The sequence below is a fragment of the Melanerpes formicivorus genome, unplaced genomic scaffold (assembly GCF_026170545.1).
Source record: "Melanerpes formicivorus ecotype bairdi unplaced genomic scaffold, bMelFor1.0.p_v2 SCAF_3, whole genome shotgun sequence".
NCBI lineage: Eukaryota > Metazoa > Chordata > Aves > Piciformes > Picidae > Melanerpes > Melanerpes formicivorus.
In genome coordinates this window covers 20,513,390-20,787,094 of record NW_027142355.1, presented here as the reverse complement: position 1 = coordinate 20,787,094, position 273,705 = coordinate 20,513,390, and the positions used below count along the sequence as shown (strand labels likewise).

Here is a 273,705-nt window from a genome sequence, read left to right as displayed (position 1 = left end):
CGGCCGGTTGCCCAGGAGCTGCAGGCTGAGCCCACGCATCAGTGCTGAGGCATCTGGCAGGAGCAGGCATCCTGTGGAAAAAGAAGAGGAAACATACAAAACAGGCCTTGTGCCCCTCAGATTTATCTTGGCCATTAGGCTGTGCAGTGTGAATTACCAAGACCCTAATTTTGCAAATCCTGTTCTGTTTTTGGTTCCTCTGGCAAACCAACAGCACTGGATATTAAAGAGTTGAGGTGCAGCTTTGTGAATGGACTTCACAGGCTTGTGTATGAAAATACATTCAACAGGATAGGCTGGGTTGCTCTCCTGGCATCCTGCACACATCACAGGAGAGATGACTTTGATCCCAGCTGTACCTCTTCATTAAGCAGAGTGCTTCTACTCCCTCTCTGCAAATGACTTATGCATACACATCCCTGCGCTTTGCATGGAGCAGTAAACCAAGTCACAAACAAAACTGGAAAGAGGAAGTGCAGAATTGTAACAAATAGCTACTTGAGACAATTAGATATCTTAGATGCCACAGTAGTGTCATGACTTTGGTTTAAAAAGAAAACCATTGTGGTTAAGAGGGAATTTGGAGTAGTAAGAAAATATGTTTCATTAGAAGCAAGATTAAAATAAACAACACTACCAAAAGACATACAGTAGTGTTACAAAAGGAGAGCAATATTCAGTAAATGTTTTGTGTTTTAAACAGTCCTGTGTTTGTGTAATAGTCAAATACTTCCTATTCAAACACTAACCAAGGAATTTAGCATAATTTACTAAACTCTTTAAAATAATCAGTTCCAGACAATTTGCACTATGAATTGTGGGGCCTTCAACCTCTGATACTAAATGTCACTAAATCTCGCAATGCAAAGACATTTCATGACAATTTGTAGAAAGCACTGCTCCATTATTTCAGCATAGATTTGATGAGTAACAACTGACTGGATAACCAAAGATCTCCACAGATCTCCACAGATATTTCCATTTTAAATAGGCTTTCTGTCCTCAGAGTTTTCTCTCATTTAAGATTTAAACCATCCTGAACAGTGTTAATTCTGGAAAAACTAGAACTATCATCCCTGACATAGGAAATACACCTCAGTACATCAGCCTCTGAGGAAATCTGCATAGCCATGTATGAGCAAGGTTGTATATGAAATTCACTTCATGTAGGAGAAAATGGCTAAAGACAGGAAGATGTGGCAGCTCAGATTACTTGTGGCTGAATGTTTTCTCTCCCTGCGCAGAGGAAGGGGATCAGAAAACAGAAAATATGTATTGCTTTGCAATACACTTCAGAAAGTAACTGTGGTTAGCTAGCCTGCCAGTGTCTCATAAATCCCAAGAAGGATATTGTGGTCAGATCTGACTCCTTCCAATTTCAAGGCTTAATTGTCTTTTTAACAACTTTAGAAGGTGTAGGAATACAAAAACATACTTTGTTTTCTTCTAGCTAGGGATTTGTTGCTTCCTAAAATGGCTAATTAGTTAAGATAAATGTCTTTCACAGGGAGCTCTCTACTTCATCTGAACCATCTCTATTTCATACATTCTCAAAATATATATTTTTGTTTCCCCATATGTTCACTGTTTCCTGTTGCACTACTATGACTAGGATGTGGAACAATTCTAAAATCACAGCTTTCCAAGAGGCTGGCAATGATACCATACTTGTTTTATCACTACTCCCACCTACAAATGCTGCAGTATCATTTCTACCAACACTTCAATTTTAGTCCTCTTAATCTGAGGCAGTGTATGCAATCACTGTTATTATGCTTAAACATCTGTGTGGCATTACAAGAACATAGAAGAGACATTGCCTGCATCACTGCTGTTTTTGCAGGAGCGTGCCTTGGTAATCAGGAAAACCTCAGCATGGTTCTCCAAGATCTTGGACCACTGTTACCTACACTGTCCTCAGAACTAGTCCTTTAAGTAGCGTGACAACCAAGCCCATACTGCTTGGCTTCATTCAATTCCCAATGTGCTGATTTATCTTCCATATAAATCATAAATTTTCCTTAAATTAGTATCAGTTAATATTAAGGAATGTTCAGTGGTTACCTCAAAAGATGACCTGGTCTAAGTTTAAATTCAGATGTTGTAGCCCCCTACAGCTGTGAGTGGAGCCATAGAAGTGAAGGTACTGAACACCTCGCAAACATTTCATCTTGTCAAGCTTGCACTTAGGATATACCATAAGATGCTGAGCACTCAGCATAGTCACTGACATTATTTGGCAGCAAAATTACAAAGCAAGCATCAAAAGAACAGAGTATTAACATTCCCTTTTAAAGTATCCTGTTCCCTGTAACACTGCAATCTTTCCTGCTGGACTTCAAAGAAAAAGAAGAATTCATATAGCAAAAAATCAAGAGATTAATCAGCAATTATTTCTCAGTGTGCTTTTCCCCTTTGGGTTTGTTTTTTTATGAAACCCATTCTCTTCAATAAAAGAGCATTAAATAAAAAACCCAAGCAGAACACAAAACATACGTGCAGAGTTATATGAACTAACTGCAACATCTCATGGAAATAAATTTGTCTCTCTTCAAGACTGGTTTAACAGTCTTCCCTCACTGTATTGGTGTGTTTCCTAGCTCAATCAACCCTGTGAGACTGGAGTCTTGCAATGAGACGAGGGAATCAATTTGATGACCTCTCAAGATTCCTTCTTGAAGCTTCTTTCTTCTTTCCTGGGCTTTCCAAATCTTGAGCACACTCAGCTCTGCAGGGCCATGTGTGTGCTGGTGCATATGGCTATTATTGCCATCAACAAGTCATTGATAGAGTGGCGATCCCTGAGAGAGAGAGGGTTCAGAATAACAACAGCTTTGAAAATCAAAGCCCAGGCTTTGATTTCACTGTTATAGACTGGAAGTCCATGGAAATTTTTGAGCACCTTGCTGTGGTGGCCTATCCCTAAGGCAGCTTATTGGGCTAAACATACAAATTCACGTACAGACACAGTTGTGGCCCTGAAAGTTTGACTTTACAACATTATGCATCTGTGAGCTGAAAAGATTGCAGTTAGAAGTTTATAAGTCCTAAAAGAATTTTTGAATCTGGTTTTGGACTGTTCCTTTTCAAATTATGTTTGTGCTATAGGGTTGGCTTAGCTTGTGTGGTGTGTGGGATTTCAACATATTTTCTGTGGCATATGGCATTTCCACTACTGCTTGCAGATTGTTTTTAAGGCATGTGATCTAATGTTGGTTTTCCTCTGTGTCTTTCAAAATACAAACCCTTTATGCACAGGCATGTACCCCAAGAGTAAGTGGCTCTGAAAATCCTGCAGGTATGTGAACCATCTATTAGGCTTAAGTTCAAACAATTGTCTGTTCAAACACTGAGGCTTGTCATTTTTCAAACCTACTCTAATCATTCCAAAGGATATCACTCCAAATGTCTAGTTTGATATGAAGTGTTTATAGGACTGTGAACAATGGGCAGAATATGGCTAGTCTTTCTACCATCATGAAGTATATCAGTATTTTATAAGATTAACTGTACTCAGCAGCTGTACCACCTGCTGGGTTTGCTTTTGTTTATTTTCCTCAAAATCAAAGTTGTGGGTGGTTGTGCTTCAGGTGTTACTTTCAGTCCATCACTTGCCTGATCATGTCATGGGTATTTCCAAGAGTTTACCATCAGCCATCTCTGCAAAACTGCTGCTTTCAGCAGAGGTTTGCCTGTACATGCATGGCAGCATCACGTCACCATCTCATATGGAAACACAGCATTATATTGAGGACGGGGTGTGTTAAAAGACTGGATGGAAGTGGGACTCTAAGCAAGAGGGTTTGCCCTTTGCTTCATTACTGCCTGCTGATGTAATTTTTCTGGCTGTCTAAAAGAGTGTTTTCCTTTTGGTTCTGATTGTTTGCTTGCTCTTGCTCAGTCCCATTGTTTGCAGTCTGCCCTGGTGTGCTGAGATTCAGGTTTCACTAATTCAAGTCTCTATTCCTGCTTTTGGTGGCTCCTGCCATGGGAATCAGACTGGAATGTATACAGTGCTTTCTGTTGCTGCCTGATGAAATGGGCTATTTCTGTCCCCTCTGTCAAGACAGATTTCTGTCTCCCCTAGCATTTTCTTGCCCTTTTTCATTCACCTTCTTCTGTCTTACTTCTTCTGTTCCTTCAATGTTCTGCAATTTCTTTCTCCTTTTAAATGTTGATTTAGCTTACAGTATTCATTTATTTATGAAGAGTACATGTAGAACAAAGATCAATACCCTCGCACAGTACAATACAACTTTTTTAAACACCTCTTTAAGACCAGTTTTTCAGTGAATTGAAAAACATCACAATACCAAAAATGTGTCACTTACTTGTATATCCATGTTATGTAACTTCCTGGAGATCCCTTTCTACACTGACTAGATAGATAACACAAGATGGTCATGCATAGAAAATGCAAAAGTTAGAATGCCTGACTGAAAAAGAAACGTGACTGTATCAAAACTGAAGCATATGATGGGTGTAAAACATGACATCAGGATATTAACAAGAATCTGAAATTCAGTTTCAGGATAACTGCTCCCACAGCAGAAAGAGAAGGGATTCGATGAAAGAGAGAGGAAAGCTCTCAAATCATACAGCTTGCAAATCAAGGAAAAGTAGAACATTGAGCAGATAAGAAAACAGAAGATTAAGTCTGATTGGCAATGATGCACAGCAAAATGAATTACTAGCTTCCTTTTTTTGTGCCTTAGTGTAGTTTTCCAGGACAGTATTTGGAAGATACATTTTTTTAAAACTTTGAGGATCCAAGGCGTAGTTGAAGGAAGAGAAGGAACCTGGAATCTCATGACAGTATTTTATAGAGTCAGTTTTCAGAGCATGGTCACTATTAAAGTTTATTACTACTCACCCATAACCACCAGGATGTCAGAAGTAACTCAGAGCTAAGTGAAACAGGGTAATTTCTTAGATACCAACAAATGTTAAAACCTCAAAGGGACACATTTTCATGAAATTACAAGCAAATGAAAATGAGAGCCTGTAATAAAATGTGTAGATGCTCTCTGCTGTGACAGTTTATCCTCTAGGTGTAATTACTTATCTAATGAAGTGCAGAAGTTCAATTTTTATGACCTTTTCTGTTTGCTGCTGAAACAAGCAGACAGAGAAGTATAAATGACTGACGGAGAAGAAATATATTCAGTTCATTCAGGTAGAGCTCCTTGTGGAAGATCAAATTCATATTTTTTTCCCAGCAGCATGGTATTTAGAGTCTTTTCCCAGTTCCACTCCACGTAGATTTTATATAGCAAAATGCAAAATGGGGAATGCAAGTTGGGTTATTTAACACATTCTTCCTCTCCTGCCATGACTCATCTGTGTTTGGTCAGCCTCCTGTTGAGGGCAAAGCATCGTGAAGGCTTCCTATGAATCCTTAACTGTAGAAATACCTTGCCAGGGAAATGGAAGTCCATATTGACAACCTCAGAGTAGAATAAGACAACTAGAGAGTGGCCAAGCTCCCATGTGGTTTCACACCAGTAAGTGACTGAGTTTATTTCTCGTGGTAGGGCCATTGTACAACTGGCTACAAGACTGCCCAAATACAAGACCATGAGGTAATTCACATCCCTGGGTTATGAAGAAGACATGCCACAGATACTGCTGAGGCTCCTGTTTACACCACATGTTACTAGGACCCAGTTACCCAGTTTCTTCCTATGAGGAAGCCAAGGGACACTGTAGACAGCCGTTACTGTCAATAAAGGCAGTGCTCCCCTTTGGCAAACACAGCCAGCTTTAGGCTAGTGAAGCAGTGTGAAGCTTCCCAAACATCTGGAGTGTAAACGTGTTTTATCCTGTCACAAAATTTGTATGCAAAGAACAGCTTTTTGAACAGTGAGGCACCAGACACCAAATAACAGGCTCATTTCCACAAAGTTTCCTTGCAAACCAATAATTTACTATCACATCTGGAGTTTTTTCTCATCCCCTAACCTCAAAATAACAAGCAGGATTCTATCTGACCAGGATTCAGATCAATCAACATCATGAAAGGTGGATTTTCTTAAATACAGGGATGGGAGGAAAGTGAATTTATGCAAGGGCACACATACCTTGAGATATATGAGACAAATGGCTTAAAATGTTGTTTTACCCTGACCAAACAAGGCTTGCTGTCTCTGGCAACACATAATCTCTTTTAATATACTACCAGGAAGGTGATAGCTATTTGAAAATGCTTCTAAACTGCACTTTATCTCAAAGGCAGACACCTCTATAGAAACTATACCATCTCTTTGGAAACCCTGCTACAAGCAGGAATTAATAAGGGTTTGTCTGGATTCAGGAGAGAAATGGAGAAGGAAAGACTCTGAATATTTTTTCTTAACAGGTTTTGTGCAGAAGTTTGAAAGAAATGTGTGTCAAGAGGACACTGCCAATGGGGATACCTGTTTCACTTGAGAAAGTCATGAGGCTTTGTCCTGCACATCAGTGTGTTTTCCTAAGAGTGTGCTTCTCTTATTCATCACCGTCAGCATGACTCAAAGTCATGCATTTAAGACTCAAGTAAGCTTCTTTGCAAACACTCTCGAGAATAGGATCAAAATGGGAAGAGATTACATGTAATCTAATTAGGGTAGGTTCCATTTGAAATCCTTCACTGTAAAAATTAAAAGAATACAACACAGCTTTACAATATGTTTTAGTTCACAGGAAAGCTATATGAGCATGTGTAAATGAAGCAACATGTGAAGAAACATCATATGTTGGATATACAGCAATGTTTGCTTTAAAGATTCCAAATCTGAGGAGTAGAATGGTTTGGTGAACTAAAAATAAATTATAAGAACTTTACCCTCTATGTCATTAATGTGAGGGTAGCCTTCACCTCTTGTTATCCAGCTGCAGCTGTATGAAAAATCTGGTGATCAGAAGATCTGTATCAAAAAATCAACGCCAAACATGACTTTGGTCAGCAAGGTTATGGCTAGAGCAGCACCAACACTGAAGAGCAACATCTGTTCATGGGACAGACAGTGAATCTCTGTTGCTAAGCAGTCTGGACTTACACACCAATACGTTCACTATATGGTGGATGTTTTAAGGACATCTGTAATCACTGGAGACTGTTTTGAGTAATTTTTCATTTTCACTCTTTTCGGAAACACACAAGTGAGTTACATTGGCTGTAGGATAAGAAGAAGTGGTTTCACTGAAGTTGCACTACTTTAGGAATCACATTGAATCAGGCTTCAAAATATGTATTAGAAGTCTGATACTCATGTATGCTCCAAATCTGCTTGGAGGGAGGTCTGTAGTCTCACATCATGCATTAAGTGCTTCAGATGATCTAGTGAGAGGCTCAGGTGCAGTACTTCTTCTCCACATCACCACCATGCTCCAAATCCATGCATGATCAAATTCAGAAGTGGACTATGTTTACTTTGTCACTTGGGTTTTGGAATTAGCCTGTCCTTTCTAGACTTGGGTCCAGGGCACCACCTAACTTCCCAAATAATTTCTACAACCCCAAAGCTGGGATTATAGAAAGCTCATGAAAAGTTCTTCTCCAGCTCTATTTCCTTTATCCAGTTATGACAAAAATAGATTCAGAAAACAGTTTCCTTTCTCATGTTGAATTTGACCTATGAACTTATGAAGTTTCTACAAAACCCCTTTCAGGAGGAAGCAGCTAGATTTCTTTTCAGATTTTTCTCTGGTTTTAGAAAATAGATTAAAGCTGCAAAATTCAGACCTACATTTTATCCTCCACCACAGGACTCTCATTCTACAGATCATTTGCCAAGGCTATTTCTAGCCCAGTTCCAAACATTTGGGCATATCTTGTTCTCATGTTGTAGTCTGGGTCTGTCTGATCACAGAAAAGCAGCTAGGGAATCCTCATGTTGTGTGTTCTACAACCAAAAGAAACAAATACATTTAAAACAATGAAATAAGTTCTGTACCAGTTGCTGGCCAGATGGTATTGTGAATTGTTATAATTCATCAGCAAAACAGAGGAAGGAAGTGTTTTAAAGCAAGATTATATTATTTTCCTTAACTTCTTATTATGAAATCTTCTTGAAGTGAACTTTCAAAACTTGAAAACCCTTCCAGAGGGAATAAATGGAACAGGGCAACCCTGGGGCTCACTGGGGAGTAGTTAAAAACAAGGGACAAGTATAGCATGCCAGTGAAATAAAGGAGGAACCCATTTACCAAGTTTTCCGCTTGGGAAGACCAACGAAGAAAAACACAAGCATCAGAAAATAATAAGTTGTACATAAAAGTGTTCAATGTTTCTGTCCTCTTCAGAATTACAGATTGGAAAACACACAGGGTCATCTCTCCCACTAGAGAGGAATAAGCCTGAAAGCTGAGCAAGCAGATAAGGCAAGTTGTGATATATTCACTATAGAGGGAGTCTGCCAGATTTAGCAAATTACTGCCCATAAAGAGCCTTCAGATCCTTAAGAAAAAATGCTGACAAAATGCATTTTATTTTTACTGTCATTTAAGAAACAAAATATATTTGAAAACCATGAGAAAAAAAAAAAAAAAAGAGTGTCTGAAATGAAAATGACCCCTGGCCACTAAGTCCACTCTAGTCAAATAAAACACATCCTGTTTTTGTAACTTCTTTATACAAGGCAGATCCTGGTCTGTATACAGTCTTTCCAGCCAAGGATTTGACCCGTAGTTGAATTTTAGTTAGAAGCAGAGAAGGTGATGGGAAGTACTGTGTACTGCACCCACTTCAGTTAAGATAAAGAGCCAAAGCTCTGCTGGGGGGAATGCAGAAAATGGAGTAAGTTCACTGTACTGTCTCTCAACTAAAATGAGTCGGTACAAAGAGTTTAGAAATATCCTCTGGCAGGGCCAACATATCCACTGGCTCACTTAATTAAACAGCACACAATTTGTCACTTGAAAGTATATCCTGGACTTGCCATGCAATCATGAAAATCTGTCACACAAACTGCATCACCCTTGTCTTAATAATACTTGTTCTGGAACATTGGCCCCAAGACAGAAAAGCACAATCATGTTGTCCTGCATTAGTCATCCCCCAAATCTTTCCCATGGGGAGAAGGAATCCTTGGTGACCCCTCATCCTTATTTTACATAAAGGAATCTTTTTTTATTCTTTGTCTAGGCTTTGTGGAAGATTTAGGAAAAGCCTGATATGTGCAGAGTCTCTGGGCAAACCATAGATGAGCACGGTCACAAGTGAATCTAACCACCTTTTATTGTGAGCCTGCTTATCCAGAAACTGTACCACGCAAGAAGTCAGACAAGAGGATCTCCTCATCTCGTAGTCACCCAAAGTAGGATTAATCTCACTTATCTTATGTGTCTGCAATGTAGGTGCCTGTATGCAAACGAGGTGTCTAGGCTCCCATTTTGGTTGCTGGAGGGCTACTCTAAATTGTTTAGGGCATGATTGAGCTTGTTATAAATCAGACACAGCTGATTGGATTAATCATGGTCTAAGCTTCACAGGCCAGGTCTTCATCGATGAAACCGGGAAATTACAAGTCCTTGCTCAGCTTTAGATGTGTGTTTCATAACCTGAGATCAGGCTCAGTTTGCAGTTTGAGACACCTAACAATTAGTATCTTCAAGATGCATTTATGTGTCTGTATTGGATTGACATATTTAGGTAGCAGCAGGGCTACAGAGATGGCTTCTGTGAGAAGCTGATAGAAGCTTCCCCCATGTCCAATGGAGCCAGTGCCAGCTGGTTCCAAGACGGATCCCTCACTGGCCAAGACTGAACCAGTCATCAACGGTGGTAGTGCCTTTGTGGTAACATAATTAAGAAGGGGTAGAAGTTACTACTTAAGAGCAATTGCAGCTGGAGAGAGGAGTGAGAATATGTGAGAGAAACAACCCTGGAGACACCAGGGTCATGAAAGGGAGGAGATGCTCCATGTACCAGAGCAGAGATTCCTCTGCAGCCTGTGGTGAAGACCGTGGTGCAGCCCTTGGAGGCAGGTGGATGCCTGAAAGAAGCTGCAACCCTGTAGGAAGCCCATGCTGGAGCACACTCCTGGCAGGACCCGTGGACCTGTGGAGACAGGAGCCCACACTGGAGCAGGTTTTTTGGCAGGATGTGCGACCCTGTGGGAAACCCACACTGTAGCAGCCTGTTCCTGAAGAACTACACCCCAGGAAAAGGGCCCATGCTGGAGCAGTTTGTGAAGAGCTGTCTCCTGTGGAAGGACCCTGCACTGGAGCAGGGCAAGAGTGTGAAGCATCCCTGTCCTGAGAAGAAAGGGGTGGCAGAAACAACATGTGATGAGCTGATATACCCCTGTACTCCTGTGTTGAGGAATGGCTTGAATCTAAGGGACATGGTTCTATGGAACAGCTGCTTGAACAAAGTGTGTAGGCCAGACTCCATCTTCTTGTTTACTGCTCACAGTTAGCTGGTGTGCTGATGCAGCAAGGTCACCATAGATTTGTGGCTGTGCTTGCAGCTGCTTACAAGATAACAGCACGTGAAACAAAGTATATGTGAAACAAAGTATATGTGAAACAAAGAACTAGTGAGAAAGGAGCTTGTGAAATTGCACATAGACCTAACTGCAAGTGGGCTGGATATTATAATGTAACCCTAATAGCAAATAGAATGATTACACTTGTGCATATTTAGCTGAGATGCTTTAGAAGCTGTGCTTTCGAACAATAAAGTTGAAGCTTGCTCATCAATCATATTGATTGGCTGTGAGTCTTTCCTTGCCATCATCCCCCCAAGAGTCCTCCTGACAGTTCCCAACACTCCTGCACCTCTGGAGGGAAGGAGGTAGAGAAAAATGGGAATAAAGTTAAGCCTGGGAAGAAGGGAAGGAAGGGGAGAAGTTGTTTTAAGATTTACTTTTAGTTCTCATTATCCTACTCTGATTTTGATTGGTAATAAGTTAATTTCCCCAGATGAGTCTGTTTTGCCCATGACAATAAGCATTGAGTGATTTCTCCATGTCCTTACCTTGACACACAAGCTTTCATTGCATTTTCTCTCCCCTGTCAAATTGAGGAAGGGAGTGACAGAACAGCTTTGCTGGGCACCTTGCACCCACCATTCCTTTTTTTGGCACCAGCATGGGGTCACACAGAGAATGTGTTGGCTTCGCTGTTTCTCTGTTTTGATGAGCTTGGGAACACATTGATACAAATAATGGCTGTGTGGCTTTGCTGGTTTTACTGTGCTGGGTGAGCTATTTTGTGGGGAGGATGAGGGAACTTGGGAACATGCTAGTGCAAACCATGGCTATGTGCTGTGCCTTGACATTGATAGCCTTCCTGTGTTAGTAGGCATTCTTTGTCATGATGTTTGTCTTCTGGAGTAACCACTACATGTAGTCTTTCCAGGAAGTGGCTGGGCCTCACCTGCTGATGGGAAGTAGAGAATAAATATTTTATTTTCCCTTGTTTCCATGCATAGCCTTTGCTTTAATAAACTGCCTTTTTCTTGACCTGCAAGGTTTTCCCCATCTTATTTTCCTCCCCATCGTGTCCTACTGAGGAAGGGAGTGATGGAGCAGCTTGGTGGGCACCTGGCTACTAGCCAAGGTAAACCTACCACAACATCTAAGCTTCCTTTACAGATAATAGTGATCTGATCAATAGTCAATGAGTCCCAAATGCTGTCAAGCTAACCAGCCACAGGTACATCCTATGACTGTGATGGGAGCTACAACAGCTAGGTCACATGTAAGCAGCTACGTGCAGGCACCTAAATTTAGGTGTTCTAATCTCTCTGCTGAGTCTCACCTTTACATTAGGGAAATGAATCTGCCTCCAGTCTGCTTCCAGTCAACTTTGTAGAAACACAGGTTTAAAGTCCAGATTTGGACTTTGTAAAACGTAATCTGAACTGCAGTTAGAGCTGACTATAAACTGGAATAGGAATAAAACAGGAATCTCTTCTGTATGTGCTGTGACTTGCCTTTAAATGTATACATACCTCCTACTCAGCTGTTCAGATGCCAGAACAGGATCTGCCTTTGTAGAAATAGATCAGGATCATTTGTCCTCTTCATGATTATAAGCTGATTATCTATTTCTGAATAGATAAAATACACTGTAACTGTTCGTCCTTACTGACAAGGAAATGTTTGCCTTGTGTTGAAATCTGCTTCATGGTTGATACTTTCAGTCATCTCAACATCAAAATCAGTGCTGATACAGTAATGATCTTAATGATTCTTGATACTTCTGTTGCAAATGGAAATCAGGGGTTTAAAGGTTTTAGTGTTCTCAGGTGATGACACTGTATGCCTACGTAGGTCTAAATACTTAGCATTTAATACAGTGTAAAAACCATCAGGCTCACAATCTTTTTTTGCCAGAGATGGGGCATGTAACAATTTCAGTGTTAATTAAAGCTTTCTCATACAATGACAATGACTGTTAGACAAATACCTTGTAATCAGGCAGCACTCCAAATTTGCTCCTGTGTTCACACTGGATATTGCTGATAATTATCCTCTTCCCAAACATATTATCATAGAAAACATAACTGGAATGGACACTAAGATAGGCTCAACCACTGCATTCTCATACCCACAGCTAGATCAGCTATACCTGATGTTTCTAATAATACCTTTTAAAACATGTACTAAAATAGTATCTTGTTCTTTACTGTTTTCTTTGCAAGATTAGACATAGTTTGATACTCTTTTGGGGGACAAGAATTGTTTGGATGAAAGAAATAGGTCCACAGACCACACACTTTTTGGTTTATTCAGAATCTTGAACAGTGTGCAGCTACAAATTACTTGTCCATACAAAGAAAGGAGACTGGGAGGGCTGCCCTACCTGTCATATTTGGACATAACTGAAAGCAGAACAGTAGGCTTGAGGATAAGGAGAGGAGAATTAGTCTTCATCAAAAGCCTGCCTCTTCCTACAAAAAGCAAGAGAGTCTCCTAATGATAATAAAAGGCTTCCAAAAGCCAGAAAACTATTTCTGAGCAATATCAAGTCATGCAGGTCTAATAATAGGAACAGGACCAAATTATCCTTTGGAAGCATGTCAGTGATCTTTTTACAAATGAGTGGAAGCTGTAGGTGTGCAGCTGAGCAGGATACAGTTCACAGCCTGCAACATTCCTCATACCTGAACCCTGTCCCATGGTGAATCAGTGTGAAGCTATAAAAAGAAAATGGGGATTCCTCAAGGCAAATTCTAATCCCTGCTGTAGCAGATAGGAGCAGATGGAGCAAACAAACAGACAGCTCAATGTGTAACAGAACTCCCTCAGCAGAGGACAAATCCTGAGGTGGCCTAGAGCTGACGTAGTGAAGAAACAAGGGGGCATCAAAACATCTCTGTTTTTATGTCACATCATCAATGAGGCTGTGAGCAGCCAGATTTAATTTAAAACAAGCATCAGAGTTGCTCTAATTTAGCTTGTGGATACCTAGCTTTAGTGCCTAAACTTGAAGATCTGGGCCCGTATTTTCAACACATTACTGCACATGTCCTTCCATGTGTGCTGTGTTTCACTCCTTAAGTCTCAGAAAGAGAAAAAAAAACCTGTAAATGTTCTTGCTGACATCTAGAATGACAGTAGTCCCCGTTTCTCAGAGAACCAGGTCTCAGATGGGGGAAAAGCAAGCCATGAGAGAAGCTGCTGAGGCAGGAATGACAACTACCCCACAGCCATTCTGCAGTTCTGGCTCAACTTTCATCCACATTCAGTGGTTGTTCCAGCCCCTGTGCTCAAAATCTCTTTCATCAGCTTCATTCCACTCCTGTTACACAGCAATTCTCCAACAATTCTCTTTTCAGTATCTCTTCTTTCCATTTGTATTCTCCTAACCAGTCTTACATCACCAAAATACTACATAACCTACATGCTTGCTGTCAGATTGCAGCCTGCACTTTTACATATGCATTAAGCTGATTTTCTTCAGCTCTGATCTTTTTTTGGAGCAGGGAGTACAGTGTCTTGTGGCAGGGAGCCTCATACTTTTTCAGCCTTAGGCACTCCTGTAATAAACATGATTTACTTTCCTAATGTCCCTGTAATCTCACTACTATAGACTGATCCAGACCTAGACAACTGATTAATGTTAATGTGCACTGAGGAATAGTAGTTGGTCTTCTACTATCAAAAAGCCATGCAATTATGCACTTATACTGCTCTGCAATTTTGGGAGCACTGGAGAGCCAAGGTGCTGTCTGAACTCCATTTTGTACTTTTGTGGCTCTGAGACTAGACTGCATATACCTTATTAGCACTGCATATCCAAAACCTGAAGTAAGTCTTCACGAACAATCATGAGTTGCCACTAGTATCAGAGCTTGAGAGTTGCTGTGCTAGGTCTAGAAAACCAGCAGATGGAAGCCAGGTGCCAATAAAGTACATCCAGCCATCAACTTCAAAGAGGACCAAGATTCAGCCAGCTTGCAAAGGCAGATACTCTTCCATTCTCAGCAGTTCAAATGAAACTTTATGCCACTGTCAGTAACCAGCTCTGTATGTTCATGAAAAACACAAAGAACTTCAGAAACTTCACAGCCACAACTAATTGATGTAATCATATTTTGTATACGTCAGATGTCCAAATATAAGCTGGGAATAATAAGACTACTTGAAGTCCTGCACTGTCCCGCACCACATCCTCGTCTCCAAACTGGCGACATGTGGGTTTGATGGGTGCACCACTAGATGGATAAGGAACTGGCTTGATGGCCGCACCCAAAGAGTGGCTGTCAATGGGGCCATGTCCCAGTGGAGGCCAGTGACAAGCGGAGTCCCTCAGGGATCAGTCCTGGGACCTGTCTTGTTCAATATCTTTGTGGGTGACATGGACAGTGGCATTGAGTGCACCCTCAGCAAGTTTGCTGATGACACCAAGCTGTGTGGTGCAGCAGACATGCTGGAGGGAAGGGAGGCTATCCAGAGGGACCTTGACAGGCTGGAGAGGTGGGCACAAGCCAGCCTCATGAGGTTCAACAAGACCAAGTGCAGGGTCCTGCATCTGGGTCGAGGCAATCCCAGGCACAAATCCAGGCTGGGCAGGGACTGGCTGGAAAGCAGCCCTGAGGAGAGAGACTTGGGGGTGCTGGTGGACGAGAAGCTCAACATGAGCTCTCAATGTGCACTTGCAGCCTGCAAAGCCAATCAGATCCTGGGCTGCATCAGGAGAAGTGTGGCCAGCAGGTCAAGGGAGGTGATTCTCCCCCTCTACTCAGCTCTGGTGAGACCCCACCTGGAGTACTGCCTCCAGTTCTGGAGCCCCTATTACAAGAGGGATGTGGAGGTGCTGGAACGTGTCCAGGGAAGGGCCACAAGGATGATCAGAGGGCTGGAGCACCTCTCCTATGAGGACAGGCTGAAGGAGTTGGAGCTGTTCAGTCTGCAGAAGAGAAGGCTCCGAGGTGACCTAATTGTGGCCTTCCAGTATCTGAAGGGGGCCTACAGGAAGGCTGGGGAGGGACTTCTCAGGATCTCAGGTAGTGATAGGACTAGGAGGAATGGAATGAAGCTGGAGGTGGGGAGGAGGTTCTTCACCATGAGAGTGGTGAAGCCCTGGAATGGGTTGTCCAGTGGGGTGGTTGAGGCCCCGTCCCTGAAGGTGTTTAAGAGCAGGCTGGATGAGGCTCTGTCCAGCCTGATCTAGTGTGGGGTGTCCCTGCCCATGGCAGGGGGGTTGGAATTAGATGATCCTTGTGGTCCCTTCCAACCCTGACTGATACTATGATACTAAGTGCTCAGGTTCATAGAGCTGAACATGCCAAGCACAAAAGGTACTCCTGAAATAAGAAGAAATAAGTGTTTGAGAAGTGGAATTTAAATAAATTACAGTCCAGTAAGCTCCCAAGCTAAGCACATAAACATTGATGCTCAAGAAATGCAGGTAACTGTGGTTTAAAACAAGTGATATATTAGACTACATTTTTTTAAAAAGACTTTGCCAAAACCCTCCTATCTGTATACTATACAGATCTAATTGGACAAATAATGTACCCAGGTGCAAGTAAATTAATGCTGATGGGATTAAATAGGATGTAAATTGGGGAATTATTTGATTTCCATGCTTCTGATGAGAAGAGAAGGGGATGAGAAAAGACAGTGTGCACATGTCTCTCCTGCTGTCTTGTGAAGCCTGAGCACAAGCTCCCCATACAAGTGACACATAAAAGTGAAAATATAAACAAAGATAAACTAGTCAGTTGTCTGTGTAAAATAAATGGAGCTCTACAAATTCACTGTGATGAGTTCATTAAAATGTTCATTGATAATTGATAAGCCTAAGAATATTTGCAGTACTAATCAGCCTAGCTCTCAGTAAAACAGCTACAGATGAAAATCTCTAGTTTCCCATAGGGCTGCTGTTGTGCAGGAAGTGGTTTTTGTTTTTTGGCAAACTGCTGGTCAAGCTGTCAGCCCATGGCTTGGACGGGAGCACACTGAATTGGGTTAGGAACTGGCTGGATGGCCAAGTCCAGAGAGTGGTGGTGAATGGTGCCACATCCAGCTGGCGGCCAGTCACTAGTGGTGTGCCCTAAGGATCAGTGCTGGGCCCCAAGCTCTTTAACATCTTTATTGATGATCTGGATGAGGGCACTGAGTCCACCATCAGTAAATTTGCTGACGACACCAAGCTGGGGGCAGGAGTTGATCTGCTGGAGGGTAGAGAGACTCTGCAGAGGGACCTCGACAGGCTGGACAGATGGGCAGAATCCAACGGCATGAGATTTAACACATCCAAGTGCCGGGTTCTGCACATTGGCCACAACAACCCCATGCAGTGCTACAGGCTGGGGTCAGAGTGGCTAGAGAGCAGCCAGGCAGAGAGGGACCTGGGGGTACTGGTCGATGGTAGGATGAACATGAGCCTGCAGTGTGCCCAGGCAGCCAAGAGGGCCAATGGCATCCTGGCCTGCATCAGGAACAGTGTGGCCAGCAGGAGCAGGGAGGTCATTCTGCCTCTGTATACTGCACTGGTTAGGCCACACCTCGAGTACTGTGTCCAGTTCTGGGCCCCTCAGTTTAGGAAGGATGTTGACTTGCTGGAACAAGTCCAGAGAAGAGCAACAAAGTTGGTGAGGGGTTTGGAACACAAGCCCTATGAGGAAAGACTGAGGGAGCTGGGGTTGCTTAGCCTGGAGAAGAGGAGACTCAGGGGTGACCTTATTGCTCTCTACAACTACCTGAAGGGAGGTTGTAGACAGGCAGAGGTTAGTCTCTTCTCCCAGGCACCCAGTACCAGAACAAGAGGACACAGTCTCAGGCTGCGCCAGGGGAGGTCCAGATTGGATGTTAGGAAGAAGTTCTATACAGAAAGAGTGATTGCGCTATGGAATGGGCTGCTCGGGGAGGTGGTGGAGTCGCCGTCATTGGAGGTGTTCAGGAGGAGACTTGATGGGGTGCTTGGTGCCATGGGTTAGCTGTTTGGGTGGGTTGGATTGGTTGATGGGTTGGACACGATGATCTTGAAGGTCTCTTCCAACCTGGTTTGGTTTATTCTAATAAAGTTTATTTTAATAAAGTTTTCATGACAACAGCATAATTGTGACCATAGGAGGTTATTTTAGCCATATTTCTTTTGGAAATATGATCATACTCCTCATCTGTTACATTTGACATCAAGTGTAGGTTCTCAGTGACCTTAAGTATCCACCTTTCTTAAGAACACCGATGGCCACAGACTAGAGATCCTAACACAATAAAAACTGCAGAGGTCACTGGGCAATCATCTCACCTGCCAAAACCTTGCAGTCTTCACACCACAGCATGTCTTGCTCAGTTAATGAACAGGATGATGGGGAGAATTGGAGGTGTGGGAGTGGAGCAAGAGGGTAGGCAAGGCAAACTGTTAGAGATGTAGGAACGTAACTACCTGAATTAACTACCTGAAGGGTGGTTGTAGCCAGGAGGGGGTTGGTCTCTTCTCCCAGGCAATCAGCACCAGAACAAGAGGACACAGTCTCAAGCTGCGCCAGGGGAAGTTTAGGCTCGAGGTGAGGAGAAAGTTCTTCACAGAGAGAGTTGCTAGCCGTTGGAATGGGCTGCCCAGGGAGGTGGTGGAGTCACAGTCCCAGAGGTGTTCAAGCAGGGATTGGATGTGGCACTTGGTGACATGCTCTAGTAGTCATGAGGTCTTGGGTGACAGGCTGGACTTGATGATCTTTGAGGTCTTTTCCAACCTCATTGATTCTATGATTCTATGATAAGTTATTTCTTCAGCTACAGAACTAGTAAAGTCAATTTTCTCCACATTTTAATTCAGTCATACATTGTCGCAGTGGCCCAAAGTTCCCCTTCTACATAATCCCCTCCCTTAGCATCTCTGTTTGGCACACATACAGACACACTTGTGCCTCAGCTTCCCTCCATGGCCCCTAACTCCTCTGTGGGTGAGAGGCAAGGCTGGGCCTGTCCCCAGGCGATGCATATTGATTGGCAGACTCATGTCGATTAATTCGTGGTTAGGTCATAGGAGACAGATGCTCACTGAACTTGTGCTGCAGCCTTTTCCTCACTGTAAGCATTCATTTCTCTCTTTTTGTTCTCAACATTTTCCTGCAACCTTTAAAATCTCTTCTCTTCCAGCCTCCCTCCTTGACAGACTTGGCTGATCAGCAGACATCATTCCCTGAACCTTCTTTTTTTCCCCTTCAAAACTAAAATAGTCCTTTATTATAAAATGCCCCTTTTAACTTGTGAATTACTATTCCCTAAATACAAAATCATTTTTTGTGCTCATTATGTATTAATATTTCCTCTGCCTGGAAACAGGAACCATAAGCACTTTGACACAGAGAGTGACAGGATGTTTCTCCACAATACCAGACAGCTGTGTTGAATCAGACCATCGCCCCTTCCTTAGTGCCAACACAGTGAATTTAACATGTGTGGCCTTGATAAGATAAAATGCACAGTGGGAGGATTGGAGCCAGCTGGCTTATGGCCTGAGCCCAAACCCCTACCTGGCCTTCCCTCCCCTACAAGGGAAGGAAACGCACAGGAGCTGTTGGCAGCTACCTTGGTGATTCCTTGTCCTGCCCAGTGCTGCCACATTTGACACAGCACAGGGGAGATAAGGTGTAAGATAAGGTAAAACATACCACATTGAGATATATGTCACTGACAACCCAAGCAGCATTCTGGATTGAGCCCCTTGCAAGAAATGTTTCACTTGAGGACCACTGAAAGCATCCTTTGTCCCTCACCCCAGTCTGGTGTTGACATGACTGGCTTCAGCTCATAAGGGAACCATTTTTTTTTCTGTGACTGTGTAAACTTTTCTACTCAAGATAGATTTTGTCTGTATCATTCCCATGGACCTTCTGACTTTGGTGTTACCAAGGAACTCTCAACCATTAGGATCCTGTTGTTCCCTTGTTTTCCTATAAAACTCAGATTAATTTTTAAGATTGTGAGTAGAAATCCTATTTAATTGAAAATAAATGAATATTTTTCCCTAGTTCTAATATGATGCCTCTGGGGGTTGTTATGGGGTGAAAAGAAAATGAAAAGATGTGAAAATTTGCCAAATGGCAAGAAAGAGGTGAACCAGAAGGGTCCAGAGAATTCAAAACATTTTGCTATGGAAAAGAGGTTACTAGCAAAGGTGGGGAGCAGGGTAGGTGGAGGGTGTAATTTTGTGGTGAGAACTGTTATTTGCAGACATGGCTTGGAGCAAACCCATGCAGCGACAGTGGCTGTCCCCAGGTATGGAAAACTTTCAGGCAAAATTTTGCTCATGGTCCCAGAGAGCAGCTACAATTTACTTCTTCTTTCACATCAATGTTTTTATCCTTAATCACAGCAGAAAAACACTGAAATCTGGAAGTGAATCCTGAGATACAGTCAGAGGATTGTCAGACTGAGAGAATTCTGATACTCTGTTTCTCCAGAGAGGTCCCTGGGCTGAGATTGGCATTTGTACCTTTTGTGTGGGTGAGGGGAATGTTCACACCATCTGCAAGAGGCATGTGAGTGGTTTTCCTTGGTTCCCTGCACAATCAGTCCAGAGAAGCAGGCAGCCTGGAGAGGCAGTGGGAGCAGGTGTCTAATTTAGACACTCTAACCAGCCCTGCAGAGGAGTTCATTGTGTAGGGAGCTTTGCAGGATTAAGTAGCTAAATTGGGAGCCTAAGGTTAGATATTCTGGGAGCAGGAATGAATGCACCATTTTTCCAAACCCGTTATAACTTGCCATATATTTCCTAATTCTGCTCATTGTTCATATCTTCTTCTCATAATCGGAAGGCGCATATAAAAAACCCCAACAATGCTAAAGCCAGGGAAATATGAATTGCTTCAAACCCTCTGAAGAAGTGAGCACAATGGATGAAAAGTGAGTGTGAGAAGGGCAAGAGAAAAAAACAGCAAATAAAGAGGAACACGGATGGGTCTAGTGACAAAAGGGCTTTGATCACTAACCTGGTTCTCAAGCCGAAGTGAAAATAAGTAGCATCCTTTCCATGGAGCAGTGCTGCCACACAGTGACAGAGAAGAAGCTCTGAGCAGTACTTGGAAAAATTGGAGCAGTAATGACACTGGGAGCTGTATGTTTAACGTCAAGGCTAAACAGGACACTGGCTTCTTTGCTGAAGGACTGCTAAATGTAATTACAAGAGGCAGCAGTACTGCCAGGTAAGGACCTCAGCTGAGCCTGACAGGACTGGCCAGTATTGAGCTCTCTTTACAGGGTACTACAAAATATCAGTAGCACTCATGGAGTTAATGCTGGATTCAGGTCCTTTCTTTTAGCAGGAAAATCTTTTTTTATTTTAATTGCTTTTGCTTAGAACACAGGAAAAGCTTTTCTGATAATCTGCTATACGTTAATCCCATAACTGATTTTTATTTACTGTTTCTGGTAATTGAAGCCACTCTAAAGAGAAGGCTGATACAGGACATATCTTTCTGTGACTAAAGTAAAACAGAAAAATATCTTTTCAAAGAAACAAAACCCAAAAGGTAGGACCTAAAGAAGGTTAGGTAGCAAAGTCATATGAATTCCAGGCGTAAACAGAGTAAAGAGCCCTTAACTTCATGCCCTTAGGAAATCCCAGCCCAAATGAGAATTGTCCTGAAGTTTCTGTGCTACTTCTATCTCAATACCAACACAGAAAACATAAATTGTCTAATGGTACAGTAAAAAAGGTTACACAGCAAACATGCATCATGTGGTGCTAGGACTCAGCTTGGACTCCTGGATAAATAGGAACAAAAAAGCAAAATCTTCTCTAATCTTTCCTCTAGGCAGTCCTGGAGGGTTCCACATCAGAGAAACTGCAATGCACTCATCTATCTATTTGCTAGCAGGAATCACAAAGTAGGAAAATTAATTATTTTCCTTGGCCTGGGTGCAAGAACAAGGTCCTGCTCTCCCTGTTATCCTGGAACTACTACACATCTCACCAGAATTAAGCAGTCCTTGAGTTTTAAAGGTGCTGAACCCCTCTGGCTCCCAGTGGGATTTGAATGCCTTTAGCAGTGTTGAAAATCAGGTCACAGGATCCTGTGGGAATGTCTACATTTCACAAGCAATAATTGGCATGAAAATCAGCTAGGGATATGCCTATGTCACGTTCCATAAAAGAGCTGACATTTTTCATCACATCCCAATTAATAGTAGAAGTGTCTTTATGTGTATATTTACTCATTTACTTATGTGTTTTATGTGTTTTATATTTCATCCCTCAACGGAGTACTGTGTCCAGCTCTGGAGCCCTCAACACAGGAAGGACACAGACCTGATGGAAGAGGTTCAGCGGAGGGCTGTGAGAATGATCAAGGTCCTGGAGCACCTTTGCTACAAGAGTAGGCTGAGAAAGCTGGTGTTTTTCAGCCTGGAGAAGAGGAGGCTCCAGGGAGACATAATAGCAGCCTTCCAGTACCTGCAGCCTGTAAGAAGGCTGCAGAGGGACTGTTTACAAAGGACTGTAGTGAAGGGATGAGGGTCAACAGTTTGAAATTAGGGAGGAGTAGATTTAGATTGGACATTAGGAACAAGTTCTTTACCATGAGGGTGGTGGAACACTGAAACAGGTTGCCCAGGGAGGTAGCTGAGGCCCCAGCCTGGAGATACTCAAGGTCAGATTCAACAAGGCGCTAAGCAACCTGATCTAGTGGAGGATGTCCCTGCTGACTGCAGGGAGGCTGGACTAGATAGCTTTTGGAGGTCACTTGCAACCCAAACCATTCTAAAATTCTATGGTTCTATCCCAACAAGGTTTACCTTTGACCTGGGACAAACTGCTATCCATATTGACCAGTGGGGTGAAGCAGGTACTGCTACAAGGTGCATGTCCTATCTGGCCTCACTGAAAGGAAAGAAATAAAGACCCAAATAAATACTCTCAGGTGGGGAGAGGGAAAAGTTGTGAGGCTTTTGGGTATGCTTTTGGGACTCTGTATGCTTTGGGTTTCTTTTGTCACTCTGCTTGTAGTTTCTGTAAAGCACCAATTGCTTTTCCATTTAAACTTTCCATCACTTCTGCAATCCATTTGTGTGTTATTCTTTTGCCCCCTTTGGAGGCAAGAGAGGATCTGCCTGGCCTCAAACTGGGGCAAGAGGATCCTGTATTTACTAGATATGTTGTCCGTGCATGCCATCTAGGATTAGAACAAAGACCCCAGAGTGCTTCATAGCAGTTAAGTACACTTGAATTTCAAGACATTTTTTCCTAGAGCTGCCCTGAAAATTGCTGTAACGATCTAGTGATTAATTTTCATTATGTCTTTTATCATATTTTATATGAAGGATCAATACAGCTACAGGTTAGAAAAGCCCCATCTGTTACTTGCAATCCTAGTTCCTAGTTGTCTCCAGCTGGAAGTGTGAGCTCAGCCTTAACCACAGCACTGCTACCAAATGCTATAAAAAGGAATCTGCCTGAAATTGGAAAAGTTCTTCAGCACTTCCTCAGGGAAGGCAGCAGCAGGTCTTGTTAATGCACTAGGGAAGCTGCAGCCAAAAAAAAAAAAAGTCTGTAATGGGGGTGGGTGTGAAAGGAAACATGAGGCTGTCAATCAAAGTGAAAATGAACAGAACTTCCTGGGAGCATTTTGGAGAGGACACAAAAAAGTTTGTTTCCCTTGGAGATGGACAGGAAAAGTCCAAGATGACTGAGAAGGAATTGAATGGGGAAGGGCGGTGGGGAGAGAAAAAGAGAGCGAGAGATTGTATTCACAAGGTCAGCTCGAAGAGGTCACTGGTCAGAGGTGCAGGGTACAGAGAACTGCTCCCAGAGCTAGCACACACATTGTTTTTCCTGTGTGCTGGCCATACCAAGCAGGGACTTTGAAAACTGAAGTGATCTATTTAAGATTATCTCATTTTCTTCTAAATGGGCAAATTTTTTTTGTTACAGATTCCTATCACATATTAAATGTAAATTTTGGAAAACTTTCAGTGAGTGATCATGAAATACAAAATACCATAAGAAAATGAAAACAGGAAGTAGTGAAAGCCCAGTGCACCTAGCTCTCAGGTGTACCAGTGTCCTTCAATGCTTTAAAATTTACATAAACCCACTCTTGCCACAGTACAGCCACAAAGCCCAATGGTCTGATGGTTTGTTGGTTTAGGCAATACAAAATCAGTAAGGAGAAAATGCATCCCTACACTAAGCTGTTACTATCCATATAAGTAAATACATTATTAAATACAGAATTCAACTGTTTCTTTTATGAGGCTGATGCTCAGAACTGAAAAGCCACAATTGCCACTACAGTAAGAAGAAGCTGTAGAGGCTCAACAGGCAATAATGAGGACTAGAGACATATTTGGGAACCTACAAATACTGCCAGAACTTACAAGAGTGGGGAGATCAGGAAGTAGGAGCACAGATTTATATTTACAAGGAACATATGCTGGACGTATATGTATTTTATTTTAGGGTACTACGCCTCTCTCAGAAAAGGGAGCACAAACAATGGAGACTTACATGTGTGTAAAGCACTCCAATTACTAAAACTTCCCCCTTGCATTTAGGAAAGGACACATGATGAGTAGGTGGCATAAGAAAGAGAACCATGACTGGGGCATCCTGTATCTCCTGCTGGAACAGCACTGCTTGGCCTTTGGGCTCATCAGCATCTCATGGCAGATGAGATGCTAGTTGCCTCATCCACACACCTGCTCCTTTCCCAGGAGACTCTTACACAGCTTTTTGCCTTCTCAGATTGCAAAGTGCCTGTCCTCTGCAGACAGTAGCCAAGTCCTTTCATATTAATTTTGCTAGAGTCCAGGAACAACACTCTTCTCATCCCTCTTAACTGGTTCTCCGTTTGATGCTGCATCTATTGTCTCTGCCCCTCATTTAAGTTTGTCTTCGTGAACATGGATGACCAAAAGCAATAAACAAGATGAGCTGTGAATGTACCTGCATGTCCCTAAAGGACTTTGAATCTTAAAATAGCATTTGAATTTTAAGATCACCTCTTAAAATCACATGTGATTTTTTGTTTCTTAAATGTGTCATAGATTACAGACTGTGGAACTAGTGAAAATACCTAAAGCCTTCTGCACAATCATTTCCAAACTATGACCTCCTACTGAAGAAATTATTATTAGTTCCCAGTTATTATTCCAAACACTGTATTTCATCCAATGATCTTGTCTTTAAAGTGATCTAATTATTTCCAGCTGTCATCTCTGCTGTTCACAGAACTGTTTAGGTTTAAGATCTAGTCCAACCATTAACCTACCACTGCCAAATCACCACTAAACCATGTCTCCAAACACCACATCTACACATCTTTTAAATACCTCTGGAGATGGTGACTTTGCTGGGCTGTCTGTTCCAGTGCTTGGCAACCCTTCAGTGAAGAAATTTTTCCTAATACATAACCTAAATCTCCCCTGGTGCAACTGGAGGCCATTTCCTCCTGTCCTATTGCTTGCTACCTGGGAGAAGAGAGTAAGTCCCACCTCATTACAACCTCCTTTCAGGGAACTGTAGAGAGTGATGTTACTCCTGAGTTTCCTTTGTTCCAGACTAAACCAGTTTCCTCAGACACTCCTAGGAAGACTTGTTCTCCAGACACTGCCCTTCTCTGGGCATGCTCCAGCACATCAGTGTATTTTGTGTAGCAAGGACCCCAAAACCAAACACAGTATTTTGCGGTGTGGCCTCACCAAGTGCTGAGTACAGGGGCACAAGCAGTTCCCTACACCTGCTGATACAAGCCAGGGTGCTGTTGGCCTTCTTAGCCACTTTTGCACACTGCTGGCTCACATACCATACATCCCAACTTAGTGTCACTGAAAAGGTTTCTCAGTATAGTCTGTATCTCCACCCTGCGGTTCTAGATGCAAATACTCAGTGGAATCAGAAGAAATTACAGCAAGAGTCAACATTTTCTAGTCCCCTCAACATCCCAGAGATACCCATTGATGAATGCTACCTTTCTACACAGATCTTCCAGAGCAAGACTGTCGCAAGAGGTCTGGACACTGAACCGTCTGGGCGGGTTTATTCTGTGCCCCGGCAGCAGACGCAGGCCGTCCTTCCTCGCAGCGCTCCCCTAGATTCCTACTGCCGAGCGCCGAGGAGGGCTCGCAGCGACTCCGCTGCTCGGGCGAACCACCACCCCGGCAAACCACCACCCCGTGGCAGCCGGGTCCGGAGCCAGCCATGGCTTCGGCTGTGGCTCATTGGGGCGGCAGGCCGCCAGCCTAGGGGTCGGTATTGAGTCGACCGCCCCGCCTGCTAGGAGCCATGGCAGCTACCAAGCTGTGGCGGGTGAAGAGGCCCCTGGCCGCGGCCTTTAGCAGCGGCACAGCGGCGAGACCCGGGCAGCCGCCCCCGCCGGAGAAGCTGACGGTCCGGCATCAGGCAGGGGGGATCCGGTGAGGCGGCAGTCGGGGAGGCGACGTGGGGAGGAACCGCCACGGGTCCCTGAAGCACCGACTGCGGGGATGTTTTGGGGCGGGTTGGTTGTTGTGTCTTTTTTCTGCAAACTCCTTGTATTTAATGGCTTTCACAGAAACATTATCTTGAGCAACCCCAGGAAACGAAACGCCCTGTCTCTCTCCATGCTGCAGTCCCTCAAGGAGAACCTGCTGTACGACGTCAAAAGCAAAGACCTGCGAGTTATCATCATTTCAGGTACTGCGTCATTTAAGGCCGACGGAAGAGCAGGGGTGGGTGAGGAAGGAGCAGAAAGGCGATAAGAAAGAATTCAAAGCGAAGTGTCTCCCAGAATTACAGAAAATGGGAAGGGATTTGCGTATTGTTTTTCATACAGCTGGCTTAGGACCATGTGTAGGGTATGCTATGGACGCCTCCACCCTTCAAACTCTGCCCGCATGCTGTTCCTTTATACTCACTTCAGTTTCCACTCTGACTTGCTTTGTTCCTTGAACATGCCATTAACAGTTGATTTGGGGTTTGTGATTCTGGATCTAAGGAGAAACATTAGAGAAACACGTTTCAAAATGTCTGTATTCCAGTCAGCTTATGCAGTATGTTTACCCAGGCTGTGAGGTTTTGCTTTACAGAAAACCAATCAGTAGATAAAGTAATTGTAAAATAAACATTTTAAACAAATCAAAAGCCAGGTTATAATGGTTATCAAACTAAAGAAATAACATCTCAGCTGCAGGGGTTTATGCAGGAACAGGTTGAGCTGATAGGAGGATTTTTGCCTTTGGTGGCAGCTATAGATTGCAGTAAACAGGGTTTCTTCAAGTCGTGTACTCTGTTTCCTTGTTCTAAGCCAGGATCAGCCTCATTGTCTTTGTCAGCAGTTTGTGAAGACTGGTTTTAAAACTCTCCAAAGAAGGAGACACCATAATACCAGTATCAGTCACCTGTAACCTGCGGGTGTAACCCATTTTCTCTGAGCCTATTAGAGTTTTCTTTCATGTAGGTATTAACCTGTAGAGTTGTTAAGGATAGTGGAACTTGAGCTGTTCTTTTAACCCTTTTGTTCTTTTCCCCCTTACCTATTTTAAGGTATTCTTCCCTTCCAAACAGCTTGGTGAAATAGCTTTGGTAATTTAGGATGCTGTTGTTTCCTGTAGGTCAAGAAAAATGTGTTAGTGGACACAGATGTGAGAGTGGAAGTAAGCTAACTTCACAGGGGTCAGTTTAAATATATAGTCAACATTTTAAACAGCAGGTATGAAACATTTCAGGCTCTCCTTTGGGAGTACAGTAGTCTGTGAGTTTGCCAGCACTGTTTCTTTTTGTTGTTTTTGTTTTAGTTCAAAAAAAAATTGTAAGTTTGCATTGATTTGCAATTCCCTTGCCGAGTGGAATGCAAAAGAAATCTTAAGGCAATAAAAGGCCTCTCAGGGAGTGCTTTGAGTCTTTAGCACAGACTGCAGTCGATTCTTCAGTGAGACACAAATGGAAATGTGATTACTTTCCACATATGTGTTGCTGATCCCATCAGCTGATTGATAATATAATAGAATAGAATAAACCAGGTTGGAAGAGACCTTCAAGATCATCGCGTCCAGCCTATCATCCAACACCACTTAATCAACTAACCTATGTAACCAAGCACCCTGTCAAGTCTCCTCCTGAACACCTCCAGTGGTGGCGATTCCACCACCTCCCCAGGCAGCCCATTCCAATGGGCAATCACTCTCTCTGTGTAAAACTTCCTCCTGACCTCCAGCCTGAACTTCCCCTGGTACAGCCTGAGACTGTGTCCTCTTGTTCTGGTGCTGGCTGCCTGGGAGAAGAGACCAACCTCTGCCTGTTTACAACACCCCCTCAGGTAGTTGTAGAGAGCAGTAAGGTCGCCCCTGAGTCTCCTCCTCTCCAGGCTAAGCAGCCCCAGCTCCCTCAGTCTCTCCTCATAGGGCTTCTGTTCCAAGCCCCTCACTAACTTCGTTGCCCTTCTCTGGACTCGTTCCAGCAAGTCAACATCCTTCCTAAACTGAGGGGCCCAGAACTGGACACAGTACTCGAGGTGTGGCCTAACCAGTGCAGTGTACAGGGGCAGAATGACCTCCCTGCTCCTGCTGGCCACACTGTTCCTGATGCAGGCCAGGATGCCATTGGCCCTCCTGGCTGCCTGGGCACACTGCAGGCTCATGTTCATCCTACCATCAACCAGCACCCCCAGGTCCCTCTCTGCCTGGCTGCTCTCCAGCCACTCTGACCCCAGCCTGTAGCACTGCATGGGGTTGTTGTGGCTGATGTGCAGAACCCGGCACTTGGATGTGTTCAATCTCATGCCGTTGGACTCTGCCCATCTGTCCAGCCTGTCTAGGTATCTCTGCAAAGCCTTTCTACCCTCTAGCAGATCAACAATAATTGTGTGGTTATTTCTGGATAGACTGTCACATAGGAAACAACTGCAAGGTTGTGTCTTCATAGTTGTAGCTGGAATCATCATGTCTACAAAAATATGTAAAGTTCTAAAGGATTCAAAAGCATCAAATTGGCTTTTTTTTTTATGGAGGATATCCTCATGACAAAAGGAAAACCTGTTGTAGATAGTGTACCTGTAAAGGCTGCTAATCTTAGCTGTTACTGGAGGCAAGCACATCCAAAGCTTACATCCACAGAAACTTGCTTTTTTGTTGGCCAAATGCTGGACGTGCTTCTTGGGATTCTCTAGATGAGAGTTTCATCAGTAGAGGAGAAGATGCCCCAACAGTCTTTGTGGTTCTCTTCTTGCAGAACAGTGGGTTTGGGTTTTTTTATTTCCCCCATTGTGGCCTTGAACACCATGACACAAAACTCGTGATGCTTATTTAGTAGAAGTTAATCATTAATGCTGGGTAAAAAAGAGACTTAACAGTATGTGTTAGTCTGAGAGCAGACCACTCCATCCTTGCTGCAGCTGACTAGTTTACATTGTACCAAGGAGCTGTTTAGAGCACTACCTTAAAAGAAACTGGTCTCAGCATTGTAAAGTGTCTGATTTTTAACTGAGTTAACCTGGAATAGAACTAAAACAAGGTTTTAAAAAATGTTTTGTGAGGGTGACTGTGCTTAGGTGGCAATTTCAAGTTGTTACAAAACCCAGAAAGCAATGTTTTGCAACTCTCAAAGCTCCTTTTTGACCATTGACATCTATTTACCTGACACATCAATATGCTGCTACTCCTGGTTTCTCAATAAATTCAGAACGACTTTTCCTGAAATTCTTCACAGCTGAAGGACCTGTCTTTTGTTCTGGCCATGATCTAAAGGAGCTGGCAAGTGAAGATGATGTGAAGCATCGTTCCCAAGTGTTTGAAATATGTGCAGAGGTAAGCAATTCTTAGGTGCCACCTGTTTTGCCTAGTATTAAGAGCAAGCAATGCTGTTGGTTTAAGGAGGGATAGCATTGCTCATCTGCTAGCTAAAGGACGGACTGTTGCTCCAGATGGCTTGCTTTTTTGCTGCTCTGCCATTTTCATACATGATCGTGGTGAAATTGTGTTTTAACTGAACTTCTATACATGTAAATAAAAGGGCTAGAATGCCAATGGGCACATCTCCTATGACATGGTGTGTTGCTGAGTTTAGCCACTGCTCACAGGATGTTAGGTCTTGGAAAGGACCTCTGGAGATCATCAAGTCCAACCCTCCTGCCAGATCAGGACCAAATAATCTAGTGCAGGTCACACAGGAATGCATCCAGATGGGTCTTGAAAGACTCCAGAGAAGGAGACTCCACAACCTCTCTGGGAAGCCTGTTCCAGTGCTCCATCACCCTTACAGTACAGAAGTTCTTCCTCATGTTGAGGTGGAACTTCCTGTGCTGCAGTTTACATTCATTTCCCCTTGTCCTATCACAGGGCACAAGTGTGAAGAGGCTGTCCCTTCCTTCTAGACATCCAGCCCTCATATATTTATAAACATTTATTGAATCCCTTCTCAGTCTTCTCCAGGTCTCTCAGCCTTTCCTCATGAGGCACATGTTCCTTCTAGCTGAATATTTGGACAACGTCTTTCCTAAAAATCTAGGGATAAACCACCTTCAAATCACTTGTGATCAAATATCTATTCCCAGCAGCAGACTAATAACTGAAGAGCAGCTTGAGTAGACACAAATAGAACATGTGAAAGTAAGATCCAACTCACTGATTGCCCAGTCAGCAGACCATAGACATTCTGATTACAAAGGCACAAACCTTGAGGTTGGGAAATGAAAGGGAATCCTGGAGCCTTTGGAGAGAATGGCAAAATCCCCCCCTTGATTCTAACAGCACTAGAATCTGATGCCTATCCTGTTCAGAGTCACTACAGAAAGTATTCTGGCTCCTTAAGTAATGATAATCTCTCTGCACATTGTCAAGCCCATATTTAACAAATGTAAAAACCATTTGTGAAAGTTGCCACTCAGGGGCATTCAGTGTAATTATGAAGGAATCATACTGGAAGTTTTGCCTGGGTTTCACCTTGGTGTGCTGATCACAAAAAGGGAAGCACAAATACAGCTGAATGACAGGTTAGTCCTTTCATTAGAAAGGAGCCAGGATTCAGTAATGTAGCAGCCAGTAGTTTAAGATTAATTTTGCAGTTACGGGGTAGAATACCAGTATGCTGTCAGTGGAAAACTGAACCATGAAGCATCTGAGTCACAGAATAGGAAAGGTAGGTAGAAAAACTGTGAAACTTACTCCATGTAATGTGATATCAGGAGTTGATAAATTTCTGACTTTAAGGACCAGGAGAATTTAAATTGTCCTGTATGTATATCTAGCGTTGCAGCTATACTCAGGCTTAACAAGTAGCATAGTAACCTTAAGTTTGATAAATAAGGACAAATAGCAAAAGAATAATAGAATGTCAGCGTTTAGAGTTCAAGACATGCCTAGCTTTCTCTGAGAGAATGGTGCCCTGCTGTGCAGTAAGTTTAGTAAAGGAGCATTATTACAAATAAAGAATGGTACACCCATTTTAGATGAGACCATGGAAGTCAGTGATTGAGATACTCAAAACACAACTGGACACAGTCTTGAGCATCTTGCTCTATTTGGGCCTGCTTGATACAGGGGTTGGACTTGGTCATCTCAAGAGGTCACTGACAATCTAAATGCATCTGTGAAATTGCAAAGCAAGTTCAGGAAGAAATTAAATGCAAGAGATGAAATAACAATTGAAGTGATCCCTTTTCTGATGTTTGTGGCAGTGGTAAGTGCTTTAAACTGGATGAATTTCCTTAAGAGATTGAAGTTTCTCATAAATCACAACTCAGTATTGTCCTCGTGGAGGAGGAAGGTCTTACTGTCTAATAGTAATGGCACTTTACAGGCAAACAGAAATAGATTAATTTAAGCTTTATTTAGGATCCTAACTAATACGTTCATTTTAGCTGTCAGGTAGAATAACAGACTTCTGCTTTTTGTTGCGGTCAATAGAGAGAGAAAGGTACTTATGAGGGCTTCCAAATCAGGATTGTTTCTTCCTAAATACCAGTACTTAAGTAGCGTGGATCCTACATTAAATTACATGCCTACAGCATTGTGGACTGGGGAGGCCAGAGCATTGGACTGGTTTTCAGGAACATTGGCTTCTACATCTAAAACTTCTCATGTTAGGCAGATCAACCCAGCTGCTACCCCTCTGCTTCCCCATGCATATCACAATGTCAGCAATACTGTGTAGTGCAGTATCCCACAACTAAGTACTTGCCACATACAGGTTTGAGACAGCTGAGAATATCACTTCTCCAGAGGCTTTTCAAGCATAAACATGTAAGTACCATTTTTTTTTCAGAGAAGCAGCTGACTTTGAATTTTTACAACCACAAGAGTACTCTGAAGTTGTTTTTCTGTACAGATGCACGTGTCGTTACTCTCTTGATGTCTGCTTCTCAGTATCTATTGAAGATTTGCTCTTCCATCTATGTTTAAAAACAAAGACAAGGACTGATCAAATTCAAAACTAAGCGTAGGCAATTTTACCCAAGCAACATAAAATTTGCTAGGTTTCATCTACTGGACAAATTGAAGTAGTAAATGAAAATTCATTCTCTTACTACACTAAGCTAATACAATTTTTCTTTTTTTTTTTTTAAATCCATATAATGACTAACAATTTAACGAGTATTTTCTATCTTCTGGCATTAGAAGCCACCCTCTCAGCTGGAGGGCTGAGCCCAGAGAGTGGTGGTGAATGGTGCCACATCCAGCTGGCGGCCAGTCACTAGTGGAGTCCCCCAGGGATCAGTGCTGGGCCCCATCCTCTTTAACATCTTTATTGATGATCTGGATGAGGGCATTGAGTCGATCATCAGTAAATTTGCAGACGACACCAAGCTGGGGGCAGGAGTTGATCTGCTGGAGGGTAGAGAGGCTCTGCAGAGGGACCTCGACAGGCTGGACAGATGGGCAGAGTCCAACGGCATGAGATTGAACACATCCAAGTGCCGGGTTCTGCACATTGGCCACAACAACCCCATGCAGTGCTACAGGCTGGGGTCAGAGTGGCTGGAGAGCAGCCAGGCAGACAGGGACCTGGGGGTGCTGGTTGATGGTAGGATGAACATGAGCCTGCAGTGTGCCCAGGGGGACAAGAAGGCCAATGGCATCCTGGCCTGTATCAAGAACAGTGTGGCCAGCAGGAGCAGAGAGATCATTCTGCCCCTGTACACTGCACTGGTTAGGCCACACCTCGAGTACTGCGTCCAGTTCTGGGAAGGATATTGACTTGCTGGAGCATGTCCAGAGAAGGGCAACAAAGTTGGTGAGGGGCTTGGAACACATGCCCTAGGAGGAGAGGCTGAGGGAGCTGGGGCTGCTTAGCCTGGAGAAGAGGAGACTCAGGGGTGATGTCATTGCTATCTACAACTACCTGAACGGGGGTTGTAGACAGGCTGATGATGGGCTCTTCTCCCAGGCAGTCAGTACCAGAACAAGAGGACACAGTCTCAGGCTGCACCAGGGGAGGTTCAGGCTGGAGGTCAGGAGGAAGTTTTAAACAGAAAGAGTGATTGCCTACTGGAATGGGCTGCCCAGGGAGGTGGTGGAGTTGCCATCGCTGGAGGTGTTCAGGAGGAGACTTGACAGGGTGCTTGGTTGCATGGTTTAATTGATGAGGTGGTGTTGGATGATAGGTTGGACGCGATGATCTTGAAGGTCTCTTCCAACCTGGTCTGGTCTGATTCTATTCTATTCTATTCTATTCTATTCTATTCTATTCTATTCTATTCTATTCTAATTAGGTGAGATTTTTGATTCCTGCTGTATGCAAGGCAAACCTGAGTTAGAAAAGAGAAATTAATCTTTTTTAACTTCAGCTATCTGAAGTTGGATGTCCAACCATCAAGAATTATCTGAGAGAGAGAGAGAATACAAGTGGTTTTCCCCATCTTATTTCTAACACAAACAGGAATTTTTTTTTTTCCTGGCAGGTAAATCTCTCCCTGGAATGCAAAGTAAGCCTAGAAAGACATCCAATGATTGGGTGAGATCAACCCTGGCTTGAGATCATGCAGAAAGCAGCAAGAGGATGGTTTATTTTCTTGGGACAGAGAATTTATTGAGTCATTTTTCCATTATGAAGCAAATGAAGGTGGGGATGGTATGTCTCAGGCATCTTTCCATAGCCAGGAACACCAGACCTGCTGTGCAGAGACACCCACATTCCATGCAGATCTGATAACAAGTATTCCTGCCTTTAGTTCATGTGATTTCTATTCCCACTGAAGTCAGCAGCACCAACAGGCTGCCCAGGAAGGTGGTAGAGCCCCCATCCCTTGTGGTGTGTAATGGGTTGGGGCAGCCCCCCCTCCCCACCACACGCAAAAATAACGACTCAGACAAACGGATTGCAAAAGTGATGAAAAGTTTAAATAGAACGGTGAGTGCGTGCAGAGAACTAGAAATACAGTGACAAGAGAGAGACCCAAAACAGACCCAGAGAGATCCCATTCCCACCTGAGGGTGCACCCAAACCCCCAGGGCTCCTCCTTCCCCCCCTTCACTGCTAGGCTAGTCTCAGCTGGCCAGATCTGAGACTGCCCCTCCCCCTGTGGCCTTGGGCCTAACCAGGCCCATGGCCAGGAGATCTCTTCCCCAGTTACCAGGTGGCGAGGAGGAAGGAAAGAGGAAGTGCCAGACCCCGCCGTGAGACTTATAGTGGTGCAAGGGATCATGGTAGGAAATAACCTAATTTCCGGTGTCCACCCACTGGGCTGGACTTCTGGACACAGGAAACACCCCTGTAGCAGAGGACACCCAGCCCAAACTACGACATGGTGTTTCAGAGCTGTCTAGATGTGGTGCTGAGGGACATGGTTTAGTGTCAGAATTAGGAAATGGTTGAACCTGATGATCTTACAGGTCTTTTTCAGCCTAAATGATTCTGTAAGTCCAACTCATGCTACATAAACACAACTGAGCAGCTACTGGAACAGCAGTGGTTGTGTGCCTTGTGCATGAGAACAGGTTTTGCAGAGAGATTATTTCTTTTACTAAACTCCAATTTACAAAGCTGAAAAATGCACACGAGGGGTGTGAAGCAGTTGGAAGTGCTAGTACAGCCACTGCTTAAATGTCAGGCACTGACTGACCACTTTCTTTTGTGCATGCAGGTTATGACTTTAATCCAGAAACTTCCAGTACCAGTGATTGCCAAAGTAAATGGCTTGGCTACAGCTGCAGGCTGTCAGCTTGTGGCAAGCTGTGACATTGCAGTGGCAAGTGAGAAATCTCAATTTGCTACTCCAGGAGTAAATATTGGACTGTTCTGCTCCACACCAGCTGTGGCCTTGGGCAGATCTCTTCCAAGAAAGGTAGGTTTCCTTCACAGACACTCACTGTAATTTTGCAAAAAGGAGATTCCCCCATTAGGAGTTTTAGTTCCATTGCCTAAACTTTATTTTCCTGCAGTACAACATTCCATTCAAAATCCTTCATTGCAAAAGACATCCTCATAACTCTTCAGGCTGTGAAAGCAACAAAGTAACTCTTGTTCAGGGAAAGCAGGTTCCTACTGATGCGATTCCAACCAGCGTGAACTCACAACAGCAGCACACCAGCTCAGCATTCCCTTCCCTCTCCAGCAGTCAGCTCTGCATTAGACAATGATGTTCTCCCCTAGTGAGGAAACCCCTGCAAGTTCAGGATATCAGTCCCACAAAGTTATCATTTATTGCCAGGCAGTGATATTTCACTGCCAGCATGACCTGCATGGGTGTAGATCAAGATGTTTAAATAGCATCTAAACTCCCCTATATTTTCTTCATGCTTTATTTCCTACTGATGCTGACTACACATTTCTTGCTGCATAAACAATACTGTGCTCTGTAAAGCATCTGTAATGGAGAAAATTTAAATTTATGATCCAGTTGGATTCATGTGGACACTCTCCAAGCCCACCTGGGCTCTGCTGAGGTGCAGTGACTTAACTGCACAAGTCCAATTGTTGCATAAGAGTTTCAGCTTTCAATAACCTATCCATCAGGCCATCCTGATAAAATACAGTCTGTGGGCTTCTCCCAAGTGTGCTATGATGTACAGTTATGGTTGTTTCTGAATTAGTATTCCTGGGGCTTGTGATCACCTGTTTAAAGTGTGTGGGTTATTCTTTTCTCTGCCACTTTCCAAAATAGAATGAACATTCCCTACAGTTCTTAGGATTCCTGATTTTACCTTTTATCAAATAAAGTGTTGCCATTGTTTGTAGCTACTAGAGCAAAGATACTAACGAAGATAATCAGCTCTTGTGATTCTGTGCATTGGTTGATTGCATCAGGAGTCATGGAAACAAATTCTTATGAATATATAATATGTAATAGTCACTGAGTATTTGGGGGATTATTTCATGTGATACCTTAAGTACAAGATCCTGGAAGTAGCAGGCAACTAAAATAAATGCAGCTGTAACATTTGAAAGTGCCCCAACCAAAATGAAAACTAAGGCAGGTATTTTCAAAACCTACCATTGACATAGTATATCTCTATTATATGCCCAGCTTAAATTACTGCTTGCAGTCATTTGTCATTGTGGACTATCCACATCTCTCTTAAGAAATTCCTACTGCAGTCAGCAAGGATTGTGGGCTTTTGAAAAGAAACCCAGCAGTGTCACCCTAGGACAGCAGGCATCACTGGGCAGGTTTGGAAAAAGGCCAGCTTTAGACCTAACTCTCATTGCTGAAACCTCTTAACACTTCACTGGCAGTTCAAGAGGCCAAAAGATGTAATTCTTACATTTGTCAAAAGAGAAACTTGCACTTGAAGGAGGCTGAAATTCCCCAAACAAGCCGAAGCAGCAAGGCAGTTGAACTGACTTAATACAATATTTTTCTCTTATTCAGGTGGCATTACAGATGCTTTTCACAGGAGAACCTCTTTCTGCCCAAGAAGCACTAATGCATGGGCTTGTCAGCAAGGTGGTACCCGAAGACAAGCTGGAAGAAGAGACCATGAAAATCTCTCACAAGATATGTGAAAGCAGCAAATCCATACTGGCACTGGGGAAAGCCACCTTTTACAGACAGATTACCCAGGACCTCGATACTGCTTACAAAATGACTACTCAGGTCATGGTAGACAATTTGACGTTAAGAGATGGGCAGGAAGGTATTGAAGCCTTTATTCAGAAACGTAAGCCTGTCTGGTCACACTCTCAGGATGAGAAGAAATGAATCTTATTTCTAAGCTCACCTTAGCTATGCATTATGACTCTGCACACAGCTGCCTTTGAGAAATTCATTTTTGTTCTTACTGGAAACAAAATTTCTCTTCTTGTATATGCCAAAGACACAATGAATTTATTCTAAGTATATAATAAATGCTAAAGAAAATCAAACCAAATGGTTTTTTCAACAATGAATTTATGGCTTTAGAAGGGACTCTGTGCTGCAAAACTCCGTTTAATATGTCCTAGGTTACTAAAGGAATCACAGGTACTAAGAGTTCAGATGACCCTGCTCGGTACCTGTCTCCATAGTTGTGGATGAGAATTTCCATTTATTGTTATTAACAGGGAATTAAAGGTCTTGGACACATTCAGAGATGATGATAGTACCTAAAACAGTGGATTCCAATATTTTTAATGTGCTACAGACAAAAGCCTGTAACAGTAGTCCCTTGCTCCTTATGAATATATCTGTTTATGAACTGTATGCAATATTGCTGTCCCCCTCAGCATATCCCAGTTTTCCACTATCAGTTCAAGCATTTTTCCCAGCTTTAGAGTTTTGCTGTTGACTCCAGTGAGGCCGAGCATAGAATCATAGAATCAATAAGGCTGGAAGAGACCTCAAAGATCATCAAGTCCAACCTGTCACCCAAGACCTCATGACTACTAAACTGTGGCACCAAGTGCCACATCCAATCCAATGAACATCTCCAGGGATGGTGACTCCACCACCTCCCTGGGCAGCCAATTCCAATAGCTAGCAACTCTCTCTGTGAAGAACTTTCTCCTCACCTTGAGTCTAAACTTCCCCTGGCACAGCTTGAGACTGTGTCTTCTTGTTCTGGTGCTGGTTGCCTGGGAGAAGAGACCAACTCCCTCCTGGCTACAACCACCCTTCAGGTAGTTGCAGACAGCAATAAGGTCTCTGAGCCTCCTCTTCTCCAGGCTAAGCAACCCCAGCTCGCTCAGCCTCTCATAGGGCTTGTGCTCCAAACCCCTCACCAGCTTTCTTGCCCTTCTCTGGACATGTTCCAGCAAGTCAGCATCTTTCCTGAACTGAGGGGCCCAGAACTGGACACAGTACTCAGGGTGTGGCCTAACCCGTGCTGAGTACAGGGGCACAATGACTTCCCTGCTCCTGCTGGCCACACTGTTCTTGATGCCGTTTGCCACCTTGGCCACCTAGGCACACTGTTGGCTCATGTTCAGCCAGCTGTCAATCAGTACCCCCAGGTCCTTTTCTGTTTGGCAGTTCTCCAGCCACTCCGACCCCAGCCTGTAGCACTGCATGGGGTTGTTGTGGCCAAAGTGCAGCACCTGGCACTTGGACTTACTGAATGCCATCATGTTGGACTCTGCCCATCTGTCCAGCCGGTCAAGGTCCCTCTGGAGAGCCCTTCTACCTTCTAACCAATCAACATCTGCTCCCAACTTGGTGTCATCTGCAAATTTATTGATGACTGACTCAGTCCCCTCATCCAGATCATCAATAAAGGTATTGAACAGGCATGAAACAAGCATGGTTTGGGGATGTTTAGTTTCACAAAGGGCACGCTGCAAAACGACACACTGTGGGCTTCATCAGAAATTCTCAGTGGCAGGGTTTTGACCCAGTTGTAATTTCAGGCTGTATGTCTGTGGTTTATCACAGAATCTTAGATGTGTTAGTTGGAAAGTCCATCCTTGTGCTTAAAGCTGGGCTTTTACCAGCACTGCAGCAGTTCATTTGTGGATTTATGTTCTTGACAACCTCCAACAACAGGGATTCAGCTGCTCCTCTGGGTGGTCTGAGCCTCAAAGCAGCATTTTTTTGGCCATTGCCCCTGTTATCTTTGTAACAATGATCAAGGAGTCACAGGCTGCAGTTAGACCATGTTTACACTCCTCTTTGCCAGACTGAATAATCCAGCTTCCTCCACTCTCCTTGTAGGTCATGTTATCTAGGTAACCAACTTGGTAGCCCTCCAGTGTACCAATTACAATTTTTCCATCTCTCTTTTGTAATGGTTTTGTCAAAACTGGACTGTATTCCAAGGATGGTCTTACAAGTGCTGAACAGAGGAGGACAAATCATTTCCCTCTATCTGATGACCACTTCCAGCCAGTCAGTATTGCTCAGTGTGCATTTTGTCTTGTGATGAGAGTGCACTTCTGGCTTGCATTCAGCCAGACATTGACTGCAAGCCTGGTTGCAGCAGGACTGATGCTCTGCCAGCCAGAGCCTAGCCTGTACTGGTACTTGGGGTTTTCTTTCCCTGGGTGTAGAACCTTCTGTTTCTCTTTAGATTATGGATCTTTTGGGGTGAAGCCAGGCCATTTGTTGTATCAGCCATTCCCCCAATTTCACGTAATTGGTGAATTTGCTGAGGATGTGTTCTTGATGATGACTCTGAATGACAGCCTCAGAATCAGTCCGTAGTGATGAGATGACCTTTCAGCAAAGATATTTGTTCTGAAGTTTCACATAACCAAACCATGAAGACTCATCCATTTCATCCTTAACTGGGTAACTAAGAAAGACCAAGTGAATTACTGTGTAGATCAGCCTTTTTTCCTTTGTTGACAATAGAAGTAGCCTAAAGTGGCTACCTTAGACTTAGGTGTCTTAAGTTACATCAGATGAATCCTATCTACAGCTACTAAACCTCCCCTCTGGGGACAGGCTCTGAGATTTGGGGCTGTTCAGCCTGGAGAAGTGAAGGCTCGAGTGAGACATTATAGTAGCCTCCCAGCACCTGAAGGGGGCCTACAAGAAAGCTGGGGATTTTTTATAAGGGCTTGTAGTGATAAGATGAGAAGGAATAGGTTTAAGCTTGAGGAGGATAGCCTTAGAATTTATGTGATGTAGACTCTTTACAGTAAGGGTGGTGAGACACTGGAGCAGGTTGCCCAGGGAGGTTGTTGATGCTTCCTCCCTGGATGTGTTCAAGGCCAGGTCAGACAAGGCCTTGAGCAAGCTGATGAAGTGGAAGGTGTCCCTGCCCATGGCAGAGGGCTTGGAACTAGATGATCTTTAAGGTTCCTTCCAACCCAAAGCATTCTATGATGAAATATGGAAGTATCGTGAATCAAGAAAGACTCTTTTAATGTGGGTTTGATTGTGTGCCCTTGGTTCCATGTCTGTATGACTGTGTTATGATTGTAAGGAGGTTATTGATATTCAATAGGTGACATTATTAACAAAAATATTAATAACTTTACTAATTTTAAAAAAATCCCATGGAATATATTAATAAAACCTATTTACTGGTTAAAAGTATTCAGTTGTGGAACTGATATCTCACCAGCAGGAACATGTAACAATTTAAGCAATATGAGCAAAAATCCAGAAACAACAAACAACAATTTAAACTGTAAAGAAAAAAGGGAACATCAGCAACAAAGCCGGAGCTTGCCCACGAGGTGGGGGGGTACTCTAGAATTCTCTAGGGCAACTGACCTTTAACAGATGCTTACAAAAATCAGATTCATAATTACTCACTGATGGTGGTACCTGGTGGTTGCTGAGGCATATTCAGGATTTATCTCCGAAGGCTTTGTAGCTGAAAGCTTTGTAGAAAAGAGGTTGCTGCTGACGCTTGCAGGGCTTGTTGGCTTTGTAGTTTTGCCTATTTGGAGACGTTCTTCAGCTGCAATCTTCGCAGTGGTGCTCATTACTTCTTCCAATAAACTAAACTGTACCGGGAACTCTCGGCTCCTCCTGGGGTTCATCTCTCAGCCTGGTGAGATGTGTCCGTTCTGCTCCTGGGCTTTACAACGCTGTACAGCAAGGGGTCTTTGCAGTCTTGTCTGGGTAAACTGAAACACAGCTCAGATTCCAAGCAAGGCTTGTGATTTCTCCCAGAGCTCGGACAATTGCAAGGCAAAGTGCTGGCTCTTTGGGCTGGTATTTATAGATTTCCTGAGACAATAATGGCCAGTGACAACAAAGACTGAGAGATAAAAACCTGACACTGTAACCTACAGAAGGGGTTTTCTCCAAACGTGGCCAAAGGCACACACACCTGACCCACTTGGACTCCAGGGCATGTTCAGGCAAGCCTGGGCAATGTGGGCATTTTCCTGAAAAAACAGACCTGCTGGCTCCTGCCCCATTGATTCAGAGCATTTTGAGGCTTTTTGTCCCTGCAGGACAGACTGTTAGTTCAATTTTTCAGCTCTTCTCTGGAATGAATCAGACAAAAGTCCTAGGACAGTTCTCTCCAGAGATCAATTACTTCGAGGCAGTATGGATAAATTCATGAGCTTTAGCTTGCTCAGCCCTTCACAGTGTCCTGAAACTATCCCTATAGTCCTTGCCAAGCATTCCTGAGCATCCTCAGCATTGTGCTAAAAACCACCCTGCATGTTACTTTGGGCATTTTAAACTGAAAAATTACAGCAATGAAAGGTCAGCAATTCTATCTTTGGGCCAGGAAGGTGCTGTGTGGAGCTAGAGGAAGTCCAGGTCAAGTATTAAGCAATGCAGTTGCTGCAGGTCTGCTTCAGAATGACATAAGCATGAGAGCAACCTTGCAAAGGCCATTGTTGGTAGTGTCAGCCTTGTGACTGTCCCCTTGTTAGGAGAAGTGGTCTCATAGTTCAGTCACATAGTGGCAATAGGCTGTACTCTATCATCAGCTGCAGTGCTGAGATCAAGGTGTTTCATGACACTTTGCTGCTTGCACACAGCAGAATTACATTCTGTTAGTGCTTATACTGGAGCAAGGCTGGGATAGTTTGGACCAAAAAGCAGCCTCTTTTCTTTCTAACTGGCCTACCTATTTTCATTCAAACCAGTGATACTAATACCTGTATCATTTATATGTATACATCCCCACAAAGCATTTCTCTTTGCCATTTACAGTGTGTACTGAGGATGAAGAGAAAGCAATTCCCAGGAATGGAAACTTAAACTTGAATTCACCATTAAAAACTATATCAATTCACCATTAAAAACTATACTAAAAACTATAGGGAAGTGAAAAATATAGATCATTTCATAGTATCATAGTATCATTTAGGGTTGGAAGGGACCACAAGGATCATCTAGTTCCAACCCCCCTGCCATGGGCAGGGACACCCCACACTAGATCAGGCTGGACAGAGCCTCATCCAGCCTGAGCTTAAACACCTCCAGGGACGGGGCCTCGACCACCTCCATGGACAACCCATTCCAGGGTTTCACCACTCTCATGGTGAAGAACCTCCTCCTCACATCTAGCCTGAATCTCCCCACCTCCAGCTTCATTCCATTCCTCCTAGTCCTATCACTACCTGAGATCCTGAGAAGTCCTTCCCCTGCCTGCCTTTAGGCCCCCTTCAGATCCTGGAAGGCCACAATTAGGTCACCTCGGAGCCTTCTCTTCTGCAGACTGAACAGCCCCAACTCCTTCAGTCTGTCCTCATAGGAAGAGTTGTTTTAAAAATATAAACTTCTATAGTTAGCATTAGGAAAAATGGGTTAGTTTTATATGAAATCACATAGTTTATATAGGATAGGAACTGTTGTTGGCAGTTAAGAGATAAAAGGGTTAAATCTGGAGCCCAATAACCTTCATCGTGTCCTCTTTAATGCAGTAAGATGCACTTAGATGCTGTTCCCACATGCTGCTCTAAAAGCATTAGGAAAGAGTAAATTGTTTTAAAAAATATTTATATTTAATGGCTATCTTGCAACTACTCAGCAATTCTCTACTGGCTCTTTTGTTCCAGGCTTTTAGAAATAAGTACATTATCTGATTTTTGCAGAATAGTGCTCTTTCCAGCTAACTGCAGCAATAAAAAGGTTTAACTGGCCATCTTAAAACATGTGTGATAGTTTAAATGAGCACATTCTTTCAGATATTTAGAAATTCTCCTTCTGAAATGAATTGCCATCTACACAAGACAGACTTTGGCATTATTAACTCCTCATTAAAATTTTTGAAGGAAACAAAAAACCTGCGTTTTAAAAGAATGGTTACTTGATTTGAAATAATACTGCAACAGAATCAAATTCTGGTTATCTTATTCTTGCACATGGATTCATTGAATTTGAATGGCCTCATAAGACACTAATCTTAGAGATATATAGGTGTCCTTGGTATGATGCACTGTGAGCAGGCTGCCATTGATGGAAATGCTGTGTAAAATTAAGAATAGTCCTACTTAAGCAAGACAAAACTGCTCAGAAGAGCAACCAAGGCTGCTGAGGGGTTTAGAGGTCATGTCATTCAAGGAACATCTGAGAGGGGAACTGGGGTTGTTTAGGCTGGAGAAGAGAAGGCTAAGGGCTGATCATATTTCTGTCGACACCTACCTGAAAAGAGATTGTAGTGAGGCTGGTGTGGGGCACTTCTTCTGCCATGTAAGTAGCAATAGGATGAAAGGAAATAGATTTAAGTTGTGCCAGGGGAGGCTTAGATTGGATATTAGGGAAAATGTATTGCTTGGAGAGTGGTGAGGCATCAAAACAACCTGCCCAGGGAGGAAGGGGAGTTGCCATCTCTGGAGGTGTTCAAGAAGCGTGCAGATGTGGAATTTCAGGGTATAGTTTAGTGGACATGGTAGTTGGGTTGTAGTTAGACTCGATGATCCTAAAGGTCTTTTCCAGACATAATGATTCTATTAAAATGATGATGAGAGAGGAAATTCACTATCAAAAGTGGTGTTCTGGTTGTTTATAAGACAGACAGAGGGTAGGAGCATTACCTTGTCCTTGGCTTCCCCTATAAAAGACCAAATACCACAATGCCTCAAGCTCTTTCACAGTTCAGACCCACAGAAGCTGAGGAATCACAGCACTCTGGACAACTGAGTTGAGATCCATAAGAACACTGCTTTTTAGGCTCCTGGTCATTTTCAGTCTAATTCCCAGGTACGACAAATGTTTGTGTTGTGCTTTCAGACCTTGAAGAGAAAAAAACATTAAGTATGTTTAAACTCAGTTTTTACAATATTTTTTGGTACTATTTTATGCAATAATGTAACAGTGTATTTAGCAATCATCAGTTCCACAAATGGTGGCACCCACAGGAACATTACCCTCTTGCCTGAACCACTTGACAGAAAAGCTTCAGAAGGTTATAGAACATTCCCTGTGGATTGACAAAGCAACATAATTTTTCATTTCTGACTTGTGTGGGATTTTCAGTTTTGCCCACATGTGCTTTTAATGTTTAATTTAATGGATTTTCAGGCTATTCCTGGAAAAGAGACCAGTTTCAGGACTGTTAATTTAAGTTCCACAGGCAAGAAACAGCAAACAAAATGATAGATTGGGAGCCTTACCACTGTGGCTATCTATTGCCTCAGGAAAGAGTTTGTCCCAAAATAGTAAGGATTCTTGCCCTTGTCACCCTATTCATTCTTATTAAAGAGTCTGCTCTGCAGCGATGTCTGCCAGGTAATTAGCCTAGTTTCAAGGGACCCTAATACCATGTGGCACACTCTTATCCTCCTCTGTAAACTAAGTACAACTCCATCTGTGTGCACAGCCTCTAGGATGCAGCTTATCACTGCAAATGACAGGCAGAGACACATTTTCTTTTCATATACACTGGAACAACTGGAAACTGGACAGGAAAATGCAAGCGAGGAATTGCCAGTATGAATTTAATGAACTATCTAGGCACTGACCTCAGGGTCCGTGGAGGCCTCAGAAGAACGCGTTTGAACCTTTAACTGGAAAACATAGATAAGATACATAGTTAAAATCTGTGATGTAACCGATGAAGGACTTGGGGGTACTGGTGGATGAGAAGCTGGACATGCACTTGCAGTCCAGGCCAGTCGCATCCTGGACTGCGTCAAAAGAAGCTTTGCCTGCAGATCGAGAGAGGTGATTCTGCCACTCTGCTCTGCTCTGGTGACACCTCACCTGGATTATTGTGTCCAGCTATGGGGTCCCCAGCATAAGACCTGCTGGAGTGGGTCCAGAGGAGCACCTCCCTACAAGGACAAGCTGAAAGAATTGGAGCTGTTCAGCCTAGAGAAAAGAAAGCTCCTTAGGAGACCTTATAGCTACATTTGAGTATCTGAAGGGGACCTACAGGAAGGCTGAAGAAGGACTGCTTAGAAGGCCTTGTAGGATAAGGGGCAATGGTTTTAAATGGCAGGAGGGTAGATTTAGGGTGGACATATAGAAGAAGTTCTTTACAATGAGAGTGGTAAAATACTGGAAAAGGTTGCCCAGGGATGTGGCTGAGGCCCCAACCTTGGAGCCATTCAAGATCAGACTTGATGTGGCCCTGAGCAGGCTGATCTAGTTGGAGGTGTCCCTGATCACTGCAGGGCTTTGGACAACAAGACATTTGAGGGTCTCTTCCAACCCAATGCAATATGTGAATCAGAAAAAGTCAAACAAACCAAGGTGCAGCAATAGTTAGAGTAACACTCAGCACAGGGTTGTTCCTAATTTATGAACCAGGCAATAATCTGATTCACTACATCATTTGGGGGATACATGATGAAGACAGAGTTAAACAGAGGACTTGGATGATGGCCAGGGTATTTATACCTTCCATGTTCCGCAGAGTCAAAGAACAAGATAGGACTTTATTATATAAGCTTTTATATAAACTTCATGTGCTTTTCTTCAGGCTGTCTGACCCAGAAGTCAGCAGACTGGCAAAGAATTAGTTTTGCATTGGTTTGTAGTAATCCCCTATAGCTGTCGAGGAGAGAGCTTGAAAATATATACTACAAAGGCACAAAACCTGGGAGCAGTTAGCATTAAAAATACATGAGTAACTCATTGGCAAAAGCCAGCCATCTAGCCAGGCGTCTAGCTCCTATTTCTGAGACTTTGGATGGCAACACTGTGTCCTTCACAGAACTGCCTCTGGGTAATTCCTGTCTTGTCATTCCTGTATTGCAGATGGGGAAATTGAGGCCAAATGTCCTGTGCCCAAGGTCTCACTATGAGTCAAGTGCCATTTGTAACAGTGGCACGGAGAATTTCGACACCTGCTCCTCCTACTTCTTCGCCAGAAGGTTTTCAGTAAAATCAACAGAAATGCAGGATGATTGCATACCCTGAAGAGACAGCAAAGGCTTATGAATGGGAATTATGAGCTACTGCATCAAAGGCCCCTGACAATTACTGGATTTTTGATGAATGTTGGGGTAATTTTACTGTCAACAGTGTCTCATTAGGAGCCTGGTAGTGTTATTTCTGACCATTATCTTGCTCAGCATCACATTGGGTTGCTCCAAAGAGCAGAGATTTTACATAAAACCCATCTGTCTCTGTAACTGTAAAACTTTCTAATAATTCTACATTTAAATAATCTCATGGAAATGCTCGCTGCCGTCTCTAAGCAATAAGGAGCCTAGACAAATGGTTACATTTCCATGAGGACCTAAAGCTATGAGACAAATCTCATCCTGCATTGAGTAGGATTCATTTGTCTTGATTTCACTGCCATTGCACCTCCATTATATTAATTCTGAATTTAGCCACTGAGTAATGCATCCTCAGCCTGTTTTACACTCTCAGAGGAGGGAAAAAAACATGAGCTGTACCTTTCTCGCTCTCCCTTGTATAATGTACCATCTTCTGCCTGCTTGTTGTCAATATTAGGAATTATTTTTGTCAAACACATAGCTTTTATAAAAAAGAAAATAGTCAAAATGTACCATTAATACCAGTATGCATTTGAAAAGAGGAAAATTATTAATTACATTTTGACGTGGCCAATTGTAGTAATTTCCATTATATGACTTTTAAAACATTGTTTTAACTATTGGCATTCTGGAGTCACAATAATGGGAGCATCACAGGGTTATTGCTTATGTTATTGTTTGCTACAGAGAAAAAAATTTAAACAAAACCAAATAATAATGTAACAAATTAAAGTTGTGCTACTAAAATTTAAGCCAGATTCATGGCTTTCACTCATGACTGTTGTGCATAGCTACTTAAGAGACTTTAATTTTCCCTCCTTAGGTAGGGCAGGGCTTTTAGCCTTACCCTGTTGACACCAAAACTTGTAATACTGTGGAGTAACTGAAGTAAGAAACATTTCTGTAGCGTAGATCAAATCATAAGCAGTTCTTCAAACTAACTGTCTGTCATAGCAGTGCAAGTTAATCTGTTGGACTTACTACAGATACATCTAATCCACCAGTTCTGCTAAAGGAAAGTCACCTACTGAAAAGGCAGAACAGGTTTGGATGGCAACATCTAGACTATCTGTAGCTTGGCTCATTAGAGCCATATGTCAGTAAGTTCTGATGTAATGGGTCATGTTTAAGTGAGTGGAAGCTCCAGCCATACTTGAAACCGTCTGAAGGAGTCTTTAAGGACACATTAACTGCAATAAGATAATGTTCACATTGAGGCTGCCTCAGTTGCTGATGACAGAGAAGTCATTAGGTCTTCCAAAGTGCACTCAGGTTTTATTCCAGACAATTATAGTGGATGAAGTAATTTCTGGAAAGATGGGCAATGTTTTCCCTGTCAACTCTACCCTGTCAGCATCAAGGATAATGTGATATATACCTGTTCCAGTTTTCTCTAGTTCCTGGCCCAAAATCATTCTCAGTGTAGACATCAAGTGATGCTTCTGGAAAGAAACAATAAAGTAAAATGTATATAGAACATGAGGGAAATGAGAAAGCAAATAAACACATGCAGTCATCCTCCTAATATCACCACCAGTCTGGACATTAATATTTTGTTTCTTGTACCTGTTTAATGAAATACTCTTCATGCCATTAAACCTTTAGCATCTGTTGGTTAAGGGAGTTAATCCTGTAACAAAAATCTCTGCTCTGAGTGTTACGATATCATATAAATCTAGACATGGGGAATACTTCTGAGTTAGTCTCCATTCTCTTTTAAGACCTCACTAGATTAGGGTAAAAATATTTTCATCTTTTTCTTGTTGGTTGGTTGGGTTTTAGTCCTTACTATGAAGCCATTTTTTTTTCTCTCCCTCCTTGGGTGGGTGGTTGGTTGTTTTTTGGTGGTGGTGGTGTTTGGGGTTTTTTTGGTGTTGTTTTGTTGGCAGTGGTGGTTTGGTTTTGTGTCTTTTGTTGTTGTTGTTTTGGGGTTGGCTGGTTGTTTTTAATGAATGCTTTTATTATTATATAAGCACAGAAATCTAGAAAGTTTTACAAAATACCACATATCACATTTAAACAACTGGTAGCACTGCCATGAGTACTGGAATAGGGGAAAGCATCAGGTTTTAATGCAAAACCTCTAAGAGATGACAGAAAACTGACCTATTTTACCCCTTAATTGTGACAAGCAAGAAGATTCATACAAGGACAATCAGGCCCTTATTCATTAGCCTGAGGTTATTATTAATTATCAATATTAGTGCTTATTATTATTGTTGCTATTATTCTTGCTATAATCTGCTTGATACAGTGACACCCCTACAGTTCAGTAATTTAAATTTTGGTATCTCCTCCCCATAGCTGGGCTTGGAAACTGATCTTAATCACTGAACTCAGAAGCTTCTGCTGCCTGAGTATGGGAACAGTATTTGTGTGACTTCAAGAACAGACTTTTATGCTTATGCATAGCCTGTAAAAGAGTGCTTAGTACTTACCATGTCTTCAGGGTAAAATGGAAGTTGTCAGAGGTAACAGTTCTTTTTTTGTTGTTGTTATTTGTGGATATTCCTGTAAGATTTTTGTCCTTTTCCATGTGAGCATTTATTCAGAGCAGACAACCCAGCAATATGTCCATAGACAGTTTGAAATCTTTATGAGGCACTGGATGGTTGAAACACATGACCAGTTTATTCAGCACTCACAGCTTCCAAACTAGCAAATTCCAACAGGAAATTTACCGCAGCAGAAGTCTTGGTAAAGAGCTCAGTAGCAGTTCATAGGCCAAACCAAATAAAACCTTTTAAAAGGTCCCAGAGCTTTCTATCCCATTCATCACTACAATATTTAAATACATTTTTAAAGGCATTTGTTAGGTAATTCTGAGATGTAAAAAAACCAAGGGGGAAAAATTTTAAGCTCTGGACACAATATTTTAACCCAACCAAACAAGAAAAAACCAAAACAACCAAACATACAAAACAAAACCAAAACCCAACCCACAACAATGGGATTCACTTCCTGGCTTTTTCACAAAACTCTGATGTGACCTTGGGCAAGCTGAGAGAGGCAGAAAATAAATGTGGCTGTCTAATCTAGCCTCCTATTCATCATAGCCTGCTTACCCCCGTACAATATTGGACAGAATTACAGCTTTGGTTGTGCCAAGGAATTATCTAGCCTTGTGAAGAAAAAAGGAAAAAAAAAACCAATGTACCCCCAGTGTGATCCATTCTCCTTGCAGACAAAACTCAAAACTTCTGGCTTATTTCTGTTTTGAATTATCTGACTACAGCTTCCATGCAGGGCAAGAGAGCTGCTTTATTTGTGGGCTCAGCTAGATCTTTCAGTATGTCAGCAGTCTATGCATAAAATAGGGCAAATAATTCTTTGCTTTTTCACTAGCCTTAATCTTGTCCTGTCTCTGTAGAATGCAAGCTCTCCAAGGGAAAATTTGCTTCCTTTATGTGTACATTCTGTGCCTTGCATAACAGCTTAAACTGGAGTCAGGTTTGAGGTGGGATGATTATTATGTAGCATCTAACTTACAACAGTGGGAAAGGGCATAAAAACCCCAAGCAATAAACCCTCTAAAATCTCTGCGTCAGAGAAGTACTTTCGGTTTACTTCAGATCCTCATAATTCCTTGTCTGTGCTACAACAAAAGATACTTCGTTTGTAAAGCGATGGCAAACTGTCGGCAGAGGGCAACAACAGCTCACATCTTGAAACAATTGCTGGTCAATGTGTTAAGGCAGTTCTGTCAGTGTGTTTTTTCTACTTGACTGCGCACGGGGAGTGAGCCTCTGGTTTATTCAGGCAGCTCTCTGAAGAGCCTGTGTGAGAAAGTACTCCTGAAGTCATAGAAGTCATGCATCTAAACTCTCTTCTGCTTTCCCTGCATATCCTGTCTTTGCATCCTCACTGATTATGTTGGAGTACTGGTTGCAATCTGAAAATCAAGATGGGCAACTCAGTACCAAATTCAGAGAAGATCTTTGGAAGTAAAAGGAGACACTGTCCTGCTTCGAGAAATACAGATGTTTTTGGGGACCTGAACCATGCAGCAGAGCACAGTTTAGGAAAGTCTGGCTGTTTGGGCTGTCATAGGAAGTTTTAATTTTATATCCACAGGGGTTTGTGTAGATTGGTAAGAGGTTCTGGTGTGAACAGTGATTCAGAAGGACCTTCTACAAGACTGGATCAGCAAGCCAGGCATAACTGGCAAGCACAATGGGACAGACATGCCTTCATGCTTCAGATTTTGAGGAACAGCTGGCGATCCAGAGGATGTGTCTGCCAGCCAGAGTTCAGCAAGCCAGGATCTCAGTGTTGCTTCTCCCACTTCCTTAACAGGTGAACTGACACCATCTCTTCTCTCCATGACTCAGTTTCCCCACCCTTAAATAAGTTTAAAAGCATTGAATTATAAAAATTAATCAACTGTGCTACTCACATCTTGGTGATGAATTAATGTGCTTGTCACACTGCTGGGCTAGTCTGATGGGTAGAGAAGAAAACTGCTGAAGGTGTTAGTCCAGCTGGACTGTAAATGCCAAGGCACAGCAAGAACTGCTGAAAAATAAAAATATTCAAGTCTTCTCCCAGCAGGAACAGTATTTCAGTTGTAATGCAGATATCCTGTCGAGTCATTCCAACCCTCAGGGCAGGTGAACACTGTGAGAGTCTGCAAAGGTAATCATTAGACTATTGCAAATATTACAGAATACAAATGCCAGGTGTCTCTTTGTCTGGGCTTCAGCTCTATGTCTGGTTTCATGAAAAATAAGAAAGTGTAACCACCCATAATGATACCATTAATAATATTTGGAATTTCAGGGAAACCTGGTTATCAGCCTGAATTAACCAACTCTCCCCAAATTCCTGTGCTGTAGAAGAAGGATGTGGAGCAATTAGATTGTTCAAAGCTAGGCAGTGAGGGAAGCCTCCCAACTTCAGACATCAAAAGAGCCAGTATATGGGGCTGTGCTGAAGCTGCAGAGGAATTCAAATAAACAACATTCAATGACCAGCTCTGGAATGCAGCAAACCCAGCTAGGTCAACAAGCACACCGATAAGCATGCAAGGTGACAAGCAGGGTCCAGCCCTGGCTAAACCTCCAGGAGCCCATGGTAATGGGGTAGGGGTTATATCAGTTTTGTGCCAGGCAGCTTCTAGACAACTCTCACCAGCAGAATGAGTGGTAGATGTAATTTAACTTGCTTCATCAGTTTTTACTACAAAGGCTCCATTCACACCAGAGTCATCCCTATCAGTCATGATTCAGTGTGTTTTACATTGGACAACCTTCAACCCTATGGTGCCATTGTGCTCCCACACTGCTGAGACAGAGGTGATCTGTGTCCTCTGTCTCATTTTCCTCTCTGCTACTTTTAATCCTTCTCTGACTCAGTGTGGAGGCTTAAGCTGTTTCACCCAGAAGCCATTTCAGACTATGGCCATCTGTAACCACAATATTGAGCCACTGACAGTAATAACACTAAAAGCAAGCAATTGAAACTTTGAAACCAAAAGCAAATATTATCTCAGAGTGTTAAGCAGCTATAATAACAATTCTGGCAAGATTGTATTTTAAGCCAAAATTGTGCTAGAGAAACATTTTTGCAACCTTTTTTTCTTTTAAATCCTCAAAGAAGCTACATTGTTGGTCCTAGGAAAAAAAAGAAAAAACATCAGTTTTAAGCAGTTATTTTTCTCTTCTTAATGAAAAAAACTGCATCTTAAAGGTTTGAAGCAAAAGTTTATTCAGACATTTCCATATAGATGACAAAAAGAAAACCAATATTCTTTTATGGGGACAGAGAGTTCCTGTTAAGGGTATGGTTGCATAGAGGATACAAAAATAGCTGATAACATAAGAATATACAGGATGCCATTAAGAACTCAGGTGCTAATAAGACTGAATCATGACTGCCCTGTGGCTATTCCATTACAGGTCTTCTAGGAGGTGTCTCTACCCACCATGAGTCAGATTCCTGCCTCTGTGTCAATGCTTCTTCAGGAAACTCCCTATAGACAAGCTGGCACTTATGTTCTCAAAGGAAAATGAACCAGTCTCCCTATGCTTTAGCTCTTCCAACTTCAAGAACAGATCACATAGGCAGTTTGGAGTGAGCACAGAAAAAAGAAGCCTGAGAAGTCTCTGTACACTGGCACAGGCAGGAACCCAACAGCACTGTAAAGGTACAAAAGATGGCTATGAGCCAGTTTTGTTCCTGTTGGTCCTTGAATTGATGTTGGCTCTGACACTCTTGTGATTTTGAACATTCAGGCCTAGAGGACAGACTTTTTACTGCCTGAATTAACATTCTGCCCTCAGTTACCCTAGGCAAGGTTAATGACTATAATTTAAGGGCCTATAATGGTTTGTTAAATGATGTTGAAAATGGTACTTTCTTGAAAACAAGTAATGAAGAGACAAACAAGAGGTTTGCACTGTACTTCCTAATGGAACAGTCACAAACCACACATTTGTAACCTGTTTTGGGGCAAGAGCAATGCATTAACACATATGTATAGCTGGCCTATCTCATACTGTTTTCTGCTATGCCAAATGCCACTGTGTGGCAATGCCAGCGACAAGCAGTGTGAGCGATCTGGCAGTGCCGGCCTAGAGCCTGACATGGTGGTAGGCCATAAATGCAGAGCCAGCTAGCAGTGTAGCAAAACAGTGCTGTGCCTGCAGCATGTAACTAAAACAAGACACTGGTAGCTATAAACATGGACAGTTATCTTGGGACAACAGGACATGCACCTGCATCAACAACCTCATTGTGTTATTAGTAGTTGGACCAATAATCTGTAACAGTGCAATGTGTGGTCACTCATAGGGAACCAATAGAGCTGTGCCAACGAGGCTCTCCGAGTTTATATAAGTTGTAGCAGTTGCCTTGCTACGCACTTCTTCTTCTGCCTTTCCTGTCTCCTGTTTCTTCTACACTTTACAGTGCTATACTTGCACTACAGGCCTGCTCCATAGACCTGCACCTCAGGCCTGCACCATCGGCCTGCAACACTGGAACAATAAAGGAACAATACTCGATCACATTGGTCAGCTGTATTGATTCCCAATCTCCGTCGTCCTACACCACTGTGTGATCGTTTCCTTTCTATCATGGACTTCACAAGAATGGCACCTGTAGCAGAGCCTGCACTGCTGTCTTCTAGCAATGTGGCCTCAGTGAAGCAGTGCCTTTCTTGATGAGGACCAGCAAAGTAACCATAGGCATTACCTCCCAAGAGGCAGGGCTGGCCAGAGAGGGAGTGAGCAGTGCGCAGGTGACCTCACCTGTTCTGTCTGTACTGATGCTATTCATAAAAATGTTTATAGCTATTAAATAAAAACTTGGCATTAAAGACTAGCAATGCAACTTTGGTATTTAGCATTTGCCAGAAACACCACAGGGCTGGAACTCAAAACAAGCCTCCAGCATTCAAATTTTTAACTGTTCCCAGGGTCATATTCTCTCACTAGCCTGTTGCAGAGTTCCTGCTATCCAGTGTCTGGAGCTTATGTCCCCAGCCAGAAACAATATCCAAACCCAGAGGTAATTGTCTAAGTTCCTTCTATAGTTATAAAGAGAAATAAATGCTTCAAAAGATAAAAATGCCTGAAATGCTGCAAGATACATGAGTTGTCTAGTGATAGACGGTAGGGAACTGATGTCTCTGAGCACTTGACCTTCACTAGGGAACTTTTTGGGAGCTGGTCTTTGAAGTTGTCCTGAGCATAGAAATATCTTCAAGAGTAGAACAGGGCCACTGTTTCTCTCTTGAAACCCACAGATTTTAAAGTAAACTTTAAAAATATTATTTTTCTCCTGTGACTTTGCACCTAGTTAAGGGCTTGAATTGTTGACACAAGCCTTTTTTATATGCCTTTTTTTTTCTTTTTTTTTTTTTTTTTTCCAGTTGGGAATGCCTTTCCCATTCCAGTTCTAAAGGTGCATGTGATAACAGTGTCCTGACCTCAGAAACTGAGCTATTAGTGCAAGATCTGGTTTTAAGTGTCACACTGCCTCTTCGGTCTGTCTTTGCACAGCATCAAGAAAATCAGGGGGGAAGCAGTGACAAGTGTACTTTCCTTCGTCACTTTTAAGGGTGAGTTTTCCCTTTTATGGGGACATCCGTCAGATTATTTACTATTGGAGCCTGATATCCTTAATGGTACCTTCTTTTACCAAGAGAACAAATTATGCTGTAAAAAAGCCAGTTCTTTGCCTGTTGCCACTGCCAGCTGCACACAAGTACAAAATTACAAAGCACTCACTTAGATGAAGTGAATACTTCATTAAACAATTAAGCAATAAGGCAGAACAAAGGCTGTGGTTTCCAGGCCTTGTTCTGTAATTGTATCCTACAGTATTAGCAGAACCAATGCTCAAGCACAGGGTTGCAATTTGGGCTAGGATTATCCTCTAATAGCCTTGTCTTGTGGGATTAGAAGATTGCCATGATGGAGAATTTTTTTTATCCATCAATGGCAACACAGAATGCATGATTTGTGCTTAAAGGTCTGGAGGTGAGGGTTTCCATCCCTTCTCCTTCTTTCATCTCCTTGCTCTAACGCCTTGATTAGAGGCTTTTTTCTCTGCATTCACTTTCTGAACCTTGAAGGTTATCCACCAGCCCCATTTCTGTGAGGGTATAATACATAGAAATCCAGTTCATAAATAAATATTACTGAGTGTCCCCAAACATGCTGTGCACACTTTGAGCCTGAGTGACACTCAGGACGGAGAAGGTGCAAGGCACAGTGTTGAAAAAAGGATAAACTTGTGTTGAAATTTTCTGTTCACCTCATACAGCATGTGCTGTATTGGCAGGTCAAGCTGAGAGGCACCTACCAAGATAAAGAAGATGCAGATTTAGATGGCTGATAAGCAGAGGTTGCTTGGAAATTTATAGGTCTAAAGTCCATCTACATTCTGCTACAGATGTCTAAAGACCTTTCTTCATTTAGTAAAGGCCTGATTCAGCTCATAATGAAATTACCAGGGTTTGTTCTAATGACTTGAAACTGACCCTGACAGAGCCCACAGCCATATGAGAATTCCTTGCCAGAACAGTTACAGAACATTCTGTATGACAGTGGCAAGTCTTTCCCTCAAACATGGCATAAAAAGGAGTCCCTCCATGATGCTCTGCTTCCCTATAAATCATTCAGTTCCACTGAAACACAAAATACAGCTCATCAAATGCAAGCCATTCCTCAGTATATGACAGGACACCCTGTCCTTGGGAACTGGAATGAAGATCATCCATACTCATATAATGGGCCAGTGGAAGACCATCAGGTAGTGATAGGACTAGGGGGAATGGAATGAAGCTGGAGGTGGGGAGATTCAGGCTAGATGTGAGGAGGAGGTTCTTCACCATGAGAGTGGTGAAACCCTGGAATGGGTTGTCCAGGGAGGTGGTCGAGGCCCCATCCCTGGGGGTGTTTAAGCCCAGGCTGGATGAGGCTCTGGCCAGCCTGATCTAGTGTGGGATGTCCCTGCCCATGGCATGGGGGTTGGAACTAGATGATCCTTGTGGTCCCTTCCAACCCTGAATGATACTATGATACTATGATACTATGAATTAACTTTCAGTTCTACTAGGAATCAAACCAGAAACACAACAAATTTATTTCCAAGTATATATAATTTATGCTCTCTTAGAATATTTTTTTTTTATTTCTACTTGCACTCCTCTCCTTTGGAAGTAATATGATTAATATTTAACTCAGTGTAGTGACATATGTCCCCATTCCCCACAGGTTGCCTCCATTTCAGACTAGTTGTCTATAGTCATTGGGATAGATGGGAGAACGAACTACAACTAAATGTCAGAAAACATGTTTTAAATGAGGAAGCCAAGGAACAGCTATTAGGGATATTTGTTTTTTTATTGCATTAATGCTGCAGGAGCCTGCTAAATCTGGGACACTTGCAGCCAGGTACGGCAGAACCAGTAGAAGTCTGTCCCATGCCTCTCTAAACTGACAAAATATGGGAAAAGGGAAGTATTTGCTCCAAGATCAGGATCTGCTGAAGGAAAAGATGAAGGACTAGACCAAATGAAGGATTTAGGAACTGATACTAGAATGTAAGTGAAACTGAGGTATTGAATGCCAAAAACACAAGCAGACAAACCCTGAAGACAGCACAACTCATAAGGTGACTTTGTCCTCTCCTTATACCTGCAAATCTTGTCTCAGCTGTGAGGTGAAATTAACATAAGTAAGGAAAGAAGAAAAATTAAATCAAACTTACTAGACAAGTCACTAGTATGCCTATCAGATTAGGCTCTTGCTCTACCAGCAAAGAAATGAGACATGGCTTGATGGAGAGAGAAGGGAATAGGAAGCCCTGAAGACATTATGGAAAGTTCTGGGGAAAGAAGGTGGGTCAAGAAGCACTGATGGGGTGGGGTTAATGCTAGAGGTTGCAAAAAATCACAGAATCACAGAATGTTAGGGGTTGGAAGGGACCTCAAAAGATCATCTAGTCCAACCCCTGTGTCAGATCAGGACCACCTAGAGTAGATCACACAGGAATGCATCTAGGCGGGTCTGGAATATCTCCAGAGAAGGAGACTCCACAACTCCCATGGACAGCCTGCTCCAGTGTCCCATCATCCTCACAGTGAAAAAACTTCCTCATGGATCATGAGATGGATTCAGCAATTCAGGAAGGAGATAAGGTATTGAAGATAGAAGGGGGCAGGGGTGAATCTGAGTATCCAGAAGACAAAAGGAAGGCTGTAAAGACCAGAAGGAGAAATGCTAAAAATTAATAGCTCTCAATGCTTCCAGTTCTGCTTCTGTACAGGTACAGAATGGCACTGGCCACAGTAGCTTCAGAGCTACTTCTCAACTAATTTAGAACATAACCTGGAAATTAGATATTCTTCTAGCTTAATCACAAATTCCTAAATGCTAAAGCTGCTCCTAGAGAATGCCCAATAAATGCTGACTATCTCTGCTCACCACAGATCCTGTCTGGACCATTTTTTACAGCAAGTGATGTTATCTGAAGTGCTTATCTACAAAGTTTCTGTCTAAGAGACTCAGCTGTCTCTGAACCATCAGACTGTTCAAACTCATCTCTCAGTTGTCACACCCTGATCACACAGGAGAGGAATGGAATGGAAGCTGCTTTCTGAAGCTCAGAGATATCCCTGTCCCTATTGCAGTGTACTGGAACCAGTGCTGTCCAGTATCTTCATCAATGATATTGACAGCACAATTGAGAGCATCCTCAGCAAGTCTGAAAATGCTATAAAGATGAGTGGTGTGGTTGATAAGACTGAAGGACAGGATGCCATCCAGTGGGAGTTGGACAGACTGGAGTGGTGGGCTGAGGAGAATCTCATAAGGTTCAATAAGGTGAAGTGCAAGGTCCTGCACCTAGGTCAGGGCAGTCCTTGGTATCAATAAAAGTTGGGGAATGATGAAATTGAAAGCTGCCGTGCAGAAAAGGACTTGGAGGTACTGGTGGATGAGAAGCTGGACATGAGCCAACAATGTGCACTTGCAGCTCAGGTCAGTTGCATGCTGACTGCATGAAAAGAAGCATGGCCAGCAGATTGACAGAGATGATTCTGCCATTCACTCTGCTCTGGTGAGACTTCACCAGGAGTACTGTGTCCATCTCTGGGACCACCACACAAGAGAGACATGGACATGCTGGAGCAGGGTCAGAGGAGGGCTACAAAGATGATCAGAGTGCCAGAGCACTCTGAAGACTGGCTGAAAGAATCAAGGGTGTTCAGCCTAGAGAAGAGAAGGCTCCAGGGGGACCTTACAGCTACATTTCAGTATCTGAAGGGGACCTACAGAAGGCTGAAGAAGGACTGCTTAGAAGGCCTTGTAGGATAAGGGGCAATGATTTTAAATGGCAGGAGGGTAGATTTAGGGTGGACATATAGAAGAGGTTCTTTACAATGAGAGTGGTAAAATACTGGGACAGGTTGCCCAGGGATGTGGCTGAGGCCCTGACCCTGCAGACATTCAAGATCAGACTTGATGTGGCCCTGGGCAGGCAGATCTAGTTGGAGGTGTCCCTGCTCACTGCAGGAGTTTGAACAAGATGACTTTGAGGGTCTCCTCCAACCCAATGCAATCTGTGAATCTGGTTACAAGGTTGCTATCTGTTTCCCTAAACCTAGAGTTTGGGGAAGATCATATCTCGATCTCTGCTAGTAATTCCACTGTGGATGCAGCCCAGGATCCCATTTACTTGCATTGCTGTAGCAGTGCACTGGTGACTTGCATTCAGCTTGTTGTCCACCAGGACCCCCAACTTCCTATCAGCAAGGCTGCTCCCCAGCCAGACAGTTCCTGGCCTGTACTGGACTCCTGGATTATGTTGTCCTTTACACCTAACTTCATACAGTTCTTGCTAGCTCACTCATCCAGCCAGTCCATATGCCCCTGTAAGATGTTTTTTCCTTTTGATATATCCATCTCAGCACTCAGATTAGAGTCATCAGCAACTTGGTGCTTCTAATCCCTCAGGATCATAGAATGTTTTGAGTTGCATGGGACCTTTAAAGGTCTAGATCTACTTCAACCCTGTAGTGAGCCAGGACATCTTTAACTAGATCAGGTTGCTCAGAGTTCCATCCAGCTCAGTAGCCATCCCTGGGAGACCCCAAGCCTAAGATTACTGATCACCACTGTGTAAGTGTGGCCTGCAAGCCAGTTTATTACCCATCTTGCAGACCACCCATCCAATCTGCATCTTGCTCATTTGTCTCATTTTAATCTAGATCATTACACTGACATGATTGGACAGCACCACAAAAACCACTGAGCTGGCATGAGAAAGGCAGCAGTGACATCTGGGCTGGGATGTCAGCCTACTGCTGAGTCACAGACAAATCCCAAAGTTTTGATTACTGTAACTTTATCTCATTGCTTGGAAATTGTCTCTGCCGGCTAGGCACTGAAAAGCAAGGTATGCTGTGACACCAAAGCCTTTAATTTGCTCTAGCTATAAGTGCCCTGCCAAAAAAAGGACATGGTCAATCATGAGGAAAAGTTGCATAAATGAGTCATGAAGGATATTTTGTGGAGGATTACTGATTGTAAACAAGAATAACAGTGACTGTTTGCTGCCTGGTATTTGTTCAATGCTTTGTACAACAAGACATGGTCTTGTCTTGAGGTTTCCAGTGGCCACTCTCACACAAATAGCAAGTCATAGTACCATGTTTATCACAACAGTAAGTCAACTATAATGACCATAAATGTAACTTGACCTTCACTTTGACTAAACCCTGTTTCCTTCTTGGTTATCTCATATCTCAGTGCATATTTATTCCTTGCTTTGTTTATCTGCTGCCTTATGTTCAAAATGTAAATTACCAGCTTTCTAAAATAGGATTTTTTTCCCTTATATACACTGCCTCACACAAGAGGGCTCAGAATTTAAACTCTAGAGCTTTCTAAGCCTACTGAAATTCCAACACAGAGAGCTTGCCATCATTCTACAGGTTCTGACTGCTCAGTTCCACTCATTGCTTATCAAGCTCAGGCCACATGGAGAGAGAAAAACAAAAAAAGACCCAAAGCAAAACCAATTTGTGAATAAAGTCCAGAAGAGTAGGATGAGATCCTCTGACCACAGTTGCTTAGTTCAACACATCTGGTCTCAGCTATTTGAAGTAATAAGTATAGCACATTATCTGAGAAGAAACGTGGAATTTTGGCCTGTAACACAAGGGAAAGGAGACGGATTGCCAAGAGTAGTTTTGCAAACATGGGCTTGCTGTAGTGGCTCTGGTTTGGGCAGCATTTCCAGCTGCAGAATGGAATAGGCTGTACTGACGCTCACAGTTGAGTGTGTTGTGACATCAGCGTTAGAGTATGATAGAAGTTAGAAACTTCGCCGTCACTGGAGGTGTTCAGGAGAAGACTTGACAGGGTGCTTGGTTACATGGGTTAGTTGATTAGGTGGTGTTGGGTGATAGGTTGGACGCGATGATCTTGAAGGTCTCTTCCAACCTGGTCTATTCTATTCTATTCTATTCTATTCTATTCTATTCTATTCTATTCTATTCTATTCTATTCTATTCTATTCTATTCTGTTTTATTAAGTAGCTACCAGAAATGTCAGTATCACATGCTAATTAATGATTAATGTTAAAGGAAGGAGATGCATGCCTGACATATTTTTAAACTGGTATAACAAGTTTTCACAGTGCAGAGGAGGGAAGTTCTCTACAATACATACTAATGGGCTGTGTACTTGGAACTGTGCACCATCAATTTCCCCACCTTCAGGACAGAATGTGTCAACACAGTTGCTCTCCTAGAGCAACTAAAGTTAGTGCTGGTATTAGCAGGTGGTAATGCTGAAGAATGAGGGAAGAAGAAAAACAACATACAAATGATGATCAAAAGGACAAAAAATTCTTTCAGACACACCTGGGGTAGAAAAATGTAGACGGAGCACATTTTTAGTGTAAGACTAAACCTGGTATTGTAAGGTACTGAGAGTAAATCAAGAAATAAAGAAAACAACACTGTGGAGTGAGCAAAGCCCTGGAACCGTAAGATCTTCTTCAAGATGATGGCCTACTTAGCAAGGAGAGCTTCACCTCAGGCAGGGTGAGTTAGCATATACTTACACATACTGCTGTAAGTATAATACATTGAAGTTATCTAACATCCTGCATTGATGAATCTCAAAGTGCTCTGCATCTGTGCATGGATGTTCCCACAGTGGAAATCAGTAAAGTACATGCTTGCCTTTAAATGTATTTTTTAATTAAAGATGTTTCCTAAAGAAAGATGTTTTCCTTAACTAGAATCTGCATGCTGTATGTAGTAGGCACCACTCCCACTTCACTCCTTGATGAAGTAAGGCACTTTCCTCTTCTGTACTGCTGTGTAACAGATGTTACAGTGACACTTGGTTGATCCTGTACCAAGCTGCTGGCATAGACAAGAATAAAAAAAGAGATGGGATTCATCTAGCCTAATATTAGCAAGCTGTAAACTAGGCCTCCAGTGAAGATACACACTGGTAAGGCTTCACCACTGTACGACCACTGGAGGCATATTTTCCTCACAATGCGATTTGTCCAACCAGTCTTAAGCTAGTGGAGACATCCTATCTCTCTAGACTGTAGAATGACCAAACAGCTTAGACTGGAGTCCAGCTTTAAAATAACCCCAAATTACTTAAGGTAAATGTCTTTTTAGAATTTCAACCATTTGTTCTCCTCCTGAACAACATTCCTGCAGCTCTGGAAGACGCTCATGAGAAATCTGCAGACTGGGGATGATCTTACCATTTCCCACACCTTAGGTGAGGAATAATTATTTCTGAGAGTATCTTGAAATTTTTACAGTGTAAAGTAGGTCAGATTGTTAGTTCAATGGCTGCCATGGCTTTGTGCAATGAAGGAAGGAAGGGACAATTACTTGATAAATACCAATGAGTATGATGTTATATTAGCAATAAGACCACAAATAGGCAATATTTGTTACTGAGCTGTAGAACATATGGGTGGCACAGATTTACCAGGCACATAAACCCCTTTCTTTTCCTCACTGAAGATGCAGGCTCAGACCATGCAGCCTGAAGGGAAGACAAATGGTTGAGCCAGACACTTTTTACCTTCTTTTTTCACCTTTTACCCTCAACATTTCATATAATTAAATAATCACCAAGGTTGAAAAAGACCTCTAAAATGATCACATCCAGCCATCAATCCAAAACCACCAGGCCCACTAAACTATGTCCCAAAGTGCCACGTCTACACATTTTTTAACATCTCCGGGAATGGTGGCTCTACCACCTCCCTGAGCAGCCTGTTCCAATTCCTGATCACTCTTTCAGAAACATTATTCATAATATCCAATCTAAACTTTCCCTGGCACAACTTAAGACTATTTCTTCTGATCCTATCACTAGTTACTTGGGAGAAAAGATCAAACCTCACCTTGATGCAACCACCCTTCAGGTAGTCGTAGAGGCCAAGATCTCCCTTCAAGCCTCCTCTTCTCCAGAATAAACAACCCCAGTTCCCTCAGTCACTCCTCAGAAGACCAGTTCTCCAGATTCTTCACCAGCTTCATTGCCCATCTCTGGGCCAACACTAACACTTCAATTTCCTTTGTGTAGTGAGGGGCCCAAAACTGCACACAGTATTCTAGGTGTGAATTCCCAGTAGCTCAGTGGAGAGACAAGTCCCACAGACACCAGACCCAACACAACTTATCCTGCATGATCTGGGCTGTTCTCAACACCCTGAGGTGGCAGGGCCAGACAGGGTTTTACCTTGTGATTCTCAGATGAAGCCAAAGGTATGACCTCACCACTGATCCACTGCAGCCCATCATGGTGCCCAGCTTGCCCTCACAGGGTGGCTGTAGAGATCTACATCTCCCACCCCGCACACGCTGTTAGGGGGACCCTGGGGAGCACTTCTAAGCAGAGCCTCCTCAAGCAACACTCCTGGCTGCGGGCACACGCGTTTAAACGGCGCTCCGTGGGCGCTATACAGCAACACTCCTCGCACCACAGCATACTGCAGGCTGCCGCCCACATCCACCCGCAAGGGTGCAGTACCGGCCTCATGCCCTGCCCAGAGGGCCCAGGACAAACGCAGTCGTCCCGCCCGGGTTAGGCGGAGCCGTGACAGGATGCCGCTCCCCATACGGAACGAACCACCCTAGCCCGGCGTTGCGTCTGTCGCTCTAACCGCCCTCCGTGGGTGGTGGCCGGGCGCAGTGCGCATGAGTTCGGGGTTGACTGCTCCGCGAAGCCCGTGGACGGCTGGAGATACCTCTTCGGACACCTGCCTGCTATCTTCCTTCGTCCGCGCTCCTTCCCGCTTGTCGCCCTACCTTCCGCCGCCCCTTCCCGGAGAGGTGCGGACTGTTCCCCGCAGCCGGTGAGTGGGGGCTCCCGTTAGGACTTGCTTCTCTTAAGAGGTCTCTCCTCGCTTAGTTGCGGTGTTTCGGCTGAGGCTATCTTCGCTTCTCTCCTCGGCTCTGAGGTGCTTTGACTTCGGGGATCTCTGCTCCCTGTTGGCTGTGGGGCGCTTTAGAGGAGGGGAGCTTCGCTTCTTCCCGCTCTAGCTCCTGTCCTCGCTTCCCGGCAGAGGGGACTGGCAGTGAAGGCAGGCGCTGGCGTGAGGCAATGAGCTCCCGCCGTTCCACCTGGCTCAGTCTTTCTCAGCGGCCCCTTCGGGCCCTTCCGCGTGTTTGTCAGCCCTTGGTAGGAATGGTTCAATATTGGTCTTATTACTCACTAATGGATTTGTAATTTATTTTCCCCCCCTCACGTCAGTTGCCGCGGTTCCAAGAGCAGCGGCGGGACGCCCTGTGTCTGCGCGGCTTCTCGCCCCTCTGTTCCCTCGCTTGGGGAGCCGGGCTGGGACGTGCCCGCCCGCAGCTTTATCAGCGGGGAAGAGAACACGGGCACAGCCCCGGAGAGGTGCTTTGGGTTCTGTTTAGTTTTGTATATAGAGGAGGGGAGGAGAGAAACTATGAGCTTACTGCTTCCCTGCTCTATGTGAGGCTGTTTCCTAGTATTGAGCTGCGTTAAGAACTACTTTTCCCCCCCCCCTTGAATTTCTTTTTCTTTACCATCATATCCTCTGTAAAAATAATTTGTCCATGTTAACTGGCAGCTTAAAGAGGGTTAGGGAAAGGCTTCATACCCATGCATTGTTAAACTTTTTATATGTATGGTGTTACTGACAAAGGGTGGTGGGAAAGCCTTATTCCACCTCTTTCTTTTCTGACTGTCTGCAATTAAATGTTATCATTGGAGAAAAAGAAAAGTTGGCTTTAAGAGTAGCAGGTTGTAGTTCAAAATGCCTTTTTTCCCCCCTTTGCCCCCTATCAGCTATGTTTTCCATCTGGAGATAGACTGAGATGGTTGGTGTGTCTTAAGAGCATAATCTTGGGTAGTTCAGGCAAAGAAACCACACTTTCAAAAACATTCTTGGGATTTTCAGTAATCCAGGATCTCAAGGGCATGTTTCCTGAATAGTTTTTGGTTTACTGTGGGCACAAGAGGAGGCAGCTGGAAGTGGAGTTGTGTTGTGTGTTGTCCTGTGCACTGGTGTAGTCAGAGATGAAGGAATCATCTGGTTTTCTTTAAAATTCACCAGGATTTTTAACTATAACAATGATTAGAAATGCAAATACCAATTATTTCCTTTCCCCTTCTTTTTATGAAGGGCACAGGCGGAAAGACTTCTTTCCAAACCCTAAAACATAATTCTTAGTTTTAAAAGCTGTTCCAATTTCTGGTTTAGGCTAATAAAAATGTATGATTTTGAGATTCTTCTACAGACATTTGATTAATGCAGCATTGCAGGTGGACTTGTGCAGGTACTACTGTAAAGAATGATTGTGATGTTTCTCCTTGCTTTGCAGTATTTAGTGCTGTAAAGGGGGAGAGATGGTGTTTAAAATGTAAAAGAAAAAAAAAAAAAAAAAAACAAGTTGCTCACTTGGGTCTCCAAGAAATGAAGATACTGATTATTTCTTGGAAATGGTATAGATTTTTTCTGGCTATGCCTTTAATTTCAAGGACTTTTTTGGGGTTTTTACAACAGAGAGTGGATGAGTAAAATGGAGTTTTGATTAGAAGGACAAGTAATGCCTGACATTAGAAAGGAACAGTAGTAACTCTTCTCCTGTTGGTCATACCTGCTTTTTTTTCTAAACATCTCAGAGAAATATTAACCAAGAATGTTGGCAGAGGGGCTTGCTGGGTGGATATAGTAAGTGGAACAACTTAACTCTGGAGCATTTGACAGGTCTCCGGCTGACTGACTTTCTGAAATACTGGAGCATGAAAATAAATGAGCATATGAGCGTGGCTTTCAAAGCCACCCAGACAGGCTGTGTCAAATAGTGTTTGTTACCATGTCTTCCCCCCCTCCCTTTTTTTTTTTTAATTAAAAAATAAAAGCAAGAAATTTTCATTTCCAGTGTAACTAGCTGCTTTAAAAATCCTTTTCAATTAGGTGTTTATTGATTATCCCTGTACCAAGGAATGTTCAGGGCAAGATTTTAGTGCTCTGTCTTGCCAGTGTTATTTGCAACTCTGTTTGCCTTGGGCAGCCAGACCTTTGTGTACTTACATGGGAATGAAATGTAGATTTTTAGTAGCTACTTTTTAAAGTAAACACTCCTGCTCTGAGTTTCAGATATCTTCTGTCTTTCTCTCTATACCAGCACAGCAGTTACAAAAAGAAGTGTATGAAAGCAACTTAAGATTCAGCTATGAGACTGTGAAAGGGCCATATTGGGGCTGGGAACTATCTTGCTGTCTTAAACACTTTGTAAAACAGGATTTGGTTCACTTTGCTATGACTGTAGCAGTTAGTTACATAATGAAACTCTAAAGCCCGGTGATGCTACACCTAAAACAAGACAGAAGTTGACTAATTACAGAGGAGTCACTGCCTGAAGTTGTTTATGTACATTTCATGTTTCTAAAGTGTTAGCTGTCAGATAGCATGACTCTGATCTTAGCAGAGGACATTTTAAAAGAGTAAATTACTTGGATACTTGTTGAAATTTCTGTGAGGACATTTGAAGTCAGAGGAGACCTCAGTCATCACCTGGATGTGTCTAAAGATAGATTAGACAGCTCTGGTTGTCATATGTAGTGTTTCCACTGACCGGATACTGGTCATGAAGTCTCAACTGGAGAGTACCTGTGAGAGCCTTATCATTATTCTTGGGTAAGATAGTAATCTAAAGAAGGGTAACTATTTGTCATTGGCTGTAGTTTTATTTGTAGTTGGGCCAGGGAGGGATTCTGTTGATGTAAATGCTTGGGAAATCATTTCAAAGATCCTTCTCTGGTGGTTTAATCCATGGTGTTGTATATGAACCTTTGCCACTGGCCTTCGCTTTAGGCAACAGGATTTAGCTGAAGCTATTGTAGTGAATGGGGAATGGAGTTTGCTTAAGGGAGAAGGCAAAGATGTATGAGAACATGCTTCAGTTTTTTTCAGAAAAAATCTGTCCTGAGAGTGGACCAATGTGCAAAGGATTGTGAAATTCTGCATGGGTATTCCACAAAGAGAAGCATCATTTTCCAAACGTTGTGGAGAGGGCAGTGAGGTAACAATGATCTTGGTGGGCCTTTGCAAAATTTCCTTGTGTTGGTTTGGTTGTCTTCAGTAGGTAACAAAGTTTCTAGAGTCTCAAAACTTAAAAGGCTGTTTTTGAAAATCCAGAATGACCATTTAAGAATGAAGCCCGGTATTGAACCCTCTTTTTCTGGTACCTTGAGGCTTGGATTAGCATGGTCAAAGGTGTGACCATAAGCATTGTTTCTGAGCAACGCATGATTTAGAGAATTTTGTGTAGTAATTCAGTTATTACTGAGGTGATGAAAGTGTTGGTTTGTGATTGTTTCCTCTCTTTTCAAAAGCTTGCTGCATTTAATTTGAGATCCAATTCACCAAACCATTCAAATGTGATAAAATATCCTGGTGAAGTCAGCTGGCTTTAAGTTCTACTGAACTGGTGCTGTGCCTGTCTAGTTCATTTAAATGTATGTACACAGGATTCATTATTTCACTGTTGGCAACTCCTGCAACCTCTAGTGCAAGTTATATGAATGACGTTCAGTGTATTTCTTGAGGGTCCAGATTTAGAGGACTGAGAGAATCTTTGTTATTAGTTTTAAAACTAACAGATTTTGTAGCTCTCTAGCCCGTAGAGGAAAGTGTGGATTGTCATGAATGCACCACTGAAACCAGGAAGTTTAAAACAAAATTTATCTCGAATTCTGGGAGTCTTGCATGGTTGGTAGTGCTCTGGTTGTAGCTGGATGTCTGTCCTGGAGAGTACCCCAAGTTCCCACGTCACTGAACATTCTTCAGACTTACTTGTCATTGATTCTGAAAATATCTGTCAGGATTTATATCCAATTAAGTGTCTGTAAGAATGATGTTGACTTGGTGGTTGTTTAGAGGACCATCGGTGGCTATGGGGGTGGAGTATATTTTTTTGTTATTTTTCTTCTTAATGGTCAGCATTCCTTTGTGACTGTATTATGGTGACAGTCCCTCTCTAAACAAGGGCAGGGACATTTCCTGGTTACTGGATGTTAAATAGCCATGACCATTTTAGACAGACAGGATTTTTCATGCACAGATAATGAATGTGCATCCCAGGAAAGCACATTAGCATGTTATAAGCTACTAAGCATCATGTTGATCGTTGTTACTTCAGTTTTGTTTTGACTTTCCTATCAGAACAGCTTACAAATTTACTGTGTGATTGTGTTTGGTTTTTTGTGGGTTGTCGTGTTGGTTGTTTGTTTTATGCTCAGAGCAATACCTCTTCAGCCACCCTCTGTACTCCTAGAGTTAGTTAACTTGTCTGTGAGGTTTGTCACTTGTAAGGCAGTACTGTTACTTAGCCTATTCCTCTACCGGAAAGCTTAAGTCTTGTTGTGTGTCACAAGAAAAGGAAGTGGGTGGCCTCTAAAGCTCAAATATTTATATTTCATATACTGAAGTAGGTAAGAAGAATTCAGCTGCTGATACCCCTGTTCATAAGGAGGAAGTATTTCCACCATACTGGATCAGTTAGTTTTGAGGAGTCTGCAACAGCGGTGGCTTAGTGAAGACATGTCATATGCCATTTGGTTTTGTTCAGCTGTGATCTTGTACAGCAGGTTCAGAGGTATGTTGCAGGGGCACTTAAAACAAGCAAAAATTCATCAGGCTATTAAGCACAAATACCTGACCTGGTTTTGGAAGCCCTGTGGTCTCCTGACCACAGCAAGAATAATCTGAATCAATTTCTACTTTCTGCTTGCTTTGTTCTATATGCTCTTCTATGGCATCTGCTGCTGTTGGAGGCTAGTAGGGATGCTGGTCTCTAGTCTGCCTCTGTACCATCATTTTTATAAAACCTGTCTCACAGTAACGCTTTGAATGACCTCAGAGTACTTTCAGATATTTTTCCAGATGCTTAACTCACCAAACTCAAGCAGGGTTGTGGAGTGCAAGACTGATGATGGTGTGCAGAGAGCTGAGTTGTGTGCATTGGTACATCTGCATGAAGCTAACAGATTAATTAGACCTTAAATCTCACTGCCCAGTTCTTCTGTTTCAGTTGTGTCACTGAGAAATGGCTGTTTAAGAACAGGTAAAGTGTGTGCTGCTCAGAGTACAGTTCAGGCTTAGAAATCTAGCTTCAGAAATGATTCATGCAGAGTGTTCTAGAAATTTTCTACAGCAAAGGAAGGGAGAAACTGATATTGTGTCCTTTTAAAAATGTATGATGACTTCCTAAAACTGTTGACTGTGCATTAAACACATGGTGCAGTAAGTGGTGGGATGCTGTCTGTCTGCTGTCTTTCAGCTCCTGGTTTATGTGGTGGTTGACTTTTAGCCTCTAAATGTTTTCCATTCTTGTAGGATTGATCATTTTGCTTATTAAGTCATCTTTCAGATAGGTTTGTTTAATAAACAATTGTTTTTCAGTCTCCTGCTACTACAGAAGCAGGTTCTTGGAAATTGAACTTCAGTGAAGACATAACCCCAGTCAGCAAAGCTATAAAGATACTCATTGTAAAAGGACAGACCACACCTTATCTTTGATGGCAACTTAATACACTGTCTGTAAATTATGTGCCTCTGTCAAAGCAAAATTAAATCTATGGAGGTAAAATTGAATATTAACTTCAGAATATTTCAATTTCCTCCTCTCTGATAAACAAACGTGCTTGATATGTGAATTGTATGGTTTTAAGTATCTCGTGAAGACTAGCTCTGGTGTAAGAGAAAACCATTTCATCTCAGGGCAGCTGGGATTGTATTAGCTGCCTTTTTGGTTTAGTATTTGAGATCTTCTCTCCAAGTAGTGCTGTTCCTGTCATACTTCTGAACTTTTGTACTATGGTGTGATTCCTGCACCACCCCCCCTCCCCCCCCCCCCCAATTTTATTTTTAGTTAATCCCTGATTAACACATCTCTTAAACCAAACAAACCCCCCAAACCAGTCAGTACAGTGCATTGAATAGCAAGAAATCCTGTTGTGAGCAACTTTCATATTTAATGCATCTGTGAAGGTCAGGAGGAACAGCTGCCTGTTGTCCTGCTGTTCTTGCTCTTCAAGCCTTTCACTGAACAGAGGGGACATTAAAAGGGTGAAGGGACTCCTGTTAGCTGTTGTTAGGAGGGGAATTTGTCTGCAAATCATGCTGTATGTATTGTAGCAGTGCTGGGCAACCTCAGGTCAGCTGTACCTGCTCTGAGCACTAGAAAAATATGTAGGCATTTCTCCCTTAAAACACAAAAAGCAGAGCAAAGAGAAATAACTTACGGGTTATGATCTTATTGCTGTGTAGCCTTGAAGTGTTAAAGATGATGTGAAAGATTGAAGGGAAAAGATCTTGGCCCCATGCCCTTTCTGCAGGCTCACAGCTCCTGAGCTTTTCTGAAATGAGTAAAACCTCCAAAGAAGCCAGGGCTGGCAACACAAAAGCAGAACCTGTGCCATAATGCTTGCTACTTGATCTTGTGTGGGTGGCTCTCTTAACCAGTGCAGTCACTGCCTTTATTCATTGTTAAGGAGCTTTGTGAAACATCTGAGCTTGAGCTCCAAAATGAGTAACAAGAGCTTGCTGGAAGCAGTATTAGTTGTTATTTAGAAAACATGGCTTTAGCATTTACTGCTACTGAATTTGCGAGTTCTTGCTGTTCTGGATGCACTGTGAAGCCCAGATCTGGGTGTGCTAAGGTTTTGCTGTTGAAGAAAGCAGAGCCATACTCTTAAATACTTTCTTCTGAGTTTTGGACCATTGTTTGGTGTCTTTGTGACTTGGATTAATATCTTAATTTTGTAAGTCTTTAAATATGGGTCTATGATATCTGTTGTAATCTGGAGCTATGACCTCTCATGGTGTAGCCTATAAAATGTTTACACACATTTTTGAGCATAATTCCAGAAATCTAATAATTGCAGGATTTGTTGTAGATGGAGCTGCTGTTGCAGAGCATGTTCTAGACTTGGGCTGCCTTTTTCTAGTTAGGTGTCCTGCAACATGGCTTTTTTTGTTTGAGCTTGGGTGTGTGGCACCCAGAGGTACAGCAGCTGCTGCAGTGCTTTCATGTCTTCCTGTCTTATTCTGAAAATCAGGACCAAGAGAATGTTTCTACCTCTGTGGCATCCCTTCAAGACCATTATCCTGAGGATGCACTGTATCTATTTGTAGCTAATATTATTAAAAGAAGAAAGGAAGAATGTTCTTTTATGTAAAAGCAAGGCTAAAGCTTAATCATTAGACCTAATGCTCATAAGAAAGGTTATCAGATGCTTTTATTGTGGCATCCAGTGCTCCGTTTATGTTGATTGTGCTTCTAGGACTTGCTGGACTGCAGCCTAGCTGCATTGTATGGGAGCCTTCCTGCAAGATATGTTGGTGCTACAGCATAGATGAGGTAGCGTTCCTACATACCTCTGGTAATGTCATAGCCCTCTCCTGGGAGGAAACGATCAGCAGAATGGAATTGTTTCTCAGTATTGGCAGATTTTATCTTGCTGCTATGGAATACTAATCAGCTTACCAGGAGGCTCTGGTTTCTCAGCCCTCAGCCAACAGGGCTAGGGAGGAAGGAGAGTAATCCAATTGAATTGGAAATGCAGACTTGATTTTGCTTCTCATGCCACCTCTCAAACCATAACAATGGGAGAAGCACTTAGGAAGCAAGACCATCTCATTTCATCTGTACAGTGTCAGGGTAATGATATCCAGTTCACAGCTGGGTGCCTATAATATGGTACCTCAGAACCAACTGTTTTGAGGAATTTGTCACTGCTGTGTTCTGGTCACAGGCAGTGTAGACGGAAAGATTAACTGTTGAAGAACAAGGCAATTTCTTGTTTGAAGGTATGTTTTAACATGTGGAGGCAAGAAATGAGTTGGGGTCTACTTTTTAGCTACCCTGTCTTTGCGCTGTTAATGCCCAAGGATGACTTTTGTCTTTGTGGTAGTTTGAGAATGAGGAAAGAAATTCTACCAAAGTATTTTGGGAGATTATGACAATTTGGAAAGGTGTTACAGAACTGAGCATTAGAATGGCTTAAACAGGGGGCTTTTGCTTCATTAATTGCTGGTGCATGTGTCTGTTCCAGTCAGCTTCTTCCAAATGTACAAGCACTGTTTATTCATGGCTGAGTGAAATAAAAGCTCTGTGAGGTTTGAAATGCAATTCTGCTGTCTAACATGATGGTGTAAAATGGTACTAAGATCTGTTCATGGGTCTTTCACCAGAAGTAGTTGGCATGGACCTGCTTCAGTAACACATGAGTTGACTGCAGCAGTGTTAGGAAATGAACTGGATTCTGTTTCCCTCATGTGATCTGATAAATAGAATCCTTGTCTAAAAGCTAATAAAAAGATGAAGATATCTGAACTAGGTCAGCTGGTATCTCCGTCGATTAGGATTTTATTAGTGATGTGTCATAATGGAAAACAAACTGAATCTGTAGGACAGGTATCTGTGCAGAGTCCATCCTTTAGACATCTGCTTTGGAGGCACACAAGATAGGGATCTTGAAAATCTGGATCTTTAACCTCACCTTTTGGAATAAGACCATTTTTCCTTTGTTTTTTAAATAAAGATCCCTGTAGATGGTAGATGTGTTCTGGACCATGAAGATATGCCCTTTATTAACTTGTTGGGTTGACTGTTTACTATTTATTTTTCCACTCCTTTTCAAGTATTAAAAAAAGAAAAAAGAGTTTAAATGCAACCCATTGTTTTCTGTTTTCAGAAATGACTGAAGACAGCAGCCCTAAGAGCCCATACATAATATGCTGATGGCACTCTGCGCCTCATCAGGATTGATAAGCCAAGAGAGTGTGATGCCTAGAAATCTCCTCTCAGATTCTCCTGAAATGGCATCTGAAATCTCTCCAAAGCACGCATGTGGGAGCACGGAAATGGGTGGCGGTGTGGAGAATCATGGCAGCCAAGCTAAGTGCAGGAATCTTGCCTTGGTAAGTGTTTTGATTCACTTAAGCTTAAGGCTCATTAATTACATTTTTGGTTTGGTTTGTTGGGTTGTTTTGTTTTGTTTTCCATTTCCAGTCCTAAATGGTTGCTTGTAGTCTTGATTGTTAACAAATGATGACAAGGGATAATTACTATGATTAAATATTTGTGTGAGGGTATCTTGTATTTTCATTGCTCTTTGGAGCTGGCTCACTCTCCTAATGGTTGAGGAGGGGAACAAACTCTATCACCACCTTTTCCCACCGCCCCTGCCTCCAATCAGGATTTCTCCCTGGAGGTGTTCAAGGCCAGGTTGGGCAGTGCCTTGAATATCCTGGCTGAGGAGGTCTGTGTATCTGTGCAAAGAGTTATTTGGGTGGATTTAGACTGGCTATTAGGAAAAAGTTCTTTACAGTGAGGGTGGTGAGATGCTGGAAAATGTTGCCCAAGAAGGTCATGGATGCCCCCTCCCTGGAGGTATTCAAGGTCAGGTTAAACAGGGCCTTGAGCAAGATGGTCTAGTGGAAGGTGTCCCTGCCCACGGCAGGGGGGTTGGAACTAGATGATTGTCAAGGTCCCTTCCAACCCAAACCATCCTATGAATCTGTAAACTGAAAGGCCAGAAATAACTCCTTTGCTTTTATACACGAGCTTGATATTCTGGACTGATTATCTCAAAGCCTGGAGTGTGCTGCTCCATTCCTCCCAGAGAACAGCAGTAAGGTGCACACATGGCACTGGGCTGCTTGGTGCAATCACCTGTGTGTGATTGCACAGTTTGCTGCCCATCTCTGCCCTTGCTTTCTTAAGTAGCTTATAAAAGAACTTAAGGCTGGCATTGGTTGTGTACACTGTTTCTTGCTTAAGCTCTTTGTTGACACTTCTGAGTGAAGGTCTCAGCTTATTCCACCTTCATATAATTAGGTGAGTAACAAATACGTCACCACAAACAAAGCTGTCTTCACATGAGTGAATGAGTGTGTGGCCATTTAAATAGTGAGTAATTGAGGGAGTAGGATGCACTTCTGCATTTTTCTAATTAGTGGGATGATTCAGGCAATGAACTCAACAGTACTGCTTGTACTGTGACAGGCTGAGCCTCGAAAGCAGGTAGGGGGCCTCATGTGTTTTTTTATCATCACAACCATTTGAAAAGCATCCATTTTTAATTGAAGAGCGAGCACTCCAGTAAACATGCTTTCCCTAAATGGAAATCCAAATCTCTGTCTTGCTGTAAGTGTGGAATTAGGCTTTTTGTGTCTTTCCCCCTACCTTCCCTGCTACCTTCCTTTTAGTGAAGTAGTTTCCCGTGAAAGAGTAAGTAGCAAAAATAAGTTGACAAGTTGATACCTCTGTTTACCTGTGTACTCCAAGAATGCTCGGTGTTATTGTGCTACTTGTGAGATTTTGGCAACTGGAGGTGCTTCTAAAGATGTTCCTTCTTTGTTTCTAGTGGAAATACAACTCTCTTAATATTATGCTGTATCCTTCAGCTTGTGTTACTACTTAAAACACAAAACAAGTATTACTAAACTTAGTCCTTCAAGTGTTTCTCATCTGCACTAGTTACAGTAGCAGGCACAAGACTAGTTGATTAAAAAAACCCAAAACTCAGTGTTGAAGGCTGTATATACATTTGTATGTTTGTATAGTGTCCTCCTGAGTCTGTCAGAAAGCAACATAGATTCCTTTAGCCTAACTAGATTTTACCATGTGATAACCCAGATGATGATGAGTCAGCTAGGATTGGAATCCCTTCCTACTATGTAATGAAGTAATTTATAGATGGAGCTAAAGCTGGCTCCAGGTTTAGGCAATTCCCATCAGACCTGTGCATCAGCAAAAGTTCCCAAAGCCTTTAGTCTGTCTTGTTTGGATTTGTGCATGAGGAAAGCAAAGCATTTGCTAAGAAGTTTCATTTTAGTGTCACTGCCTTCCATGACTGTTCTTCCAGCAGTATAGTAAGTGGCAGGTCCAGTAAGGCTGACAAATAGTATGCACGGAATAACAGAATGGGGGATGGAAACTCTTCAGCAAAGGCATAATTTCAGTTTCTGAGTTTGAGAAGGTGTCTGCGTTGAACTGAACGGTAAGGAAATTCTACCAGTTGTGATTGAGTAAAGAGTAGTTGTCTTTAGTGCTGCTCAGATCTTTGCTTTATGTGAACTGAAGTAAGAACAGAATTGTTCCACTGGCCACTACCCTTTGTCTGTTCAGTACTGGAACAAGTTTTAGAAATCCTCAGGATAAAGAACAGTATTCTTCAATTTATTTTTTCTTTTCCTTATATCTTTGTGTAATCATGTAAGCATGTGTAAGCATGAGTTTTACAGTCCGCTAAGCATAGTAGGGTGTTTGTAAGAGGAAAAGCCATTTGCTGGAATATGCTTGTAGAGACCTTAACATTTGCTTCAGTGGTTTTTGTTATTAAAGTTGGGAAAATGCAGAAGCTTTGGCCTAATAAGGAGGAGGGGATAAACAGCTTTGTCTAGACAAGTAATTTTTTAGTACACCAATGCTGAGAAAGGAAGGGGCAGACTTTCAGGCACACTGAACCTTCATAGCTGTGAAATGGAAGCAGCTACAGACCCACCTCCCTTTTCATTTACCACTTTTCTGGGTCTGTTTACCTAGAGGCACAACAGGGAAGGTCAAGGTTGAGTTTAAATTTTATTTTTATTTGTTGAAGGGCCTTGCAAAGGAAAGAGGAGCATCAGTGCTTTTTTGTGACAGGCCCGTACTACTGCAAGTTTCTTCTTCCTTGATTACAAAAAAGAGGCTATTAAGCTTCTTGGTGTCAAACTACATCAGTCACTAAATACAACCTTTGTGTTGCATCTGTGAAATTCAAACAAACCCAGGGATGTGGTAATAGAGGCAAACACTTGGACTGGCTGTAGCCTACGCTGACTGCTTAGAGCTGGTTTGGTTGACTGGTGGCTGTTCTTGCATACTGTGGGTCTGTGCTGGCATTACTTGCTGTGGAACTGGTTGTCCATTTAGGGGATGACTAGGAGGTGGATGTGCATTACAGTGTATCAAAAAGGTCTTAAAATTCTGTGTGTGCAGTTCTCACAAGTCAGCTCTTGTCAGTTCAGTTTCATTTTGCCAGATTTCTTTGCCGCTTCTTACCTACATAATGATGCTTTTAGTTATCTTAGATAATTGCAATCCTTAAAGCCAAACTATTATTTTTTTTAATGGCAAGCAAAGTGCTGATGTCCTGTCTTGATTGCAATAGAATTTTCTGTATAAATGATAGATGTTCAGGTCTGAATTTGTGCTGCCAGATCTATCACAGCATCCAATGACAAGTACAGGAGCATGTGTTTAGATGGGAGGAGTGTTTGCCTCGATATTTTCATCTCACAACAACTTTTATAGCCATAAAAATTCTTCCATATGAGGCCATGAATATGCACATATTCCTCTGCCTCCTTAATGAAGGTGCTATTCATACATATGCTTGGCAAAAGCATGAGTCAAACGTCCCTTCTCCATACATGGAAACACTGTCCGAGGTGGTAGGGTAAACAGAACCACTCTGTTCTGCTGGGCATGTATGACTTCCCAAAACCCTTTCTTGAATGTCACTCTCTGATATATGGTGTAAGAATTAACCTCCAGTGAAATATGGTTGCAGCAATTTAAAGACAATTAATTTGGAGATAAAACCAAGTCTTAGCTTTTTTGAAGCCATTTGTCTTGTTCCATTGGCTGAATAGGCATGGACCCGCTTCTTAAAGCCAATCCTGTTGTAGTGCTTCACTCTGGTAATTCCAGTGTGTATCTGTTCTCAGCCATGAGTAACTGCTTTAGTTTCTAGGTGTGAATAACATGCTAGGACAATGGTATCACCTGCCAAAAACCAACCAGAAGGTGCTGCCTGTACCTAGTGAGCTTTGCTACTTGGATCTGTGCTAGTAATAAGCTCTGTCAGTGCCTTGGATCAGTCGATGTGATTGCATTACTGCTCCTTCTGCATCTGAATATATTTTACCAAGCACTAGGTTTGAGGGACAGCGACTTCTTGTTACTGTCAAAGGATCATGCTGTGGGTTATTTTCATATTTATTTTATGTTATCCTTTGTTTCAGACCGGTCTTCAGTTAATGCTGCACTACTCTTTCTGGGGCAGTGGTGTCCTCTAGAATTTGTCCAAGTGATTGTTTCTTTTGGTCACTAATTGAGTGGCTTAAATTAGCAGATGGTCACAATTCTCAAAAGATGGGTTGCTTATTCTGCTCATTTCTTGAAACAAGCTTCCTCTGTGCCTCTGACAAGACTTGTTCTCCATCACTGAAGATGGTTTGTCCCTGCCAGCCACTGTGTGTAGCCCAGGTGATATTTTGAACATAGCTTATCTAGACAAGAAGAGCAAGTATCTTGTGAGTAGTCTGAGCTGGCGCAGTATCTCATTCCCTGCATTCAGACATTTAATTCAGGCCTGACCTGGTTATTTTGTAGTTATGATGTTTCTTTCAGTCTGAATCAGTTGCTATGACCTTTATCCTTTTTTGCAACAGTATAGATAATTGAAATGCAAGAGACCTGGTTTCTAAGTGCACCGCATTGCTGTGTTTTTGCCTCAGCCTCTCTGAAGAGGTCCTGGGATTCCAATGTGGTTTCAGGAGTTACTGGGAAAGGACAGGATATATCTCTGTTAGCCCGCTGCAACTTTTGCTCACAATTTGAGTGGGTGAGGTCTTGTGATGCTGAGCTGTGTTTCAGGTACGTTTAAGGGAAAGTCCTGAGAGACTCTTTTCATAAAATTAATGTGTTTTTTCCCCTGGATACTGATAATCTTAAGGCTTAACTGGGTTAGAGTTTCTGTAACATGAAAGCAAATTTTCAGTTGTCTTGCCTTCAGTGCACATTGAGAGGGTTTGTTGTAATGATGTGGGTGGTCAACAATTATACATTAAACCACATTCAGGGCTGTGTCTGCCTACCATCCACTCATTCTCCCCTGCTTTTAAAACTTACTGGGCTCCATCCTTCCAGCCTTCCTGTGCAGCTAAATAGCACTTCTTGCTTTGCTCTGGACCCTCTCCAGCTTGGCTACATCCTTTCCAGAATTCAGTGACTGAATCTGAACTCTGTGTTCCAAATGAGGATGTGCTGTTATTTCATCACCCTGGTTGATATATCCCAGAATGACATTTGCTTAAACACTTTTTCCTCTTTATGGCATTCAAACTGACCTGCAACTCCTCCTGTCTTGTATTGCCATTTTTTTATCACTCTATATTCATGTGTTCTTCAACTGAATTTCATTGTAGGGCCTACCAGCACACTTCTGTGACTCTGAAGGTCTCATTCTGTTCTACCCAGTTCTTGCAGCAACTTTTCCAGCATATGTGGATTAGCAAATACAAAGTTAATTGTCTGCTATTGTTGGTGAAGTATCAGAAGTTTAGAGGTGTAGGGATACGCCTGTTCACAACATGTCTTGCTCCATGATTTATGAAATTACATCTAACTGAAGGCAGACTGCTGAGCTAAATGGACTTTTTGATCTGATCCTATATGGTAGTTCCCGCTCTTAGCTGTAATTCACTTGCTCCCAACTTGGGTAACACAGCAGTGTGATCCATTGTTTTCCTTTTATGTAAATATAATCTGAGGTACTTGCCTTTTTCTTCCATGCTGAAGATTTTGTATTTGTTCTGATACTATTCCTGTGTGCAGGGCCTGCTTCCCCCCCCACCTTTCTTTTTACAAGTAGAGCTGCCCCTGCCTTGTTGTCAACAGGCTATGGCCTAAGTGACTGTGTCCATTAAATCTTTGACATTGTCAAGTGATTGACAAGTCAGTTGAGTCTGGTGCTCTCCTGATACTCTGCTAATTGAAGCTTGGTTCTCTAGCAGTTTTCAGAAGAATGATTTGATTTTATTTATTAACCACTGCAGATGTCTGGGGATTTCCCCTGCTGTTCTGTTTCTGTCAAAGCTTTGCTAGTCTTAGAATTGTAGGTCTGCATGTGATGGTAAGGATTTATTCAGGTGCACATGAAAAATTTTGATCTTTTAATACCAAGTCACTATTTTGGACAGGTAGGAAAGAGATCTTTTCTATGAAGCAGGCTCTGTTCTTTTGTCTCTTCTCATTTCTTTTTTTTTCTCTTCAATGCCAAACACTGCCACAACAGTTTCTTTCCTGTTTGGCATAAGCAGGAGATGTTTGGCTGCACAGGGAACTAAAATATTAATGCCAGCTGAGCATACTCAGCTATTTCAGCTGTTTGCATCCCCAATTTCTGCAGTCCAAGCAGTCATTTTAATCTACAACTAGGACAGTCTCAAATGAAGTCTGCCTTTTAACAGTAGCTTTAAAGTCAGCAGTATTAGGTGTGTGTGAGATTTAGGTATATTTGTATGTCATGAGTAGGGAATTGATGGAAAGTATTGAGGGGAATAACCTGAGTAACTGAAAAGACTCCGCTTTGACTGCTAAAACCCCAAATTGTTCAAGGAAGCAGCAGGCCAGGATAACTAGCCTAGAAAGAATAGGAAGTGTTCCAGTACTTGGAATATGTAGGATATAAACTAATTGGAAATAGAATTGGTAACCTTAGTTAAAACTTATATCAGTTAATCACAACAAAATTCCTTCCATAGCTCTGAAAGCTCTACTATGAGTAATACAAATGAGCATTTTCTAATACACCACTGTTCTCAGAGTGGTGGTAAAGCAAGTCACTGCTTGCTTTACATCTCAGCTCCTTTGATTTGACCAAGTTGAGTAGGTTTATTTTCACTGTGCTTGCCTAAAATGGGATTATTTCCTTGTCTCACAAACTGAAACATGCCTTGCCCTGAGGGAGTTTCTAGCCAGGCTGGATGCCTTGTATCTCAGTATGGTGACCTGCCTAATAATAATAATAATGCTGCCTAATCTCTAGTGCTGCTGTCCTTTTCCTTCTCCTTCCCCTGAAGAAACATGACATTGGTCATCTTGAAGAAACACTGCATGAGGAAAGAGCTGAGATGAGGTTGGCCTTTCAAATTGAGGTATGCCATTTACTACAAATGTATCTGCAAAGGAACGGTTAGTCATTTCAGATTCTTCTAATGGGATACTGCTCATTTTGGCAAGTTCCATCAGGGATGGTAAGTTAGGCAGAGTTCTGCTGGACCCATCCTCCTCCAGATCTTACCTGGCATGGAAGAGCGCTGTCTTGCAGCACAGAAATGGATGGAAGGGCTTCTGATAGCCCGCTTCAATTCACATGCTGTTTCACTGAGCTCTTGGTCAAATGAGTTAAGCTCATGTTGTTCTTTTAAATGACCAAGATACTGTGCAGTCATTTCTGTACTGCACTGCAGTCTGGATCTGCTGCCACTATGAGCTTTTTACACATTCCTTTTTCTTTCTTTTTTTTTTTCCTTTTCCCTTTGCCTGCGGAAGTCTGGCTCTTGCAATGAGCTCACCCACAACAAAAGCTTCTTGGAGTCCTGTTCAGCTCAGCTAGAGCCTATTTAACAACAGCTCCTTTCCTGTCATTCTCTCGCCTACTAGACATAGCAGCCACATGAGTATTTGGGTGGGGAAGGAAGGAGATTGCAACATCCATTAAGAAGGGAAAAAAAAGGCTTGTCTGTCTCTCACTTTTCAAGTGCAGCTGTAAAACTTTCCTTGGCCTTTGAAAACTGAGCTCTACTATGTGGTGGGTGTGAGGTGCAGAATACGTCAGCTTTAGAAATTAGTCCTTTAAATAGGCAATTGCAAATGGCATCCAAATTTAAGATTTTGTAGCAGTTTAGCTGCAAACTGGAATGTGCTATTTATTCAGCAGGACATTGTGGAGGGTAAGAGCACCTTACAGGTACTCCCACCTGCGCATATCTTCCAGACATCAAGCTGTGTTGATGACAATAAATCTGACTCTCTAGAAATGTAGTTGTAGTATGAGCTTCTTATTGAAACCAACTTTGTTTCCCTGCAAGATTTCAGTCTTCTAACAGCAGACTCTGCCTGCTGTGAGTGAAGACTGCTGTTTACATGAATGCAGCCACAGATAGGCAAATCCATCCTAAAGTGTCAGAGGCAGTGTGACTGTTTTCTGCATTTCATTCATTTATTTACAGGGAAAATGTTCTACAGGCCACTCAGGAGAAGGCAGCTGAGAGCCCTAAAGCATTTGTCTCATCCATAGAGTTTTGAGTGCTTAGACTAGGTGCCACTTGGTACAATGCAGCACTTCATGGTTCTTTGTGGGTATTACTTTTCTACAGAAGTACATTGTTCTTATTTTAATGCTGGGGGCAGGGATAAAAGTGTTTGTGCAAGGAGCTGAGGTAACAGGTAGAGCTGCACTCAGTTTTTCCTATTCTAATCTAATGTAAGATGATCTGAACAGGCATGGTGAGTTTGAAGCAAGTTGTGCTGCCCTAGCAAGAACATGTCTGCCACTATATTTGCACTGTATACCTTTATTTGCCTAAACTCCCCCAATCCGCCACGGAGAAGTAGCCTTGTTACCTTACCTATATGTATAATCTGATGTCCTTGAAGTGAAAAGTAGAGATGAGCAAGGAAGCTGTCTTGTGTTGCTTTGCTGGTGTCATCTTAAATGAGTGATGGCAAAGATTCCAGTATATACCTGGTGGGATAGCAATTCAAGCCACAAAAGGGAAAACCTGACTTACTCTGCAACAACACTTAGTAGCATTCTAGAATTTACATGGCTCTCCTGGGGAATGTCTTTCCTGTATCCATTGTCTTAATATAGTGCCTTACTTAATCATTCTTTATCAACTCCAAGGTTCTGGAAAAGTGTTTTCCAGGGTGTAGGGAAAAGTCTGCATGTTGCTGTCTAGCTTCTCATAGAGGTACTGTGTTAATCAAGCTAATCAAGAGCAGTGACTCAGAGAAAATCAAGACTGGATAATTCAAGTGATAAATAATCACTTCTGTGGTCTACAGGATTGCTTCCTGCTGAAGAGAATAGCCCAAGGCACTTTACTGCTAGGCAGCACATATTTGTATTTGTTCTAATTTTTTCCTTTCTGTAACTCAAAGGTAAAAATCTTTAGAAACCCTCTCCCTCATTATTACTACTTCATGATCTTCCAAATAACTCTGGAAAACTCATGTGCAGGGGTAGAGTCATTACAGCTTTGCCTCTAGAAGCCAAGTCCCTCTCTGGTCTAGAGTGAAAAGGGAATCAACCAATTTGCTGGGCTGCCCTGGGTACAGCCTTTCTTTCCCATGCTGCTCACAAAGCCTTGTCCCTTCAACCTGACACAGTAACTGAAAGAGTTTGCTCCGGTTTGGAGCCTGAAAAAGGTATCTTAACACCTGTGAAGGCATGGGCAGGGGGTTGGTGCGGGTTTTGTTTGTTTTTTGTTGAAGTCTGCTTTTATAATCTTCAACAATTTGTTCTGCCCAGCTCAAAGGGAAAATTGCTTTAAAGGATGAAATACCAGTTGCTGCTGCTAAGTCAAAATGAATGCCCTGTAATGGTAAGGAGGAGATGCTTCATGCTTCTGACATGATATTGCCTGTTGCATCCTGCCTCTTTCTGCCTTTGAAAAGGGGTGTTGTGTCTGCTATCAGTGGCTTTACCTGTACTCATCTGTAGGGTGTTAATCTTCCTTGCTTTTTTTTCCCATAGGATGATGAGAGTCTGAAATACTTAACTCATGAAGAGCAGGATGTTCTCATGTTCTTTGAGGAAACCATAGATGCCTTAGAAGATGACTTGGATGAGCCTATCCAACGTGACAGTGGTATTCACTGTCAGTCTCCAAGGTCAACAGAAGAAAATGTGTCGAGTCATTCAGAGACTGAAGATATCATTGACTTAGTACAGTCCACACCAGAGAGTAGTGACCATGAAGGCCCTCCTAGCAGAGACACAGAGCCAGGTAGTAGTATTTCCTCCAAGTGTGGTGTAGTTGTGGTTTATTGCCACCTTTTTCTTCCCCTTGACCCATCCCTTATTAGAAACAGCTAAAGAAATTCTGTACCTTATTAACTACCTCCAGATGACTCTGTTGCATATCAGGAGCTCCAAGGACTGTGATTGTAATTTGACTTGAGATTTCTAAAATTCTTGCTGTTACTGTCACTTATTTTTTTTCTCATGGAGGTCCTGCCTATGATTAAGCTGTTGGGCTGCTGTCTTAGTCTCCTATGTGATGACTGACTTGTAACAGTTCTGCAGAATCATCACAGCAGGGCAGGCTAGTGTTCATCGGTGTCTTTGTTGTGGGTCTCCCTAAGACCTCTTAAAGTGTTTCTCTGAATTTTAAGACAGCAGATTGTGTCACTTTGTGAGACTAAAAGGCCAGTGATCATGACAAGATAACGTGTGGCATGTTGCTCTCTTCACCCCGTAGAGTTTGCGCTCTCTGGTTTGGGAGAAGGATTTTATCAGCGAGTGCATACAGGGGGGTGTGATATGTACTCTCCTGCCTGTTAGAATGAAAAAAGAATTGCAAGCTTAAAGAAGCAGCAGCTGTTGACACACAGTGAAGCTGATGTGCAGATTGTGAATGAATGGCAGGAGGAGGGCTTCTAGTAAAGCACTGTCAGTCTTGTAGAATCATATCATGGTCCAGGCTGGAAGGGACCTCTACAGGTCTAGTCCAACCTCCCCACAGTCAGCAGGAACATCCTCAACTAGACTAGGCTGACCAGGGTCCCATCGAGCCTTACCCTAAGTATCTCCAGGGAAGGGGCCTCAACCACCTCCCTGGGCAATTTGTTCCAGTGTTCCAACACCCTCACAGTAAAGAACTTCTTCCTGATACCCAGTCTACACCTACCTCTCTCTAGTTTGAAGCCATTGTCCCTCACCCTGTCACTGCAGGCCTTAGTAAACAGCATCTCACCATCCTTCCTGTATGCCCCCTTCAGGTACTGGAAGGCTGCTATTAGGTCTCCTCAGAGCCTCCTCTTCTCCAGGCTGTTTATCACAGTGCCCCAGCTCCCTCAGCCTGTCCTCATAGCAGAGGTAGTCCAAACCCCTGATTATTTTTGTGTCCCTCCTCTGGACCCTTTCCATCAGGTCCATGTCCTTCCTATGTTGAGGGTTCCAGATCTGGGCACAGTACTCCATGTGAAGTCTCACCAGAGCAAAGTGGTAGAATCACCTCTCTGGATCTACTGGCAACACATCTTTTGATGCAGCCCAGGATGTGATTTGCCTTCTGGGCTGCAAGTGCACACTGTCTGAGCCTGTCCAGTTTCTCAACCATCAGGAACCTCAAGTCCTTTACACAGGGCTGCTTTCTAACACCTCATTCCCCAGTATTGATAGCAAGGATTATTGATAGTGAGAATAGTTTGCTAAGTTGAACTGTAGCATCATCTACAAGATGCTGTTGTGAGCAGTTCAGTTGTTTGAGTTGAAAAGTTCACAGGAGGAGAGTACTGATGCTTGCTAATCCTAGGTGAAAGGAAGTCTTGTATTCTGCTCTGTGTGAAGACTTAGTGACGTTATTGCTGCTTTGTCTTTTAAGTGTTGGATGCTGCCTGGAGAACTGAGAGCCCGAAGCCAGCTGTACCTGCTGACCTTCCCCCACATCCCCCTGTACCACCACCATCGATGTCTGAGACAGAGACACTTCCTCCTCCACCCCCTCCTCCAGTGCAGCATCCAAAATTGCTTCGTTCTATCCCTACCCCACTTATCATGGCCCAGAAGATATCTGAGCAGCAGATGGAGAACAAGGTGCGCTTCCCCAGTGTCCTCAAGGAAGGGAATTTGGACAGGAAGAAAACACCCACAGCCAACGGTGATTATTCGGCAGCTCCAAAGCACCCCCCTGCACCAGCACCCAAACTGCACCGCTTTCCCAGCAACATCAACATAACAAACGTCAGTGGCAAGGAGTTCAATGAGACAATTTCAAAAGCAGCAGTTAACGTCCAGGAGCGGAGAGCTCAAGTGCTGGCCAACATCAATGGAGGAGCTTTTCTGGCAGCAGAACTGGAGGAGAAGCTGCAGAAAAACGATTTCTTGTCACGTAACAGAAGTTCTTCCTTAAGGGATCTGTCCTCTGAGCAAACACGATATGAGGCCCTGACAAAACTTGGCCTAGTGAAAGGAAAGGCAGCTCAGGACCAAGTGGACCATGCCTCAAGCACTCAGCAGCTCGATGTGCAGCCTAAACAGGCAGACACGGTTCCCAATGGATATCAAAACATCCATGAGGTTTTAAAAAGTCAGCCCAGCCCTTTCCTTCCTATGGGCAAAACGGTAACAATCAAATCAGAGGTAGCTCTTGCTGCTAACAAGGTCAGGAGTGCACAGCAGAACACAGAAAAAAGTTCTAATGATTATAAGCAACCTAGTCTAAACCTTGATATGAGGAGAAGATCAGGTTCACTGCCTAGACCTTCTGGATTTCGATCCCAAGGGATAACAGTGAAGTTTTCTGGCCGTGGCTCAACAGAAGAAGCGAGGAAAGAGGCGCTTCGGAAGCTGGGACTACTGAAAGAGACAGCGTAATTCAGGTGGGAATGCTGTGGCAGTGGGGGGAAAGCCATGGCATGGCTTCCTGTTTGAATAGGCCCAACAGGATTGGGATCAAATGGATTGGAAGAAGAAAGGGGGAAGTTCTCTGCTTCAGGAAAGTTAAGGAGGTACTAGACACTGTGGAATGACCACTTGTGTTTTTCCCAGAAGGACTTGTCACCACATAGAGTCATGTACAGCAGTGGGCTTCAGCAACCCTTTCTACAGAGATACTCATCTGTTCCTCTTTGTGACTAAGAGGAATTTTATTTAAGTAATGCTGGACTACAGCAGACAGCATCCTGTTAATGAAGTGTATAGTGCAGTATTGTTGTACATAACAAACCCAGTGGTGAACCTTCCTTTTGCTCTTTCTGAAGCCAAAAATGGGAGCTCTGTTTGTCTTGTCCCAGATGATGTCAAAACTGAAATTTCTGACCAGTGTGGCACACTTTCCTGACTTTGTCTATATTAGCTGGCTTGGCTTTGTTCCCTACCAGTGGTGGAGTCATCTGCTTCCATGCTCTGTGCCCGCTTAAGACTGTACGGAGGGTGGTTTCTGTTTTGACCTTCTTAGGAGAGCAGCCCAAGCTTTGAGGGGATGTCTGCATCACTCTGCTGCTTCACTTAAGTGTTGCCTTTCTTCCTGGCCACCTGCTTCTTGGTCACGCTCTAGCTACCTATGTGTCCAGAAAGGCACCAGATAAGCCTCAAGGGCATGCACCACTGACAGCCAAAGAGCCTCCTGACAATCTGTGACCACAACTGTTCTGTACCAGTGAGGATCTTAGAGCAGAGAAGCCATAAGAACAAGTGAACTTTGTACCAAATTCAAGAACCTTATGTCAGAAGGCTTGTCTTTTGTCTTGGGGTTCTTGTGAAGAAACTGTTACTTTTTGACAGGTAGCTGTACTATGCTGAATAATTGCAAGTTCTTTCACATCTGAAAACTGTCATTTGGTCTTCCTTTAGTTTGACAGGCCAAACAACCCTCTGTTCACAGCCTTATTTGATTCTGCCCTGCCAATGCATAACAGAAATTACAGCCAAAATTATTGCAGGCTAAGTGGAGGTACAGGAGAGATTGGTATTTAAGAGCACATCACTCATGAGTGGTCCAAGCTGGAGTTATTTTGCCTTTGTTCAGTGGACATGTTTTTAAAGATGGCCCCAAAAAAACCATTTGTGTGTAACTTTGGGGTGGTTTGTTTGGTTTTTTAACGTGACAAAGCTGCTTTTCCACATTACACCTACTTTCCTCATTTGTACACCTGAAAAATACCAAGAATAGCCATTTTAAAATCAAATGCCAAGCTCCTGACCCGCTAAATTTCAATTCCTGCACGTGTAAGAGTTCTCAGTGTTTTATTTCTAAAGGGAAAAGCTCGCTTATCCTCTGCACTTTCTAAATCCTCAAGCAACCCCCTCTTTTATTTTTTCCCCAAGTAGCTGAGTAATAAACCTTGGAGAAGAGGAGGGGAGTGGCTATAATAGAAACTGACACACCCTTCAGCCAGGAGCTCTGACATAACTGTGATAAACAAGTTTGTAGTTCTTGATAGTGTTTCAAACTTGCTGAGCTGGTAAATGAAGCTGTTGTGAAGGAAAACTCTTTTGTGCCATTTTCATCTGCCTCATAATTTAAAACACCTTTAACTTATCTGCTTGCAGCTTCAATTTTTAATTGTGTTGTTATGGTATCTGGCTGGTTCTATTATGTAGTTATTCTTTTCAGCCTTTTCAGTGGGTAAGTGATCATGTTCCTCATTGTGAGAGGCATACTATGCATAAGCAATCAGTAATTAAAATACGTGGCCATTCCTCTGTCCGGCAAAGCAGTTGGGCATGCATAATCCAACGTGAGAAGTGCTGCTGAAACAAAAGAGGCTGCTTGTCTGCTGCAAGTAAAGCACAGACTTACTTTGCTGCCCTTTGAGTCTGCAGTCCTAAATCCAGGAGGACAAGCACATAAAATACATGCAAACACCTGCTTCACTGCCAGCCTGGAGTGGAGTCCTACATGTGTGTGATGCATCATCATTTATTAACATAACCTACTAAGTAAGTTTAAATGTTTCATGGCCATTGTGCTTTTAAATCCTGTTTAAGCAAATTCTTCAGTATAAATGTGAAGCACATACACAGCCCTCTTCACATCTAATCATTTCTTGCCAGCTTTTCTTTGAGCTGTTTACAGCTGAGTGTCCATGCTAAGCCAATAGGGGGTGGGGGGAAGTAACCTTGACACTATTTCATTAAAATTCAGTCCTATTCAATAACTCTGTAACATAGCCCTATTTAAAAAAATGAAAAATTAGATGTTTAATATCTAAAGTACAGAGTTGCAGTATGCTGAATTAGCTGGATCATGTTCTTCTAGCCTTCCTGCATGGCTGTGTCCTCAATCAGTGGGAAGTGAGAGTTAGATCTTCAGCAGGTAAACCTAAGTCCTCCCTTGGCAGAAATTGAACGAGGTATTCATTGTGGCCCTTCATTATAGCAAATACCCTACTAGTAAATTCTTCTCTGTGCCTAAAACTGTAGTAAATAAAGCCATGTACTAAATGAAGTTAATTAAGAGTCTAGCTGCTAATAACCTGTATATAAGTTTAGCTGTATTTTTGTGTATCTTGTTTTGTGTGTATATGTTGCTGTGATTTTATTTTTTCTTTGTTAGAGGTAACTGTCTTGCACAAATCTGAGAAATCATCTCTTAAACTGGGATAAAAAACAATAAAATGATGGCTGATGGGAAGTGGAATTTTGTTGTCACTCAGTAGCATGCATTCTTCTTGAAGGAGGGAAGTGACTTTTTTAATGACTAATATAAATTCAGTAACTGCTTGCAGTTGTGGATGGGTGCAGGAGACAGAGCTCAATCCTGTCACACCATGAGGAGAGGAGCAAGAAAGAGGTGGGGGAAGGATTTTGTCTTCTGACAGCAGATTTGTATTCTCACTGCTGGGCTGCAGGAGCCCAGTCTTTGCAAGGAAGGAGGTTCATCCTGAACAGTGAAGTAGAGAAAAGCCCCCCCTCTTCCAGTGGTTTGCAGTATTGGAATGGCTTTTCCAAGAGGAATCTTGTATGCGTGAAAGAACAGTAATTCATCTTTGTGTTTCCATGGCTGCCTTCTGGGGGTATTACCAGAAGGGAGTGTGATCCTGCTGGGAGTGGAGGTCTTTCATGTTGCACAGGACCAAGATCCCCTTTAGAGAATATCCTTACCTCTCCCTTTTGCATGTGTATGTGTGTGTGCTGCCTTTCATTTGGGTACTTAAGATGATTCCAACCAAGAATTAGTGCTGACTCTGCCACATGCTGCTGAGTACAGATGTAAAGATTCCCAACAAACACACAGCTGAGGTTGTTGAATCATCTTGTGCTGAGGCTTGTCCTACTTCAAATAGGGGATGGTTTAGAGCCAAAATTAACACACTTTGACTTAATAACAAGGATGCCAAAATCCTCAGAAGAGCAGATGCTCAGGACTGAGTGGCTGCTTTCTGTGTCTTCAACCCCATGTTATTTACAGAGGCTGCCCTGAAAGGTTCCATTACCACCCCCCCAGCTTATACTTGGGAAGAACCCTGAGACAATTTTTGAGGATGGATTTCTCTTTTAGAGGCAGGTGCTGTTGAGCATTTGTCCAAATAGCTTGTGTCATGACAGAGAGTGGCAATTGCTCTAGAAAAAACAAAAGAAATCCTGTTTGCGTGAGCTACTGTATCTCCCAGAGAGGATGGTGATGGAAGCCAAAACATGTCAGCAGGCCCAGCAGCCTCTCCTCAAGCTTGCCAGGGGTGCCTCAGGGCTTGGGTACATGTCTCAGCCAGGACAGAGCAGATGCCCTCCTGTAACTGTGTCCAGCTCCAGCCTAGAACTACTGTGAGAGAATCAAACTTTGGCTCAATCTACAGTGAAACTTCAACTAAATTACAGTGCCTCACCTTTGCTGTCGGGTAAACCCTCACACAGCTGCCCAGTTACTGTAAGCCTTTCAGCTTTGGGAATAAGTTTTTGATGTTTTGACTGCTCCTGTGCTTGTTTTGTATGTACACAGAAATAAACTTGGCTTCTCCCTCAACAACAAACAGCTTCAGAAAGGGTTATCCATGAAATGATCAGAGAAGGCACAAGGCAAAAGGGAGATGATAGCTTTAGCCCAGCAACTTGGGCTGTTTTTCTGTGCTGCTGGGGACACAAACAGAAGGGCTGTAATTTACAGCACTCCTGAATGAACTCCAACTGCTTTGTATGTAACTGAACCCACTAAGGTGAGACGCTCAGAACACGTTCTTTAGCTGGCTGGTTGGGCATCACTATTCCTGGCAGAGCCCAGGGTAGCACACCTCAGACATAGCAGTGTGAGCTGCAGTCAGGGCATGGGATTGCTCAGGTGGCTCTGGAGGCAGCTACAGGGCCAAGCCCTGATAGTTTGGTTTTCAGATGTATTCCATACTCCTACAGCATCCACGACTCCAACTAACTTGATGACTTTGGCTCTAAGCAAGTTGTTTGATGTCTTTAATAGGTCAGCACTGAAAGGTGGGGAGGTGAATGTGAAATGAGTGGAGAAACTTCAAAGTGTTTATTTAAACACATTTATCTCTAAATGGTACCTTCTATGTTGCTCTAAGAATCTGACAGCAAGTTGCCTTGGCTTCACCTGCCACTCTGCTTTTAATGTTTTGGCAGGTTATGGGCTTACATCCATGCTAGAATAGCACTGGCTGCAGCTATGTTGGCAGTAGTCAGGCAGAGGATGCTTTAAGTTAAATTCCATCTAAGCATGAGAAGAAACTTTTTTTAAGGGTGTCAGGGTGCTGGGACAGGCTGCCCAGAGAGGTGGTGCAGTCTCCTTTGGAGACATTCAAAACCCACCTGGATGTGTTCCTGTGTGGCCTTCTCTAGGTGAACCTGCCTTGGCAGAGGGGTTGGATTCTATCTCCAGAGGTGCCTTCCAACCCCTACCATTCTGTGATTCTGAAGTGGTATTCCAGGGCCTGTGTTCAGAGGTTGCATGACTGCAGAATAGATGAGCATAAGCTCTTGTACTGGCCCTAGCAGCTGAGTTTAGCAAGATAATTTAAAACCAGATATGTATGTAGATGCGGATGCTCACTTAAATATGAATCTTAACAACTTCCTGCCATCTAAGTCATCATTTCTTGCACCCAGTCTTCCACCTGCACAGGGTCTTGCTTTCAGGTAATTAATTTCTGGATCATGCAGAAGCAAAGGCAGGGGAGTTGTCTTCACCCCCATGTTGAGTCTCAAACTATAAACACCTTTTCTCCTGAGGCAAGTAGGGTCCTTAAACTGGATGAAGCCAAACCCTTCCAAGGGAACACATCCTTCTCTTGTGTGTTCTGCTGTTGTTTGGGCCTTCCTCTTTTTGTCCCCTCAGAACAGGGCCTTCTCTTCCCATGTGAGGTGACTCCTCCTAGATTAGGAAATGCCTTCTTTGGAAGGTAATTGGTGTGTCCCTGACTACTTCAGTGAGTAGTCAGATGTATCCTTACCTCAAGGGACCTTCAGGGAAAGATTAATTTTTCAGTAGGGCTGGCGGTGACATTTTAGCCTTTGGATTTTCCTGCTGGGTCATAATTACCTGCTGCTGCTTGCAACCAGCAGAGCCTTCAGTAACTTTAAGATTAAACTGAACAGGTGTGAGAAGGGTAGAGAAAGCAGATGGCAAGCTTGAAGCTGAACTCAGGTTCAATTTCTCTTTTGTTCACCAGCCTTCACACCTGCTCTTGAGTTTTAATTAATGTTTTATGGAGCCTCAGGAATCACAAACTAATTCTGAGATGTTCCCCAAAGCTGCTGAGGTACTGGTAACCCAGGTGTCTGTACCACAAAGAAACATGGCTCTTACACTGTCCTCACCTGAGGAGCAAACAATGACTAAGGATTTTTTGTAGACTTTTCCCCCACTGTTTTATAAAGTATTTCCACGGGGAAGGGCACTACACCCTGCTAAACACTAGTGTGGATGTTGACAGTTGAATTTAAAAGAAAAGAAATACAGATGCTCCTTTGCTTCACTCTTCAATGAGGGGGCAGCTCCACTTTATACAGCCAACCAAGGACTCCGTTGAGCTGCTGCCTGAGGTCTATCATAGCTGTTTACTTTAGTCCCTTCACTTGTAATTGCTGCAGTCAGTACAGTCTCCTCAGGCATCCCAGAGCAGTGTCACCTCAGCCACCCTGTTCACAACTTGGCCTTCCCATCAGCTCAGCCCTTGCTGCATGCTACAGCAGCCACCTAAGCAGCAAAACACTGCACAGGGCAGAAGACACCAATTAGCTTGCTGTAGCTATTGCAAAAATTTACAGTAATTCTCCTTTGGTAGCCAACAGCCCTACATGGAGCTAGGAGTAAGTGGGAGCAGGTCCACCCAGGAAGTGTGGCTACCCTGAGCCTTTCATCATGAAGGAAATCGCAGTCACCTTCCACCATCAGGCACTGGGCACTGCTGTACAGTGGAGCCAGGACATCCTTCCTCTGCATTTCCCCATTGGCAGACAAAAGTTTACAGCAGAATTACTGGAAAAGCATCAGACAAAAAAAACTAAGCAGACAGGGCTGGCAACAGTCAAGAGATGTTTCACCCAGTGATGAGCCAGAGCCAGGGGGAAGACTGCCTGAGGGGTTTGCTGCTGAACAGCACACCTGTAGCTGTGAGCAGATGCACAAAACTATGTCCAGGCTCTCCCAGTAAGCATATATCCACCTCCCACTGTCCTCATACTCCCTGGCAAAGCCCCCCATGGATCTTACGGCAGGTCTTATCTTCTCAAGTCGTGGGTCATTCAGCCCAGGAGTGAATCAGAAGCCTTAGGGAGATCAATGTAGCTAGGTGTCAGGGTACAAACATCCTTCATGAACTTGGAGAGCCAACACTGAGCTGCACAGGGCCTCAGAGATTCCAGCTCTTGCTGGGCACAGCACACACTTGCCCTTCCCAGCAGCTCTTGCAGCATTCTGCTCTTAGCACTGACAGTGGCTTCCTGTGCAAGTCACTTCCCTCTTTGGTTCAGCCTCAGAGGTCTCTGTTACAATAGGATCACTCATTTCCTCAGAGGTTTGAGGAGGTCAGCTTCACCCTCAAATGTCCAGGATTTGTTTTTTTTTCCCCATCACTTGAGCAGAAGCTCTCAGCTCTTTGGACTTTCGTTGTTATAAGCATCAGAAAATGGTGTAACTTTTTTATCTGTTCTCTGCTGGTTATCCAACCCATGAGGAAAGGCAGGAGCTGCATTTTCCCAGCTGGGAAACAAGAACAAGTGATGTTAAGCCAAGAAAAAAAAAACCAACTAAACACAACAGCAGCGGTGAGCTTGACCTTCCAGTTCCCAGGCTTATGCACTAATCCTGAATCACCCTTCCTCTCCTACCACCACACCTATCACTTCAGGAGCATTTACTTGCCAGCCCAGGAGAAAAACCAGCAAGCCTGGAAGCTTAGCCCCACGTGTGCAAGGACTTGTTCGTACTTTGATTACCAATGATAAACCAGCCGCTGTACCCATGCTCTGAGGGTGGAATGATACAAGAAGAAAAAGAGAATTTGGACAAGCTGTCACAGCAGGAGGGAGATTCTCTCTTCATATCTAAACATCTATTAGGAAACAGCTGTCAGCACATTTCTATTTCCAATGTATAAGCCAGCACAGGGGTAGTACAGTAACAGGGTCTTCAGGCTTCATGACACAAACTTCATTACCATGGAACATTTCCTTCCTCCTAAATGGATTTAGTTTGCCTGATTAAGCTTTATTTATGCCAGGAGTTTTCTGGTGTGCTCAAGCCCAGGAAATGGGCATTGAGTGCCCAGCACAGCAGTTGCTGGTACATCCTTTAATAAATCCCTGGGCTCTGCACTAGCCCTGCCAAGAGCAGACTTTGCAGTGTGTCACCCTGCAGGCAACAGCAATGCTTCCCCTGACACCAAAAGCTGGTTTGGGTTTACGTTAGGCAAGATACACAGCTAGTAACAAACCCCCTGGCTTCCTAGGGTGTGGGCATTTGGGACCAACCTGAATAGCAAACCACAATTACACCTCTTGGGCCTTCAAGTAAGAAAGGGAGAGTTCATCTACTCCTGCTATTTTGTCCATCTTTCCATTGGAGAAGGAGGGACAAGGAACCAGTCTGCCTCAAACAGATCAGCTGAATTCCCAGGGAGAAGCAGACTGATCCTCCCCAATCAGGCTGACCTCTGGGTCTTTCTCCCAGGAGAAGGCTCTTTCTGCCATGAGCCCAAGGAGGAAGCTGGAGCCCCCTCACCATATGAGAAGCTTCTGAGTGGAGATCAGAAAAGCCAACACCACCTCTGAGATGCCTTCCATTACTTGGTTACCTGGGCTTCATTTTCATCACTTCAGGAATGCAACTTCCAGCAACTCAACAGCAATTTAATAACCACTTACTGGATTAATACAGTAGAGACACCAAACCTCACTTCAGGTGGGTTATGAAAGCCTTGCTGATGCACTCAAGTCTTCCTTCCCAAGAGAGAACATCTGATCTTTATCTGACTATGAACAGATACATGAGAAAGAGATGTGTGCATACATATAATGTTAAGAATTGGACACTAGCACAGCCAGGAGGACAGCCAGATCAGGTGGACAGTGACAGAGCAGCTCTGGAGCCAGGAACAGAGCAGACGTGGGCTTCACCTGACAGCTGGCAAGAACTTCCAGCAATACATTCCCCGAAGAGATGCAAGCATGGGCAAGGGGTGGTCCTGGTGCCAGGCACATGCAGTGCATGGGGTGTCCTGGCTCCAGCAGTGTGGAAGGGTTTCTGAAATCAGGTCCCTTAGAGCATCTGCTGGCTCAGGAAAGGTGGTTGCAGTTGGCTGTTAAGTCCCTGCTTTTTCATGGCGTGACTGTCTTTGACCAGGAGCTGGCCAAGAAATAAGCCAGGGGCTCAAAATGGGGATATTTGTTTTTGTTTTATCAAATTAACCAGGGCAGAGACTTTTAAGGGACTGATTACTGGCTATGAGCCCTAGGAGGTAGGACCAGCAAGTGGAAAACTACAGTCCCGAGCAGATTCCTTGGGTATCTCCAACTGCTGTATTTGCAAAGGCTTTTCTCTGTGTGCTGGGGAGACAGAGGTCACACCAGTGACTAAAGGTTTACAAAATTACATCTCTGGTCAACACTGTTTCAGCTTTTATTCTCCTGCAGCAAGCTGACTGCAGTCACAGCAACTCTGTTTGCTCACACAGAGATGTTTCATGCCCCAAAATACCCTGTCTGAGCCTCTGCTACCACTGAAGAAGGACACAGGTCTACCCCAAGCCCTACACAGTGTTTTCCAGTCCCACACAGACACCTTGGGTCACAGCTCAAATAGCCTCAGGCACAGAATCATAGAACATTTGGGGTTGGAAGGGACCTCCAGAGATCATCATTTCCAAGCCCCTGCCAAAGCACTATCACCTAGGGCAGGCCACACAGGAACACATCCAGGTTAGCTTTGAAAGCCTCCACAGAAAAAGCCTCAGGCACCTACAAGATTCACTTCCAGAAGAAAGCACCCGAATTTTGGTGGCGTGGGACCCCCAGTGGAGTACTGGGGCTTGTGGGACAGCAATGATATTGTCTTGATTTACCTACATAATCACAGAATGCACTGGGTTGGAGGGGACCTCTAGAGGTAAGCAGGGAGAGCCCCAACTACATCGGGTTGCACAAAACCTCATGATACCTGACCTTTTGAAAGACTCCAGGGACAGGGTCTCCACCACCTCCCTGGGTAGTGTCCCACTACCTTCATTGGAAGGACAACAAATAGTCGTGAAACTGTTACAAAACTACAGTCTCCACAAGCTAAAGAATAATGCCAGCAGCTATGCTGCAGATAAAATGTTGGTCCAGTGACAGTACCTTTAGTGAGCATCACCAGCAGCCAAAAATCACTTCCCAGGTCCCACTCGTGAGAGGTACAGATGTGAAACACGTTAATGAGCATGCAACAGGGCTGTCTTCACCAAGATAACCTTGAGATGCTACCAAAAAGTTGGGGGAAAAAGAAGAGACGAGACAAGAAGGGGGAAATAGGACAAAGTTTTCAAGCTCTTGGGCTGCCAACTATGACTTGTTTCCAGCCAAAAAGGTCATGACAGAGACTTTTTTTCCTGCAGGTAAATGTCAAAGAACAAAATGTCAACAGAATCTAAATTTCTACCTCCTTTTTAAGTGTGTCAGACATGGTTTTTATTTGCCCAATGGCCTGGATCCAGGTAATGGTGGGAGGAAAGGAAGGAAGCAGGAGTCTCTTTGTTGTTCTATCAAGGATCAGAAACACCAAGTTTTTTTAATGCCACAATCCTACCCTGACAATAATAACTTAAAAGCAAAGTTTATAATTCAAACAATAGAAATAAATATTTGGACACTTACTCACTTGTTTGACTCTTGCCCAGATAGTTTCCTACTCCCAGCATGCTGGGATCTCCTTAGGAGTGGTTGGAAAAACCTATTTATAGTTGAGTTCTGAGGAGTGGCAGCAGAGCGTCCTCTCAGATGAGCATCTTCAGCAGGGAAGAATGGCTTGTGGCTGCCAAAAAAAAAACTTGGTGTGGAAAGAATTAGTGCTGAAGCTCAAAGGAAAGGGAAAAATAAAAGTACTACATTTATCATGGAGCAAGAGCAGGCTCATGGAATCATCATTGCTCATGTTTTTAATTTGAAAATACTTCACTTCCCTGGGGTCAAGGGTTAGGGCTGTGCTGCCCACTATATGACTGAGAGACACTCTCTCTTAATCCCTCTCCCTTCCCAGAGGGAGGAGAAAAGGAATAAGGGAGAGAGAGTTTGGGGTTGGAAAAGAAAAATAAAACAGCTTTAATGAAAATAACAAACCCAGTACCATACTCAACCCTGATGACAGTTAGGCATTGCCACCACTGATAATGTGGCAGAAATCCCCGAACGGGCTCAGCATCAGACAGGAACCAGATTCAGGAGCTGGATTCTGGAACTGGACTCAGGAACTCACAGACTGGGACCAGAGGCAGCACAAACAGAGTCCTGCATGGATGCCAGCTGTTGAAAGAAGAGAGCTTGAGCCTTGTGATCTCTCAGCTGTGTACTGAATTAGGCATGGACAGAATGGCTCACTGGTCAGTTTAGGGTCACCTGAACTGTCCACTCCTCCCGTGCAGGTGCACCGCCAACACAGAACCATAGAGTTGTTTTGGCCCCCTCAGACGCTCCTCACAGGTCTTATGCTCCAGGCCCTTCACAAGCCTTGCTGCCCTTTTCTGGATAGGCTCCCAACCCCTACCATCCCATGACTCAGGTGAGATGGGCATGGACTGTTACTCAACTGCCCTTGGCCATTGGGTTGGTGCTGCTTAGCTGGGCGAGCTGGGAAATGCCATGCTGCCAGCCTGCAGAGCCCATGCTGGGCCATCTATCCAAGTCAGCACTTTTCCATGGCACTACATCACTTAAGTTAAACCATGTGAACTACAGAGAAGATTGCATCAGCAAACCACCAGAGCTGAACATGGCAACTCCTCACAGCTCTCATCATGCTGCCCTGCCAAGCACACAATTGTTGTTTTGCTGGAAAGGCAAAACAAAAGCAAAGCTGAAAAGCTGAGCAAATCAGGAGGTCTCCACACTACAGAGATTTTTTTTAAAGCCATAATACATATAAAACAACATCTATTATGGTTGCACTGGACAATGACCACATTGCTGTTAGGAGACAGCAAGGAAATGAGGCCACATGGCATCCACAGATCTTTTCTTTTGTGCAGGTGCTTGCTCTTGTCCTCTGCAACAAGACTGGGCAGACTGGGCACTAAGTGAAACAGACAAAATATGTACTGAAAAAATCGCTCCCAAGTGCTATGTCATAAGTGTCCCCTTAAATGTCTTGTGCCCTGATCTGGTCCACTCTTTGTGGTGCTGAGGGACGTGGTCTGAGTTGCTCAAAGCTCCGTCCAACCTGACCTTGAACACTTCCAGGGATGAGGCAGCCACAACTTCTCTGGGCAACCTGTTCCAGTGTCTCACCACCCTCACTGTAAAGAATTTCTTCTATATGTCCAATCTAAACCCAATCCTTTTCAGTATGAAACTGCTACCCCTCATCCTATCACTACAGGCCCCCTTTCAAGTACTGAAAGGCTGCTATAAGGTCTCCCTGGAGCCTCCTCAAGACTGGAAAACTCCAGCTCTAAGCCTTTCTTCACAAGAGAGACATTCCAGCATCTGGAATGACCAAGGGTGCATCACATCAGGTCCCACAGATGTAGTGGTCATGAACCTGATCTCCTACAATGAGAGTGATTTAATCCTGCCCCACCTCCTTAGGGGCTTGAGAGATGTGGAAAGAGAGCTTATCAAAAGCTGAGGCAAGAAGCTGTTGACTACAATCATGCCACACATTTTCTGGTTGTCAGCAAGCCAGCTCAACAAGCCTCACATCAGTGAAGCAGCAACTTCAAATGCCTGGGCCTGACTGAAATTCAAATTCTTTCCAGAGAGTGATAAGATAACAGAAATATTTTATGCCATCAAGGACATGAAACAATTTCTTCTCCATGTACCTACATTCCCCCACAGGTACCTACTTCCAGGGATGCTCAAGAACCCTGGTTTAGAATATTCCAGAAGAGCACTTTCAGCTAGCATCCCCTCTCCCAGAAAGGATGCCATGGCTTGAATTTGGCAGGATATCCCCCCTGACCTGTCACACCTGTGGGTCACTGTACTGCAGGAAAAGAAGAGCAGTAATATTAAACATGACTTCATTAATTAAACATCCTGCAATCTTGGTAATGCAGCACTACTCCGAGATAACATGCAAGAGCCAATCAAAATAAAGTTTAATCCCCTGGTCCTATATCAAAACCAGGCTGCCCACCTCACCACTTCCATTAAATATTCATTAAAGGAAAATAAAAAGCATAAAATGAAGCCATGCAATCCCTAGAGCAACAAGTCAAAACTGCTCTGCAGCACACCACTATCCAGCCACACCACCAGGCAGTGGGGCCAGCAAATGGAAAAGCAGGAATAAATGGGAATGGTTTTATTTGCTGCTTGTATTCGACCCTGACTGTGTCACTCAGAACAATTTCTGACATCATATTTTCATTCACTGCAACATTAGAATAACTGATTTGAAAAATAAAATTCAAAGGTTTCACTGAATCCTTGTTTGATCTCTGCCTGAACTCAAGGAAATCCCCGGCTGACCTCACCCTCTTTTCAACAAATCACAGAATGGTTTGGCTTGGAAGACACCCTCAAAAGTATCACAATATCGCTAAGGCTGGAAGAGACCTCGAGGATCATCGAGTCCAACCTGTCACCACAGACCTCATGACTAGACAATGGCACCAAGTGCCACGTCCAATCTCCTCTTGAACACCTCCAGGGATGGTGACTCCACCACCTCCCTGGGCAGCCCATTCCAATGACGAATGACTCTCTCGGTGAAGAACTTTCTCCTCACCTTGAGGCTATACTTCCCTTGGCACAGCTTGAGACTGCGTCCCCTTGTTCTGGTGCTGGTTGCCTGGGTGAAGAGACCAACCCCTTCCTGGCTACAACCACCTTTCAGGTAGTTGTAGAGAGCAATGAGGTCACCCCTGAGCCTCCTCTTCTCCAGGCTAAGGTCATCTAGTCCAACCTCCCTGCAGTGAGCAGGGACATCCTCCACCAGTTCAGGTTACTCAGAGCCTTGTCCAGCCTGACCTTGAGTTGTCTCCTGGGGAACCTGTTCCAGTGTTCCACCACCCTCATGGTAAAGAATTTGTTCCAGACATCCAATGTAAACCTACTTTTCTCTAATTTCAAACCATTGCTCCTTGTCCTATCGCTTCAGGCCTTTTAAACAGTCCCTCCACAGCCTTCTTGCAGGCCCCCGTCCAGTACTGAAAGGCTGCTATTAAGACTCCCTAGAGCCTTCTCCAGGATGAACCCCAGCTCCCTCAACCTGTCCTTGTAGCAGAGGTGCTGCAGCCCCTCCATCATCTTCATGGCCTTCCTCTGGACCCACTCAAGAAAGTCCATGTCCTTTCTATGCTCCAGAGATGGATGCAGTACTGCAAATGTTTTTCTAAAGACCTTTTCCTTGATCCACATTCCACCCAAAGCACTACACTGACATATGCAAAACAAAACTAAGGTGAACTCATGCTTTATTTTTAGGCAGTTATTCAAGTTAGATAAAATAAATGCTTTTGAAACTAAGCACGTTGAGAAGAGGATGTTGACTTCAGCTTGAACCACAATTAGATGTTTAATTTGCTATTAAGAATTGGTAGGCATTTTTCATTAGGGAAGAGGAAATTAGATTTGACCAATAGGTACAGTCATTGCAGAAGACATTCCTGAAGGAGCTAATGTGATTAATAAATGTACCCATAAATTCCGTGTAGAAAAAAATTATATGCAAAGAATCACACAAGACTTGAAACAAAGGCCTGGGTTTCTTACAGTATACCGCTGCTTATGTGGTTGTGGTCTACCTAGACTTCAGCAAAGACTTTGAAACAGTCTCCCACAGCATCCTCCTGGAAAAGCTGGCAGCCCATGGCTTGGACAGGTCCACCCTTCGCTGGGATAAAAACTGGCTGGATGACCAAGCACAGAGAGTGGTTGTGAATGGTGTGGCATCCACTCAGTGTCCAGTGGTGTCCCCCCAGGATCAGTACTGGGCCCAGTTCTACTCAATATCTTTACTGATGACTTGGATGAGGGGATTGAGTCTAAGTAAATTCATGGATGACAGCAAGTTGGGGAAGAGTGTTCATCTGGTGGAAGGTAGGAAGACACTTCAGAGAAACCTGGATGGGCTGGGTCAATAGGCCGAGGCCAACAGTATGAGCTTTAACAAGGCCAGGGTCCTACATTTTGGCCACAATAATCCCATGCAGCACTACAAATGGGGGAGGAGTAGTTGGAGAGCAGCCTAGCAGAGGGACCTGGGTGTGCTCGTTGACAATGGCTGAACATGGGGCAGCAGTGCGCCCAGGTGGCACAGAAGGCAAATGGCATCTTAGCTTGCATCAGGTATAGTGTGGCCGATTCTGCCCCTGTACTTGGCACTGGTGAGGCCTCACCTCAAGTACTGTGTGCAGTTCTGGGCACTCACTTCAAGAAAGATATTGAGGTGCTGGAGGGGGTCCAGAGGAGAGCGACAAGACTGGAGAGGGAGCTGGAGGGAAAGTCTTATGAGGAGAGGCTGAGGGAGGTGGGATTGTTGAGCCTAAAGGAGACTCAGGGGCAACCTTATCACACTCTCCAACTACCTGAAGGGAATGTGTAGTACAGTGGGGGTCAGGCTCCTGACCTAGGCAACTTATGACTAGAGGGCATGACCTGAAGCTGCACCAGGCGAGGTTTGGATTGGATGTTTGGAAGCATTTCCTCATAGAAAGGGTAATTAAGACACTGGAATAGAGTGCCCAGGGAGGTGGAGTCACTGTCCCTAGAGGTGTTTAAGGAAACACTGCATGTGGCACTTAGTGACATGGTCTAGTCGTTGTGGTGGTGTTAGGCCATAGCCTGGACTTGATGATATAGTCCAGCCCCAATAATTCTGTGGCTATAGGGCATGCTCAACCCACTGGCAAGGGAAGTACCTTCTGTAGGCATAGAGACAGCCACACCTGGAGACAGTTGTGAAATCATGCTGGAGGTTTTGGGATACTGACCTCCTTACAGTGAGACCTGTCAGAAACCCAGAGGAAGACATCTGGATGTGAGCTCCAAGACGTGCTCTGCAGGGTGGAAGTTGTCCACAATCCACTCAAACAAGTGCAGTTGTTGAGGAAAACATATGGTAATGATTCCAGCACTTCTCCAGCCCTGACTTGTCATCACAGCACATGGATCAAAGGAGAAGATCCAGAGCTGCATGTGCAGTTTTTCCCCACTCTGTGTTCAATTCTGTGATCAAAGAACAGGAGTTGAAGCAGGTCTATTTTAAAAATCTTGACTTTTTCTCTCCAAAGCATCACTGGCAAGCTTCTGCAGTTCAGAATCCTCTGTAGCTGCTTCAGCTAACAGTATCACTTGCCAAAGATGTGGCTGTTGTCTTCATTTCAGGATTGTGTGGGGACAACACAAGCACTATATGGCTATAATTTCACTGCGTTCAAGCAAATTATCACCAAGAGTTCTGCTTCTCTCTGCTGTTGGTCCGTGTATGGTCCACCACAGCATTGCACCCTTTTATGTGCACAAATTGAAATGCCAATGCAATGAGCCATGAGAGAGAACTTCATTAATCTAGTCAAATCCAGCTTAACTGAACTCAGGTCAAACCACATGCATATGGCACCTTATGTGAAATGATGATCGCAGGTTTCCAGCTCCCTGATAAGCAGCAAGAAAATCCTGCATTTAACTAAGCGTGCTTCATTTCTTGGGGCAGGAGTCCTCCTGCACTGGTAAAATGCCATCATCTGCTATTACACTGCTCAAGTGAAGCAGTGTCCAAGCCCCATAACGTACCACAAACTCCTCAAAACATCACTTCAGAAGAGAGTCAATGCCGAGACAGACAGCAACTCTAAATTACAACACTTTATTGCAGCATTGGCAAAGGTCAGATTTCTGAAGCTGGTGAAGATCGGGAGGCATTTCTGTATGAAATGTTACAATTTTACAAGTCTCTCTTCCTACATGCAGAAACCAAAACCAGTGGTAAAAAGGCTTTTAAAAGAACTAGAAAAACCAATTAGTAGTAACATACAGAAGAGCTCCTTAACTCAGTTAACTACCTCTACCTGAAAGCAAACAGAAGACTATGCTAATAAATAACAGATTGTCAGAAACAGACCAAGAAACCTCATTTCTACTTTGGAAAAAATAATTCTACTTGTTTCCAGACTTGAATCTCTCTCTCTTTTTTGTTTTTTAAACAGAGGCTTATCAACCCATGAAGATCAACAAAGTATTTGGATCCACTCCTTGACATCCTCCTATTATGCTGACTGGCACATTTTGGTTTTCAATGATACATACAATGGGTTCAACTATATCCCTGTCCTTAGGCTGGTGTCAGGCTGTTCCAAGCAGTACGAGTCAACACCCTGTACTAATCCACTCCACATTCTGTTTTAAACCTTAACAGACATTACTTCCTTGGCTCTTCAGTTTTTCATCCCCCCCCCACTCCCTCTTTCTTGCTCAACAGGCAGCAGCAAAGGCTATTCCTTAATCAAGACCTTTCTTGCTGAGGAGTGTTTGATAAGCAGTTATCCTACTTGCCAGGACTTTGCCTTGAGATTTCACCATTTGCTCCACATTTTTCTTCTGTAGATTTGCAGCCCCAGAGAGCATCCTTCCAACCCAAGTGCTCGATCTGGAGATAACGTAACTTGCCTCAAGATCGGAACTTTGTTCTCCCACGTCCTGAGCTGTCAAAGACCTTTCCCATTCCAGTGTAATCCATCTGCATTTCCGGTTGATCTTTGCTTTCACTGAGCTGCTCACTGGCCAAGTTAACCATTTCATTCATTTACTTCTGCTCCTATGAGAGAATTAACCCTCAACACGGTTCCCATAACAAAAAGCGCTTGGTTGGTTTGGGGTTTTCTGCCCCCCCCACCCCCAATTTTTTTTTTCTTTTTTTTTTTCTCTTTTTTCTTTTTTTTTTTTTTTTTTTTTTTTGGTAGGCCATGACTGGAAGCTTCCACTTGTTCTGTGTGGGACTGGGGGGAAGAGGGGAGCTGCTGTTTCTGGCCCACAGCCCCAGCCTGTCCCAGGTTTCGATTCTGAACGCTCTTAGACTGACATGTTGAGATGTGTCCACTGCTCTCGTTTAATCGCTGGAGGACTCCACTATCCACAACATCAGATACAGGACCTAAGGAAATGACACTGGCTGCTGGGTCAACGTCTCCTAAGAAGGGAAAGGAGAAAGAGTTTAGTATCATACAGCCAATACTATGCAGCTTAGCAAGCACTGTAATCGATTAGTAATGACTTTGATATTCTTTTACCCTCTACATATTGAAGTTAAACATTTCTATTCTCTGCGTGACCTTTTCAAAAGGCAGAGAGATGAAGGCAGAAGACCTCTGCTATGAAGATAGGCTGAGGGAGCTGAGGTTGTTCAGCCTAGAGAAGAGAAGACTCTGGGGGGACCCTTAGAGCTGCCTTCCTCCATCCAACCCTGGCTACAAAATTATGCTTTTACCTCCGCATTTCCCTTAAAAAAAAATAAAATAAATCCATCTGCTGTTGACAGGGAGGGAAGGAGAAGGCTGAGTACTAGCTGCAGGTAGCTAACTTGTAAAAATGACTCGCATCCAAAACAGCAGCTGCCCTGGCATGCTGGTGGCAGATAAGGCAGAGTAAACAGTGTTCCAGTGGATTAGGGCAAGACACTGCTGGTAAAAAAACAACTTAGTAGCAGTGTTTCAACAAAGCCCAGGTATTTCACATTACTTCTCTCTCCAAATTAGTACAAGGCAAGGTCAAATCTTTGTCAGTATCTGTAATTAAAGACATATTGAACTGCATGTGTAAAATGAATCTTTTTTTGCCACCTACTCCCCTACCTCCCTTTCCTCCTACCAATTAATTTGTATAAGTATCTTACAGCCATCTTTTCAACACCATTGCCTAAGGACCAACACTGCCTCTACTAACTCCATGTGAAAGAGAAACAACAGACACGCTTCTACCTAGCTGGAGTAGAAAGCTGGAACGTGTGAAAATGCACAGAAGCACAACACCATTGTGTAAGCTAGGAAAGAATCACAGATCTGTTGCATAAGTGAAGCTGGTAGAATCCAGGACAGAAAGACAGTATTAGGAGTTAAATTGAAATGGACCCAGGAGAATGTGAGAGTCCTTCTATACATTGCTTACAAGATGATAAAAAATTCTCAGTATTTAACATGTCAGATCTTTGAAATTAAATTTCACACGTCTTCCTAATCCCTTCCTGCCCCCCATCAATCCACAATGCTCTGTGCACTTCTGGAGTTATGCATTTCTTCACTAATTCCAAGCACCTTCCCTCTCCTCCGAACATGTCCTTCTCAAAGCTCACTCACTGCTCCACTTTTCACAACTAATCTCAGCTTTGCTGCTCTGTTCTCTCTCCCCTAATCACATTCACCAGGAACATGAAACACAATGAACATCTGGAATTTATTTTTGTTTTAAACATAATGCTCCTTCATGAACAGTTCTTTGTGTACGTTATTCTGCTGTGTTTTTTTTGCTCTCAGATACATAAGCTGTAGAGGGGGGAGACATTTAAAGAGGAAACTGGCATCTGAAGTTCAGACTGCTCTAAGCTGCTCCCTGCATGGACAGCAGAAATTACTTTCAGAGATTGATCTCTGCTTTCAGCTCTCGGGCCACAAAACCAGCATTTGAGAATAAACGGTACATACACATTTCTGTATACTGGCAAGAGAAGAAACATACTGGAGAGTACCAGCTTCAATCCCGAGAAACTTAAGTATCTGTCATGCCACAGCCAGCTTCTTTCCTGTCTCATAGGTCTATGGAATTGAACAGAACATCACTTGTCTTGCACAAGGGAGTGAGTGTGTTCTTGTGTCAGACCATGAGGTAACTGGATTCCACAGTAATGAATGGGGTAGCAGATTACAGACATAGTGCTGGGGAGAAATCTCAACAAATGTACAGGTGTTTAGACCCACTCTGAACACTTCACTACTGCTGGCATGACTAAGTTCCTGACAGCAAAATTGGAAATTACATTCTGTAGAACATTAACCAAGCCATTTTGTACTGGGAAGAAAAAGAGTAGCGGTGGATTTTAAATAGCTGCTATCAACTTAGCCATGCAAGCATCTATTTTTCTGGCAGAATCACATTTCAGAGCATGTGCTTCTGGACTAATCAAACACTAAAGCGCCCATGTTGTTTCCTAGCATCTGAACTATCAAATTTCATACTGTAAACATCACAAACTCAAATATATCCACAAAAGCTAGGCTCACCTAAGTAAAAGAATCTTAAGTTTTGTGCAGGTTATTTTATATTCTCATCTGTTCAACAGAAAATGAAATGCTATGACAAAATCAAATCAAAGGCACAGTTAGCCCAGTGGGCTTTTATCAAGAAAATGCTTTGAAGATCAGTAGTTAGCTTCCAGAAGGCCACAAAGCTGCAGGGGATTTTGTTTGGTATTATTATTGTTTAAAAAGAGTTGTTTCAACAAACTCTTTATCAATGAGTATGCTAATGAATACAATCCTGCCTTCCCTCCCCCTTGAACTGTAATTGTCCTCAGGTCTCTTCACCTTTACTATAAGGGCTAGACTTGCACCTACATTTTCAGAGTGAAGCACCTGTGATGGGTTAAGCCCATCCTGAAAGCGGGGGGGGGAGGGTTGTGAGAGCCCTGCTCTCCCCGGAGCGGGGTTCCCCCCCGGAAACCGAGTTAGTCTGTCCCACTCCCCCTCCCTGCCCAGCAAGCCTATAAAAAGGAAGACACTGCAGCCATTTGCTCTCTTGTGCTTCTGCCTCACCAGGACAAAAGGACTAAGAGAGTTGCTGCTGGCTTCCTGGTTCTTTGCCACATGGTTGGGCCTGGTCTTTCTCCCTGCTGCATCCACATTTCTTCACAGGACTGTTGGTTTTGTGTACATCCCTATCCATCTTCGTTCCTTACCCTTGTGAACCCTTCCTGTTACTGTTATATATACACACACACACACAGTTTAAAGAAATTTTACCTCTCTACTTCCAAACCAACTCCAAATTATTTCTTGGTAGATCTACCTCCTCCCTTTTTCCTTATCGCCCTTTCTTTCCTTTTTTTTTTTCCCCCTCCTTCCCTTATATCTCCCCATTCTTTCCCCTTCCCTTTTTTTTCCCCCTCAATTGGGAAAGGGGAAGGGGGAGCAGGGGAGGGATTCTCAGTCATGCCCCCCATCTGAGCTCTTAAATCCCAGTTAAGGCTCAAACCACCACCACAGCACCTTGGCACCAAGACAAAAACCTGAGGAGCTAGCTTTCCTTATTCTTTTCTATTCCAACCCCAGTGCAGTCCACCAAAAGAAACCACAGGATTTAGACACCCTCCCACAGAACAGCTGAAAAGGGAGGCTGGAATTTCCCTGCTGAGTTGAATGGCTCTCATGGAAAGCTACCCTAGCATATGCATGTACTGAAGAAAAAGATGTAGTACAGGGTGACAAATGGCAGCTGAGAAAAGGTAAGGATTAAAATATACCATGGGACAGATCTGTCAGTTGAAGACAGTGCCACACCAACACCCATGCGTTCATCCAGTTTGTGACAATGATACTCTGTGACAATGTCAGACTGAGGCTAACAGACATGGGATTTAGGCTGCCCAAGACTTCTGGTGCATCAGTAAAAAGTGAAAGTAAAGCTCCAAAATATAGTATTACTCAATGCATCAACTACACAGCAGGTGAGGTATGAAATGTGCTCATCCAGCAGCTGAAACAAGAAATTATTTTAGATTAACATTTTTCCTTATTAGCTATATTCTATTTTTTCCACCATTAATTAAATACTCTTTATTATAGGAATATTTAGCTAATAAAATCCTAGCATCCTGTTATTGACTTCACATTTCATTTTTCCTTATTAAATTGGTTAAAGAGTAGTAAAAGTCAGATGCAAATAGGAGACCTGGAATTAACTGGAATATGATTTGCTTTGCAGCTTGTGGCTGCATCCCAATGGGCCTTCAGACAAAAACAGGTCTTTCTTGACTATACCCTCAAAACAGCATTGAGTTTTGAGGTACTGCTTTTAATAAAGAGGTTTAACAACATTAAAGACTATGTGGTAAGGCTGCCTTCTCTAGAGTCACATTTCTCACTGCAATCTTTTTTTCTTTCCTGGCAATCAGTGTTCTTAAACAGATTTCATAAAACATGGTTAATTATATTTCCCTTTATAAGTGAGCTGTTCAATGGCTCTCAAGCCTCTTTAAGCAAAGAGAAAACACTTTTTTGAAGTCAGAGGCTGTTCTCCAGTACTGTAAATTAGTATTTTCATGACAATCTCATCACTAAAAAAAAGAATTACTTTTCTGAATTCTGTTTCTTGAAGGTAACATTTTAACAGCTTGATATCAAGATCCCCTAGAGGCAAGACTAAAAACTGTTGCCTTCCAAGTTCTGCTAAGGCAAATCAAGGAACTCAGCTTTTAATGGAATCACAGTAAACTATCTCTAAGGCCAGTCAGCCTTAAACATGAAGTCAAAAAAAGAATTCTCTCCTTGCAAGATTAGCATGTCTTAAAACCTGAGGCTACACAAGCAGGCAATTATAGATCATCAGCAGTTTTAGAGCCACCATTCTGCAAGTGCTTAATAACAACAAATCTGACAAGGTCTGTAAATCTCACTGCATTTAATTCTATGCAGAAAAAGGACATAACAGATACACACTGCAAATGATTTCTCTTGATTTGGAACAAAATGCATGCTGTATAGCCACAGCCACTAATTCATTCTTCCATTTACTGTGGGTTTATCACAGGATGTCTTAGGTTAGAAAAGACTTTAGATATCATCTACTCCAACCCCCCCACCATGGGCAGGGATGTCTCTCAACTAGACTCAGCTGCTCAAGGCCTCATCCAGACTGGCCTGGAACATCCCCAGGAAGGAGACATCCACAACCTCCCTGGGCAACCTATTCCAGAGTTTCACCACCTCCGTACAGAAGAGCTTCCTAAGATGCAGTCCAAACCTACCCTCCCTTAGCTTCGAACCATTCTCCTTTGTCTTATTGCTGAACATCCTTATGAAAATCCCTTCTCCAGCCTTCAAGTACTAGAAGGCAGTGATAAGATCCCCCCATTGATTTCTCTTCTCTGGGCTGAACAACAGCTCCCTCAGTCTATCCTCGCAGCAGGTGTTCCAACCCTTGGATCATCTTTGTGGCCCTCCTCTGGACTCACTCCAACAGCTCTAAAAGATGCAGGTGGCAGACAATGCATACCAGAAGTAAGCAAGCCACTCAAGGGCCCAATCTCCATTAAATAAATGTTTGCTTAAATATCTTTCAGTGGGTGTTAAGAAAAGTAATGTTCCCTTACTACAGGCTAAGATGGCTCAACCTGACTGCAAGCCTGAGCGTTGCCCTATTCAACAAAATATTCCTGCTAAACCAAACCTCCTGGTCCCTGCTCTAAGGAGCTTACAGATTAAAAAGAACAAAGAGTAAATTACATAATACAAAACTACATCAGAACTGCAAGTGCATGGCACAGTTATTTGCAAGCAAACACTGCTTAAAGCGTTTGCTGGACAATGTCTGTCCTCATTTACACTGAAGTCTTAAACTATGCTTTCCTTAAAAGACTTGAAAATAAAAAGATTTCTAAAGAGCCACCAAAAAAAACCAAAAACCTTTGCAATATCCCATCTACTGGTCTGGCTACTATGCTTAAGAGAAACTGCAGTGTGCTCCTCATACCAGATGCCATGGGAGAGTCATCTCTCCCAAATGCATTTTCCTTGCTGCTCATGCCTCAGATGGGTGTACCCTTCACTGAGTAAAAAACTGGCTACATGGCTGTGCCCAAAGAGTGGCGGTGAACAGAGTTATATCCAATTGGTGGTGGGTCACAAGTGGTGTTCTCCAGGGTTCAGTATTGGGCCCAGCTCTCTTTAACTACCTTCAGGAATGATTTGATGAGGGGATCAAATGAACCCTCAGTAAAATTTGCTGCCGACACCAGCTCAGGAGCAAGAGTTTATCTGCTTGGGGAGACACTACAAAGGGATCTGGGAAAGGCTGGATTGATGGGCCAAAGCCAATCCTATGAGGTTCAACAAAACAATGTGCCAGGTCACAATAACCCCTTGCAATACTACAGGCTTGGGAAGAGTGGCTGGAAAGCTGCCCAGCAGCAAAGGACCCAGAGGTTTTGGTCATCAGACAGCTAAACATGAGCCAGTAGTGTGTCCAGATGGCCAAGAAGGCCAACAGTATCCTGGCTTGTATTACAAATAGTGTGGCCAACAGGAGTAGAGAGATGATTGTCTCCCTGTACTGGCTACTAGTAAGGCCACACCTTGAATACTGTATTCAGTTCTGGGGTCCTCCCAAGACAGACATGGAGTGCTAAAGCATGTCCAAAGAAGGGCAGCAAAGCTGGCAAAGGGTCTAGAGCACAAATCTTAAGAGGACTGGCTGAGGGAAGTGGAGTGGTTTAACCCAGAGAAAATGTGGCTCAGGAGAGACCTCCTTGCTCTCTAGAACTACCTGAAAAGAGGCTGTAGTAAGGTGTATGCTTATTTCCTTTCTCAGGTAACAAAGAATAGGACAAGAAGAAATGGCTTCAAGTTGCAGCAGGGGAAGGTTTAGGTTGAACATGAGGAACAATTTCTTCACTGAAACTGTTGTTGAGTACTGGAACAGGCTGCCCAGGAAAGCGGTAGAGTCAGCCTCCCTGGAGAGCGTGGTGCCAAGGGACATGATTTAGGGGTTTCTTGTCAGTGCTTGGCTAAGGGTTGGACTTGATCTTAAAGGTCTTTTCCAACCTAAAGGATCCTATGAAAGAGGAAACTGCATAATCATTTATAAAACACCTGCAAGCATTACAGCAATTGAGTATAACTGAATAGTTCGTATTTCTACAACATTACTAGGCCAGTGGTATGAAAAAGCTAAGTGGACAGCACTGCTTATTTTATTTAGCTAGATCTGGTTAAACAAAAAAGTAATCTTTACAAAAAATAATTGAAAAGCTGGTTTGTTTTTTTTAATGCAAGCAGTATCTGTAGAGGATCCCAGTGGAGTGAGTGATCATCAACAAGTTATAAAATCCCTATGAAAATATACCCAGAAGTTGGTCAATGCTATTGTACCACAGGATTCTCACACAAACTTGCTTCTAGTTTACAAAGCAGACCCATTAGAAGGTAAACTCTCTCGTCTATCCACTTCCAAAATTCACTTTGCAAAGAAAAGGGAAACATGAAAGCAGTCTGTGTTTCACCTGAAACTCTATTCAAATTTGTGCTGCAGGGTTAATTTAATAGTTTAGTCTCAAGCTTACTCTGAGTGAGAAGTGACACATGATGATATATTAAAGCTGTAGAACTATTAGGCAACCTGCAATGGCTCTTTTCATGTTAATGCTGTTTTTGGTATGCTCTTGCATGAAATAAATCAAATGTCCTCCTCCCTGCCTTTATTTTCTTTCCATTCAGAGCTTTAAACACAGAAGTAGACCTCACAGATTCACTGAACTGAAAAAGCACAATAGGAATTAATCTAGGTATTTTAGAGTATCCCTTCCCCACTCTCATTGAGAAAGCCAGACTTGCATCTTTTCCCCTAAACAGAGGCTTGGGCTACCAGCCACTTGACAGCTGAAAAAATTAATTCTCTGGCTTCCAAACTTCTGTCAAGGGCATATTTACAGACACTGCGGTAGAAGCACAAACATTGCTCCATATTTTAACAGAATGCTTTAGAATAGAAACCACTAACACATGCACTTGCACTACCCAGATCATTATCTGTTTCAATTATGAAGATAATTACCTGCCTACAACCAGAATTACCACATTTAAAGGAAGACTGTCCTACCTCCCACCAGTTTTAAAGATTAGATCTGCATTAGGTGCTCCCTTTGGATGCTGGTAACGAGGCCGTCGTTCACGGTTAGTATTTGCTGGAGCTGGACGCTGTGCCAGGGACTGCAACATTTCTGCAATTTCATACAGGAAAAAAAGGTAATTACATTTTCTGTACATCTTTTGAAAGAGATTTCCACAAGCACATTTTACTGCCATGTAATAAAACAGCACTGCATTTACATTTTGCTGTACTTTAGGGTTATTCCATAACAGCTGAATTTTTAGAAGTTACTAAATTGCACAGACAGCTTTGACAAATCCAAGGTACCCCAGAATATCAACTTGATTTCCAGATGTTCTTACAGAAGGAACTGCCAGCAATAGTTTTCATCACAGGTGCTTAAAGAAAGGAACTGTAACCTTTTCCTCTCTTAACATATCAGCCAGCACTTTATGAATGACCAGGGACAAAACTTCACAGCAGTGTGAGAAGCCACAACATTAAACTACCCTGAAATAGTAACAGTTGGACAATGTTGCTGCCAATTAAGGACTCAGCAAGAAACCTGTCCTAAAATTAGGCATTGACAAGACAGGTATTTAAACCTAAGGTAGCCATAATAGGATCCTTTCACAGAGAAGAGGGTGACTCAGCTGACCTACATTGCACCAGCTGTCCCATGGATGGAACTTGTCACTTTATTGTTGGTGGGAATAAATAGATGGACACAGAAAGAAGCCCAACAGTTCACTCCCCAGTTTAGCCCTGGACATCCAACTTCTGGGCAGTTTACACTAGGCAAGCATTATGTTTTGACATTTGGTACAACTTGATTTCTAAATGCTAATTTCTTTTTTTTTTAATTATAAATATGGCTCTCTACCAGGCCAAGATATGGTCATTAAACACCCAATATAATAATATATATCTTATGAAATACAAATACATCATAGGAACCTTCATGTAACCTCTGCCCATATGTTAGTGCATCTAATGGAAAGTATTTCTGACAGTCCACCTGTGCAAGAAACCACACTGCTCAGCAAACAGATGGAATAAATGAAGGGGAAAAGTGGAATAAGCTGTTAAACAGATTATGTTTGAAAGTCTGCTTTGTCTGGTTCTCTAATCTCTGGTAATCTCATCAGGGACACATACCCATCACCTGCTAGAAACAAAACTTCCACTAGTTTCACAATGACTTGCACAGGGCAAAACAGAGACACTAATGAGATTCTCTTGCCATTTACCAAATGCACATGAAGCTTTCAGTAAATTAAGAAAATGGGGATACAATATTGGTGTCAACAGTTAAACTATGCAGTCATGCTCAGTATGCTCCCCTACAGACAGCTGGAAACAGCAGAGCAAGCCATTCAACACACCACCAGGCCACTTTTCTAAACATGAAATAACATCCTTCAGAACAATTCTTTGTGCCAGGAGATCTCTCTGCTGGCAATGACAAGACCCAGGAAGAAAATAAGAAAGTATTATGGGACATTGCCAGACAGGTGCTAGAAACAAGCAGAGAACAAGCAGGTGTGTACATGCCTGTCTCCTGTTTTCCACACCGCAGGTGAAAAAGCATTGAGGTTTATGAAAAGTCAGTTACTGAGAAGATGAGTAACACAGAAGACAAAAGGAAGAAGTGGCAAAAGCAGGGTGTATTAGTTAGGTGGAAAGTATGTCACTCATCTTTGGCTCTAGTGATAAAAAAACTACACAGAAAAATAGTACTCTAAATGAAGAATCATTAATAAGCAGCAATGAAGTATTTAATTACTCTCTGATACTACTTTGAAGTATATTGGTCAATTTTCACCTATTAGCTACCCTGAGCAAATGAAAACAAAACAAAAACACCAAATGTAAAGGTACTTGTAAATGTTGTGATAACCCTGAGGCATTCTTTCAGAAATTGAGAGTTCTTTCCTTGAAAACTTCAAAGCTTGAAACAGAAATTTAAAACCAACTCTTTCTTTCAATGGGTAAGCACCAACTTGTTACAGGCAAGCTGGCTCTTCAAAAGATACAATCAGCTATACAAATCTAAATAAAGAATAGTTCCAAATTGGAATGCACCATGGCTCATTTAATTTAACCTGATTAAAAGGTCATTTTTAGTTTGGTTTTACTGTGTACATTAAGTTAATAAAGAAAAATAATCGACAATTGTTTTAAAACTAGATATCAATTATGATGACAAAAAGAAGAAGTTATTTCTCCCATGGGTATTTTCCTACTTTATAGACAGCATCTCAACAATCTATGAGGAAGTTAAAAAACACAAAATATAACTGCTTGTTACTGGTTATCAACTGGTAGCAGTTGTCTGATTTCTGGACAAAATCCAAGTGATCCTCCTATTTTGCGTGAGAAGCACAATTCCTGACAAATAACATCCTACATGAAATGGGCTGACTTTAAAGATAGCAACAAAGTTGAATGACAAGGCATAAACCCCCCCAAATACCTTGACCAGTAAAAATATCAGAAATATAAAGGAGAAAAAAAAAAACCCAAACCAACACAAAGTCTGAGAGAAGCACTTACAAGTCTAATTCTAGTGTCTACTGCTTCTCTGCCTTTTTCACAAGCGGGCTTTATAAGAGGGAAGTGTCTCAGAAGTTTTTAAGCTGCTTACAACATTTAATACTAAGAATATATTGGGTTACCATTTCAAAGCTCTGTGGACACCCTGGAAAAATACTCCTTTTTTCCAAGTTCAGCTCTTGTACTATCAAAGTTCTGAAACCTGTCTTGGATTCCATAGTGGGTTTAGAATTAGAGATGGTTTAATTTAAATTTCCCATTTCTTGATGAACAATGACCTTTCACTAAATACCTTTAATGAGATTTCCTGCTAATTCATCACTTATACTGTGATTAACACCAGACTACAGCAGCTTAAAAAAAATAATTAAATGAAGCAAGAACTATGGAGACATGAAATGGAAATACTAAACTAAGAACTGAATACCAGCAGATCTGTTGTTCTGGTTTTGCTCACAAGCACACAAGAAACCACTTGAAAACAAAACATACGGAGAGCATCAGTTCAGGGGCTATAGGCATGTTGTATTAACTGCCTGCTTCAATGTGTCCATGTTCCAAAAGGTCTCATTTACAAATCAGATCATTTGATTTTTAAAGATAGGTATGACCCCTTGTTGTCTTCACGTATTCTTACACTTTACATCTGTAGCACTCTTAGAACCTTTTACAATATGAAGCTGAGGTGACAGCTTTTATTTATCATGTGAAAATTATTTCTTAGTATTTTCAAGACTGATGAAGATTCTGCATACTATTAATATTTTAAATACCTATTATTAATATCTAAAAAAAGTTTAAGTCGCACAGAGTAAGTTCCTCTTGTACCCAACTCTACTGTCTTGCAGTAATGGAAACAATACCACAAACATCCATTTAATTTTGTGTTCTCTTATTTTCAATTTCTGTTCTTCCCTTTCCCATAATAAATGGGAATGCTAATATTGGAGGCCTACTTGAAAACTCCCTTTTATGGAAGATCTGTGAGAATTTCTTTAAGCAAGGAGACCAAGGAGTAAATAATGAATGACGGAAGCTAAAACACCGTATTGCAAATCACTATTTGGAACCTGATCTTGAAATTATCACAAATTATATTTCTGTAGAGCCAAGAAAGGTCCTCAGAAAATAGTAACTACGTATTTGGTGATTTTTCTTACCCTGGTAGTCCTCTTGTTCTTGCCGTTCATTGATATCCAAAGTGAGCTTTTTCATCCTCATTCTCTCTTCCTGTTCAGCTTGCTGTTGGTTCCAGTGGTTTGCAGCAAGTTGAGAAGACATTGGTACATTTAGGATCTTAAACTGTAAACAAAAGACGTTTAAGTGCACATCACAGGGAAATAAACAACAAACAAAATAATCTGAAATACCAATGGGTTATGGTTATTTCTAGGTTATCACAATGAGGTACTTTCTACAGAAGTTTCTGCTGGAAAGTGCGTTGGTTTGGTTGGGGGTTTGCATGTTTATTTGTTGGTGGTTTTGGTTTGGAGTCTGTTTGGTGGTTTATTTTTGTTGTTTGTTTTTTTTTTTTGTGGTTTGGTGGTGGTTGTTGCTTTTGTTTGTTCGCTCTGGCCTGTTTTGTGTTTGGGTGTGGTGCTTTTTGTTCAGTTTTGGTGGGTTTTTTTGGTTGGTTTTATGTTTTTGTTGCATTGTTTGTTTTGGTTTGTTTTTTTTTAAAACAAGCATAAGCAAATACAAGACCTCCTGAAGACACAGAGAACATAGATAAAAGCTGATGTACTGCTAAGGTAAAAGGCTATTACCCACAGTATTTGTGGAAACTAAACTGATTAACTTTCCCCACAACTCATAGCTCTATGCTTTATTCCCTGTTTGCATACAAGCCAATATCCTCACAGTGAGTTACCACAGTCTTGAGATAAAAGCACCGTAACTGGCTCAGAAAGCTGCATCTCCTTCCAAAGGTCTCTAACTTACAATGAGGTGAAGCCCCAAAACAGAATTTCTACTGTTACCTTTTGTGATAAGAGAGGAGAAACACTGCAAGTATTTCAGACATCTTCCACTATTCCTTGGCTGGTAATTTTAGAACAATTCTAACTCCACAGCACTGCTTATTAGTTCGGAAACAACTGTGGAGTCAAACTCAGTATTTGCCTCCTCCCCCACACCATATATTCAACACATTGTTATTTGCCATAAGCTATATTAAAGGCAAACTTGATACTTCAACAGCTGAGATACTCAGACTGAAAAAAACCCAAGTTTTTATTTTCAGAGAAAATGTTTTTACAATTGTTCTGAAACAGAAGTGATTCTTCACCTCATCTGCAACTGAAATGATTGTTTTCCAAAATCCCTATGTGAACATACTTAGAAGAATTTCACTTCCTCCTTCAACTGCACATCCATTACAAATTAATATTTCTGTGCTGGAAGAAATGCATTTAAGAATAATCACTCAATATTCCATGAACTACTCTGAATCCTGCTTCTTGCTCTTGTCATCTGAGATCTATTTCCACTGAAAAAGAAGCAAGTTTCCCAATGTTAGAACTATAATTAATCAGGCTGGAGAAGACCTTTAAGATCATCAAGTCCAACCCAACACCATCTAATCAACTAAACCATGGCACCAAGAGCCTCATCCAGTCTCCTTCCAAACACCTCCAGCAATGGTGACTCCACCACCTGCCAGGGCAGCCCATTCCAATGGCAAGTAATTCTTTCTGTGAAGAACAACTTCCTAACACCCAGCCTGAACCTCCCCTGGTGCAGCTTGAGACTGTGTCCTCTTGTTCTGTTGTTCTTTCCTGCTACAATGCCAAAAGCCACAGATAGAGTTACATTATCAAAACCTCTGCTGTGAAGGTATACAGTAAAATCCTCACTGTGTATACAAGTGTTTAATGAAATTAATTATGAAGAACTCTCAAGGTATCTGTGAGATAGTTATGCCCAACTAGCAGCAAATGAGTGCGAGAAGATGCAGCATGTGAAAGTAAGCTGGTTGAAATTACTAATAGACTCTTGCAAAGACTTGAGAAAAACCTGGGTATAATGGCAGATCTATCAACTATAAGACTCATTTAGGTGAGACAAGCCAGGCAAAAGGTTGTGGGGTTTGCTTTTTGTTTTTTCGGGAGGGAGAAAGAGTAACAGCATATTGTATTGAACAAGTTTGCTGTTAAGGTGTGTGGAGAAAAATAAAAAAATGCAAGTTCCTGAAATGCCTGTAGAAAATTAAGCTTTAGTTACTTATTACTGAGCAGGCTATGCATGTTCCCAGACACTGTCAAATGAGCGTTAAGCAAACTGCACAAATAACTAACCCATTTGTAGCACTTCATGATAAAACCCTGTCTTTAGCTTCACCATTAAGCACCTCAGCCATCTTAGTATGTCCTTCCAATTTGATCTGTTTTATGGATTTATCAGCTTACTGGGATTGGTGTTTACAGACAGGGGGCTATAAGTAGGAAAAAAGGAAAGCATAGAAGGGTGCAAAAGAAAAAAACTGATACAAACCCCAGACTGGTAATTAACGAAATATCACTGAGTCACTATCTCAAGGCAATCAGACAGTTCCCATCTGTAATCAAATCACTGATGACAATTACTAAAGGACATGATTTCTGAGCAAACAAAACATTTCTCATTTGCCAATAGTGAAGAGCTGCATTGAACCCTTATGTTCTGTCCCCATGTCTTAGATTTTTCTAAGGGCTTCACTTAGAGTATGGCAACCGAAGATGAAAAATGATCAGAGGACTGGACTACAAGTTTCATAAAAGCATCACTAAGAAAAAATTCTACATCCAAGGAGTGTCTTGACCATTCCATGGATATTGCTGTTCTTTCATGGGACCTTACTAAAGAATCTTTAAAACAAGAAGAAATCTTGTGTCTCGAGTACTAACCAAATTTCTTGACACTAGCAGGCTTTTTTCCCCCCCACTAAATCTCAGCTTCATTATGCCAGGTAGCGTGAACTGATTCAGAAAACAGCAAATGATAGGAGATAGATCTCAGCTCTGATCCCTTAGGATGGCAACATTTATTTCTCCTTGCTCTCATGGCTTGTGAATAAGCCTCAAAGCTGTAGACTAATTGCCAATAACCATGTTCAGTTCTACTACAGGTTGTGTAAGCTTTGTCACATAACCTCTTTTCTATAGCTGACAGATGGAACACCCCAGCCATTTACTGCAAGGCACTGGCCTACACAGTATCTTTGCTACTGCCTGTTTCTGTAAATTCCACTGTGACAAAAAAAGATAATATATGATGTACTTGTTACTATTAGCTTGCTGCTGGTAAATAGCTGCTTCAAAAAAAACAACAACTAGTTGTCAATGCTCCACTAACATCTGGCTGAACACTGACATGCAAACTAGCTATTTAGGGACAAGACCTCAACTACCCTCTGGAAAGAAGCACCCAATGTTTCATTCCCATCAGTACTTTCTAATGGTGAAAATTTCTAGGCTCAACAGCACTGTTGACAAAGAACACAGAGACCAAACCAACTGCTAACATCACAAGTGATCGGGTTGATGGCATAGTGAGGTGGTGATGCTTATCACTGCAGTGACTGTGCAGATGAAAAGCTACTTACAGCCTTCCTGGTTGTCTGTAAACTCCTTTTGATCCGAGTTTACAGCTGTAACTTCTGTGGTGAGTTGAAAATTCTCCCCCCAACATTTTTAAAGACATAGCCTAAAACTACCACAACTTCACAGTAAAGTGTCCATCCTTACTTCAAAATTCTGTGCATATTCTGCTCACAGATTTAAAATAAAAGTACTGTGAGAAGGAATAATTATTTTCTTTTCAACTCCACCTCTTCTTTCCTGCTTATTTTTTCTATTAAAACTGACTACCAAGAATTTTTTTTTCTTAATACAAAATTCTGTACAAAGAAACCTTTCATTCACTCAAGAACTGAAGCAATCTATGAAGCAACTGTTTTCTACGATTCTAGAAACACTGAGAGGAGTTTAGGCAGGAAGAGCCTACTCCCAAAACCAAATATTGGGGGAGGAGCAGGGAAAACTCCTGAACAAGTTCTCCTTTCTTCTTAACCCACACGTTGGCACTATTTTCCCCTCACACTGAAGATCCCAAAATTCTTGTACACTACCAGTACTCCCAGTAAATTATCTTGAAAAACGAACCAATTTCTTTTTAATAGAGCTCTCCTAAACTCTTCCTCAGCCCAATGGCAACAGTTAAAATTCCCCACTCCAATCTTCTGTAGAACTTCCCATATAACATCCAAGTTCTAGGAAAACAGAATAACCAAATCAATGTAGTAAGGAAACCAGCTTATCATTGCTGCTAAATGCAAACATGTATGTGTCCACTCAAACAGGTACCACCACTTATCCTTTCAAAGCACTTAGCACAGCACACACTCACTAGTTCAAGTGTTTTACAATAGACCCTCTCCCTCTTTACATGGATTTTTTATATTTCTTTCATATGAAGGCAGAAAAAGACTCCTTTAGGTTTGTATACCTCAGATGTTACACTACTGTCACAACTGAGGTAAAAGTCACACTTCGAGGGTACAGAACTGAACGATCCCTCGGTTTTGCTTTCCATAGGAACTCAGACATTTGTTTTCATCATCAATTTATAGAATCAAAATTATTTTTTTTCTTAAAAAGACCTAAACCATGACTAGAAATGCATGTGGAATGTGTTGGGTATTGATTTGTATACTATGCAGTTGCTGACCTAGGAAAATTCAAACACATACTGGAGAAGAGAGCCAAGACAAATATATAGCTTGGCTGCATAGAACAAGGGGCTGATTCGTTTTAACATAATTTACGTTCAAGTTTCTCAGAGATTCACTCAATACATTCTAATATAGTTCCCTAAAAATGTCTTAAGAGATGACAACTTTTTTTGCACGTTAAAGAAATTCAGCCATGTGGCCGTTACGGAGGAAACATGAGCCAGCAGTGTGCCCAGGTGGCCAAGAAGGCCAATGGCAGCCTGGCCTGCATTAGGAATAGTGTGGCCAGCAGGAGCAGGGAAGTCATTGTGCCCCTGTACTCTGCTTTGGTTAGGCTGCACCTTGAGTACTGTGTCCAGTTCTGGGCCCCTCAGTTTAAGAAGGACATCGAAACAATTGAACGTGTCCAGAGAAGGGCAACAAGGCTGGGGAGAGGCCTTGAGCACAAGCCCTACGAGGAGAGGCTGAGGGAGCTGGGATTGTTTAGCCTGGAGAAGAGGAGGCTCAGAGGTGACCTCATTGCCCTCTACAACTATCTGAAAGGTGGTTGTAGCCAGGAAGGGGTTGGTCTCTTCTCCCAGGCAACCAGCACCAGAACAAGGGGACACAGTCTCAAGCTGCGCCAGGGGAGGTTTAGACTCGAGGTGAGGAGAAAGTTCTTCACCGAACGAGTCATTCACCATTGGAATGTGCTGCCAAGGGAGGTGATGGAGTCACCGTCCCTGGAAGTGTTCAAGAGGGCATTGGACGTGGCACTTGGTGCCATGGTCTAGTCATGGGTCTGTGGTGACAGGTTGGACTCTATGATCCTCAAGGTCTCTTCCAACCTTAGTTATACTGTGAAACAGAATTGAGCAAATGCCATGTATCTTCATTTGAAGGGGAAAGTGTTTTTGGAAAAAAATCTAAATCTTGACAATTCTGGAATACTAATTTATCCACCCTACTCCTTTCAACATTCAGCAGCAGTCCATCAACTGCATCTATGCATCTTCCACAAACATATTTAAAAATATATACAAGACACAGCACCAACCTACTGGTGTAATCGCTAAAATTGGCATCATTTAACCACATTATTCTTCTGTGTGATTTTATTAACAATCAAGAATTCCAAGAAACTATGTATTGTATTTTCTACTTAAAGTTCAGCTGTCTGAATCTCAGCCTAGATAAACATATGGAATTAAAAAAAAAATCCCTGACTTCAAAAGTCAGAGTGTGACTTTCAATAAAGTAAAAGGATTATTTGGTTAAGCAATATCTATACCTTATATAAGCCCTTACCTGCTGTTTGTTGCCTTTACGTGTTAACATGACAAATGGCATTGTGTCTCCAGACTCTGACTCTCCCTCCCCACCTCCAAGTGGCGGCCCCTTCTTGAGCTGACTTTTGAGATGCAGAGGAATAGCAACATCTAATTGATGTACTTTAACAGATTCACCACTCCGTTGCTATTAAAAGAAGAACAAACAAGATAATTCCATCAATGATCAAATGCTCAAAGTGTCATCCTGCCAACATTCATATTTTCATGACTGAGAAAAGGCTAAACATTCCAGAAAAACATAATATATAAATAAGTGTACTAGGCCTTAATCACATTTTCCTTTGGTTTCCTTGCTTGTGAAGAAAGTTACAGGACAGAATATTTCACATTCTACGGAAATTTCAGATAACCTTGTAAGAAATGAAATCTAGATGCTTGATTAGACACACTTGAGAATGGACACTCTACATACAAGATTTACTTTTTAGCATCTTATTAATGTATTTATCATACAAAGCCTGTTATATGCTAATAATTATTTACCAGATGTTACTTAAAAAAAAGGACTTAAAGGTTACATAAATTTAAATGCAGTTACATTTTAAATACATTGAAACCTGGGCTTGGATAGTCTGAAGTAGTGCATCAGTTTAAGAAGGACATCGAAACACTTGAATGTGTCCAGAGAAGGGCAACAAGGCTAGGGAGAGGCCTCGAGCACAAGCCCTATGAGGAGAGGCTGAGGGAGCTGGGGTTGTTTAGCCTGGAGAAGAGGAGGCTCACAGAAGACCTTACAGCTGTCTACAACTACCTGAAGGGTGGTTGTAGCCAGGAGGGGGTTGGTCTCTTCTCCCAGGCAACCAGCATCAGAACAAGAGAACACAGCCTCAACCTGTGCCAGGGCTCAAGGTGAGGAAAAAGTTCTTAACTGACAGAGTTGTTAGCCATTGGAACGGGCTGCCCAGGGAGGTGGTGGAGTCACCATCCCTAGAGGTGTTCAAGAGGGATTGGATGTGGCACTTGGTGCCATGGTTTAGTCATGAGGTCTGTGGTGACGGGTTGGACTTGATGATCTTTGAGGTCTCTCTTCCAACCTTGGTGATTCTGTGATAATATCTGATGCAATTATTATTCATCCAGCAAAATACATGGCAACATCTTGTAGTCACTGGGTAAACAATATAATTAACTATTTTACTAAAAATGCACTTGACCAAAGCTGTCAATTGCAGAGAAGAGGCCACAACCATGTTCTTTAAATGTGGTAAGCTAAGCATTTATCACTTACGTAATAATAATAAAAAAATAATCTAATACAGTCAGCTCTACCACAAACTACATTAATTTCAGGAAGTAAATATTTATACCTGAAGATTTTCCAGCATCATTTTATCCAGTGCCTGAATAAAGTCCTCATCTTCTGCACAAGGGACATGCTTAAGTCCTCCTCCTTTAATCATTACTTCCTATTGCAGTGGGAAAAACAACCAACTTTAATTACATTAGTTTCAGAAATACAAATATTCAGCCAAGAAATAAGTGGAAAAATACCTTTGCTTCTGTATGACACAAAATCTTTTCAGCCTGGATTATTTCCTTGAACTATTTCCTGATTTTAACCTTATTGTGGCCACTCACAAAACCTCTCACACCTTAGCATAGGTGTTCAAGAAGAGATTAGACGTGGCACTTGGTGCTATGGTCTAGTCATGAGGTCTGTGGAGACAGGTTGGACTCGATGATCCTTGAGGTCTCTTCCAACCTTAGTGATACTGTGATCTATGTACAGAGGTGTACGTACATGTTCTAGATACGGCAACACTACAAGGAAAGCTCTCTATCACTACCACATCTAACCTAACTATTTTTTCCCTTAAGTTCATTAAGTCAAATAGTCTTTTCAAGACAAATATTATCCTTCACTATTTGGAGAGCACACGACAACAAGAATGTTTAAGGTCAGCACCTCACCACATTGTTCTGTAACAATTATTACTTCCTTCACTACGTAACTGCAATTCAGGCTCAACTGGATGGATTCTTCTGCATCTGCCAATCCCAAATTAATAGTTTAGAAATTTCTGCACTTCTTGGTTTGTGTCCTTTTCAGTTTTGAGATCTAGTTTGTTACCAACACTGGCATTGCAAACCCATCATTTATGCAACCTATTCCAATCTATCAACCTGCGCTTGTGCATGATCCTGTGAAAAAAATATAGCAGCAAAAGTTGACAGCATAAATATTTGCAGAAGGTAATGATGAAAGTTTGCAAATATAAAAGTAAACTATAAACAGTACTTGACATAGTAACAGGGAGTGTTCTCAGGTATGTTACAAGCAGCATAGGTAAAAAACGTTCAGAAAAAACACACCAAAAACCCCCAAACAGCAAACCAATGATGAGTCAGAAGTCAATTCCCTTATCTGAAGCTGCAATACATACTGTATTCTCCTCATCAGTTTCATTTTCCTTATTGGAGTCTGTAAGGTAATCTGTGTTTTCCTCCTCCTCTTCTTCACCTTCCTCCTCCTCATTGTCAGAGCCCTCCTGAAACATTCAATTAATAACTTTTGTTTTAAAACCATCAGGAGAGAACTTGCATCTGATTTCTTTAAGGGTCATTTTCTACCCTCTCCCTATCAGAACCTGTTCTGTTTAAGTTCACTTATAGCAGCTGTGTTTGGAGGAATGGACTGACAAGAACTCAAGAATTCCAATGAACAGAAATGCAGTGCTGCACCTGAAGTGCTACAACTCTATTCTCCAGGACAGGCTGGAGGCCTCTCCTGTAGAAAGCAGCTTGGCAGCAAAGGACGTGACATCCTGGTGGGACAAGTGACCAAGAACCAGCGGCATACCTTTGCAACCAAGGCAGCTGACTGAGCTGCATTAGGAAAAGTGCTGTCAACACCACAGAGCTGTACATAGGTCAAATGAAGCCTAACTGCCTTGATGAGCACTGGCAAGACACACCTGGAGTGCTGCACCCAGCTTTGAGTTCCCCAGTAAAAGACAGATACAGACATACTGGAATGAATCCAGCAACAGGCCATGAAGATGATCAAAGGACTGCAGCATCTGCCACAGGAGTAGAGGCTGAGAGAGGTGGCATTGTTTAGTCTGGAGAACAGAAAGCTTGGGAGAGGGGGAGATCTCAGTGTGTATAATGCCTGAAGGGAGAGAGTGAAGATGGAGTCACTCTCTTATTGGTGCCCAGTGACAGATACAGAGGCAATGCCTACAAGATAAAACATTTAATTTAAACGTAAGGAAAAAAGCCTTCTTGATGGTGATAGAGTGTGAACACTGAAACAGGAGCGTGCATCCTTGAAGATACACAAAGCTTAATTGGACTTAGCCTCAGGCAACCTGCTGTAAGTGACACTGCTTTGACCAAAGGAGCATGGACAAGATCACTAGAGATCTCTTCCCAATTCTCCAACCACTTAAGATTCCAATCATATTAGTTTGTTGGGCAAGGCACAAACAAAGCCAGATTTCAGCAACTTTAATACTGAGAAACAAAAGCTGAAAGCAAGCTTACTGGTAAACCAATCAACCCAAGCATAAGGAGAAAAAGGTGTTTCCTTGATGAACTCATTTTCTCATAAGGCTACTATTATCCTGTCAACTTTGCTGTGTCATAGTGACAAGTTAGAATTTCTATGTAATGTCTTTTTTTATTGGCTCCACTATTTCTTATTCAAAATATTGGCACAGTAAACAAGGAAGGTTGTTATGCTCCATAAATCTCTTCTTTATTCAGATTAAACAGGCAGACTCAGAACACCTGGTATTTTTCCTACATGAATGCAGTGACATCTAGTCAATACATTTGCTTCTACAACAGAAAGAAAATTAACTGAAAGTGTTTTTATGCCAAAAAACTGAAGGCATATTTTTATTGAGAAGCAGCATGTACCCTGAGCAAAATTGTCAGGCTCAAGCTTCTGCCATAACTTCTCTGGAATAAGCCTCAGAGTTCTGACTGGACTGTGCACAGCCAAGTTTCACCTGCTAACCCTGTAATGGGTTAGAAGGGCTTCAGAAAGTAATCAGTAATCAAAATATTGATTACTAATTCTTTTTATGAGAAGCAAGGTAAATTACTAAGTTCACCTCTTCTTCTGGCTCATTTACTTCACTTTCATTTCCAGATTGCTCCTCTGTCTCTGCTCCACCTTCTTCCTCTTCTTCATCCTCTTCAAGATTCTCTCCTTCTGTAATGGAATCTTTGGATTCTTTGTCATTCACAATGCCTAAAATACATGAAAAGAGAAAGAATTGTAATTGAAGGACAATTAGAACATTAGAACACATAACCACTCTAGAAGTCCATTTTCACTGGACACTAAAACTTCCAGTAGTTGTAATATTTGACTCCTGAATAAAACATTGTCTATACGGTTATCATACATGTAAAGGGTAAGCATTTCCCTGCCAGAAAAAGAGGAAAACATTCTCCATAATGTTTTAAATCTCCCATAGAAGAGCCATCGAGGACCTGCATCAGCATAAACTGCATCAAAATATCCTCAAACTAAAAGTGCAATCTTACTGAAGCATACACTGAAAACTACAGATTATAGTATTAAATTACAGATGCTCTGTGAAACTAGCAGAACCCAGAGGACACCAATCCCCTGCAGTCTTGAGTTTTGGTACTTCAAACTACTGTCAGTTAACAGTTTTGAAACATCTGTTTTCTCACTATAATAACCCTTTCTGATTCTCTTCTCCAAAGCCACACTTGAACCCACAAGGACGCAAGTGCCTATATAAAGTCTTTAGGAAGTCACAGCGTCTTCCAAAAGTATTACCTAGTGTGCTCATCCTACCTGTAGACAGGACTGACAGTTCTTTCACTGTTTTAGCTCATTTTGCAGTTTTCCTTACAGACCTGCTTGCCAGCTCTAACCCTCAAAACATTTTCATTTACTCTGTAAAGTATCAAGCATAGATCCCTGAACCTCTTTTCTTTCACTAAGATATCCTCCAGTTTAACACCGTTATCCAAACCATTCCCACAGTAGTGAAAGCTAAGTTTTATTTTCATTCAGTGCTTCAGTGTCTAATTTAGTCTTACATACAGAAAATATTATTAGAAAATATTTAAGAATTGAGCATGATTCTGGAAAAAATAAGATCTATTTTTAGAGAGCAGCTGTTGCAAAAAAGTAATCCAATGCAAAAAAAACCCCCACTCTTAACTTCCAGCATACACTACTGTTCTCATACTGTATTTGTTTTTTGTGAATTACAAAGCCTCTTAATTCTCCAGAGGATCATGGTTTCAGAGAGTGATGCCGATGACAGCCTTTTGCAACACAGCTGATACAAGCCAGTAATTTTTCAAAGGTTTTACTAAGGGGTTAATACTGTCACTATACCCTTTGTCATTTGTATTTCGACATACCAGCCACAGTTTGGGCTGGCCATTAGTATGAAGTTTTTTAGCCAGCAAATGAACACATCAGTTCCGCTTGCAGCATTCTTTCTGTTCTCTGCCATATGCAAAAAACAAATGCAGTAATACACAATTCTGAAGTCCAGATTCAGAATAAACAGGTGGTTTGGGGCATACCAGATTTTATTTTTTCTTTTCTTTTTTTTTTCTCCTTCACCTCTAGATGCCTTTAAGAGTTGTAATATGCAGATATACACAGCCAGGTCTCTACAGAGATACTGACTAAGATCACAAAGATTAGCTTTAGAAGGAGCTAAATTTTTTAGAGCTATGTTTAAATGAGACAAAGCTCAGAAATAAAATGAATGGTATATATGGTTTTACAGCAATTGCTGAGGATTTCATTTGTGTGAACACACATACTCCCTTCTTCATACTCTAACGGTTTTAACGCACTTTTTCCCGCCCTCCCCTTTTGTAAACACTGCGCTCTTCAAAATATGTGCAGCTCCATAATCATGCTGGAGCTTCTTCTGAATTACTCTGTATTCTCACTGAAACAAAAATGACCACAGCAGCACAGAAACCAACAACCAGTCCCCAACAGAAGGCCTGAAGGCAGGTCACCCCACTGCTGTACCTAGAATTACACTGACAACAAGCAAAGCACACTAGAGTCTCTAGCACACACCCTGAGTTACTAGCCATGGGCCAAGAAATTGTGGGGACAAACTGACCAAGAACTCAGGTTCACTACAGCTTTTGCTGAACTATTAAAAAATACTTTCTTTCAGATATGACTGCCTCTATTAGCATAACCTTTGAAAAAACAGAAAGGCAGATAACAACCTTCCTGAGACCACTGTCAAACAGTCCTAATAGGACAACTAAGAACTACCCCAACCTATAATGATCTTGACCAGTAAGCAATGAATATTAGTATCAAGAAACATATTCTGGGGGCAGATGAACAGTACACAATACCCTATAGTAAAGGCTGTGCTGCTGATGGGCTCTGCTTCTGACAAAGCAAACAACAAAATGTTCTCCAATGTTGCTCACATTCAGTGACCACATCTCCCCCTTAACTACATTAAATCCAACTGTTATAGTGGTGGTGATTCAAATAAAAGTACTTACACTGTGTAGTAAGAAAGTGCTGAGAATCTTCCAAACCAATATTAGTTTCAATAACCAGTTGTAAATTACTTCTTGGTTATGATTTTGAAATCATAAAAGCTTGCAATTTATATCACACAATAGGGAAATTTTTATCTGTATTCCACTTATTAGGTGAGTAATTTTAAGGCATGTTAATTAAATGCACAATGTATTAAAAGAAACTTCTCTTCAAACAGAAGTTGCAACATTTTACTTGGCAATTACACATACTCATTTCATTGGATTAAAGGATTATTCTCAAAAAACTGCATTTAACTAAAGGAAGTACTATTAAAGCTCTAATTAATACTTACAAAGTGTAAAATTTACATATAAAAGCTTGCCATGAAAAAGCTTGTCTCCAAATAAAAATGGAAGATTAGAAAACAACTCAATTTAATGAGAAATCAGCACAGTAGCAGCCAATAATTAGTAAGACCTGATATGCAGAATAGTTTTAAAGGTTAATATGATAGTAGTTTTAGATACAGACTAACCAGCATTTTGTCAGATGAGCTGTGCTGCAAGCTCAACTTTCTTTGCATGAAACTGATTTTTAACAGAGCAAGATATATGAAGCGATGTAATCTTAGAAAGAACTACAAGCTAGCACAGAATGTAGACCACAGATAAATTTCAAGAGGAAAAAGCACGTTCTCTCTTTTATTGATGTCTTACACTAATGCTCACTTTAACTCTGCTGCTTTAGCCAAATCCAGAACCAGGGAAGGAACATAAGAGTTTCAAGTAATCAACCTACCAGAATGACCAAGATCGTTTGCATCAGTGCTTGCCAACCAATAGACTGCAGTAATTAAGTATGCAGATACTCCTTGTTTTTACATAGTAGAGTGCTTTCTACACTTTTCTGAGGAAACTCAGTTTTCTTTCTCAGCATGTGTACTATACTACTCCCTATACTAATAAATCTATATGCACACATACCATATACACACACCCTCTCCAAATAGCATTATATTAATAGCGATTGTATTAGACTCTTCAAAGGTCTCTTCCAGCCTCAACAGTTGTATGATTCTATACTGCGTATTTCTTATCCACTCAATCACTTTAGAGTTATGGGGATTGAATATGATCTCTGTGCTGATCAGAAAATGCAAAGGTACCAAAAAACTTTGATCACAAAATAAAAATACCATACCATGAGAAAAACAATAGTTACCTATCATCATACAAAAGTAAATTTTCAGAAATACAGAAGACTTCATTCCCCTTGCACGTTTTCTTACCTAATTTTATTAAGAATTCTCGTTCCAAGTCTTGCACCTGTCTGATAGCTTCTTCCAGAGAATTGCAGAGCTTTATCTTTGGTCTCAGCAGTTCGAGTGTATCACTGATCATATAGTCTATGTCTATAGGAAATGGGTGATCTTTTGTCCAAACATCCAGGCTTTTTTTCCACCAAACATACCGCTAAAAAGTAATAAAATACTCAGATTAAAGTACATGTACACTGGCATTTATAGGGTATTTAAATTAAGAAGCTTAGAATGCCTAGCTATGCCCATACAGTAGAAAAATGCAGGTTATTTCATAGAACTATTAGATATTTTGGTATCACTAAACATTATCTGGTAACAGACAGGATTCTAAAAGTTATAGTGCTAAAGAACAATGAAAGAAATACCTAACAGACACACGAGTGTGCTGAAGAAATCTACAGATCTGTATAAAATTTAGTTCAGAATACCTGAAAATATACAAGGAAGCAATCAAGTTTTCGTTTGCTGGATCCTCGGTCAAAGTACTGCCCACAGGTATCAAGGATAGTACAAACTAGTCTGATTCTGAAAAGATGCTCTGGAGGGTCCAGTGGACTAGGACTGCCATCAGGGTTCACACCAAATGATGTGAAAGAATACAGAGTTCGAAATATTACAGCAGATTCCACCATTCGGTAATTGTAAAGCTCCCCTAAAAACTTGGCACTGCTGATACGCCGTTGGTTAAACTTTGGTTGGTTAACCTGTATCAAAATAGAACAAAAAATGTCACTGTGCCAGCCAGACACAATGGAATCTTGGTAAAAAGTTAATTCCTTGCTTTTAAAGAAAGAAAAGTAATATAGTTAAAAACTGATAGAATTTGTCATCGTAAAAAGATTGGTTATGGCTACCTATATTAAACTAAGTATCATAAAGGAGTTATGAAAGCTGCTCAACTAGAAGTACAAATAGATTTAGCTTCTATGATTATTCCTTGCCTAGAGACTTCTTGTAACATCTACCAAAATAAGGACTAGTCTCCAAAGTGACCCGAATCTGACTACACTGTGAAAGAGTAAGTTTTATGTCCTCACTATGACAATGGGGCAAAACAATTGTCCTAGTTATCTTCACAGTTTTCTGTCTGAGTTTCTGGGCAAGTAATTTTCCTTAATTTAAATAAACCTGCAAAACAGACAACTGAGGCAAAAAAGTCAAACAAAAATCCAGAACCCAAGGATTCCCTTCTTTAAGCAAGATTGCTTAAAGAATCTGTTTTCCTTTTGTCAAAAGCAGATGCATTAGCTTTATAAGAATGTTGGCTGTTTACCTCCATTCCCAGTCGAATATCCTCTAGCACTCCATCCACGACATGAATTCCAACATCTTCCTGGTAAAGTACCAACCCTGCTAAGAGGTTGGCTACACAGTGAATACTATTGTATTTCACATTCCAGATGTTGATCATACAGCATATAACATAGTCTTTTACTTCTACATCCTGCCAAGGCAGCTTGCGCATCTGTCTCAAGACCTAAATGAAATTTTAAGAGAAGCTTAACATTTTTAGTAGGCAAAATATGAAGGCATTCAGTTTCAATCCTTGTTTCTCATGGCTAGAATGAAATCCCTGTAAGCACCTGCAAGCAACTTCATTCTTCTTCAAGCATCCTCCAGAGCCTGTAGGTACAGAAAGCTTCATACATGTAACATCCAGGTGCTGTTTTCTAGCTAACCAAGTTGTCCAAATCTGTTACACGATTTCCTTACTCTTGCAGTCTGTACATAACTCTTGCTTTTTGTCTCTTGCTCCTTCACTATTTGTTCAGCACTTCATGCTGTGGACAATGCAGGTTTGTGACCAGAGCTTCTATGCAGTACAATAAAATAAATGAAACTACCTTAATCTGGGATACAAAAATGATCCCTCTTCCTTGCAATGAAAAATAAATTGTGAACTTCCCCAAAGCCAATGAAAATTAGTACTATACTAATTCCAGTAAAATCTGTATCACAGACTCAAAAAGGATTTACCTTCTCTGTGGTGACCTTGGAGAGATCCTTGTAAAGAAGCTTACGAATATATTCCTGCAAAGGAGGACGTTTTTTCTTCACAGTTTTCTCAGCTGGAGGAGGATTACAGTAGTAATAGGCATTTTCTACCATTGTGACATAGCGTGCATCAAGATGCATTGCTTGCTTTTTTCTCATCATTTGTTCCTGGAAATAAATGCAAATGATTGGTAAAAGATGTTGGCATACTACATTTTCAAGCCAAAAGCTTCTATGGTTTTCTTTGGGCTAAAGGAAACATGAAAGGTCGCAGAAAAGTTAAAAAGAAAGGATGAAGCATAGATACTGGTTCTGGGTTGCTATTTCCAAGGTCATTTTTCTTGACAATCTCCATTTTTAGAATGATTCACCCACTGTGAAAAAGGTTTCAGAAAAGTATTTAAATTTGAAATCTCAATGTTAATTTTCAGCTAAACAGTTAGTAAGATCATTAGCTGCTACTCAAAACATAATTTTGTTTAACTAAAATACCTGGAATATTGATGTCTGGACACAAGCATACTGAACTGTGAGTGGCAATCTGTATTTCACATCAGTATGCAACTCCAGAGTTTAAAAATCCATACGAAACCACCAATATAAACTATTCAGGCAGTGGTATTTTCCTTATTACATGTACCATTGTTGCTGTTTACCCAAGCAGAATAGACTGCAAGAAAACCAGAAACTAGCATACAGTATGTCATGGGCAGGGGGGTGGGGGGGAAATCAGACAAGAGTTACACACTAACATTAATTACTGTGCTTAATTTTCAGGATTGACCTAGTTTTTCTCACTGAATATAATCTTTGGTCCATACTGCCTTTGGGATATATACTTTAAGATTTGTCTGTTTGAAAAATTCCTTGTATGTAAAAATTCTGTACAAGAACTAAAGTTGCAGTTCTAATTTGCTGATTTTTTTACAGTTAAAAATTAGTATGAGCTTAAATCTATTACAAAATCTTTATGTGCATGTGTATTTATATCTATATATTCTCTAAGTGACATTAAATTTTTATGTATAAGACACTATGTTCTGAATCATTCCAAGGTGGTTTAACAGAAAAAAAACGGTACTGGCTTAGACTTTACTATTTTACAGAGGTTGGCTACACAGTAATTCAACCATCGAACAGATAAAACTAACAGCTAGGTACCACTTTATCACCACACACAAATGTTAGTACACACATTCACGCAACCCAGTAAGCTCATTTGTGCTTCTTCACTCACCACTTTTCACGCTGGTGGACCTTCCACTAAACTGGAATGATGTTTAGCGTCTTTTACATAGCAGTGGTTCAGTTCAGCTGAAATGCAAGTGTACTCAAAAAGCTCCTTGACTTTCAGCTGCTAATTCCGTAAGGAAAAGTCACTTTGTGTAACAGAGTAACCCTGCAAATAATTTATCTTCCCTTCTAGCCTGTATGCAACCTATCCTCCAGGAAAGCTGGAGAGGGACTTTCATAAGGGTGTCTAGCAATAGGACAAGGGGGAATGGTTTGTGAGGGAGAGTAGGTTTAGACTGGATCTGTGGAAGAAGTTCTTCATTGTGAAGGTGGTGGGACTCTGGAATTGGCTGCCCAGGGAGGTTGTGGATGCCTCCTCTTGGGAGGTGTTCAAAGACAGGTTGGATGAGGCCTTGAGCAGCCATGTCTAGTTGAGAGATGCCCATGCCCACAGTAGGGAGGTTGGAGTAGATGATTTCTAAGGTCCCTTTCAAACAAAGCTATATGGTGGTAATTTCATTTTTAACCTTTCCCATAACACAAATGGCATGCCCTTTGATTCCCTGAGAATCTTCCTTTCCAACCAGGAAAGTGGTGCCACATTTACCTACAGGTACTTAACAGGTGCCCAGCACTTTTAATAATTGAGCACACAAATAGTTTTGTGGTACAAAACCCCTTGTAGTAGAAAGTTCCAAGAGCTTACTATGTTAATACATATGTTAATATTACCTTTGCAATTTTTTCCACCTTCTCTAGATGCACAAGGAGAAAATACAGCTTTGCTGCCTTAAATTTTATCATGCTTTACTATAAACTGAAAAATTATGTGGGTGAAGTAAAGCAGCATAAAAAAATACAGAAAGGCTTGCAAATAAAATATACCCCCCCCCTAAAACTACATCATTTGTATATTGTCCTGTTATAAAAAGTTGCACATTGTATTCTAAATAAGTTGTAATTGTTTCTTCCCAGGAAAGACCACATGCACTACCCTAAGTCTCAAAAAACACTGTAAAGTATCATTTTGAACAATCTCAACTATGTAACCTAAGTGGATGGTATTAGATGCAATACTAAAAAGCATCACAATTTTAAGGAGCTTTGTATGTTTCAATTTTTTTTTTTCATTTAAGGCATCAAGTCAGTTGGACAAGCAAGAAAGAGAAGCCACCTTGTCTACAGTAACAAAAACCTTGACATCCTTCAGAAGGAAAAAGCAAGATCTGCAATCTAAAGCACTTTGAGCTAATTAAATACTTTGGGTCTTCATTTTACTAGGCTGAAACAAAGAACTACAAAAGTAAAGCTTTACATTTGAAGATTAGGTTTTTCAGTTTCCATTTCATAAAGGGATCACAAACATTAAAATGCCCAAGTTCAACCAGGGTTGGGTTTGTTGTTTTGCAGTGAGCATTAAAACCACTCTCCAGATAACATATATTGCAGACGCATTTCAAAAGAAAATCTGGTGAGACTTAGGAGATGCCCCCCTGGTTAGTAGTCATGCTCCTGCCCCCACCTCAAACCTAGTAACACCAGTTCACATTGCAAGAAATAGAATTTTTGCAAGGCAGCACAAAACACAACAACAAACCCAAGCTGCAGGAAAAGCCTAATTCAGAAAACTATTTCACCATGACTGACTGTCATAGTCCTCTCCTCCTTCCCTTTACTACCTACAGTACTCTGCCCTGCTCTCATTCCAACAGTTCAAAATCAAGATTTCTTGGAAGCAAGATATTGTAGTGAATTAACACAGTCTCGTTTTAACTACAACCACTTTGTTACTGCCTCTTTCTGTACAAACCACATTATCCCAGTTTCAACTCCATCTGTAAAAGGAGTCACCCTGAGAAATGAGCCATTTTTAGAAGTACCAGTAATCTTGCCCTAAAGCTTAGAAGACAATTTGACACAGTTATCTAACTTAAAAGGATTAACAATGCAACAGAAGGTTTTTAATGGCAGAACATCAAATATTCTTTTAACAAGACCACAACAGCGTAACCCAGGAATTTGACATTTTAACACGATTACATTACAGAAACATCCAAAGCATCAGTTCATCAAATAATCCAATTCAAATAATCTATTTATCAACAAGCCAATCCTAAAGCCACATTAGTTTTACATTAATATTTTAAATCACATGAAGGACACAGAATTCTAAAGACTTGCCCCAAATAATTGTTAACATAACTAAACAGTGCTGATAAAAGAAGAATCTTTAAACAATTTCAAAACATGACAGCAGTTCTACAACACCATAATGTGATCACAAAATGTTCCTCTGAAACAAGTCACTTAGTGCCAGTAAGTCTGCAGCACTCTTACTGAACACTTCATAATCAATTTTCCCTTAATTACTTTTAAAATCCCTTAATTACTTTTAAAATAACTATGACTTCCTTCCACACCAAGACAAAGCAATACTGTCTTTAACAGGAAAGATACAGCCTGTTTGGCATTCTATACCACAATATCTCAGCAGCAGTAAAGATTAAGGCAAATAACTATTTGGAAGATGGACATACTTTAATTCACAGATTGCATTGGGTTGACCCTCAAGGGTCATCCTCTTCAAACCCTGCTGCAGCGAGCAGGGACACCTCCAGTTAGATTAGGCTGCCCATGGCCAAATCAAGTATGGTCTTGAATGTCTCCAGCAATGAGGCCTCAACCACATCCCTGGATGACCTGTTCCAGTATTTTACCATTCCCATTGTAAAGAGCCTCCTCTTGACGTCCAAGCTGCATCTACCCTGCTTCAGTTTTAAACCACTGAAGAGTCCTTCCCCGGCCTTCCTGTAGGTCCCCTTCAGATACTGAAACATAGTTTCCACCCATTAAGAGTCATTGATAAGATGAGCATTGACTTAGATTTTTACCACAAGATCTTGATTAGTGATTGTTCCCTGCTCCAAGGAAAAAAAAAAAAAAAGAAAAAAAAAATCTTTTCTACAGTTCACACCAACTGGTACCTTAAGATTATGATCCAATTGGTATAATACCATTTAAATCAAAATCGATCTTTGTCATTCCTATAGAGCAACATTAGAAGATGCAGCTATTAATAAGGTTGTAGAACACAGATCTCTTTAGCCCGTTTTACATCTTAATCAACAGATACTCCAAAACGGATTTGCCACCTCTATCTTCTCCTGGTTCCTCAATGCATAAGAAAAGATTATTTATCCAAAACCTTGCAAGGCTTAAGCCTCAGTTACTGAAACAGTGCTTGTACTTTGTCTTATGCATCCCAGTCAAGTCACATTTTGCATTCTCATCCAGCAGATTTCAGCAATGCAGCCAACAATCAGTAATTTTGCAGTGAATAAGACCAAAAGTAGTCAGTTTGTAAAAACCACTCTGGTAAAGGTATTTAATTTTTCTTGACTACTAAAATTTTTGTTAACTACTGCAAAATGGTAGCAATGAGTTAAGTGTCTTTTAAAGATAATGGAACAGTGCTTTTAGGGACTGATTATGGACAGGAATATATTTAACATAAAACACGTCAGCTGGCAAACCTTTAAGAAACTGAGAGATTCAAACCTTTCAAGGCACAAAGTATACTGCAACAAAAAGCACAAGCCAAGAACTTCAAGTTAATTTGTCCATCTCTTTCCTCTGCCCCTTGACTACACCACTGCAATGAATGCTGCAACAAAAAGGTTCAGAAACAAACAACATTTGGTAGAAAATAAATTATATGACATGCTCAAGAAGGTAACAACTGCTTGTCCATTAACTCTTCATCATGAGAAGGGCAGCTGTAGATTTAGGAAAAAGACCTGGGAAGTATAAGCCCATGATTTGATAAGAAAGACACAACCACAACAGAGAGAGGGACATTTCACAGCTGAGAGCTATGTACAAAGATACTGCAAACACTTGAACTGCTTCCTTCCAGAATAGCAAACCATATCCACTTTCTCTCCCTAAACCAGACTATTTACTGTAGATAAACATCTGCATTCTTCTTGCAGTGCAGGGATTTGAAGGGAACATGCAAACATCTGGTCAGACTTTCAATACAACACCACAGTCTATGAGTTGGTCTGCACGTGGTTAAACTGCTTGATTTAATGCCATTTCCTATTGCTAGTATTGCTTTGAAAGACTTGCAAGTCAAACCATGTTTGACTCAGTCTTTTGCCTTGGACACAGTTCTATAATTGTCTCTCAAGCCATTAAACATCAGCCATGGCTCAAACTGGTACACTAAAGATGACCCAGAGTTACCCTCTGTTACTTTTAAACCTTTGCCAATACTTATCTAGACCTATGGATACCACTCAATCGAATTACCAATCTCTGTTTCTAAAACCCCTTCCTCTGCTGTCTTCACAAAATTTTCTTCAAATTTGGAATTCCAGATTGTTACACAGGGCACAGAGACCACCTCTCTCACCACTGTCTTCATCTAAAGTTGAAATATGACCTCCAGTTCTGTTCACTAACGTTTTCCCCCTCAAACAGTATCTCAAGCATGTTCAGGTACTGTCATAGGGATATAATATTTCTTTTGTTTATAAACAATATGGCAATATTAATCAAAATATTAACAACCTTTTATAAATATGAAAATTGCCAAAACATATCAAATGGTTCAATGTACAGTTAGAATACATTTACAATGGGAATGTACAGTATTTGAGCAACTATAACAATTTAACCATTTTATGCAAACCCAGAGGAATATAACAGAAAGAGAACACCCCGGGAGCAAAATGGCACTCAACCACAGTGAGGGGAGACCTGACAAGAACCATTAGGTTCTTCAATGGCTGGTCTGGCTTCAGACGACGGCGGGCTGTTAATGAGGCTATCACAACGGGGACTTGCTTTGTTCTGGGGAAACTGAGGCACAGCAAAATCCTGGTCACAAGGGGAAGCAGGCTTGGCTCTAAGCTCATGGCTTCTCTCATAGCTTGCGGTGTGTATGCTCACGGCTTTATCCCAGGCGCTGGACCAGTCAACTTCGAGCCAGACAAGGTCCAAACAGGTTCAAGCATGCAAGGCTTGAGCAAGGCACAGGCAACTAGAAATCAGCCTGTATATAAGTCTTGCCCAAGAGTGATTGGGCCAATAGGGCACTGAAACCAGCACATACTCACCCAATGGGAAGGGGTCCTGCCAGGCTGTGGCTAGAACACATGCCCTTACCATAGATACAGGGCTTTTTACCAGACATGCATAGTCCTGTCCCCTTTGCTCCTTTTTCCACTTTACCCTGGCCTTCAGCAGGAAACAGGGGCGGAGAGGAGGACCATGTCTAGACACCTTAGTGTCTGCCTGGGTTTGTGCTGGAGCCATTTGGCCCTACTGTGACAGGTACATCTACCGTATTCTTTCATCCTCATCCTCTGTTTTTGCCCTCTCTCTGAATTATCTGTAGTTCAAAACCAATAGCTTTATTCAATTACATTTGAAGACAATTGAAGTGCTCCAGAATATTTTCAGAAAACTGTTCTCATAGCAGGTACAGTGTCAGAGCCGAGACAACACTGGATAGCCCATAAACAACAATACAAGTTCACAGGACTAGAAACCAAGGCTGACAGTGCCAAAACAGCCCAAGACTTGGAACACCAGTCTACCTCAACTACATTCCAGTAAAGAGACAAGGTTCCAGAAAAGCTGATTCATTGTGCTCCCACACTTGTCTCTTTGTATTAAAGAATCAAGAACTTTATCCTTCCAGAGCACTCAAGGTAAAACTTAGTGGAAGTTTTCACTTACTAGTGAACATTGTAACTGACAATTAAAGTATTAGTCACAATCATACTTATGGTGAGACCACATCACAAAGCCAGAAAACAGAAGTAGTAATTGGTTTAATTCAGTGCCTGACACCCCGCCTTGTAAGACAGCAAGTTTTCTCTTACCAAAAGGACACTGGTTCTTAAGTGAGATTCTGGTGATCTAAAGAGGAATCTTCCACAGGTTTCCAGCAGAGTACATGCCATTTCAATGTGGTGATGAGAAAAGTCTGACAGGAGCATCTGGTATGTATTCATATAGAAATACAGCACATTAAAACACCTTTTTCAACTAAAGAAAACAGTAAATTCTATCTATCAGACTTTACACTACTGTGGTGTTCCACAGACTTCAAGAAAAAAATGCTAATTGATTTCACCGATCAGATGTTAACAAAATTCAAAATGTTCACCTAATTTTAAAAGCGTAAGAACAGTCTAAACCCCAAATGCAGGCTCCAGAAACAAGAACAGGATGCTTACTAAGCCTATCATAAAAAGATTACAACATTAAAATAAATACTGTAATCTCTCCCATACCCCTCTTCCACCTAAGTCATACATGCTTTCAAATTCCTGTTGCTAGACTGAGAAGCATGGACACAATAACCTCAAAGCACATCTAATTTAAATGTATGAAGTTATTGCTTAACGAAGTTTTGCATTTTATGATATTTTATAGGTGAGAAGAAAAAGTGATGAGGGAATACAATTTTTTTTAACACTCAGCTTTGATACTTAAATGAGTCAATGAATAGAAACTATTCCCACAGGAAGTGATCTTAATCCATAGGAGTCTTCACCGAATTTTATTAAAGGCACTCTCATTTTTTAAACCCCATTTTTAATTAGGGAATTAACATCAAAAGATAAGTTTGAACGTTTATCAGCATGCAAACTGAGATGCTATACCTGGAGATTAATGCTTTCCAAAGATTAGTTTGGTTCCTCAAACAAAAGCACCTGCTAGAACAGCATATAATCCCCTTCCTGTATCACTAAAAAACCTCCTGCTTCTAACCTCTTCCCTTTACTGCTATTTTCTCTGTAAAAACATTAATTCAAATGAACATGATGAAAGACTTGCAATGTAGAACAGATGAATAAGTAGCAATGTCTACTATAGCTTTACAAAGAAAGCCGTTAGTTATTTGGTTATGTTCAAAGGTGGAATTTAATATAATCCTACCATCAGAAAAAATTTTAGTGTTCTAACTTCTAGAACAGCTTAAAAGTCTCCTTAAGCACAGTAGCCAGAGACATCAGGGTTTAAAACATCAGATGCAATGACTTAATTGATTACTCCAGCAATAGACATATGAAGGGACAGCATACACAACAGTATAGGACTATCGCAACACTAACCTTTAAACAGTGCAGAGTGTCATTTTTGGAGAACATCTTAAACTTGGTAAGCTCACCAATAAATCTCACAGTTTTATTCTTTGTTTCAATGTTGATCTGGTCTTTTTTTCTTACCTAAAAAAAAGCAGCAGCATTTGATCTAAGGCTCTCAAAAACACCCGAATTGAACATGCCTAATAAGCTTGGGAACTCAGCAGCGCTTGGTTCCTCATGTTCTATCTTTACCTACCTTTGTGTTTCCTAAAAGTCTCTCTACAATATTGTTTACTCAGAAGCTTCTGAATTTCTTTCCCCATTCTCCTACTCTCCCCACCCAGAGCCCTGTAACATCTACAGTTATAGACAAACATCAACCCGGCCACCCATGCCTCTATCCCACCGAAGCAGTCGTTATTGATTCTAAAAATGGAGAATCTAGAATACTTAAGTAGTATCTATATGAACAGGACCACTTGTGCAGTCCCCAAGGAAATATTACACACTGACAGCTTTCAAGTCAGCTTTAACAAAATGCAGACTATTTTTTTCCTTTTCAAAATTACTGACAAGAAGCATAATTTGACTACCAAAGCACAAATTTGTACCCATGTCTAAACATAATATGCAAAATACAAAATTGTATTTCTCCCCAAATATACAGTTTTTTCTGAGGTCAACTTCAGATAGTTAAGACTTAGTCTGAGCAATTCACATGCATCTTTAATGTCAACATGAGAAAAAATAAAAATTAAATCTATGCCATAAAGCCTAGAAATTAGTGAAGGAATCATCATTGTGCAGCATAACAAATCTGATTACAAAACTTCAAAGTGAAAGAAACAACTCCGAGAAATACATTTGAGAGGAACAGAAAATTTTGGTTGATGGAAAGAGTAAAAAGTAATTTGCACTTTGTAATTGTACAAAGTAAGAGTGCTACATTGTCAAAGTAGCCACAATATTACAACAGTAACCTTGTCATGGGGAACATGTTAGACTAAGTCAGTTCTCATTTTAAATGCTAGTTATTAATTTACCAAAAACTCTTAACACTTGCAGTTTGAGTAGTTTCTAATGTTTGCAACTTAACACTGTTTCACAATTCATGTTAGTATATATACATACAGACATACGCTAAATAATAACAAATGTATAGATCTATTATGACTCAGATGACAAATATTCACTGAATTCAAGGACTGGCATCTACATAAAGTCAAATAATACTTTATAATATTTTATTCCCCAAAGGATGAATATTATCAGGCTGTTGATTTATTTTTTTTGCATTCAAATGAACCAAAAACATACATGAAATCTGAAATCCCCTTTCAACATGGAACAAAGATCCTCTGCTACATCAGACATACAAGGATGCAATGTGGCAACCAGTCTTGCATAAAACGGTAGCAAATCCAACCTGCAACAAAAAACAATAAATTGTCTATTTTATCAACATAGATGTATTTATGTCTACAAGCATGGGTACCATTTTACTCATGAAAACAATGCACATATCGACAGAACTGTGTATATGTAATTTTACACGCTCACGCTGCAGGCTGCAATATCATTTACAAATAACACAAGGTGTACTACCACTACTGGAATCCTTCACAGTTGATTTCCTTTCAAAATTACTGCCTTAGGTGAAATGCCAAACACCAGCTTAAGTACAGAATTTGACCTTTAAGAAATTACCAGATACAAATAAAACTGGGCTTCCTCTCAATATGTGAAATTAAACATTCTTATGCACAACTCCATCTCTTATTGCACTTGGGTTTTTTGAGCAGCAGAAATAACTAGAACATCTTTATTTTTAAAGCAGTGAACTTCTAAATGAATGAAGCAGTTATTAAAACAAAGCTCAGTAGATGTGATACATCAACTCTTTTTCCCCCAAAACCCAAACAGTATTCTCACTGTCACTTCAAAATTTTCAACAGAGCTTTGCTTAGTCTGTTCTTTTTCCTCGATTACATGATTTCATACTCATTTCACTGCATCCTTGTTTCCCTTACGGAATTTGGGATGGTGTTTTCCTTAATTTGCACTTTATTTCTTTCCATAAAAATACCTGCTTGTAAAAATGGGATAAATGCCCTTAAATCTGGTTTATGGCATCATGTAACAACGGGACACAAAACATATGAAAGCAGCTTTGCACAAGTGTGCATATATCACTTCTAAATGCAGAGAAACTGTACTCTGAGGCCTTATAGCATTTACAAACTGAAGAAAGTATTTTTTTGTTTATTTTGAGAACGAACAGATGAACTGTAGAACAACTCTACTGTCTTAAACTGAAAGAAACACCTCAAATTTGTATGCTTCAAGTGAGAAATAACCTGTGGGGGTAACAGCAATCTTCAGTTTACACTTTATAAAGGATTAGGGGTTTCCCTTCTGCAAGGGAAAAGAAAAGGAAAAAATGCTGCCAAAAAACATCTAAAAGCAGAGAGCTTGCCCTGGCACAAAGTAAAACTGGAAAAGCATCAAGAGGAAAAGCTCAGAACAAAGCATACAAAACTTGCCTTCCCTCTCCTTTCCTAGTGCTATGCCACTAGAGCACACTTCCACATCCAGAAGGAAGGATAATGATGCATTTCAGCAGTAGATTAGAAGCAGCAGAATATACTACTACATGAAGGAGACAAACCTAGGCAGCCTCCTGATAATACATGAAACCCCTGGTGAAACATTGTAGATCTCAGTTACCTATTTAACAGTTTTTGTTATCTCTTGTTAATCAATAACCAAAGCAGTATTTACATTTTTCAAGCTTGTTGGAACACACAGTCAAGGCTGACTAGCTACCGCAAATTACTACATTATTAAGCATTTAGCTATTAACTCTCAGAAGAGGTGAAAGTCTCATTACCTCTCACACATACAAAAGCTAAACTAAAAAAAAAAAGAAAAAAAAAAAAAAAGGACTTAGGCTCAATTGAGGGGATGCACCTGTATGGCATCTCTTTTAAGACAAATAGCAGAAACTTTTATTCTGGGCTGAACAAGTACCTGCCTACTGAGAGCTAATAATTTCACCTCTGTAAACCGAACATACCTGGGGGAAAATTAAAGTCTTAGAGCACATTGTTGTTACTCCCTCACAGAATACAAAAGGTTTCTTCATAGAGGAGAAGAGTAAGGCTGAGTATTTCTAAATAGGTGAAATACAATAAGGAAAAGCCTTGGGCCAATTACTGTGAAGCTGGCAATTGGAGATTGTTTCTGTTCCCCCTCTCACAGAGAAGACAAAAATTCAAGTTCAGAAACAGACTGCAGTATCAGTGGCACCATCTACTGGTACCTGTATTAAGGCTAATTTGTTGTTTTCTCCAAAAGCATCTTTCTTGAGAAACGGAGCAGAAAGTGACTAAAAAAAGCCCAAACCCACACAGTATTGCTTTCTCCTCCTGCTCTTCCATACTATGAAGCAAGGTCTAGCACCAGGGTTGACTCAGTTACTCTCTGAAGCCTGCCTTAAGCACCCTGACAACATAGTAAAAAGACTACATCTTCTGACCATTGTAATTTTGACCACGTATCTTGGATTGAAATCTAGTCAACTGGATCACATGGGACTGCACTTCAGTGATCTATCTAAGAGCAATTTTTTTGGTGTAGAATTTCAAATGTTAGTTTATTTTTAAAACACACACTTTGCTCAATTAAATCCTAACTGCAATCTAACATCCAATTTTTTATACCCAGGAAGTGAAATGGGAATTCTGTAAATTTATTAACTGGGGTTCTACAAGAAAGACAGCTTAAAGAATGAGAAAGCAGAGGAATAAATCCCGCTTCACCAGCATAATCACAATCCAGATAAATCTGCAGTGCCAGGACAGGTATGAACTACCAGCCACACTGCTCAGTGGGAAGAAAATGATGTAGAATTGACATATTATCAGATAAGCACTTTTTGGTTTTGTTTCTTAGCTGTGGCATAAACTTGTTATATCAAACACATCCCTCAATTTTATCTTCAAGTGAGATAGGCCACTGAAATACTGCTGAATTCAGTTTAACAAAAAGGACCTTGCTACTGAGGATTCTCAAGATAAAGAGCCAAAAGAAGATACAAGAGGTTTACAACTTGAGTTAAACCGCTGAGAAGTATTTAACACTTGACAAGTAGCTAAATTCTGAATTAAAAATAGTGATAATTCTAAAAAAATTCCATATGATGAACAACAAATCTCGTTTAGTAAACTTGCAAAGCCAGAGATCCTGATAGATAGGAATGGGGGGGGAAAATAAGACCAACTTCTTGTCTTGAAGTTGGGGGTAAAAAAACCCAAACAATCTAACAATAGAAAACAACACAAGACAAACCAAACCCAAACAAGAAAATTGCAGTATGCAGATAAACATAAATAATTACCTCTATCTGTACAGGGAAATAATTCCATTAGATAACAAAGAGTTACACAAATCCATGAGCAGTATGGGTTACTCACTGTACTGACCTTAGTGCAAACTACATAGCCCTGAATTAAAAGGCTAACATTTAGTTTTACATCAATCCTTCAATGCAAATCTGAAAGCTGCTTGTATATTAGTATTGAAAAATCTTCGAAAAAGGTTTTCTGTTATGTTGGATTGGAGCTTTCAATTGCACCTGATAAGATAAATGCAACCCACTCATAAGTACTCAACAGCACACTGCAATGATGTATTTTAACACTAATCTATGGTGAGTCAAGGAAAAAAACGTCTGGTTTTTTGTCAAATTAAGTTTTCTGTCGTGAAGAATCCTGCATTTGTCCAAACCAATCCAACCCTAGCAGGAGCAAGAAACCTTCCTGGCACCACTGCAAAATTACTTCAGCTTACTTCAGTGTCTGTATCGCTCCTGAAATATGAAAGCAGTTTTGTACTTCCTTGGTAAAACTGCTGTGCCTGCACAGAACTCATCTCTCAATTAAAGAAACAACTTATTCTGTTATTGAAATACCTTGTTATGGCTGTGAATGTAATAGTTACAAGTAGACAGCATACTTTTTGAAAATACATGGCCTTACCTACATGCTATAGAAGGACACTGGTACTCTAAACCTTTCACAAAAAAAAGCCAAACCACAAAGCCAAAAAACTTAAAAAAAGGAAAAAAATCCCAACCAACCATCCAACCACAACCAAACCAACAAACCCCATACCCAGACAACACCAACCACCTCACACCAACTAAAAATCCTCCTCATAAACATAAACACAAGTATTGCAACTTATCCTGGAATTAGTAAAAACCATCATGAACTAGTTATGGCTCAGTGAAGAGACATGAAGCAAACACTGTTAATGCATAGCATACAAAGCTCTGAAGCAGTGCATTATGCTATTTTCTAAATCAATTTGAGGCGTTTTATAGCAGACATTAGTACTGTGTCATATATGCACAAGGATTATAGATGTTGATTTCAAGACAGAAAGCAGAATGGCTCCTTTATCAACTGCAGTAATAGAGTAACATATATTAGGATGGATTGCCCTTTAAAATTTATCTATGGGAATTCATTGCAACAGTTTGTTGGTAAGAACAAGCAGCTCAATCAACATCCTTTATCTCCTGCTGAGTAACAGAGATGGCTATCACTAATACAGGCAGACAGAACTGGAAGCTGGAGCATTCATTAGTTCAATAGGTCTCACAGCATAAAAAGATATCAAAGTAAAGAAATGGACATGGAACATTATTATTTCTTAAGAATAATTAGTATTTATACTTGAACAACAGTGACATAAGAAGTCATTCACTTGACTGTTGGAATGTTGTTTTCAACTGTTAAAGAAGATATACAGCTCCTTGAGCCAACTACACCATCTATACTAGTTTAGTGAATTCCTACAGGAAAAATCTAACTTAAAATTGTTATTATTTTTAAAACATATTTGTGTGATAATGCAACCGCTACTGGGAAGATGACAAGCAACGGTGATATGGAGACTATGCAAGTTTCTAGTAACTTACAGGATGGCCAAGGGATCAGACCCAGTTAGCATGGACCTAGGAAAGGCAGGTCCTGCCTGACCAACCTGATCTCCTTCTATGATGAGGTGACCCACCAGGTTTATGTGGGGAAGGCTGTGGATGTAGTCTACCTGGACCTTAGCAAAGCCTTTGACACCATCCCCCACAGCAAACTGCTGGCCAAGCTGTCAGCCCATGGCTTGGAGAGGAGCACTCTGTGTTGGGTTAGGAACTGGCTGAAGGACTGAGCCCTTCTGATTTACAGTGTTAAAGATGTTTCATCCAGGCTTCTCAAACTGCATTTTGATGCACTTCATGATTGCAAACAGGCTGACACACAAAAGTAGTATTTCTACAACATCAAAAATTTGGGCTGGGGAGTGCCTTGTTACACCTAACAAAGATGATACTATCTGCCTCCTCTGTCAGTAATTATGTTTCAGGCACAATCAGGTCCCTATGTCCCTGAAAACTGAGGTATCAAACCCATAATTTTTAGAGAAAAGAAGTCATAAAGAGAGCCAGTCTCTTTTCAGTGATAGGATGAAGCACAATGGCCATAAACTCAATCACAGGAAATTCAACTGCAATGTGAGAAAAAGCTCTTTTATTGTGAGGGTGATAAAGCACTGGTACAGGCTGCCCAGAGAGATTGTGGAGTCTCCTTCTCTAAGGATCTTCAATTCCCTCCTGGACATGTACATGTGACCTGCCCTAAGTGGTCCTGCTTTGCAGGGGGGGTGAACTGAATGGATTTCTGGAGGTCACTTCCAACCCCCAACATTTCATGACTCTGATAGATTATGTGCATTTCTAACTGCAAAAAACTAGTATCAACAGCATCAGGTCAACATTGTATAGTCAGCAAACCAAACACTGGTGTACAGAAAGCTGAGAGTAGGGTTATTAGCATAGCAGATGCATATTACAGATAGGATTTAGAAAAAGGCTAGAATTAAGGTTGAAAACGCAGTGCAAGGAAGGATTAAACAGAGGAAACAAACCAGCAAAGTCTATTTATTCAAAGCAGTAGTCTATGCAAGACTTGAGACAAAACAGACACTCAAACTATTTTTTTTGTCCCCTAGTGTAAAAAGGGAATGGAATTGAAGTGGTGTGAACTGTGACAGGAAGTCCAATACGATGATGAGACATTTGAGACTAAAAGCAGCAACAAAACAACTTCTCAGGAGAAATATTGCAAGGTGGAGAAAGAAAAGTGACTCCTTCATAATTACACCTATTTAAAGTACAAGTTTACCAGAGAGCAGTGAGATATATTTTTCTTCCAACTAATTAAACATTTTTATATGTGCAATGATTTTTGTAAGCAAGGCTCTTCCTGTAAGTGCAGAGCCCTCACTTACACAAAGAGAAATAGCAGAACTCTACATGGACAAAAGAGGGCCAGAATCAAACTCCCCCAATGGCTTTCTCTAAACCAGCTAACCTAGAACCACCTCTGCCCCAGAAGTTAGAGCTATTATAATGGCTCTGTATTATATCAGAATTAATATATCACAAGAAATCTTCCTTCCTAAACTACACTGTGCTCTCACCAGACGCAAGTTCTTATATTAAAAAAAAGCGCAAGTTCTCCTGAATGAAATACAAACCCCTCCTTTGATAGAGGGTAGGTTTTGCTATTGTTTTCAATTAAAGAGAGTCATGAAAATATCTACTACAAACACAAATGCCAGAAAGAGAAACTAATTAAGAAAATTCACAGTACTATGGCAAAATATTGTAATGAATTTCTTGATCATTAATAGTATTTGTTTGGTGCTCCAGCACCAATCACTCCAGAGCGCACATCAGGAATAAACAAATGCAACTTGGAATATGCACTGGGTTTCAAGAGTTAAAATATACATACATAAGTTACATAACCAAGGAGTGGATCTAGATCATTCCCCTTCATTTGTTACCTTTGTCTGGGAACTATGAAAAGTGCTCGTACTAGTTTTCTTCTGTTGGCTTTTGTATTCATATTCATGCAAAAATCCATTGCTGCCTATAAGAGAAATGTCAATACAATACTTCACCTTTAATGCAGAAGGTTTTTATTTAAAGCATTTTTTTCAAAAGCATCTTTACAAAACTATTCTCACTACATGCAACTGTTTTAAAAAAAGAACTGTACAGAAAAAAACATTTAAAATAAAAATCTTATTTTTTGCTTAGAAGTAAGAGTTAGCAAAACAAGTCCAGCTACAGGAACACAGACTGATTCTTTGGATAAACACAAAGAAGAAACCAACTTTGGGAAGACAGGGAGTAATTTGTCAGGGAGTGATGAGAGGAAGGAAAGGGGAAAAACTAGCACATAACAGGCTGACAATAAAAAAAGATACTATTTGTACAATAGCAGAGTGAGAAAAACAAAACATATCCCTCAGGTTAAGCATGAATTCAGCTACTGCAAGATTTCAAAGCTTTGAATATTTATTTCAAATACATTTGATTTGACACCAGCTTTTAAGAGTAGAATAATAATTAAAAAAAACCACACTATGACTATACCTTGTCTATGAGGTCTCTGTTGACACAATTTGGAAGTTGCTGTAGAAAAGCATCTACTATAAGTTTCAAATGAGATCCAGTACTGGCTTCTTCATCCTCTTGTTCTAACAGAGTGAAATAAACAAGCAGCACATATCTTTAAACTATGAAATATAAGGATTTGCAGTCACATTCCCTAAGCAGTGCATTTTTAATGATTAGCACTTCATATTCATCTGCAGATTAAATAAAGAAAATGAAACCACTGAGTGTCTATACCAACAAAAGTATCATCTTTAAACTTGCCTTCCTATTCATAATGTTCCCTGCCTCCTAATTCATACTGTCAAGAGCAACAACAAACATATGCCTAGAAAACTATGGTTATTTTTTTAGGTGATAGGACCACCACAGGAAGGCTCAAATGTGGGAGAAAACAATATGGGAAAACACCACAACACACCTTAACACAATTGCAGATTCTAGGGTTTTGTTTGGCTTTTTCAGATTGTTTTTGATTTTTTTTATTAAGACATGTATGCCCTGCAGGAGAAACAGAATTTTTACTCCAAAGTGTCCACTAAAGTAATTTTTTCCCAGAATAACAGAATCATAGAATGGTAGGATTTGGAAAAGACTTTCAGAGATGGAGTCCAACCACCTTGCCAAAGCAGGATCACCTAGGGAAAGTCACACAAAGAAGCATCCAGGTGAGTTCTGAAAGTCTCTAGTGGAAAAGACTCCACAACTTCTTTGGGCATCCTATTCCAGTGCTCTGTCACCTTTACAGTAAAAAATTTCATGAGGTAGAATGTGCTCGTGGCATCTTTTCACTAGAGGCTGTAAAAGCTAGAGACCAACTTAACTCTTTCAGCTGTACAGAAACTATAGAGTCATAAAGCAACAAGGACGTAAGATTGATCACGTTGCAACTGTAAGGTATGCGACAATGTCTTTTTCAAGCAAATACTTCCATGAAGTTTGCAACACAAGAAGCAATGACAGTGACCTGTGTCTACTCATTGACTCAATAACACCACAGAAGTGGAAGACTTAAGGACAATTCTACCACTGAAATGTAGATTTTCTGCAGTCAACTATGGAGATCTCACCAGATGAACCCCTCTACAGTTACTCTCTAATTGCAGAACTCATGGTATGCTTCAAAATATTCCCAGATTTCACTTAGTTCTAGAAAAGAACCTAGTTTGCTATAGAGCACAACAAGAGTTGAAATTAGTTATAGACACAAACAGCTGGAAAGAACCCTAAAGCAACACGAAAGAACATGCTTCCCGAGAAAGGAACATTATGAAGCTTAGTTTTCTTTCAGCACAAACAATAATACCCAGGAGGTATTTGAAACGAAAGCATATTTCAAAGAGCAAAATGTGGTGGTAGTGGTGGAAATCACACCCAAGTAAACTATAAAATGTCTTACACCTGGTAAAGCCTCTATGTCATTACAGGCTATATGGTATGATAAACTAGCATGAAAGATTCAAGTTCCTTTTTCACATGATCAACCAGATTGGAAAATACCTTTGAGATTATCACCCAATACCTTCTGACCAACTAAACCATGGCACTCAGTGCCTCACCCAGTCATTATTTAAGGACTTCAGGGATGGTCACTCCACCACCTCCCTGGGCAGCTCATTCCCACAGCCATTCTTCCTGTGAAGAAGTTCTTCCTAACATCCAACCTAAACCTCCCCGGCGCAGCTTGAGACTTTATCCTCTTGTTCTGTAACTGGTTGTCTGGGAGAAGAGATGAAACCCCATCTGGCTACAACCTCCCTTCAGGTAGTTGTAGGGAGCAATAAGGTCTCCCCTGAGCCTCCTCTTCTCCAGGCTAAGTTCAAGTTACTGAAAGGCAAAAACAAAGATGCTACACTATAGGACTTCTCCCTTGGTTTCAAAATCTTATAGTGGCAGAGGCTGGGCCTAGGTAGAGAAACACGAAGAACTGCTCCAAGGAGCTACCTAGTCTTGAAGGTGCTAAAGTAGATGACACTGCCTCCTGTCTTGCACTAGAAGTCAATAGAACAAGAGAAAGATGCATTAAGAAAGGAGAGTAAACCGAAAAATAAACAAAAGGAAGACAGATTCAGATGCTGAGACAGACCATGAAGTTTTAAGTGCTTAATGAACACTGACTCTTATCAGCCATATACTCAAGCAGGATGCATGTAACAGCTCAAACTAGACAGTTATTACTAACAAATTTAGTTTAAATGCATTTTTCATTCAATATATTTGCAGCCACACCTTCCTGTCCCCTTCTGATGTTCTTTTATCTTCCCCCTTTTCCCTGAAAGCAATCGGTTGTCTCACATCAGTCTTCTATTCAAACTGACTCAACACTCTTGAAATAAATTAACAATCTTAAGTCTTTGACAATTTTGTCACTTTATCACATTCTATTCCAACAGCTTCTAAATATATCTTCTTTCACTGGTCCTGTCCCCTTCACAGATATTCTCACAGTGCATTTCTAAGTATTTCTTTCTTACCACAGTATGTGAATCCTCTCTTAAGTGGATAGGCTCTCTTGTAATACCTAAGGGAGGTTTGGGACTTAAGGCAAATGAAAATTTTTACTGTGACAGGAAATGAAACAACCAGGGCTTCCTTCCCTAAGACAAACAAGGGTTCTAAGTATGCAATTCATGTAAAAAATTCACCCACTTCTTGCTTTTCACTTTGATCCTCTCAAGCTGCAGTCCTTTATTATCACTATATTTTAAAATGGTATTTCTTTTAAAAAATTTACTACAAGTAGTAATGCACAATGAGACTCTAATAATTTGTCTGGATGCAGCTCACATCATGCAGCATCATCACTGTAGGGACCAAAACAAACACCTTTATTTAACCAGGAATGCCTGCAATCCTGCAAAATTTTCAGGGAGAACTGAGAAAGCATCAGAAAGCACTAAAGGTTTACTCAAGTAATTACTGAAGTACAACTGGTGTAAAACTTAACTTCAGCAGCAACAGTTACTTGCTTTCCTCTCTCCCCATACACAAACTCTCTGAGAAAGCCCTGGCTCCCTTATTAGCCAGTATCTCTATTTTTGCAGAACTATAACCTTACAGAGGGTTTTCTCCTAGAAAATGTGTTGTCTGAAAGCTTCAGTCCATTTTGTATAGCATTACCCAGACAGTGGAAATAACAGAAGTGCTTTTGCCATGCAAGTGCTGTTCCTCTGTGAGATGAGTTTGATCATGTGGGAGCTGTCACATTCAGATGGTATAAGTATAAACCAAGAACGTGAGCAAATTGTTGCCTGGACACCCCACCCCATCCCCCCCCCGCAAAACACTTATTATGTTTATGCTTAAGTATCTTGTTGAATCAAAGCCTCACTGAGGAATGTATTCAGAGCCTATTCTCACAAGTCCAAAATATACTTCCTAATGAATATTTCCAGATTTTCTTTAAATTCCTGGTGATATGATAGGAAATTTACTAGCACTCTAAACAGTGTGTCAAAATTAAAAGGGTCAATTTAATACTCACTTCTACACTTCATCTCTGCTGCTAGATATATTAGATTCCTCCTACTCCCAATACCCTTGATGTCTTCCACCCTGGTCATTGCTTACTTAACATTTTTTTCTCCATTCAAATGGCTTAATTTTTAACATTTCATCTTCTCTTTTAAAAACAACCTCAACACTCACTTCTTTCAGCATGTTTTCCGTCACTATTTTCAGCTCCGATGCTATCTGCTCCCTCTCTTTTCCCTGAGCATATTGAAAATAAGAAAATTAAGATTCAAAGTTAACACAGAAACAAAGTTAGTTAGGTGAATTCCTGGTAAACTAACCACTTCGATTAACTTTAACATGTAAAAGGAAGTTAAACTTAGTTGACTACAGACTGCAACCTCCCAGAACACAGAGCAGAAACAGGCACTGCAATGATGTGAAGGATGCTACAGCAGGGCAGACCTGCTTCAAGAACACACAATCTGGAAAACTGCCTTGATTCCTTCATCTTTGGACAGAGAAGAAAATGATGAAGTGACATAAGAACATGTAAAAGCTCCGAAAGATATGCAATACCCACTGTCTGACTGGACCGTCTACCCTGTTGATCCCATCTTCCCCCCTATAACTTACTTATTGCATCTGACAGATTATCACAATCACTAAAGCTACTTTTCTTTCATGGGGGGCTCTTCATGATCTAGTTGAAGATGTCTCTGCTCAGGGCTGAGGAAGGTGGACTAGATGACCTTTAAAGGACCCTTCTGACTCAAATTATTCTATCTTTGTAAGATACCGCTATACATCAGGCATCCTCCCTTTTCATACTAAAGGCCCACCTCAACCTAGAATACTCTGGTTTATGTTTGGAAGAGTCATAACACAGTGGTTTTATTCATTACTGGCTTTGCACAAAACATGACTAACTTACTTCAAGTACAGAAAAATCAATCCATATAAAGCAAAGTTAAAGATATATTTTGCAGCCAAAGGACACTTAATTTCCCTCAGTTCAAACCTAACTGAGTTTTACTTAAAAGAATGGCTCAAAACAATCTACCAGTTCACTAGATAGAAATGCTCCACAACTTGAAACAAAATCTAAATTCAAATTTGTTAATTCTGTGTATCTGGCAACACCAACTCAGGGTGCTCAGAATTCCATATACATGAAAAAACAATCATTGTATTACTTTACTTGAAACAGCTAATTTACAGCCTAGTTTCCTATCAGAGCAAGGATCTGGTGGTTATTTTAATTTCCATTATTAATTCCTAAAGCTACTTGTCAGCAAAAGAAATTTGTCACAGAATACAGAAAGTAAGTTTCACAAAAATATAAACCAATGAGCAAAGATAATCATAAAGCAGTTGTACTCCAGTAAGAAAAAGCCTATACTGTGAAACAAATGACATTACCTTTTTAAGGCAGAAGGTAAAAGGATTTCTTTAAGAGCTGGCTCTTTAATGATAAAAAAAATAAACCTACACTGACACATTTTATATTAACCTTTCAGATGGCAGTATGTTTAATGCTCAGTCAATACCTAGCTTAAAAAAATTAAACTAGTATAGATGACTGACATTTTGGATTACGACAACAACTCATCATCTTCCTCTTGCAATCAAAAGCATGACCATCAATCCCTTTTGTGCCTACTCAAACTGTCATTGTCTCTGAGTGAGCTCGAACTAGACAGAGAATCTGTCTTCTATTTCTGATCTCATCTCCTGTTATTCCTTCCTCACTTGTATAGGATCTCACACTTGTATTATTTGTGTCTGTTTGGAATAATCTTCATTCTCTTAACAAGTCAAGAATCCCTTCAAAAAAAAGACAAGGAAATAGACATGTTTCCTTAGATGTCTATTACAAAGTATTTTTGGTCTACCCAGCAGGCTATGACCAAGTCAGAATTAACTGCTCTTTTTCCTTGCAATACCAAGAGAACATCTATGGCTATCTCCCCTATAAATATCTGGAACTAAGCTCTTCACTGTTTTGAGATCTCTGACCAGACAGTAACAACTCACTGAAGGTGAACATCCTGCAATTAAAACTTAGTATCTTAACTAGCTTAATGAGCTGATGACTACTCCAAAAAGGACATAAATGGAAAGGAAAATTTATTCCAAAGAATGTGTTGATTTTTCCTAAGTAAAGAAAGGAAAAACCTGAGGAGATATTACATAGAATTATCCTAATAGTTTTCCTTTCAGAAGAAGTTTGAAACATTTAGACTCCGGGGCTAATTTCTTCAACTTTGTGAGGTGTCACAGACCAGCATAGTTCCAAGACGGATTTCAGCTCAGCTATCCCTTAGGTACACAAGAGTCACCCCATTTAAAAGATTCACATGCCTTAACTCATTTGGTATTGTCAGCTGCGAGAGACTGGCACTTCCAGGAGTTGTTCAATCTACTCAGCACTCAAAAACTAGAGATCCATGCAACAGTGTGGACACACAAACCCACTCTTTAAACAATCTTTACTAGGGCCTGAACTTGTTAGTTTTGAGTTAAACTCCATGGCTTGAAGCTTTGGCTTTAACTTGTTCACTTTTAAAGCCCAATACAGTTTTAAACAAGAGGATGTGATTATATTATAAATCCACCAGATCAAGTAGGATTTTCACTTTTAAGCCATGAGATCTCCAGCCAGCAGACTCCAGATGTGATTTTACTATTTTTTTCCATTCTAGACAGAAAAAGTTTCCAGCTTTAGAAATGAAAGAAAAGAATCTGCACTGGTCCTTGGAAATCAAAAGCAGCAGAATTGATGTGTTTTACAAATGGGCTCACAGAAAACACCTCACTTGCCCCTCAGTAAATTTGACCCCTAACACTTGATGTTACTTTGTTACTTGCTCTTTCACTATCATCACTGAAGAAAATCTTGTAACTACCCAGAAACACTTATGAACATTTTGATGCTGTTTTTCTTAATAAAGCTAAAGCAGATTTTTTTCACAGGTGCCATTTGCAGCCTTTTACATGTAATTTGAGGTTAGAATTCTTATGTCTTGCTCTGTAAATCCATAACATCAAAAGAAAAGCTTCTAACAATTAACAAGATAAAGGCAGAGCTGAACCTTATATTAAAAGTTAAGAACAGAAAATACTTTATTAGTGCCCTAAGCACAGGTGATGAGAAAAATAATTTATGGCCTCAAGTCTACATACTGCTTCCCCGTCTCTTTTCTGACAACTGCCTCCACATTTGATTTAGAAAAGCTATACAAAGGCATCAGTAACTTTCACTACATAAATCTTTATATAATACTTCTCACTTGTATCAATGTCTCATTGCCAACGCATTTTTCAGTGCAACCTAACAGTTTCTAGCCACTATTTTATAAATAAATACACTCTTCTCCCTGACACCATTAATTAAAACCCACACAAATAGGTGAAAAAAATTTAAAAAATAAATAAATTAAAGAAAAAAAAAAAAAAATCAAGAAACAATTCTTAATCCAATTCTTTTTACCTTGCTCATCAAGAAGCTTTTTTGTAAGATCTTCTGCCTCATCACCACAGTCCAACTCCAGAGGGTCATCATTAATATCCAGGTTCTCCAGCTCCAATTCCAAATCCTCACTCCCAGGTGCTTCCTTATTATCTTTGGCATCTTTAGAATCTAAGTAGAAGTTAAGTAGAAACATCTAATAAATACAGAGTCATGATTAGAATACAGGAAAACTCGTATTGCTGGACATATGTCTTAGAGCCTCAGTCTTGTCAAAAGAATAAGTGGCAAAGAGTATCTGCTTCTTGAGGGTATATTCTTAGGTCTCAAAAGGTCACATGTCCTCCACATAGCCTTACTCATACAACTGAACACTGCACACATTTACCTATCAGTTGGAATCAGTTAAGAACTGTCAACAGGTTTCAGCGCATTGGTTTGTTCTGAAGCCTACCTTGCATGTCTTCATTGGATGACATGTATACATTCAAACGAACAAGACACTCAAATTTAGCAGTCTAGAGCTGCTGTCACATAGAAAGTATAAGCAATAAAAAACTTGTACACTGGTAAGATCAGACAGAAAAACAGTATCTTCCAAAACCCCAGTAAATTATTATCACAAACATAGCTCAAAACAGAGCCAGATTCTAAGATACAAATTAATGTTTGCACTGCATATTCTCCATAGCTCAACTGATAAAACTGACAAAATGAGGAAAATAGCATTTCACATGATAAAGGGGGAAAAAATTAAAAATCAGAAATCAGAAGAGGAGGAAGCAGCCTTGAAGAAATAACATGCCATGCAGAAGGTCAAATTAAAAAAACCCAAGGTCCTGTTTTCCTTGAAAACAATCTCTAATGTAAGATTCATAAAGGAAGTCAATATTCTTCTCAGACAACACCACTGGTCCAGCATAAAGCATTTTTTCAAGAGATGAGTATTTACAACATTTTGCTATGGTCTCCTTCGCACATCACTTGCAGACTAAGCTTTCTAACAATGTAATTTTCAGGGCAAATAATCTTATTTAAACACTTAATTTTTTCAAACAAAAATGTGACAACTTGTACAGACAGCATACATCACATGAAAATAGTAGACTCAAACCAGGCAACCTGTTTAGAATGACAAACTAAATGACTCTGGAACAGACTTTGGTGAGGTCTCTAGTTCAAGCTTCTGCTCAAAGTGGATGAGCGCTGTATTCACACCAGATTTCTCTGGGACTTCTTTCAGCTGTCTTCAAAAATTTCTTTAAGATAGAAATTCCACCCTCCCATGGCAAGCTGCTCCAACACATAATTATCCTCACAGGGCAATTTCAGAATTTAGCAATCAAAAAGGCAGCCATGAGCTATAAAGATGGAATGCCATTAATACTCAACACTTACCTACTGCATGTGTTTAAGAAAAACAGGTAGCCTGTGTCTTTTTGGCATTTTCTCAGCAGAGCAAGAGTCAAAACACTGCTCTTAGCCAAACACGCACCTTCTGTTACATTTTGAGCCAGTAGTAGTGAATATGATTTGTATCGTATCATAGCTCACCCACCAATGCCTGGCTGAATTAGATCTGAGGAATCATCCAGACTAACAATATTTAAAACATATAAACCTTTAGAAATTTAGGTTTCCCACATAGAAGTTAATATTTACTCATATTGGTTAACCTCCAATTATATCAATATTAAAATGCATTTTCCTTAAATACCACATCCAGATATAATTTCTTCCCTAAAAATTAATCTTAACTCGTGTTCTGTCCCAATCACTATAACTACTATATTAGAGACTCAATACTTTAAGTTTGCATATCTGTTGGATAAGATAGGTTAAAAAAAATACTCATCTAAGCATTCTACCTCTTGATTCATCTTTGCTGGAATCCTTGTTCTGGGAACATTTTTCATTGTCTTTAAACAAAATCGCTGGCACAAAAGCCTTTAAGTCAATGAGATTCTCATAGAAGTTCCTCGCATCTTCATCTTCCCAGATACCCCCCTCCAGGTCATACTCTCCAGGCTTTCCTGGTGTGAAAATATCAATACCAGGTCCATGTTCTGCAAAAAACAGTGAAACCACAAGAAAATTATTTACACAGATTTGTTCTAAAAGGAGGCACATTTAAAGATTGAAAAATACTTTTAGAAACGTGCTATTTATTGCCACCATTTTCACTGTAATGTTGCAATGCATAAAGTGCTTACAACACAATCTTGGTATTAGATATATCTGTAAGTTACCCTAAAATTGTAAATTTAACACTGAAAGACAACACAGTATCAGAATTCAAATCAACTAAAATCAAGCAGCACATTAAGAAATAGAAAGGAAAGCAGTAACAAAATAACTATAGCAGCACAAGAAGTAATTGCTTTGAGTATGATGAATTGCACCCCCTTGTATTTTCAGAACAGAAAAAGGCATTTAAGAAACACAGCTTTCACACAAAAAGGTATGGTTACAATTTCAACACCTCTAAAACTAAAATTTAAGATTTAAGGCACTGGACAGCTCTGCCACATAAATGCTGTGGAGAGCAGAGTACCACTTATCTGGCTTAATAGTATGTCCTACTCATAACATCACCACCCAAAATATATTTCACACCTATTTTTTAACAATATCAGATTTTAAAACTCAAACTATATATACAGTTCTTTAAATGTTAAAAAATGTATTCTATTAAACAGAAGGATTAGGTTAAAAACTTTTTTTAGATTTGTTTCAGGTAATACAGGAATAAATATAAAATTAAAGTACGTTGCATACATGTTGATGCCATAACTACACAGCACATACAATAGTTATGGTTATGTATGAGGTTTAATTACAAAACATGTTAGTCATTCCTGATATCCTTAAGCAGGAAGAAAACATCAGCAAGAAGGTTGGGTTAGCCTTCCCACCACAACCAAGCATTCTGATTAGTTGAGAGCCATTTCTGCCCATGGTGGAAGGCTGGATCTTTGAGGTCCCTTTCAGCCTAAGCCATTCTGTGATTCTATTTTATGATTCTGGTGACATGCTTTAAATGATGTCCTACCCTCAGGTGTTGGTTTCTCTTGAGGAAGGTCAGGCATATTTTCATCCAAAAGATCAGCTAGAGATTGAGAATTTGCCAACAGCTTCTGATAGGACATTGCAAACTCCTCATATTGCTTGTGTCGATCTTCACTCAGCTCTCCTTTGGAGTGAAGAATGCGCCTACAAAAATCAAAGTTAAAGTAAGGCAACCTTTTTCCTTAAAACATTTGAACTAAGCTGAACTACTACCACTTTCTAAGCACAACTAATCTTCCCTCTTTGAGGCAACTGGGACAATTCTAATTTATACTGAAATAGCAAAAACTTGAGCAATGCTATTTTTTCCCAAACACCCATACTGAACTATAGCCTGCAATGTAACTGAGGAAAGCCGTCGTAGCTCTAATTTCAATGACCAGAGAAGGTTAACACAGATTTCAAGTACAATTATGATTATCCTTTAACAGTCCTGCACTATGAACAGACTTTTGTACTAAGTTGAAACATTCAACTTGCAAAAAACTGGATAAAAACTCGTTAGCATCTGTAACAATACATTTCCTTGCTGCTCAAACAATTAAATGGGTGTTGATTGCCAGGAGGCTCAAAACACATTGTGTGTTAAAACCAGCCCATTAATTTTCCAATAAATTCAACTATTTGAAGGTTAACAGTCTAAATTTAGAGCAGATATTTGGTTCTTAACTTGCTATTTGTTTTCTTTTATGAAGCTATCCATACACATTTTAAATCTGTTGTCAAAACCTACTTGCATTTGGAGGAACTCACTCAGAAGTACACACTAAAGCAGTTTCAGGCTTACATGCAGATCAATATAATTTCATTTTCTTGCCAAGCTACAGTTAAGGATTTGGGATTTTAGAGAAATAAGAAAATCAAGAACTTTCAGTAGTTTGAACCAAACATGCAGAACAAGGTAATCTCTTAGTACAAAGCTTTCCACAAGACTAATCAAAAACTGTCATCTTTGATTTTGGGTTAACTAAGAATAAGATGGTTGCTCATCAGCAATGTCCTAGTTTGTCCTCAATTAGGGCTCCTGAGAAGTGCTTTTTCCCATCTGTGGCTTGATTCACTCTGCTTCAATAGTTCTTATATGGAGAAAACTCCTTACTTTGGACTGGCTGAGCTTTCTGGGGGTCCACTATGGCAAAAGTAAAAATGGGCACAGATTAAATACAAAACTTGCAAAGGGAAGCCAACAGGATGAGCTTGTCTAGCAAGTTTCCAATTTGTTTTACAGTAGCTTGAATAATGCTAGTAACTTTGGACTAAGCCGCTGTAATCACTGACAATGCACCCTGCCTTGAGAAGAAAACATTAGAAATTTTAAGGTGCAAATGTCGTAATTCCTAAAGCAGGCTGTAGCATTACATTATCATTAGTCTTTTATTAAGCAGTAAGTATACAGTCACATTCTTGGAAAAGGACTCAAACACTTTATGGCATAAAAATTCTAAACGAGTTTGATATCCCTCAACTTACATTACTCAATCTTAGGTTTTTTAACTCCGAGCTAACTGTAAAACAGAAGTCATCTTTGTACACAATACATTCACAGGATGAGCAACAAAAATCTCTTAATACATGCTGAGAACAAAAAACTTGATATAGATGTCTTGCTAGAGGGCAAGAAGCAGTAAGAGTAGCAAAAATTCTATTTCTTGACCCTCTTACAAAACACACCCAGACAACACGTTTTACCTTCTCTTGCAAAGCAAGGCAAGAAAGAGGAACAAATTAAGTAACCACTGAATTTCCAAAGTGCAGTTGTTCAGTCTAGATTCAGGAAACATGTTATGTGCCAATTCATAGGCTTTCCATGGAGACAGCTATCCATTAGGTACATATTTTAAGCTTAAAATATACCAGCAGCCTCATAAATATGAGCACTGAAGCTCTGTGCTATTACTAAAAAGCAAAGTGCTGTAACAACAGTGTAAGAGTTTCAGTTCCCAAAAGGCAGGTGTTAAAAAATTCAAGGCTAAAGCATACCAAGCAAACTTAAAAAAACACAATTCATTTCTGAATGCAATCAGAAGTACAGCATGAAGTATTTCTCTTACTTTACATCGCTTCAGAATTTCAACAAGTGACAAGAAGCAGATCTTAAAAATATCCTTATTTAGGCAAAGAAGTTTCTTCTGTATCTAACACTCATTTTTGAAAACTCACACTAGAACTTAGGAATCAAGCTGTTTAATTCCAGTGGCACAGTCTGCACAGATTTTGCCGTACCTTCAGGTTCTACTTTCAAAGCCCAACTCAGAGTAGTTTTCCAAGTTACCCACTTGCCAAAATCCTTCTGTCCAATAAAGCTCTAATTTTACCTAAATGACTCACCAGGTAACATGATATTGAAGCACTGTTAAGGTTAGCATGTTGATTTTCAATTAATTTAACCCATCTGTAGAGCTTGAGTTATTTCAGTCACTCTCCTGACAGAGATAAATTCAATAGGTTTTACCTAACAAAATAACACAACCAAACATATGACACTGTTGATGCACATGAGGGAAGAGTTCACACCCTCTTCATTTCACTGGTTTTAGAATAACACTAGGAATAAAAGCTGTTCCTATCAGCCAAGTGGATCAGGTTTAAAACACAGAAGACTGTTTCCTCCAGCAAGATTATTAACCTTTTTTTTTTTTTTGTAAATCAGAAATCAAACAAAAAGCCCAAAACCAACTAACCAAACCAAAACAATACAAGCAACTGAAAACAGCCAAAAAACAAGCAACCAACCACACAATCACTTTCCCCAAATCCACAGTTCAGGAAGATTTCTATAGTTCACAGGTTTCTCACTAGGCAAGTTTCCATCTTTGATTTCATGCCCTGCACTTCCATAACATGCAAATGCCAAACCACTCTCTATTATACACATATGGTAAGCAAGTAAAACTAGTCAGGGAAGTTTTTTTTATGTCTTGTTTCTTTAACAAAATTTACTCTTCAACTTTTATTAAGTAATTAAAGTAAGCATCTTAAAGTTCAGATGGAGATAAATAATTAATTGATATTTCTTCACATATCTTCCCCAAACACAGCTTCGCACCCAAGTTCATAGGGATAATTCAGAAGAAAAGGTGCATAAAGTGGTCCTGAGTCTCATCTACCCAAAGCACCTTCAATGATGAGCTCAGACCAGGCTGCTCAGGGCTCTATCCAGTCATTTTTTTCAGTTGTGCAAGTAATCATTAAAGTGTGCAACCCTCTACCAGAACACTTACTTTTTCTTCACAGATGAACATTCTTTCCCTCTTGGAAATTTTTTTTCCATGTTATTTTGTATCATATGGGGTTTAGAACATGCCAGAACCACTGTGCCCAGAATCAACTCTAATTGTGTATAAAAGTTTGTATTTGTTAAAGAAACAAAGACAATAGCACACTTTAAAGTAATAAAGTCGTTGTACAAATAATAGTAGCTCTAAAGTCAGTTTATGGTCCTGTGAAACACAACACTTTGCTAACTGAGACCAGATAGGACTGCAGCACAACACATCCAAGCCTAAAGCCTTGTCTTGGGAACATCAAGTTTTAATGTATTCCAGGCATATATTTGGCTCTGGACTGACATTAAGCCTTTTAGTTGAAACCTGTGTTGACACACAGTAATTATGCCTGTGCTTATACACAGCAACACATTAATTTCTATCTGTCTGGAGTGCTTCCAAGAGGACTTAAGAATGACCGTGCTTTAAAACCAGCAGTTGGTTTTAGGCTGGCCCAAATAATGACAAGTCAGAATGCTTTAAGGGAAAACAAAAAAATTACTAAACAATGTAATCATAGCAGAAATTACATTTTTCAGATCTCACATGTATACTGGTACTCTTCATAGCTTTTCATATTGACATTTTAATTATGTGAACTAAACTGTCTACACTCCCCAACATTTTAATACATAAAACTGGCCCACATTAAGGGTAAGAGTTAATCTCCTTTTTCCTTCATCCTGGTACACCGAAGAAAGTAAACAAACCAAAACCATTGTGGCATATGCTCCATTAGATATCTGTGGGTGGAAGGGGAGAAAATGGATTGTGCCAACTGGAAAAGGACAGCACCAGCTGGGAAAGAAGCATTACTCTCAAGCTGCTAAGGAAGCATCACCAAAATAATAAGAGTTAAGAGAATTCAAGCTAAAAGTCAACTTCTATTTTCTTTAAAGGTACTCAAGGAGTCTGCTTGGTTTTTGCTTTTTAAGTATTCAGAGTAAATTTAGATATTTTTTTTTCTAGATATACCGCAGAATACTCTCACCTTCTACACACCACTAACAGACTGTTTAAAAATACCACAACAAATTTAGGTATTTAATACAAACACTATTTGTTTTCATAATAGAAAGCAACATTCAAGTGTCACCTGTTTTGTCTTTCAATATTTTGTAGCTCCCTGTGGTCCCTTTTCAGGTGTTTGGTCAAAGATGTAAAGTATTCCTTCAACAAGTTCTGGAAGGGCTGTTGTTTCTCTGGACTAATTATCTCACTAGGAGGAAAGCTCAAGTTAAACTTCTCTGCAACAGTTTTTACTTTCCTTGGTACCAAACCAGCAATGTCATCTCCACAGTGCCGACAAAAGCTGATAACAACAGAAACATGAGTGTGGGATTCTCGATCAGCATTAATAATATTTTTAAGCTGCTCGTAGATTAAAGACAGACCTTCCTTGTCAGTGAAAATCCCAACTATGGTCAATTCTGCAATGAATCGCAGATCAGTTCTTAATTTAGTAATGTTGGGAGTCTTCTCTTCTTTCCTTGCTTCAAAATGTTTTTTCCAAGCTTGAAGTAATGAAGGAGCAAAATCAGCATAGCGCTGGTGAAAGAGGGAACACAAGTGCACAGCGCAGTTCACATCTGATATTTTCAGTTTGGCTTCTACAATGGAAGCTACTGCTTCTGCAATGTACTTGCTTAAATTCAGGCTATTAAAGTCATGAGACAAGGAGTCCCTTTGTTGCTCCGTAATGGTTTTTAGCTTCTTCACAAACGCTGTGTTCTTCTTCAGACTGGAATCCAGTCTGCTGAAGAAGTTCTCTTCAGGGCGATTGTCTGGTGCATTCTGGTTTTTGCTGCGAAGCTCTTTTCTTGCCTGATGGCGTTCCCAAGCTTCCTGATGGAGCTGATGTGCTTCCTCTTTTTCTCTAAAAGAAAAATTAGCCATTTGCATCACAGAATCTTACTTTCAGGTTAACAATGCAAAGGAATAACAAGTCAATTGGAAAGCCTCTAGTAGCTCTAAACACAATTTCCCTTTAATACTCTTTAAATATTTAACGAGTTGATGCTAGAAAGCTCAAGCACCTGCTTTATAAAGCCTGTTTACCTTTCTTGCTGCAAAAGGCAAGTACTACTTGTTGCAGAATGAAATTTCTCAAATATTTCTATGCAGAACATATTAATCACAACAGATCTAGAAAATACAAACACAAAACTCCACGGAGAAGAGTCTAACAAGCTTTCAGCAGGTTACTGTATTACACAATCTATTCCAGATCTGCTGAAATTGCACACAAAATTTTCAACAGGTGCAATAGATCTGTCCCAGCTAGAATTTGGCTATGACATTGCCTCAGCCTTACAAAATGATGCATTTCAAACAAAAACAGCATCCAGAATCCTTCCTTTAGTGGTCTGAAGATGCTACCTTCAACACTGTAGCACCTTTTAATAACATCCTAAGGAACACCGTTTTGGAAATATAACACATTACAGGTTATATTCTAATTTGCCAATCAGGTTATCAATTGTCAATGACCGATTAGAAGAAATTACAGCAAACCCTCACAATAGATTTGCTCCTGTTATGGTCTCTGGACCCATTAAGTGTCTGTATTCCCAAATTTATGATGCTAAAACTTCTCCACCTTGAATGAAACTGCTTCTTTATTCAAGCATAATGGTCATCACATGGAGAATGCTATCAAAAAACCTGTATTGAGAGACTAAACGAGTTAGAGGTGAATACTCAAACCTACCTAGAATTCATAAAGCACACTCAGCTAGTCATGTAAACTTTATAACACTACATACAAGTTACTGTAAACAACTCAAACAGTTCATCTTTTATAACCCTGCCCACCTGATAGCAGGACTACAGCATTTGGTGCAATTAAAAAGACAACTTACTTCAGTTGAGCAGCTGCTGCTTCTTGTTTCTTTTTCTCTTCCTCCTCCTGTTTCTTTTTCTCCTCTTCTTCAAGCTTCTTTTTTTCTTCTTCCTCTTTCTTCTTTTGCTCTTCTTCTGCCTTTACTTTATCCTCTTCTTTTTTCTTCCGTTCCTTGTCTTCCTTTTTTCTTTTATCCTCTTCCATTTTTTTCTTTTTATCTTCAGGAATCTTTAAAGTCTCTCTCTTCATGCCAACCTTGACATCATCCTTTGGCTTTTCCCTAGTGCTCACTGGTCGCCTTTCACTGAATTCTTTTTCTTTATTATTTAATGGAGATTCTTTTTCTTCCATATTTGCTGACTTCTTGCGCTCAGCTGGCATTGTGCTACCCAGGCAAGTCTGCAGAATCACAGGAAAAAAAGTACTTTTAATAAATATTTAATTTGTTGATATGTTAGTCACTTTCCCAGCCCAACCATACTCCGGTTTTAACCAAGTAAGACAACTCAGAAATGCGTGACTCAGAATAAAATGCAGGTTTAAGATAAGTTTTCTTGAACTAAGGAATGGACTTAATAGATTAAGCCTAAATCATTCTGTTATATTGTTACACTGCAAAGTTGCCTTCAGCATGAACTTGTGAAGCATTTGAAGTCTCTACCACCTGAGGAATACAAGATCTTGGAACATAAACAGAAGTCCAGCTGAAAAAAAAATTAAAAATCTAAGATGGATGAAAGCACAATACCCCCAAGTTCAAGATGAGTAAATATTTGATTGATCAACATGCACCAGTACCTCACAGACTTTTCTACACATCTCCTAATAATACTTTCAATTCCTTCATTCAGGACCACAGGACAATGGAGGTTACACAGGACCTCAAGAGCTCAAAGCAGGGTCAGAGAAGTTTGGGCTCCAGGTTTGAAAACTGCCAAGGAAGGAGACTGCACAACCTCCCCAGCCAATCTGTTCCAATGCCCAACTGTCCTCACTGTAAAAAGGCATCATCTTGCACCCCTCTTTCCTCACTCCTCCCAAGATTTCCCCAGTCATCTCAAGGACTCCTCCCAAGTATTGCCCAAGTACCAATTAGAGCATGTTATGCTGACTCGTGTATGCACAAACTTCTCTGTAGCATTTCTACTGTTATTTCTACCTGTTCTACTGGCAATTACCAAGAGTTGAAGGGTCCCATTGTATCACTCTCTACCCAATATTCTCCTGGGGCTTGTAAGAAGTTTAGAATTTTTTGGGTTCCTAGCCCTCTAAGTGTTAGTTTCATCTGGCTAAAAATAACCACCACCACCACCCCCAAAAAAAGAAAAAAAAAAAAAGGTATTTTGAGCAAGACAGGGTAGACTTGCCAAATAACTTAGATCAGAAGGAAACTGTGAAAGTCACAGAGTTCAACCCCCTGCTCAAAGCAGGTCCAATCAGATCAGGGACTTGGCTAGCTATGTTTTGAATCTCTCTAAAGATGGAGGTGCAGTGGACCCCTCTGGGCCCCTGTTCTAGAAATCTGAATAACAACATCATGGAAAAAGATTTTCCTAACACCAGCCTGGAATTTGCTATGCCTTGTCTTGTGTATGTTTCTTTTCATGTTACCCCTGTACAGCTTTGAGAAGAACTCAGCCACGTCTTCTCTATGCTCTCCCTTTAAGCTGAGCAATAAGACTTCCCACTCTCTTTTTACAGAGTAAAAAACCCTGTTCTCTCTATCACTCTTCAGACACCATGTTCTCCAGCCTTCTATGATCTTAGTGCTTCTCCAGTGGACTTGTTCCAGCACGTCAATGCCTTTCTTGGAACAGAGAACCCACAACTGGATGCGGTATTGTTGGTACTAAATGGAAGAAAAAACCTCACCTTCTTCAACCTACTGGTTAACTCTTGTTAGTAGTCTAGAATGATGGAACTGGCCTTACTCCAAGGACATTCTGCTGACTCATGTTCAGGATCAAATAGGGTCAGAATGGAATAAAAGGCAATTAGAAACACCTAAGCCTTGTTTATTTCAGGCTAAATTGATTTCTTCATAAATAATGTGTGCATATTTATGTGCTTCAAGTTAAATGCATATGTAGGCAGGACTGATGGGATACAACTGCATGTAGTACCTCCTAAAGAACCATCATGTAGGTTTTACTACTGACACCAGTTTGACTCCGAATTGCTGACCTTACTCCTGCCTTTCTTTTATTCATACCAGATGATGAAAATAGTCTAGATTCACATACTACCTACATCCACTCAACAAAACAGATAACGACTTGCACTCCAACCTAATGTAGAATGCTTCTAGTAGCTGAAATAATACTTTGAAGATATTTATAAATAAGATATAATGGTAAAGAAAATCTCGAAGTATTACACATTCCCTCCCAAACACTAAGAGATTCATATACTGACTTTCCTGTATGGAATACTGTGTTACAATTTTTAAGATGCTTATCCAGGACTTCTGAAGAAGAAAGCTGCTTGCAAAAATTCACAGTGTATTCAGAAATGGGCAGTGACAACCTACTAATGGAGAACCTGCGCAGGACTCTGCCTCTCTGACAGCAATGGGCAACAGCACCAATAAATACATGTTTCTAACACTTGATGTATGGAGGCAAGACCAACCAAATCAGCATTGCTTGAAAAAGTACTAGCAAATTTAGTCATAGATATGCATTATGGAGCCAAAGTTTCACAGTGATAACTCTCTATTAATCTTTTCTCACTGCAAATCCATATTGGAAATTTCCTAACTTTGAGACAGATAAAAACTCCCATCATTTTTAACAAAAGAAATTTGAAAGGGAAACTTTTGGCATTTAAACATCAGTGCAATATCTTAGTAGTATGATTCGGTCCATTAGAGTACCAACTCTCCAGTAACTGTCTTAAAATGTTTTTACCAAGAAGTCTATTAAACAAAAATAGCCCAGAGTAACACATTGGGTTTTTTTTTAAAGTGTTAGATTCTGAAAGATAATAAATTGAGGGCTAAGTTTAAAAGGAAAACATTGTGAGAAAAGGATTGCTTGATTAAAGAAATGCTGGAAAGACATGTAATAATTCCAATACTTAGCTATTAGTAGGGTAATTAATTTACAATTTGGAAAACCAAACTAACTACTGAACAAAATATCCAGCTACACAGGCAGCTTCTACAACATGGCCACTTATGAAAATTATTACAGTATTCAAACTCTTATTAAATTTAAGAACTCAGAATTCTGTTTTAAAGACACTTCCAACATTTGCTTGTGTAGAAATAAAATACAGAAGACAGAACAAAAAGAGATGAAGCACCATCACATACACTGTGCCTTTGATCACAAGGCTGCATTAGCTACTTTTCCACTATGAACACTGGGTGACTATAAAACCCCAACAATCTAGTTGAGAACAGATTTCTGCCCTGTGGTGTGTCACTATACTCCTCACTACCTGCTATGTATATAGCTCCTTATCTCATAAGCCCTTCTGATTGCACTGCCAGTTCATTTATGTCTATCAACCACTGATAGCGGGAGGCAGGCAGTGTGGTTACTGCCTCCAAGCTGTACATAGACTGATTCACAGGTCAGCACACTAGTGTCAGCTAACAGCACAGACAGAGCTGCCCATTGAGGGCATGCTACTGCCCTTCCCTCAGCAAGCATGTTAATTGAGACCTCATCACTTTTCCTCAGCTGCCAGTTACCACAAGATAGGTTGAAATCTTATACCTTCAAGACATCCGCCTAATTTGACTGAAACTGGCTGAAAAGTTCCAAAGTTGTGGGAAGCACAGAAAAATGGATACAGGCAGGAAGCTCACCTACATGTTATTTCCATAGGTAATGAAGCTGAAGATACACAGTTTTGTCCAGATTAAGGGAATGGTAAGAAAGCATTAAAAGACAAGTAATCATTAAGAGAACATCTATTAATGCCTAATGTTTATATGAATGTAATGATGAAAAGGCACAACAAAGTCAAGCCTTGTAAGCGAGCAGAGAGAACTGGTGAAGCAAAACAACTAAAAATTACACAGAAGGGAAAAGACAAGCACAAGAAAAGAATTCCATGTGCTTTTGGACTCTTGGCAGCCATTAAGACACTTTTCACATTCTAGCTTCTCAGTTTCATCATTTACAGATGCTATTTTTCTAGAGAAAACTATTATGCTTTTTTTTTTCCCCACATTTAACCTGTATCAATCCACTCTTTGTAAAGAATTTTTTTATTGTCCCTGAACATCTACTAAGGGTTTTTTTTCATGCCAATCTCAAAATTTGAAAACTGAAGGGAGTGGGTTCACGAAAACTTTAGGCTTAAACCCCTAACAAATAGGTCCTGGAATACACAGGCAACATTTAAGAGAAAGCAACTGTGTACTTACTTTCAGGGAAACCAAAGATTCATAAAAGGTACATGAATCTAGTTGCTATTCAAATTAAAAGGATAAACATCAACATCTTGGCCTGATATGCTTAAATCTTCTTAAATCAACAAAAACAGCCCATTGGCACACACTGCCATACTATAAACCAGAATCTAAATCCTTGTGAACACCAGTATGAGGGAGGGAAATGCAGTTTTATTGAACTGAGACTACCGATATTTTTAACATTCTTTTTTACTGCTACTGGAAACGAAATTGACCACACAAAAATTCTTTTATGAAGCTACCATAATACAATAGAGGTATGGCAGACAAGGAATGTAGGTAAGATGTTCCACTTCTGACTGGCTGAAAAACCCCAACGAGCAACAAACTTCTTCATCATAAGAAACCACACCACTCAGAAATTAAGTTTCAAGAATAGAAATGCAATTAAACTTTCTCTGAAAATAAGGGAAGAAAAATACCATGGCCGATCAGAAGAAAATAAATCTAGCCACAAGTTTTGAATCATGAGACAGAGACAGGTACACACAGTGCAGAGAAAGAAGTCCCCACACACTCCGGCAGGGAAGGCAGGCCTCCCTAACCAGACGGGCAGTTTTACTTTCGGTTCCATACATCTCGAGAAAGCGTTTTGCTCTTAGACCTGCAAGAGGGCACTTTTCAGTAAGAAAAAGTGGCCTACAGACAAGATACTAAATATGTGCGGCGCAAAAGACCTCTTAGCTAATAACCCTCCTCGCACGCGTCGGGACACCCCTACACATGTCAATCCACGTAGGCAGGCTCCTCAACCCAGACGCCTTCTCAGGCTCTGCCTTCCCCGCTCGCACTGCAAGCCCGAGACGCAATAGCCACCTGCTCCTCTCCTTGCCACCGCTTCCCCGTGCCCTGCAGGCACCTTCACACTAGCCCTCCGTTGTTCTCACCCTGACAGTCTCCTCTCCTCTGCCTCAGGACGCCTTCTGCCCCGAGGAAGCCTCTCCTCGCGCCGCCTCACGGCCCCCACCTCTGACAGGCCCCTGCGCCCTCCCACCGTCTCCCCCAGGGCCCTTTCTCCCCACACACCACGGCACGTCACCGCCCTACCCTCCGGGCCACCCGGCGATCCCGCGCTTCCCAACCAGCTGCTAACGCTACCTGCGCCCGGTGCGGACATCAGCCCGGCCTCCCGGGGAGTACCAACTCCTCCGCTCACCGCAGCCCCTTCCCCGACGCGCGAGGCCCCCTCGCTCTTCTCCCTTCACGACGCCCGGCGCGCTCCCTGCGGAGGTGGCCACCGCGCTGCCTGACCGACAGCACTGTGCCGACCGGGCCCGTGAATCGCGCCTCGCGACGTTCAGTTGCGATAGAAAGGACGCGGCCGCTAATCGAGCCGTTGCCGCAGCTCCGGGCTGTCTATGAGCGGCAGTTCCCAACGGGCGAAGGTCAGGCAGCACTAAGGACAGCCCCAGGCGGGTCCTGACTCAGAGCGACTCTGCTCGGACTACCGGGAGGCTGCGGAGGCGGAAGTGGCTATGGCTGAGGGTGGGGGCTTGGCGGTGTCGCGGGGCGTGTCCTTCACAACAGCGGGGCGGAGTGGGCGATGAATATCTCTTCCTTGGTGGGCTAAAGCACGATTCGCCCTGTCGTGACGTGTCACCCGTGAGGCGTCACGGCGCGTTTACTCTAGTTGTCATGCGAAGGCTGGCCTTTCTGAGGGGGCTGTACCGTGCGGGTGAACACCAGGTACGGCGCTCCCTGATCTACTCTGATAGTACCATGATAAATACTAGGGATAGCAGTGGCATATTATCACGTTATTATGTAATCGATTATTCAATCATAGAATGCTTTGGGTTGGAAGGGACCATCAAAGATCATCTAGTCTAATTATTCCTGCAGTGAGCAAGGGGCACCTTCAACTAGATCAGGTTGCTCAGAGCCCAACCTCATTCTAAAAAAATTCCATGCTTAGATCTAGTCTAAATCACCTCTCAGTCTACAAACATCACTCCTTACACTGTCACAACAGGCTCTGCTAAAAAGATTGTCCCCATCGTTTTTTTAGACCCCCTTTAACTACTGAAAGGCAGCAATAAGGTCTCCCAGGAGCCTCCTGCAGGATAAACAACCCAAACTATCTCAGCCTTTCTACATAGGAGAGGTGTTCCAGCCCTTGAAACATTTTTGTGGCCTTCTCTGAACCAACTCTAACAGGTCTGTGCCTGTCTTGTGCTGAGGACTCCAGAGCTGGATGCAGCACTTCAGGTGGGGGGCTCCCCAGAGAGAGGCAGAATCCTGGACCTCCTGGTCTTGTCTTTTTTTTTTTTTTTCTTTTTTTTTTTTTTTTAATCAGCCCAGCATACTAACTCTGGTACCTCAGTTTCACCATCCTGTCCTGCCCTCACTCCTGTCCAGACATCTGAAAGCATTTTACAATGGTTAATTTATTTGTACAAAACTTAACAAGTTATTTGAAAGACTGATGATCTGTGTGTCTGGGCACAGTGTCAGCTGTTGAGCAACCCTGAAGTTGTTCATGCTGGAGAAGGATGGCACAATCCAGAATTTCAGAGTATGACTCTGGTATTTATTTTCCAGTTAGATTACAGATACCGACACAATCTTTTTCGCAGGTATGGGAAAGTTTTTTTACGTCCCTCTAAACTTATAACAAGCACACAGAAATATTTGGCTATGAAAGTAAGCACAGGCCTGAATGTGCATAATTATATGATTCGGATGTTAAAGCCACCTTTTGTTCAGAGGCAAGAGTAAGCCCAACTATAAAGACTCCGTTTACTGATGCAAAGTTTTAGTTGTCCTCTGCCAACTGGTACAAGACTAGACAGGTTTATTTTTTCTCCTGCCTGTTGTTTGAAAGGACAAAGTCATTCTTGTTACTTAGGTTGTTCAAGTGTCCCTGATACACAAAGATTTCATGTACTTGCCAAAATATCTTGAGTTACCAGATTGATTAAGTTGATTCACTAGAGAGGGGAAGTGGAGAAAATCTGTGTGCTAAATAGAGGAAAAAAGGTCTAAATGGGGAGGGTAGCTCCATGTTAGTGTCAGTGTTTTATTTTCCAAAGCCACAAATCCTGTAGCCTGTCAGTGGATGCCTCTGAATTACTCCTTTTTGGGGTTGAAAAGGCAAGCTTGGCATTGTATTAGGCTTAAGTATCAGTTTCAGCGGCATTATGTCAAATACTGGCTTATTTTCTTTTGGAGCATAATATTGCTGTCTTCTCTAACATGAATAAAATATTTACAGTTTTGAAATGAAACAAAAACTTCATCTGTGTCTATAGCACATTTCCATTTACCTATGACTATGCTGAAACTGTCTTTTGTAAAGACCATGCAAGTAAATCTTGTTTCACTTTGATCTGATATCTCAGAAAGGTTTTACTTATAAAGCGCCTGATTCTTTTATGGCTACTTACATATTGATTCAGTTTTCATACTACTTACCAAAAAGAAATCCAGATAGATCTCATTTCCCAAGTCTCAGATATAAAGTACATCTTCAATTTATTTTAATCCCTGAAGGTTTGCTTCCCAGTATGTTTCCTCTATTGCTGGCACAAAACATGCACACAATATTCAGAGACAAATCACAGTTGTGCCAAATACTGGCCTCATGTACTCAGTATTTCCTTGTAGCCAGATCCAGAACATGATCTCTTTTGCCAACTAAGCAAATATTCACACAACTTTTTTAGACCAGCCTGTTTTCTTCCTCTAACTATTGGGGGTTGTTTGTAGTCACTGTTTCCTAGAAAGGAACTATATTGTAGTACATTCACAGGCTTGTGTCTTATCCTGGTAGGATAAATCACATTTGCATATGTCCAATCCATCTTGGCCCTCAGATCCCAGATGACCTCTCTTCACAAACTTCCTCAGGACTTACTTTGTGGGCAGTTTTCTTGGGATGATGTAGCCACTAAAGTAGCCAGGGCCGTAATCCCTTTAGAAGCACTGATGATAATTTTCTGTTTAAAATTGGCAAGTTCAGATCTGCTAGCTCATCATCTGCACGCTATTTAATATATACAACCTTCATTTTGAGGCATTTCTAGTTTTCTTAGCCAGAACATCAAGTAGTACTGAGTCAGCATCACATAGGAGTCTTCTCTAGGACAGGATCTTTGTGGTGGAGGAGGCAGGCCAGGCAACCCCCCTTGGAGAGCTAGAGCACATGCTCTTAGCAGCAGTGTTTCTGGTGGCACAGGTACCACTTTCTCACATTTAGACATGAAAGTCAACAAAACTTTATATTAACCTAGACAGAGTTCCAGTAAGGCTTTTGCCACGTGTAATCATGCCCTGCAAAAGAATGTTATGCTGGCAAAAGTCTGCAAAGTACCATAAATCTCTATGAACTGAATTTTTAATCACAGAAAAAAAAAAAAACCAACAAGTTGATTTGATGAGGTATATATTCCATATATCCATGATTAGACTAAACTGGTATATATGAATATTCCATTACTTCCCTAAGATCCACACACTGTGACTGAACCATCTCATTTAGTCCCTATTAACTCCAGATAACTTTTAATGTTCAAACCCATTCCTACCAGTGCCAATAGGGAAATACTCAACTGTCTGCTTTAAAGAAAAAACACATGGAGATCTTTTGCTTGATTGGCATTTGCTTAAGAGCTGGGGAAAAATATTTCATCATCTTATAATCTGCCTGCAATATTTGTCTTTTCCCCAAGCACAGAATGGAAATATTTAACTGCATAAATATTTTCTCCCTTTCCCAACTCTCAACTCCACAAAATCACATCATGTTGCAGCATTATTTTCAAGGTTCCTTTGTTCTAATACACATTGAAAAAAATTCTACGTTCAAGGCCTCATTTCTACTACACTGTACTCTGTTGGCCACATCAGCTGTCCTTTTGCAGCTGTATCCTTTTTGCCTTCTTTATACCTTAAAGGTCAATCATTTTGATTTTTCTCCCAAAATGGATGTTACAAGTCTGCATAAAACCAACCATACAGGCTTCAAGAAATATGAATGGACCCTTTCCAAGAATTGTAAATGTAAAATCCCTAGGCAGCTGTGGTGTTGTAATTGATTCCATTGCAAAATCCAGTTCCACCAGTTCCAAAAGCATATAATTGTGGTCTGATTTGAAGAAAAAGTGCTCTTTGATTTCCCCATCATGAAAGAGGTCTACAAAGTTGGTTCATGAGCACAACCAAGCCTATGGAAAGGTAATTTTCCATTACCCTTCCTGTCTCCCAGGCCTGCATTCACACAGCCTACCGAATCACAGAATGTTTGAGAATGGGAGAGATCTTTGAAGGTTATCCAGTTCTGGGCCACTCAGTTTAGGAAAGATGTTGAGTTGCTGGAACGTGTCCAGAGAAGGGCAACAAAGCTGAGGAGGGCTTTGGAGCACAAGCCCTGTGAGGAGAGGCTGAGGGAGCTGGGGTTGTTTAGCTTGGAGAAGAGGAAGCTGTTGCTGTCTACAACTACCTGAAGGGAGATTGTAGCCAGGTGGGGGTTGGTCTCTTCTCCCAGGCAACCAGCACCAGAACAAGAGGACACAGTTTCAAGCTGCACCAGGGGAGGTTTAGGCTGGATGTTAGGAAGAAGTTCTTCATTGAAAGAGTGATTTGCCATTGGAATGGGCTGCCCAGGGAGGTGGTGGAGTCACCATCACTGGAAGTGTTTAAGAAGAGACTAGATGAGGCACTTGATGCCATGATTTAGTTGATTAGATGGTGTTGGGTGATAGGTTGGACTTGATGATCTTGAAGGTCTTTTCCAACCTGGTTAATTCTATCCTATTCTATTCTATCTAGTCCAACTTCCCTGGCTCAGGGTCACCTACAGAGAGCTACCCAGGACCATGACCAGACAACTTTTGAATATCTCAAAGAGTGAGATGCCACAACTTTCCTGGATAACCTGTGCCAGTGCTCAGTCACCCTCATAGTGAAAAGGTGTTTTCTGATGTTCAGAGGGATCCTCCAGTGTTGCAATTTGTGCTTATTGCTGCTGGTCCTGTCACTGGGCACCACTGAGAAGAGCCTGGCTTTGTCCTTTTTGCACCCTCCTTTTAGGTATTTATGTAGATTTCTAAGATACCCATACCCTTTCTCCAGGCTGCACAGTTCCAGCTCCCTGAGCCTTCCCTCATGTGTGAGATGCTCCAGTCTTTTCATCATCTTCACAGCCCTTCATTGGACTCTCTCCAATATGTCCATGTCTGTCTTGTATGGAGGAGCCTAGAACTGGATGGAAGTGAAGCCAGGTGTGGTCTCATCAGTGCTGGGTAGAGGGGACCCACTGGCAATACTTTAATGCAGTCCAGGATACCATTTGCCTTCTTTGCTGCAAGAACAGAACTGCTGGCTGATGTTCAACTTGGTATCTGTCAGGTCCCCTCAGTCCTTTTCTGCAAAGTTTCTTTCCCACTGAGTGTCCCCCAGCATGTACTGGTGTACTGTTCTTGTTGACCTTCCTGAAATTGCTGTTGACTCACTACACACCCTTGGAGTACACTGCTAGTTACCAGCATCTACCTAAAGCTGGTGTCCCTCATCATCTTCCCGTGCACCTGGATGTTTAGTTTTAAACCAACCTCACTGTCTGCTCATGTAGCCCACACATCAACATCTCATAAAAGGATCTTATGGTAGAAGTCAGGTAGACAACATCCGTTGCTCTCTCCTTGTCCACCAGGCCAGTCACTTTGTTGTAGAAGTTTATCAAGTTGGTCAACCATGGTGAAGCCAGGCTGACTACTTCTGATGACCTTCCTCTTCAGCCTTGAGAAGGTGGCTTATGAGAGCCCTTATTGCCATGTACCAGTATGTAAAGGGTGACTGCAAAGAAGATGGAGGGTCCCTTTTTACAAGGAGTCACGTGGAAAAGGGGAGGGGTAATAGGTACTAGTTACTGCTGGAGGTGTTCTGATTAAACACAAGAGGAACATTTTCACAGTAATAATCAGCTATTGGAATAACTTCCTCAGGGAAGTGGTGGAGGTCCCAACGTTGGACATCTTTTAAAAATCCATCTGAACAGGGTGATGGGCCATCTTGTCTGGACTGTGCTTTTGTCAGGAAAGGTGGGACCAGATGATCCATGAGGTCTCTGCCAACTTGGTATTCTGTCATTCTTTGATAACTCATGCCTTTTTATGGTAGGTTTTCCAGAGATGATGAGGTTGCTGTGTCTTTCCTCAGTCTAACCACAGTCCTGCATGGCCTATGCACAAGATGAATATCTGATATGTTACAGGAGAGACGGTTTAATAGGAAATTTAGGCAGCCTTTTAATAGGAAATACCAAGACACTTCAATGTACTTCTGAAATGGTGGAAAAGATCAGAGGAACAGCCTGGACACTCAGAATTAAAGTACGTACACCCGGCTGAGCCTTTGACTGCCTCCTCGCAGCTCTGGAGCCGCCAGCGCCACCTCACCCTTCAGGGAGCTGGAGCGGGGCGGGAAGCGGCGGCTCCACCCCGGCTGGGGGCGGTGGCGGGGCGTCGTCGTCGTCGGGACCGTCGGTTGGCGGTCGGCAGTGCGGCGGCCATGGCGGCGGCGAACGCGGTTCGCTGCGCGCTGTGGCGGGTCGGCCTGCGGCGCTGGTACCGCACCGAGCGGGGCGTCTATGGCTACAAACCGCGGAAAGCGGAGAGCGGGCGAGCGGCAGAGCCGCGCGGCGCTGGGGCGAGCGGCAAAGCAGGTCGGACACATTCACCTCCACAACACACTTCCCACAGGGGCTGCGCTGGGCTGAGGGGAGGGCGGCGGGGGCTGCCCCGGAGCGGAGGGGCTACTGGTCCCGCCGCGACTCGGGGGTAGGATGGGTCCCCGCCGCGGCGGCTCGGGCTCTGCTCGGCAGCCCCACACTCACCTCAGGACGGCGACGGCTACTGAGCACTGAGGGGGGACCCAAAGTCCGAGGGCGTTGAAACGTCGATCTGAGGCACTTTATGCTTTGTTCTCGTCGGCAGCCGTCGCCTCTGCCCGGGGCTCCTGGCTGTCTTTCACTCGCCCTACGTAGGGCAGAGCCTGCCCTCAGCTCTGCGGGAGCTGAGATCGCAAAGTTCTCCGCTTGGGTTTCCCCGAAAGCCCGCTGGTGTCTGGTACAGCTCCACGGGCCGCAGTGACTCTGAGCGCATCGACTGCTGGAGTTACTTCAGCGATGTGCTCTTCTAGAGTTTTACTGCTCGCTCTGCTGCTTGAACTAGCTAAGTGCAGATCAGTTTACTGTAGCAATAACTACGTGGCCTTTAGCTTGGTTTTATAGTGCAGAAAAATCATTTCAGGCAGAAAACTCTCGAGGTGTCATCTCGACATTAACACCTCTGGAGATTCCAGTAGGAATTGGTCCTGCCTCACAGAAGCAAGAGTGAAACTGGTTTGTTAGGTGCTGGACATGGAGTCCCATCCTGAAGTAGTAGTGTCCTTGATAAACACCGTTAATATATTTTTACAATACATGAGGCAGCAATGTGCCCTTGTGGTACATTAAAAAGAGTGTGGCCAGCAGGTTGAGGGAGATTCTGCTTCATGTCTACTGCCCTAAGGAGACTATATCTAGAGTATTGTGTCCAGTTCTGGGTTCTCCAGTTCAAGAGAGAGCAGGAACTACTGGAGAGAGTCCAACTGTGGGCTACAAAGGCGATGAGGGGACTGCAAGGCGAGACTGGGGCTGTTTAGCCTGGAGAAAAAACAACTGAGATGGGATCATCTCAATGCTTATCAATATCTGAAGGGCAAGTGTCAAGAGTATGGGACCAAATGCTTTTGGCTGTGCCCAGCAACAGGACAAGGGGCAATGAGCACAAATTAGAACACAGGAACACGGGGGAAAACATCTTTCCTTTGACACTGAGAGTGCACTGGAACAGACTGTCCAGAGAGTTTGTAGAATCTATTTAAAACCCACCTGGATGCATTCCTGTGCTACTTGCTCTAGGTGAACCTGCTTTAGCAGGGAGGTTGGACTAGATGATCTCCAGAGGTGTCCTCCAAACCCTACTATTCTATGATACTGTGATTTTTAGTATTGCTTTAAATGGCTTTCTTGGTGAGAGTGTTGTGGGAGATGTTAAGGCTATGCTCTTCTGTTGTGGAACCCCTTAGAGAAAAGGGCCTGTTTTAAACAGGCTGACTGTGTGAACATAACAGCTGCAGCTGCTGGCAATGGAAATATGAATGTCAGAGAAAAAACTTTGTGAAATAGTCCCAGAAATTGCATTGTTTTGGAAAATGTCATCACTGCAGCTTCATTAGGGCAACCCCCTCCCCCCCCATTAGAAATGCATTATAAACTGTTTCATGGAATTAATTCTTAGCAGATTGTGCTTGCAAATATATTGTACTGGTGTACAATTTATTGACTGTGGCATGTGCTCAATGACAGCAATGTCGTGTGCACGACCTTTCAGCTGGTCAGGTTCTGTTAATGTTGATCATTTTTTTACCTCAATACAAAATGCCTGCAGCAGCATGTTTCTGATGTCTGTTGGAAAACAAGTTCACATAGTTAATTTTTTAGTATGTCTGTCTCAGCTTGTGCACCTGCTGTTGCCTTGTGGCTCCAGCACACACAGACGTGTTTTGGGGTTGTAGGACCTGAAGTGTTGAGACTCTGTCTTCCTGTCATTCCAGCAAGGAGCAGAGAAGCATGTGGTATAACTTCATTTGTCTTGAGGTAATAAGACTTTGCGTGCTGGTACTTTGCCATTGTCAAGTTGGACATACCGCCTGTTGTGAAGAGATTTGAAACCTTTGGAAGATGGGACGGGTCTCTCATAAGGACTATAAAGATTTAGTGAGGGTACGCAGGAAGAAAATTAGGAGAGCCAAAGCACAGCTAGAGCTCAACCTAGCTACAGCTATTAAGGATAATAAAAAATGTTTTGATAAATTCATTAACAACAGAAGGAGGACTAGGGAAGATATCCATCCTTTATTGGATGAAGAGGGAAACATAGTGACTAAGGATTAGGAGAAGGCTGAGGTGCTCAATGCCTACTTTACCTCAGTCTTTACCACTGGAACTAGCTGTTCCCTGGACACCCAGCCTCATGAACTAGCTGACAGGGAAGAGAAGCAGAATGAGGTCATCACAATAAATGAAGAAGTGGTCAGTGATCTGCTGTGGTGCTTAGATGCACACAAGTCCATAGGGCTGGATGGGCTACACCCTAGGATGCTGAAGGAGTTGGAAGATGTGCTCGCCAAGCCACTTTCCTGAAGTCCTGGCTAACTGGGGAGGTCCCAATGGACTGGAGGGTAGCAAATGTAACACCCACCTACAAGAAAGGAAGAAAGAAGGTTCCAGGAAATTATAAACCTATCAGTCTGACCTTGCTACCAGTCAGCTGGGAGGTGATTGTCCTCTTGTACTCAGCTCTGGTGAGGCCACACTTCAAGTATTGTTTATTCATTATTATTCAGTTTTGGGCACCTCAATACAAGAGAGGTAGTGAGGTGCTGGAGCAAGTGCAGAGGAGGACAGCAAAGCTGGTGAAGGGCCTGGAGAATAAATCTTATGAAGAATGACTGAGCAAGCTGGGGCTGTTCAGTTTAAAAAGAAGAGGTTGAAGGGAGACCTCATAGCTCTCTACAACTACCTGAAAGGATGTTGTGTAGAGGCTGGTGTTGGTCTCTTCTCACAGGTAATTAATGATAGAACAAGAGGGAATGGCCTCAAGCTGTGACTGGGTGGGTTTAGACTGGACATTAGGAAAATTTTTTTTTTGCAGAAAGAGTGGTCAGGCACTGGAATGTGCTGCCCAGGGAGCTGGTTGAATCACCAACCCTGGATGTGTTTAAAGATTTAGATGTGGTGCTTGGAGATACGGTTTAGGGGTGAACTGCGTGGACTAGGGTTATCGGTTGGACATGGTTTTCCCAAGGCTCTTTTCCAAGCTGAATGTTTCTGTGATTCTGTAAAAATTAAGTAGCTTTGCATATGTTTATAGGAGTCTAAATATAAGGGAAGCCTTGGGAGAAATCTAGCATGCATTTGCTTGAAAATTAGATGAGTGAGGAGATTTAGGACTTAATGATGGGAGCTGTTGTGGGGTGATAAGGTAAAAACAAGTGCTTAGAAAAATGATCTGTCCAGACAGAACCTTGATGATTATCAATGGACAGAACACTACTGTGTTGGTGCTCAGAAGGGATTGAATGTGATGTTGACTTGCTGGAATGAGTCCAGAGAAGAGCAACAAAGTTGGTGAGGGGTTTGGAACACAAGCCCTATGAGGAGAGGCTGAGGGAGCTGGGGCTGCTTAGCCTGGAGAAGAGGAGACTCAGGGGTGACCTTATCACTCTCTACAACTACCTGAAGGGAGGTTGTAGACAGGCTGATGATGGTCTCTTCTCCCAGGCAGCCAGTACCAGAACAAGAGGACACAGTCTCAGGCTGTGCCAGGGGAGGTTCAGGTTGGATGTTAGGAAGAAGTTCTATACAGAAAGAGTGATTGCGCTATGGAATGGGCTGCCCGGGGAGGTGGTGGAGTCGCCGTCATTGAAGGTGTTCAGGAGGAGACTTGATGGGGTGCTGGGTGCCATGGGTTAGCTGTTTGGGTGGGTTGGATTAGTTGATGGGTTGGACATGATGATCTTGAAGGTCTCTTCCAACCTGGTTTGGTTTATTCTAATAAAGGTTTATTCATTTGTGTTACTGTTCTCTTTTCTTTTTGGTTTTAGTTGACCATGCTCTTGCTCGTTTAATAACTGCATATGCTGAACATGGCCATAAAGCAGCCAAAATAAACCCACTGTACTCTGGCCAAGCTGTTATGAACATGGTACCTGAAATCCAAGAGTTAGCTGAAGTTCTTCAAGGGCCTCTCATTACTACAGGTAAGTCTGAAGTCTTATCATAGCAGTTGTCTTCAGAAATGATTGAGTGGCTGTGTCTGCTGGGTAAGAGTCAAATACTGAGTGGCAGTTCAATCAGTAATGAACTGTTGGACAGAAAATTGTTTGCTTCAGCCTACTTTTATGTTTGTTGAGAAATCATCGTGTAATGGATGGCTGGTGACCTTCTAGGACCTTTGGAAACCACAACAATTTTTACTTATTCTTAAAACTACTGAGGTTATACATTAATTTCTCCTGTTGCTGTAACATTCTGATTTACCATAGTACTTAACACTTGTGAAGCTGCCAGGGCTCGAAGCCAGAAGTCAAGACTTGGCTTTTCTCAGATCTCTTGAACACTTGCTATGGCCTTTAACAAAGGAGGGTCTCTATCTGTGCTTTATTTTCTCCATCTGCCAAACAGATGCTTATTTACTTGTGATGCATCTGGGACTGGAACCACAAGATACTGAATGCTATGCTAAGTCACAAAAACAGTGACATTCATTCCACAAAGGCATTTTGAGCACCTTAAAAATAAGCCTGAGACTCTTGTATTAATAATACTGAATTGTGCTTAGAAAAATATTCCTGAGTTTTGTCTTTAAGTGAAGGAAACAAGACAAGACATGAAAATGTACTCTTAAAATATTAGCGTAATTGCAAGACAACAGTACAGGTCTTGTGTTTTCCTGTCTTTCCCCAAAGTGGCTAATAATATCTGTTTCCCACCAGGGCTTCTAAACATGGGAAAAGAGGAAGCTTCCCTAGAGGATGTGTTGGCTTACCTTGACCATATATACTGCGGGCATATTTCCATAGAAACAAGCCAGCTTCCAACTTTGGAGGAGAGAAAATGGTTCACTAAAAGATTCGAAGAGCTAAAACAAGAAGCATTTACACCTGAAGAGAAAAAACACTTGTGCAAACTGATGTTGGAGTCCCAGGTACCTTGTTCACTGTTGCTGGATTGTAATAGAGTTGTGGAGTCTGTCATGAGTTCTCTACTGTTCCAGATGTTATTCATGCAGCAAAAGAATAGTTGCTTATCCTGAAAGGCCTTCACACTGTGCAAGAGGAAAAAGTGCAAGGATTTACCTGAAAAAGTTGAATACACAAATCTCAGTGGAGACTGTTGCTGAATTTAATAGCAGCTGTTATTGAAACAAATAGCAAATAGCAAACCTTTAAATTTGGATTGACTACTTTGGAAATTATTTCTAGGAAAATATTTCCAGCCTGTTTCGAACTCTAAAGGCTTTTACAACTAAATAGAACATAGACTGTTTGTAATATCATAGTATCATAGTATCAGTCAAGGTTGGAAGGGACCACAAGGATCATCTAGTTCCAACCCCCCTGCCATGGGCAGGGACACCCCACACTAGATCAGCCTGGCCAGAGCCTCATCCAGCCTGGGCTTAAACACCTCCAGAGACGGGGCCTCAACCACCTCCCTGGACAACCCATTCCAGGGCTTCACCACTCTCATGGTGAAGAACCTCCTCCTCACATCCAGCCTGAATATATATCCTTGTAACATGTATTCTTTATCACCTTTTGTAACATATATTCTTTTGTCACCTGGCGACACAAATAATGACCCTACAGATCTACTCTTCAAAATGGAGATTCTCTTAGGCTAGTGATATGACAGTTTATATTAAATGTTACTGCTGGGAATGCTAGCTTGGGCAGAGCTCTATGAAATTTTGTGCTCTGTTGTAAATGTTTTGTGTTTCCCTTTCAGACTTAGGTTGATCTGTTTTGCTAGCTTCAAAATGTATCTTTCAAGGTTTTGGGAGAACAGGACAGATCTGGACTGTTTGCTGTATAGTATAGTTAACTTTGCTGGTTTTCAGGAAAGGAACCTTTGTACAATGCACTCTGTAAGGAAGTGAAAGATTTATGTACTTGCAAAATGTATAGAAAAAATGTATTCTAATGCATCTATACTGTGAAAAATTTTCTCTTCCCACCTTCACTGCTTTTCACCCCATGTTATCCAGAAGGACAGAAAGGTAGAAGAGCAGGATCTGTGAAGGTGTCCCTGTTTCCAGTTTTAAAAGTGGAAGAAGTGTTAAGTGTAATATTTACCAATGACCAAACAGAAGTATATAGCACATTTTGTACTTTTGCCTCTTTGGCAGTTAGAGGAATTTGACAGTCACACAGGAGGTTGAAATTGGGACTCTGATGTACCCCATTTTAATTTCAATATGACCAAAACTATACTAAAAGTGTTGAATTCAACCCTGACAGGCAAAAAAAAAGGTGCTTCTGTATGTGAATAGAAGGATGGCCAAGGGCTCAGATCCAGCTAACATGGATTTAGGAAGGGCAGATCCTGCCTCTCCAACCTGATCTCTTTCTATGATCAGATGACCTGTCTGGTGGATGTGGGGAGGCCTGTGGATGTGGTCTATCTGGACTTCAGCAAGGCCTTTGACACCGTCCCCCACAGCAAACTGCTGGCTAAGCTGTCAGCCCGTGGATTGGACCATTACACTCTGTGCTGGGTTAGGAAGTTGGTTCTCAGTTACAGACTTCATTTATGTTCAGTTGTCGGCTGCAAAACTCTACAGACACTTCAGTGCTTCCAAAACTTTGCGATTTATGAGAGCTATTTAGGAGTAGATGAAGTGCTTCTCTAGCACTTTGCATCATAGGGTAGTTTAGGTTTATAGTGTAGAAGAACACCATTCCTTGATTTCCAGGGCAAACTATCAAGGAATTTGCAAATTGCTCTGGTGCTGTATTTCTTGGTCTTGGACTGTGTGGGTGAAGGCTGAGCTGAGACTTTCAAGGTATAAACATAAATTGTATTTCAAGTTTATAAACAGAAGATTGCTGCTTAAAACAGCCTAATACTGAAGTTCTTCTGTTTTTAATAGGAGTTTGATCGCTTCTTAGCCACAAAGTTTGCCACAGTGAAGCGGTATGGTGGCGAAGGAGCAGAGAGCATGATGGGTTTCTTCCATGAGTTGTTCAAAATGTGTGCATACAGTGGTGTGACAGATATCATTCTTGGAATGCCTCATCGTGGAAGACTTAATCTTCTCACTGGTTTACTTCAGCTTCCACCTGAGGTGAGAGATTTACAATCTTTATGCGTGGTGTGAAATAAAATAAAAGTACCAAAGCTTGTCATACTGGAAATGCTGGAGCAATAAAAAAGTTACCTGTGTGAGTATATCTGCAGGAGACATGTAGAAGAACTCTAGTGAAGGGCTTCATGTGCTGTTATCATAAGCATCCTTGTAATTTCGGGAGTAGGAAAGCATACAGTTCAGTAAATATTCTTCTTTCAGTATGGCAATGAATTGGAAAGATTAACCAAATTTGTTTCCATGCAGCTCATGTTCCGTAAGATGCGTGGTTTGAGTGAGTTTCCAGAGAATTCAGCAGCCATTGGGGATGTTCTCTCCCACCTGACATCTTCTGTAGATCTTGACTTCGGTTCCCACAGGCCTGTGCACGTCACTTTGCTACCTAACCCCTCACACTTAGAAGCAGTCAATCCCGTGGCTGTGGGCAAGACTCGAGGAAGGCAACAGACTCTGCTTGATGGAGATTACTCCCCAGAGAGTTCTGCACAGCCTGGGGACAAAGTTATTTGCCTGCAGGTATTTTGCTTGTAATACCAAACTAATCTTTGTAGGACTTCCCGGACTAGCATGTGAAGAGAAGTGGTGTATGTAGAAAGAATCAACCAAAATTGAATTAATGTAGAATATCAAGAACTGGGATCCCCTTTATAGAGAAGAAGGCGGACAAGAAAGATTTCCAGGTGGCATATGTGATTTGGCATTTAAACAGTTCCAGTTCTAAGATTTCTGAAGAACTGATTGATACCCTTTATTTTTATAATACTCTGCTTTGAGAGCTATGTGTGGCTTTCCTCACAGCCCACTTTTGCATTTAAACTACTACTGCTAGCTGCCTTCTAAATTAAAAGAGCTATCAACAATGTTGCAAAATATGCAAGAGGATTTAGGATTTTGTTATTTTATCTTGGTACTGTTTAAGAATCTGCTGAAATCAGTTTTGCTCTTTGAACTGTCTTTTATAGCTGTAGAGGCAATCCTCAATAGTTCCTTGATAAATCTTTTCTTGTATTGTATTCAACTTGGAAACACAAATGAGTCAATCTCTTAAACATTTTAAAGCCAGGAGTAAAAGTACCTTGGGGCAGAACTATTCTCATCTGAAGTGTAAAAAACATGAAGAAGGCTACAGATAGAAGTGAAAACATGTTTCAGTTAAACAAATGTTTTGTGGATACTGAGAGAAAGCAAAAAGGAGAATATGAACTACTGAGAAAACAGGAGGCAAGTCCTTATTGCTCTCATTTTTTAAAAATGAGAACCCCAACTTTGGGGAATGCAAAGTCACCTACACACTGGTGTGTCAGTTTTAAGAGATTATTGGTGAATTCCAGTTACATCAGGCAGTCACACACAAGTCTTGGCTGCTATGACTTTGTGTGAGCAATAAAGCTATGTAAACTCTCAAACCATGAAAAGAGTGGTCTGAAAGGGAGAAGTGGATCCAGCTGAAGCTATCTGTTCTCCCAAGTAACTAGCAACAGGATGAGAGGAAAAGGCCTCAAGTTTGTTCAGAAGAGTTTTAGATTGGATATTAGAAGCAACTTCTTCACTGAAAGGGTGATCAGGCATTGGAACAGGCTGCCTGGGAAGGTGGTTGAGTCACCATCCCTGGAGGTATTTAAAAGCTGTGTAGATGTACTGCTGAGGGACATGGTTTAGTGGGGATCATGGTGTTGGGTTGATGGTTGGACTTGATTATCTTAGAGGTCTTTTGCAGCCTTACTGACTCTATGTTTCTAACTACTCAATTTAGAAGGTCTTGCTTAATGAGTTATGGTTTTGATTTTTCTGTTTCTCCAGTGCTTTCTAATGAGATTTTTTCCATCTTTTTCCCTAATGTAGGTTCATGGTGATGCTGCTTTCTCTGGGCAAGGGATTGTTCCTGAAACACTGACCCTTTCTAATCTACCACATTTCAGAGTTGGTGGGAGCATCCATTTAATTGTTAATAACCAGCTGGGCTATACCACTCCTCCAGAGCGAGGAAGATCATCTCTGTACTGCAGTGATATTGGTATGTATAGTTGAATCAGAAGGGAGGTTGCCTGTTGTGTCAGAAAGGATTTTCAACTCCTATGTGTATGTGCTATGGGCTTTTTATAGCAAGTTCCTACCAACTCTAGGGGTTAGATTAATATAGCACCATTTTCATGATAGAGTAGAAATGAAAATTACTATTGATTATTACCTGCCACTAGCAAAATTTCAGATGCTAAAAATATGCCCTCTCCCATCTGCTTTATGGCAAAGACTAAATAGCGAGGAAAAAATCTTGTCACATTTTTACAGGATATAATAAAATATTTGCAAGATTTAATGTGAAGTCTTTATTACTCATCTCATTTTTTCCATGTCATTGACAGCTTTTAAAAAGGTGTTGTGATGGAGTGTATAATAGATGTATTTGAAATCTGTCTTGTTAAATTTAATCACAGTCATTCCAGTGTGTTTTCTGAGCAAGGTTTATAAGTCAGATACTCCTTTATTTTTCTGGTTTGCTGTCAAGTGAGTTTGTTGAGCTTGTATTTGAAAGATGAGGCTCATGCCATTTCTATGCTTAAACTAGAAGTCTTTTGTTTTGGACTGTTCTTTCTTAGTGATAAACTGTATTACAATCAGCAAGATCAGAGATGTAGTAGTTAGTTCCATTGTGTGTGTTTCCTATAATTAAAAATCCACTAATACATGATTTCAAGACCACATCAAGTGTTTTTGTTTGTCTTATAGTTTCATCAAACTGAACAGGTAGATTTGTTCAATCTGATAAGGTAATAAGTTAGATAGACTATGTTATGTTTTCTTTCTTCTTACCTGCCTAGTAAGGCGGTGTGTGTGATCCATGCGAGCTTCAGGATTTTACTATAGAGAAAAAATTGGTGTGGGTTAGGAGTGGCTGAGTATCTTAATTTCCCAGAATTTGGGAGGATAAGGCACAGAAGAAGCAGCACTCTGTTGCTGGGAAGATTTGCACCCAAACTGTCATAGAGGAGACAGTGTTAAGATGTTTGAATTTTGCAGTGTTCTCTTTAATGAAGCGATCTTTCTTTCTGGAGAATAGAATCTTTCTTTCAGTGGATAGAATGACTACTGACAAAGGAGAAGATTATTTCTAGCCTGTAGAAGTTCATAGTAATGACAGATTAGGATAAGAAGGAAACAAAACTCAGGTTTTGTTTGAAAGAGAAGTGATCAAATAGTTCTTTCCTATTCCCTGCAGACTTCTATCCAGATTAATGAGATGCAGGAATTGTGTATAGAAAGTTCTCTGGGAATTTAGTGCTGCCAAGGAATTTGTGCTCAAACTTGTGACAAACACAACAGGTTGCCTTAATTTGTCTCAGGGAAGACTCCTACACCTTACCCCACCTCTCATCACAAAGAGCATCTTTTATAGATCTATTGTTGTTAAATACACTTCAGATGAGTCTGTAGTTTGCAGCAGAGTTGGTGCATCCTCCTTTCTTTGTAAGGGTTTGGATGTGATTATTGATGTTACGTTTTGAATCTCTGGGCAGGTAAAATTGTTGGATGTGCAGTTATCCACGTGAATGGGGATGATCCTGAAGAAGTTGTCCGTGCCACACGACTGGCTGTTGAGTACCAACGCCAGTTCCGCAGGGATGTGATAGTAGACTTGCTGTGCTACAGGCAGTGGGGCCACAATGAGCTTGATGAGCCGTTCTTCACCAACCCCACCATGTACAAAATCATCAGGTAATGGTACCTTTAACACCCCCTGATGGGGAAACCCAAAATGTACTTGTGTTTGTACCAACTCAGTATTGCCTGCTACTGTCATAAAGTCATAATGAAGATCCCATGCCTTACCAACAAGTCTTTATGTAAGTGCAGCCACACTGTCAGCAGGCCTTGACCTTAATGAAGGTAACTACTAATGCTGGTTCTTGAATATGCAGCTTGATGCCTCCTAGAGAACAATCTTGCACATAGACCTTGGATTTCACATTCATGATCAGTAGTAATAAGACTGCAAAGTTGTCTTCTGTGTGCCAATGGGAAGTGTAGATCATGTGGGAGAATGGGCAGGAAGCCACTGTGATATTTGTATTTTCTCTATCTGGTCCTACTGGTTCCAGCAAGGACTTAATTATTGTTTATGTATTCAGATTTTATCTTTATCCTCAAAGAAAAATGCACATCAAATTTACTGGCCAGTGAATTCTACCATTTTAGGTGAAGCCTTTATGGAATAGATGTCTTGGTTCTCAGCTAACATTGAAGTCCTACAGTTAATTTGTCTGAAGAAAATATGCATGATAGCACAAAATCAGTCTGACTAGGAGCGGGGTTTGACTTGCTTTAACCTGTACCTGCCAACTGCAAGCACTTTTTTAATTAAATACAAAAAAGACTGTAAAGCAGATATCCAAGAGAATTTTTGCTGTTCTGGAAATGCCAGGACAGTAAATAATACAAATTAATGTAATGCACCAGGACGTCATTTATTTTAGTTGCCCATGGTACCAACAGTAGTAAGATGAGATTTCCTTGTTCTACAGTGACACTTTTCAGGCTTAATGACTATGGGGTTCGATTCCCTCTCTGACAGATCCCGCAAGAGTATCCCAGACACATATGCAGAACACCTAATAGCTGCTGGACTCATGAGTGAGGCTGAAGTGTCTGAGATAAAGACAACATACTATTCTAAGTTGAATGACCGTCTTGCCAACATGACTTTGTATAGTCCACCTCCTACTAACCTGCAGGCTCACTGGAAAGGCTTCGTCGAGCCTTCTGCTAAAATCACCACTTGGGACACAGGTATGCCTGTACCACTTCTGCAGTTTATCGGAGTCAAGTCTGTAGAGGTGCCTGAAGAACTCCAGATGCACAGCCATCTTCTGAAGACCTATGCACAGGTCAGTAGAATGTAATGATGCTTCTAGTCTTACTGCACAAAGATGTGACCTGCTGCAGGAAGAACTCCAAACGCAGCAGGGCTGCCAGGTGAAGAACAATGTAGTATTCTCTAGGAAAGCAGCTTGTTCTTATTCAAGGCTAAGATTATGCCATTTTTATTTCAATTTTGAAGACAGACATGCCCCCTCCCCTAAATATGGCCATATAATTTTGTTATGTCAACAATATTCTGTTGCAATGAAGAAAAAAGCTTACAGAAAATACATTTTTTTTTACTTTTACAAATAATGGAAACTATTACGAAAAATTACTCTCATTTATGTACCTTATGATTATAATGAGTACCTTGTGAGAGAATGAATCAGGAACTTGATAACTGTGCACACAGTTTCTAAACCCAGCAGTGAATGTTTATATTTTATATAGAGAAACATAAGTACGCACATGTGGCCAAGTCTGACAGATTTTGATGGCTCATAAGTTTGTGTGTGATAACTGGACTGGTTTGGATTTGTGAACATTTCCCTTTGATGAATGATGACCATGTGCAGCTGTCTAGTTGGCAGCCCTATTGCCTTGAGTTGAATAGTTCAGAAGACTGGCGTTCTTGTCTTCCCAGCCCAAAGTAAGAACACCACTGCTGAGCATGATCATTTGTCTGGAGACTGAAATACTTACACCTAGTATCTTCCGTCACTCCTAACCAGATGAACCAGGAGTCTCTCAGGAGTATACTTTGTTCTCTGTCAAGATCTTTAGTATTTTGAGACTATGATCTAATTTGTCATTCCACAGTGTCTTGACTGGTGAGTGAACACAGGGGTTATCCATAGTTCTGTGGTCCTCAAGGAAATCTTCTTCAGGATGTGCTGAAACAAGACAATGTGTATTCCAAACCAACCTAAACTGGCTGCAGAAACAGAGCATTTCTCTGTCTAGTGTTCCATTTTTTCCTAGCTCTAATGCTGATCTGTGCCACAGATGCAAAAAGGCAAAATAGTAACATTTGCTTGTTGTTTATGTGTTTAGTCAAGAGTTAAAAAAATGGAGGAAGGAACAAAGCTGGACTGGGCAACAGCTGAAACTTTAGCTTTTGGTTCCCTGATGAGTCAAGGTAAGAAGATGGCAGATAACAGAGTATTTTTACTCTGATGTCAATAAAGTATAACATCAGGCTTAGATGTTTCTAAAGATTGAAATGATGTATAAATTGACAATTTGGTTTTGTGTTAGTAGCATGCAGAGAAGGTAAATAGGAATCCTGTATGCCACTACTATTTGTAGACTGAGTACTAGATGTCTTCAAGGAGTTGTTGCTCCTTCCCACTCCTCCAGAACATTTGTGCATGGAGCTAAGCACATAAGCAATGCAGCTGACATCAGTGGGGCCTCACAAATACTTAGTGTGTTTCATGCTACTATTTCTTTCCCCTCCTCTCTAGCATGAATTCAAATCTCCATTTACTTATGGTACAGAATGTATATCTTTTGCAGTGTGCCTTGGTAAATGGAACCGTTTACCACAAAATAACTCTTGGCTGCAAAGAGGAGAAAAGAGAAATGTCTGAACATTTCTGTGCTTGTGAGCTGGAGCTACTTCTGGTTAAGAATTCCATCAGATTTTATGTTGCTGATGAGGGGAAATCCAAAAAGAGACATAACAGGAGAAGTAACATTTTAGAATAGAGGAGCTGATGTCCTGCATGTTTTCTTTTCACACGAATTGCTGATCCAGTGTTTTGTTTATTGCTTGGCAAGGGTTTAATATCAGACTAAGTGGACAAGATGTTGGCAGAGGAACCTTTAGCCAGCGACATGCAATGTTGGTTTGCCAAGAGACAGATGATACCTACATTCCTCTGAATCATATGTCCCCAGACCAGAAGGGTTTCCTAGAGGTAGGTTCTCTGATCCACAAGACAACCTTCTTCAAACTGTGCTGAAACAGAACATACATTTTAAAGTTGCTGAGACATATTCTGGTACAGCACAGATACAGACATAAAAAACGTGACAAATTTAATAAGGGGGGGTTTGCTTTTCCTGGAGAGATTAGTTGCTATTCTTTTCCTGTCAGTGCCTTCATTTGAAAGCAAAAAATGAGGTGACCATCAGCTGCCTCTAGGAGTGCATGTCCTCAGTGTACCTAGCACTGATGTGTCTGGTTCCAAAGGTTCTTAACCCTGGGTTGTCATCTTCCTCACCCAACCCTCCCAATAATTTCCTTTTGTTAGGTGAGTAACAGTCCCTTGTCTGAAGAAGCTGTGCTTGGTTTTGAATATGGAATGAGTATTGAGAGCCCAAAGTTACTGCCAATTTGGGAAGCTCAATTTGGAGACTTTTTTAACGGAGCCCAGATTATATTTGACACTTTCATCTCTGGAGGTGAGTGTACAAGGAGCTAATACATTTAAAAATTAATCCTTTGTACTAGGCACATTTTTAGCAAATCCTTCATCTTTAAAAGGGTAACATGTTGAGAAAATAATTCTATTTTCTCAGTAAGTCTTGTGACTTTGCCTGACTTCTGTGGAGATTTTCTCTGAAGACTATCTGAAATGAAAGACATCCCACCCTTGGCAGAAGAGTCATTCCAAAAGGACACTTGATTATATTAATGACCTCTCTTCCTCTCCCCCCATTTATTTTACTGTTTGTGTAAATAGTTGATAGCTTTTAAGGCTGTATATTTCCTTCACGAGGTATCTGAAAAATTCCTGAAGCAGTGCAGAAAGAAAATAGTGATTATTTTAAACAAACAAGCCTACCACAATGCCTTAAAATCATCCTCTAAGTTTGCTGTTTTTTCAGTGCTCAGACACTGGCAAAAGACCTCTCTGAGCTGGAGCATGCTGAGAAAATGCTGAGATGGATTTCTAGAGTGGGATTCTTTGTATGCAAGTGTCCAGAGTTTTGGCATCTAGCCTCTGTTAGGCCTCTGTACTTCCTCTGTACTCACAAATGGAAATTCAGAGGCCCTCTTATCCCACCCTAATGGGACGACGGAGATTGGAATCAATACAGCTGATCAATATGATGGAGTATTGTTCCTTTATTGTTCCAGTGTTGCAGGCCTATGGTGCAGGCCTATGGTGCGAGTATAGCACAGTAAAGTAAAGCGTAGAAGAAGAAGGGACAGGAAAGGCAGAAGTGCTAGCAAGAGAACTTCTACAACTTATATAAACTCGCAAGAGAACTTCTACAACTTATATAAACTCAGCGTGCCTTGTTGGCATGGCTTCATTGGTTCCCTATGAGTGACCACACATCGCACTATTACAGATTATTTGTCCAACTACTAATGACACAATGAGGTTTGTTGATGCAGCTGCATGTCCTGTTGTCCCAAGATAACTGTCCGTGTTTATAGCTACCAGTGCCCTGTTTTAGTTACATGCTGCAGGCACAGCACTGTTTTGCTAAACTGCTAGCTGGCTCTGCACTCATGCTGAGCATGGCCTACCACCATGTCAGGCTCTAGGCCTACACTGCCAGGTTGCTCACACTGCTCGTCGCTGGCATTGCCACACCACCCCTCCTCAACACATAGTTCATGCTGAGATGAATTACCTTTAGGGCTTAACTGTAATCCCTTAAATAGTGCAGGAGGTTTGGTGGAGCCCAGGGGAACTAGTCTGTGGCTACTACTGCCATGTTAGCTAGAACTGCCTCAAGGGATGCTCCTGCACAGGACCAAATGACAAGGGACACAGAAAATATGCAATGAAGTCAGGTACTTTCTTATTGAAGAGAGTTACCTTTGAGCACCCCTATTAGTTAAGAGGACAATTCTGTTAGAGGATTCTTGCATACAATGGTGGTTTAGGGAAAGATTTGAAACCTTCACTGCTTCACATAGAAGCTTATGATTTGTAGAAGCCCAAAGTTATATGGTAGTGTCAGAAACTTCAGGTCATCTTGTGCATACTGTTGCATGTTGTGAATCTTGTGGCTAAATGCCAGTAGCAGGTTTTAGGGTTGTATTTAATGGTGTGGAAATCAACTAGGCTTTTTTTCCTGTGGAGTTCATGCAAAGTACTATGTTGTTTTTTTTTGGGGGGGGATGTGCTTTATGTCCTGTGGAAATTATTATTTTCTTCCTCCTTGTATGTTTTTAGGTGAGGCCAAATGGCTTTTGCAGAGTGGGATAGTAATTCTCCTTCCCCATGGCTATGATGGTGCAGGCCCAGAGCACTCATCCTGCCGGATGGAACGGTTCTTACAGGTATTCCACCACCCATCTCAGAGTCACATATCCTCCGTCACAGCACTGGAAATCAATGCTCTAGGAGTCTTGCCACAAAATGCCCCGTTCTTTATGTACATGCTAGTGACATCAGAAGCTGGATACATACCAGTATCATCCATCATGATGAGATAGGAATGGGCTGGGGTGAAATTAGAGGAAGAAAGGGGACTGTGATGAGAATGTGTTGATCTAGAAATGGTGAGGAAGGAGGTTTTGTTTGAATGCTGCCACAAGAGCTCTGATACAAGACTCTGACTGAACCCTGTAATAAATGCTTGCTGTTCTTCTTGCATCTCTGTCACCTGCCCAAGTGAGTGTCTGGGAACATGGAATTTCCTAATGTGAGATTTGCATGGTGTTTGCAGAGGCCCTGTGCTTTCTGCAGACAGCCCTAGTGGGATATGCTTCACTACTCCCTGCTGTTTTCTGGATGCTCCTCCTCAGCAACATCACTGTACCAGAGTGAGTCCAGTAGAAAGTCAAAACTGCTGAACTGCAAATAGCAGACCTCTAATAGAACATACCTGGAGGGCTGGCATCTGAAGCAGGCAGCCACCATCTTGTGCAAATCACCCACAGATCTGTCCACTAGGCACAAAGCACACAAATGGAATGCTGGACACTATGAAATACCAGGTAGTAAATATGTGGCACATTTTTACCAAAAAATGGATAAAAAAAAATCCATGAAAGGCCTTGCATCTGAGAAGTGGCTTAAGGAGGGGTTTGCAACACAGGTGCTGTCACTCCGATGGAATTATGACCTCTCTGCTCTTAGAAATGCAAACTGTCATGCCCTGCTTGCTGTGTGCTAGGAAGCAGTTCAGATACAATCTTAGCATTTCTTCTCTGAAGTTGTTCTTCCATTGCGGTGTCTGGATTGGTATATTCGCTCTTCTGTTCTTATTCTAGTCAGCTCATGTGCTTGGATTCTGTCTTGTATTTGGCTCACTGCTTGCTTCTTGACAAGGTGTTGCTGTGCTCCCCTTATACAGATGTGTGACAGCTCTGAAGAGGGAGTGGATGGGGACCAGGTCAACATGTCAGTTGTGCATCCCACCACCCCAGCACAGTATTTCCATTTACTCCGTCGGCAAATGGTCCGAAACTTCAGGAAACCACTCATTGTTGTTTCTCCCAAAGTGCTACTCAGACTACCCGTAAGCTGAAAAACTATCTTCTCCTTTTTCTTAGTTTTCCTCTCTCTCTTTTGGGGTCAGATCGATGGGGCTTTGTCTGTTTGGGGCAGGATAGGTTGAGGATTAAAGCTGGGTGCAGGTGAGGTAGATGTAGAGTTGATTCAGAGTCTGGTGGTCTTCTTGAGAATCTTACCATACCACCTTTCATTCATGTGAGTGGGAATGGGAGGAAGACGGAAGGTTGTGTCTTTTGTACTTAGAAAACTCTGTCCCTATCCATTCCTAACTGGCCCAAGCTAAAAGGCAGCAAGGTTTGGTAACTTCCAACTCTCCCCTGTGCAGGCTGCTGTATCAAGTTTTGAAGAAATGGCTCCAAGAACAACATTTAAGCCTGTCATTGGTGACTCCTCTGTAGATCCTAAAAGGTAACTCCTTTCTCAGATGAAGAGCTCAGAAAGGATGTCCTGTCCCTTTCTCCTACCTAAGGGCTCAAGTTTGAGTTAATATGAAAGAGATGACTTAAAGAGTAAGACATTGCTTTATGCTGGATAACTTAGAGTTTTACTTGTTTCTCTCCTTTTCATCTGTTTATTTGTTAGTAGTTATATCTCTTTGCATAATAGTAAAGTGTTCAGGCTTTCATCCTTTGTCCCCACAGGGAGGCTGTGACCATAGTTACTGATCTGTTGGGTGCTACTCTGTGTCATACCCATTAGCTCACAGTCACTAGGAGCAGCTGTTACCTGAATCATAGAATGGCTCTCACAGGTCATCTACTCCAACCTCCCTGCCATGGGCAAGAATGCCCCTCTGCTAGACTTGGCTGCCAAAGAGATGCAGAATTTTTTGTTCTGTTGTTGAAACACCTGAGCTGATGAAGTGAAGTTAGGGTAGTAATAAATGGTGTGTGTCTGTCTCAATCCCTTCAGATGTTTTAGAGAATCCTGTTCACAAGGGGCAGTTCTGTCCCATGTTTTTTTCCCTCCTAAGGTTCTTGTCTGGTCCTTGTCCCAGTATTACCAGAGTCTGACAGCATCCCTGATGTTTGCATCCTCATTCACAATTGAAAGGCTGGAAGCATTTTAGCATCTTGTGTTTTTTTAAATCAGATGGTGAGGCACAAGGGGTGAGGTTTATCTCTGCCGAGGTTTATCTCCAGTATGGTTAGGCAGCCAAGACCTCTCTGATTGCTGAAGGGTATTGCATATCTCCAGAAAGCAGTCTTTAGCAGGGAAGAGAACTGTCCTCTGGAGATACTTCTGTCCCTCTCTGGTGTATTCTCTACAGACCACACAGATGACTAGCTTCAACTAGGTGTTTAATTTTTAGATGATTAAGATGATTTTAGATGATGTAGATGATTTTAGATGAGAGACATTAATCCCATTGTAAGGTAACTTTCCCAGGATTACTGAAGAAGCAGGACCTCTGAGCTCTGCCACCTGATGGAGTGGAGTGGGAGAGAGGTGGGAGGGAGTGGAAGAGAGAAGAGAAAAGATGGTCTAGGGTAGCAATTTAACTTATCAAAGTTGTATTTAAAGTTTGGCTGGTTGTTTTTGTTTGAAGGCTGAAACTATTCTGTTCAGAGTTTCCTTAAAACACTGAATTTGGAAACATTTATTTTTTTCCCTTTAGTGTCACCCAGGTGGTTTTCTGTTCTGGTAAACATTACTATGCTTTGGTGAAGCAGAGAGAGACACTAGGAGAGAAACAGCATAATACAGCTATTCTGAGACTTGAAGAACTGTGTCCTTTCCCCTTGGAAGTTCTACAGCAAGAGCTGAGCAAATACAGCCATGTGAAAGGTCAGCCAGATTTCAACTTCTGTGTTTCTAGACTCTTTGAAATACTGAACCAGATCTGTTGCCTGCCTTTTAGGATGAAGACTTGTAGTGGCTTTTTCCTTTTTGCACTTCCCCCTGTACTTCTAGTGTTTCTAAGGTGGGATAATACAAATGTTTACTACTTCTGCTGAAAGAACTTGTCTCTTGGCCATTGTCAGCTTCCATAAAGCACTAGTGAAAGTCAGAGTGAACCATCTGGGGCATTTCCTGCATTAGTTTTTGCAGTCCAGTCTTTTAAACAGATAAATAGCAGTAGAAAAGCAGAATCTGCCCACTGTATACCCTAATGGTGGACATCCTTTTAGTTTGACTTCAGCAAGCTGTGGTTGCAAGGGAATTCAGCGTGGAAAGCCTTCATTTCAAAGTTAGTGCCAAAACAAAAAAGGTAGAGGTGCTACGAAAGTAAGAAAACCTTGTTTTTCTGGAGCTGCTGAGTGTGTTTGTGATGTACTCTTATTCTTCCTTTAGTCTTCATCTGGAGTCAGGAAGAACCACAGAACATGGGTCCATGGTCCTTTGTGTCACCACGGTTTGAAAAACAGCTGGGGGTTAAGGTAAGATGTCCCCATGGTGTTTTAGTTTTTAAAACTTAAAGTTTTAAGTTCTTCTTGAATGCAAAATTGTCTGGTGCTTCTACAAAATAACTAATCTTGATGCAATAACCAAATGTGTCTTCTAATTTAAGCTACTTACGTTCTTTGCAGCACTATGTAGTGTTGATGAGCAGACCTGGAGCTTTCTTTTATCTAGTGTTTGGTCAAAATAGACAGGATGATGAAAGATCCCAGATGGGAAACAACATGCTTAGAGTGAGTAGTTGGAGATTGCAAAGCTGTCATTCACTTTGGCAGATCATAGAATCACAGAATGGTTTGGGTTGGAAGGGACCTTAAAGATCATCTAGTTCCAACCTCCCTGCTATGGACATGGACCTGTCCTATTAGACCAGGTTTCTCAAAGATCATGCACTAAAATGTTCTTGGAGACATTGCCTTTGGGAGATGGAGGATGACTTCCTGCATTACTTCCAATTGGGAATACCCAGTATATGACAGCAGTTGTCACCATGGCATCAGAGGACCTCAAGATACAGTCCTGTGCTTGCACTTCATTAATCATTTCCTCCTGACTCAAATTTCAGCTCCGTCTTGTGAGTAGACCTCCTTTACCGGCTCCAGCAGTTGGCATTGGAACCTTACACCACCAGCAGCAGGAAGATGTTCTTACCAACACATTTACCTAAGTTTTCAATGGACAGACTTCTGCTGATAGCCATGTTTGGTGCCTCCTCCTGAGAAGAACAAAACCCAGACCCTTAAGACTCTTAGTTCTCCAAAATGGAAAAAAATATTTGGAACAAGTTCTGTAACGATGAAGCTATTTTTTCATGTAGGAGAACACCTGAAAATGAACACTGATGCCTGTTTACTCTAAATACTTCTTGTTCTCTTCTAGTATTTTCTACAAAACATATTTTAAGAGTGGAAAAAAAAATCCAGTTCATGGGGCAGATCAGTGAGGTGGCTATAAAGTACCTTGTAACATGTTACTTATCTGCACCTGACAGTTCTCTGGAGTTATGCATATGTGGGGACAGTTTCTCTCCACAGAAGTGTTAGTGCTGTTTGGTCCAATAAATGCTTCTCCATGCCTGGGAATGAGCCATTTCTATAACAGAGTGTTGTGGATTTTCTCTTCTCTTTTCCTATGTACCAGGAATGGATCTGTTGCAGCTACTGCTGCTCTTCTCAACGTAGTAGTTCTTAAAGCAAGATTCCTGGGGTGGCAGAATAGCTTCAGGATAGCTCCTGAAGGCTTCAGGCACCACTGTTTCTCTTGCCAGGAGGAGATGTGCTTTCACATCAAGCTTGCAGAGTGGAGGCCTGCTGCAGGGATTGTGCCATATTTTCAAACCGTATTTTATTGAGGCTAAACCAGTTTTTAGAGGCTAGCCTGAAGAGGGTCTTCTTTTCAGTGTCCTTCTGGTTTGTTAGTTTCTTTTTTTTTCCTTAATCCTAAGATTGTGTTCAGTCTTCTGCATTGGTTTAGTCTTCTGTGTTGACAAGGAATGTGCAGCTTCTCATCAATAAAGCCAAAGAGAAGTGTATTTAATAAACCATCTTTTCCAGTTGCAGGCTGCTGTTCTGTTTCACCAGTTCTCAAGCATGTGTTGAGACTTTACTTCCTTCAGTTGTCCTTAGTTCCACAATCTTGCTGGAAGAAAGCTGAAGTTGTGACCAAGTAAGAGCAACATCATCTTGGTTGGGTGGTCTATAACAGACTCCAACCAGGATGTCAGTTTTGTTAGCCCTCCCTCTGAGTTTAACTCACATGCACTCAGTCCTTTCATCCTCTACCTCGAGTTCTGTGGCATCAAGAGATTCCCTAATGTACAGGGCCACCCCTCCTCCTCTTCTCCCTCATCTGTCTCACCTAAAGAGTTTGTAACTACGCAGTGCAGCACTCCGATTATGTGAATTGTCCCACCATGTTTCTGTAATGGCAACTGCATCAGTTTTCCTGGTGAGACAAGACTTCCAGTTCCTCTTGTTTGTTACCTATACTGTGTGCATTGGTGTACATGCACTTCAGCTGGGCTGCTGATTTCTCAACTAACTCTAGTTTATGTCCCTCTCCTCTCCAGAGAGACTGGTTTCACCACCCACCCCCTTCAAACCTAGTTTAAAGCCCTCCCAATGAGCCCTGCCAACTCTAGTGCTGGAGCCCTCTTGCCCTTTCTAGTTAGATTCACCCCCATCTAGGTCCAGCAGGTCAGGTGCAGTAAAAGTTCTGCTCACAGAGAACCTCCACCTCAGTAAGTAGGAAAAGGAGGCCAAGGAGTAACGTTTTGGCTGCAGCTGTAGCTAAGGAGATTGTAAAGCACAATCATCAGCCTTGACTCCAAGCTGATGATTACATAAACCCACGCTTCTGTCATGCTGACAATACACACAAAAGAAGAAGAGCAGATCCAGTATACTGAGTTTCATGTGGCCTGAGCAAAACCTTGTTCTGCACCACCTGCACACAGGCTGTGCAGGTTTGGTTATCTAACCACATAAAGGATGCTCCAGTATTCAGAGCCTGGCTTATCTTCCCAGTGGCAGATTCAGCTATTTCTGTGGTGCTACTCAGCAAGATGCCCCCAGGCCAGCACTGCTGTGCCATGGAGCCCTCTAGGGATGCTGGGGCAAGGAAGGGAGAGCTCCAACACAACTCTCCTTGGTATTGCTGATGCCGATGCCTGCAGAACACTGCTGTTCCACAATGGCTAACAGATAGCAGGAGCAAGTCTTAGCACTTGCTGAGTTAGGAGTTAATGCCATTTCTCCCACCAATTTTGGATGCATACAATCATAGAATGCTTTGCATTGGAAGGGACCTTTAAAGGTCATGTAGTCCAAACTCCCTCCGGTGATTGGGACATCTTCAAATAGATCAGGTTGCTCACAGCCCTGTCCAACCTGACCTGGAATGTTACCAGAGACATCTACCACCTCTCTGGGCAACCCGTACCAGTGATTCACCACCCTTGTAAAAAATGTCTTCATTATACCTAGTCTAAATCTCCACTTTGGTAGTTTAAAACCACCACCCCTTGTCCTGTTGCAGCAGGCCCATCTTTCTTATAGCCTCCCTTTTAAGTACTGAAAGGCTGCAATAAGGTCTTGTCAGAGCCTTCTTTTCTTCAGGCTGAACAACCCCAACTCTCTCAGCCTTCCTCACAGGAGAGGTGTTCCAGATCTCTGGTAATTTTTGTCACCTCTTCTGGACTTGCTTCAACAGGTCCATCTCTTTCCTCTGCTGAGGGCCCTAGACCTGCACACAGCACTTCAGGTGAGGTTTCACCAGAGTGGAGTAGAGGGGCAGAGTACCCTCCCTGTACTTGCTGGCACACTGTTTTTGATGCAGCACATGATACAGTTGGCCTTCTGGGCTGCAAGTGCACATTGCTGTCTCACACCCAGCTTCAGTTTTCATCCACACAGCTTTCATCCACCAGTACTCCCAAGTCCTGTTCTGCAGGGCTGCTCTCAATCAGTAACATTCCCCACCTGTATTGATACTGGGGCTTGACCCAACCCAGGTGTAGGACCTTGCACTTGGCCTTATTGAACGTCATGATGTTCACAGAGGCCTACTTCTGGAGCTTGTCCAGGTCCCTCTGGATAGCATCCCTTCCCTTAGGTGTGTCAACTGCACCACTCAGCTTGGTGTCCCCTGTAAACCTGCTGAGGGTTCACTTGATCCCACTGTCTGTGTCACTGGTTGTTTTCAGCCTGTGTGCTATGCTGTGCTCTGCATGCAGACTTGGCTCTTGCTGCACGAGTGCTGATGATTCTTTTGGAGAAAAAAGTACTTAAAAAAGGAGAAACGAATTGCAAAAATCCCACGAGGCTGCTGCTTGACAGTAAGTTTCCTGTGTGTGCAGGAAACTGAATTCAGGACAGAGCCAGATGAGATGATGCACAAGCTGTGTGAGTGGTAACACTGCAGGTCTGTCCTTGGGCAGGAGAATTTTGTGGGACATGAAAATAAAGCTGAGGCGTTATGTGCTGTTAGCCAGGAAGGGTGATCGCACTTGCGCAGGTAGCGTGACTCGAGATGCAGAGACAGGGACAGAAGTTGTAGATGAGTTTGATAATGATCTTACAGAGCATGTCCTATGGAAAGGACCCGCTGGGCAGTAGGAACACCTCGATGCACGGCCGAGCCAACCCCTCGCCAACCCGCGGGCGCCATCCACCGCCGCCTCCTCCCCAGCGCTCGCAGAGCATTCTGGGTGCACGGCCTACTGCGGGTCCTTCCCGGTTGTGGCTGTCCGCTGACAGCCTGATCTGCCTCGTGGTGGCGATTATTTCCCACGCGAGCCTCGCACCCCCTTCCCTTCGCCTCGGAGGAGACAGCGGGGCGGCGCTATTGCTTTCCCTGCCTCCTCGGTAGCGCCATCCCCTGGGGGCAGGGATAGGAGTCCGGAGCGATGCCTGCGCGCAAGGGGGTGGGGCCCTGCGGCCGGCGGCACGTCACGGCGCCGGCCGGCGGCAGAGGGGAGCAGCGGTGACAGCGGCTGAGGCAGTGGCCGGCTCCGCCGCCGCCATGGGCAGTGAGTACGGACAGTGTCGTTCCGCGGGCGGGGGCCACCCGGGAAGCCGGCCCGGGCCGTGGGGTCGCTACCTCTGTCAGGGGAGGATGTAGCTGGTCGCCGGCCCGGCGGCTGAGGTGGCGGCGGGGCTGATGTGCCGCCCCAGGCGGGCCGTAGGGACGGCGGCAGCGGGGCACCCGCCTCCCGGGCAGAGGGTGAGACGAGTCGCCGCTTGGCACTTCTTTGTGCTGGGCTATTTTTTTCTCCTCTGGCCTTAGTTTTTTAACATGGGAGACGCGCCGCCTTCTGTGGAGCAAGGCGTACCTTCTGGTGTGCTGTCTGAGGGACTGGAGTTACTAAGGGAGAAAGATGTCTCACGGCTTGGAGTTAACAAGGGAGAAAGATGTCCCAGCAAAGTGTAAAAGTAAACGTAGCATTTCGACCAAAATGTTACTTAACTTGGCGCGCAGTGCTTTTTCCTTTGAGGAGATAGTGATAATTGTGTTCTATGGCCATCCAAATGTCCCGGGGCTGGGAGTAACATGCGAGCCTTGCAGGACATACTCTGCACCAAACATATATGCTTTGATTTTTATTATTATTATTATTTTAAATTTTCTTGTTCCAGAAAAAGAGCTCAAACTATTGAGCCTTTATGTCTTTTTTATAGAAAAAAAATCTGTACCTTGAGTGTGATGGAGCACTGGACCAGGCTGCTCAGAGATGCTGTGGAGTCTCCCTCCCTGGAGAGATTCCCAACCCTCATGGATATGATCCTGTGCAGCCTGTTCTAGGTGAACCAGTTTTAGCAGGGGTGTTGGACTAGATAACCTCCAGAGGTCTCTTCCAATCCCCATCATTCTTCGATTCTGTGAAGAGAATTGTCTCCAAAGTTGTGATTAGGACTGTAGTGATTTAAATTAGGGTCTCTAAACATATTTAGAGATTGAATTATTTTCTCAGCTAAATGCTTCTGTAAAACACAAGATACTAATCTCTGTGTGGACGCTTTTGGATGTCAATGTCTGTGTTTAACTAGCACAGACTGATACTAGGTCATTTATTTTTAGATGGAATACAATTTAGTTCATTTCTGGTGAAATACACAGTGCTGCTTCTCATTTAAAATGGTTCCAGCTGTGGAAAAAAAGAATGGGCCAAATCTGATTAGAACAAGAATTCTCTTTCTCATTGTTTCTTTGTTTTCAACTGTTTTAAGGAGAGGGCATTAGTTTTCAGACATTTCACTCATAAACTGTGACTTACATTTCATTTTTTCTCCTTGAAGTTGTGTGAAGCTTTAGAAATTAAGGAAGGTTCATTAATGTGTTTTTTCTCTCTTTTGCATGTGTTTGTTTTTCTGGAGCAGTTAAATTTTTAGAAGTTATTAAGCCATTCTGTGCAGTGTTACCTGAAATCCAGAAACCAGAAAGAAAGGTGAGTGCCACATTGTGTTACTCTACTTGCTCACAGATGTTCAAGTCTGTGCTCCAATATATAGACAGTGTGCTCTAAAGTAGGATGTATTCTTTGGATGATGGGGAATCCATGTTATGGTGGAAGATTGCCATACTGATGAATTTTTAACAGCCTCTGATGAGGTGATCCACTTGGTAATTGCTTCTTTTAGTAGTTTGTTTAGTTGCAGTTCCAAGTGACCGAATCTACTTTGATATACCTGAGAAAAGTTTTCAAGCTTTTTTTCCCCTCTCCTTTTCTTTGTTTTTCCTTTTTTTTTTCCTTTTTTTTTTCTTCCCTTTGGATACCACTGTTGTCTTTTTGGATACTAGTGTTGGCTTTCAGTACTGGTCACAGCTCTGGGCTTTGAACTGGCTTATATGTTACTTTGAAAGGACTTGTGTTGTAATTCAGGAAGAGAAATTTAGTTCTTGCTTTCCCACAAAATACTTTCCACTCCCACAGCCATCATTCACTTTGAAGTAGGAAAATGATCTGTAATATAGTTCAGGTAATTGCTCCCTGTTCACCTAACGGATGTGACACTTTTCTTTGTTATGAAATCAATGAACTGAGTTAATTTACAGCTGATGTCTCCATTTTGCTAGCCCTAGAATTTTCTCCAGTTTCTCAGTGCATTTTCCCATTTAAAATTGGTTAATTTCTGCAGATAGAAAGAGCTCCTTTGTCAAAAAAAGAACAAACCACTGGTTTTCACTCCCAGAACTCAAGGTATCACATAGCACTTAGATGACAGAGATTTTAGTTAGAGTAAGAAATTTGCTTAGTGTTTCTTGTCTTGACTGACATGAAAATTCCTGAAGACCAAAATGCTGACTTTTGTATTCTTAAAAGGGAATGTGTAGCTGGGAACATGACACCATATGAGAGAATCCTCTCTACTTGATGATGGATTCCTTAAGGTTGGAACTGAATGCAGAGAGGTTTGTGCCAGTACCCATAGCTGAGCCTGGTGAATTGAGTGGAGAAGATACAATAAAAACTGCTGATTATTCCCATCTGAAATTGATTATTGAAAAGATTGAGACTAATCCTGGCGTTTTGCTCCCTCTATTTTTCCTTCTTGCTTTCCAGCATCTTTCCCTCTTGAGACAGGTTTCCAAACAAATTATTTAGATCAGACAAAAGCATCTTCAGAGCAGGAACCTGCAGAGCCATGCCTTGTGCTAAGATTTGGATGAACCATATGTAAGTGGAAGGTACCCAATTGTGGTTTTTTTCTGCAGCAGTGAACCTTAGTGCAGTCTTCTGCTGCTGATTTATGTTCTCTGATTAGCTGGCTACATCCATCCTGCTTTGTCTAATGAAGTGGGATGAGATGAAGAAGCTGGGACAAATCTACAGATACTGTTTCTGTAAAGCTCATTGATAGTTGTGATTTTTCTCTCTTTTTTTTTTTTTTAGTATGTGTGGTTGGTTGTTTTTTGCCTCCTCTCTCTATTTGCCAGAGAGGAAGAGCGGCTTGATCTGTGTCCTCCATCAGCAGATGAAGGATGCCCAGAGAGGTGCCGAGATTCCTGTCCTCTTTATTTGGGTCACTTTGTCTTTATTACTATCTAGGTCACTGTCTAGGCAATGGCTGCTAGTTGCCAGCATTGTACAAATGTGAAGTGAAAATAAAATTGAGAAGATCTTTCCTAGACTGAAGAGCCCTTTGACCATTTAAAGTTACATTCCTTACCCCTATTTTATCAAGTGACCTAGATCATTCTATATCACTGTAATTCTTTGTTATTTATTGTTGTCTTGCAAGCTGTCACTGGCAGACATTATTAGTAATGGGTTTAGTGGGTTGGTTAAGGCCAGGATATGAAATGAAGATAACAAAATAGAAAAGAACAAATAATCTATTTTCTCTCTCGATTAGGTGAAGATGAAGTTTGGGTTCTCATTGAATCACTTTGCCATTATTGTTGATGAGGAAAAGGAGCTTTTTCTGTCACTGGGGAATGTTGCTGTTGTGTTTTGGCCAATTTGATAACAGAAGCAATTGCTGCTTTTGTAGTTAGTAGTATCAATTCACATTTCCTTCGTGTTCACAGATTTTCCTGTGTAGAACACACTGTTCAGAACACTGAGATGATGCTGAAGTCCCTTCATTTTCACAAGTTTTAAGAAAAATGTCAAAGGAATAAAATGTCCAAGTGAATCTCATCAAATGATGAAATGTACTGTCCCTGTGCTTGTTACCATTTGTGGCTGGAATGTTTTGGTACCAATCTGTATTTTGCCATTCCTGGCATAGGAATTTGGATGCCTTCTTTTGCCTTTTTGTCTTTTTGAGTCACAGAGACTGTTTTCCTTGTGAATAGCTGTGATTTGGGTGATGCAGAATTTCTCTGGTGCTGACATTCATGGCATTTACAGAGCAAGCCAGGGCAGTTGTAGAGCTTGAAGCCACGGTTAACTGTTGCACTGCAGAGAAATTTGGTTAAGCAGTTTTCTTTTAAAAAGTCTCTGCTGAAAATCTGATTTTTATAAATTCAAACAGCACCTAGTAAAGTGGGTCTGCACTTCACAAAGTCAAACAGAAGATACTGTTTGGATTTATTTGCTGCTGTCGCTATTTTTCTTCTTTAACTTTGTAGTGAAAATGTATTTAGCATCTGGCCTCTTTTAAAAGAGTGAGGTGATATCAGTAAATTCAATTACTGGGATTACTTTGCTTCTAAGTAAGTGCATACTTTCACATACAGTGATACAGACTGTTTCTGGGTTTTCTTTTGCTCGAGAAGCTGTACTGCTGCACTGCTTTGTGCTATCTCGTGTGTGTTCAGCACCTATAAAATCAGGCACTAATCCTTTTTCTTGTTGCCTCTCTACAGGCAAATTCAGTGGTTGCAGGCAAAAAGCTACTGTTTCCGCTCTATCTTACAGTTAGGTCACATCATATTTTAGTAGTTGCTGTACTCTTGTCTACAGTGAACACACTTGTTCTAATGTTTGTGGTCCTTGGAGGAGAGGTGACAACTTAACATAATGCTGCATCTTAGCTCTCTGTGGGCTCAAGTGCATTTCTTTCTCTCCATGCTTGGAGCAATCCTCTGGTTCAAACTTAAATCTTGTGATTCTTTTATTTTTGCACCTGGCAGTAGTTACAGTTGCATCCAGTGTTGTGAACCTCAGTGTTCTGACATTCTTCTCTAAAGAACGCACAATATGCATGGGTAGAAATATTTTGGAAGGAAAGGAGTCTTTAAAAGATGTTTTATGGTCTTTGTCAATAACACATAATGGTGAATTTAAGCTTCCTTTATTACCTTTTAAAAAATGTTATTCTGAATTGCTTTTATCAGTTCTCTTCACAGCAGTGAAGTCTCTTTTAAAACTTCATAGTGCTTTAGTTTAATAACTGCCATCCTTACAAAACAATGCTTCCAATCTTAGTGTTTGAGACTTCAACAGATCTTTTTGCATTAATGTTTCATATTTGTCCTGCTGTGTCCATGGTTTTAGCCATGCTGTTGCTTTTTGTAAATACACACTGTATTAGAACACTCTATGGAAAAGATACTCTACTGACTGAATGCTGACCATGCTGTCTGCCATATCCCATATAAGCTCTTTGCACGGAAGCCCATGACTCTCTCTCTCTCAAATCTGAAATCATATTAAAAATATTAATGAGAAATGATGCCTTCTGGTTTGGTATCTTTGTGTTTGATTCCGAATGATGCAGCGTTTAGTACTAATGTGATAACACAGTGGAAATTCTTTATACAATGAACACATGAATCTCTACAATCTGCTCTGTAGATCCAGTTCAGAGAGAAGGTGCTATGGACGGCCATCACGCTCTTCATTTTCTTAGTATGCTGCCAGGTAGGTCATTGATGTCATCTGTGTTTCAGATAATGTGTGTTCTGTCCATCTAAAATAGAATGCTCAAAGAGTGAGTAGTTCTTGTTTCATGTTGACCTACCAGTTTGGGATGTGTATTTTTACGGTTAAGTTCTCAAAGTTCAGCCAAAGAAACGTGATTCTCTGTAAAAGTCTTTATTGGTTGCATGTTTTCAGAAACTAGTGCTTTTTATGCAGTCTAAAATACATCATATATTTTCTTGCTATTATAGAATCATAGAATGTTTTGAGTTACAAGGGACCTTTAAAGGTGGTCTAGTCCAATTGCCCTGCAATGGGCAGGCACATCCACAACTAGATCCCATTCCTTAGAGCCCCACCCAACCTGACCTTGAATGTTTCCAGGTGTGAGGCATCTACCACCTCTCTGGGCACCCCAGTCCAGTGCACTTGGCCAAACACTGATGCTGGCTGTAGGGTTAACAGCCAAGCTAATTATTTATTTGGTAGTCTAAAACTGAACAGTATTATGCATTCTTTACCTTCTGTTCATAGATAAGTTTAAATTTTAGCAATAACAACCTTAAAAGTGAAAGCAAATGACTGTTTTGACCCGAGTTCTCTTGAGCAAGCTGGTGAGTTGTGAACTGCAGCAAAATGTTTTTTTCTGAGATGTTTAAGTTGACATTTAGAACTGGCAAAATGTTAGCTAAAACCCCTCCAAAACCCAGGGCTTTGTAAACATCTAGGTGGTCTTTATTACTTAGAATTGCAGGAGTTTTTGTACCCTATTACCTGGGTTGTAAACAGACCGGGTTGGGTGGTTTTTAATGAGTATGTAGATATTACAGAAGATGAGAATGCATGTGTTACTTCATATGTATATTTTTAGAGCTTCTAGACCTCCTAGGACATTTAAGATGAACCCTACAGTGTCAGAAGCAGGCTTTTTATGTTGTATTTATTAAATTACCTATTCCAGACTCTGGAGCAGTAATTTAATATCTTCCTTTAAAACTCTGAGGGACTGTTGAAAGGCTAAAGCCTGGCTCTTGTGTTTACCTGTTGGTTTTTGTTTTTTTTTCCTTTGCGGGGGGAGGAGGAGGCAGGAATGATGCCAGAACTAGAAGAACATCTGTGTTTTGTAGCTGCGGGATATATACATCGTTAAGGTTTTAAATCTATATATAAGATTATAGCAGTTGAGTAGGAAGTCAGTTGGTGCAGATTCAAGTTTTCAGAGATTAATCTCTAAAACTGCCTGCATTCTTTGTTTACTATTTTTGTGGTTAAGAAGAGTTTCAAAGAGCTCAAAATCTCTCAGTATTGGCATACAGAACACTGGAGGTTTTCTATAAATGTGGCTGACTTTGACAGTTCCATATGAGGTATTTTAAAACAAATTTCCAGCTGTAGAATTTGAAGAAGGCTGGGAAGGGACTTCTTAGGATATCAGGTAGTGATAGGACTAGGGGGAATGGAATGAAGCTGGCGGTGGGGAGATTCAGGCTGGATGTGAGGAGGAGGTTCTTCACCATGAGAGTGGTGAAGCCCTGGAATGGGTTGTCCAGGGAGGTGGTTGGGGTGCTGTCCCTGGAGGTGTTTAAGCCCAGGCTGGATGAGGCTCTGGCCAGGCTGATCTAGTGTGGGGTGTCCCTGGCCATGGCAGGGGGGTTGGAACTAGATGATCCTTGTGGTCCCTTCCAACCCTGACTGATACTATGATACTATGAATATTTAAACTTGCTGGAAGAAGACATTTACATTGTAGTTCATTCTGTATCTTTAGTTTGCACTGAAAACAAACTCTGTTTAGGACTGTTTAAAACCCGTAAACCCTGCTTTCCTCTGTCTTCTCAAAGATGTCTTGAGACAGGTTTTTTTTAATTTAAAAAACAAACAAACAAAAACCCCTAAAAATTGCTGAGATAACTTAGGTGAAATAATTAGATTATCATCTGATATTTTCCCAGTTCTGTTAATGATTCCTGATGGCTAACCTGTTTATTTTATAACTCTCTGTTCTTTTGAGGGGGATTGTAGTACTTCTGAACTACATGTTCAGCAATCTGGTTTATCTGAACTGCCTCCTCTTTCTAGGGCTTTCTGCTTCTTGCCAAAGAAGGGGCTTATTTTACTCAGTTTAGTCCTCTGAGTCATCCCCCAGTTGGAGAGTTGAAATAAAGTGGTGCCATTATCTCTGTTATTGTTATGCTCTGCTGTAGTTTAATAAAAAGTTGGAATAAATTATATTAAACAGTTGACTCATTGCGCGTTAAGCTGTTTGGATTAATGAAAGCTTTCTCTGTGTCTCTGCTGTGCATGGTGACAGATACCTTTGTTTGGAATCATGTCCTCGGATTCCGCAGATCCATTCTATTGGATGCGAGTCATTCTTGCGTCAAACAGAGGTTGGTAGATTATTTCCTTTTTCTCTGTTTTGCCCTGGTGTAAACAGACCAGGAGAAAAATGGTTGGCTGCTGAATTTCATGAAACCCAGATGTCATGTTGCAACAGTTTGTGAAGTTCTTAACACACATAATGGAAACCGACTGAGACTTGGGAGTAGTGAGGTGATTCTTCCGCTTTACACTGCTCTTGTGAGACCCCCACCCTAAATACTGTGTCCTGTTGTGATGTCCCCATTATAAGAAAGACCTAGAGCTGTTGGAGCAAGTCCAGAGGAGTGCCACAAAGATGATCCAAGGGCTGGAACACCTCTGCTGTGAGGATAGGCTGAGCTGGGGTTGTTCAGCCTGGAGCAGAGAAGACTCCAGGGGGTCCTTATAGCTTCCTTACTGATTTGATAGAGGCTGAATTAATGAGGTGGGAATTATAAAAATATTGTTATCTTTATTTTTTTTTCCTCAACCCCCACCCCCAAGTTAGGTATAAAACTTACTAAATGATATACAGGTTCTGTTTGGTTGCAAATTCCACCAGGATGCTTATGGGTAACTTTAGTACAATTCAGAGAATTCAGAAACTGGAAAAGGCTAAGCTACAAAATAGCTTTACCCCACTTATAATAAGAGGCAAGCCAGGAACCTTAGGGAAAGCCGATGAGAACACCAGGTTGTACTCACGAGGATGGAGCAGGAATTTGGCATCGGTCCCCAGTGTCTTGTTGGTGGCAGGCTCCAGGAACTGCAGGTTTTATAATCCAATTCGTGGATAGTCCAGCACGATCCAAAGGAAAAGGACCCGCCAGAATCAAAGTGTCCATAGACATGGCTGCTACAAGGGGAAACTCATGAGCAGCAGCACTGACAGTGCAAGAAAGCTGCAGGTTTCACGGCAGACAGGTCCACTCTGTGGCACGCAGGTGTGGGGAGAAGCCAGGTCAGAGTGGAGCAAGCAAGATGAAGGTGGGAGCCAGAGCAGGACAGGAGCAAGATGATGGTGAGAGCCAGAGCAGGACAGGAGCAAGATGATGGTGAGAGCCAGAGCAGGAGCGAGATGATGGCGAGAGCCCAGACTGCTTTCTGGTCACTCTAAGGCATTTCTAGACAATGTGTCCAAGGCCAATATATAATGGGTGTTAAGCACCCCACTTAATCATAATTCCCAAACACAGCAGACTTCCCCCATGGGGAAGGAACCTCTGCAGTGGCAGGAAGAATGGGCACGAATTACCCGTCCCCAGGCAATGTTGCACCTTGGAAGGAAATTTCATGTCTTTCCCCATTCAAACCTCTCCTGATGGAAATGGGGGGAGGAGGGTTTGGAGCACACAGTAACATTTACAAAACCTGAAGGGATCCTGTAGGAGGGCTGGAGAGAGACTTTTTGTAAGTGTGTCTAGCAATAGGACAAGGGGAATGGTTTGAAGCTGAGGGAGAATAGGTTTAGACTGGATCTTAAGAAGTTCTTCAGTATGAGGGTGGTGAGACTCTGAAACATGTTGCCCAGGGAGGCTGTGGATGCCTCCTCACTGGGGGTGTTGAAGGCCAGGCTGGATGAGGCCTTCAGCAGCTGAGTCTAGTTGAGAGGTGTTTCTGCCCATGGTGGGGAGGTTGGAGTAGATGATCTGTAAGGTCCCTTCCAACCTAAGCCATTCTATGACTACTTCATCCTAGGAATGGAGTTTCCTTTGATGTGGAGATGAGATTAATCTTGCCTTTTCTCTTTCTGATGAATATGTGGGGCAGAAGATCCTCTCACGAACAGCACTATTTGCAGTATCAGAATGTTGACAAGAAACGTGTGCAATGTATTTAATGCCTCATAATGAGATGATTAGGTTTATGGTTTAGCAAAGCCAGACTAACTTATTTTAGAATAGACATGTGAATCCTGGTCAAATATGTAAGAAGACTTAAACTAATGCTAGAAGACTGAAACTTAAGATGAGTGACATGGCATGCATGACACTAAATGAGGACAGTGACCTCATCTGTGTCTTGGAAAATTGGCTGGAAGTAGGAAAATCAGCCGATCCCTCAAATGTGAAGGTATGAATTATTTAGGAATGGAAAATTTTGTTACACCAGCAAAGGCAATAAATTAAGATAAGTTAGCTGTGAATAGGTTTTTTATGTTGCCTTTGAAAGGACAGCGATCCTCTTTGGTGAACAGGTAATAGTCTTTGTTTTGATCATGTCTGTGCTGGAACACATTTGAAGCATTATGAAAAATGTTTAAGGTCAGAAACCTTTCAACAGACTGTTGTCATTTAGCCTGTTGTTCTATGGAAACAGATTTAGTAACATAATATTGGGGGGGGGGTATGATTACTTTAATACTAATAGAAAGTACACAAAAGTCAGACCCAGCACGTGTAGCAGTTGTGAGCTGCACAATGCCAGCAGTGATTGCTGGATGCCAAATACTGCGAGCGTTACAGTCCCACAGAAAGAGTCATGGCTGCAGGAGAGTTGCCCTCAGGAGTAGAATGACAGGTGAGACCACCCAGGGACGATAGCCATCAGGATGAGAGACCATCCTCAGTAAAATTTCTAATTTATGGTATGGAGTACTTCTGTTGGCTAGCTTGGGTCAGCTGCCCTGGCTTTTTCTCCTACTGGCTTTAGCATTTGGTTAACTCCAAAAGTGCTAAAGTCCTTGGTCACTATGGAAACTCACATACCATGGCTGGCCACAAAAAAAAAAAGAAAAAGTGTGTCTTGTTAAGTTTGTTCTCACTCAACTGAGTCCTGCAGTCTTCTCAAAAATGCAGCTTTCCTGAGTAGAAAATTGATACTATCCCAGCAAAAGCAGGACATGGATCCAACATCTTCAGACAACAATCCTTTAGGAGAGAGATGCTTGAATGGCAATTGTGCTGATTTTTAGTTTTTTTTCCTGTTTAGGTACTTTGATGGAATTAGGTATCTCACCCATTGTGACATCTGGTTTGATCATGCAGCTGCTAGCTGGAGCGAAGATCATTGAAGTTGGAGATACTCCAAAAGACAGAGCCTTGTTCAATGGAGCTCAGAAATGTAAGCACTGTTCCAATTAAAATTAATGAACATAGTTTCATTTTGGGGAAAGCAGTGCACGTAGGTGATAGTAAATGTGAGATCTCTTTGGTAGGTGATTTCAGCAGAATTTTTAAAAGGATTTGCTTTCTCTCTTTGTTTTAGTATTTGGGATGATTATTACCATTGGGCAAGCCATTGTGTATGTTATGACTGGAATGTATGGAGATCCTGCTGAAATGGGTGCTGGAATTTGTCTTCTTATTATAATTCAGGTTTGTAATGAGCTATTTTGCGTGTAACTGAGGCCAGTAAGATACAGTATAGCTAGAAGGAAATATATTCCTATGTCTGGTTGCCTTTTATTTATTTTAATGCTGTAAAAGCATCATCCTGTGTAGCTTTCTGTGTCTATATGAAAAATTCTAAATATCCATAAAGGAGAAGAAAGTTGGGATAGTTAATAGCAGAAATGTTTCAGATAGGAGTGGCTGTTTGCTTTGAAATAGAGGAATTGATGGACTTCGAAAGCAGTAGTTGCTGTGCAGTACTGTGGAAGACTTCTCACTATAGCTGTGGAGCAGAGCAGTAAATACACAAACATAAACACTTGAAAAAAGCACTTGGCTGAGTAATGCTTACTTTCATCTGTGCTGACAAGTCACAAGAGATCATTGCCAGGTGAGCTGCACAGGTATTTATACATGAAAGGGAAAAAATACTGCATGAGTGATATTTAGATGAAAACCATAATGATCACTCACCATGATACTGAAAATATTGACGCAGGGGATTAATACATAATTTCCAGCTTGATTTATTCTTGCTTCTGCTCAGTTTTGTTTCTTTCCCCACAGCTGTTTGTTGCTGGTTTGATTGTGTTGCTTTTAGATGAGTTGCTACAGAAAGGTTATGGCTTGGGGTCTGGGATTTCCCTGTTCATTGCTACCAATATCTGTGAAACCATCGTCTGGAAGGCTTTCAGTCCCACCACCATCAACACTGGCAGAGGTATGTGTGTGATTGCAGTTAGTTACAAGACGTTCAGTGGAAGTGTACTATACATAAAATATCAGATGTTTATCAGATTAAAACTATAAAGGTTTTAATGTGTCATGATTAACTCCTGAAGTTGGTCGTCTACATGTGTTGTCTGACACATGAAGGTTAATAACCTACAAGTTTACTTATGCTGATCTGAATTGCAGTAGTTAAAATGGGACTTGGAGCCCATTGACTGAAGATTTTTTTGATTTCCAAACTAAAATAGTCTTGTTTTAGTATCATTTAGCCTACAGAAGTAGAGAAGATAAGAAATTCTCTATGTTCAAGGAGCAATTTGTGATCCAACTGCTGTTGATGGCTATAGTTGGTGTCTCTAGATGACTTTAAGCTAGTTTGATTCTTCAGAGGTTTCCATCTCTTCATTCCTTAAGCAGTCCTTGACAACTACAGAAGGGAGACAAAAAGAATATTCCTTTGTGTGTGTGCTTGGAGGGCTTTTTTGTTCTTGTTGTTTATTCTTGAACCAGGAATGATGCTTTGGTAGCCTATTCTACATTCTGTGAAATAAAGCAGCCTCTTGTACTGTGATAGAGTTGTTGTAATAGGATTTATGTCCCATTTAATCTGATGTGTCTTTTCTTTCCAAAAGGAAGATGCTATTTTTCAGATATTTTAAATTTACAGATTAAAATTTATTTTCCCTTCTTTGCCTCATGCAGGAACAGAGTTTGAGGGTGCTGTCATTGCATTATTTCATCTTCTGGCTACAAGAACTGACAAAGTGCGGGCTCTGCGGGAAGCGTTTTACCGACAGAATTTGCCCAATCTTATGAATCTGATTGCTACCGTGTTTGTATTTGCTGTAGTCATTTATTTCCAGGTAAAATGAAAAATTCCTCACAGTAGCTCTGCAGCTGCAAAAGTAGAAGTGCAGGGACTTTAGACACTGCAGTCCCTGGGGGGAAAAAATGCAGAAGTTGAATTAGAGTAACCAAAGTATCTTGGCTTTGAGTAAGAAACCCTTTTTGTTTCCACGCTGTTATTTCAGTAACATACCTCTGTGGCAGTCCAGCTGTTCCATTTTACAGCCAGCCCCTCAGACAGTGACGCCACATTCCATTAAATGCTATACACATCAGGAGAGTATATTTACTGAGAATGGGTTGTGGAACTCCAGTGCCATGCATAGTTGACTTAACACCTTAGGGCAGAGCTAAAGAACCTTGCTTCTTTGAGGTGTGCATGATACGGATTTGTTCTAGAAAAGAACTGTGTAATGAACGCAGAGCTTACTGGGTTTTCACTAATCTTCTAGACAGCTAATATTTCTTCTAAAATTTGTCCATTTACTAAAATGGACACTAAAGGAGACCCATATGGTTGGGGCTTTTTTTTTGTGGCTAAAATGTGTGTGTGTGTTGGTTTGTTTTTTTTTTTAAAGCTGTTGTGTAGTTAAGAGTGCTGTGAAAAAACTGACTTCCCTGATCTTCAAATCCACGTGGCTTTTCTTGGCTCTACTCAGATAAGAGCCTGCCTCAGAAAACAGAAGGCAGGGTGTGCTACACAACAGCTTGTTGTTAACTGGCAAGTTAAGTTAAAAGCCATTAAAGGCTTTTCTCAAACCCTATTTTATAGTGTGTTTTAAAGGAATCATTTCACAGATGAGAGCTAAGCTTGTGTAAAAGGAAAGTAATAGAACCACCATAACACTAATAAACCCTTAAAATTTGTAATCCAGACTGTAGCAAAAGCCTTTGGGTTTCTCTGTCTCCAGCCTCATACTCCTTGTTTTACCTAGCAAGAACTTTATGGTCAGGAATAGCTTTTAGCCATAGCAGGAATACCTTCTGTCCTGGAAATTAACCTGGTGTATCTGTGTTCTTTCCTATAGGGATTTCGTGTTGATTTACCTATCAAGTCTGCACGATACCGTGGACAGTACAGCAGCTATCCTATCAAGCTCTTCTATACCTCCAACATTCCCATCATTCTGCAGTCTGCCTTAGTTTCAAACCTCTATGTTATTTCCCAGATGCTGTCTGTTCGGTTTAGTGGTAATTTCTTGGTGAACTTACTAGGACAGTGGGCAGTAAGTATTTCACCACGTTCCTACCATCACAGAATCATTTGGATATATTGCTTTGTCATGAATTGCAGAATATATCAGGTTGGAAGGGACCTAGAAGATGATCCAGTCCAACCTTCAACCTAGCACTGATGGGTCAACACTAAACCATGTCCATAAGCACCAGGTCTTCACATCACTTGAATGCCCACAGGTGACTCCACTGCTGCCCATTCCAATTTCTGAGAGCTCTTGTAGTGAAGAAATATTTCCTAACATCCAGCCCAAACTGCCCCTGGTGCAGGTTGTAACAGCTTCCTCTAGTCTTGTTCCTTGTCTTCAAGGAGAAGAGGCTGGCCCCCTTCTCACTCCAGCCTCCTTTCAGGTAGTTGTAGAGAGCAAGGAGGTCTCCCCTAAGCCTTCTCTTCTCCAGACTAAACAACCCCAGCTCCCTCAGGCACTCCTTGTAGGCTTTGTGCTCCAGGCCTTTCACCAGCCTCCAAGCCCTTCTGTGGGCATGATCCAGCTCCGCAGTATCCTTCCTAAAGTGAGGGGCCCAGATCTGAACACGATACTCGAGGTGTGGCCTCGCAAGTGCTGAGTACAGGGGGATGATCAGCTCCCTGACCCTGCTGTCCACAGTGTTTCTAATACAAGCCAGGATGCCATTTGCCTTTAGTATTCTGCCAGCAGGAAACTGGAATGCTAAACTTGTTAACATTGGTGTGTAAAAGCTGTTTCAAATATTGAAGGAGAATTCTTCTGTAAATACAGGACAGGTGTGAGAGATCCGTGGCAAATAACTAATTTGCCTTTTTCTTCCTCTCTCGCAGGATGTCAGTGGTGGTGGTCCTGCTCGCTCTTACCCTGTTGGTGGCCTGTGCTACTACTTGTCCCCACCAGAATCCATGGGTGCAATATTTGAGGATCCCGTCCATGTAATAGTTTATATAATATTTATGTTGGGATCTTGTGCATTCTTCTCGAAGACTTGGATTGAGGTGTCTGGCTCATCAGCAAAGGATGTAGGTGTTCTGATAAACGTGCCTAAGTGTTTTCAAGCTGCCTCTAATTGAGCACTGACTAGCTGCTAACTGACCAGTGACTACACTGACTAAGCATCAGGTGACTATGAAACACCACAGCAGTTACATAAAATCATGTTATTTTGCAGGTTGCCAAGCAACTCAAAGAACAGCAAATGGTGATGAGAGGCCACAGGGATACTTCAATGGTGCATGAGCTTAACAGGTAAGGAAATTCTGTCTTCCGTTGGGGTGGTTAGGGATGCTGGGGAGGTGTTAGCTGGAAGAGGTGTTCGTGGAAAAATCTGAAACTTGTTTTGACTGCCAAATGTCAAGAGTCTTCCCCTTTCCTAGCTTGTTGCCTTTCCTAGCAATGCAGATGGTTATAGCGGTTGGCCAGAGATTAACTTGTAGTGTCTGTTGTTTAAGTGGCATAATGAAGGAACTTGGGTTGAATCTCCTCCATGTTTGTAAAAGGAAGATACCTTGATTTTTTTATAGGTGTTCAGTTTGCCGTTACTGAGCTAAGATGACACTATGAAAGCAGGATTTTATGCAGTGGGCAAAGCCTGCCGACCTATGTAGACAGGTAGTTTTATCCCTATGCCTTGTAATCAAAGCAGTTACTCTTGGTCCTGTGGAGGTTCCATAGCACACCTATACATAAAGTTGTTACACTGTGAATGGAAAAGCTTTGCCAGTCTTCAGGTATTCACACAGCTTACCTTTTGGTGAGTGTATTTTAGCTTCTGTTGTGTGCTGTACTCAGCACTGGTGAGGCCTTACCCTGAGTACTGTGTTTTGGGCCCTTCACTACAAGAAGGACATTGAGATCTTGGAACTGGTCCAGAGGAGGGCAGTGAAGCTGGTAAAAGCACCTGGAGAACAGGTCTTCTGAAGAGCAGCTGAGGGAAATTGGGTTGTTTAGTCTGGAGAAAAGGTGGCTGAGGGGAGACCTTCTCGCTCTCTACCTGAAAGGAGATTGTAGTGAGGTTGGTGTTGGTCTCTTCTCCCTACTGACAAGTGATAGGATGAGAGGAAATGGCTCAAGTTGTACCAGGGGAAGTTTAGATTGGACATTAGAAGAAACTTCTTCACTGAAAGGGTTATCAAACACTGGAATAGCTTCCCCAGGGAGGTGGTTGAATCCCCATCCCTGGATGTGCTTAAAAGCTGCAGAGATGTGGTGTTAAGGGCCATGATTTAGCACCAGCCTTGGTAGAGTTGGATAACAATTGTACTTGATGATCTTAAGTGTCTTTTCCAGCCAAAGCAATTCTACGATTCTGTAAATACAGAAGATGGTGATAGCTAATGGCAGAGCTGTGTGCGCAGCACTGAATTTCTTGCTCTATACTCTTGTTCTAGAAGTATAGCTATAGTTAGAACACTTGGATGAAAATTAATGCTTATGAATGTTTTTTTGTCTTTGGTACAGGTACATCCCTACAGCAGCTGCATTTGGTGGTCTGTGCATTGGTGCACTTTCAGTACTGGCTGACTTTCTAGGAGCCATTGGGTCGGGCACTGGCATTCTGCTGGCGGTCACTATTATTTATCAGTATTTTGAAATCTTTGTAAAAGAACAAGCTGAAGTTGGAGGAGTAGGTGCATTATTTTTCTAGGTGTCCAAATATTTCATGGTTTGTGTGAAAGGGAAGGTATTTTGACAATATGCATCATTTAGTCAAATAATGCTCTTCTTTTTACTTGGTTTTAAGTGCTATGTGTCCCATTACTGTAATGGGCATCGAGCAATGCCTGTGTGCAGCATTAGTACCAGCTGCCTTAAGAATCAAGTTTACATTATCTTGTTTAAGTATTATCTGGTGTTGCCTGTAATGCTGGAAACCAGTTCATCTACCTTACTGTTCAAACACTACAGTGAGGTGGTAAAATGTATCAGTTTGGTAACGGTTAAACATTTTTGCATGCAGCATTAAAATGTCAAATTTAATTCCCTGTCCTTAACAGGAAACAATAATTCAAAATCTGAGTTCAGATTCGCCACGTGCCAGTATTCCTGACAAAACGAATTTGTAGCCTCTATTTGATGTTAAGTTTTTACTTTAACTTGCATTTCCCCACTGTTGAACTCAGCACTCCTTACTCCTTTGTGGTGTCTCCACCCAGGCACCATTCTCTTAGCTCCAAGCAAATATTTTACCATAGACTGATACCCATCTCACTGGAGAGCCGGTTTTTGGATGGGTTTACTGCATCACAGGGCCCTGGGCCCCCTGTGGGACAGCATTGGAGCTGCTGTCACGCTAGGAAATCAGCCCAGTGGTTTTGTTTAAACATATACTTGTGAAAACTGTGCCACTGAAACTTCATGTCCACTTTGCTTTTGTGAGTCTAAAGAACAAGGCTTGGTTCCTGAAGCAGTGTTCATAGAGGGGGAAGGGGGTCATGAGGAGTTCCTGATGGAAATTTATTTATGCTGTCGCACTTTACAGCGGCAACGTAACAACTGTGATGTTAGACAATAAACTTATTTAATTAAGCTCGCTCTTGTCTCTTACCTGCCCCAGGTGGAATTCATGTGCAGTCTTTGAACATTGCTAACCTGCTTTCTTACTGAGGTGGGTCTGGAAGGCTCCCTCTGTCTCTCTCTTTGTTCTTTCTCTTGCTTGAATATAATTCTAATCAGTTTTTAGCAGCCTTAATTAAAAAACAGATCACAAGATTCCTCCCCTTAAAACTGCTGAGTTTTCCTACTTGGCTGTAATCAATTACTTTTTCCCTTTGATTTCACATTTTGATCTCTTCTGTCTTCTCTCATACTCAACTTGAAAGTAACTTTGTGTTGTTTGTGAACGTAAGAAAATCTTAAGGAAGTTTTCTGCTTCAGTCTCCCCAATTATGCATGCTCATCCAAATTTACTTCAGAGGCAAGGCTTTCATGTTAGCATACAACTCTTAGATCCTAACCTCTAAGCAGAGGTGGTTGTTTACATAATTAGAAGCAGATGACTGTTTGCAGATACACTGAAGGTTTCTTTAGCAAAAGATTTATTGAGAAGTGATGAAACTGAATGAAGTGTGTAGATGTGTCTTGGGGAGAGAGAGAACTGCAAGACTCTGCTATCTCAGGAGATGGAAGTAAGCTCACACCTTAAGCACAGTCTGCTGGCCAGGTCCTACAGCATTTGTGGCTGTTTTGCTATGGTCAGCATTGTTGTCAGTCTGTACTTTCGTAGGTCAAGCAAACCCATTTTCTTTTTCTGGATAGTTGAGGTAGGGCTTGGGAAAGGGAAGCAACATCACAAAGCCTAAATCATAAGCAAGGCTGGCTGCACAGGACAAGGGGTGATGGGTCTAGTCTAAACCTCCCCTTGTTCAGTTTAAAACCAAGGAAGATGTGATTTTATTTTATTTTTTCTTTAATTTTCACTGAGGGTAGTGAAATGCTGGCACAGGTTGCCCAGAGAGGTGGTAGATTCCCCATGTTTGGGTTGGACAGGGCTCTGTGCAATTGGAACTACGTGACCGTATCCCTGCTCACTGGAGGGGTTTTAGACTAGATGACCTCTTTAAAGGCCCCTTCCAAGCTAAAGCATTCTATGACAGAAGGAACCACTCCAACCAGAGCATGCACACTGTACCCCTGTGCTCTGCTCCTATTGTAGATCACCAACAGCTGTTGAAATACTGCTGCTTGTGCATGTGTGCACTCCCCCAGATTCTTCCTCCTTTGAAGAGGTGAATACAGTGAGAAAAGACACATTTTGAAAATTTAACAGCACCTTTATTAGGATTATTTTGTCAAGGCATAACTGGCTGTTAGAAGAAATGATTTTTGTCAGTTACATCATTCCAGATGAAAATATCAGACTCATTTCTACACATACTTCTATTTGCTTGTAGAAGGATGGAAAAAGACCTTTAGTACAAGGAGAGTTACACTTTTTTGTCATCTGAACAGGGCAGTTTTCATCCAAATTAGTCATCATCCTGTTTTAGAACTTCATGAAAGGAACTTGGAGCGGTTTTTCTGCTGCACGCTTCATGGCCAATGCGTAAGTATAAACCCTGGCATCCACTGCAAGGTGTTCCTCTTTTACAAGTTCTGAAAAATAAAACACAAGAGTGTATGACACACTTAACACTTCTCCACAGTCATTTAAGTCCTTGCCTAAGATGAAGCAGTGTAACATTTCAGACATGAATCCTTAATGCTAACATCTCACACTGCCCCTAACTCTGTCACCTGGCCAAGTCTCACAGGTTTTTGTTTAAGATAGAGTATTCTAGGATGAGAAAGGCCCGGAAGAGCTATGAGCAGAGAAGGTAAGGGTATCCTGAGCCTTACAGTATCACCAAGGTTGGAAGAGACCTCAAGGATCATCAGTCCACCCTGTCACCACAGACCCATGACTAGACCATGGCACCAAGTGCCACATCCAATCTCCTCTTGAACACCTTGAGGGACAGTGACTCCACCACCTCCCCAGGCAGCCTATTCCAATGACTAATGACTCTCTCAGTGAAGAACTTTCTCCTCACCTCCAGCCGAAACTTCCCCTGGCACAGCTTGAGACTGTGTCCCCTTGTTCTGGTGCTGGTTGCCTGGGAGAAGAGACCAACCCCTTCCTGGCTACAACCACCTTTCAGATAGTTGTAGAGGGCAATGAGGTCACCCCTGAGCCTCCTCTTCTCCAGGCTAAACAATCCCAGCTCCCTCAGCCTCTCCTCATAGGGCTTGTGCTCAAGGCCTCTCACCAGCCTTGTTGCCCTTCTTTGGACATGTTCAAGTGTCTCAATGTCCTTCTTAAACTGAGGGGCCCAGAACTGGACACAGTACTCAAGGTGCAGCCTAACCAATGCAGAGTACAGGGGCACAATGACTTCCCTGCTCCTGCTGGCCACACCATTCCTAATACAGGCCAGGATGCCATTGGCCTTCTTGGCCACCTGGGCACACTGCTGGCTCATGTTTAGGCGGCTGTTGATCAGCACCTCCAGGTCCCTCTCTGTTTGGCAGCTCTCAGCCACTCTGACCCCAGCCTGTAGCTCTGCATGGGGTTGCACCCGGCACTTGGACTTGTTAGATGCCATCCCATTGGACTCTGCCCATCTGTCCAGTCTGTCGAGGTCCCTCTGCAGAGCCTTTCTACCCTCTAACTGACTAACATCTGCCCCTAACTTGGTGTCATCTGCAAATTTGCTGATGACTGACTCAATCATCAATGAAGATGTTAAAGAGGATGTGGCCCAGCACTGATCCCTGGGGGACGCCACTGGTGACTGGCCACCAGCTGGATGTGGTACCATTCACCACCATTCTCTGGGCCTGGCTCTCCAGCCAGTTCCTAACCCACATTAGTGCATTTCGTGTATCAGAAAGCTCTTACCATCAATTCTTTGCAGCAGGTCATTCTTTGGAAGTGAAATAACTTCCACAAATTCTAGGAGAGAAGAAAAATAAATTTAAGCACCTTTAAATTAGTGAACAGTAGAGGAAGTTACCTCAGGGTCCTGTTTCTTGCAATTTAGAAGGAGGAGCAAACTGACTTAACGCTCATCGCCATCTAAAAGCTGTGACCAGAGATGACAAAAAAGCTGATCAAAGGAGGGAAGGCAGTGACAGGGCTCATTTGAAAAGCAGGTTGGGCAGAAAGAAACTGGGAAAGAGCTAGGAAAAACTGCAGCTGGCAGATAGGGAGAGTAAGAATCCTCCTAAAAGCGGATCTCCCTTCTGTGAATGAAAAATACACTGAAGTGGACTTCTGTTAGGCTTATGCCTGTACAGTGATGGACTGTAAATGTATTTTGAAGACCAGAACAGCACAAAGGGTTTGTTCTAGATGGCCTTGTTTGCCCTGTCTGAATTAATTCTTTGGGGCTTGACCTACAGCTACTGTGGATTTAGTGATTAGTATTTTCTGAGATACTGGTGCTAGAGGTGTAATATTTGAAGATAATTGATGTGATAATACCTCACAGGAATTTTTATGTCTAGGCCAAATTCAGGGTCATGTGTGTTTGATTAGGGTCATGAGATTAACCAAGCCCAGATAAAAAGGCTTTAACTGACACATTCTGTGTAAAACTTCCCATATGAAGACCACACTTGACCTTACTGTCACTGTAAGCACAGCCATGTAACATACCTCCATCATCTGCAAGTGGAAAAAACAAACAAACAAAACCAAATTAGCAGTAATGAAGGATTTTGAAATACACTAGAGTTTACATCTAAAAACCCCATTTTGGTAAGTGATGGACTGTGAGTGGCATGGTTATTACCTCCAGGGTCAAGCCTGGAGGTAAGAGGAATATCAAGGTTTAAAAGTGTTTAATGTCCTTGAAGTTTAGGACTGAAACTCCTCATGCTGGGTGCACCAACACCTGACAACACCCAGGCCTCTCCACTGAACTCAGCAAAGAAACACAGCTCTGCTTATCTAGACTGCAGGATATCATTTGAAGGGGGCCTCAGTCAGCTGGGGCAGAAGAGATACCATGGTAGGCATAGTTCTTTTAAACCTTTTGTTAGATTCTCAGGATTTTCAAATAAATGGTACAAAACTCACCAAGTTTTTGCTTAGGTCTTGTGTTCTCAGCCTCATCCCCATTAATGATGACGCTCACAATGTGTGTTGTGCTGTTTGACATCCCTGGATCCAAGCAGAGAGCTGTCAACAAGCACAGGCAGAAGTTCAAACACAGTTCTGTGTTTTTCAAACACAGAAGTCAGGCACCTCAACACTTTAACAAAATCCTTCACAGAAATGTATCTGGTACACAAGGGAGACATATATTTGGCATATGTTCGTGCTGGGGGAGTTGTGAAAGGTTTGTTTTCACACAGTCTTAGCAGAAATGCATTTGGGCCCAATAATCACAAGCCAAGTCTCAACTCTAATGGCATTTACTTGAAATCACATATAAGTGGCCTCACCTTTCTATTTTCTCAGGTTTTGTCTATGATCCTCATTTTGTTTGATGTAGGAAGCATTGGTCTGGCAACAATCAGGCTCCAAAGGCTCTATGGATTTACTCCAGTTAGCCTCTCTTCTTTCCAGCTCAAGAACATGAGTACTGCCACCTCCCCACAGCTGACACAAAGGTGACCTCCACTCAACCTGCATCATGTAGTTATTGTTTTTTCCTTAAGTTCGCAGATGCTGTTCATATTAAGTCCAGCAACACACGCCTTTATACTAAAATGCCAAATCATAGCTTGGATAATTGGGTTTTGTGTAAAGGATTTTATTTAGTAGCCAGGTTTTTCTGAGTATGCATCAAACTTTTACTTAAACCCTGAATGTTTAACAGAAGTTCAACAACTGCCTCATCAAGCACTTACTGGTACAGCCACAGGATACTGCTGTCTGCTATTCTGCACAGACTTTTCTGTGTAGATTTTTTCTTTGGTTTAGAACATTTCAGACATTTAGAATTCCCATTCAGTGACAGAATTAGCTTTGGGTGGGAAAATAAGAAAAAGCAAAGACCTGGAGTACATTCGATAACTTCCCCCTTGTACCCAGTTTCTTCCTCCAGCTCTCGCAACGCAGCACTTTCCGCAGTCTCATTTTCCTCAATGAGGCCTGAAGGGTAAACAAAGCCCAAAACCAATTAAAACCCCACCGCTTACCTGCAGTACCCAATCTGAGACCTAATCCAGCTTCATAGAAGAGGTGAAACCCTGTTTCTTGGAGGGATAAACTAAAGCATTAGGAAGACCCGCTTGGATGAGTTCCTGTGTGACCTGGTATAGGTGATCCTGCTTTGGCATGGGGGGTTGGACTAGATGATCTCTTGAGGTCCCTTCCAGGCCCTAATAACATTTTGTGATTCTGTGAAGGACTGAAGCTTCTGGGTTCCTAATGCTGCTGCCCACATCTTCAAATGAATATCAGAAGCATGCAAACTTCCCAGGAAATGAAATGAGTATTCTTGCGAAGGCAAGAAGCCAAATGCTTTGACTCTTAGAGAAAGGAGTGGAGGGAAATGCAATCTTCTAGCACCAGACTACTTGGCAAAATGTCTCCAATCCACTAACATGAACCCATTTTGTGCTCTTCAGTATCAAATACTCCTATTTCTGAACAGCACACTGAGCTACAGGGCTCACCGTGATTTTCTGGTTAGAGCTACCTCATTAAGATTGACACTCCAAGCACATCTAAACACACTTAAGTGTCAGCTTTATGTGACTATTCTTTACGTTTCAGTCACTTACCTGCAGGAAACTCCAAGCAATAACCATTAATTGGGGGCCTGAACTGTTTCACTAGGACAATGCAGTCATAGTGGAGAGTTCTCTGCAGCACTGCAATCACAGCCACACCTACAAGCAGTGACAGAAGACACAAGTACAGAGAATTTGTGTGTAGCAGAATTGAATATTTAGTATTAGCTCTGGAAAGCAACCCAAGCTGAACACGAAACCTTTAGATATCTGCTCCAGAATCCTGAATGATGAATTTAAGTTCCTTATATCATATGTGGTGAGAGATGCCCAAAATGGCATCTTCAAAGTACCCCAGCAAACAAGAGGCTCAGATATCAAGCAAGAGCAAGCCTCAGCACATTGCTATCTAGGAAAGGTCTCTCTTGCAAGCAGAGACTGTTTGGAAGCCCTTCCAGCCCCCTCCTACATGCTATTCATGGTTAAATGAAAGCAAACCGAATACAGCAGTCTACGTTGGGGTATCCACCATGCCTCTGAAAGTGCTGCACTGTTCTGAAGTGAATACAATGACCTCAGAAAATACTTGGTAGTAAGGTTCAAATTCTTCAGCACCAAGGTTAGCATTTCATTAGCTCACTGGTATAGCAAGCTCTGCTGAGCTATTTGCTCCACATCCTCATTCATTCAGAAACACATCAGCTTCAAGTCTGCACTGTGAGTTTATCAGAAGAACTTTCACAGGATAAAAAGCAAATAAAAGTCACCAATGTCCTACCATCAGCTGAAACACCCTTTTTGTTGCCAGTACGCTTTACAGTCTCCCAAGTCCTGTTTAATACAGAGAAAAGAAAAAATGGGTATGCAAGTTGTCTTCTACCCTTACTTCTTTCATTTAAAAATCAAAATATGCCATCACAGAGTGAGGCCCCATAAGAAAGCAGCTGGCCTTATGACTTAGGCCCAGTCATTTCTGGCTCTGTAAAAAGCATGGTTTTGTTTATCCTCCTTAAAGAGAGAAAATAGTTAAATAGGTAATTAATAATTGTTTAAGATCACTAAAAATAAGGGAAAGATGTAAGTGGTTGTCATGGAACAGGCAAGTCTTATAAAACTGGTCTGGAAAAGTGCAAAATAAATCTATTTATACAAAACACGTCAGATTTTGAAGGACAGCTTTTTAACAAGACCACGTGTATTCTACCTTTGATCTAGCTCTTGCAGCTAGTGAACTCTCAGCTCAGTTACTTGAGCACACAAGGAGCTCACAAGCAAGACCAGAGCTTCTCTCTCAAAATAAGCAATGGGCTGAGTCAAATCAAAAAATCCATCAGCAATAAAAATCCAATCTTTGCTGAGCTTTAAAAGGATATTTTGTGGATGAATTGGAAGGCACTAGATAAAGCAATCAGTACTGAATTGAACACATGAAGGGAATTGAAGCCATACTGTCACATCTAAATAAATACAGTAAAACATACAAACAAATTGGACAGTCACTGGTCAATAAGTATCCAAGATCCGGCATATCAGCAGGTAAAAAAAAGGAACTCCTAACGAAGCACCAGAAAAGCCACAGGATGGACTCCCTCATCACCACAGTCCAGTTGCAGAGCTACAGCTTGTTTCTGCCTGGTGTCTTTATAAAGGACAAGGTAAAAAAGGGTTCAGTGTGCTCAAAAGGATTTAGGAGTTAAATTCAATCCCACATGCTATCACATCTGATAGAGTAAGGCTTTTTTTCTCTGACCAGTCTGAACTATAAAGGAATTGCACAATGAACAGATCTCACCTCATCCTAACTAACCTAGAGCTAATTTGTACAACTGGGAACATTAAAGGAATCTGAAATGCCAGAGAAGCAATTACCTGGTTCTACCAATGGGATCAGTGTAAGTTGTTTCTTCAAGCTTCAACCATTTTCTTTCTACAATTACCTAAAATAAAAGAATTTTTTGTTAAATACCTTTTAAGAGTAATTCCAAAGACATCTGGGGGCTAAGAGGAGAGATAACACAACTGGTTTTGGATTGTTTTGAAGAAAGAATCCCAGCATCAGAACACATGCAGGAACATGCAGCAACACTCCTGTAACTAATATGGAAAAAAACATTTACTTGAAGTTCTTGAGTTGGAATAGAAAATAAGCTGAAAAATAAGTTTTCTTAATGTGACTTTTATAACCAAGTTTCAATGAATTCAGCTGGAATATTCTCATCTTTTTAAAAGGACTTTGCAAAGGTCATGTTTCAGCTGAAACAAAACTGGTCTGCATAGACTTCAGCTACACTGGTGATAGTGAGTGTCCACTTATCAGAGATCATGGCATGAGAAATGGAAGGCCAAACTATTTTGAAACTCCTCTTGCCTGCCATGATCTCAGACTACGGCCTTGTGTAACTGCTGTTTTCTGTAACTGCCAGCAGTGTTACACACCTGCCCTTTCAGGATTTCTGAGACCTGCTATGTGGGTGCTTGGCATTGGCATTACTACAAAATGTCTTTTCTGAGTTAAATGAGCTTATCTGCCTTGTGATGTTTCCTTACCTTTTATGTAATTTCTTTAAAAGAGAAAAATCCCTAGATATTCACCCAGCCCTTTATTTCTCTTTATGTAACTGGTATGCTGAGCTTTGCTAAAGGCACAGGCAGACAAGAAGCCTGTCTCCAGAATTTTGCATTGAGGTGGCCATAGGTCTGACCACAGAAATCAAAAGTAAATGGTAAGATGAACAAAATTACTTCCTATTGTCTAGTGAGACATGCTGCTGACAACAATAGAACAAGGATCAGCATGGGGAAAATAGGATCTGGGAAAAAAAAACAACAGAAGATTAAATTGTATCAAAGGATGAAGTCCAAAATGTCCTTCATGTGGCTGGCATGCTGCAATCCTCCAGTGCAGGACAAGGAGCAAATGGGGCCTCTGTGGCAATGTAGATCTCAAACTTTAAAGTAAGACACTAACCAACAGAAAAAAAAAGAATCTAGAGAAATGAAATGTAGTGTATGATGCAGTTATAGCTAGAGTACAGAAGCACAGTACAGTATCAGCTGGAAGCAGAGGGCAAATCAGAAGTCATTCAGGTGTCCAGTGAATTACAACTGATCTGGAGGAGCTCACCTAATTCTTAAAATGTGTTCTTCAGAACAATTATTTTGATGATCAACTGAAATAAAAGCAGCACTCCTATGGCTGTCAACATGACTACACATACTTTACAAGTAGGAGTTTGGGCATTTATTTTGGAAAATGTAATAGTTCCCTATAAGAGGAATTGGAAAAGCAGAGCTATGTGTTTTCTAAAGGGCTTTCTAATGGCTTTCTGGTCACAAAAACAGCAGGAAAGAAGATGAAGTATATTATGCTCGTTACAGGTACAAGTAATTCCATATGGAAGCGTTCAGGTGTACTTTAAATAGCTTTGTATTCACTCCTAAATCATTGCAGAACCAGAGTACAGGAAGATCCAAAGAGAAATAGACGAAAATCATGTCTCACCATTTGCCCAAGGAGAGGAGAGGAATATATATACACACACTTCAGTTAGATAAACACAGCCTAATTTTTGTGTTAATGAAATTTTAAAAACAATGCAGAGAACACAAAGGATTAGATTGATTGTGGTCCCATATTGCTGCACCATTCAACAGACCTGGCAGATGATTACCGTGTCATTAAGTTATCATTTGGTAAGCAGAAAGGGGAAAGTGGCTGCAATCAGAACATCACTGTCTCCAGGAACCTTGAAGAAAAAAAATAAATCCCTGGTCTGTGAGAAATTAGACCTATCCAAGTTCCAAAAAAAAACCAACAGAAAGGAGGGGGAGAAAAAAAGAAAAAGTTTTATGTATGCAAAGCAAACAGTGTCAAGGTGTCTTTTGTTTTTTTAAAACCAAGTATTCTTAAATACGATTTTTGGCCTCCAGAGTCATGGAGCAATAATTAAAAAGTACTATAGGACATGTAGCACAAATATTTACTATGGGAGCAGCTCAGCAACCCTCTGAAGTTTGGTGAAACACTTGCTGCTAACAGCCAACAGGGTGAGAAAACAGGAAGTTACCAGCTTTCCCTGGAAGCAAAAAGAAAGTTTTGGCACCTGCCTCATTTGATGCACAATTAAGACCTGCAGAAACTGGCCCAGAAGCATAACTTCTGATTTATTAAATCCCCTGTTTAAGGCCTAAGGACACTTTACAGGATGTGTGGCACTTACTAAATGAGTTAAATTTTATTGCTTTATCATTATTTCAATAGGAAAATGAAATCTGCTTTTCATTACAGCGGCCTGACCGGGGGCATCCAGAAACAAAGGAAATCAGAATCATCATAGAGTGGCTTAGGTTGGAAGGGACCTCAGAGATCACCTACTCCAACCTCCCCTCCATGGGCAAGGATGGAAGATCAGCTACCACATTCATGGAAGAAGATAATCCAAAATCAGTCCTCACGGTTACTCAACCGTTACAGACTCTCTTTTAATATAAGGGCCACTGGCAGAGGCATGGTAAATACTCTCTGTATTAATCCCACAAAAATGACTGAAAAAACCTAAATAGCTTAAAATCTAATCACAAATCTCCAATGACACCAAAGACTACAACATTCCAAAGGAGGATAAAAAGAAAACATTAAGCTGAAAAACCACACGCCCTAGCAGAAAACCCCAAAAGCTTACAAAGATGAAACCCTTTGCTTGAGAACTATTCATATCAAAAATCACCCAAAGGGAAAAGCCATAAATCTATCCCAACAAAGTATCTTCTTCCCTGAAAATGTTGTCTACCTTGAAACCTGAAGAAATTACAAGATCATTCATTCCAAGGAAGGAAAGCTGAATAAAAGAAACTAATTGTGTTTTAACAACAAAATGACACTGTTACCAAACCTGCCTTTAACACCAAAGATCAACTTTTAAGAACGCACTTAGAAGAGAACAGAAACAAATATAAGTAGTTTAAACTAGGGTGAAAGTGCTCCCAATAAGCCCCCAGAAGTACGTCCAAATTCCTTCCTCAGGACCTGACATTTGCTGACTTTATGAAGATGGCAGCACTGTATGTTTAAAAATGTATCTAAATTACCTAAACTCAAGCCCTTTCAGAAAGGATCAAAGGCGGCACAATGCTTAATGCTAAAGCAGCTCTCAGTGCTTCGGCACTTTAAAGGAACAGAAAACAAGGCTGAGTTTCATGATCCACCAGTCTCTCAGAGGCATCAGCATTATTTCTGAACACAGCAAACAGCCTGAAGACACCATACAAAAACTACCTGCCAAATAAAGAAACAAACCAACCCCCACCAAACAACAAAAGACTTAAAATAATGCAGTACAGCAGGTTTTTTCTCACCACATTAATAATTTATATGATTATTTTAACAAAGTGAACTTTGATTACTTGACCATCAGAAAGAAGTGTTTTGTCTATTAAATAGATTTAACAAACATACAGCACCTCAGCACTTCTACTCTGCACTCAAAACCATTCTGATGGCTCTCAAATAATTACTCTTTAACAACCAAACGCGTCAAACCCAGCAGGTCGTACCTCTTCTTTAACCACGGACTGTCTAGCAGTTTTGGGAACTCCTGTGGATGTCTCTGCTGCCATTTTCAGGGAAGTCTGGCTTTTCTCCTCCTGTGCAGAGTCCAGATTACTATGAAACAAAGTCAATATTTGTTTTCAGAGTAAAGTTGAAAGGTTCATTTCTGCATTCTAAAGTAACAGAGAAAACTTGCTGGAGAAAGTTAGGGAAGTGTGATGGCAAGTACAATTCACCTTCAGCTCCAACGGATGGTTTCAGGGTCAAAGAATGAAAAGAAGCAGTGGAAGTTTGGATCAAATCCCTATTGTAATAGTCCTCTCAGCTGCCAAAAGGCTATGCTGGCTGAAGACATGCTCCTTAACTCTTCAAAGGTCAGACAAACACAGAGACAAAATGGATCTGTTTCAGTCAAATTGTTTCATTCTGATATGGATGAAGTGGTCTCTTACACAGCATTACCACAGCAGGACTACATGCTCCACTGTCAGAGTGGAAAAAAAGCCTTATACCAAGAGGGCTTCGGGGGCAAAAGTTGCCAGCTATTGAGAAACAACTGGAACTAGAAAGTACCTCCATGTTACACACATCACAAAAATAAACACACAAATTACTCAATTCTTCCCCCAGAAAATAAGGTCAAAAAGTCACCTGTGTGTGGCAAATCTAGGTGGCACATTAAGTTAACATGACCAAAGCATAGCACATTGTCCTACTGGGAATGATGTGACTAACACTGTGCAAAGAACAGTTGAATATATGCCCAAAGCAAGGCTCTGCACCTGCAGCTCAATACCTCAGCCTGCATCCTAATGCTCCCTAGGAAGGTAAGATTATCCACTCACTCCCTCAATCCAGTTCTAGCTGAAAGGCACACCAGGGAGCAGAAAAATATGGTGCATTAGAGTCACTATTAATCCCCTGCCCTGCTGTGGAGCTATGGGGTGCTTTCAGTGCAGACACTGTTACTCCAAGGAAGCTCATCTCTAATATCAAGTTGTAATACTTGAAGTCCTGAAAAGCAGCACAAATCATAAGCAAGATGACAGTGCAAAGAAGCAAATGAGTTTAAACATGGGAGAGATGAGACAATCTTACTAATCTCTATCATTCACAGCGTTGCTGGTTGTAGATTTTCCATAAAGTCAACAGGAGTCTTTCTGTTGACTTCAGCTTGGATTTAATACAGCTCTGTGGGATCTCCAACAAAGAACAGTATCCATTTCCTGAGTGATCACCTGCTCTTTCACACCCAGTTTTAGCACGTTCATTGTTTACTTCATCTTTATCCTTTTAGGATAACATCTGCTGCACATTTGTGAAACATGTAAGAGCATGCAGGAACAATCAGCTTGCTTGTACATTAAATTTGCATATCATTCCATAAAATAATTAAAAGGAAAAGGTAGTAAAAAGTATTTATGGTGATTAGGATTAAAACCAATGTACACAAATCCACTTCTTCAGTATGTAGACAGGAGAAGCTCTTTCTTAAATCTTAAGACAGTATTTTTGGATGAAGTAGATCATAGTGGTCAAACATTCAAACTGTAATGTTAAGTCCTGAAAAGGAAACCTAATTCTGCTCTTTCAAAAGTATCTTCTACAATCCTTTCTTCAAGCAATGAAGCTCCATCTTAAAACTATATAGGTTTACTTACTGCTTGTTAAATTAAGTTGTACTCCTGATTTAAAATATACCTTACTATTTGTATGAAAACCTGTTCTAGAACCTCACTTGCTTATCTTCTGATTACTACCCCAAGTTGGTCAGCTGTTACACACTTTTTTTCTTGAGCCAGCAATGGCTCAAACTCTCTTCATGTCAGATTTAAGAGCTGTAGCTGGCCAATAGCCATGTTCTCTTGCTGTGGCTCTAAAATACAAAATCAAGCTTTCCATCAAATTTATGCAAAAGAAGCCCAGCCCAGCAAAGCAGTTTCAAGAAGCTCTTGGCCATCTCGAGGGAAGAGTTAAAGGAGGCTCTGTGTGATGCCCTAAGTACACAGCTTTAAAAACATAAACCCCTCACTGCCTAGTGACAACAAACTCACTTCCGAGTTTGGAAAGAATCACAGCCTTTTAGACTGACAATACAAACATATTTTTGTTGTTTGAACAGGCTGAATAAGTTTTTGTCTTCTCAGCCTCCCCTCACAAGCAATCCCACTCTATTGATCATAGTAATCCTTCTATGTAAGCTTGCAGGTATCGGACATCTTTTGCAAACAGTGGATTAGCTCAGTTGTACCCCAAATCCCACCAGCAGCTATTGTAATGTTTGTACAACAGTATCAATACTGACCTATATCAATTACAAACACATACTAGAACCTCATCTCATGGCAGAACCTAATCTCAACACAGATCACTCTCTTCTGTGGTGGACAGATTCAAGGGTGCTTTGCAATTTAAAATAGCAAAAAGTACACAGCCTCAGTGGTTTGAATTATCACTAAAATCTAAGGTGAAAAATGAGAGATGGAGAAAGAAAGGAAGACTTGTACTTCAGCTTCTGTAGTTTTGATCTCGTCCACAAGAGGGTGCAATAACTCCACGGATGTGTGACTTCTTAACAAGCCCACCAAAAAAGTAATAGTTCCCTAACTGAGCTGACTGTATAGAAGAGATTTTCTGCTGTTAGAAAGCTGAAATTCCATTTGGTTTAATGAAGGCTGCGAATTTGGTATTTCACATTAGTCATGCTGTCAAGGGTGGCAACACCTTTTGTTCATAAACAAAATCAGCTGCAACTGAAAATTAACACTACAGTGTAAGGCTCCTGAAGCCCTATGTCTGGTTTCAGAAGAGACTTTGTCTTGCAGCCCTCAGGCAGGCAGGTTCTTCTAGCTCATTACCACTGCATATCTTGAATAGAAAATGCAACACAGCTTTCACAGCATTCTGGGAAGGAGACTACCTGACTTAGGATTTCATGAACTATATAATAGAACCATAGAATGCTAGGGGTTGGAATGGACCTTCACAGGTCGAGTCCAACCCTCCTGCAAAGCAGGGCTGCTTCGGGCAAGTCACACAGGAATGCATCCAGGTGGGTTCTGAAGACCTCTAGAGAAGATTCCACAACCTCTCTGGGCAGCCTGTTCCAGGGCTCTGTCGCCCTCACAATAGTTTTTTCTCATGTTGAGATGGAATTTCCTGTGATTGAATTTACATTCATTGCCCCTCATCTTATCACTGGGTATCACTGAAAAGAGACTGGCTCCATCCTCCTGACAGCCACCCTTCAGATATTTGCAGACAGTCATAAGGTCCTCCCTCAGCCTTCTCCAGGCTAAAAAGCCCCAGGTCTCTCAGTCTCTCCTTTTAAAGAGATGCCCCAGTCCCTTAACTGTCCTTGTAGCCCTCCACTGAACTCACTCAAGAAGTTCCCTGTCCCTCTTGAACTGGGGAGCCCAGAACTCTGCACAGTTTTCCAGATGTGGTCTAACTAGGGCTGAGTAGGGGGAAGAAGAACCTCACTTTACCTGATGGCCACACTTTTCTTAATGCACCTGAGTATACCATTGGCCTTCTTGGCCACCAGGGAACATTGCTGTTGCATGGATAACTTACTATCAACCAGGACTCCAAGGTCCTTCTCCCTTGAGCTACTCTCCAGCAAGCCAACGCCTAACCTGTACTGGTGCATTGTCTTATTCCTCCCCAGGTGCAGGACTCTACACTTATCCTTGTTGAACTCATTAGGTTAGTCTTTGCCCAGCTGTCCAGGTCTCACTGAATGGCAGCACAGTCTTCAAGTGTGTCAGCCACTCCTCCCAGTTTTGCATCATCAGCAAACTTGCTGAGAGTTCACTTTGTCTCATCACCTAGGTCATTGATGAAGATGCTGAACAAGACTGCACCCAGCACTGACCCCTGGGGAACACCTCTAGCTACAGGTCTCCAACTGGACTCCACACTGTTGATCACGATCCTCTGATCTCTATTGTTTAGACAAGTCACAATCCATCTCACTGTCCACTCTTCTAAGGCAAACTTCCTGAGCTTGCCCATGAGGAAGTTGTGGGAGACAGTGTCAAAAGCCTTTAGTCAAAGACAACAACATCCACTGCTCTCCCTGCATCTACCCATTGAGTCACACCATCGCAAAAGGCGATCAGATTAGTCAAACATGACTTCCTCTTGGTAAATCCATGTTGGATGATCCTGACAAGCTTATCTTCCTTCATGTGCTTACAGATGACCAAAAAAATGAGATGCTCCAATCACCTTTCCAGGGATGGAGGTGAGGCTGACTGGTCTGTATTTTCCTGGGACCACCTTCTTACCCTTTTTGAAGACTGGAGTGACACTGGCTTTCCTCCAGTCCTCAGGCACTTCTCCCATTCCCCAGGATCCCCCAAAGATGAGGGATACATTTATAAAAATATAATTTTTTAACAGTTAAGATGATGTCAAAGTGTCCACATCCATCAGCTTTCTTAGCACAAATCAACTGCACTTGAACTATAAACCATGGAAGTAAGATGTTTTGCCTGCTTCTACCTTTCCTGATTATTTTTACATCTTGTATTAAAGGCCACTGCTGGCAAATTACACTACTTATTCCATGTGGGGGTCAAAGTCAGGCCTGATAAAGGCCTAAAATTTATAAAAGGTGTAACTTTATTCCCACTGCTTATTCCCTTATTAAGTGGCTTCTTTACAAGGCAGCATCCAACCATGTTAAGATTTCTAAATTATCCATCCCAGGAGTTAAAATCTTAAGCAGCTGAGGCTGAATTATCTTAGAGAGTAGCCAACCTACCAGGGCTTTACATTAACCTAATTCAAGTCATCGTGGATGGATTAGCTTTGCTAAATGACTTTTCAAAAGATATTCTGTGATCCACACCGTATCACATTTAATAGAAACTCAGCAATGGCATCGTAAGCTCAAGATAAAACACAAGGTTACTTATAAAGAATGTGCAAAATGGACATTTAGCAGTGTTTTATGCACAATTTAACCAACAGCACACTGAGATACGTGTGCTGAAGGCAAACATCTCTCCTAAGGCACTTCAAACTTGTTACCAGTGGTCAACGAAGTTGCATGAGACTCTCTCAAAGAAACTAATTAGCACAAGTTGGTGGGAGAGAGGGAGAAAGTGGAGGAAAACCGCTTCATTTCTGTCATGGTATTTAGCAGCGTAGATAACCTGCTCAGCACCAAATAAAATATGGACTAACTGGCTTTTGGCATGTAGAACAGAGAACAGCAAAGACTATCTTGCATAAGCAGAGGAGGGCTGGCAGCATCTCCATATTGTTAGCAACCTTCTAGACAACTGATGGGTGAGAGGGCTTGGGAAGACAATCTCAGACAGCAGATGTAAAAGCATTTGAGGAAAGCATGAGATGGAAATAACTTGGACCTCCACACTGGGGACATGCAGGCACAGAAATGACAGGGGAACCACAGAGCTCAAAAAGAACACATTATGCAGTTATCACTTGACTCTCTCCAAAATAAAATAAATGCAACCCTGTTTGAGGAGAAACTGTTGCTGTAGAGATCTGTTATAGAATCACAAAATTTTGTAGGTTGAAAAAGATCTTTGAGCCCAGCTGTTAACTGTGTGCTGCCAAGTCCACTACCCCGGCACATCTTCTAAATACCTCCATGAATGTGAACTCAACCACTTCCCCAGGGAACATATTCCAGTACTTAACAATCCTTTAGGGTTAGAAATGTTTCCTAATATCCAGTCTAAACTTGGCACAACTTGAGGACATTTCATCTTGTCCCATGTCTTGTAATTGGGAGAACAGGCTGACCCCCACCTTGCTGTAACCTCCTTTCATCAGGTAGTTGTAGTGAGCAGCAAGGTCTCCCCTGAGTCTCTGCTTCTCCAGTCTAAGCAAGCCCAGTTCCCACAGCTGCTCCTCAGAAGACTTGTATCCTAGGCCCTTCACCAGCTTCATTGCCTTTCTTTGGACACATTCCAGCAACTCAATGTCCTTCTTGTAGTGAGGGACCCGAAACAGAACACAGTATTTGAAGTGCAGCCTCACCAGTGCCAAGTACAGGGGAACAGTCACCTCTCTGGTCTTGCTAGCCACACTATTTCTTATCCCAGGATGCTGTTGGCTTTCTTGGTCACATGCGCACAGCGCTGGCTCCCATTCAACCAGCTGTTGACCAACACTCCCAGGTACCTTTATACTGGGTTGCTTTCCTGCTACTCTCCCCCAAGCCCGTAGCGCTGCATGGTGGTGGTGTGACCAAAAGCAGGACTCGGCATCTGGCCTTGCTGTACCTCATACAGCGGGCTAGCCCATCTAGATCAATCCAGCCCATTCAGATCCCTCTGCAGATCCTTCCTACCCATGACCACATTAACACTTCCACCCAACTTGGTGTCTCCGGCAAACTTACTGACGGTGCACTCGATTCCCTCATCCAGATCACTGGTAAAGTTGCTAAACGGAACTGGGGAACAGTTATAACGCTGGACAGTCGAAATCTTACACAAACACATGCAAAGCAAGAAAACAAAGCCTAGTAGGAAGGAATACCACCCACTGCTCCCCTAAGGCCACCCCTGTTTTCAACCTTAGCCGCCTGGAAACCCCCCCTTTGGGCCACGCCGCACGTACGAGGGCGGGAGGAGCGGCCCAGCAGGCGAGGGGGTGCCGCGACGGGCAGGTGCGGTGAAGTCGGGGAAGGCCGGGCGGGCTCGTCAGCGAGCAGTGCTGAGGCAGCAGCGGCACCAGCTGAGGTGAGGTGAGGTGAGGGGAAATGAGGTGGCTGCCCAGGGCGCCCCTCAGGCGGGGCCAGGCGGCGCCGCGCCGTGTGCGCATCCGATGGCGGACCGGGTAGAGCCGAGAGCGGCGGGAGAGGTTCCGGGCGGAGCGGGAGCTTCCGGGAGCAGCGGGCCGAAACGGGTCGAGCCGGACCGGACCGAGTTGGGTTGGCTTGGATTGAGGGGGAGGATGAAAAAGGAGCAGGTCGTGCACTGCCAGTTTTCCGTGTGGTACCCGCTCTTCCGGGCCGTCACCATCCGCAGGTGAGGGGAGTGAGGAGCGCGGTGTGGGGCTGAGGGCGGCTGGGCCCTGGCCGGTGTGGGGCTGGGCTGCGTGTAGGCCTAGGCCGGGTGAGGGGCCGGGAGAAGCGGTTGCAGGGGAGCTGTGTAGCGGGGAAGATGAGGGGGCGGCTAGGACTGGACTGAGGGGTGGGGTGAGGAGATGTGTGGGGCTCTTCAGGGGTGGACTGAAAAATGGGCAGGTTTGAGTGAGATACTGGGGACCTTTTTGGGGCACAACTGTGATGGAGATAGGGAAGGCTTGATCAAGCTGGAACCCCGGGAGCTGGGGTCTCATCCCTGCACCCTGAGAGACTTGTTTGGGGCAGCCTCGGGGGCAGGCCAGACACCCCTGTGCTCCCTGCTCTCCTGGTGGGACTCTGCACTGAGCACCAGCTGATGCTACATACACTGCTATTCCCACTTGGTTGCTCAGGGAAACAGACTGAGTACACCAATCCTAGTGACTGACTTAGTATTTGTATTTCTGGAAGCTGTAGTAAATGGCAGTTTCTGAGTTGCTGCTGCAGGTTACAAGAACTACCAGTAACTCAGGAAAGTCAAGCTCAAAGTAGTTGCCCTGTTGGATCAAAAAGCACTGACACCAGGCTTTTAGTAATTAAAGCATTTAATCTGTTATGCTTTTTAGTGTTTAGCACATGCATGGTTTTGGTAAGTTTAGTGAGAGCCCTTCATTTTTGGAACATTGAGTTGGTGTAGGCAAGTTTTGGTTTGGATCTCAGAAAGGAAACCTTTGGCTTGAACAAGGTGTTGTCTCCTCACTGTTGACACTTGCTCTTTCTTTGAATTTCTTAGAGCTTGGAAGGAATGGGGCACTTTTGTGCATTTCATCTAAATTTTTTGCCTATTTCTCGTCTACTTTCCTGGAGGGAAAATAGGCATTGATTTTTGGGGAAAGGATGACAGAAGGGGAGGGTGGGAGGGGAGAGATGTGTTTTTATTCATAGTGATAGAGAATAAAACATATTGTCATTGAGATATAGTCGCTCAAAAACCAAATTATTTTTATTCAGCTTTTGTTATTATTTTAACCACTAATAGTAATAATAATTTATGAAAGAAATTATAATTTTTATTCCAGTGTCATACTTCCCCTACCAGAGAATGTGAAAGAATATTTGCTGGATGATGGAACGCTTGTGGTTTCTGGAAGGTAAGGAGGTGTTTTCCCCCCACCCTCCAAGTATTAATACTGTCGTATATTCATAGTGCTATTTTGTGTGCAAACATGTTTTGCATAATGAGTTTTCTAATTTCACTAATCTGGCTGCAGTAATCATCATCCCATATGAATATGTGAATCCTAGCATGATAGAATGGCCCATGTTGGAAACGACCTTGGAGATAATCTACTCCAACCTCCCTGCCATGGGCAGGGATGCTTCGCAGCTAGTCTCGGCTGCTCAAAGCCTCATCCAGCCTGGCATTGAATACCTCCAGTGAGGAAGCTGTTGCTGTTAATAAAACTCAACTTGCTGGTGTCTCATACAGATCCTAAAATCCATTTAATACACGTGATTCTAGACCAAGTAGGGGCAGTTCTTTCATTTTTTTTCTACTCCTCCTTTCCTTGTAGAGTCTGCCAGTCTCTCGCGTGTACAGCCTGCTGGTTTGGCTTTGGTTAGCGCCAGTTCAGAGAGGCTTGGCCTGTCCCACAACGTTCACATGCCTGCTGCCTTATCCAGGGATGAACTGACATTACCTGGGTTTTATTCTCAGTAAAATAAACTATGCAGCAAATTGAGTAATTTTGGAGTTTATGTAATCATTCACACATATCTTAATCCTTGACAATAGGCGCACTGTCAAGAGAGATTGTGGAGTCCCCTTCTCTGGAGACATTCAAAACCCACCTGGATGCATTCCTGTGTGGCCTGCCCCAGGTGATCCTGCTTTGGCAGGGCAGTTGGACTCGATCCTGAGTTTCTGTAGTCTATGCATATGATAAGGCTGAATGTCCTATATGTATACCCATTCCAAGATTTTGGATAGAGGATGATAAGATGGATAGATAGGAGAAACAGTTGATAAGAACCCAGGCTTTGTGCTTTATTTTCTGCTTGTGATCTGGCTTCCTTGTAAAATGATTATTGCATGCATACATCTTATTAATGATTAGACTCAGAAATCAGTCCACGCTCTATCTTTTCCTAACTGGTAGTTTGCCTCTCACAGAGCAGCCAATTAAGCTGTGACCGTAAGGGAGCTATATCTAATTTCTCAGGAATCAATTTGTATAAAATGGAAGCTGTTTAAGCACCTTGTAAAGATGAAAAGTCCCTTTGAATTTTTTAAAATTTATTTATTTATTAAAATAAAAGGCGTCCAGAAAATTAGTATTATTTTCTCTAACTTTTTTTTTGGGGGTAAGAAGTAATATAATGACCTGCTTCTGCAAAATTTTGCAACTAAGTCAGCAGCACACATTTAATTTTTAATAGGCCTTCAGAAAAGTTGAAACTGAGGATTTGACTACAGCTATCCTATGTTATGCAAATAGTTTCTGCTGCCTTCAATAGAATAATGGACAGATGTATAATTAACTGAAATAATATTTTTGAAGGTATTTCACATTTAAAATGCCTTTTACAAACTATTTTTTTCTCAGAGTTGAACTTTTTTAGCTAGCATTGAATGTGATCTTCTTGCAGTCAGACCAAGATTGCTTTTAATCTTCAGTAAATTGATATCTGACCTCTAGAACTGAATTGATAGCTTAATCCCTATGAAAGTGCATTAAGGAACTCTAGAGCCTTGGCTTGTTAAAGAGTTGACTTTTGGCAAGGATGTACATTTGACACCATGTTTGTTACACTGAGTTGCTGTGACTAAGTCTTCAAAAGCTTGGTCTTCTCCTTTAAGATCCTCACTATTATATTGGCTAAGGAGCATCAAAAGTCACCTAAAACTTCAGAGCAATATTTGCAGCCGAGTGCTTTCTCCCAGACGTGCTGCTGTGTATATGATCAGATGTCCTCTGTGTAGAAAAAGGAATTTTTCAGGAAGCTGCTAATGACTATGTATCCACTTTCTGTAGGATCTTCCCTGTGTGGGGAGTGTAAGAACATTTTCTTTTCAGAACCAGCAATTCACAGGATCACATCTGAAACTCAAGTTTTATAAACTTTTCCTTGGATAAAGAGTATTGAGGCAAAGCATAATTTAGATTGAACTTTTTTTTTATAAAAGGAAGCTTGTTTAATTTGTGCTTCTGTCAGAGTACAGTAATAGAATAGAATAGAATTAACCAGCTTGGAAGAGACCTTTGAGATCATCAAGTCCAACCTATCATCCAACACCATCTAATCAACTAAACCATGGCACCAAGCACCCCATCCATTCTCTTCCTAAACACCTCCAGTGATGGTGACTCCACCACCTCATCGTTAGAAAGGAATTGTTAATGGGATGTCAAAAAAGCTTAAGGTTTAGAGTTTTTAGAACAGAAGATAATTTGGAAGAAGCCAAGTGTTTTGGGTAGGGCCCAAGTCTAATGCCAGAGTGTTCAGCATTCAGTTTTCTGTACTGGCTTGCTCTGATTTTTTTATGGGAGTTTTGAGGCTTAATCCTCTCACAAAAACATTTTTAAGTCAGCTGCTGGTAGATGCTGTGGAAACCTGATGTATATGATAGAGTCAAACTCCAGTGCTTAATTTTTTTCCCTGATAATTTACTCTCTTAGAGATGATCCGCCAAGTCATGCTCCGGAAGGGAGTGATGATGCAGAGGAAATACAGGTCAGTATAAAATGTCGGTTCCTTTGGTTAAAATCAAGGATGATGCCTTTTCTGCATAATTTGTAGGTTAGGAGAGTACTTCACAAAAATAATAACCTCATAGTAGTTGCCTTGAAAAACTTTAAGCCATCATTATTTATACTATGATGTTAGATAATGTTTAAAATATTTCTGTGGTCTTTCAAAGAAGACTATTTATTTGATAATTGCATTTAGAATAGAATAGAATAGAATAAACCAGGTTGGAAGAGACCTTCAAGATCATTGCGTCCAGCCTATCATCCAACACCACCTAATCAACTAACCCATGCAACCAAGCACCCTGTCAAGTCTCCTCCTGAACACCTCCAGTGATGGTGATTCCACCACCACCCCGGGCAGCCCATTCCAATGGGCAATCACTCTCTCTGTGTAAAACTTCCTCCTGACCTCCAGCCTGAACCTCCTCTGGCGCAGCCTGAGATTGTGTCCTCTTGTTCTGGTGCTGGCTGCCTGGGAGAAGAGACCAACCTCTGCCTGTTTACAATCCCCCTTCAGGTAGTTGTAGAGAGCAATAAGGTCACCCCTGAGTCTCCTCTTCTCCAGGCTAAGCAGCCCCAGCTCCCTCAGTCTCTCCTCCTAGGGCATGTGTTCCAAGCCCCTCACCAACTTCATTGCCCTTCTCTGGACACGCTCCAGCAAGTCAACATCCTTCCTAAACTGAGGGGCCCAGAACTGGACACAGTACTCGAGGTGTGGCCTAACCAGTGCAGTGTACAGGGGCAGAATGACCTCCCTGCTCCTGCTGGCCACACTGTTCTTGTTGCAGGCCAGGATGCCCTTGGCCCTCCTGGCCGCCTGGGCACACTGCAGGCTCATGTTCAGCCTACCATCGACCAGTACCCCCAGGTCCCTCTCTACCTGGCTGCTCTCCAGCCACTCTGACCCCAGCCTGTAGAACTGCATGGGGTTGTTGTGGCCGATGTGCAGAACCCGGCACTTGGATGTGTTCAATCTCATGCTGTTGGACTCTGCCCATCTGTCCAGCCTGTCGAGGTCCCTCTGCAGAGCCTCTCTACCCTCCAGCAGATCAACTCCTGTCCCCAGCTTGGTGTCATCAGCAAATTTACTGATGATCGACTCAATGCCCTCATCCAGATCATCAATAAAGATGTTAAAGAGCATGGGGCCCAGCACTGATCCCTGGGGGACTCCACTACTGACTGGCCGCCAGAATGTTGACAGATGTTGGAATTGAACTTAATACTGTTTTATGCCCTGAAAAATTAGAGGAGGAGTACATTTGCAGGAGCTGTTCAATGAAGCAAAAATTTTCTGTGGCTGTAATAGCTCAGAAAGATGTTCTAGAAGAAAAATGTGAAAAAGGATTGTAAGCACAGCCTGTAAGCACAGGTTAAAAAGGAGATGAAAAATCATAAGTGAAACTACTGGGTCATGGAGTTGAAGGATTGAAGTGCTGGAGTTGTAGACAAACTTTAGACAGGGAAGACTGAGTTGGGAAACGTCCAAATTTGTGATATAAGCCACAGTTAAAATATGTAAGTGCCTTCTTTTATCTGTACTTTAGAACAGCACTTCTGCTGAATATACAAAACCTTTACCATCATAATTGAAGGATGGTGATGGTATTCTACAGGAGCTCCAGGGCAGTGATTTCATCTGCATGTTGTAGGAAGCCTGAATTCTGATGTTCTCATAAATTATAAAGGTGGTCTCAGGAAACCAGTAAGCTTTGTTTTCTTTCTGTTTTTAACAGTGGTCAGATGATGAGAATACTACAACCCTAAAGGTAAGGTCCTGTGAAAGCCTGAGGTGGGTTTGTCAGGATCTTCTCTGCAACCTTGCAATATGAACTTGTTACTAACTAAAATGCTCTGTTGCTATGATTAACATTTTTCAGACCATTCTAGATAGATGGCAGTGTAGATGTCTGTAACTTTAAAGAAGTTTTGCTGGCTTAATTATATTTAACTAAAAATAAAATGCTTTTCTTCATCTGTGACAATCACACACACGTTAGACTATAGGAAATTAACTGAAGCTTGGCTCTAAATTTATCTGTCTTTCATTTTCACCACTTTGAATGTCTCCCAATTACTTAATCAGATTGGATGTAACAGGAATGAAGCCACTGCAGCTCAATTTTCACAGTTCTTCTCTTACACCTGTGGCATTATTTCTTCCTAAATAAGTTTCTGTCTGTCATGGTTTGCTGTTGTTGTTTGTTTGTTGTTGTTTGATTGTTTCTTTGTTTCCTCCCTCCCCCTTATCTTTATTCTTTTCTTACACTGTGCCTGGCTTAGAATCAGGGTCATAATTGATAGTAACTAGGCTTCCTTGATATTTTATTTTTACACCTGTTTTTTGAAACTTGCTCTTGCCCTATCTTATGATAAATCCCAGGTTATAGTTCTCTAGTGGTAGTAAGGTGAGCTGTGGTTGTAATTGATATGATTTGATGAGCTGCCTGAGTCATTGGGTAGAACTTTTTTCCATTGCCCCTTCTGTATTCTCAAGAAGAATTAGATTAAAAAAAAAATCTGCTTTTAAAGAAAAGTGCCTTAATGTTCATGGCTTCCAAGTCAGGCATTCAGAATTTAGGAAATATTAGAACCTAACTTGTTTATGCAGCCTTGCAACTACCTTCTTCTGTGTATCTCTTTACTTTGTTCGTCAAATGACACAATGGTAACATTTCCCCAGGGAGGCTTAATATGTGCTGGTATTACATACATAGTATGAATCCTGACTTCTGTCAAAACAAGAGGTTACATCAGAATGCTGTGGATGAAGAGCTTTACTTCATGCAGGTACAAGTTCTATAATTGGCTAAAGCTCTAAAAATAATGTAAAATAAGCAAAGTGCTTTTTCAATTTTGTGAGGGTAGTTTCCTGTGGAGAGTAGGTAATGTAGTGAGGAATGATTCAGAATGTTTGAAGTTCAGTCAGGGTCACTGCACTAAAATGTGAGTGGGTTTTTTAAAGGGGGCTTCAGAAAGGAGGTACCAAAATACAAGAACTTTTTGATGACTTGTATGGCTGTGAGGATTTTGTTTTAGAGACATTAATTTGCTTTAGCCTAGAAGTTATCTTTGAGTTGAATTGAAAAATACTCAGGCAGAAATAGTCTTCTTAAATACTTCTTTTTCTATAACTCCTGTTACATGAAAAATGTTTTACATGTGCCTGAAATCCTTTTCTATTATTTTGAAGACCAGCAATCTTCTTTTTATTTTTTCCTTTTAATTTATTTATGTTTGTTTGAGTTTATTTCATCACATCCAGGGCGGTGTTTATAGCACCCTGAGTAGGCTTTTTTCTACCCATCATCTTTTGTTTACAGTATTGATACAACTCTTTATAAAACAAAGTTTTCTAGTTCAACCCATCCCTTTGCAATGTGTCCTCTCTTTTGATGCAATAGGTTGTTAAAGAGCTACTTAAAGATCTAATTTAAGAGCTGATGAGTTAAGTCTTACTAACAACATTGTGTAAAACTAAAGCTTAAATGGGGAGCTGTCACTTTAACTGCTGATGAATTGATTGATTTACTCCTAAATTCATATTGATTTATGTGCCCCTAAATGCAACTAGAGACCTAATACAGAACTGCTTCCTTTTTATCTTCTAATACTTCTACAATATTTGTATTTTAGTTTTTTTAGAGAGATGCTTAATACAAAACAATGTTTAGAAGTTTGTTCTTAAATCTTCTTGGATCTTATTTGTATACAGTAACCTCCCATCAGGTATCAAACAACAGGTGTGTGTTTAAGGTCTATTTATTTGCCTTGCACCTTTGCCAGCTGTTGCAGCTTTCCTAATGAAAGTTACAAAATTTCAGGGATTTTTTCTCCTGGAGTTCATGAGTCTGGCTAGTAATGACAGAACTGGAAACATCCTTTCTGCTTTCTCTTGAAGAATGTTAGAGCTGATCGATTCTCAAGTGATTTATTCCTACAAAACCATTATTTTGTGGGATTCTTAGATCCTGATTTTAAACACCTTTATTGCCCTTACAGTATGCAATTCTAATGATATTTATACACAACCACACTTTGCTATCAACTGTATTAAAATTGAGCTTTTTATTGTTGTTCATCTTTGTTCAGGCACCAGAATTTCCTGAGTTCACAGCTAAAGTTCAAGAAGCAATAAGTTCCTTGGGTGGCAGTGTTTTTCCTAAACTGAACTGGAGTGCTCCACGGGTAAGAATGCTGACTCCCAAAACTTGTAGCAAATGTTATCATAAGGACTTTTGTTTGGTTGATCTTAATGCATTGGAAAGTGGAAGAGGCTAGTGGTTCAGATGAAGGAAGAAGTGACAAGTTATCAGTGGAGTATGATACAGCAAATTGTTCTGATGGATTAGAGCTAGAGTGTGCATCATAAACCCCTGTATCCTTTTCACAGATAACAGCATGATGGTCAGAGTCATCTCATTTAGGATAGTAGTTGGAAACTTTACCTGGGATAAAAATGAAAATCCCCATATTAAAAAACAGAAACAAAACCCCAAGCAAACAAAAAGCCCCCCAAAACCCAACCCAAACCAATCAAACAAAAATCCCCCCCAACACCAACCAATTAAAAAACAGAACCAACTCAAAACCACTGCCCTCTAGTTATTTTAAGGTACTCTAACTATACTTTAAGGATGGGTGCACCCAAATGGTTTTGTATAATATTCTCAAGGGAAACTTTTGTTCAGTCAAGCATCCCAAGAAAGTGCCTGGAATCAGTAAGGCAAAAACTTTTTCTTTTTAAATGGATTTGCCTGGCTTTCAACAGAGTATTCATAAGAAAATCAACAACTATTGTCCATTGTAACAGCTGATTTTTCTCTATGTATTTTGAATGTTGCATGACATTTATATGTATCTGCAGCCTGCGTTCTTTCCTGCTAGTAATGGTGCATGTTTGGATAATCTTTTCTGATTAGGATGCCTACTGGATAGCAATGAACAGCTCTCTGAAGTGTAAAGCTCTCAGTGACATCTTCCTCCTCTTCAAGAGTTCAGACTTCATTACTCGTGATCTCACTCAGCCGTAAGTAGATTTCTAGTAGACAATCTTATTTCCACACAGTCAAAAAAATCCCACTTAAGCCTTTGAGGGTAACTTCTCTGTTCTTTGAAAGATCTCACTTTGCTGCACAGTAATGATAAATATTTGATACCAAAATACATACCCATGTTTGAAAGTTGTTCAGGCACAGTAATATGCGTTTCAAGTATAGTACTAAGTTAGTTGTTCTTTTAAGCTCCCCCAGCTCCTTCCCGTTTCTTTGTTCCCCTCCACCATGCTTAAATAAATGCCTGGTCCAATTTACTGCAGAACTGCAAGGCAGGGGTAATAGTTACAGATAACATTATAAATATGATGTGCTTGGGGTTTATTTTATCTGCTCACAAGGATTTAATTGTATAAAATAGTTTCTTACTGTAATACTTGCATCTAATTCCTGTCATTTCTAAAGTACAGCCTTTTTCTGAAAGTAAAGTTAAGTTAATGTTATTGTTGGGTTTTGTTTTTTTTTTCAGCAAAGCAGAATTTCATAGAAAGAGGGAATCCAAGAGATTGTTTTCCAGTGATTATTCATTGCTTATTTATATTGCTGCAATATTTAGGAGACTTGTCAAATGTGGGGCCCTCATTCTAAGTGTTTTATAGAAGGTTACCAAGGATAATAGTCCTATGTTAAGTAGCTTATCACCCAGTAAGAGTTGTGTTGTCTAAAATGTCAACCAGTTGCATTAATGCTGTGCAACTGCTGCCTTTTTTATTCCTGCAGCTTTAATAACACTCTTCCCCCTGTACTTTGTTGATACATTAAAAAAAAACAAAAGATAGGTAGCCACATCCTCATCTTTATCCTTATCTCTGCATTTATGGAGTGCTAGTAATGTTGTCAGCTCAATTTTGATGCTGGGTTTTACACTGTGTCTAACCTACAACATTATGAAGTGACAGAAGGAAGGGAGTGAGGAAACAGTTTGAAAAGTATGTTGATATAGGTAAACGTTTGTGAGCATTGAGAATTCGGGATTGTGGAAAATGAAAGGGGTAGGAGAGATGAGAAATCTGTAGTTTACATTTCAGAGGTTAATGAAATAATGATCCTCAGAGGATTTTAGGGCCCTGCAAGGATGGTTTTTTATTTTCAGGTTTTTCCCTAATGGGAGGCTGGGTGACCCAGCCAGGTGTCTTGAGGACTGTTTGCTCAGAGGCTTGAGCTCTAAATTGTAATGTGTCCTGGGTTCTAACTGCTCTCAGGACTGAACCTTGTGTGTCTGAAAACAACTATATACATTGTATCAGACCTTTGTGAATATTAAACAATATGGAGTTTGTATTCCACTATCCTTATGTATCAAGAAGTTCAGCAAAATGTACCCTGAACTCCTTGGAGAATTCCTGTCTGGTTAGTTTGGCATGCAGTCCGGTTAGTTTGGGATGCAATCAAGTGTCCCAAGCACCACTTGATTTAGAAGATACGGGGTTTGTGTTTGTGCTCTTAGTTATTGCCATTTGTGTGGCAGAACGACTGGTTAACCTATCTTCACTGAGGCTGAAATCAGTGCGTTTTCTGTCAAGTTTTAGCTCATATTGGGTAAAGTTAGTCTCTTAGCTATTCACCTTGCTCTCTGAAGACAGTGCAGGTTTGGTGGTAGAAGCAGTGAATGCATTCTGGCTCCTATGCTGTGAGGTTTCACAGCATGGGTGTTAACTTGAACCATCAGTAATTTCACCTTAGGTTCACACCATGCTGCGAACAGCAATGGTGAAGCAGCCTGTAGCAGCCATGTTCTCTTCTGCTAATCCTGCTGTGGGAGAATAACCTCCAGCAGAAAGGTGCCACCTCAAATTGTTGGAGCCAAATCCATTTAGACTCCTTTTCCAGTGTGCACACACTACCTGGAAGTACAGGTCAGCTAGTGGAAGATAAGTAAGCAAACCTTGTGATGTGTTTGTGGGATCACCACCTAATATAAAGGTTAAATTCCATTTGATACGTCTTGTATTTATTTTCCTTCTGGTAAAGTCTAGTCCAATGTTTCTATCTATAAATTTGGGTTATGGTGGTTTGTTTGTTTAATCAGAATGGGCTTTGTGGTTTTGCTAAGGTAGAGTTAACAGTGGCAGTGCAGTTGTGATCGTTTGAGGCTGTGCGTCAATGTGCTTGCATTTTCCACATTGCTTGTAAAATACAGCATTCCCTTTTGCTTCTCTGGTTGAGTTAGCTGTGGGTTTTTTTTTTCCCCTTTGTGGGGGAGAGAAGGCTAGGCCCTTCTCTCTCAAACCACCACAGCAGTCTTATGTGGATGGAAGTTGTACTCATGGCTAGGAGAACATGTGTAATGTGTAAAATCACTTGGGACTTTATCTTCTATTTTATGTTGTACTTGATTACAGCAGAGATTGTGTCCATGATGTGCAGGGTACTTCTAATTTACTCAGTTGTTTGTATAAAATGTCCCCATGCAAGCAGTGAAATGGTTGCTGCTGAATCAGAACAGTGATCTTCCTTAATTATACTATTGATTAGCTGCCAGTTCCCTAGTCCTTAGCAAGCAGAAATTAAAAATACAGCTGACATAAGAACCTGAAGTGGTGAACAAATGAGAATTGGATACATAATACATCCAAATCCCTTGGAAGGGCTACTCTAAGGGAGGCTAAATACACCATCTTTCTACTTTGATTAATACACGGTATTGTCCAAAAATTTCTTGCCTGTCTAAGCAACAGCTGAAACATGGTATACCCCTTGTTTGTTTGTTTGTTTTGTCTTTTGTTAAATTATATTAACTTCAAAATCCTTGGGTCATAGTGTGGAAAACAATTTACAATGGCAACTTGGAAATCTGTTTCTTAATCCAGTTTTGCCAGTCACATGTGACCTCTTCCTTCTTCTCCTATTACCGGTATAAAATAGTGATTTATACATCGTTCAGGTCAGGGAGCTGCCCTTGCAGAAATAAATCTACACTGCTCCAAGTTCTAAGAAAACTTAAGCTATGCAATAGTTCAATACAAAACATTAAAAATATGGCCTTAATGCAGATATACTGAGCACAACTCAGTGAGCTCTGACTATTTTAAATCTTTGGGTTCTCTCATAGTTTTGGCACTTTGAAATGCTCAGAAGAATGAGTGAATTTTGTTCATTTTGTGTAAATTAAAAACTCCTGAGTGATGCACGTCATGTAGTTGATGTTACTGCTTCAAAGCAAGCATTGCATTTTACTTATCTGAGTTCACAAAAAAACCATGTCTAATCCTTAACTTTTCAAGTTTTAATGTAGGCTTTCAAAACTTTAGGGTTGTGCATACGTGATTGAAAAAAATAAATCCCTTTCTAGCTGGTATTTCTGTTAAGTAATTAAAACTCTTCTTTGGAACAAAAATCCTTTTAAAGACCTATTCTGTGGATTGGTTTAGAAGACAGTTTTCTTCCTTGGTGTAAGAATGTGTGGGTTATAGTTGTAAGACGTGACTGCCCATCTTGAGACTGGTATAAATATCAGCAAGAGTGCCCTTTCAATTATGAGCTTGTTGCTAGATCATGCTCATTAAGAAACCTTGGAAATTCAGGAACAATCTCTGAAGCCTGACAGTTCTACAGGGCAGGACTGGATGTTTTAAATCTACAGTTGTGACTATTTGGATTTTGAACACTAAAATTGTTTTTCGTTTTCCAGTTGTTTAATAATCACAATTATTATTGTTTAATTCATTAAATTAATGAATTAAAGTCATGTAAGTTCAACTTTGTTGAAAAGCAACCCAATGCAGAACATCTTTTGCAGGGATTACCCTGTGACTTGTTATAGAGGGACTCTGAGTCACTTGCAAGAATAGCTATTTTCTGATTGTTGTAAATTGACTCTCAGTATTTTATTGGATCAGCTGGTGCCATGGACCTGTTACTTCCATAAGATCATTCCTGAACACATCTTGAGAAGCTGGTTGGGCAGGTGAAGTAAAGAATCTAAAAGTAGCCACTCAACCCTGCCTAAGCCCAGGAAACAGAGTGAAGGGACCATCTATGCCACGTTTAGTAGGTAAGAAATATCTACTAGGGTAACAGAGCAGGTGAAACAACTCCCACTGAGCAAAGGCTAAGTTTCTAAATGCATTAACCTGTGAGATACAAAGGAACATGGGGCAAAATGCAGATTATTTTTTTAAGATGTTCATGGGAGAGGTTGGATAAAATTTCAGTGCCTATTTCTGAGAACAGTGGAGAAAGCCAGCTCTTGACTGAGGTCTAGCCTATTAGGCTCCTAAAGCCCATTGTTTAACTTAGCTAGTAGATGTTTTCCATCCTTTTTGTGTTCAAGCTAACAGTCTATGTTTTTGATACCAGACTTAATGCTTCTAAATACCGAGTTGCAAATTATAAAGAAACAAAGCGGTTTTTCTGAGGTGTGATGAAGAGCAGCTTGTGTTTTCCTAACAGAAGATAGGAGGCACTGTTGGCTCAGGAAGATGTGACCTGGCACTCAGCATACCTTTTCTGCAAGAACAGCAGTTTTTGGTTTAGACTTCAGTATAACCAGTTTTGAGATGGACAGTTCCACATGGGAGGATGTGGACAGTGAAGCCTTTGATATTTTTATTTGTTTTTCTTCCTTTTTTTTCCCTTTTGAGGTTTTATTCAGATCCCACTTTTCCTATCAATTTACAATGTACAATGAGATCCTCTATTGAATGGTGCATGAATTTCTTATTTCTTTTGGTCCTTAAAGTTCCAGCAATGTTCAATACTCAACAAATATAATGCAGTTCAAAAGCTGATTGTTAAATGCTGTGGTATCTCCCGTAGCATCTTCATAGTCAAGGTTAACAAGTATGGATTGGATGATTGGACACTAAGATAGATCAAGAACTGGCTGAAAAACAGAGCTCAGAGAATTGTGGTCAGTTGGGCAGAGTCTAGGTGGGGGTCTATGGCAAAAGGTGTTCTCCAGGGATCAGGTTTCACCTCAGCCTGAGGAGAAACTTCTTTACAGTGAATGTGATGGAATGCTGGAACAGGCTGCCCAGGGAGGTTGTGGAGTATCCTTACCTGGAGACTTTCAAAACCCAGCTGCATGCATTCCTGTGTGCACTACCCTAGGTGATCTTGCTTTTGATAGGGGGATTGGACTTGATCTCTGAATGTCCCCTCCAACCTCTAACATTCTATGAGTCTATGAACTCTGAGCCTAGCAAAACTGCAAACTCTCATGAGTTTGGTTTTTTTTTTTTCTATTGTCTTTACAGATCTTAACTTGTGGTGAATATAAACTGTAGTTGAGGGCCCTTATCTTTTTACATAGGCTTACAGATATGTACGATCTGTTTGATAACAGTACTTTTGGAAAGCATGCCAGCTATCACCCTTCTTTTCTGTGTGCAGTGGATACTGAAGTCTAAACTAAGACATGTGAAATTTATTTCTGCTGGCAGCATGCTGAATGAAATCTTAGGATAGCTCTTCACTTCAAACTGAAGGCTAGGCAGCCACATCTTACAAATGCAATGCTTACGTTCGAGCTGTTAAACTTTTGGATTGCTTGATTAAGTTTAGTGCCAAAAGGAAATAGTACAAATGCTGTCATTTAAGACTGTTTCTCAGCAGTGACCCTTTACACAGTTTTGTGCATCTAAGTAGTTTGTTGCCAATAAGGTCATTGAATACACTTGGAAGGAAACTGCATGTTCTTTTGCTAATTTCCTTTGAATGTGACAGGATTTATTGCAGGGTTTGCTATAAACCCACAAAAAGGTACATAGAAGTTGGTTGTAACTGCCACCATTCTTGATAGTTCCTGGAAGGTGACACACAGAGTCAGCTACACAGCAGGGACAAAGCCTTGACATTTGATTGCAGTTGTAGAAATAGTTTTTTTTATTCCCACTCTCAAGAGATTTGAAAGAGTATTTAGGTGTATAAGTATTTAGGTATTACAAGGGTGTATTAGAAGGGGTGTGGTTAGTAGGTAAAGAGAGGTTTTCCTCCCTCTCTACTCTGCCGTGGTGTGTCCAGTTCTGGGCCCCTCAGTTCAAGAAGGACCTCAGGGAGCTGCATGAAAGAGTCTGCCACGGAGCCACAAAGATGATGAAGTGGAACATCTCCCTTCTGAAGAAAGGCTGAGGGAGCTGGGTCTCTTTAGCTTGGAGAAGAGGGACCTCATTCATGTTTATAAATATGTGAAGGACAAGTGTTGGGGGGATGGAGCCAGGCTCATCTCAGTGATGTTCAGTGATAGGACAAAGGGCAGTGGGTGCGAGCTGGAGCACAGGAGGTTCCACATGAACATAAGGAAAAACATTCTCACTGCAAGGATGGCAGAACATTGGAACAGGCTGCCCATAGAGGTTGTGGAGTCTCATTCACTGGAGACATTTAAAACCAGCCAAGATGTTTTCCTGTGTGAGCTGCTCTAGGTGATCATGCTCTGGCAGGTGGGTTGGACTGGATGATCTTTTGAGGTACCTTCCAAATCTTAACGTTCTGTGATTTCTTGAGGCTCTCAGTTTAGAAAGATACTATGCTGTGGAATCAGAAGTGCTGTGGTGCTGTTTTGCATCCCTTATTCATGGAAATGAACTGCTGTAAGGCATGGGGGTGTGTCTCTGTGTGGTTTAGGAAGTTAAACATAAAAAGTACCAGGAAAAACATGCTGCTGTGAAACAAGATTAGACAGCTCAAGTCTGGCTCCTGGGGAATCCAGTTATGCCAATACAACAATAAAGAGGAAAAGAGCAGCCTTACTGATTCAAACAGAAAAAAAAAACCAACAAAAAACAACATTTCAGCCATGTCTCTGTCTACATTTAAGTGATGAAATGAGATTAATTTTCTTTTGCTTTTCTTCCCCCACCCCTGATAATTGCCAAGAGGTTTGTTACCAAAGTATTGAATTTACTTGGTTTGTATGTCTTGGAGAGAATTTAACAGTAGTTTTTGTGATTCACAGTTTGGGGTTATTTTTCTCACTTGTGCTGGGTTGAGGCAGACCCCTCCCCACCAGGGCAGAAATAAACAACTCAGACAAACAGATTGCAAAAGTGATGGAATGTTTAAATAGAAAGCAGTGAATGTTTACAGAAAACCAGAAAAGCGCAGTGATAAAGAAAGGTCCCAAAACAGACCCAGGAACATCCCATCCCTACCTGAGGGTACACCCAAGACGCCCTGGGCTCCTTCTTCCTCCCCACTGCTAGGCTAGTCTCAGCTGGCCAGATCTGAGACTGCCCATCCCCCCATGGCCTTGGGCCTAGCCAGGCCCATGGCCGGGAGACATCTCCCCCAGTTACTGGGTGATGGCGAGGAAGAAAGAGGAAGTGCCAGACCCCGCACTGGATTTTATAGTGGTGCAGGAATTATGGTAAAGAAATACCTAAGAATTATGGTAAGAAATACCTAATTTCCTGTGTCCACCCACTGGGCTGGACCTCTGGACACAGGAAGCACCTCACGTAGCAGAGGGCACCCAGCCCAAACTGCAACATCACTATAACTAAAATCTTGCATGTAAAAACAGATTTTAATGCCTATGTCTTACTTTCCCAGATTTATTCACTGTACTGATGATTCCCCTGATCCTTCCTTGGACTATGAGGTAAAACTTGATGCATGATTTCTAAGTAATTTAAATGAAATACAACTCATGGGCAGGATGCCGCTCGGGTATGAGCCCATAACAGTTGTTTTGTTTGTTTTAATTGTGTCGCTTGGGCAGTGTGGGGAAGTCTGGTTAAGCACTACTGGTCATGGCCTTCACTTAATTACAGATCAGAGGAGCTGAATTTCAGGCTTTTGAAACTTCCTTGCAATTTTCTTTCATGTCAGTTGGGTTTTTCCCAAGAAAGCCAAGTTCAAAAGCTCAAAGTTGTGTATTCCTGATAGTGTACCGCTTGTGAATGTCATAGCTGAGGTTACTAAAGGAGAAGCTAGCTGTAGCAACTGGGACATCTGGAACTGAAGTGGTTTGTCATATCTTGTTTCATGTCCTTGTTACCAGATTAAAATATTAAGCTATCTATGTAGCTATTAATGCTTTACAGCATTCATGTGGTTTATCACTGTTAGGATAGCTTCTAGTTATTTCTTTAATAATGTTTCTTTGTGTAAATACAGCGTTTGTCATCTTCCTGTGGTCCTGAAGTGCTTCAGAGAAGTGAATGAACCCTGTCTGCTTTTAAAGCACTATCTAATCTGCTTTAAAGATAAAGGACATCTGAAAGCTAGAAGAAAGAGTTTCATGTTTACACTGTAGTTAGGAATGTCACCTTCGATTACTGAGGTTTTTCTACTGCAGTTGATAGATGGTGGGAGTTTCCAATATCCCGCAGCAGTAATTGAGGCCTTCAAAATAATGGGTCCATCTGAATACTTCAGCTCAGGAAATGCAGAAGCCTGCAAGTGCCAGAGATATGCTTTAATTACCAGGCAGTCTGTCCTATTGACTATAATAGTTTGGTTACTGCTTCTATTTCTGTCCTGTGTCCTTATTTTAACTGGTTTGCGCCTTCAAAGGCGTCACAGAGTTCTGCTTGGGTGTATACCAGAATAGAGGTTGATTTGGTTAAATTTAATTCTGCTCATCAGCTCTTTTGACTAGGGAGTGACTTTCTGCCAATTCCATGACAGATTTGTTGTGTTGTACAGCAGGAGTTTTGTCTTCTGCTTTATCATTAATGTAACTTTGAAGTTGTTTCATAAGTAATTTCACAGTTATAAATGCCGTGGAAGAGCACAAGGTAATGGAGGTGAGAAGGCGCCTGAGGAAATCTCTAGTCCATTGCCAAGCCCAATGTGATCAAATTGGGTTGCTTGACATTTTATCAAACCTGATCTGAAAACCTCAGTGTATGGAGGCTCTGCAACCTCTGTGAGGGAGCTGTTCTAATTCTTGCCAGTCCTCCTGCTGAAAAATTTTCTTATGCCCAGTTTGAACCTTTCTACTTTAGGTTGGATGAGATGGTTTTTAAAGGTGCCTTCCAAACAAAAGCATTCTGTGTCTTTATGGAATTAATATTAAGTCTAATAAGCTGTGTGGTGCAGCAGACACGCTGGAGGGAAGGGATGCCATGCAGAGGGACCTTGACAGGCTGGAGAGGTGGGCACAACCAACCTCATGGGGTTCAACAAGACCAAATGCAGGGTCCTGCATCTGGGTTGAGGCAATCCCATGCACAAATACAGGCTGGGCAGTAACTGGCTGGAAAGCAGCCCTGAGGAGAGAGACTTGGGGGTGCTGGTGGATGAGAAGCTCTACGTGGGCTGTGAATGTGCACTTGAAGCCCAGAAAGCCAATAAGATCTAGGGCTGCATCAGGAGAAGTGTGGCAAGCAGGTCAAGGGAGGTGATTCTCCCCCTCAACTCAGCTCTGGGGAGACCCCACCTGGAGTACTGCGTCCAGTTCTGGAGCCCCTATTACAAGAGGGATGTGGAGGTGCTGGAGCGTGTCCAGAGAAGGGCCACAAGGATGATCAGAGGGCTGGAGCACCTCTCCTATGAGGACAGACTGAAGGAGTTGGGGCTGTTCAGTCTGCAGAAGAGAAGGCTCCGAGGTGACCTAATTGTGGCCTTCCAGTATCTGAAGGTGGCCTACAGGAAGGCTGGGGAAGGACTTCTCAGGATCTCAGGTAGTGATAGGACTAGGGGGAATGGAATGAAGCTGGAGGTGGGGAGATTCAGGCTGGCTGTGAGGAGGAGGTTCTTCCCCATGAGAGTGGTGAAGCCCTGGCATGGGTTGTCCAGGGAGGTGGTTGAGGCCCCGTCCCTGGAGGTGTTTAAGCCCAGGCTGGATGAGGCTCTGTCCAGCCTGATCTAGTGTGGGGTGTCCCTGCCCATGGCAGCGGGGTTGGAACTAGATGATCCTTGTGGTCCCTTCCAAGCCTGACTGATTCTATGATTGTAAGTATTTATTAAGATGATTGTGAGCTGCAGGTTAAGATTGTTTTGTTTTCTTGTATCAGTAATAACTTCAGAGGTCATCTTCTCGTTACAGTGGAACTGTGGTTCCAGAAGGTATACCCTCTAAGAAAGCATTACCTGTTGCCTTTCTGAAACATTACTTTCCCGTTTGTTTTTCCTCTACAGCTTGTCCTTCGCAAATGGTGTGAACTAATCCCTGGTGCAGAATTCAGATGCTTTGTCAAGGAGAACAAGCTTATAGGTAAGAGTTTTCTTAAAGATAAAATTACTAGATTAAGTTCTAAAGAATTTCTTTGATTCCTTGAACTGGAACTAAATCTGAAGACCGGTCTTATCACACCTGATTTCTGGTAATTTTTTTCTTCTTTCTGCAATTTAGAATGTGGTGTGCCACATTTATCTTTCCCCTGTATTCCAAAGGCATGCTCAATATTACAGTTGAAGTATTCTTAATATTAATTGCTAATTCAGAAACTTCATCTAGAGGTGTTTTTGTAAATTACTCTTTGATTAATGACCAAATTGCATCATAGCCAGCTTGCAGAATGAGCACAAAGGCGGTTTGGTGAAATGCTGATAAAACATGACCACATGTGGATATTTTATGCACATAGTTGGGGAGGTCAGAACGTGCCCACTGGTGTAGGAGGTGCCTGAGCTCATACACAGTGTTGTTCAGTCAGAAAACCTCTGGATATGTTACTCTGGTTCAAAAACTTGAATGTACAATGTTTCAAGCAGCACTGAACAGCTGGAGTGTCTATAGCTTGCGAAGGTGGGTACATCAGGAGACCTGTGACAGCTGGAGGACAGGCAGATTGCGCTACTCCATGTATTTTAGGCAGCTCTAGGTTACATGTAGCTGAATTATTTGCCTCTTAGATGTGTTGACTTTCTTTGCTGACTATAACAGGACCTTAGACATGTAGTGCACATACAGATGCTTGACTAGAGGGATTTAATTTCAGGCTAAATACTGTTCTGTTATTTGAATCATTTTTTGGCATGGTCTGTGCTTGAGTTGGAAGAGACCTTAAAGATTATTTAGTTCTAACCCCCCTGCCTTGGCCAGGGACACCCATTTGACCAGGCTGCTTAAAGTCTCAGCCAGCCTAGTCTTAAATACTTCCATGGATGAGGCATCCACAGCTTTTCTGGGCAACCCATTCCATCCTCATAGTAAAGAATTTCTTTCTAATATCCAATCTGAATCTACCCTACTTTAGTTTAAAACTATTGCCCCTTTGTCCTGTCCCTGCAGGCCCTTATAAACAGTCCCTCTCCAGCTTTCCTGTAGGTCCCCTTCAGGTACTGGAAGACTGCTAGAGTATCTCTCTAAGGCCTTCTTTTCTCTAAGGTGAACAAACCCAATTTGCTCAGCCTGTCCTTGTAGGAGAGGTGCTCCAACAGTGAGTCTCCTCTGGGACCTCTCCATGAGGTCTATATCCTTCTTGTGCCAAGGGCTCCAGAGCTAGATGCAGTATTCCCTGTGGGGTTTCACAAGAGGAGAGTAGAAGAGCAGAATCATCTCCCGTGACCTGCTGGCCATGTGTCTTTGGATGCAGCCCAGGATACTGTTGGCTTTTTTGGCTGCCAGAACACGCTGCTGGCTCATGTCAAGCGCCTCATCAGCCAGCACCCTCAAGCCCTTTGCTTCAGGGCTGCTCTCAACCCCCTTGGCACCCAGCCTGTATTTGTTGCTTCAGATTGCCCTGACCCAGGTGCAGGACCTTGCACTTTGCCTTGTTGAACTTCATGAGTTTGGCATGGGCCCATCTCTCCAGCATGTCAAGGTCCCTCTGGATGGCATCTATTCCCTGCAGTGTGTCAGCCACACCACGCAACTTGGTGTCATCATCAGACTTGCTGAGGGTACACTCAATCCCACTGTCCATGTCACCAGCAAAGTTTTTAAATTGCATTGGTCCCAGTACCAATCCATGAGGGACTCTGCTCATCACAGGTCTCCATTTAGACATTGAGCCAATCTTTGAAGATGATCAGAGATGGAAATAGCACAGGACTGGTGCACATATTTTTTTAAAGTAAGATTGAATCATTCTGCCTAAACTCTTCTGACAAGGAAATGTTACAGCAGTAATGTAGCAAAGCTTAAATTCAGACTTTATAGGAAGGATGGTGATTTTTAACAATTATTTTTTCTTTAAAACAAATCCAAATTTTCTCTTTTTTGTTCATTTCATACCTGCAATCTCACAAGCACCAAGATGTAAGTGGTCTGTTAAGGATTCCTTGCAGTGATCTGGAGGTGAAGGCATATTAACTATCTAGTCCTTGTTGTTTCTCCTGGTGTCTGCTCAGCCTGATGACTACATGTTTGTTTTGAATGTGCCTTTTTGTACCTGTTATGAGCTGTCAGCAGTGTCTGTCCCTCCTGTCCCACCTCTGTGAGTCATTAGGAACACACTTCTCTGTTTCCTAATCTGGATGTCTTATGGAACCTGCATATAGATGTTTTGGTATGCACTAATCTGGTGCTTTTTATTTTACTGTTGCTTCTGGTGCTTCCACACTTACCTTGCCATTCTGTCTCCATTGATGCCATTTGCAGGCTTTGTTGCAGTTCTCTTTTACAGAGTTTATTTTGCTAGTAGCAGAGATTCTCCATTAAGATCATATTGCTTAGTGGCTACTGATACAGCTTTTAGAAGAGCCGAATCCTGTCCTGCTGTTTGCCGCTGGGAAACTGCATCACTAATAACCTCTGAACACTGGAATGTAGCTGTATTACAGAATGCTCATCTAGTGATACTTACTTTCAGATACCTCAAAGCATTTGTACTCTGGCTAATCAAAGACTCTATATCATTACTTGGTTTTGAAAACAGGTAGATTTACCAGTGTTTGGGTGTTTTTCAGATGGCATTCTGTCTGCATTTCTGAAGACAATTCCAAGATTTTTCACAACGTGTTCTCATGCTCTTCAAACTAATAGCCTGGCAGTCAAACCAAGGAGATACTTGGGCAATGTAGTGAATGATTTTCCAGTTACACATCTGCATCCCCTGAGATGCCACCATTCTTGGTTCTTGTTTTCAGACCTGAGTTAAGCTTTGCAATAGTGTTAATAATTGAGAGTTCCACCGGCATCACAAACAGCACATCTTTGGGTTTAGTCAGCTTTGCTATACAGTAAAATTTAATCCCTGAGTTTTGCATATGGTTAAAACAGCAAAATGCCATCATTGATACATCTTTCTTGAGAGATTCTGGCTTTTTTTCCTCCCCTAAATAGCATGACTTACTCATTCTTCACTAATGGGGCAGGTCTTGATTTGACATTTGCCCAGCAGGGTGTTGCAGCATTTTATGTTGACGCATCCTGTATGAGACTTCTGTCACTTAGGATGCATGCAAGTGTATAATCCTGTTGATGCTGTCTTAAGCTATTGTCTTGTAGAGAAAGAGATGTCTGAAATTAAGAGTGTATCTAATTAAGAGTTTATCTAATGTCAGATATGCAAAATAACTCTTGAGAGGGACAAATGGAAGAAATAGGGTACTGGACTGCATGCCACCTGGTTGATTTTAGAATGTGAGGTTTCTGAAACAGGCATGTGCCAGGGAGGTTGGACTTGATGGTCTCTGGAGGTCCCTTCCAACCCCTGACATTCTGTGATTTTGTGATCTTGAAAAACCAGTTAAATGAGAATGTTTGTGGCACACCGGGATGTATCATCATTGCTAATGTGCAGTCTTAGCTTTTACCCCTTTCATTGCATGGTTCCAAATTTTGGTCCCTACATCAGATGAGCAGAACAGAAAAGTCTTTTGACCAGAGTAACCAGGGCAAATGGAACTGAAAAGACAAGAACTGGAAATTAAATGCGGGCAAAGGTTCCCCCTGGGGCTCACAAAATGTAAGGCAGAACTGTACAAAAGTTTCCTAATGGAAATGCTTTAAGCCCAACAGTAAGGCATTGGTAATGGTTGAAACCTGGGAGAGCTCTGTCTTCTGGAATACAGGTTATAACATGTGTGTCTCAGATACCTGCATTTTGTCTGGTTGGGGGTTTTGCATAACTAAAGCTCTTTCTTGATCAGCTGAAATTGTTGACAGGTATATCACAGAGGGATTACACACAGTATTACGATCATATCTCCAAGCAACATGAGGAGATCTGTAGATCAATACAGGAGTTTTTCAAGAAGCACATACAGTATAAGTTCTTGGATGAAGACTGTAAGTATCTGAAGGCTTTAATTAGCAAGGGGGAGGGAAGGAAGCTGTTTATGAAGGTTTCTAAATCCATGGTGCTCACATAGTTACAAAGAGACTTGAAAACCGAAATGAAAGGTCTGCCTCTGATGTTCATTTGCAGGGTACTGGGAGGTTTGAAATTGAAAGGACTTGGAGAGCAAACTCCATAGAAAGGAGATTTGTCCTCCTGCCCCTTGTTGTTGCTGAGCCAGGCTCATTTCCTCCACAGCACACCGAGTTGCACTGTGCTGAGTTTCAGTTTGATGCTGGAAATCAGTGGAAAATGGACGCTTCTCCATTGGACGCTTCTCCAGTATTGGCATGCCAAACATTTTAAGTCTATGCATATGCATCTCCTCATAACTACTGCTTTCTCAGGACTTGGTTCTTTTTAACTTGGGAGAGTCTTACAGCTCTTGTGGCTAGAACATGCAGAGCAATGTGAGTTTTGAATGACAACAAAACTGGGGGGAAAAAAAACAATCCTGAAGGAACAGGCTGGAGCTTTCCAGAGAAATACAGTGAATGAGTGAGAGGTGTCATCAGAAGGCATAATGACTTTGGAGCTTGGGGAGGGGTTGAAGCTTTTTCCCTTTACCCTTGTTTTTAGTTAAAAATTCTAAACCTGAGAGGTAAGGTAGGAAAAGCATTCAGTATTTGAGAAGAATGCTTGTTTGTAAAGATGTAAAATATTTCCTGCTAAACTATTCACACAGCACCTGAAAAAAAGGCTTTGTAAATTTCTTTTCAAGATGTTGTAATAATTTCTCATAGGGTATTGATGCACAGAAGTTAGCTGCTGATATTCCTAAACAACCCAAGTCAATTGTCTTGTTCTTTAACTGTGAGGTCCTTTGCAAATGCTATTAGAAGTAGTTTCTTGACATGCTTCAGCAAGAATTGAGCAGTGTTCCATTGTGATGGATGAAATGGGTGGTGAAAAATATGATGAAGGAATTTGAATTGGGTTTGGCATAGGCCAAACCTCAATTTACTAAAATACCTAAGTATAAGAATTGTCCATGAGTTGCATTGTCTTGCACAAAGCTTTACATAATCAACTGTTAGGTTGAGTATTAGTTTGCTTAACCTTTAGGGGTTTTTGAACATGGTTAATTATTTTGCTGAGCCACCAGAGCAGTCAAATAGATCAGTCTAGCCTGACTTGCTAAAACCCATACCTTTTAATACCAGGCTGTATTATATTAAAATTTGTAATGATTTGCTGTGTTCCTTTATTTCAGTCCAGAGAGGATCTCAAGGGCCACAGCTTGTAGAAGACTAGTCTGGAAATCAGGATAGTAATTGAATAGGTCCATACCCCTAATGTTTTGAAGTAAGATCAGTCATATAGATCTGACATTCTGATTAGTGTCTTAATTTTCCTCTGTGATCCAAAGTAATTTTAGCTGGTATGTAATCATCTGATAGATAAGAATTCAGGGCACTATTTTTGGAAATTGATGCCTAGATTTAGGCTCTGAAACTGCTGTCTGGTGAACTGAAAGGTCTGAAGTGTCAGCTTATGTAAAAGCATAAAACTATGCCATCTGAGTTACCTTCTGGGAAAATGAGGTTTCAGGGTGATCTTCTGGAATGAAGGTTTGTTAAGCTTTTGTTCTTGTGCAGTAGTGTCTTGGCCATCTACCGAGAAATGCCACGCAGAAAGTATTCTGGGGTTTTTTGCCACCCTTCATTCATACCCCATCATATCCCTTGATCCGCTGTCTGGTAGCATATGTGTTGTTAAAAATAAAACTCTGGGTTTACTTGTTTGTTTGCTTTTAAAGGAAAGGTTTTACAGCTTTTTTTTTTTTCCCTCCCTGACTTCTTGTGTTGTTGGGCATTTTGATGCTGTTTGCTCTGCTTTTTCCAGTTGGTCTGGTTGCATCTCCAGATGGAAGAGTTGAGTCAGAGCAGCTGAAGCGTTATAAAGTCAGAGCAGTAGGATAACAGATGGGTGAATGCTTTGTAAATACTTCTAAACACTTTTCATAAGAGCCCAGTAAGAACAGCATTCTGGAGGTATTGATACTTACTGTAGAGACAAGCCTTGTCTTACCTTCCATTTTGAGCAGCTGCTGGTAAAGTTCTACTGTGGTTTCACTAGCACGCAACGCTTGTATGGAGGTGGTCCCTAAAGAGAGGGAACAGTTCAGATTTTCTTCTTTACTCAGTGTTTGTGAGTGTTTAACTAGTCACCCAAGTGCAGCTAGTCTTGATGGAGATGTAAATCCCTCTGATTGCTGTTAGCCTTGATAGACACAGGCTTGCTTTAAGCTGCAGGTGTTAATTTTATAGTAAAGCTCAGATGCAAGTTTTCTATGAATGAAATGTGACTAACAAGAGTACAGAGTCCAGGCAAGCAGTTCAGTTGAGCAGCTGGAGAAAAAAAATCTAGGGTTGTTGTGCTTCTCTTTGCATTGATAACTTGGTTACTTTGTCCTCTTGAGCAAACATAGCACTTAATTCTGGACTGACATTTTAAATGGACATAACTGAGCTTGTGTAAAAAGCTGTGGTATTGATGCTGTTGAGTTGTGGTTTGCCCCTCACCCAGCCAACTTTGCATGAAACATTAGTTTAAGCTGCTGTGTAGCTTTGCATGCATGAATGTGATCAATCAACATCCCTGTTACTTATGGGCAGCTTTCTGAATATCCTCAGAGGCTCAAGTGTTCTTCTGTCACATCCTGAGTTCAGTTTATCCCACATGTATTGGAAAATCTCTTAGTGGAATATTCCCTTCCTTATTAGTGAAGGAAGTGACAATACAGCATTGTCTGAGCTTTTTACAGATCAGACTTTTCTTTTTCTTTCTGCTAAACTGTTACAATTTTTGCATGTAGTCATGCCTGAATGCTTATCTGGTGATTTCCCTGGGTGAATAGAAAGAAAAGATTAGTTTAACCACACAGAAGCTAATAGAAAGATGCTGTAGAAAGATTCATGCTTAATTAAGTCAAGGGATAACAATGGAGCTACAGAAAGCAGCTTTGTGTCAATCACCCAGTGGCAGAGGGACTGCTTGAAAGAGCTGTTTATAATCTGTAGGTGTGCTGTAGCTGCTTTGGGTTACAGTAAACCATGGTGACAGCCATTTCACTGCTGCCTCCCCCTCAGTACACCCACCAACCCCTTTGTTCCTACAAACTGTTTCTTCTGTTATCTGCTGAAGCCCTAATCTCCACCAAGCAGGAGCTTTCTCTTATTTAATGTTTGTGCAGTGTCTAGTACAATGGAGTCTAGATACTCCCTTGAAGTCTCTCCATTCTCTTGTAAACCAAACAGCAGTAATGTCAATGATAAGCTTCTCTCTGGGTTAACAGTTATCAGATGATCTTCAATGGGGGGGGAAAATCAACCAGCATTCAGTGGGAAAACTCAGCAGCTGATCTCTCACTTCATTACCAATGATTCTTGAAATGTTTCAGCTTTTTCTTGGAAATGAGCCTTATTCTGACTTGTAGTTCTTTAGACATACTGACTTTGCAGACTGTACACAAGTATCTATTTGGATTTATACATCTGTGAAATGTCTTTTTAAATTAACTCTTTTTTTTCCCTCCTTTGCAGTTGTTTTTGATGTATACAGAGACAGCAGGGTAAGTGAACAATAGGTTGTATACAACTGTTTATTTTCTGTTTATTTTGTGGAAACTCTGAAATGCTACAGAGACGGAGCAAATAATAGCTTCATCGGCCTAGAAGAGGTCCTGACAAAAAAGAAAACCAAAACCAAAATCAAACTTGTTATGTTTCCCAGGTTATTTTCTATGACAGAGACTGTCTGCAGTAGAAGAATAATAGGATTAGAGATGTAAATATGTCTGTGCCAGTGATGCAATTATTTGTTCCCGAGCAGTAGTCTGTCCTGAAGCATGCAACTTTGGCTTCATCTGCAATTCTGCCGGTTCTATGAATCTACTGGAGGCAACTTAATTTTCATTATGACACAGAGAATCTTTGCTGAAATACTTTCAAATAGAGATTTCAGTTGGAGGGGCTGCAGTGGTCTTCTAGTCCACCTGCCTGACCAACTAAGGGCAGACCAAAATTAAATCATGTTATTAAGGGTATTGTCCAAGTGCTTCTTCAATGGGACAGTCCTGGTGGGAAGGGGAGAAGAAATGGGGGGGAAAAAACCCCAAACAAACCACAACTTAAAACTTGTGGGTTTAGATAAAAACAGTTTAATAATTGCAATAAAATAAAATACAATGATGGTAATGAGAAGGAAGGTAACTTGAGAGATAAAATCCAAGAAAGACAAGTGCAGTTGTTCAGCACCTGCTGACAGATGGCCAGCCAGTCCTTGAGCAGCAGTTGGCCCCTCCCAGCCAACTCTCCCCAGTTATATACTGAGCATGATATCCTATGGTATGGAATATCCCCCTGGCTAGTTTGGGTCAACTGCCCTGCCCATGCTCTCTTCCAGCTTTGTGTGCACCTCCTCACTTGCAGAACATGGGAAACTGAACACCCTTCAACTTAGGATACATGCTACTTAGCAACTACTAAAATATCATTGTGTTGTCAACATTCTTCATGTACTACATCCAAAATGCATCACTGTATCAGCTAGTAGGAAGAAATTAACTCTGTCCCAGCTGAAACCAGGGCAGGTACTCTTCTTCCCAGCTGAAGCATGAAGGCAAATTATTTTAAGTAAAAGGTCTGAGCCTGTGTGATCTCAAATGAGCAGTGTTTCTTCATCTGTCAAGATAAAAAACTGTTTGTGGATATCTCACAGTGCCTTCTACCCTCAGGTCTTGTACAGTGAAGATAGCCCTTTGTGTGTCAGATCCTCCTCCTTTCACACATGCTTCTGTGGTTTGCAGCTGTATTATTCATCACTCCCTTTGTGAGTTATAGGCAGTAAAAGAACATTGAATGTTGCTGAATGTAATTAATTGTCAGAGCCTGTTGCTCCTCGTCAGGGTGGCTGCACAGGAACCTCACCTACAGAATAAGAGAAATGTCCAGTGTCTGCTTATTTTAGATTCTTTCACCTCTAACTATTCAGTTTGGAGAAGCTTTTTTGTGAATGAGAGCAACCTCCTCCCCATGCTTGCTTTAGGTACTTGTGAGACTGCATGGAGTGGGCTGCTACAGGTCCTACTTGTTGAGTTGGAGGGTTGCATAAAAGCAGTGGTGGCCTGGTTGAGAGCAAGGTTTTATGTGTCTGCCTTTCCTGTTACACTCTATTCACCAAGCTCAGCTGAGTTAGTGCCTGGCTTTGCAGATAAGTAATCTTTTAAGGAAGAAACACTGGCAAACAGTCTTCCAAGTTAGAGACCCTGTCTAGTCCTCAAGAGGTGATGCTGCAGGACTGGTAGCCTGCTTAATTCAGATCCACTTCTGGGTTTTTTTTTCTGCTGCTAATAGTATGCAGTAGTTGTGCAACAGCTGGCAAGCCTGAGAACCAGCTCTGCTGTTGCTCTTTGTCAGTCTTCCAGGTGTTAACAACTTGTAACCACTTTCAAGACAAGTCACTGTGGTAAGATAAAAAAGTTCAGTCAATGGCTCCAGACCACTGCTAGCTCACAGCTGGCCCTGTTAATGTGCAAACTAGTGCTTGTGTCTCTGCCTTGGAGAGCATTATCAGCTGTGCTTGGAGGTGCAGCTGGAGCTGGGGAGGTGTAACAGCTGGTTTTGTATGTTGTTTATCTTTTAATTTTGTTTAAACAGCCTTTGTCATAGGCACTTCCTTTCAGCAGCATGTTGCTTAATGCTTTAGCAAAACAAAGCATGAAACTAACACTATATGGTTAATGTATTGGTTCCAGGGTTGGGATGAGAGAAAAAAATTTTGCATAACACAGGTTATTTTTTTCCCCCTCTGCAGATAAGTGCAATATTGCCTTCCTGACTTGGGCGTTTCTGTGCTCTCACATGATAAAGATTACTAATACCAGAAGATGGCAGATAAATAGCTCTACTACTGCTCTTTAGATACACAGTACAGGACATCTGAAACTCCATTTAAATCATGACATTGCATGCAAGACTTGAAAGAGCACTTAACCTTGAGAAAAGATAGCTTGTTGGCTGAGCCAGAGTTATATACATTGCCTTTAATGAACCTTAAAAAGGAATATTTAGTTTATTTTGGTGCTTCTCATCAACTGGATCTACCAAAGCTCAGTGAAGATTTAGGACCATGTCATGGAAATGGTGATGTTGTAGATGGTGCCCTGCTGTCTGCAGGGAGGGAGAAATACTGCTGGGTGCTCACAAAAAACAGGTGTTGCTTTCAGTAGTCTCAAAACCAATTTTCAGCTTTTTTTCTAGGGTACATTTATTTTTGGGATAAATGGTCTCTTGAGTGCCTGTGAAAAAGCTGAGTTCCACGCATTTGGGGTTAGGAAGAGTCTATGTGAAAGCCTTTCATAGGGAAGTCCTTTATCAAGTAAAAACACTTAGGATGCAAGGAAAGATTCCCTGAACTGCTGAAGGAACTTTACCATCCATTGCCTCTGTCGGTGCTTAAATTGGTTCATTAGCTTGTTTTTCTAGTGTGATAGCATGAATCTAAAATTACAGATTCCTCCTCCTGCTGCCTTGGAGCTAACAAGATGTCCCCATTAGCAAAAGTAAAACATCACTTACAATGAGAATTTGTGACTGCTTTTTGAAGAGGAATGGAGATGGAAAATGATAGCAGAGCTTGCCCCTGATCGCTCTCTGCACCAATGGTGTCAATATTAGTGTAGAGGTGTTGCAACTTAGCTGTGCAGCTTTGTGCTTCTTCACCCTTTGAAACAAATAAACCACTCCTGTCTGTGTCCCCACATTTCACAGTTTCTTTGGTAGCTGTCTGGTTTTGGTAGTGCTCTTGCAGTGCATTGTCTTCTTAAAACCCGATGGATCTGTCCTGAGAGAGGGTGAAAGCCTGCATGCAACAGTTGGGTGCTGGCTCAGTTCCAGTTTACAGTAGTTTTTCACAGGTTTCATTTGTGCTGTGACTTCTCACACCTGCATGAGTAACTCACTGTGGATGATAACAGACCAGCCAGAGCATTTCTGGTCTCCATTGCACGTTTCCATGTAGTTCCTATTTTAGTGTGTTAGTGCCTGTGGGGGTGGGCTTACGCTATGTGGGTGTGAGAGGAAGTCTCCATGTTCCTCTGTGACTGAAGGCTTCAAAAGCATCTTTGTATGTTAGAAACCATATGGATGTAGTGTAAATCATTGAAGGTGTGCTTGCTGTTTGTTTGAGGATAGGGAAGATCTTTTAAAGAAAGATCCCTCAGGAATGAGGGAAAGAAAGAGAAAGTAAAACTAGTTTTCAGTAGCCACAGTCTTCAGGCTTGGTTTCCAATTACAGCTGATCTTTAATAAACAGAGTAAACCCCTTCAGCCCTGCTTATGTTACAGCAACCTCTTTCTTTCCATATTTGATAGATCTGATTTCCACATGTAATGCTTGTTTCACAAATACCTGAAAGGAAGGCTGGACAGGGACTTTGTCTAGCAATTGGACAAGGGTTTGAAGCTGAGGGAGAGGAGGTTTAGACTGGATTTTAGGAAGAAGCTCTTCAGTATGAGGGTGGTGGAACTCTGGAATAGGCTGCCCAGGGAGATTGTTGATGCCTCATCCCTGGGGGTGTTCAAGGCCAGGTTGGATGAGGCCTTGAGCTGCTGAGTCTAGTTGAAAGGTATTTCTGCCCATTCTGGGGAGGTTGGAGTAGATGATCTCTAAGGTCCCTTCCAATCTTAGCCATTGAATGACTCTGTAATTTGAGCTGTATCTCATAAAAGCATGGAATCATCTAGGTTGGAAAAGACCTTTAAGGTCATAGAGCTTCATTATTATTTATTATGATGCTTTGTTTTTCACAAATGGAAGTTACTTTCTTGAGTAAGAGAAGACGGCCCTGTGTTGGGGATTTTATTTTGAGATGACTCAAGGAATGCAAACTATTTCTTGCTCCACTGCAAAGGTCTCTGTTAACTTTAATATGTTGTGCTAGTCCCTCTGCTTTAACTTTTCAATTGTAAAACTGGTGTGCATAGTACTAAAACTGTTTGAAAAGCAAATGTCTTTAAGATGAGACACAAGAAACTATTCTAGACTACTAAGAATAACTCTGTTAAAAATCACTGTAAGTTACTCTGTGTATCTTTCAGCTTTCATAATCTTCATTTTGCAGACCCTGCTCTGTATGTTTAGAGTTCCCTCTGAGACAACAGCAGTTCTTGAAGACTGCTGAATGTACAGTAGCTGAGGTGGCTTCTGAGGGAAATCAAAGCACTGTTTGGGTGGGCTTTTGTGTTTGTTTAGTGTTTTGTTTAGTCATTTTAATTCCTTGTTTGTGCTGTCTGGGGATCTTGGAGGACCATTGGAATTAGAACTGCTGTGGTCTCATCTGAAACCACCTTGCAGAGAATTGAATTCAGTTTGAGTTCTGCCTGATCTTCTGTTTAATCAGTAAAAGAAATTAGTAAGTCATAGCTTGGTATGCTTTAAAATTGTCTCATGTAAAGGATGTTAGAATATTTTAAGTGCTTAAAACTACACTGTTTAATTTTTGACATCTTTTTATCTAAATAAAAAATACATATCGGAAGTAGGTGTGTTATTTATTTAATTATATTTTCTGTGGCTTGTTTTAATTCTTCTGTTATTCAATTGCAGGGTAAGATTTGGTTAATAGATTTTAACCCATTTGGTGAAGTGACAGACTCCCTCCTCTTTACATGGGAAGAGCTGACCTCTGGGAAAAACTTGAAAGGAGACCAGGGTGAAGGGGAAGCAGCAGAACAGGTACAGTGTTGTTGTGAGGGACGCTGGCTAAGAAATTCAGCAGGATTTGTTGTTTTCTTGCTTGCTTTTTGTTATCATCAAATTGTGATGCAAATCCCATTGAAATAAATGGATGCCTTTGACTCATGAAAGGTACCCTCTCTGTAAGTAGAATGGACAGACGGGCAGAGTCCAACAGCATGAGATTTAACACATCCAAGTGCCGAGTTCTACACATTGGCCACAACAATCCCGTGCAGTGCTACAGGCTGGGGTCAGAGTGGCTGGAGAGCAGCTAGGCAGAAAGAGACTGGGGGGTACTGGTTGATAGTAGGCTGAACATGAGCCAGCAGTGTGCCCAGGTGGGCAAGAAGGCCAATGGCATCCTGGCCTGTATCAGGAATAGTGTGTCCAGCAGGATCAGGGATGTCATTCTGCCCCTGTACTCTGCACTGCTCAGGCCACTCCTTGAGTACTGTGTTCAGTTCTGGGCCCCTCAGTTTAGGAAAGATGTTGAGTTGCTGAAACATGTCCAGAAAAGGGCAACAAAGTTGGTGAGGAGTTTGGAGTACAGGCCCTATGAAGAGAGGCTGAGGGAGCTGGGGTTACTTGGCCTGGAGAAGAGGAGGCTCAGGGGAGACCTTATTGCTGTCTACAACTACCTGAAGGGAGGTTGTAGCCAGGTGGGGGCTGGTCTCTTCTCCCAGGCAACCGGCACCAGAACAAGAGGACACAGTCTCAAGCTGTGCCAGGGGAGGTTATGCTTCTTCATAGAAAGAGTGATTGCCCATTGGAATGGGCTGCCCAGGGAGGTGGTGGAGTCCCCATCACTGGAGGTGTTTAGGAAGAGACTGGATGGGGCACTTGGTGCCGTGGTTTAGTTGATTAGTGTTAGATGAATGGTTGAACTCAATCTCAAAGGTCTTTTCCAACCTGGATTATGCTCATGCCTATGCCATGCTTATGCTATGCCATGCTTATGTACTCTGTTAGACAGTAGTTAATCTCAACAGATATTGCGTGCTAGTTTTATATGCCTGCAAGGGAGTTTTTAGTTCAATCACTACAGGCTTTATATTGCATCTTTGGCCATATTGCAAAGAAGATGCCCTGAAACTTGCTTTTATTTAGTTGTGATGGTGCTCTTTTCAATTTATTTTAAAATCTGTAACTTTTCTATTTAATCCTCAAGGTTCTGCTTTGTTCCCGATACCTGTCATGTAGTTTTCCAGACCTCTAGATTTATATTTGGAGGGAAGCAAAAAGGAGCTTAACTTCTGTGTCTTCCTTATATCAAATATCCTCAGGGAAGCCTTGTCCTCTGGTTGAACTCCCTGCACTTAGAGAAGCCCTGCTATGCATCCCTCTTCAAGCTGCATTTCTTCCATAAAAACAAATAACTTCTAAGTACAGAGAAGCAGGAATAGTCTTCATTTCAACTTTTTTCTCACTGCATGCCTCAGACAGAGTCCTCACATCTTAAAGAGTCCTCAGACAGCTGGACAGAAGATAGAAAGTAGCCTGTTACTTGATACTGGGAAACACTTGGCAGTTGTCTGAGGAGAGGTGACTAGGCAGGTAGCATAAGCTTTTCTTTGTTTTCTAGCTGTAAAATTGCATTAGACCTACATGGAATGACCTGCTTTATTGAGCTGATTTGAACAGTTGAGCTTTGCATTAGTTCTGTTGCCATTTTGATAACACATTGAGAGGGAAATGAACCACTGCGGGCTGTCATTCATGTCATTTTACTGTAGTCTCACTATGTGGCTACCAGTGTATGAAAACCCATTCAATGAAACTTCCTCCTAAAAGCTGTGTTTCCTGTGTTAAAACACTTCCAGTTTTGGAGCTGTCCATGGGACACCTGAATTTTGTTTTGAGCATTTCTTTGTCCTCGGCACCAGATGCTTCATGCAGTTACCTCTGGTGTAAGACTGGATGAAATGTAGAATGACTTGTCTTCATGCTTCAGCTTACAGCCTGTCAGAATCTGGTGTTAAGTTACCAAACTTCTGCCTTTAAAATGAAGCTGTTTATTACCATGCACTGGGGAATTATGCTGAATGGCAGTGTGCTGAACTGAAAACTGTATCAAATTACCCAGAAACCATTGCTACAATTGGACATTTAGAGATATTTTTTGCATAATGCATGGAGACATTTTATTTCCTTCAGTGTGTCAACTGGTTGGAATGCTTAGATCATAATTTCAGTGAAATTATATTTGCAAATATGAGTTTTAAATAAGACAGGTTTAGGAATTCTATTGTAAAGATTTTCTACATGTACATGTTTATGTGGATACTATTACCCCAAATTTCTTATAGCTCCATTACTGCAGCACTGTTACAAGTATAGGTATATTAAATGCACAAGTAACTGATACATTGTAGGAACTTCAAGTGAGGGAATAAATAACAGTCAAATAATACCATTAACATTTTAACTGTCACCCTTAAGTGGGTAGAGTTTTTAATAAGAACACTACAATTTTTAGAAAGTACAGCTTTACTTGAAGAAATGCCAAATAAACTCATGGGCCAAGTGACTCAGTCTCTTGGAGGAGTTCAAAAAACATTGTTAGCTTTATTCACATGCTGTCTTGTCTCATCCAATATCTTCTCCAAAGGACTATCCAGTTTTCCGTTGTACGAACAGTAAAGTTCCTGTCCAGCCGAGTCCCTACCTGAGTTACCGACTGCCAAAGGATTTTGTGGACCTTTCTACAGGAGAGGACGTTCACAAATTAATTGACTTTCTTAAACTGGTAAGAGGTAGTGGGGAAAAAAATTCTAACCTTCAATCTTTGTGAAATGGCAACGTCAGAGTGCCTGGAATTGTGCTTTAGTTGTTAACGTACTTTACTTTTTGTTGTGGTTGTGTAAACTGTGAAGCCATCATACAGTATTAGAACCTAGAGAAAAGAAGACTATGGGGGGACCTTAGAGCTGCTTTCCAATACCTGAAGGGATCCTACACAAAGGATGGAGAAAGAATTTTCATAAGGGTGTCTAGCAATAGGACAAGGGGAAATGGTTTGAAGCGGGGGGAGAGTAGGTTTAGACTGGATCTCAGGAAGAAGTTCTTCAGTACGAGGGTGGGGAGACTCTGGAATAGGTTGTAGATACTCTCTCAGGGTGTTCAAGGCCAGACTGGATGAGGCCTTGAGCAGCCAAGTCTAGTTGAGAGGCATCCCTGCCCATGGCAGGGAGTTTGGAGTAGATGATCTCTAAGGACTTTTCCAACCTAAGCCTTTCTATGACTATGATATGTTTTGGGTTGAAAAAAATTTATGTGATGAAAAGCAAGCTGCTATACTGATCTCCCTTCAGTCATACTGATCTCCCTTCAGTTAATTTTATCTTTATGGGAAGCACTGAATGTTATTTGACAGCTCTTACTGAGGGGCCTAGATGTTTTCTTTCTTATAGAAATTTAAATACAAATGTAGTATAAGTAGTCTTTTTTTGGATGACTGAAGCTCATGCTTTTAAGAATTTCTCTGAAACTTAGAAGTATATTAGGGAAAAGACTTTAAATGCTTGTTTCTTTTTTTGATATGGTTTATTTGTTCCTTTGATAAACAGTTACATGAAAACATGGTATCTTTGTGAGCTAGGGAAGGGATGACAAGTTACTTTCATCTTGATCCCTGAATTCTACCACCACATGGCATCATGTTTTCTCATTCTCCTATGTTTTGTTGGTTAAAATACAGGGCAAATCTTGTTCTTTCCTAGAAATAAAATCCTATAGTTTGGGGTGGGGGAGAGGGTTGATACTGCTCTGTTCCATTTGCTGGAAACACTATCTCTTACTTTTCAGAAAATGATTTAGAAATGCAGCCCTCATCTAATATCCATTATATCTGGAAACATTCATCATGATTTAGTAGTGCTCTTCAGATAACTGTGTCCTAACATTATTAACTCTCCTGTTCTGTTGACAGAAAAGAAATCAGCAAGATGATGACTGAGGTATCAAGAAGCATTACGTTGAACTACAAGCAAGAAATGTGACAAAAGCTATATTTAGCATAACTATTAAGCTATCAATTTAAAGAAAACCTGCTTTTTATAGTCAACAAAAGAACTGAAGAGCTGTTCATACCATGTCTGTTGGTTTACACAAAAGCATAGAAAAGCTTTTTCAGGGAAACATGAAAGGTCAGAGTGAGTGCTCACTGGATTCCAGGTTAAATGCAGTTATGCTGTGTCACAAGCAACAATCAGAGTGCAGCTGAGCAACTGCTTTCCCATCTCGGTGTGAAGATTGATGCCCTTCCAGTATGCCGTTGGACTCTTCAGTGATACATGTGGCAACATTTAATGATTGTGCAGTGAAAAACATCAAGCATTCACTGAATTTAGGCACAGTCTTGCTTGAAATCTGGTACATTCCTTTCTTCCCTTGTGTTTATACATTTTTATTGTTTTCTATAGTAACCTTTTAAAATTGTAAATTGTTTGGGAAGGACTTTTCATCTTTTATGTTTAGAAAAAAGTGGAGAAGGTTTTGTTTGGTTTTTTTTAATGAGGGTTAATCATTTCAGAAAACAACTATAGAGGACAAGGTGTAAAAACTTTGCACTTCAGGAATTTGAAACTCTGAATGCCTTTCAAGTAAAGGAATCTTTTCACTGTAGCTAAAGCTATGAAACTTGTTAAACTTCACCCAGTTTCATTTCTTTCTCCTAGTAAAGCTTTCTTGAAACTTATTTAATGTGATTACATATTATGCATCATCTGGCTTTAACATTAGTTAACATCAGCATGTAATTTTATATGCAGACTGTCTTATTTTTTTGCATTGCATCTCTGAGGTTTTTCAGAACTGGATGAGTAATCATTTTCTTAAAATGCTGTATTCATATGGTATTTTTCATTTTTTTTTTTTTTGTATAAAAGGAAGGTCAACTAAATTTGGGGAAACAGAAGCTCTCTTTACCAATTTGGGAGGTGTAGGGAAGACACTTTCTGGTGAAGAACCAACTAACTTGGATGTAGGTGTTTGCATGGCATCAGTAGTGTCCTGTTGAAATGAAAGCATATTTGGAGGTGCTCATAGCCCCTGGCAACTGGTTCCTATTTCAAACCAGTTATATGATGCTTTGTGTGTGTGTTTAAGGCTGTTCATGTTTCTTTGCCTTGCCTTGGCTGTCAAATTGATACAATGTTCCATTACAATATGTTCTTAGATGTTAAATTATTACTGTCTTTATTTAACTTCAGTTTTGAATGAATGCTCACTGTAGTTATAGATGATGCAGATTAAGAATTCAGTTCTACCACATATATTGATGAAGTATCGCAGATCAAAGCTCCTGAATTACAAGTACAAGATCTGTCCTACCCCTGAAGTGATTGAAACTCCTTCTCAATACCTTTTTGTGCACAAATTGAATGAACATTAACTCAGGGTTGGGCAGTACTTAATGTTGCCACATTGCAGGACTTTTGGTGAGTTTTTCTTGTATTTGAGTATATTTTGGGATTATTTGAGTATAAATGGCTGTAAATCAAATGGGAACTTCTAAACACAGAAAAATCAACAAAGCTTTTGGTTTTTTTCTAAAGTTTCTAGCATAATTTAAAACTACTGTGATGATCTAACCACGCTTCCTTTACATAGATAAAGCCCTGGAATATCCAGCAGATTCTTAAATGCTTCTGAACTACAGATTATTGTCTTGGAAAAATACCAAGTCTTGGTTTAAAGCTCTAAGATAGTTTCCTGCATCTTTTTTGTGGACTCCAATAATTAATTTGCCAGCCACTATCACAGCTTTCTGTGCTGGGTATTCACCAGAATGTATACAACACTGGGACCAATTTGATGGGACCCTCTACATTCTAGTGTCCCCTTGGGTGAGTAAGCTGGAGCCAGTAGCCTTTTAACAGTCCTCTGCCTGTTGACATTATTTATCCTGAAAACAGCATCTCCAAGTGAACTGACCATAATCAGTGTAGAGCTTTTACACTGGTGCCTTTCGTACATTTGTAAGAAGTGCAGCCTTCTGAGGGTGCTCTGCATTAATAGTTGAGTTCTTCTAGGAGGTCACAGTGGAATCATACACCAGCTCAGCACCTGGTTTTATATGTTGTTAGCCTGTGCTGATCCTCTGGTTGAAGGACCACCATAATAACATGTTGTGTTTCCTGTCTTCCTGGTGCCCTCTGTCACAGCTTACATCTCTCCAGCCCTCATCAGATTCAACAGCTGTTTAACATACTCAGACTTCTCTTTACAGTCATATGCTAGTGAGAAGTGAATTCAAAGTTTGTTTTTTTCCCTGCTGTGATTTGCTAACAGATGACCAATCTGAGTTAATGGTCTACTCAGCCAAGCTATCAAACACTGATAACTGACATTATTTCAGAGTTGCAGGAGTTGATGACACTTCCTCTGGGCTTAGTCTTAATAAAGAACTGTAAAAGGGAATAAAGCAAAAATACTAGTCTCATATTCAGGTCCTGATCAACAGTCCCCACCATAAAAATCTGTTCTACACAATCTGATTCTCCAAAATGTCATGTCCTTACAATTTAAATGTGTACTTCACACTTAGTTTGCTTCTTTCTCTAACTTCAGGTAACCAGATGTTGAAATTTTTGTCTACTAGATGTAAGATTCCTCTTCTAAAAGAAGACCTTTTCATCTGTGAGGATAATTAACAAATGTATTTCTCTTGGGGAGGTGAGGAAGCTCCTGTTGATACATAAAAAATGCTTCAGGTCAGTTTTAAATTGAATAGTATATGACACTTTTAATTTTCTTCCATGTCATAAATCCAGTTTCTGCTTCTAGCCATCACAGAAATTTGAAAATGCAAAATTCCAATTTTGCACGTAGGTGGCTGTGCTGTTCAGTGACATGACCACCATTTGCTGAGTAAGGCCTAACTATATACTATGGATACCATGTATTTTTCTTGATTAAGTGCTTAAAGCTTTATAGAGAGATATTTATCTCACCTAGATGACAGACCTGAGAAATTTTAGAGGGAGGGAGCGTGCATTTGTTCTTTACAGAACATACACTTGCCAAACTGTGTCTAAAGGCTCAGGTGTAGTGGGGCTCGGTTCTTGGACTGCAGCTCTGTCAGGAGCACCAAAGAAAGTCCTTGTTTCACAGCCAGTGCTTGAGATATTTCACTTCCCACGTGGATAATGAGGATCAGGATTCCAGTAGCCCTATAAGTTATTAACATGTACTGAGTTAGTTCAGGATTTGTAGTAATTCTCCTGTATTTCTGGGCTGCAGACTGTTCTGTTTGTGTTCCTTTGACTCTTTCCATTGTTGTCCTCATCTTTTCTGACCTACCAATCTAGTACTTGGATTAATGTTAAGATGAGAATAAAAAGCAGCACATATAATACAGATCTCAATTTAAAAACTTTTAAACACTTTTTCCCTCTCAGAAAGAGATTTTTTTTGGAGTGGTGCTCTATAATACCTGAAGAAACCCTAAAAGCAGGGGAATCACAGCCAGCTCTCAGTCTCAGTAAAATAAATACCACTTGCTGGATTCTGCTCACAGTGTATGGCTTGTAAAAATCCCAATGGCTGCATCTAGCATCCTTAGCCAGAAATTTAATGCATCTCATTCTTGTGCACTCACCTGTTGCAGACATCCAGGATGCAGTGCTGGCTGGGAAAAAATAGTGATGCCTGTTTAAGCAACATAGACTATTGGACTAAGTGGTCAAGGGTTTCAAGAAAGCATTGCTAGATGGAAGGATTCTAAAATAGCTCAGTGGTAGCATGGGTAATAGTAGTAGTGTGGCACAAACCTGTGTAAAAATATTTCTGGTACCTTTGTGCATGGCTGAGTTAGTTTGACTTTCACAAACTGTCCCACATCTGGAGGGTCAGATAGCTGGAGAAGACCCTAGGGTATCTGTCAGCTAGTAAGCTGATAAAAATTTTCAACCTTAAAGGCTAAGAGTTAACAATTCAGATTGTGTTTGGAGAGCAAGTGTCACTTATGGAAATACTATTCAACTGTGAAATATGTGTCTTTGACTAAGAGGAGATGGGCCTTAAGGTGTGATA

At 41.6% G+C, this 273,705-nt stretch overlaps 7 protein-coding genes and 2 long non-coding RNA genes across 20 annotated transcripts; 5 read left to right on the top strand and 4 right to left on the bottom strand.

The window, feature by feature from the left end:
- The first annotated feature begins 25,485 nt into the window (after positions 1 to 25,485).
- ECHDC3 (enoyl-CoA hydratase domain containing 3) lies at positions 25,486 to 39,991 on the top strand. Of its 2 annotated transcripts, XM_068168517.1 has the most exons (6): positions 25,486 to 25,799; positions 25,937 to 26,058; positions 29,068 to 29,165; positions 33,257 to 33,280; positions 34,439 to 34,639; positions 36,167 to 39,991. In XM_068168517.1, exons 1-6 carry the CDS (start codon positions 25,669 to 25,671, stop codon positions 36,494 to 36,496), a joined length of 906 nt encoding a protein of 301 aa, XP_068024618.1. In that variant the 5' UTR covers positions 25,486 to 25,668; the 3' UTR covers positions 36,497 to 39,991. The 2 variants fall into 2 exon arrangements, with proteins under 2 accessions (XP_068024618.1, XP_068024626.1); XM_068168525.1 differs by lacking the exon at positions 33,257 to 33,280 and having other exon boundaries at positions 25,488 to 25,799.
- LOC137456857 (uncharacterized) lies at positions 31,167 to 40,046 on the bottom strand. Its single transcript, XR_010991141.1, has 2 exons — positions 39,974 to 40,046; positions 31,167 to 31,747 (listed from the first exon to the last, which is right to left on the bottom strand). It is a non-coding gene; the product is annotated as an uncharacterized lncRNA (long non-coding RNA).
- A 3,251-nt stretch (positions 40,047 to 43,297) lies between these two features.
- Positions 43,298 to 48,177, bottom strand: LOC137454337 (uncharacterized). Its single transcript, XR_010990586.1, has 4 exons — positions 48,018 to 48,177; positions 46,958 to 47,021; positions 44,092 to 44,136; positions 43,298 to 43,362 (listed from the first exon to the last, which is right to left on the bottom strand). It is a non-coding gene; the product is annotated as an uncharacterized lncRNA (long non-coding RNA).
- Positions 48,178 to 62,201: 14,024 nt separating this feature from the next.
- Positions 62,202 to 86,755, top strand: PROSER2 (proline and serine rich 2). 2 transcript variants are annotated; one of them, XM_068168497.1, is made up of 4 exons: positions 62,202 to 62,434; positions 71,311 to 71,536; positions 81,151 to 81,406; positions 83,003 to 86,755. In XM_068168497.1, exons 2-4 carry the CDS (start codon positions 71,351 to 71,353, stop codon positions 83,992 to 83,994), a joined length of 1,434 nt encoding a protein of 477 aa, XP_068024598.1. In that variant the 5' UTR covers positions 62,202 to 62,434; positions 71,311 to 71,350; the 3' UTR covers positions 83,995 to 86,755. The 2 variants fall into 2 exon arrangements, with proteins under 2 accessions (XP_068024598.1, XP_068024608.1); XM_068168507.1 differs by having other exon boundaries at positions 62,203 to 62,434; positions 81,151 to 81,403.
- Positions 86,756 to 100,562: 13,807 nt separating this feature from the next.
- UPF2 (UPF2 regulator of nonsense mediated mRNA decay) lies at positions 100,563 to 167,765 on the bottom strand. 5 transcript variants are annotated; one of them, XM_068168451.1, is made up of 23 exons: positions 167,444 to 167,763; positions 161,936 to 162,315; positions 160,171 to 160,950; positions 155,792 to 155,952; positions 154,608 to 154,805; positions 152,761 to 152,910; positions 149,463 to 149,525; positions 145,794 to 145,897; positions 145,199 to 145,284; positions 138,602 to 138,710; positions 137,312 to 137,425; positions 136,073 to 136,189; positions 128,928 to 129,113; positions 128,224 to 128,427; positions 127,379 to 127,654; positions 126,918 to 127,101; positions 123,219 to 123,358; positions 121,542 to 121,646; positions 120,465 to 120,563; positions 119,114 to 119,281; positions 113,277 to 113,418; positions 109,570 to 109,690; positions 100,563 to 101,896 (listed from the first exon to the last, which is right to left on the bottom strand). In XM_068168451.1, exons 2-23 carry the CDS (start codon positions 162,295 to 162,297, stop codon positions 101,887 to 101,889), a joined length of 3,879 nt encoding a protein of 1,292 aa, XP_068024552.1. In that variant the 5' UTR covers positions 162,298 to 162,315; positions 167,444 to 167,763; the 3' UTR covers positions 100,563 to 101,886. The 5 variants fall into 5 exon arrangements, with proteins under 5 accessions (XP_068024552.1, XP_068024562.1, XP_068024582.1 ...); XM_068168461.1 differs by lacking the exon at positions 167,444 to 167,763 and adding an exon at positions 167,233 to 167,333; XM_068168481.1 differs by lacking the exon at positions 149,463 to 149,525 and having other exon boundaries at positions 167,444 to 167,760.
- A 6,062-nt stretch (positions 167,766 to 173,827) lies between these two features.
- On the top strand, positions 173,828 to 195,510 carry DHTKD1 (dehydrogenase E1 and transketolase domain containing 1). Its single transcript, XM_068168440.1, has 17 exons — positions 173,828 to 174,008; positions 177,995 to 178,150; positions 178,886 to 179,097; positions 181,045 to 181,239; positions 181,507 to 181,776; positions 183,103 to 183,274; positions 184,776 to 184,974; positions 185,831 to 186,143; positions 187,174 to 187,258; positions 187,903 to 188,042; positions 188,379 to 188,529; positions 190,263 to 190,369; positions 191,389 to 191,553; positions 191,875 to 191,957; positions 193,168 to 193,337; positions 193,845 to 193,930; positions 194,518 to 195,510. Exons 1-17 carry the CDS (start codon positions 173,855 to 173,857, stop codon positions 194,617 to 194,619), a joined length of 2,760 nt encoding a protein of 919 aa, XP_068024541.1. The 5' UTR covers positions 173,828 to 173,854; the 3' UTR covers positions 194,620 to 195,510.
- A 2,878-nt stretch (positions 195,511 to 198,388) lies between these two features.
- SEC61A2 (SEC61 translocon subunit alpha 2) lies at positions 198,389 to 215,941 on the top strand. Its single transcript, XM_068168428.1, has 12 exons — positions 198,389 to 198,480; positions 199,829 to 199,896; positions 203,695 to 203,760; positions 206,072 to 206,150; positions 209,053 to 209,184; positions 209,329 to 209,438; positions 210,021 to 210,174; positions 210,888 to 211,048; positions 212,060 to 212,257; positions 213,067 to 213,258; positions 213,408 to 213,484; positions 214,697 to 215,941. Exons 1-12 carry the CDS (start codon positions 198,474 to 198,476, stop codon positions 214,881 to 214,883), a joined length of 1,431 nt encoding a protein of 476 aa, XP_068024529.1. The 5' UTR covers positions 198,389 to 198,473; the 3' UTR covers positions 214,884 to 215,941.
- A 1,052-nt stretch (positions 215,942 to 216,993) lies between these two features.
- Positions 216,994 to 233,792, bottom strand: NUDT5 (nudix hydrolase 5). Of its 6 annotated transcripts, none has more exons than XM_068168378.1 (9): positions 233,512 to 233,774; positions 226,955 to 227,063; positions 223,271 to 223,338; positions 222,180 to 222,232; positions 221,453 to 221,560; positions 220,722 to 220,817; positions 219,798 to 219,899; positions 218,616 to 218,669; positions 216,994 to 217,330 (listed from the first exon to the last, which is right to left on the bottom strand). In XM_068168378.1, the coding sequence occupies exons 1-9, from the start codon at positions 233,757 to 233,759 to the stop codon at positions 217,221 to 217,223; spliced, it is 948 nt and encodes a 315-aa protein (XP_068024479.1). In that variant the 5' UTR covers positions 233,760 to 233,774; the 3' UTR covers positions 216,994 to 217,220. The 6 variants fall into 6 exon arrangements, with proteins under 6 accessions (XP_068024479.1, XP_068024506.1, XP_068024513.1 ...); XM_068168405.1 differs by having other exon boundaries at positions 233,556 to 233,638; XM_068168412.1 differs by lacking the exon at positions 233,512 to 233,774 and adding an exon at positions 233,335 to 233,449.
- CDC123 (cell division cycle 123) lies at positions 233,669 to 273,014 on the top strand. The gene is made up of 13 exons (XM_068168365.1): positions 233,669 to 233,965; positions 235,083 to 235,154; positions 237,684 to 237,738; positions 239,495 to 239,527; positions 241,851 to 241,946; positions 242,681 to 242,787; positions 250,307 to 250,355; positions 252,842 to 252,917; positions 256,758 to 256,880; positions 260,475 to 260,503; positions 265,540 to 265,668; positions 268,280 to 268,417; positions 269,600 to 273,014. The coding sequence occupies exons 1-13, from the start codon at positions 233,763 to 233,765 to the stop codon at positions 269,624 to 269,626; spliced, it is 1,137 nt and encodes a 378-aa protein (XP_068024466.1). The 5' UTR covers positions 233,669 to 233,762; the 3' UTR covers positions 269,627 to 273,014.
- Positions 273,015 to 273,705: the final 691 nt, after the last annotated feature.

Excerpts from the sequence above, each read along its gene's own strand:
- DHTKD1 (XM_068168440.1), top strand. The coding sequence starts at position 173,855 with ATGGCGGCGGCGAACGCGGTTCGCTGCGCGCTGTGGCGGGTCGGCCTG. Across the intron at positions 179,098-181,044 it reads AACTGATGTTGGAGTCCCAG|GAGTTTGATCGCTTCTTAGC; the intron begins GTACCTTGTTCA and ends TGTTTTTAATAG. Across the intron at positions 191,554-191,874 it reads AAGTGCTACTCAGACTACCC|GCTGCTGTATCAAGTTTTGA; the intron begins GTAAGCTGAAAA and ends TCCCCTGTGCAG.
- CDC123 (XM_068168365.1), top strand. The coding sequence starts at position 233,763 with ATGGCGGACCGGGTAGAGCCGAGAGCGGCGGGAGAGGTTCCGGGCGGA. Across the intron at positions 233,966-235,082 it reads CGGGCCGTCACCATCCGCAG|TGTCATACTTCCCCTACCAG; the intron begins GTGAGGGGAGTG and ends TTTTTATTCCAG. Across the intron at positions 241,947-242,680 it reads TGAACTGGAGTGCTCCACGG|GATGCCTACTGGATAGCAAT; the intron begins GTAAGAATGCTG and ends TTTTCTGATTAG.
- SEC61A2 (XM_068168428.1), top strand. Across the intron at positions 209,439-210,020 it reads GTCTTCTTATTATAATTCAG|CTGTTTGTTGCTGGTTTGAT; the intron begins GTTTGTAATGAG and ends CTTTCCCCACAG. Across the intron at positions 212,258-213,066 it reads ACTTACTAGGACAGTGGGCA|GATGTCAGTGGTGGTGGTCC; the intron begins GTAAGTATTTCA and ends CCTCTCTCGCAG.
- UPF2 (XM_068168451.1), bottom strand. The coding sequence starts at position 162,297 with ATGCCAGCTGAGCGCAAGAAGTCAGCAAATATGGAAGAAAAAGAATCT. Across the intron at positions 154,806-155,791 it reads AGAGAAACCAACACCTGAGG|AACATGGACCTGGTATTGAT; the intron begins GTAGGACATCAT and ends TGTTTTTTGCAG. Across the intron at positions 123,359-126,917 it reads AGAATTCTTAATAAAATTAG|GCATTGTGAATGACAAAGAA; the intron begins GTAAGAAAACGT and ends CATGTATTTTAG.
- PROSER2 (XM_068168497.1), top strand. The coding sequence starts at position 71,351 with ATGCTGATGGCACTCTGCGCCTCATCAGGATTGATAAGCCAAGAGAGT. Across the intron at positions 71,537-81,150 it reads AGTGCAGGAATCTTGCCTTG|GATGATGAGAGTCTGAAATA; the intron begins GTAAGTGTTTTG and ends TTTTTCCCATAG. Across the intron at positions 81,407-83,002 it reads CAGAGACACAGAGCCAGGTA|TGTTGGATGCTGCCTGGAGA; the intron begins GTAGTATTTCCT and ends TTGTCTTTTAAG.
- ECHDC3 (XM_068168517.1), top strand. The coding sequence starts at position 25,669 with ATGGCAGCTACCAAGCTGTGGCGGGTGAAGAGGCCCCTGGCCGCGGCC. Across the intron at positions 26,059-29,067 it reads GCGAGTTATCATCATTTCAG|CTGAAGGACCTGTCTTTTGT; the intron begins GTACTGCGTCAT and ends AATTCTTCACAG. Across the intron at positions 34,640-36,166 it reads GCAGATCTCTTCCAAGAAAG|GTGGCATTACAGATGCTTTT; the intron begins GTAGGTTTCCTT and ends TCTCTTATTCAG.
- NUDT5 (XM_068168378.1), bottom strand. The coding sequence starts at position 233,759 with ATGCGCACACGGCGCGGCGCCGCCTGGCCCCGCCTGAGGGGCGCCCTG. Across the intron at positions 219,900-220,721 it reads AGTTATCGAATGTACTCCAG|CTCTCTGCTTGGATCCAGGG; the intron begins GTCTTTGCTTTT and ends GCTTGTTGACAG. Across the intron at positions 218,670-219,797 it reads AAGACCTAAGCAAAAACTTG|AATTTGTGGAAGTTATTTCA; the intron begins GTGAGTTTTGTA and ends CTTCTCTCCTAG.